Raw genomic sequence first — 261978 nt, forward strand, 5'->3', positions numbered from 1 at the left:
GACGGGATGAGCATCGTTGTATTCTTCCAGCATTTCACCTCCGCCTCTTACAGCACGCGCTCTCTTGTGCATTCAGACCCAACAGGCTTCAGATAAGAGATGAGATGCACCCGTCGATTTTCCCAGAGATGATGACGAATCCTCCCAAAGAGAACACAGATCCCAAAGAAATACACGGATACACTGTTGCAGCCTTTGACATACTTCAATCAAGATTTAAAACTTGGTTATAAAAGAATGCCCACGCGTTAAAGTGTACAAAAATGTAAATCAGTCCTCCAACAACGCACACAGCGATCGACGACCCCGTGGCAGTGGTTTTGGAGGCTGTGACTCTCTCCCTGCCTAGTTGTCTCTCCCTCTCTTTCTCTCTCTGTGCGCTCTCTGTCTCTCTGTCTCTCTGTCTCTCTCTCTCTCTCTCTCTCTCTCTCTCTCTCTCTCTCTCTCTCTCTCTCTCTCTCTCTCTCTCTCTCTCTCCCCGGGCGCGCAACCGAGGAACACCGTCGACTTGTGGATGGATTTTGAAATTGCAAAATAAGAGAACTCCCTCTTCGGCCAGATATACAGTATAACACTGTCTGTGTTTCTAATCAAACAACTGTCAGAAAGGGATTCTGCTCAAAATGTTACCTATGTTTAAACTTTAAGAGAGGAAAGTTCAGGAAGGACATAATTCAACTCTGAAATGTAGGAAACCTTCAGAAGTGAGCCTCGAATTAATTAATCTAAATCCAGCAGCAAATATGCTTAAAGTGTGTCTCAATAAACTGGTTTGTTATTTGATGTATACAGTTATCTTATTTTCAACCAAAGATAAGGGCTTAAAATGAAGATAAAACTCAGTTCCAGACAATTTAGCACTAACACAGATCTATAAATGTTATATTTTAGTACATGCTTATAATTCATAAACAAATAGTGGACAAAGCTATTTTAAATACATTATAAAAATACCAAATTAGATAATTGTCATGGCATTATTATTCTAACGTCATACATGTATATTAACCTCATATTTTCGTTGAATTGTCATTATAAAAATCACTGTTTTAGTTTTAGTGTTTCAGTCATCCAAGACTACCAAAGTCCTTGCCCTATATTGTACGCTGGCTGGGAAGTGCAATGCAAATTTACAAATGATGAAACACTTTTACAAGGTTGGAGACAAATTTACATTTAGGAAAACATTTTTACATTTTATAAAACAAAATTACGTTAAACACTTTTAAGAACAAAATGTATTTACATTTAAGAAAACAAATTCACAAAATCAGAAACACTTTTACAATCGGTGAGACAATTTTAGCAGTCCTGAAACACAATTATGAAAGTGTGAAACAGATCATACTGATAAGAGAAGACCTCAAAATGTGTTCCTGCTAATCACAGCTATATCTGATTTGTAATTTCAAAATAAAAACCATTGGAAATTTAGCATATACATTTATTTTGAAATTCCACATTTTGAGGTGTTCTCTTATCATGCTGAATCATAATATTCAATTGGAAACATGGTTGTTAATGTCAAATTTTATTACCTGGCTTTTTCACATTTTCATATTACAGACGTCTTTTATTTTGTAAATCATTGGTACATTCCTTTTCCCTCAGAATCTGCCGTTTGTAATTTTGAGTGTTTCTGATTTTGTGAATTAGTTTTCTTAAATGTAAATTTGTGTTGGTCTGGTAAAAAAAATGTAATATCATTTGTTTTTATAAAATGTGGAAATGTTTTTCAAAATGGGAATTTGTCTCCAACTTTGTAAAAGTGTTTCATCCTTTGTAAATTTGCATTGCACTTCCCAGCCACCGTAATATAAGTATATGATACAACACGATACAGGCTACAGTATGATATGATATAATAGAATACAACACGATATGAAAAGTTGTGATAGGACACAACCTAATGTCAAAATAGCTGTTTGTACAGTTAGCCTTCCTTTTGTCTTTTGGAAAAGTAATCAAGACAAAGGATTATTATTTTGGAATAATACATTTTGTTAAATTTTTCTCTGTTTTATAAAGTGAAAAATTAGTTAATACAGTCATGAATTTACAGCGACCAGAATCAAATCATCTCGTATGGAATTGGATAGAAACAAGTTGTCCTGTGTCCAGACTGTAATCAAATCAAATCAGATCATCTTTTAAGGAAATGGGCACACACCTGTACTATATGAGACAATATGATATGATATCATATTGATATGATATCATGAGACAATATGATATGATAAGATGATGCTGTACAAGTTATGAAATGAAACATTATAACATGGTACAACACAGTTCCTAATGTTATGATAAGTACAGTGTGATGTGACGTATGATACAATTTATTGCCCAATAGTTAAATATGTCCAGTATTTAAAACCCTCCCACATCAAGTCACCTGAAAAGACTCAGTCAGAAGGAACAGCATGTAAAGAAAGGTGCTCTTATCTAGACCACACATATCCATCACAGATTATTAATCTAGTACATATTTAAGATATTGAACAACTGTGAGGCATGGTGAGAATACTGCTGCAAAACTTCCTACAGCCTCAACAAACAACTTTACATTTTGTTTTAGGTAAAAAGTAGAGTTTTAATTTGGAACACAGGTTGGAACAACCTTTTTATACTGAGATACCTTCACGTTATTGTCAAGAAATGAGCGATTGGGTAAAATTCAGTTATGTCCCCAAGCAAGACTTTTTTTTACAAAGGTATATCTTAATATTTTTTACTTGCCTTTGAATGTGAACTGAAAGAATTCATTCCCAGTATTTTCAACCAGTTATCATGGTCTCTTGGCCAAAAGGGTCATGTATGTCACTACAGATATTTCTTATTTGGTCAAAGTTATCATTATCAAGGCTTAAACAATCACACTGTAAACCACTAAAGACTCCTGTGACAGATCACATACATGTGCAATACTTGATTTCTGATGCAATATCTCAATAACCATGTGCAATATTGTAATTTATTCCATAACATATTTTATTATTATATTCATCCACTAAAATGGGCAATCTAGCTTAGGCTAAGTTAATTTATTCCTACCTTAAAAGTACTTCTACACCTTTCTGTGTACAGATAGCATTTTTATTTGTATTTTTACTTAGAATTTTTAAGGTTAGTTTTTAGGTTTCTATATTTATTGTCCTTACTGTCTTGTTAAGTACCAGTGTTCCATTCACCAGGTCAAATTCCTTGTGTGTGCAAGCTCACTTGGCAATAAAGATTTCTTGATTCTTGGAAAAGAGCAGTGCTTTAAATTATTAAAGCACTTAGCCTAACTATTTATTTTCATACTTGTGATGCAGTTGTTTAAGAATCCAACCATGATCTTCTCGTCTTTAACTAGAAAAAATTACATTCATCACAATGTTTCTATTTGTAGAAAAACGTAAGAGTCTGAACAGAACTGACAACAGCTGGAATAAAAATATGTTTTCCATTAAATAATCTTAATTTAAATTGAAGGAATAAAAAAGGATGATGATAAACAACATAGAGAGCTTGTCCATGTTAGTCTCTGAATTAGTTTGACAGATGATTTAACATAAGATGTTTGAAAGCAGCATGGAGCAGTCATGTTTGCCAATGCACCAGCACATGAAGTATTCATCAGCTGTGCGGCTGAATGATCAATATTAATTCTGACTGCTGGATTCGACGTTTTCAGTCTCATGCATAAATTAATTTCACAAAATTGTTTGGAACAAACTGTCCTTTGAGACTAATGATGACGATTATTCCAGCATAATTATCATGTGACTGTGAGACGAGATTAAGTTAACTAAGGGAGCAGGCCAGGGGATGGATTGTTCCAGATTTTATTCTCAAGACAATATATTTGATCTCTTTTTATTGGACAATCTCCGTCCAAAAAAATACTCCTCTAATTCCAAAAGTTTTCTGGATTATGATCACAAACTTCCCAGAACTTACATTTACAAATTACACTGAAATTCTGTGTCTCACTCTTGAATATATCATCTGCCTTTTTTAATATCATCTTCTAGATTTATTTTTGGATTTCCTTCCCAGAGACTGCTGACACACAGCCCACTACACAAGTGAAGAGGCAGAAACTTAAGTGTCATGGGCACTTTTGACAGCAGGAGTTTGGCTGAATTTCTCGTGAGTTATTCAAATTGAATATGCATTTGAATTTCTGAGCTACAGTTTCATTATTCATAACTACATTTTGCCAGTGAAAGTGCAGTGACGTGACAGCAGCCGAGGATCCGTCAAAGCTCCCTGAGGTGAAGCAGGCGTGGGAAGAGGTAGCAGTGAACGTGTCCTCTTCTGATTGTAGCACCAGAATGGCTGCACAATGCTGATAATGATCTCAGGAGGTGCAGACCTGTGTGTGAGCAGTTAGTGTGATTTAAACACAACAATGTTAGTTGATCTTACTATAGATATTGCACAGTTTAAACAAAAAGAGAATATTACAAAATGAATTGACGACCAGAGTTTTGTTTGGCCGTATCAAGTTCTGCTGCTTCAAGTTGTACCTGGACTCATTTTAAGACTGACACACCTGTGGGTGCACAGGTGGGCCCCAAACCATTTGTTACTAACTCAATGTTTGTGCTGGGCATGGAAATGACCACACTGTTGTTATGAAACTAGCAATGATAGTGCCTCAGAGTCTTCAATTATGGACTTTCCTGGAGTTGATCTTTTGCTGCCCCTAAAGAAAATCTCTGTTTACACTGGCAGGTCAGCGATTTTGCAATTTGCAGAAGTTGCAAAGAGTCCTGTTTGTTTCCAGTGGGTTCCATGTGAAGTCTATAAGTGATGCCATTTGAATCAGCATCTGTTAAGGCTTAAGACACCTAAAAATCAATCAGGGGAGACAAGATAATGAATTCAATGTATGCTTCTTTTTTTTTTTTTTTTACAGAGAAGATGTGATATTGAATAGTTGTCAGAGTCTCTTTGGCACTTGAAGTCTACAGGGAGATATGATGATTGAAGGGTGTCTGCCCTGAGCGGCAGCAAAATCCATCCCCTTTTCAGGGTTTAGTTACTAGTTCTGGAGGTGTTGGATGATAATGTTGTCCAAGGCTGTTAAGATGAAGAAGCGGATAAGGCCTAAGTAGGGGACTACATAGTGATCAGTGACAATATCTTTCTGAAAGAGGAAACTCACCTTTTTATTCCCAGTTACATATTTTCCCTTTGTGGTGTCTTTCAAATCAAATAAAAGGGGGGAATAAAAAGTTAGGTATCACTCTTTAACATTATTATTCCATCTCTGGGATTGATATCCATTTATTTTAGACTGACATGAATATGATAGGATGACAAAAACTCAGAAAAATCAATAAGAAAATAAACAACTTTAATAAATACACTCACATGCTCTGGAGCTGTCCCACTCTAAATGTGTTCTGGTCTGAGGTGGAACATTGTCTAATGTAACTGGGGTGAGACTGGTTCATAATGCTCGTAATGTTTTGTTTGGGGTGTCTCCTCCTCTATCTATTCTTTCTCCAGCCAAGAAGGACATGTCAGCCTTTACGACTTTGTTGGCCAGAAGGTTGTTGATGTTGAATTGGAAGTCCTCTGTCCCACCTACCCATTCGAGCTGGATTAAGAGTGTGCTGTATTTTCTCAAACTTAAAAAGATTAGGCTGACCCTCAGTGGTAAAGCTCATATCTTTCAAAAAATCTGGGATCCTTTTTTTTATCTTGTGTCGACAGCTCAGCTTGCTGTATGTCTTTAGACTGAGCATCACCATGTGTGTCTTACTAGGTTTAAATTATTGCTTTCATCTGTTTATTTTTTAATATACTTGCTTTTTGTCTTATGTTCTCCTTTTTTGGAGTTCTATTTAGTTAATCTGGAGGGAGTACGTGTCGGGGTGGGAGGTTATTTGTTGTTTTGTATTTCATGTCGTCTGTGTGTTTAAATGTACCAACCTCTAATTTTGGATGTGATTGTTTTTCCTATGTGAAAATTTAAGTTTTAAAAAAAAAGTTAAAAAAAAAAAAGACCTACAAAAAAAATCAACTTTTATGAATAACTTTTTATTCAAACCAATTTTACATGTTTTGATATCTGTGTAGAGAAATCAAGTGTTATGGACTTAAGCTCCAAAAAAAGACAACTGAGTTAAAAGGATATGACATTATCCTATCATCATTAATACAGTTTTAAATTATGAATCTGGGTCACATATAAGTGTCGATCTCATTGATTTTAAATGTGTAGTCAAATAACTACTTAAAAACATTATCAACTCTGTTGGTAGGGTTGAAAAATGATTTTTGCGCCTTCACAAGGAGAAGGGGGTTAAACTATTGGGAAAATGGGATCGCTATAACCGCAAAGACTCTTAACTTTTTCTGTTTGTCTGAAAGCCTTTGTTGCATACTGTACAGTGCTGGGAGTAACGCGCTACAAAAGTAACGCAATTACAGTAATGTATTACTTTTTGCTGTAAGGCAGTAATATAACACATTACTAATAACATTTCTGTAATATTGTACCCGTTACAAATCTCAGTAACGCGTGTTAAAACGCATTTTAACCTGAGATGTGTTGTTTTTTAAGAATTAAAATAGGCCTTATTACTAATTACTAATAAGGCTATATGTTACATTATAGTGGTCTCTAGTTCTATTGTGTTTCATATGAATAGGCCTACACTTTATATATTTACGATACCTTTATCATAACTTACCAGACTTTGACTTTGTCTGCTTTTGTGATTCTGAAGGTCATTATTACTTATTTTATTGAGCCTTCACTCTACCTATTCTATTAAGTTGTTAGTAGCCTTAGGGCCTACACATTCATCATGCTATACCACATCACCCTTCACTGGATTTATAATCAGCTGCAATAAACTATATTTTAGCATTTTAGAATGCTAGTCATACTTCTGCAGTTATTTTGGTGAAAGTACTCATGTAGTGTAACGCATTACAATTCAGAGACAGTAATATTGTAGTGTAACTAATTACTTTCAAATGACAGTAACTACTAATATAAGATGTATTACATTTTAGGTGCATTTCGACAAAGAGTTCTGGGGTCTTTAAAGCCCCCAGAACTACTTTACCCTGAACTAAAAGGTTCAGAAGCTGCTAAATCAAGTGAATCACAATCTCTTGAAAATTACACAGACATACAAAAAAGATACAACAAATAAAAACAAATGAAAGAAAGAGAAATCAAGTGAATCACAGATGTGTGTGATGTTGTTTGTGGACAGCGGATGGAATAAAAACACTGCGGTTAATCTACCAATCAGACACGTTCAGCATTGCTGGCCCTGCCCCCCGAAAGCCCCGGGGCCTTTGCAAAGTATACCCCTTAGTAGGGACTTTTTAGGGGGGAGATTATCTACCCCTGAACTGCTTTTTTACCCTGGGTCCGTCGGTCAAAACGCATGTAGTTCCAGGGTAAAGTTCCTCTGGTCGAAAAACACCTTTAAAAGTAACTTGCTTATTTCTCACTGATTGTAATGTAATGTCCTAGTCCTCACTTGTTCAATGTTATATGTACATGTAAAACAAAAATAAAAATGAAAGTTTAAAAAGAAAAGTGTAGGTAAAGGTAGTAAACTTTAAAATTGTATAATTTAAAGTTTATCCCCGGGATTAATAGTGTAAATTATCACATAATTATAAACAAGCTCATACAGCGTCCTAAAGATAGATATACAAGCAGAGGTATGAACATTTAGGACCAGTACAGCATGACAGATCATAACCCTAAATCATAACATGAGCCTGAACAACAAACGTCATTTAAAGGGGGGAGCTGTCACGTGGTCTGGTCCACTTCCTGTTTACCGCCTGTTGTACCTTCAGACTGGAACACACAGATTGCAACACCTCTCTCTGCTCTCTGGAGCTGCTGGGGCTTTTATCCACGACAGAACATGCAACACTGAAGTCCTGCAGCCTCAGGGTGGACTACTGAATACCTCCAATCATTCTCTCGTCATGGTCATTGTTATTAAGGAGACATGAAGACGTGACATTGGGGAAATGTGAGCAGGCCGGGAAGGATCCTCGGGATTTCCTGACTCCAGCTGACCGGGAGTTCGGCTGGCTAGCTGGAGCAGAGAGTCGAGCGCTACCTCAGTGGATGTCTGAAACCTCAAAGTGGTGATGTGGAGGACTACACGAGTTCTTAACTTGTCCCATATCAGTGTTGGATGAGCGTGAGTGAGTGAAAGATACAAATCTACGCATGGGGAGTAGTAGCAGTCTGTTAGCTCATCGTGCTAATGGTATGGACACAGCGAAAGCGAACTGACGCGCGAACATTCGCCCACTTCATTTTATATTGCAAGCGGCAGATTCGCTGCGCATAGAATGCTGGGAGCGAACCAAGGCAGTGGCGCCACTTTTGACAGTTTCTGGTCTTTAATGTGTTATAATTACTCGTTTTAAGGAAACGCTGTTATACTTTTGAATAACACTCTTGTGGGACGCTGAAATACTCATTAATTCACCCGACTAAGTGAAACAGCGAGGCAAGGCGGACGTGAGTTTCAGCGCATTGTTCGCCTGTCGCGCCGCGGCAGCAGCGGCAGCCTCCGCGGTGTGAGTGTCCGGCGGTGAGGGCTGGCTGACGTCTTGAGTTCGGAGCAGCTCGCAGGTGTGTGTGTCCGGCGGTGAGGACTGGCTGACGGCTTGAGTTCGGAGAGAGGAACAGCTCGCTGGTGTGAGTGCCCGGCGGTGAGGGCTGGCTGACGGCTAGAACTCGGAGAGAGGAGCAGCTCGCCGGTGTGTGTGGCGGGCAGTGAGGGCTGGCTGACGGCTTGAGTTCGGAGAGAGGAGCAGCTCGCCGGTGCCCTGAATTCAAGAAGACCACCCGGCTCCGGCCCCCTCAAGCGGGCAGTCAGGAAGAAGCTGGCTGGGAGGGGATGGCCTGGTCGGTCTTCCCGTTCCCAAGGACAAGGCTCTGCGGTGTTTGAAGGAGGTCGAGTTCGACTGGAGGCTACCACCGCGGGTCGAGGCGCTATGATGGCCGGGTCCCCCTCTGCGGCCGGCGGCTTCACGGCCACCGGGGCGTCGGTCAGGAAGAGTGAAGACATCATGGATCTGATAGATCTGTTTTCAAAGATGCAGTACAGAGCGAAGGAAGTCACTACACGGGTAAGTTTAATAAGTAGTAACAAAATTATAAAAAAAAATTAATATATCATGACTAAACATAAAGCAGAAATGGATATAGAAGTAGAGACTAATGCACGCAAATTGTAATAAAATGGCTACAATTTAACAACAACGAGAAATAGTGAAAAAATAAGTAAATAAAACATTTAACATAAATAGTTAAGACAATAAAAAGGCAAAGATAAAAGTCTAAGATAAGTAAAAGCATTAAAAAGGGCAATAAGATACTAAATATTAAAGAGTCAAAAATAAATGAAGGTATATTCAAATAATGGAAAATGATACATTAAATAGATGGGTCTTTAATTGACTTAAATATCTTGAATTTTATATTAAATATGTTTAAACTTGTTTATCTCATATATAATACTCCTGTTTTTTAATGTCACAGAAGGATGATGACTCTTGATGATTACTGACCGCACATATTACTAAACTTGTATATTACCTCCTTCAGTGTTATCAGTATTTATATCTGTCATGGTGTTGCATCAAAACCTCAGGCTGTCTGAAATCACCTCTCTCTGCTCTTCGCTCTTGTTAGCTCTCACTTCTTTTGTATGTATGCCCTGTTTTCCTCATATTCCTTCACTGTATGTTAAATATCATAAGCTGCTATGACAATTCAATTTACCTCAGGGATTTATAAAGTACTCTATCCATTCTCTGGGGTGATTATGATAAGCAAAGACCTGCTTAGAAAATCAAGTAAACTAAATGGACCTTGTGTGTCTCCAAAACAACATACACTGCAGGTAGTGTTACATGACTCCTTATCAACTTCAAGGAGCTGCTGCATGTTTGGATGTATATCTGATCCAACATGCTGCGCTCAGTTTTCAGAAGTGTAAAGGTTTATGTGCAGACTCGACTCCCAGGGATTGCTTGATCCATGGTGTTGTTGTTGTTGTTGTAATAGATAAAACACTTTTTGCCTTATTAATGGTAATATCTTTATAATCTTACAATATATATTTTTACAGTGCCAGCAATCCTCAAATTGTTGTGGTCCTGAATGTCACACATAGCCAGTGTTGGACAAAGTCCACGTCTTCATGACTTAAGTCAAAGTTTAGATCCTGGAGTACTTGCTTTTAAAAATACTGAAGTATTCAAAGTACTTTTTAAAATATCTCTAAACGTATTTTCACAAAGCATGAGTGCAGTCAAGAATGCATGGGTGTACATTCTGCTCCGTTCTGTTTAGAAAACATGATTTCATATCTAAAAAGTCTACCATGAAACTACATGTTACTACAAGCACAGACAAGTCTCAAATGTTCATCTGGAATCAAAGCAGTGTGTTAGCTACAGACCTCCACATGCTTTCTCAGGTTAGATGCTGATGTTTTGTAGGCTGTGATGAAGTTTGTGTGGTAAACAGATCAGAGATTTACAACAATACAAACAATCATTCTATATTTCAAAACCTCAAACGTGGGTTTAAAATATGGCCGTGGTGCTCAGGTAGAGAATCATCATCCTTCTCAGTCATAGCCATCATCACCACGACTAAATGAACGGACTGATCTGAATAACGTTTGATCTACGCTCAACCGAGGTACGGCTACACCACTGAGACAAACCAAACACAAGAATACCAACAGTTTACGGTCTTAGGGATCTGATTTCAGAGAAGAAAATTAATTCAGCTGACTTTTTTCTTTTTTTAATCAAATCTTTTTCTTTTATTTTTTATAGAAAAGTTCAGATATTCATACATAAATGTACACACATGAAACCAACTGAGACCACCAGCTGCATCAGACCTCAACACAGATCCTTAGAGAGGCTGGATCTATTCTTTCAGTTTTCTGCAAAAGAAGCTCACATTTGAGTATAACACTCTTTAAACGTGATCAACCTAGCAGTGGAAAGCAAAAGTAAACTGTATCTAGGAAAGTGAGGATCCAGCTCTTGACAGTCAGCCTATCCGGGTTAGGGATGGGAATTTACAGTAATCCTTGTACTCGATTACTCAAATTACCTAATGAACAACTACTCGAGTACACCTAATTATTATTATTTTTTAACCATAAACAAAAATAAATAAGTAAATAAAATAATTGTAGTAAGTTCTGCTGCCTTTTCTTCATACATCTTTTCCACTCTCGTAGTTGTTGTTCTCCATGATGGTAGCTTGTACTCTGGCTTGACAAACGCGATCAGCTCTTTGAGGCCTTCTCCTTCCACAAAACTTAATGGGCAAACTTAAGCATCAAACTAGTACTTCTATGGCATGTAAGAAATGTAGTGGAGTAAGAAGAATGATATTTGTCTTTCAAATGGAGTGAAAGTAATGAGCACCTCAAAAATAATACTCAAGTAAGGTACAGATACTCAAAAATGCTTGACTGGTGACTGAAAACATTGGAGTTTGTAAGGGTGAAGAGAAGGTAAAAAGGTAAAAGCAGAACTGATCTTGAATGCGTCCTGTTTAGTTTGTCGTGAATTGATCTGTCTGTGAAGTATGTCTATGTTTCTGCTCTCTGTGGTTAAACCTTTCCCAACTTCTGTTATTTTCCAGATTGAATCTTAACATCTTTTGTAACCAAAGGCATGCCTCTTGTTTTTGTGTCTCCTCAGGTGGATGCGATAGAGAAGCGTTGTCTGGAGTTATTTGCAAGAGACTACAAGTACAGCATCATCCACAACTCCAATGGAGAAGTGTGTGGCCATTATCCCCGGCAGATCGTTTTCCTGGAGTATGAATGCACAGATGTTGATAGAGACAGGTACTACACCACTACAAAGTCAGTCCATCGTGGTCTGATTAAAGTCCAGTCCACTGAGTTACCCATTGCCCTCGTGTTTGTTTGTGTCACTAATCTTGCACACCGCCTTACTGTGGTGCAGGGAGCAAAGATCAGCCTCCATCTCCAGCCCCGCTGAACGAGGCAGCAGACGGGTGAAGTGACTCCACTGTCACATGAGGCCACATTGTTGTAGGAAACACAGCGTTTTTAGTGATTCAATAAATCCCTATTTATCACTGCTGATTAATGCAGCCAAAATATTTTCCACTCTGGTGCCAGAGCCCCTGTTTGTAATCCTGAGTCCACAGGAAAAAGCTTCCTCACAGAAAATTGTGTTATTTCATACAAAGTCACACAGTTTCCCCCTAATGCAATAAAGGCTTGAACAAGGACATAGCATTTCAGTTTTTCACAACAACAGCAGAGTTGAGATCAGTTCAAAACATGTGAACAATGAGCACATTTACTAAAAAAGGTTTGCAGGCAGTTTTAGTTGTTATGTCATTGATCAAGCAAAAGCAACAAAAAATGCACCGGCTGTGGCCAGGAGGGGGATAACGCTTCAATCCTCTCTCACAGGCCGTGATATTTACAATGCAAGTAAGGATTTATAGCTGGGTGCAGAATTATTTTTGGGGGAAATCAAGTAAGAATTCAGTCTGATAATGTTTTGGTTCGGGTTAAGGCTGATTTATACTTCTGCGTCGAATCGATGGCGTACCCTACGCCGGGGGTCCGCATAGCTCCCGTACCTACGTAGAGGCCTACGTACGTAGCTGTCTTGCACCTCCTCCAAAATGTAACTACCCATAGAGCCGACGCGGACCGCAAGCCCTGTGATTGGTCCGCTCAGCGGCATTGTGTTTCCCGCATTTACAGCACTTCCTGGATCCCGGACATCGGGCGCACATCGGCCGTGTATTTCATCTCCTCCTCTCTATTCTTCATGTAATCGTGTCTGTATGATAAACAGCAACATGTATCAGCTGTAGATTAACATAAGATGCTCTGAATCTCTGTGGAAAAGTGAACTGATCATAGCGGGGCTGGAAGCAGGCGACCGGCTATCAAAGAGACCGCACTGCCCTCAAGCGTTTCGGTGGAGAATTGCTGTGCGACATCGATGCACAAGTATGTGGTGCTCATGTCGGCGTCAGCCCCTGCTGCGTTGGGGAGACGCAGAAGTATAAACCAGCCTTAAGGGTTCAAAATGATCTGTTTGTAACCTTTAATGTAAAGATTAGCTGCTTATGTTTGTTGTATACAGTGTTCATTTCGTTAGTGAAAATAATGACGATAAATGTTTGTCAACGACTAATTTTTCATGCCGAAAACGAGACTATGCCGAGCTAAAGTGCATCACTGATAATATAAACTCAGATAACCGTATGTTTTGATTTTGTTAACGAGACGAAAACTTTACTGGCGGACCGTCGGACATTAAGAATCCATGTTTTCCCACACTGTGTGTCTAATCATTAAAGATAAAGGGATGCATTCCTGTGACAGGCTGGGTTATTATATGAGGGTTAGCAGTGTTAGCTTGGTCTCTACCTGCAGCAGGTGTCCTTTATGGACCAGCTCTCCTCACCTCCATGCATCTGTCTCATCTTCATTGATGAAGATGTGTGCGTTAGTGACAAAGACTCAACCGGGGGACGTCTGTTTAATATTTGATGTTTGACGTTTTTGCCGCTATTACAGTAAAAAGCTCCCGTCTACAGCTGGATTTAATCCAGTTTGGTGATACATCAGACACATTTAGTAAGTTTTGATCAACTTCTTGTCATCAAAGATGCAGATATATTTCAGAGTGCCGTGAACTGACTGTCTGTCAAGTGCACCTGTCACTGCAGGTGTGTCCAGGGACAGGCGTAAATGTGCAATACAGTCCATTCATGGCATTTTTCTGTGAACCATAGAATCAAAATACAGTCACAGGGACAGGGTGAATGATTTAACTTAAGATATTAGATTACAAATGTTGACTATTTTAACACTTGGTACAACCCTAATACTGATACTTGATCGGCTACATTAATTATTTAAAGAGTGAAGATGTTCTGTCAAAAATCATAGACTAAAATGTTTTGAGTTTTCGTCGACTAATACTAGACTAATACTATAAAGGGCTGAAAAGACTAAAATGTGACTAAAACCTAACAGGCATTTTCATCTAAAGACTAAGACTAAATCTAAAATAGCTCCCAAAATTAACACAGTAAGACAGTAATATTATATTATATATCGACAGTAAGATGAATTTCCTGAGTTTAAAATCCAGTTCAGTATCTTTCTGACGAATCCCCTCAGTCCTAAATTCAATGTCCAATATTTATTGGACTACAATATGTGGAAAACAGCTGTAGTGAACTGTAAGAAACTATCCAAAGTTTGAGTCTTAACAACAAACTAGCACTGCAGTGTATTGTCAGCATTGGTCTGACGCATTTTGAGAGGACACAGACACAGGACACCTCACGGCCTGGTGGTGATGAAGCTCTCCTAAATTCCCTGCCGGCTATGGAGAGGTTCTGTCTCTGAGTGAAAACAAAGCAGAGAAGCTTTAATAACAGGTGCAGTCTGTAGCAGATGTATTAGTGAAGGTAGCTGAGGCTGAATGTGCCGCTAACACGCAACGTACATCTCCGAGGAAAAGAAGAGTCATTTATGTGGAGGCTGGCTCAGTCTTCTTTCAGATGATCCTGCTAACGTGTGGTGGTCTGTTTTTGCAGGTTTGAGAGCACAGTGCAGGTCAGTAAGCTGCAGGACCTGGTAAACCGGAGTAAGCTGGCTCGCTGCAGAGGGAGGTTCGTCTGTCCCGTCATCCTCTACAACGGAAAGGTACGGCTACTCGTCTGAGAACTCCTGCAGTCTCTGCTCAGGAGAGAGAATCACTTATACTCAACTGTGTCTATACCAAGCGGCAACCTCCGGCCGCGAGAATTGAAGCCAATGCGGAAGTGTTAAAAATTGCAGATCATTGAGGATCCGCTTGAGGCTGGCTTCTGAAGTACCGGAAACCACATACACACCAATTAAAAAGAAGCCGATCTTTACAGCAGAAATAAACATGTTTACAGCCTGGTACAAAAGACAAGTGTAGTCTGAATAGCTCATTTCTCGATTGGCACACACTGTACTGGGGAGGGGGAATTTTTTCACAACACAACAGTTTAGAAGATACTAAGATTACGAGTTTCCATTATGAGAGGCACAGCTGACTTGATTGACAGGCGGGAACACTGTAGCTGTTGGCGAGGAGGCTCAAAGCCCGCCTCTATACGTCATAATGGCTTGACAGCAGTTGAGTTCAGCATTTCCAATATGGCTGCCGCCGGCGATTGGCTTAAAAAAAAAGCTTCAAAAACAGATTGGTGACGTCACGGATACTACATCCATTATTTATAGAGTCTGTGGTCTATACAGGAAGACTAGTTTCAAGAGCTAGTGTTTTAGCCCCTTTTTTTGTATCTTCAATTCCTGAGCTAGTCATGTTTGACATGAATCTTGTAAATGTCAACATAAATTCATATTGGGTTTATTTCGTTCCCTTCTCTGTTTTGTATTTCTCAGCTCTGCTGATCACTCTGATGTCCTTGTGTTCTCCGCACAAAGTATTTTCTCTTTCAACCTTTTCGTCCAGTTTCTTTCAACATCCATCTTTCACATTACCACAGCCAGCTTACAGCTTTACTTGATACTTATTCCAGCTCTCAGCCTCTAGATGTAATAAAGTCAAGTTCTGCTCAGTTTGTTTGTATTTTAGCAACACTTAGAAACTTATTTCAACTTATAGTTTCCAGAAAAACTACATTTACTAGTTTAATTTACAATTATACTTGCCTTTGATCTATAATACTCTTCACATTGCTCAGTTCTTTATGTATATAATAAAGATTAGCATATTTAAAACTGCGTCATTAGAGAAGCAGCGTTGTAATTTGTGCTGAATCACACTGATGCAGAGACAAAGCACAGACTGGTTTTATCAGTTCTTCTAAGAGTGAAACTGGAGTATCTTCTGAGGCTGATATTTCCTCTTTTCTGTGTGTTTCCACTGCACATGTGACAAGATATGAATTGTTATTATTACACTGTGTTGGTCTGAGTCATAAAACAACACCGTCTGATCCTGGTTTGTCATTTCTTTATTGCAGCATATTTGCCGGTCGTCCACTCTGGCAGGATGGGGGGAGCTGTACGGACGCACAGGCTACAACTACATCTTCTCAGGTAAAACACACACACACACACACACACTCACACACTCACACTCACACTCACACACAGGAGTTAAAATTACCCCAACAGGGGAAGTTGTGGCCATCTTATTTTCCAGAGAAGATTTCAGTTCCACGTGTGCTCCCTGACCTGTGAATAGTTGCACCAGTTGTCAGACAGCTGTCAACATTTCCTATAAGAACATGACGTTCCTTACCGTGAGCAAGGGGGGGGATGGGTTCCTTCAGAATCACCAAGAACAGCAAACATCAGCTGAACAATGATGAGAGAGATAAGCAGAACATGTTAAATCAAATAGATCTTCTGTTGCAGGAAAGCCACTCACATGATGATTTCTGTTTTATGTAAACGGTATAAGAAGTAAAATATGCAACAACATTATCACGCCTCTTTGGATTATTCTGTTGCCACAGCAGACATTTTTTATTGTGGTTTATCACATTTTTAATTGCATGTATAAAGTGGATTTCAGAACAGTTTGTAAGTCCATGTTGTGATCTTGACTAAAGCTTTTGAGTCAGATAAATACTGCACTGCTACACCAGCAGCTCTGAAACACTACCTTTTTTTAAAGGACAACACAGTTACACATTAAGAAATATGAAGGAGTGCAGAATGTCCAATCAGTGTCAACATGGTGTGCAGTTACTCTGAGATCATTGTGATTACTCTCTGATGTCCAGTGATCGCTGGTGAAACCCTTGCTCCGCATTACCAATATGGCTGCCGCCGTCGATTGGCTTCAAAGCAGCGCTTTAATGCTGAGAGCCCTATGCAATAATGATCTAGTCTGATTCATGTAGTGTCAGCAGTCAATTGCAGAGACTTTGAAATGCTCCTATGATGCATTAAGGAGTCAGTCAATCAGACACATAACAAAAGCTCCCTAGATGTGACATGTACTGTATCTCTGCCCTGACCTGAGCTGTAGCCTTTAGCACACCCTCAGCTAGTCCAACACATTGTGGTAGCATGGATCACAACAACTGTGAATGTAGCTTTGCACCAAAAATCAGTGCAACAGGCAAGTTCATGGCTAGCTGCTACACCCTGTAGCCTCCACATGAAACGAGCCACAAACTGCTGATTGCCGGTCTTAAGTGTCTTTTGGGTGTGCGTACATTGGTCAGTAAAGACAACTACTGTTCAATCTTTTCAAAACAACAGAAAAAGCTCTGTAACTTTGAAAGTGACGGGTATGATCCTGGCAGGTTCACCTGCTTCCTGCGGCACATGCCGAGACGATCACAGGAGGAACAGAACATCTCTGGCTTCGTGCTTTGTGAATGAACGGGCATGAAGTTTAAAGTTACAGTGACATGAAGTAACAGGACCTTAGTGCCAGAGTTATATATAAGTTATATAAAGTTAAATATAGTTGGAGTTACAGTTTAATAAAGTTAGAATGAAATACAAGACGCAGCCAGTTGAAGGAAGCTTAGAGGAATGAACACCAGCTCGTCTTTTATGTTTTTCTTAAACTGCTTTTAGTCCTGCTTTCATTTTCTCCCTCATTATTATTTTTTGATTTCTGCTTATTGAACATTCAGCTCCTTTCTTTCAGGTTTCACAGACCTAAAAAAAGATTTGTTCCTTTCTTGCATGTAGTAATTACCCTGAATAAGCAGAAAAATGACAGTGAGAGAGTGAGAGTGAGAGTGAGAGAGTGAGAGAGTGAGAGAGAGTGAGAGAGTGAGAGAGTGAGAGAGAGAGTGAGAGAGTGAGAGAGTGAGAGAGTGAGAGAGTGAGAGAGAGAGAGAGAGAGAGAGAGAGAAAGAGAAAGTATCCCTGAGGCTCTAAAATGTCTAAAACGCTTTTATGACAATCTAAATCAAGTTATGGAAACCATTAGAGAGTCAAATTTGGCTCACAGACCCAGTTCACTTACTGGACTTTTACGTCACCCTCATCAAAAGCTCTTATGATAAGTGCATACGGCATCCATACGAAGGAGAGATAGCTGTCAACAAGAAGTGCATCTTCACAAAAACAACAACAACAACAACAACATGCTGAGCTGAATTTGTGTCAGTCAAACTTGCTGAGTCATCTTTACTGTTTCAAACAAACACAGATAACGGTGCTGTAGAGGAGTGCAGGTGTGCATTTCTTCTGATATATACTGAAGATGATGTCTCCAGCTGTTTGGCGAGAGAAGTGTTGTACAGAGATCATCTGAAACTCGAGCACATTCTGACTTTGTGAATTGACTTTAAAGTGTTTTATCGTACGGATCCGACCTTGTTTTTTAAGACACCATTAATTTGTACAGTCCAGGGTCAGAGCGCACAGCACGATCATTCCTTGTAAGGATACTGAGGGAGAAAATGATAACAGAATAAAAGAAAATAATACAAATAAAAATGCACACAACTTAAAAAGACTGTCTTGTCTTCTTTTCCAGGCTTTTGATACAAAATTAGCAAGTTTAAACACGTCAAAATTAAAAAAACAGTTTTTAGTTTTAGTTTTTGCACATCGGTCCACCACAATATTTCAGGCTTTTTACAGGCAATTTGTTGAAACAATATTTCTCTGAGGTCATCATAATTTGTACTGTACAAAAGAAAATGGGACTCTTTTTCCACTTCATTCATATCACACATCTCACACAGTCTGTTTTCTTCTGGGATATTTTTGAATCGACCGACCTTGACAGCCAGAGGAAGAACACCAGATCTTAACTGTGAAACCAAAGATCTTTGGCTTCTAGATAAACAAGACGTTACAAAGAATTCAGGGATTAAATTATGATTGATCTGCATATATGTCCTTAGTTTTGGTTTGGACAGAACATTTTCAAACCATATTACTTCATATTTCAATATGAGCTTATCTTTCACAGAGTTAACAATACTGCACAGATTATTCCTGTAGATATACATGTCCTCCTCCTCAAAAATTGATTAAAGCTCTTTTGTCAATGGAGAGCTCTGTATTTTGCTCCAAACAGATACCTTCTTATTTATTCTGTCATCTGACATTTTTATCACTATCAGATCATTTCACATTTTTGCAATACAGACTCTGGTACCCAGCCCATGTCTCCCTGCTGGGATTGGAGCAAATCTATGAACCCCCAGAAAACATCTAATAGCTCTTTTTTGTATAACATCTAAATTTTTTGAGACTTTTAAACCCCCACACCCCTGCGGCATAGTTCAAGACTGGAATCACACATGCAGCATAAAGTTTAGTGTAGGTAGAATGTCCAAGATCCTTACATACTTTTATTTTGTTGATGGCTGATCCCAAAGCCCTTCCGGCAGAATCAACAAGGCTGCCAATTCCAGCATTATAGGTCATAAATTCATTGAGAATGAAGCCCAGATATTTATATTCCCCTACATATTCTAAATCAACTGAACCCAGATGAATAATTTGTGTACTTCTTCTTATACCTTTCTTTCTAAAGTGCATAGCTTGTGTTTTGTTCAGATTTGATTCTAATCTCCACTTGTTGCACCATGACCTAACTATATTTAACATATTTTGTAAATCAGGTTCAGACTCAGCCAGTAAAATCAAATCATCAGCATATAAAGTATGAATATTCATCCTGTATGCTGGTGTTTTTCTAGGGGGCACTGATGACACATTGGCGGAGTCCGAGGAGGTTCCAGAGGATGACAGTGCAGTCAGGTAATCACACTATGTACTACAGTTTGTGTAAAATGAACGTCAGACACTGAATCTTATGGTTACATCAGTAAATGAGAACAATAACTTGTGACAGAGTACGCATCAGAGAGAGAGCTCTGTGGAAGTGGGAAACAGTCATCACAGACACATCTCATCTCTCTGCTGGGGGCCAAACTTTTTCCTCTAACTCCTTCCCTCTCTCTGTTTCCTCCTCCTCCTCCTCAGGAATGGGGACTCCCAGCTCTTCGACAAGGTTCGGGGCCACGACATTAAGCTGCTACGTTACCTCTCGGTTCGCTACATCTGTGACCTGATGGTGGAGAACAAGAAGGTTAAGTTTGGCCTAAAGTAAGGAACATCTCTGGATGTTATTTAGGTCACTGTTTTCACTGGACGTAGAAACTTTATTAGAAGCATATGAGCATTAACTCAGTGCATTTGTGTTTGACGTCAGAGTTTTACAGTCTGCCTTTAGACCATTAGGAGACTTTGCGTAGGCTGTGTGGCTGTGATAATGTCAAAACTGGGGAAGCTTTTGATTCAGTCTAACTGAAGCCAGCTTTGACTGGAAACTGTAGAGCTTGGGAATCATCAATGCCACATCTTTCTCTCTATTTTTGGGGCATACCACTGTAGTTGTTACTAGGGTCTCGCTGCCACGAGCCGTCCTGCAGGGACGCGCACAGAGTTTTTGTTTGGGGGACAAAACCTACCTTCATCCATAATGACACCCTTGTTATACCTCAGATTGATCAATGAGTCTATTACTTTCATAAATGTGTTGAATCAGTGTTTTTTTCAGGGACTTAATGGTTCAGTTGTTCAGACCAGGGCCCGTATTCGCGTCCAGCCATTAGCGATGAAAAAGAAAACGATCGCCAGGTTAACGCCCCAACAAAGCATTATATTTAATGGCGGTAGACCCCACCATTACAGGTGCTGACGGCAGGATTACCACACCTGTTAGGCTGTTTAAAGGATGGCACACATCGTGCTTATGTGTTACTGTTTAAGATGAATTATGTGAAGACAACGGACATTTAGGGATCAAACAACAGTGTTAACTAAAAAACTTCATTAATTATACTTAAGGGCTGTGGGGAAGAAAGAGCACGGGACAAGTTCTGCTGTGTGTCGTGATGCCTTTAATGACTCTTCCTCAACATAGGACAACAGCACATCTTCACTTCAACTCAAAACTATATCACCCTGAGCAACCTTAAAGAGGCAGTGCAATATATGAAATAGAAGTATTTCGAACTTCATTAAAGAACTCAGGGATACAAATACTTAGCCCAAAATAAATCTCATCTTACAGTGGTATTACTAAGTAATGTTATATTCAGGTCAAAATGCCCTTTCAGCATATTTTTTGAGCATGCAGTACCTTTGATGTTGTGTGGCGATTGTTCTGGACAGTATTTGTCATTGTTTTGGATTGCTGCAATAATAAAAAACATGCATTTGCATAAATGCATAATTGTCCACTCCCATGTTGATAAGAGTATTAAAAACTTGAAAATGATCCCTTTTAAGGTACAATTAAAACAGATAAAAAAATGTGCAATCAATTTGAGATTAATCACCAGTTAACTATGGACATTATATGATTAATTGCAATTACATATTTATTGACAGCCCTAGTATAAAGCAATGTTATTATTCCCCTCGTTCCCATTATGACGGACCAATCATAGCTAATCTCCAATCCTCCATGCTGATTGGTTGAGGGGTGGCCCCTACTATGTACTCTGATTGGCTAGGATTCTGGCTAATCATGAGCGCGCATAGAGAGGGGAGGGGGGTGGGGGCTAAGAGGAAATCTAGTTGGGAGGGGTAGTGTTGACATTTGAAGTCCCTCTCTCTGAACACGTTTACTCCATGATTACCAACAGCGGCTTTAAGCCAAACTTTCCCTTACTCCTTGTTTGTTATCTTTGACGATTGACTTGCTGATATTAGCTGTTCGTTCTATATTCTTGTAATAAAATGTCCATTTCTTCTTCCGCTGAAAATTGCTTTTTCTTAATCTTCTCTCAGTCACACCGGTACCGCTCACCATGTTTATTGTTGTTTATGAGTAGTAGGCATGAGCAATTTGAATTTGTTGGATAGGGGTTTTCCAGAAGGTTCCCTGGACATATGACGTTTTGCACCAGCCTCGCTTTCATGGCACAATTAGTTAATTGGCCAATTATTTGCAGTCGTGCATGCAGCTAACGCTACGGCCAAATGGGCCATTCCATAACGGTACGTTAAGACTAATGGTCCTGTTTGTGTAATGGCTGGACGTGCATACGGGCCCATGTGATTATTTTAGAGTGCTAGCTTCATCCAGACAGGATAGTTGGGAAGGAAACGGCATGTTGGCAAGAGTCTTAGTGATTTCTTTTTGTTAAGGCAACTATAAAATTGATTGAAAGAACAACAATAGGACCTTGAAATGAGACTTAAAGCGTCTGACATGGACTGAAAATGTATCCTTTCTCTGTGCAACATCTGTTTCTTTTCCTTGCACATTGTGTTTTGATTTTCTATCTCAACCCTAAAGAGCTGCAGTTATTGTACAGAGCCACTGATGTGTATGAAAAACATACCCAGGCTGAGCCCCACCCGGTGCTGAGGAGTTTTGTTGTAACCACAAATATCTCAAACTGGTGGCAACACCCTGAGCATGTGCAGTGACAAAAAGGAAAAGGAGGACTGTAGTAATCTTGTGTTAAGAATGGAAGATGGCAGAGTCTCTGTGTGTGTCTCATAAAGCATCTCTCTCTCCGTCTCTGCAGTGTGACGTCCTCTGAAAAGGCGGACAAGGCCCAACGCTATGCAGACTTCACCTTGCTCTCTGTGCCTTATCCAGGTGAACTGAACATTGCCAGGCACACACATGATTCCATGTTTAGTTCTGTGTTAAACTGAGTTTAACAGTAGAAACTAATCATCACTCGAGATTGTAAAATAAGGGTAATTCTAATCATCGCGTGACCCTGGTCTGCAAATAACAACTGTGAAAATGTGTTGAAGTTGTGTTCCTCTTTCAGGGTGTGAGTTTTTTAAGGACTACAAAGACAGAGACTACACAGCAGAGGGTCTGGTGTTTAACTGGAATCAGGTACAGACGCTGTGGTTAGTTTGTTCATGGGAGATCAAACAGAGTCTTAAATCTGTTGTGCTCATGATATATACCTCTGTGTGTGTTACAGGACTATGTGGACGCACCTTTGACAATCCCTTTGTGCTTTACTCAGAACTTGGATATTGACTGGACTCGATACCAGGTTACACCACTCTTCCTCTCCTCTCCTCTCCTCTCCTCTCCTCTCCTCTCCTCTCCTCTCCTCTCCTCTCCTCTCCTCTCCTCTCCTCTCCTCTCCTCTCCTCTCCTCTCCTCTCCTCTCCTCTCCTCTCCTCAATATTTGTGGTGTGTCAGTGCCATCTGTTGTCCAACCTGCAAAGTGCTTTGGTCATAATTTATGAGTTCTTGTAAAATAGCTTCATTTTGGTTTCTTATGTCAGGAGCTCAAACTACACACAGAGAAAACTAACACAGTTGATGATTTATTTATATTTATTCATTATATTGATTAATCAGAGGCCTACTCCACCAGGATTTAATTTAAGATATTTTCCTGCTGGACGGAGCACAAAGCAAAAACACAGCTTGTGATCACTCCTCATGCAAACCAAAAATTCAGGTGTGCAAAACTTTCCAAAGCATCATGTCACTGAGCATGTCCTCTGGACTGAGAAACATTTTAATCAATGTAACATTTGCATGGTCCATTCATCAAACCTGTTCTTTTAAACTGTTCTACCAACATTGAATTAATCCTGTGTGTCTGTGTTTAGTCATGGGATCTGGTGGAACAAACCCAGAACTACCTGAAGCTGCTGCTCCACATCATCAACAAGGATGGTAAGTGATCGTTGGTTACATTTATGGGAAAACGGTCAGATTAGGGTTAGATTGTTAAAATCAAAGTTTGAGTAAAGTGCAACAGTTTTTAATTAACTCATTCTATTCATCTGTCAAATATACATTCAGACAACCAAACTTCAAAATATTACAGTCATCAAAGTGAGGCCTTAAAGGTGACATATCATGCAAAATGGACTTTTTAATGGTTCTTTACCTGAAATATGTGTCCCTGGCATGTCTACAAACCCCCCTGAGAATGAAAAAAAATCCATTCTGCCCCTGTTCTGATTTCTCCACCTTTCTGTAAATGTGTGTGAAATGAGCCGTTTCAGACTTCCGTGTTTTTGTTACGTAACAACAATATCCGGTCTGTCACGGAGTCAGAGCTCAGAGCTTGTTCAGCCCATAGACTGTATAAAATAATACTGAATCCCCCCTCCGTTTTTCATTACCTGCACAAATGTGCGCTAACAAGGAGCTTAGGAGGGAGGCATGCTAGTTGTAGGCTGTCTTAATAAACACAAAGGTCGGTTTTACTCCCCACATCTGCAGATTTGAAGATCTAGTGGATGATTTTTATTTATCATGGATAAGTGCTAGCGCTAGTTAGCATAGCTAAATAGCTACATGTCGTAGCTGTAGCTGTGTACCAAGACACACGTCAACATACTGACAAATAAAACAACAAGAAACACAGAATCTGTGACCAATCCTTCAGAAAAGGTCCCGCTGCCTTTCTGGCAGAGGTCGGTTTTACTCCACACGTCTGCAGATTTGAAGATCTAGTGGATGATTTTTATTTGTCATGGATAAGTGCTAGCGCTAATTAGCATAGCCACATAGCTACATGTTCGTAGCTGTAGCTGTGTACCAAGACACACGTCTACATACTGATAAATAAAACAACAAGAAACACTAAATCTGTGACCAATCATTCAGAAAGGTCCTGCTACAGGCGCCTCTCCGTCAGGATCAGATTCTGGATCAGATTCAGAGGGTTGAAGTAACGTGATCTCTGAGCAGCCGTGTATATTCAGCCAACATGTAAACATTAGATCAACGTGCCGGACAGCCGAGGCACATCCACTTCCGGAGGGGGCGTGGTCAGAGAGAAAACAGACTGTTCCGAGGAGGACTGAAGGAGAGGGCTTTTCAGGCAGACCAAAATCTGATTTCAAAGTGTTTTTTTTTAGCATAAACTTTAAAGACATGTTTTGGGGACCTCTTAGACCAATATATATTGATGAAAAAAGTGTGATATGTCACCTTTGAAGTGTTTGTTGATTCTTTTTTTAGTAACAAACACAAAGTTAAAAAGAGTTCTGTGATAATCTACAATTTCAGGAGTAGTTTCATAACTCGAAAATCATTATAGAAGTTTAAAGTTTGAAGTTTTTATTTTGTCAATGTGTCATGAATATAAACATATACCCAGCCAGCATGGGTTTACAAGACACCATGAATTCACACAGTCCAGGGTCAGAGCGCACAGCATGACCATTCACTGTAAAGAAACTGAAGAAGAAATTTTAACAGAATGAAATACAAATTATAAAGGGCCTTTGAGACAAAATTTGCAAGTTTAAACATGTCAGAATTAAGCAACCGTTCCAGTTTCTGCAGATCTTTTCACCCCAATATTTCAGGCTTTTTACAATTTCATGAAACAATATCTCTCTGAGCTCATCATAGTTTGTACAGTGCAAAAGAAAATGGGACTCTGTTTAAATATTAAGAAAATGTGTTTATTCAGGGCATTTGCAGATGCATAGAATGAGTATTTAATGAGTAGAATAATTTAGAAGTAATTTGAGTCAATTTTCAAACAAAACATTTTCTCAGAGTTTGCTGCTTTGACTCCTCAGTGAGCAGCTTTACTGCTTTTCTTTTCCTTCTGTGATTGGTTAGGTTAGGTTTATTTTGGTATGCATCAACGACCAACACTTCCCTCAACACAACATAGGAATAATATACAATATATATAGACATATACATACACACACATTTCGATATGTACATGCATACTTACACATACACATGCATACATATGTAAGTACATTCATGTACACATATAATTATATCATACACATACACATGCATACATATGTAAGTACATTCATGTACACATATATTTATATCATACACATCCACATGTATTCTAGCCAATCACATGCTGACCAAAAAAGGTGTAGACTGAAGCCAAGGCTTATCCTGCCAACCCTTTTACTTAACTTATACTGTATAGGCAACATTGTGCAAGTGATTATGTTATATAATTTAAACTGAGTGGGGAAATGAATACCAAGTAAATATATAAAGAAACATGTCGGGTCATTTTCTCGTTTAACTCCTCTAATCATGCAACCAGCTGAGTTGCCTCTTGTTGGTCATGAGGAAAAATGCAGGTAGAGGGCACTTCATTATTGGCTTCCTTTCTAGGCCCTAAGTCTGTGATTCTTTCTTTGACACTGTTCATTGTAAAATACAAACGTAAGTAAGGAAGCATTTAACAGCTTTGAAGGCAGACTTTTTCCTCAGGAGTTTATGAAGACCAACCACAGAGCTCAAAATTGTTAACATTTATTCAAGCTTCAATCATAAAAGTGATCTCGGGTACAGCAAAGGAAAGCTTATACATCCTGTACATTTATGTTATTTCCTAAAAAGAACCTTTGTTTATACTTAAGTGAGATTTTCCTCAGATTTTAATGACAGATAAATGAAGATTAAAAGTTTACTCATGTTTGTTTTTACCGCTGTCTCATGGAGAATGTGTGTTTTAATGATAGTACCAAAAGGACTGACTTGTTCAGTGTACAAGTTTACATCTTAAGTGTCCGCTTTAATAAAGAAGTGTTGCAGTTGGTCTTGACGTCCTTTTGTGTGTGTGTGTTGTTCCAGATGAGAGCGGCCTCCTGGTGCACTGCATATCAGGCTGGGACCGAACGCCTCTTTTTGTTTCCCTCCTCAGGCTCTCTCTCTGGGCAGTAAGTTCTTCTCCCTTTCTTCTCTTTTCACAAGTCACCTGGCATCAAATCACCTAACACCTCATTCGGCTCCTTGGCCTGCATTTATCCATCCACCTCGGCCTGAGCTCCTTTATAATGTACACTGATGATTAAGAAAGAACTCTTTTGTAATGGATGTGTTCTGTTTTCTCAGAATATACTTTATATTGAAGCTATTTTTAATCACATAATAGAGGGATCTTTGAAACCGTGTGCAGCTGTGTGACATACTGAGCTTTATTGTTTTATTGAACATGTGATATTTCAGATGTTTGACTCACTCTTGTCACGTTGTCTTCACAGGACGGGGCCGTGCATGCCAGCCTGGAGCCGGCAGAGATCCTGTATCTTACCATCGCCTATGATTGGTTCCTCTTTGGGTAAAAATAATCATTTACATCATCTCTATCATTATTTCATGACTTCCCCGTAAGCTTCGACTTAAACAGTGCAAGAATTTATGCTGACATTAGAGGTGCATTTGCTCTGTCTAGCCACCCTCCGGTTTGAGATGCAGCGCTCTTGTAGGCCCTACATTATTGAAGAGTGACTTGTTAATGAAGCACCAGGGGCAGAGAGGAAGGGGGGGCCAGGACGACATGAAGAGAGTAGTACGCTTCTGGCTTTGCTCTTGACCAAATCTTTGATCCTCCCACTCTCCACATTTCCTCCCTCTCTCTGGGTTTTCCTTTCTTAATTACCGGAGAGACCTCTTGATTTTCAGCTGATCAGAGACAGTCTTGTAAAAATCCCCCTGACTGCCGGATAGCCCGTGTGATTATACATCAGCAGGCTTACTAAAGAGAGAGAGCCGGATAAAGCTTAGAGTTCAAGGTGCTGCTGGTGCTGGAACATCAGACTAAACTGAATCACATTAACACTTCTGGATGTTCATGAAGTCATCTGTGATTAATGTAACAAACTGTCAGTTTACAATCTTTAACTTCTCCTCACATCTTGATTCCTTCTCTGAAGCTGAGGCAGAGAGGTTGAGCAGGTGTAGCAGAAGGTGCATTTCGACCAAGAGTTCTGGGGTCTTTTAGCCCCCAGAACTACTTTACCCTGAACTAAAAGTTTCCTGTGCCTCCTTTGTTGTCTGCATTTCAACCGCGGGCTGAAGTCCCAGGTAGATTGTGCAAATCAGGCCAGTGACGTATGGAGAAAAAAAAAAGTAAATGCACTACACCACCAGACCAGTAGACGGCAGTAAAACAAAGACGAATGCCATTCATCACAGATGACACCACAGAGCAGACGGACAGGCAGGTATCGTTACGAGCAATACAACAGTTAGCCTGTTAGCATGAAGAGACTCAGCTGGCGCTGTTTTAGATGGTGCTATATTTTATCACAGATGGATTCACCGAATCAACACGTGAGAGGAGATAAGCGCGAGTAGCAAAGACGTTTCAACTCGGCTTTAAAATAATTTTTAACTCAAAAAGCCGTGGCAGAGATCGACCAGTGTTTTGGTTTAAACAGCGACCCTTTTAACTGGAGACTTTCAGCCGGATGCATCCCTCATAAACGTCTTTAGACGATCATTAAATATCTGATGAGGATATTTTGACATTTTAATAAAAACTAAACTAGTTTGCATTCCCAGGAACTCCCTGTGTTTCAACAGCTGTGTAAACTCCACAAACACTGACATGTTCATCTGAAGGTCTCCAGTTTACAGGGTCACTTTTAAAACCGTAACACTGGGAGAGACACATTCACGGTGAGCTCAGAGAAGACTACTGTTACAAGCTGCTAAATCAAGAGAATCACAGCTTCTTCTTTGGAAAAGTACACAAATACAAAAAAGATAGAACAAATGAAAGCAAGAGAAATCAAGTGAATCACAGACGTGTGTGATTTTATTGTGGACGGTAGGCGGAATAAAAACACAGCGGTTAATCGACCAATCAGACACGTTCAGCATTGCAGGCCCTGCCCCCGAAAGTCCCTGGACTTTTGAAAAGTACTACCTGCCTAGCAGGGGCTTTTAAGGGGGGAGATTATCTTCCCCATAACTACATTTTGACCCGGGTTAAAGTTCCTGCGGTTGAAAAACGCCTAAACACTTTTCACTGCACTTGAAAACCTGATTCTCATGGTCCGTGGATATTACGGGCACTTTCAGCTTTTAATTGAAGTCAAAATATATGCAATATTCAAGCTTGCCAGTGTGATGAGCTCCTGCTAGCGCTACAGCCTAACCCGGCTGTGTTACTGTGACCTGACTTGATGATGTTGACGAGTCGGGTCAGAGGGATGAATTAAATTAACATATTATCATCATCATTTATATATTTGTTGCCAGGCACCTTATCATGTGCTGTTCAGAATGCAAAACAATGCAGAGGAAGAGATTAGTGTATGAGGATTAAAACTTTCATTCTGATCGGGTCGTCATAAATTGGATCATTAAAGTTTAGAGACTTAATTTTGTTTCGTTTTGGGTATTTTTACAACGTTTGCTGCCAAATGAAGAGACTTTGAGGTTTGTGGACAAATGTTTATAAATCTGTACGCGGAGAGTGGATTCTGCTCTTGTGCTCCATAAATTTCTGTTTTTAAAGAAGTCCTGTTGTGTTCAAAGAAATGAAATCATGGTGTTATCACACATAATGACCTCAGTGGAGTCAGTTACTTCTCATTTGTTGTCCTGAGATACACAGACATGTTCTCTCTTATTAATGTAACACTCATCAAAGCACTAAAACGAGAAGCAAGAAGAAGTCCTGCTGCGTCTGTCACTGCTGGTATCACAGACTCTGTTCACTACTTCAAGGAGAAATACTTCTGTAGTTAGAAGCTGCAGTTTTTTAATCATTATTAGATCTCTTTTTCAATCATTATTAGATCTCTTTTTCAATCATTATTAGATCTCTTTTTCAAAGTACGTGCAGTGAATTATTTTAGTTTGAATGTAATAAATACAAGATTAAAGGGTTTGATTCATGTTCTCAGAGTAAGTGGTGGGAGGATTGGTTGAGGAGATTCTTGTTGTAAACAAAGAGAATATAACAGAGTGCATTTCTTCTTTATTTGCAGTCACATGCTGCCAGATCGACTCTCCAAAGGGGAGGAGGTGAGTTCATCTCCAACTGATGGGTTTCATTTTCTCTGGGAGCATGATCTCTTTGCAGGGATTCTTCTGGATTTACTGATGAGTAATGAGGGGGATTAACATGTTCATGCTGTTTAGTAATATAAATAGGATTTCAGGACATCCACAGACCAGAAGTTATGATACTTTTTCAAGTTTCCATTAAAACTGTAGTTGCTGTTTTTTTAGCTGCCAGCTAACGGCACAGCAATGTTGATCTAATCGATGTGATTGTTCCGGTTTCAATTCATACTTTGTCTCCATGTGACTTCATAATGAAGGATGTGACCAGAGTAATGTAATCACATAATATTTATGATTAAGTTAAATTATTTTTAAACTTTATGCTATGGGCACAAACAAAACTAGCTGTTCCAGCCTTGATATACAAACAACACATCGGCTGTTTTCAAAACCACCTTCTATAGACTACAGACTAGCAGTACTGTATTATTATTATTATGTATTATTACATACTGATTTGGACAAAATTCAGTATGTAGTATGCGGTTTAACGGTCCCAGCAAGAAAGAGTGATTTCACTCTCAACAGATGAGTTTTATTTACAGTATTTTCCATGCCGTCATTAAACAAACACATCGTAAGAGCTGCACAGGATAAGACCAAAAACAATGTTTACCTTTATCAGCTGTGGCCAAGCACGTCAGCGGCAAACCCAGCCTACAAAATAAAAGCCCCAAACCGGTTCCAACAATAAACACAAAGAAAATAGAAACTTAAACCATTAATTGCAGGAGTAACAGGTAAAAATGTGAGCACATTTTAAGACACCTTAACCTTTTTAAAGGGTCATTTACATGCGGTATGTGATCAAGAGCAAAATCTGCAGTATTCCAAAACTACCCAGATGTCGTACTGATTCAGGAAAATGTCTCAGTATGCATCAGACAAGTCTCCCTCGCGTGCACCTTCCCACAATGCACCACGTAACGTTCTGCTTCTTTTTTTCGTATATGACGGGGGAACTCAGTTTTTAGGTGCTGTGAAAATTATTAAATTCCATATCAACCACCTCTTAACTTTTTAAATCATAATTGATTTTAAAGAAGCAGTTTATCTATCAGCTTGGCCGTTGTTTATTTTCGCTTTCCGAAACTGGAATACCAACAAACCCTGGCCCAGCAGGGCCCAGAACAGTCATACTACATACTACCTTCAACGCAGTATGCAGTACGTACTGAGGCATACTACATTCATAGGTAGTATGTAGCAGGCGGTATCTAAAAACAGCCATTAACTGTGTGCAGGCTACATATTGGCGTGCTACAGCTATAGAAACGTTGAAGAGCTGAGACAGAAGTTTGTATATTTCTAAAAGAGACTTACAGATTTGTCTTACGTACAATTAAAGTAGTTTAAAAAGACAGATCATCATTTCACACTTCCTGAAATTGTATGCTCAATGTCACTGTATATATAAATATGTTATTGTGTGTGCATGTGTATGCATGGCGGGATGGGGGTTTATATACCTTTATGTTTTTGTCTGATGCCATTCACATGCCTGTCTCGTATCTACTAATCAGGCAGTCAGGCAGTCTTTATTACAGGGGTCTAGTCTTCATTTTAAAACATCAATAAGTAATTTTCCTGTTCGTCAGTGTTTGAGGTTAAAATATAATTGTAGAGATCAGTCCAACTTTGAAATGAAGACAGAAGAAATGAAAAATTGATTTCTTTTGAGCCAATTTGATACTAAAGTTTCTGACACTACTGAACGATGGAGAAAACTGAATGAATCAGCAAAACTGAGATGTGTTGGATCAAAACTCCACATCTATCTGTACATATAAAACTCTGTAAAGTGTCCGTCTTTATTCTTTATTCATTCTGTATTCTTTATTTGGATCCGCATTAGCTTCTACAGTGTAGTTGCTAGTCTTCCTGGGGTCCACACAACAAAACAAAAATAAGAAAAACAATTATTTAAAATCACACATTATCCATATAACAAAAATGCTATAGCAGCCAATTATAAAAATCAAGTATCTTAGCAATGAGTAGTATTAAACAATAAAATAATGGAAACAAAAACAATATTGTCACAAAAACAATATTGTCACAAAAACATGGCCCAAAAAATTAATAAAACATAAAAGTTTTAGTAGTGTCTGTATAGTCTAAAGATGAGCTGTTGCACATGTTGACATAACGCTGATACTTTAGACAGAGATCACTCTTTGCTTTTGTTTATTTTATTGTGATCTGTGTTTATTTGTCTGAACTGTTGGGATACATTTGAGTTGAATATTTGTAGCTGAAGGGCTGTTATGTTCTTGTTGGTATTTTGCTCTGGGGACCTCCCACCCCCTAGCTGTGTGCACCTGCAGCAAACTGATGTGGGTTGGATGCTTGACCATAACTGTGAGCTGTTGTTTGACTGTAAGATTGTTGAGAAGTGAGCTTGAGTTTATTTTATGTAAAAGACGAATGGTCCCTCATTTCAACTGTTTTTTTTCTCCTTCAGATTTTCTTTTTTTGCTTCAATTTTTTGAAGCACATTGTCTCAGAGAAGTTCTCTGCCGTTAAAAAACAGAGGTTTGTCACTCTTTACTCCTCCTTTTCTTCTCTACCATTGTGTGATCTTTCTCTTTGATTTGTTCTTTTTATCTATCACCCTTCTGTCTGCCTTACGTCCCTCGATGTGAAGCCTTTTTATTGACAATCATAATGATCATTAAGCCACAGCTCTCTGTTTCTACAGCTGTATAGTAACACATCTCATACAGTAGATGAATAACTCCATGAATCACCAGCTTCTGGAGCCTTTCTCTGCATTTGATCTCAGATGTTATTTTCATCTTTGTTCAGAAGGAAGAACTCCCACTTCAAAGAGAGTGATTTCACTGTGGAGGACCTCTGCCAGTTAAGTAAGTCACGTCGTGCTGCACACATCCCTCCCTCTGCACAGGCCTGCATACAGGAGACGTAGAGCTCTGATAGATGTAGCTCATTTAATGCACAGGAAAATTTCACATAGTTAACTTTCATTATTATTGAAGCAGTGCTTGTATTTAATTGTCAACTGTTCAGGAATCTACTTTTCACATGTGGTTTCTGGTTGTCGAAGCTTTTATCATAGTGGGATATAAAGGCAGGAAGTTGATTGAAAAAAAGGATTTATTATAATTGAATGAGTGTTTTTTAAAAAAAAGCTCACCTACCCCCCTTGTAAAATCTAGAAAATGAAATCTATTAAATTGTTATTATCAGTGTAATGTCAGAAGATAACAAGCACACATAGACAGTCCTAAGATGCTTGTGTGGGTACACTACCAGTCAAAAGTTTGGAAACACCTTCTCATTCAAGGGTTTGTATTTATTTTAATTATTGGAAACACTGTAGATTATTGAAGACATCAAAACTATGAAAGAATATATATGGAATCATTGAATGAACAAAAACGTGTTAAACAAAGCAGAATATATTTTATATTTTTGTAAAGTAGCCCCCTTTCCCTTCATGACAGCTTTGCACACTCTTGGTATTCTCTCAGTCTGCTTCATGAAGTGGTCTCCTGGAATGGTTTCTAGTTAAGATGAGCCTTGTCCAGAGTTCATTTGTAGAATGACTTGCCTTCTTAATGTGTTTGAGACCATCAGTTGTGTTGTTCAGAGGTAGGGTTAGTACACAATGGATAGCCCTATTTGACTACTGTTGTAATCCAGATTATGGCAAAATGAGATTATTTCATAGTTTTGATGTCTTCAGTATTAATCTACAATGTTGAAAATAATTCAAATAAATGAAAACCATTGAATGAGAAGGTGTGTCCAAACTTTTGACTGGTTGTGTCTGTAAAATGGAACAAAGGTTTGCCCATCACTATCCCACCGTCACCAATCTGAATCAATCTGACTCAGAAAAACAAGATTAGTCTTTCTCTCTGAATTAGTCTTGAAAACAGATTAATCTCACAATCAGGGTCCTCTTAAATGTGGGCCAACATGACGTTACTATTGTCATAGACCAAACATGCTTCTCATATGTCGTGTCTAAGTTGAACACAGCCGCCAACCACTAGTCAGCGCAGTAGCTCTATTTAAAAGCCCCTACTGCAGTTTAATGTTATAATGCTCCACTACCTGGATGTAAATAAGCACTGATGACAGATGCATCTTGTAGCATGGTGCAGTTTGGCAGTACTTTGATCCACAAAATGTGAATGTGAATATTATCCTGCAAGGAGGACCAAAGTCTGGTGGTGCGAGCCACACCAACCCTGGCAGGGTGTTGGAGATCAGTCCCTTCAGAATATCCATAGTACTTTGGTCATTCTCTCTGTTGTCAAATCTTCAAAGTAGTCAAATTTGATAGAGGATTAACAGACTTTTGTCTTCACACAAACGTCACAAACCTGAGGAGAAACAGGTTTTGCAGTATTCATAAATTACATATAAGTCTCCGTCCTATGTGTGAGATCATCTCCAGACTTTTCCTGCGATGTACTAGTACCAGCATCTGGAGCCCCTGTCACTTGCCTCTGGTATGATGCAATGAGGAATAACCCAGAAAGCGTCTGATGCAGAGACAAAGCAGAGAGACCCGGGGTGATAACACAGCGCTTTTATCTTGGTAGAACATTTCAAGGCCTGAATCCAAAACATGTTGCATCACAAACCTTTGTATGTGCAGACTTTTAACTTTCAGTGGAGTCTTCTGATACATCAGTGTGCTGCTTTATGTCAGAGCTGATACATTTCACAGGTATAAATGGATCTTTATTATTCCTGTTATGTGCGAAGTCTCCTGTGATGAGGGAGGACCATTCAAATTCAGGTTGAATACACATCGTCAGAGTGGCAACAAAAAGACGCTTAAATAAGGGTTCATCTGCTTTTTTAGTGGAATGGTAAAACCATGATCAAACCATCTGTCTGAGAGATTTATCTCATCCGACTGAAGCTTCAACATTCACTACTTGGACGGAGAAAGGAGGTATAACGCAGCGTGCAATATGTCTCCAAAAGGCTTTTTTACTTCAGATATTCCTTGAGAGGGTGTAAGTTATCACTCGCTTTCACAGCTGGGAAGTTAACCTGTGATTATTTTAGACTCCTGGGAGAGGGGAAATATCAAACAAACTACATAACACTGCCTACTACTGCCACACTACAGACACAGGCATGGCCTACAGCGTACAATTTGTAGGTCTCCAGTTTAGCACTGATGGACTTGTCAAATTATGACTTGAGTTAAAGTCCTGGAGTACTTGCTTTTAAAAATACTGAAGTATTCAAAGTACTTTTTAAAATATCTCTAAATGTATTTTCACAAAGCACGAGTTCAGTCAAGAATGCATGGGTGTTCATTCTGCTTCGTTCTGTTTATCTAGAAAACATGATTTCATATCTAAAAAGTATACCATGAAATATAAACTAAGTTACTACAAACACAGACAAGTTTCAAATGTTCATCTGGAATCAAAGCAGTGTGTTAGCTACAGACCTCCACATGCTTTCTCAGGTTAGATGCTGATGTTTTGTAGGCTGTGATGAAGTTTGTGTGGTAAACAGATCAGAGATTTACAACAATACAAACAATCATTCTATATTTCAAAACCTCAAACGTGGGTTTAAAATATGGCCGTGGTGCTCAGGTAGAGAATCATCATCCTTCTCAGTCAAAGCCATCTATCACTGATAGAAATGTAGTGGAGTCAAAAGTATGATATTTGAGTTTAAATGGAGTAAAAATAATAAGTTCCCCAAAAAATAATACTCAAGTAAAGTACAGATACTCAAAACATGTACTCAGGAAAATTTACTTTAATTTTCAAATTCACGACCATATTTGGACGGCAGTTACCAGTTGCTATACCTCAACCTGGAGGGTAGATTGCTAGAAAAGAGACTTGTTACACCACTGGTAGCCTGGCTCTGAAGTGTGCTCCGCTTTGTGATCTATTTCACTCTGAATGGGACCAATATTTACAAAATACACATCGTGTATTTCAGGTATACATATCGTATTTCAGTCACATCGTGCTGCATTGAACAGTTAAAACAAGCTGTTGATAAAATAAACGCATCAGGAATTATTTTACCGAGGCAGTAGTAGGAGGGTCTCTTTCTCATCTTTTACCACATAATTACTTTTGATTCAACGTTCAAACGTAGCCTAGTTTGAACATAATTTCTCATTTAGGATGGAGTTTACACTCTACTAACGTTTTGGGCGTTGCACCAGCTGAGATAATTCAACGTAAGCCTAAGTTACAACTTAATTCTTACACTTGGCTCCTAGTAGGTGTAAAGTCCCCCGTAGTGGAGCGTCGTTTTGAAAGGTGGGATGAATTGGAGGATGAGGAGATACAGATGGTCCTCCCAACTACATAACGTGGGCAATGCGTTTTCCGCGAGAGATTACATCCTTTTGAAAAAAATATGATGACCAAGATTTGCACTCCTGAGTATTAATGTTGTAGTTGATCATTTTCCCTCTCGATGTCACTGTTATTATAGACACCATAGATTAAGGATTTAGACAATAGTTATTACCTTACTATGACACTTGTTTCGGTTAGTTTGAACATTACGGTCGACTAGTTAAAATTAACCTTACGTCTCCGTGGTGAAACCAAACAACGATACAACTTAAGTTACAAACTAACTAGTTTCAATGTATGGTTTAGGCTGGACTTTACATCCTAACTTAGGACACAACTTTCGCACAGCTGGTGCAACAGGCTGCAGGTCTCTTTTTTGAAGCGGCGTCGTCCACTTCATAAATACAAATATAACTAAGATGCATAAAGCAGGTCACAAAACATAGTGTAGAGCTTCTCTGCGTTCACAATAGTCTTGTACCTCTCAAACGGTATCCTCCAGTTCTGGTTCCACACCTGTGTTTTTCCTGCTGTAATCTCTCTGAGCGTGTACTGTGAAGTTAAACTTAGATAAGAACCTGGATTAACAGACCTGCTGTGTGTTTGCTTTCAGAGTTGAAGGATCGTGGCAGTGTGACGAGTCTGAGCAGTGAGTTTTCCCTCATCACCGAGGAGGCAGGCGGAGCCTCCAGCCTCACCAACGACACTGTGGACCTGTTCTCCAGCCAACCCCAGGCCAGCTGGTGAGTGACAGATCTGAACACACAGCGATGACTTTAACCATTCATTTGATAAAGTTGGTCACTTTCAATCATAATTTTAAAGTTAATCCGTCATATTGTTTGAATTTAATGCCTTATTGTACAGGTTTATCAATAATATCGTGTTATTTTGTTTAATTAAAGCATATTAGAACTGAAGTCAACCCACAGAATGGCCTTTGTCACATTCTTACAAGAGGGCTGCACGTAGGGGGGTGGGTTTCTTCAAGTACAACCACAGCGTTCTAGTCCAGCTAGAGCATCAGGTCCATGAAACCCTGCACACCCTTATAGTTCAATGAGACAGGATCTTACAACCTGTGAGAATTTACACAGCAGCAGGTAATGGTCTGGTTTTACTGCCCACCTTGTACTCACAGGCTCTGACGGGCTCCTGGACTTCATAACATTATAGTCTACTCTACTAGTCTAAACCATAGACCGTATAAATAATGGACGTAGTATCAGTGACGTCACCCATTTGTTTCTGAAAAGCTGTTCTGAGGCCAGTCGGTGGCGGCGGCCATATTGGAAATGCTGAACTCAACCTAAAGTTGAGCGAGTGTGACGTAAAGAGGCGGGCTTTGAGCCTCTTAGCCAACAGCTACAGTGTTCTCGCCTGTCAATCAAGTCAGCTGTGCCTCTCATAATGGAAAACTTGTAATCTTTATATCTTTGGAATTACCACGTTATGAAACAGCCCCCCCCGGTCAGAGTGTGCCGATCTAGAAATGAGCTATCCAGACTACACTCATCTTTTGAACCAGGCTGTAAACATGTTTATTTCTGCTGTAAAGATTGGCTTATTTGAATTTGTGTGTATGTGGTTTCCGGTGCGTCAGGAGCCAGCCTCAAGCGGATCCTCTGTGAACTGCAGTTTTTAACACTTCCGCATTGACTTGAATTCTTGCGGCCTGAGGTTGCCGCTTGGGATCAGCCCACAGTGGTATGTGTTGAGGCATTTAAAGGGTGACAGTGAAAAAACACATCAGTAAAAAAAAACTGAATGAGTCAGTAAGTGCAAGTTCAATCAAAGCATGTCAGCACTGCATAGGTCCTTCCTCCCCCTCCTCTTCATCCTCCTTCTCTGTGGATGTTGATGTTTTCTCCCTCCTCAGGAGAAAAGGCCCCACCTCCTCTCCCCAGATGGTTGTTTGGAATAAACAGATCCCTCTGGAAGAGCAGCTCTCTCATCCGCTCAATGAAGCCAGGTCTTCCAGCTCCTCCTCCTCCAACCAATCAGAACAAGGAGTCACACGCACTGGTAGCAGCCCACTGGCTGTCCCTGGGAGACGGTGAGTGAGTTGATGAACTCCTGCTTAGCGTGCAATCTTATTTTTAAACACACACTTCGCATCAGTGATGTACATTTTGGATGAACAGCAGAGGCCCAGAGCTCTTTCACTTAACCCATCAGTAAACCCAGAGAGCCAAACTGCAGCTTATCCATGGCTAACCAGATACCATGTGTCCCTCTCTCAGGTTAGCAGCAGACTACACACGGTCAGGGTCCTCCCTCTCCACCGAGTACGGGAGTTGGCAGATAGTTTCAGGTTGTGGCAGCATCCATGACCACGCTCATTTCCCTCCACCTCCGGCCTCAGCCTCCTCCACGTCGTCTGCTGTCGCTGCTGCCTACGACTCCCCTCTGCCCTTCAGTTTTCAGGATGAAGGACCCAGTGGACGAATGTGAGTAACCCAGGGCAACTTGATCACCATGTCCTCTCCAGTCTGAGAACTGACATCATTTTCATTCCTCTCTTGTAGAGACGGCTTAGTTACACTCTCTATGTAGAGAAGTCTCTATCTCTGAACCTTCATAGACTTTGAACTTGTTCTGCTATGTTTGGTATTTCCTTGGTCACCAGACTTTGGGGAGCTGATTTTCAGTCCTCACTTAATAACGTTATTTTGGGTGTGAGGATCAGACCCTGCTACAAACAACAGCTAATAGATGATAGATGGTCAACAACACAAGGGTCAGCTTTGTTGCAATCTTAAAGATCTGTCTAACCCTAAACCCCAACAACTCCCTTCTTATTCAGCATTTAAGGTATTATATTTATTTTATATTATATATTTTGAATGCTACATTTTTTCTTAAGCTGTAGACCATCAGAGGAATCACAATATTACTCTGTTACCTCTTAAATCCAAACCCTGCTTTCATTAATAATGGATGAACTGCCACAAACTTTGGTGCCAACATTTGTTTTTCCTAGAAGAATGATTCTTACTTGTCTATCTGTCCACATTGATAGCAGATTACACAGACTAGTTGTACTCCACACACCTGTAAATACTTATAACTCTTATCAGCCTCAGCCTGTTAGAATAATTGTTGAATAGTTCCAGAGACTTTAAGTAGTACCTTATGGTGCATTTCTGGCTGAAGTCCCAGCTAGATTAGATTAGAATAGATTCAATTTATTGTCACTGAGCATGTAACAGGTACAAACAAGATTGTGCAAATCAGGCCAGTGACGTATGGAGAAGTAAATGCACTAGACCACCAGACCAGTAGAGGGCAGTAAAAGAAAGAGGAATGCCATTCCTCACAGATGACACCATAGAAGCAGACGGACAGGCAGGTATCATTATGAGCAACACAACAGTTAGCCTGCTAGCATGAAGAGACTCAGCTGGCGCTGTTTTAGATGGTGGTATATTTCATCACAGATGGATTCACCAAATCAACACGTGAGAGGAGATAAGCGTAAGTAGCAAAGACGTTTCAACACGGCTTTAAAATCCTTTTAAACTCAAAAAACGGTGGCAGAGATCGGACGGTGTTTTGGTTTAAACAGCGACCCTTTTAACTGGAGACTTTCAGCCGGATGCATCCCTCATAAACGTCTTTAGACGATCATTAAATATCTGATATTTGATATTTTGAAATCTTAATAAAAACTAAACTAGTTTGCATTCCCAGAAACTCCCTCTGTGTTTAAACAGCTGTGTAAACTCCACAAACACTGACGTTCAGCAGAAGGTCTCCAGTTTACAGGGTCACTTTTAAAACCATAACACCGGGAGAGACACATTCACAGTGGGCTGAGAGAAGACTACTATAACAAGCTGCTAAATCAAGAGTATCACAGCCTCTTCTTTTGAAAAGTACACACACATACAAAAAAAATAGAACAAATAAAAACGAATGAAAGAAAGAGAAATCAAGTGAATCACAGATGTGTGTGATGTTATTGTGGACGGCGGGCCAAATAAAAACACTGCGGTTAATCTACCAATCAGACACGTTCAGCATTGCAGGCCCTGCCCCCCGAAAGCCCCCCCCCCCCGGAAGGGGCTTTTTAGGGGGGAGATTAACTACCCCTGAACTAAATTTAGACCCTGGGTCCACCGGTCGAAACGCACGTAATTCCAGGCTCTGTTCATATAGCATAACTGTACCACCACACTTTCTTCGAGGTCTATCTCCTAAGTGGTGTAAGAAGAGGTTTTCTGTATGTGCCTGATCACAAGGCACTGATGACTCAATCACAGTGAAGCCAATATGTCATCAAGTGTGCAGCATCATGGGAAACAGGCGTGTGAGCGGTGAACACTGTTCTAATGTTTTCTGACGAGTAACAACAAAATGTGAGATTACAAATCAGTCAATATTTCAAACATACAGATTAATTTCAAACATAGATGCTGTAAAAACCTTCCAACGTTCTAGTATATTAAAGGTAACATAGAACTAACTATGTGGCATATTAAAGCAGAGAGCATGTACCAGTTTTTAATTTAAAACCCTGGAAGGCGTTCTTCATAAACAGAGTCAGTCAGCTGTACGTGGGATTGCACTCTCATTCAGCAGAGATCGCTTCTCGTCGAGCGCAAGCATTTCCGCGGCTCCTCACTGTCCCCCCACTGAACCGAGCGAGAGACGAAGATGAGAATCAAGGGAGACAAATTTTCCACCGGGTTCTCCCTCTGACTCATCCTCCCACTCTCCGCTCCCAGCAGGGGAGACATTTTAATTTCTGCTTGATCCGACTGGCAAATTGAGTGTGCCCCGCCAGCATCACTCGCAGTCGGAGGAGAAAAATATCATCTACTTGTTTTGATTCGGTGGGAATGAGAGACACCATGAAGAAGGGAGACAAGTGGAGGGGTGATGATGGTTAATTCAGGAGTACATTGTGGGATGGATCCAAACCTCCTCTGCCTGAGCCTCTGATTCCTTGTCAGACCTTTTCTTCTGTTTCTATATGATCTTCGCTGCACTTTTAGAACCAGAGTAATTTACCTCCCTTAACCTTTCTCTTCCTGTCTTCTTATCTTGCTCCCCGTTGTGTCCTCCCCCTCCTTCCTCTCTCCTCTCCAGGTGTCCCTTCCCCTCTGAGCGTCAGGCCCGTCTGGAGGCGGTGCGGGAAGTCTTCCTGGCAGCCTACAGCTCCACTGTGGGTCTCAAGTCCTCAGCACCCAGCCCCTCCGGTGCCATCACCGGCCTGCTGGAGCAGTTCGCTCGCGGGGTCGGCCTCCGTGGAACCAACGCCATCGTCTGAACCCGCTCAATGTGATTTCAGACTTTCCTTCTGCTTCCATCCATCCATCAGAAAGTCTAGACTCAGTACAATAAAGTGCCAAACATCTCTGTTCTCATCAGGGGTGAAGCATTACTTTTCTCTCGAATTTCATTTGATTTTTCTTTCGACTTTTTTCATGCCCGGATATATTTTTGTATGTGCTTCAGCGGCTTTCCTCTGGACTTTGAATCTTCAGTAATGAGAGGATCTTTCGGGCAGGGCAAAGGTTTCAGCCGCGGTATCAAAAAGGGATAGTTAAATGTGAACGGCTGAGTAGATGGGCTCTGTGCCTCTTACAGCCAGAGAATAGAAAGAATTCCTCCCTTCTTCCTCGATCTTTTCATCACTTTTATAACTTTTACAGATCACTCGCAGGGACCGTCCCATGTGCAGGAAGTGATGTGTTTATTGGCTCTCTTGTTTTGTAGAAGTGCTTTTGCTCCGGTAGATTCTGCTCCCACAGGGAGGCAGTGATGTGATTCCTCATACTGTGACTACACTGAATGTTATCAGGCACAAACCAGCAGCCTTCATTCAGCTGGAGCTCATATGACGTTTCATGCTTCTGGAGTAAAAGCCTGTGTTTTGTCACGTTATTATCTGCATACCTGCAAATCCTGTGACTTGATTATGAATTTCAGTCTCGCTCAGTTTGAAACAAACATTCATAAAACGTGTCTGATGGAGTTTAAAGGCAAACGTGTTTAACATCTGATCTGAAGCTCTGGACAAAGCAGCTGTCACAGAGAGAGAGAGAGGTGGGAGGTGATGTTTGAGTGGGAACAAGTCCACACACTGTTGCAGGAGAAGTTAAAGTCGTCGTCACCTCTGCATGTGGTCCTTGTTGGTTTGAATCGAGAGATTGTTGTTAGAGAGTTACAGAAAGTTGCTTCAAGACAGCGTTCATCCGCCTTCTTATGACTCTGATGTGAGTCATTATGACTTCAAGGTTTCAATATACGTCAAACAAACCAGTTTAGTTGAAGCAAAAGTGCTACGTGCGTAGGCCTCTGCGTAGGTACGGGAGCTACGCGGACCGCCGGCGTGGGCTACGCCGTCAATTTGACCCAGAAGTATAAATCAGGTTTAAGACCGGTCACTCTGGGAGCCTGATCGAAAAGTTTATCATCACAGAGATGTAATCAACCTGTGAATCTGGAATTTCAGGAATCACAGGAATCAAACCAGTCACTACATAATTTCAACTTACGTGAGATGTTTTTGTCATCTTTACACGACTCTAAAAAAGCTTCACCAATACCTTTTTGAAACCGTAAACACAAAGAATGGTATCAAAAATCTACTACACCAGAATCACAAAGCTCCTACCACAAGGAGAAGTCACGGGTCGTGTTGACGAGGAGATTTTAAATCTATCAATGTAATCTTGCAAAGCTTCTCTTAATGCATTACAAAGAAAATGAGCCGACACAACGGGCACTAAAGTATCTTATCAGCAGACTTATGGAATTATCTGTATATGATTATCAGTACAGTAGAAAACTATTGAACTGTTTTTGTTTTGCCATCCTTCCTTTACAACTGACTATTTATGAACAGTTCCAGTTTGGTCCAGAGGCTCTGATCAGTCAGGGTGGACTATCGCCCTCATCCAGTTGTTGTTTTTTTTTTACACTATCTCCATATTCTCCACTGGAGTGACCATCCAGTCATTTCTTTTTCTCTGACATGGTAGCACTGAAGGCACTGAGCGCTGTGGTAGCAAAACGAAGAACCAAATGCCTCTTAATGTTTTCCTTGTTGATCGTCAGTGAAGTCCGGTCCACTCGGCTCCTGCCTCTGCTCAGATTTCCCTCCAGCTAACATCGCACAACCCAGACGGACGTGTCCACATGGCCCGCTCTTTCTCCTGCTTAGAGTCCTAGTCTTGAGAGATTTCTGTCGATGGATTTGAATGAAACAAGCTTGTCTTGTTGCCAAATCAGTGTCGGCAGCTGCTGTACCTCAGGACCTTTTGTTGTGCCTTGTTTTACTCGGGCTAACTGATTCAGATCTTCACATCGTCTGTTCCAGTTTGTGGTTTAAGATTCCTCTGAAATGGCTTTAAAGGCGTAGGTTGTGTGCAGCTGGTTGTTACTGTAACGTCTGACTGTAGAGCATTATCAGCATCAACACTGCAGTGACGCCTGGTTCCTCTTGTATCGTTCACCTGGCTGCAGGATCACAAGCCTTATTTGTTGTACGGTAACTTAAAGCTGTTGAGTCTTACTGAGGTGGATTCTCAGTCAGTGGGTTCAGAGAAACAAAGGTATTCACTGCATCTCAAAAGACTATAGACTTCATGTCTGTCTTTCCTGCAGAGCTTTCATCAGGAAGTATAAAGAGGAGGAAACAGCTGATATCTAAACATCATGCATCCAAACATCTTGAAATCTCTTCAGTTACTTGATGTGTTTGATAAACAGAAACATGAGAGTTGGTTATGTGGCGTAGCAGCTGAGCTGTTAACCTGCAGGTCTGAACAGCAGCTCATACTGAAGACCTTTCTGTTCAAACAAAGAACTTTGTGAGTTGATCAGTTTTCAATGTGTTTGGTGCATTTCGCAGACAAGTTGAATCAAAGTCTTGATGCTGAGACGAACCGCGTCCTGCATATAACTCTTACTGTACACACACAGACCTGATACTCCTCTACATGTTTCAGTTCTCTGCCTGAGCTGTCAGTGGTTCAGTTTTGTGTCCCAGTCTTCTTCTGAGACTGTGTGGTTGTTGCGTCATCTTTCTGCCAGGTCTTAAGCTCTGTTTGTTTTTTTATACATCTACCCTGCGGAGGATTTTTCATATCAAGCTGCCAATCAGAAGACTCTCGCTCAAGCATATCTGTCAGTCTCAGACTGTTCTTATCCCGAGGTGCTTTAAATACTCTTGATTATGTTTCTCACTCAGTTTGTCACTTTTTTTTTCACTCACTGGTTTTGCATGAATTTGCATTTTTATCTCAATTGCAGCGTATAATGGTTTTATTTGTTTTAATTTTTATGACAGAGTCTCTTATTAAATGCTGCATTGCACTCATATTTTTGTTCTCTGTGTAAAGAATTCTCTTTGTACAGTCAATGCATTTGAAGATTTTAAGTAATTGAATTATCTTTTTTTTTTTTTTCTGTATTTGTTGGTGGTCGGTGGGCTACACTGAGAAGTGACCTGAGCTGCAGGTGGCAATTCTGAATTAAAAAAAATTTGACTTGCTCCTGTCCTATTATTATTATTATAACTATTATCACTCAATCAATCCATCAACCTTTATTTGTATAGCATCAAATCACATCAAGCGTTATCTCAAGATGCTTTTACAAACAGAGCGGGTCTAGACTACTCTTTGTCAAATTATGAACAGACCAAACACCAACACAGAGTAAGACTCAGTCTTACCCCACCTTAATCCACTTTGAGCATTGCACCTCGCAGTATTTAGCTAGTTAAATCTTCCTTTTAACAGGCAGAAACCTCGAGCAGAACCAGAATCATGTTAGTCAGCCATCTGCTGAGACCGAGTTGGGTCTGGAAAGAGGGATAGAGGAGAATAAGAGACAGAGGGAGTGGTGATAGTGATGAGACGAGTAGTAGAAGCTGTTTACACTGGAGTCCACAACAGGAGGACGTCTACTGTAGCCCAGAGGAACCATTATTATTTATAATTATATTGATTATTATTATCATTATTATAATGTTTTTATTATTGTTTTATTCAACTTTTTTTGCATTATTTTATTATGTTTTTATTATAATTTTATTATATTATTATTTATTATTATTTTATTATTTATGTATATAAAGTATAAATTATATTATATTATTTATTACTATTATTGTATTATTTATTATGTTTTTATCATTATTTTAGATATTATTATTATTATTATTATTATTATTATTATTATTATTATTATTAATAATAATAATAATGGCTTTTTCAACAAAATATGTACAGTCCAAAAAAGTTAGACTAACAGGCTCTAACATGTATGAAATTTGAAACCCATTAGATGACAAGTGGTTAAAATGAAATACAATTATTACAATAACCATATAACATAGACAAAATAATATAAAAAAGACAAAATTAAATTAAGTCAAGTTAACTGGACAGGGCTGCTGATTTTGCAAAGCACTTGAGGATTCTGTGCAACAAAACACAAAGATAATCAGAGTCAGGGCGTCAGTTTGGCCTCATGGTTAAGTTACACGCCTCGTATGTAGAGGCTGTCGTCCTCAAGCAGGCAGTCTGGGTTCATTTCCAGCTTTATTTGACTGATCATCATGTTTTCTGTTTTATAACTTTATCTCTGCTACGTTCTGCTGTTCTCGTGCTGGAGAGTTATCATTACCTCTCATGGTGATGTTCTCCTCTTCACACCTCACAGTCTGCCTCTGTTAGCAGCAGAGCTGAGGTTTGATGGTTTTTACTCTTATAAGAAGTACAGTCCTAAAATGAGATCTCATTGTCACGTGTTAAAACATTATCTTTGTAGTTTAAAAAAAGAAAAACAACAAATATGATTTCAGCTTTCTGGGGTGAAGTTTTTTATTTTCCTCTTGACAGTGAGGTCAAAGGTCAGGTCGTGCAATGATGCTTCAGCAGGATGTAAACTTGACCTAAACCCAGGAACTGAGCGTTCCTCCCTCATCAAGCACGTCTCCCAGCTGCCTCAGATTGACTCACTGAATTACCCATCCACTAAATATTTATACAACTAATTGACTTTTGATGGGACTAAATTAAACTTGCTGCTGATGGAACGTAGGCAGCTGTTAAAATCTAATGAGCTTGCTGATGTAGGCGGGGTTATTAATGCCAAAAAGACAAATGCATAACCAGCTTCAAACTGTCTGTGTTCAGTTTCTCTTGCTCCTCGTGCTTCTCCTCCTGACACTTTCCTTATCTGTGTCCTATATCCTGTGGAAGGATACAGCTGACATGTGTTATACTTGTTTTAGAGCCATGTAAGGAAGTTTTGGAGCTCTGTAAAATGAGTAGGGCTGTCAAATCAACATATTTATTTTGATTCATTGATCAGAAAACAACACAGATTGTCCGCACCCTGAGGTCACATATCACTGATCATCGACTGAGCTTCCACAGCTGCTTTATTAATGTGGTTCAAACAAACACTATATATGTAATAAGCTTTCATTTATAATATTTGTATCCATTCAAGAGCAACAACCACCCCGTTCGATTTGATGTACGTCTCCTGTACCTGTCATGAGGACGGTCCACACTAAGCGGCAACCTCCGGTCTCAAAATATGAAGCCTATGCTGAAGTGTTTAACTGCAATTCATCGAGAATCCGCTTGAGGGTGGCTCCAGAAACACAGGAAACAACAGACACACAAATTCAAAGAAGATCTTTACAGCAGAGATAAACATGTTACAGCCTGGTACAAAACATGGGTGTAGGCTGGATAGCTCATTTCTTGATTGGCACACACTGTACAGGGGGTGAATTTTGTTCTAACACCGTAATTTCGAAGATATTAAGATTACGAGTTTTGCCCATTTAAGGACGACTGACTTAATTGACAGGCTGTTGGCGAGGAGGCTCAAACCCCGCCTCTTTACCTCACACTCTTTTGGTTGAGTTCAGCATTTCCAATATGGCTCCTGCCGACGATTGGCTTCAAACCAGCGCTCAGGGAACAGATGAGTGACCTCACGGATACTACGTCCATTATTTATACAGTCTATGGTCCACACACACACACACACACACACACACACACACACACACACACACACACATGCACATGAAGAGACATGCTCAGGTCCAAACTCCACATCCAGTGATAAAGATCTGTTCAAATTCTACTCCTTCCACTGGATTAAGTTAGTAAAAAGTTTTGATTCATTCATTCAGAGCCAGGGTCTTCACAAAAGTTTTGGAACCACTTCATCATTATCAACAAATCCCGTCCACATACGCCTCACATGCTGAGAAGAAGAAAGTCTCAGGTGCTGTGGAAATTGATTGGTGAAGATAAAAACTCAACTTTTTGGGACTTACAAAACATTCTGCTGACAAGGAGCGAAGGAGACAAAAAGAAAAGCTTGCAGCTATATGAAGAGAGCGAGGGAGTGCGTGCGTGTTTGTGCGGGTGGTGGTGATCACAGAGAGGAAGGCCAATTGGGAAAAGTAGGGCTGAACACTGAAAAAAGGAGAAAAAGAACGGGACACAGAAAATAGAATAAATCTTGAATCACTTTACGTCACAGCCAAAGCATTTAGTGTGTTGTAATATTCTTAAGCAAGTAGCTGCATAGCTGGATAATGTAGTAATACATATCTGGTTATTTGAAAGTCTCTTAAATTGCCATCTTCTTCACTGCCCACACATGTGGCACTCATCACCCCCCATACACCGACTACAAGTTGAAGAACTTGTGGAGGTCTCTGCCTCCACCTGGCGATGGATGGAGAGAAATGAGGAGCACGGGAGCTTCTGGATCCACGTCTCTCTCTCTCTCTCTCTCTCTCTCTCTCTCTCTCTCTCTCTCTCTCTCTCTCTCCTCTCTCTCTCTCTCTCTCTCTCTCTCTCTCTCTCTCTCCTCTCTCCTCTCTCTCTCTCCCCTCTCGCCATGAATGAACGCCTCATCCTCAGGTATGCCTTCTAACCTTCCTCAACAGTGCTCCACCGACCGTCAGCAGCAACAACTACTACTGCCGGAGCCGGCCGAGTCCCTCTCTGGCTCTCCATCTCCACTGGAAGAAAAATCAGAGCTGTGATACAAGTGAGAACTTCAAGGATTCAGAAGAAGTGATTAAAAAACGCTCAACCATGGCGACAATCGGGGATTTCGACCCACTCAACTCCACCGTACCTGCGACCAAGATTGAAGTCACCGTTTCCTGCAGGTAAACACCACAAACCTGTTTACCGTTCACCAGTTTCCATTCACATTTCACACATTATAGGATGTTTAGTATTAAAATCAGGTGTGTCGTTATGATATTCTGAAGAGGCTCTGATATTCTTGTGCGCAGTTTCGTCCTTTTTCCTTCCCATCTCAGACTTTTACGCGTGTTTTCAAGCAGTATTGTGTCTTTATCGTGCACGGCGCAACTCTTTATCTCTAAGGAGGAATTTGCATGCGCTGTGGGTGTAGAAGTGAGTGGGCGTGCAGTTACCAACAGTAGCAGGATTTATTCTGAGTGCCTTGGAGAGCTCCGGAGAGCGCAACTCTGAGATCACATGGATGCGTGGATATTAAATGTGCCAGCAGAGAGAAGACAGAGAGGGAGCGCTCATTCTGGTTAAACAATAGTTATTTTAATAAGGCCTGAAGAGGTAGAAAAAAGGAGGACACAAACCATCTAACAATATGATAACTCGGTGTATAAGCGTTAATATTAATCTATCATAACTGCGCTTCATCATCAAACAAACTACAGGGCTCAGCAGGAAAAAATTTAAGCAGGAACACGTTTTTAAGTGGTTATGTTTATATATGAATATAGAAAAGTCCTCTAAGCATAAAAGGGCAATCGTATTAATGTTCCAGCTGAAAAAACAAAGAGAACATGACAAATGTACTTGTAATATAAAGTGTGCCTCAAGGATAAAGCTGGAAACTCAAAGAAAAGCAGATATAATGGAGGTGAAAGAATGGAAATTAAGAAAAAGCAAAAGAGGAAAGTGAGGAAAGGGAAGGTATTTTGGGAGCTGCTGTGTGTACGCCTCCACCCTGGTTTTAAACTGTGAGCTGTGGGCTGATTACCCAAATACAAATGTGATGTTGATGTCTTAGGTTTTGTACGCAGCCCAATAAAAACCAAAATCTGCTACCATGTGTAAAAACGAGATTTTTTGTTGAAGACTGCAGAAGTTGTCTCCCTGAAAACTGTCAGTGTGACCCCAACTTCATGACTGAATACTTCCCAGCCTTTTACCATTACACAGCCAGCATACAGTAGTGTATATAAACCTTGATATGCTGTTATATGTTTTGTCCTTTAATCCCAGTTTCCAGGCAACAATGCAGGAACTAATTACCTATTTAACATCTTAAATAACAATCTTTTCAAATCAAAGCGTATTGATGGAATACACATTTTTCTTAACTGTAGGCAAGTCTTCTTTTCTCCAGAGATGAGAGCATTGGCTGTATATCAAATGGACAACGTTATTGAGAATTTAATGATGTATTTATGAGACAAAAATGATCATACATCCTTTTGGTTTTTGTTGCCTCTTGAGCTCATAGCATGCAGGGTCGTGTCCAGAGTTGTGTCCAGGTGTGGTACTGTGTCCCCCCGTCTTGCTTTAAAATCAACTCTTTGGGCTGTGCTGTAGCAGGCTGCAGGCTGGCAGGAGTTTTCTTTGCATAATGTAGCACATTTTCATCCGCCAGTGGTTTCAACTGTTAATTTGTAGACAAACGTTTAATATTAGTTTTTTTAAGTCATATTTTTGGGCATTTTATTGAATAGGACAGCTGAAGAGAGAGAGGAAATGTGGGGAGCAGAGAGTGGGGGGAGACATGCAGCAAATGGTGGAGGTTGGGAGATGAACCAGGAAGAGCTGCGTCGAGGAAAATACCCTCTGTTGCCAATGGCACCCCTGGACAAATCTGTTCTTATTTAGTCCTTGAAAATTAATTTAAGGAGATTAATGTGTTGCCACTGTATTTTATTAATTAATTAATTAATTAATTAATTCATTATTATTATTTTTGGGATGAAATATTTTCTTTTTATTGAATAGTCAGAGTCAGGTATGTGAGGCACATTGACAGGACACCTGAATGCTTACCTGTCTGGAGACATTATATAACAAGAGGCTTATATTGCTAGCCAAGTGAAAGATATTACAGTGATGGTTGATAAAGTAGCGAGTGGATACAGAGAGGGTTAATACTTTTGATATGTGTGTGCAAACAAACCCTGGCCACCCCTTCAGTTGCCCCCCCCCCCAGTCTATAAGTCTGGATGCGCCCCTGCTAATGTGCAAATTTGAGTTGTGTTGTTTCTTCAGATGTTTTTGCTGTATCTTCATGTTGTGATCCCTCTGGTGGACGGTTGTAGCAGCTTGCACCTCAGGCAGGGATGAGCTTTTCACCTGTAAAGTGAATTCCTACAAAGGATGCTTCAAGCACTCTGGTCAGGCGGTAGAAATGTTTCTTATCACAGCTCTAAGTTTCTAATAAAGAGTCTGCTGTCTTCAGAAAATACACATAGCACCTGGAGCATTAGCAGAAATGAACCCCTCAAGCAAAAGAGGTTTTATTTGCATATGAACCTGACGCTGCTCGCTGTGACAAGCTGCTCCTGGTCCTTAGTGTTCGTCGGCCCCACCAGTCCACAGGGGTTAGAGAGGGGCTGGTTCACTCCCGGACACTGACAGAATGAGGTTGACTCAGAGGGTCCCGTGAAGAATCCTCACAATAGTACAATTGGACTTCAGCTGAGAGAGAGAGAGAGAGAGAGAGAGAGAGAGAGAGAGAGAGAGAGAGAGAGAGAGAGAGAGAGAGAGAGAGAGAGAGAGAGAGAGAGAGAGAGAGAGAGAGAGAGAGAGAGAGATTTTAAACTTTACTGGAAGACAGAAACCTCTGCCTGTGGAGCTGACGCCGTGTTGATGCCAAACAGAGGTGTAGTTAATGACTTAAATGTTGGCGTCGGTCCATTCAGATGGCCCGGTCCCAGCTCCCGGTGAGCTGTGTCTGTTGGCTCACGAACTTGCTGGCTGAAAAGCTCCAGAATTTTTTTTGTAACACCTGGCCTTTCAGGATGATACTGAGCTCTGATGTTGCTCCAAAAGCAAAACCCTCAGAGCTGCATCAACCAAGAGATTCGTTAAACAGTTGATTTTTAGTGGTTGTCCGCTCTTTGTTTTGGTGTTTGGTTTGGTCTCACGGTTCCCTTCACTAAAGTTTACAGCACAGACAGCTGACAAAGAGGTAATGCTCTAACTTAAGCAAGGTACACACTACAAGATAATTGGACATATTCCCTTCTTCCAATAAACATAAACAAAGTACCAACTTTTTTTTTGATTGTTTTAAAGATGAGTTAGTAAGTTTTTTCCATGGTGTGCGGCATGTTAAATTAATTTTCCACCTACTCAGAATAACACAGTGGCCACATGGCTTTGAAATTGTAAATATTATACCAAGCGGCAACCTCTGGTCTCAAAATATGAGTCCAATGTAGAAGTGCTAAAAACTGCAGTTCATCGAGGGTATGCTTGAGGCTGGCTCCGGAAGTACCGGAAACCACATACACACCAATTCAAAAAAGACGATCTTTATAGCAGAAATAAACATGTTTACAGCCTGGTACAAAAGACAAGTGCAGTCTGGATAGCTCATTTCTTGATCAGCACACACTTTACGGGATGGATTTTGTTCTAACACGGTAATTTCGAAGATATTGAGATTACAAGTTTTCCATTATGAGAGGCACAGCTGACTTGATTGACAGGCGGGAACACTGTAGCTGTTGGCGAGGAGGCTCAAAGCCCGCCTCTTTATGTCACAATCGCTCAACAGCAGCAATATGGCTCCCGCCGATGACTGGCTTCAAAACAGAGCTTCAGAAACAGATGGGTGACATCACGGGTACTACGTCCATATTTAATACAGTCTATGTATTATACATGTGGGATATTAACAATCGGATGTCCTGTTGTGCAGTGAAAACTCTGAGGACAGCTGAGCACCCTGTGGATTTTCATGTGGAGCAAAACAATAGCCAAGCGAAAAAAAGCCGCTGTCTACAGGCGGAGTAAACCTGGGAAAACACCAACCAATCCCTGCCATCAGGAGCCAAATTATGAAACCAATCAAATCCCGTCCTGCCGTTCCACCCGCCTCCTGCGTGTACATTTCATGTTTGTTTGTGTTTTTAACTTTCACTATGATAATGTTTTGGTGTTTTCTTACCCCTGAGTGAGACATGAGTTGACGTAGTGCAAGACACAAACGATGTGCTGAGGACCGGTTTTGAATCAGTCACGATCATATGGTCCTGAATCAGCGGCGCTCGTGCATGTGAGTGGGGGCGTCGTTTTTGGAGGAGCTCTGAGGGGAGGGGGGGAGGGGTTAGACGGAGTCCTCAGGAAATGCTACAATTTAAATTCATGCTAGTTGTCTGTGACAACCAACCCTAGCTTTAATGAAAACTTATTTGTGATTTGAGTGCAGCAAATTAGAGCATCATTAACAACCAGGCTGGTTCATGCCTGACTGCCTGCATATTTAGGGTGAAATGAGAAGACTCTGCTCAGTTCTGAGCAGGGACTTGTCATAGTTTAAATGGAAAAAAGTTAAACTTCTTATATCGAAGCAAGATGCTGAGATGTTTCCGCTCAAACCAAACCAAAGAATCACGCACCTGCTCTTATCCTGGATGACTACACAAGAACCAGTCCACAGGTATCAGTATGAGGCACAGGAATGGCACAACACCTGATATTACCATGAGATAATGAAACCAACACAACACTAGACTTTCTCAGTGAGAAGCCAACATAATGGGTACTTACTGTACGGGTCCAACATGGAGCAGAACAGGAGAGAAAGAGCTCTCGCTGTGCAGTGACGCATGTAGTGAATGTAGTTAAAGCACCCCAAATAGAATATATGATAACAACCACGCTGACAAAAACCTCAGTACAGGGTGAGTCAGGAAATTAGAGTGCAGTATAATAAGTTTTCTGTAAGTCATATATCTTAAGATGAAGTACAAGTAAAGTTTTGTTCTTACAGACGCACATGAAACAGTTTGAAGCATAACGTAACAAAGTTGATGCACGAGTGTTACTTCAGGACACTTTCAGCTTTACATTAACATCAACAACATCAATATCATTAGACACAACGACTGTCTTTCCAAATTTCCTCACTTAAGAATGTTTGCTAGCCACGTACAGAGTATAACCTGACCTTTGTGCTTGACTTTATGCATGATTATGTGAATCCCTTCAGCAGCCTGAGACAGCCAGTCAGTCTGATATAAAAATGTTTTCCTCTGTGCATGTCATAAAACAATTGTTTTTCAAGGTGACATGCATCACCAGTTGAGCCTGTCACATGAAACAAACTTCTGTGCTGAGAGAAACAATCTCTCAGGTGGATTCGAGGTCTGATTCTATTGCGTCGCGTCGATCTTGTTATTTTTTCTGCCGCCTCTTGAAAACGAGCCGAACCCTGAACTCTGATCTGAGCTGCTACAACATCCTCCTCCCTCTGATTCTTTTATCATCCTCTGTCGGAGACACAGATGTGTTTTGACAGACACTTGACTCTTGGATGTTGTAAAGCGTTTTCATGCAGCCACACTGTCTCATTATTGCGTGACCGTTGGCAGGAGAGGGCAGGTTATCTGGAGGTGAAATATGTGACTTTATTTCTAAAAGACTCTCTGACTGGGCTGCTTCTACTCACTTTTTTGATCTTCAGTTAAGTCAGATTGCTTTGTAATAGGGGAGGATTTGCCCGAAGGAAATAGGAAATCACTTCGCCCTCTGTGTCAGAGTTGATCTATTCTCTCCCATCTCTTTTTTTCATTAATGGTTTCATCCTCAAACAGTGTCGTAGCTCAAAGCCACTGCAGGTGGTAATGAGGTAGATTGCTTCCTCCATTCAGGTTAAGATGCTGGACACTGTTCAAATGGATAAAACGCGAGTGGAAAAGGGAAATGAGATTCTGCAGAGAGTCGGGGTGATTCATGTCCCTGCTCAGAATGAGTATATTTATGTCATGAAAGGCAGGCAGCTGCTGCTGACCACTCACATCTGCTTCATGTGTTTGTACATGACACGTGTTTGACGTCACAGAAGGACAAGGAAGGAAGAGATCTTTTCTCGTGTGAGAGACATGGAGGGGAAAAACTTCACAGATGCTCACAAACATCACCATTTAGATTCTTGAAGAGCAAGATTTTTCATTTTTCTCTTTCTTTTGTATTTATTCAAAACCCCAAAGAAACTCTGTGGACAAGGGGGAATGTTTGGAGTGTCTGCTGGCCTATTGAGGAAGTGAAGTGGGATACAAAGTACAAGATAATCAAGCCGGATTAGGGGCTGGATTCTCCTTTTGACTTTTGTTCTTATAGAGTGTGGATCACTCTGTTGGCCATCTTGTTGCACTCCACACGCTATTAGAACAAAAATGTTTCATCTGTCATTATTTGTCATCAGATATTCAACATCTGTTCAGACCTTTAAAAGCTTTTAGTGCTGGCTCAACATGAGTAGTCAAGTCTTTATCCAAGAAGGGCTCATTGAGTGACGTCAACCCTGTTTTTTCTTTGGTGGACCCGCGCTTTGAAGCCTTGAGTTTAGCACTACAGCCTTCACCGATAGATACAATCAGCATCCCAGAAAACGTCACATCTGGGTGGTGCTGAGGGGGAAAACAAACCACCAGCCACAATGCAGAAGAGCAGCTGTGGGCCATTTTGCACAATACATAAACCAAAAAATCTGAATATAAAGTTTATTTACCAACCAAAGCCCAGAGCCAAGTAGGAGAACACTGAGGCTGCAAGACATCCGGCGCGATGTTGAGTTTGGTCGGCTGTGGGGTATCCAAAATCGTAACATATGTAAGCCTGTAGTCAGCACTTAGATAACTTTATTAACGGGCTTTCTTACTGACCTTCCGGTTGTGTAAGATGCTTGATTCTGATTGGTCAAAACCCCTTGACAATGGTTATTAACTTTCACTAACATGAGCAACACCAGAGACACACTGATCACACGTCATGTCAAATCAATCCACAGAAAAGAGTTCAGACACATTTAGCTTCTGCTTGTTGACACCATAGACCGCAAGGTGAGGTAAAACCGTTAGCTTCTGTTAGCATCAAAACAATGTTGCTAAAACGCTAGATTTAGTTAGCATGCTAATGCGGCAGACTAAACAACATGGATATTTTCATATTGGATCCTGTCCATCAATATGATCAAGGAGCAGAGCAGGTGAGAGAAACTTTAGGTTGGTGATCTCTACAAAGAAACTTAAACCATGAGAGGTGGTGATGATAGCAGCAGGGTTCAAAGTTGTGACATTAGTTTATTTTTAAAGGTGTGTGAACCGCAGAGCTCAGAGACGAACGAGAGTTGAATGAGGACAGTTTCATGTTAAATCCACCGCAACAGGCAGATAAGAATCCATCACCATGGAACGATCACTGACGAGGAATCACTGGGACTATTTTTTTTAAAAACTGGGCCCCCTTCAGGGTGGAGCTTCGCGTTGGGTTCTTGTCCACCCTGAAGGGGTTCTATTTCCCATAACTACCTGCTAACCATACATTATCCCTAACTTAACGTTATATTAACCTTATCAATACAATGTAGGATTTTTTTCACAGGCACCAAATATGTTGGATTAATAGTTTGAAGGCAAGTGAACTACATACCACGCTGTTCGGGGCTGCTTTGTGTGTAAATTCCTGCATGATACAGCACATCATCGATAATAATAAGAATTGTTAGGTGGAGGCAATTCACTCAAACATGTTGTTCTATTTAGTATTAATGAGAGTATGTTAAGTTTAATGTATCATACCTCTAGAAAATGTGAAATGATCTCTTATCAGCTGATTACTTGTCTGTGGGTTCTGTGAGTGGGATCATTCGTCCAGTCTTTTACAACATATGGACAGTATGTCTCCTTAATGACTCAGTATAGGACATAACAGCTTGTCGGCATTAGCATCAAAGTTTAAAATCTAGGCCCAAACTATGATGCCACACCAACTGTATCTATGCTAGATGTTTGGAGTCAGAGTGACCATCCCTGAATGAGAAGGTGAAGCTGGAGAAAAGCACCAGGCTAGCAAAAGCTATGATACCAGTTTTTCCCAAGGCTCATTCATCAGCTGCCTAATTCAATATTTAAAGGTGGTGTTTCCCTGATGATGAGACTCCATTAGCGGTGGTGGATGACCACAATGGTTAATTTATTCGATTGAGAAGGTAAAGCAGGTTGTGGAGTGTAGCCGTGAGAGAGTGAGCTGTAACTTAAAAGAATCTGAGTCTTCTCATTATAATCAATGTGTGAGAAACAGAGCGAGCTAAGAAGCAAGATACAGCGAGCACACATAGCATTACCTGCTAATTAGTGCTATTGTATCAATAACACACCAGAACCTCATTCACAGAAAAACAGAAACACAGTGTGTTAGGATACACAGCTGGACAGTTCATATGTCCTGTATTTGCAATAAAGAAAGGGACTAAAATCACCAACAGGGCTGATTGTCAACTTAGCTGTCCATACACTCAAATAAATTATTTGTTGGGTGAACGTATTAAAATTATGGAAATAATTTCCACCTAATTAAAATGCTTTCATTTAGCGAGACACAATTTTGTTGAACCAACTAAGTGTAAATATGTTGAACGAACATAAAGTATTGACATTAGCTTTACTTATTTGCAATGTTTGGGTCAAACTTAATTTGTAAAGGTTGTTTCAACGTATTTACTAAGGTAGGATCTGACTTCATTGTCTTTGGTCACAATAACTTGTATAATATGGTTATGGATAGTTTATTATTATTATTTTAATTTTTTTGTAAGTCCTATTTTGGGGCTTTTTTCGCCTTCATTGACAAGACAGCTATGGAAACGTGGGGAGTAGGGAGTGGGGGCAGACATGCAGCAAATGGTCGACTGGCCTGGAGTTGAGCCGGCGACCTCTGCGACAAGGACTAAAGCCTCGATACCTGGTGCGCTTAGACCGCTAGGCCACCAGCGCCCAAATTGCAGTGAGTCACAGGCGATCTCTCCTAACTCCCCGTAACGGCTCTTCTTTCCCAGAAGCATGCTACCTTGGCTGATGAATAGGGCCTGTCGCACGTTACTGCTCTGGAGAGGTATTGCAGATGGGGTTCCTACATAAACCCATTAGGTTGTGTTGACATAAAGAAATCTTGTAGTTTTAAGGATTTTGCACATCATGTTAAAACTTCATGATTTAAAAATGTTTTACCACTAAACATGAATTAATATAATAGAAGCTACATGTTATACTTATGTTGATAAAACAGACACCCATGTTGCTTTTTTGAGTGTGTGTCATAGAAACTGTTTGTTTTTTATCTTTCTTAGTGAGTAAGTGACGTAAGTGCACAAAACAAAACTAGTAATTCCAGTATAAAAAACTATCAACTCTACATAGGATACCTGTATGCAGCCTACAGCTACAGAAATTATGCATCGCTGAAATTTTGCTACAGCACAGGTTTGTACATTTATGTTCGATCACAAGCCTGAGAACACTTGACTTTTATAACAATTAAATGTATACAGTTTTTATGAAAGAACGTTTTGTACCAGGCTGTGTTTTGATCTCTGCTGTAGAGTGATATGTTTAAGAGGAATAGGAAGAGGGCCAACCTCAAGTGGTAGAGCAGTGGTTTTCAGTTGGTCTATCTTCAGCTACTCCATAACGACAAATCAAGACCCACATTTCTGAAACATTCAGCCACTCATATTAATGGTTTGAAACTGAGACACAACAAAACATCACACTACTTCACCATCACAAAACACAACAGTAAACGGGGCTGTTTTTAGAGCTCACAGCGCAACAACCTCAACCTCAGAGTGCTTCTTACTGCCGTTGGTGTCATCTTTGAAAGGAGTAAAAAGTTATGTTATTGTAAGCAGACTTTTTTCCTTCTTTTGGCACAGCTTCTTTTTTTCTCCATCATACATTCTCAAACTTTTGAATCATTCAAATTTGGCTGTGTGGTTATAATAACACATTTTCCTGTGGTGTGACAACCTCAGAACAAACATTTTCCTCCACCTAACACGGACTTTAAAGACGGCGTTAAGGACGGCTCTCTTGCCAGTCAGTGCTTGGCTTCCATCAGAGCTCTGTTATGAAATGTTACAGTTTTCTTCTTCTCACTTAACAGGCTTGCACCGGGTCCAAAGCTGTCTGACTGTTCTGCCATAAAAAGAACAAATCCGTGACAAATGAAAATTATTCTGCTGTGTAAATACACAAATCTGCCTTGATCAGTTGTCAATGACAATATTGCTGCTCGGCCTTACAGACCAGGCTCCATGAATGAGTCAGGCTTGGCTGCAGTGTAAGAGCTGTGTGTGTAAACAGCTCTGTCAGATGATATGTCAGTGTGTATTTGGGTCGGACAGGCAGTCAGATACCATGGAAGGAAACACAGTTTTTCTTCTGTCTTATATAAGTGGCAGCCTGCCTGACTGCCACCCAAACGCTGCTCCTCCAGATCCTATTAGACAAGCTGAGCGTGGCAGCCACCCTGCAGTCTGCAATGATTACTGCTGCCACACCATTGTTTAAACGAGACGCTGGGAAATGAATGACCTCTTCTCTTAAACAAGCAAAGCATCTATTAATCCCAATATAATTATGAACCCACTCCCAGACTCAGACAGGTATGGCAATAACCTTCCTCTTGAATATAAGTCATACTTATGCAGTTTGTTTTTGGTGGTCTCATAGGAAAATGTTTTAACTCGTCCTGCTAGAAGACTTCTATTCCCTTTAACAAAGCCCACAACGTGTGATTTCTGTGCAACGGTGAAGCTCTTTCTAGTACCAGCTGCACCGTCCTGCTTGCTGCTGGTTTCGTTATTGAAGCTCAGCCTGCAGGAGCGTTTGTAGTTGTGAGGTACAGACAGACCCACTCCCCGTGATCAATTCACAAGACTCGTGCCACCCTCTTCTGCTGGTCACTTGTTGTCTTAAACTGTGGGGTCATTTCAAACCAGCACTCTCAAATATGTATATATATCACTTTTTTTCTTTAGATGCATGATTCTAACCTAATGAAGGGGAGAAAGTGGCGCTGCTATCCTGGTCTGCCTCACTATTCATCCAGCTCAGGCTGATCGCTTCTTTGAGCCGTAACACAATAGAATACCTCTCTCTCTCTTTTATGCAAACTTTGATTTTTAAGGAGGTTTGACATGATTATATTTATTAAAGGTTGTTGATGTACATGTGTTGGTTTATGCCTTTAATGTGAGTAAACATTAGTCTAGTTGAGAGGCTTTTTGATCAGGTTCTGTGGCTGACCAGGACAATTAGACCGCAATGGCCCAGACAATTCAATGAGTAACACGTGCTACATTTTCAGAAACATCCTGCAAATTTAAAAAACACATGTAAAGGTCTGTAACAAGTGTCACAACAGAAACACCCTGCAAAAGAAACAACGTGCTGCATAGAGCTGAGAGACAACTTCATTAGTAGCAAACATCCTGCAAATTCATTAATGATGCTGGGAAACCAGAAAACATGCACAAGAGGAATCCTGAATATCCAGACATCCCAGTAGAAGTGGTCCAGAACTGAAGGGGCGCTGAGTGGATCAGTTTAATTTTGACATGAGAGAGGGAGACCAGACCATGAACTTTTTGATTATCAGACCATGTAGAGATGAGCATCACCAAAGCGGAGTGCTTCTGTGGGCAGGGCCGCACTCACAACTCTGCAAAAACACAACTTTATAACACACATAGGACTTGAATAAAGAAATAGTGTCTGATGAACTCTGCTAAAGTTGATGTAGCTGAAGTTAGCAACAAATCTCATCCAGCTGCAAAGCCAGCAGCACTGTTAGCTGACTCCATCTAGTGTTGGGCTCTGACTGCAGGAAACATGCTTTTGTTTATACTCCAGCCAGCAGAGGAGCTTCAGACTGCTGTGAGATTGAAGTTAGCTGGCCCTGAGCTTGAGGGGCTCAGTTGGAAATGTGACATAGTTAGAAGACAGGAAGTTTAAGAGTAGCAGAGAGATTTAGAGTGAGTTCAGTCAGGACCCATCTACAGTAAACAATACATTCAGTGTCTGATGTCCTTTCTCTTTCTCTTACTCTCTAACATGAGTCTGGTCCTGCTGGAGGTTTCTGCCTGTTAAAGGAAATTTGTCCTTGCCACTGTAACTTGCTAAATGCTGCAAAGTGCTCGTCTCATGGTGGATTAAGATGAGATCAGACTGAGTCCTGTCTGTAAAATGGGACTGGAGGAGAGGAGAGGAGAGGAGAGGAGAGGAGAGGAGAGGAGAGGAGAGGAGAGGAGAGGAGAGGAGATATTGATCCTTTACTGCAAACATTATAGAAAATATATGTTTATATATCATCAGCCTTTTTTAGGAGGTGTTTTTTTGTTTTTGGCCACTTGATAAATAGTCTCAAATTTTGGGTCTCCAACATCTCCAGAGAGACCGATCTGTCTCTGCTGAATTCTACGGTGCGTTAGCAATCTTGGTTGCTGTCTCTGTGTGTTGTGTGTTGCTGGGCAGGGAATTTATGGTGGGTTTATCAGAGCCCTTCCACTGAAAAAGCTCCCTGCTGCTTCTGGAAACAAGGTTGCTCAGAGCAACAGGGAGGAAAATGCTGCATATAGCTGGGGGGACCTGCAGAGCCAGGTGATAATTATTTTTAGGCTTGTTACTATGAGTGACAACTTTCACGTGACACGTGTGCCGTGTTTCCTCTTCTTGGGTTGACTCAAATTCTTTTTTTGGGTTATATACTGTTTCCGAGTTGTGGACAGTTCCTGGTTTTAGAATCACCTCAGGCAAGTTTCCAAGCAAGCAGAATTGAAACCAAAATTGACAAGAGGAAATATTCAGACTAATGATTGCACTAAGTGTGTGAGTGGTTTAGTAAGTGACTACAGAGAGTGACAGTGAAAGTGAGCGGAGCAGAGGAAGAGGTTAGCAGTGAAGCTGTCAGTTTAGCAGTAAATGTTCAGTGAAGGTTTGTCATGAATTAAAACTGCAGCCTCTCAAGATCCACCAGAACCTGTGTGCTATTTTTCAACTACAGGAGAAGTAGAGTGTGTTTTCTTGTTGTGTTGAAGATAATGTCAAGGATTTATTTGAGGGTGCACAATCTGCATTTGAAACAGTGCAAAAAAGTGTGTGATATGTGGAACCTTAGGGGGGTCATGTGAAGTTGAACGAGTAAAAGTTTAACAAAAACACAGAAAGTTGTTCTAAAATATTTTTACATAAACCTCTGCAAAGCAGTATCAGCTGTGTATCACACACAGAACACAACCAGGACTGACCTGGAGTTTTGGTCCACAATGCATATTATAGACAAAGAGAAACTCCTTCTGCAGGATAACTGCTGCAAGATAAGATTCACTGTTTGGTCCACTCCAAGGGGCAACCTCCGGCTGTGAGAATTGTAGCCAATGCGGAAGTATTATAAACTGCAGTTCTTTGAGTGTCCACTTGAGGCTGACTCTGGAGGTACAGGAAACCACATACACACCCATTCAAAAATGGTCTTTACAGCAGAAATAAACATGTTTACAGCCCAACTGACTTGAATGACAGTCAGGCACCCTGTAGCTGTTAGCCTTTTTACCTCACACTAGCTCGATAGCAGTTAGGTTGAGTTCAGCATTTCCAATATGGCTCCCGCTGACGATTGGATTTAAAACAGCGCTTCAGAAACAGATGGGTGATGTCCCAGAAACTGCATCCATTTAATATACAGTCTATGGTCCACTCCCCTAAATCAGATGCTCAGGCTGGTCTTTCAAGGTTAGCAGCTTTCCTTGGAGCGAGCAGAATAAGTCTAAATGACCAGGCGTACTTCATATCAGGAATACACATACAATGATTCTATGAGTTACAACGATTATACCAAGGACAATGGGTATGACATGAAATATATGAGGGTAATGTAGATATTTACGCCACAGTACAAAATGGTTTTGATCCCTTTACCCTATTTCTTCATTCTTCATAATTCTATGGGGGTGTATTTGTCTATAACTCACCTGTTTTGATTATGTTAAGGCTTAGAGTTATGCATAAAAAGCCGTTGCTGATTTTATTGACGGGTGGTCACGTTGAAGCTGAGTCTCTGACCTCGACTCCACGTCTTTGATAGTTTCTGCAATAGCCTGAGGTTAGCATTATTAATATGGGGACTGCCATTTTTGGCTTTCATAACACCTCTTCAGAAAGCAATGCCTGACCTTACTGAGAATATGTCATTGTTTCATGCAGTCTATGTTCTACACATGCCTGCTGGGTGTTGTGTTGAGCTTTTCCATGGTGCAAAAACATGCAGATTTAGCAAATAGGTAACCCAACATTTTTGTTCAATCGGAGTGACAGCATGAGTTGGTGTACATCTCTAAGGGTCAGTTATATAACATACAAGCAGCTGAGGTCTCCTCGTCCCCACAGTTCCCTAAAAAGGGGGGTAAAGATATGAAGGTATTAAAAGAACACCTAAAATCAGGATTCAGGGCTGCTAAAGAGACCAAAAGTTTCTTGATATTTTCTTTTGACTCACTGTTGAGATTATGAAACGGGATCTCAGATCACGATGGTGACATTTTCAAATACTCAGTGCAAACAGCAAATGTTACAGGTGAAAAAAAGAACTCCTGTCTCATGCATTAAAGACAGATTCTGGGTTTAAATACTATAAATGATTTGTGACGAGGTCGCTGAACTGAGTTTAACATCCTATAAGGTTTTTAGTTTTTTTATCCTCTATTTCAACGCTCTTCCTTGTGGTATTTGAGCTGTGCATTGAGGCTGTGATGTCTGTGCACTGTGGTAGGTGGTCTGATGCTAAAAACTGTCATCGGCAGTGCTTTCAGAGTGAAATGCCAGGTAGGCCAGTGAGCACAGGGAGCCAGGACTTGTCAGTGGGAGAATGTCAATCCCAGCAGGGAAGGGCTCCATTTGGATACCAACTCCCCCACATCATGTCCTGAAGGTTTGAAGTATAAGGCCAGGTAACAAACTAAATAATTTCCCCCTAAATGAGATAAGTGTCTCACAGACGTTACGCTTCAAAATGAAGCAGACCGTTTTTCTGCTAAAAAACTGCAGCACCAAACAAATCCTTTCATACGTGGTAATTTTTTCAGAGGACAGACAGCAGTCCCAGATGTATGTATATCTAATTATTGTGTTGTTTCTGCAGAAAAGCAGCTTGTTCTGTCTAGTGGTTCATTGCCCCTTGTTTTTCATAGGCATGGGAGCTGTCCCCATATTGGAGTTGAGCTCCTGTTAACAAGCAACCCTAATAAATCCCTCAACACACACGCCAACACACCAGAAGAGAAATGCAGGCAACTTGGGAGGAAGACAATAAGGAATTCATCAAAAACAACAGAAATATGATCCTTATTTTGTACAAGTGTTATTTCCAATTCAATTTTCTCAAGGCTGTGACCTCAAAGCTTCTACCAGTTGCTGTAATGTGAGAAATTATTTAATAAAATTGTGAACAAACACACACACACACACACACACACACACACACACACACACACATATGTAAGACGAGTCTCCAGTCGTAAATTAAAGTGACATAGGAGCTTGCAAAAGGGATGACAAGATTAAGCATTAAAAAGAAGACAGGCTTGGCGGGAAGTCCCTGAGGAAATGTCTCCAGTTCCCTGCAGATACACCACATCAACCAGTCTGAGGCACACAAGAACGCATGCTCACTCATTTTAAAACAGATACATGCCACCAATAAACGGCTGCAGACTGTGTTTATTTTTACACATGGATTTAACCTGTTATTATCTGACAACACACTGAAACAGGTGAGGAAATTTAGATTATTAATCACACATCTTCTTGTAAATAACTACAGTTTAGTCTGACTTCTCATCACACTAGGTCATTTTTTATAACCTGACCTTGTTGGATCATGAAATTGTAAATTAACTAAAATATAAAAATAACTCAAACCTGCTGGTACCAAGCTCAGCAGATAACTTATCTTTGACGTCTCTGCAACAACCTGTTCACTCCAGGTTAGTGTTGGTCGTCTAAGTTTCATTGTCACTGTGAACACTTAACATTCTGTCGGCTACAGCAGCACTGACACTCACTATCTTTAAGATAACACAGTCACAAAATCTATGCCTTGGGTTTATTTACTAGCCAGTTGAATATCTTGGTAACAACAGGGCTTCAGAACTACATGCAGGTTATCCAGCTAGTAACCAAAGATATAAACAATTTGACACAACACATTGACTTTAAGACGGTTTTGTTGATTAAATAATGATTTATTCATCCAGCGTACACAAATAGTCCTCTCGATTCCATAGTTGCTAACTAGGGATGTACATTTTAAGTATTTTCCGTGATCGATTTTTGGAAATGTTAACGATCAATTATCAATTAATTGATAAAAAAAACATTATTATTCTTACGTCAAAAACAAGGCCAAATACGTTGTTTTCCCCCTAAATTATATTTTCTACAGCAACAAAATGCATCTAACTGACGGGATTGAATATGTTTGACACGCAGAATATCAAAGATCAGGCTCATAGAAATATTCTACACGGACATAATCTTATAAAGTGAAGGCTCATAATACTAACAGAAAAGTACTTCAGACTCACAGTGTCCAGTTTTCTGTCTACTCGTTCTTATTGATAAAAATAAACATGTGTATTCGGTCAGGTGTCGGCCAAGAGCGCAACCGGGTCATAATCAGTCCCGCTGGAGAAAAGCCCAGACGGCTCTGATGTTGCTGGTCTGTAAACGTAGCGTAGCAGAATTTCCCACCTGTCTGTTGCCTTCGTATCCAAAGGTGGGAAATATCCTGTTTAAAGCTGTCAACCTTTGTGTCCGTGTTGTTGTTGGCAGCAGTTTTGTATTGATCCTCTTTTAAAAAGCGTACGTGGAGAACTGACGCACAGCCGCAGCCGCCAGCTGAGCATCTCAGCTGTGCGCAACACCTTTAACAGCTGATTCACATCGAAACATGCTTTAAACTTCAAACACCTCCCTGATAGATGAGTGTAATATGAGACCACGTGATGTTTGTTCCACGTGACAGAAAATTGATAACAAAAATGTGTGTTTCCGAGTAATTTCTTAACAATCAATTAATCGATAATCGATTAATTGTGGTCATCCCAATTGCTAACGCTTCCATGGTAAGAGACTCTCATCAGTCTCCTTGTGAGATGAATTAACATTAAACTCAACCAAATAATTCATGGTCAAATTGTAGTTAAGATATTAGTCTGCTTACTTGTTTTAACTCTCATGAATTTGAACATTTCAATTGAAGCTAACTTTAGACAAGGTTAGAAGGACCTCTTATGTTGACATTTCTGTCCTCATTCAGCTCCCCTTCTTCTCTGAGCTCTGCAGTGACACACCTTTAAGCATAAGTGTGGTGAATTACACAACTTTGAGCACTGTTACTAGTTTAAGTTACTTTGTAGCAATCATCAACTTCGAGCTGCTCTCCCCAGCTCTGCTGCTATCGCCTTGATTGCTAGACAGGATGTTGCGTTTTGCCAGTGTCAACAGGCAGAGTTGAAATGTGCTGCACTACTTTCCTAGGAATGATTTGATATGACATGCGATTTGATCATGTTGTCACTGCCATTGTTTTTGCTTTGGAGAATTGACATGGGGTTTTAACCAATCAGAGCTGAGTAGAAACTGGAAGCTTAAATACAGTGAATTTTGAGATGTGCGTGAACAAGTGTGAACAGAAATAACCGAATAAACTAGATCAACCTGTCTTCTTTCCACTTATGTCCACCATCTGTTCTGCAGGGTAACAAAAACCGTATCAGAAACTAAACTAACACCCACGCTGAATGAGCTAACAAGCTAGGAATAGTGGGCTAACATCAAAACAAAACACCAGTGTAATGGAAAATGTTGATATACTTGTTATTATGATTATTTTCACTCTGATTCGTAACTTCTAAAAGGTAATGGTTTCAGTATGTAACCTGCCTGTGTTCAACAGATACAGTTTAAATCATGAGACTATGTTGATTTTTAACTCAATGAAAAACAGAACCCCTGAAGAAACTCCTTATATGAGCCAAAAATGAAATATTAAATATAAAGTTGATATTTAACCTCTATTCGGAAAGACACGGATACAACAAACACCATTGAAGAGACCAGAAGCCTTGTTTTGCAGCGTTTGTGAAAACTTAATCTGTTTTCTTCTGCATTCAAATTCGTCCTAGTTTTCTGTGACTAGTGACTACTAACCCTAGCTTTAAATAAAATAAATTCAAACTTCTCTTGTGAAACTTTCCTTACACCTACAATATATCGTTGTAACCCATCTCGCTCTCTGTGTTATTGCTGTTTATCTTTCCATTCCCTTCTTTCTATTCCTCTGAGATCATCCTTCAGAAAAGGTATGACTGTGTGCTGTTGGTACAGACACGTCTGGACATGAAGATTGACATGTCCATTTTTCACAGCTCACAACACGGACAGCCAGTCTGTCAAGGTATTGATATTTTTCCAGGTGAAGGTTTTGGGCTCGTGGGAGCTGCTGTTCATAAAAAGGCTGCTAAAAACAGACATCATTCAAAAGAAACAATATGAGCGTCTTTGTGTACCATCCCTCCACAAACAACCTCTGACATATGTTGAGTGAGCTTATATCATGTAGAGTCATACAGTCAAAGTAATATTAGATAAACAAGACTTTTCCTTATTTCTGTGCTGACCCTTAAAGAACCACTTTTATTCCAGCTCTGTGTTGGGTGTATTTCCTCTGAAGAGGTGAAAACTGCTCAACAATAAATAGAAAACCCATTAGGAGAAAGTCTGTGCGTGGGGGACGCCATATGGCTCATACACTCATGTGTTTTAGCACTACAAACCGCCACTCTATTAGCAGGGGAGGGGGCTGCGGTGCTGAGACCCACGCATGAGCATGAACATACACAACATGGATACACCAGCATGAACACATGAGGATGCACACTGTGCCGCTCCCTGCAGTCCCTCTGACTCGCTCCTCGTGGCCCTGACAGCTACAGTACGAGCCCTCCAGAGAGCAGCGTTTCAATCTGTCACTTGCCACCCCTCGGCTCTTTACTGAACACTGTTTGTTTCTACAGTCAATTCTCGCTAATGTGTCAAGTTGTTAGGAGGAAATTGGGTTTTAATCCTGGCAGTGATTTGATGTCTGTGTGTTACGATGCTCTTTGAATTGTCATGTGTGTGTGTGATTAATTTCCCTTGGTGCAGCTACAAAATGAAGAAACATAAAATCCTTTCATCCATCAGCCTCAGCTTTATTTTATTGACCAAGTAGAGAGAGTTTGCACCTTAGTTTATATATGTTTACTTTGTCTGTTTTGTTGGCAGTCGTCGAGCTGACTAGATGAATTTAAATGACACAAATAAACAGAAACACATTTAAACTGGGCCCAAGGTATACTAATTACACACAGGGCTGTCGGTATTACTCAGAGGAAAGGAGAAGCTTTTCTTGCAGGATGGTGAAAAACAAACGCCTGAAGGGAAGGACTGCTCAGCTTTCAATGGGAGCTTCTTTTTTAGTTTAGATGTTGGCTTAAAGGAAAGTTTTGCTTCACTGCCTGTTCTTTTTTAAATTTGAACCTTAAAGAGAGTTCATCTGAAATGTCAAAAGGATTTCACCTAATGAGGAACCGTTCTTTATGAATAGCTAAGTCAGCATTAAGAGCAGAGGAGTGGATATGTAAGGGATAATGTATGGTTAGCAGGTATGGGAAGTAGAATCCCAACAGCTGCTTGCTTATTACCCAGCTACTAACTCAAAACACAATGGTGATTTTATTGATCTTAAATGATATATGTAAACAGTTTTTAAAAATAGTCCCAGTGATTTCTTGTCAGTTATCGTTCCATGGCAATGGATTCTTCTCTGCCTGTTGCGGTGGATTTAAAATGAAGCTGTCCTCATTCAGCTCTCCTTCTTCTCTGAGCTCTGCGGTTCACACACCTTTAAATATAAACAAATGTCACAACTTTGAACCCTGCTGCTATCATCACCACCGCTCATGGTTTAAGTTTCTTTGTAGAGATCGCTAACCTAAAGTTCCTCTCACCTGCTATGCTCAGTGATCATATTGCTGGACAAGATCCAATATGTTAATATCCGTGTTGTTTAGCCTGCTGCATTAGCATGCTAACAGAAACTAGCGTTTAGCTACATTGTTTTGAAGCTTAATGGAAGCTAATGGTTTCCCCTCACCTTATGGTCTATGGTGTCAACAAGCAGAAGCTAAATGTGTCTGAACTGTTTTCTTTGGATTGATTTGACATGACGTGTGATCAGTTTGTCTCCGGTGTTACTCATGTTAGAGAAAGTTAATAACCGTCATCAAGGGGTTTTGACCAATCAGAATCAAGCATCTTATACAGGTGGAAGATCAGTAAGAAAGTCGGGTAATAAGTAAGAGATTATATAGTGAGTGGGTTGTTACAGTAGACCAGGTGAGCAGGATGACAATGAAAAGCAGGGGGTCTTGTCTCACCCAGGAGGGGTTCCTTTTCCATGTACTGATCAGATCAGAAATTAGCGGTAAAATATTGATCTGGAAATACAAATTTTGCAAAAAAAAAGTCAGTCAGAGCTGCCTCCGTAAAAACAGTTAGCTCTGTAGCTTTCTTAAAATAAGTTAACTTGACTTTTGTGAAAGATGGCAGACGATCTGCATCAGCCTTAACGATCAGGAGAAAAAAGTTATGACTCTGTCCCCGCTGATTACAAATGGAAGCCTGTGTTACAATACTTTCAGGATGACTGAACTGTCTTTAAAAAGTTCTGTTTCATAAAGATCTGAGCCTTATTGTTAGAATAAACACTAGCTCTTTCTCTCTAACAATGTCTTTCCTTTTGTTGCAGAAACTTGTTAGACATGGACACCTTCTCGAAGTCAGACCCCGGTAAGTGCTGCCATTTCCTCCTTCCTTCTCTTCACCAAAATCCGTTTTCACGTTTTAATTTCAACTTAAATGATTTTACCTCACCGGTGCAGTTTATATCATGAAACACCAAATGTGTTCAATTTCATGGAGCGATTATTAAATCACTTCTTCATGAACCTTATCAGAGCACAGCAGGCCTCAGTGAGCAGAAACGCTGATTGTCTCCCTCAGCGTTTACGGGCACATTACGACAGAAGCAGTGAATGAAAAGCCGTGTCCCAGGGGTCAACTGATAGACTTTGAGTCAAGTCTTTTTCCAATTAGGGCAAATAATCAGTGGCACTTAATGATTGCTGGTCACAACACACACACACACACACACACACACACACACACACTTACAGTGAGGGAAGCAGTGAGTGATGGAAAAACGAGTTACTGTGATAACTCTTCAGTCGGAGCCAGAGATCAGAGAGAGAGAGGGGAGGACAAAGAAAAGGACAATCACTACTTTCAATGACTGGATGATAGAAAATAAATAACACTGTTGTCCAAAAGGTTTCTGGTTGATTGGTGGGATCCATTTCTGCTGAGATATAGATTATTTGTGCAGAATAACCATTGTTTGTCTTTGTATTGTCCTCAGAGTGGTTGTAATCATCCTTTTTGTGTTTTCAGAAACGTTTCAGTCTGTTTTATTTCAGCGGTTCTTAAACGTCTCTCAATGAGGTAGCACTTTGAATGTTTTCTAAGTACCCCTAAGCACAAAATGTTCTTAGTTGGCAGAAGAAGCCTTTATAAAGAGGAGCAGCACGGCGCTGTGCCATCAGTGTCTGACTTCCTAAACAACAATGTTGTAACTGAGAATTACTCTATGAGGTGTGATGGCTTCATGCTCCCTATGCTAATTTCTCCCTGCAACAGAAGAGACTTCAGGGGCTTTTTACTGAAAGCATTAAATGTGATCTCTCTACACAAACACTTCTGGAGGCAGTTTGTTTTTTTCTTGATGTTTTCACCATGTGCTTTCTGCATTATCATTGCCCAGAAAATAACTAGAGATACGAACACGCCGACATTAAGTGTTGATGATTTTATTCATTTTAAGATTATTTATATATACAGCTAATAAAAAATAGTCCTTCAGATTCAACAGTTGATAGTGCTTCTATAGCAACAGATTGTTATCATGCTGCTCCAATTTACATTTTCATTTATGCTAAAGTGTAAACATTGACCTGCTGTACTGTTATAAATAACATTAAACCTAAAGTATACTTCTGTATACTTCTCCACAGAGATTCAGAGCATGTCATGTTAATCTACAGTTGATACATGTTACTGTTTATCATACAGACATGATTACAGGGAAGAGTAGAGAGGAGGAGATGAAATATACAGCCAATGTGCAGCCAATGAGCGGGGATCCCGGAAGTGCTGTAAATGTGGGAAATACAATACCGCCGAGCGGACCAATCACAGGGCTTGCGGTCTGCGTCGATTCATTGGGTAGTTACATTTTGGAGGAGGTGCACGTCAGCTACGTGTGTAGGTACAGGAGCTACGCGGACCTCTGGCGTAGTCTATGCCGTCGATTTAACGCAGAAGTATAAATCAGGCTTAACCTGGTGAAGATATCTGTAGTCTCTCTGTTGTGACAGAAACACTATCAGTAGTCCTATAAGTGAAAAAAAAAAGCGGAAAAAAAGAAATACAAAACACTCCTTGTGTGTGTGTGTGTGTGTGTCTGTGTGTGTGTGTGTGTGTGTGCATCACAGTCAAGCATTGACCTAAAGCTGACAAGGAGCAGCAGCAACTGGAGTTGGGTACCAAACCCAATGAAGAGTTTTATAGGGGTTTTCCATGACCTCTCTAATGGCCCTTTTCCACCGGCCCGTCTTAGCCCTAATCTACTTGACTTGACTCGACTCTACTCGGTTTGTGTTGTGTTTCCACGGGCGCGGTACCTCGTGTGAGATACCAGTTTTTTGTACCTGCTCTGTTCTGGTTCCAAGCGAGCTGAGCCGATACCAAAAGGTGACGTCGACGGACTGCCGGCCACTGATTGGTCAGAGAATGTCGTCACCGAAGAGTCATGAGCGCGACGCCCAATACAGGAATCAAACCTGCCATTTTTAAAAAACGACATCAGTACTCTTTTGCTCTTCTTTTGCTTCCTTCTCTCACTCGGCCTGCAACAAAAAAGCCACAGACCGAGTAGCAAGTACATGATTGCCTCCATGTCCTCCATTGTTTGTGATTGTTGTCTTGCGTTCAAAATGACGTGAACGCAGTTTCGCGCAGCTGTGTTTATGACGACCTCGCCCACCGTGAGTCGGTACTCGGGCTGGTGGAGAAGAAACCCAAACCGAGTAGAGTCAAGTCGAGTAGAGCTGAGTCGAGTCGAGTAGGGCTGGAACTGTGTAGTGGAATAGGGCCATAATGGATTTGACAAGTTTACTGATAATATCCCTTGCAGACAGAATGGCCACATGTAAGGAAACAAAACACAGGATGAAAGATGACAGAACTTTTGATCCAGTCACATTACAGAAAGAAAACTCAAACTTTGTTGGGCTGGAATTTTGAAAAAATCGATTCATGAATTCTGCTTTGACATGCAAAAACAAAAACTAACTTTTTAAAGTTCACATGTTGGGTTGTCCCTGCCTTTGTGTTCTGTCAGTGTAGCAGTGTGTGAATGCATGCTATGAGGTTGTCTGATAGTAGCTGTGTATGTGCTGTTCTGCTGTTGTTGTGTATTCCTCAGTGACTGCGTTTCTTTGTAGCTCAGATAAAGGAAGCTCAGATCTCGGTGTCAGAGCTCACAAACAAATGTCACCAAAAGAAAAGAAATGTTTCTTTGAACATTATTGGTACAATACAACCCAACAAACCCCCCATGAACTAGTGCTGCTTTGTGTGTGACACAACAAAAAGTCCAGTCAGAAGAAATCATGTTTGTAGCAGGTACTCTCTGACTTTAATCCTCCTGAGGAGGAGCTGCTCTGTCTTCTGTGTTCTATAACACAGCAGTCAGAGCTGCAGTGGAGTATTAGTCTGATGGCTTTAAAGCTCATGAGCCTCAAAGAACAGGAAAAGTTATGACCTGGAAATCTTTTACACTTTCTACAAAGGGTGTAGAAGTGTTACTTGAAGCTCTTTTTAAAACCGGAAAATTACAAACAATATACAAAGTGAAACAAAAAAGAGACAGTCTGGTTTACTGACATTTCCCTACCCTTACAGTGGTGTCATGTAACGCTGCCCCTTTAACTTTTCAATGGTTAGCTAGCTGGCTAACTAGCAAACATAGCTAGCCCTACGTAGTTTAACCACCATCACCAACACTTAAAAGATAATTTAAAGTTTGAAATTGTCTGTCTTATTTAATATTTTTACAGTTTTCTAATGAGTTTAAACCAAACACTTTATTTAACAGTGTATTACTCCACCACTTGAGAGTCCGCCATCTCATTTGAATTAACAGCCAAAGAATCAGGATACAGGAAGGATACACCAGATGCATCCTCCAAAGCTCGGCAAAAGCAGGACTTATCTGCCGGCTGCATTTGAAGGAGGCTTCAAAATGGGACAGCCTTTGACACAACGCTGTGATACAATTAATCTTTAAATGCGCCCGTTGGCGGATGCGTCCCTTGAATTGGAACAGAGCTACTGTTTTGAAACCTGAAGTTTGGCTATTAAAGGGGTAGCTCATTTTTTAAAGTGGGTTTGTTTCTGCTAACCTGCAGGGAAGCTAGGCTATCAACCACTGCAGACGGGGTCAACTATACCTAATAATAAAGCTAATTATAAGAACCTCTGACCCAGACTCTAAAGTTGGTGTAAGTGTTTGTCATAAAAATGTTTTGGTGCTTTACTCATCAGAAAACCGCTGTATTTAGCAGTGTTCCTTCGCCTGCAGCGCACTGATCAGCTGTCTGAGTCTGTGATGTATGAGTCAACTTGACTTTGTCTAGTAAACTGATTTATAGTGAATTTTGGTAACATTGCACCTCAGCTTGAGATAATTTTAAGCAAAAAAAGCTTAACAGTATCGAGCTGGCACAGTAAGAGCTGTAGAGTTTATTTTTAGCTCAGTTTTCTCTCAGCAGCTCACACAGTGTATTTGGATATGGTCAACATATTGCACAGACCATGGGTCGTATGCAATAAAAAAAACATGAGTGGATGCCGGCTTAGCGAAGTAGTTAAACTGCGTGCCCCATGTACAGAGGAGACAGTCCTTGAAGTGGGCAGCCCAGGTTCGATTCCAACCTGTGGTCCTTGCTGCATATCCTCCTGCACTATCTCCAGCTTCCCACTCTATCCACTGTCCTGTCATCAAAATTCAGGCATAAAACCAAAATATATCCTATATGAGCCGCTGGTGTCCTCTGATTTAGAAAAGGTCTTGATGTACTGTTGTTACCAAGTCCCACTCCTGACAGCAGGGGCTCTCTGGGTTCATGGGCTCACAGTTTACACACCTGCTCCACCAGGTAACTTGGGATCTCTCCTGCTCTCCAGTTAGCACAGAAGTCTCTTCCCTCTCTTTTTTGGTCCGATGAGTCTTGTTCTCCCTCAGTTAACTCATAAAGGTATCCCCTTGTGTCCACAGCAATTGCCATGTCATTGTCACTCTTGGAACCACTCATTTTTCAGTTTTGTTGAATTTTTGTCTCCCTCGATGATCTGTGCACTGCAAGCGGAAGAACGTTACGAAAATGAGAAAGAAGGTCTTTCTCATGGCAAAGCAAACTCTTAAAAACTCATATATACTGAGCAAAAATATAAATGCAACACTTTTGTTTTTGCTCCCATTTTTCATGAGCTGAACTCAAAGATCTAAGACTTTTTCTATGTACTCAAAAGGCCTGTTTCTCTCAAATATTGTTCACAAATGTTTCTAAATCTGTATTAGTGAGCACTTTTCCTTCGCAGAGATAATCCATCCACCTCACAGGTGTGGCATATCAAGATGCTTATTAGACAGCATGAGGAACTTGGCACAGCCATTGAAGAGGAGTGGACCAACATTCCACAAGCCACAATCAACAACCTGATCAACTCTATGCCAAGATGTGTTGCACTGCGTGAGGCAAATGGTGGTCACACCAGATACTGACTGGTTTTCTGACCCCCCTGGACCCCCCCAATACAGTAAAATGGCACATTTTAGAGTGGCTATTTATTGTGGCCAGCCTAAGGCACACCTGTGCAATAATCATTCTGTCTAATCAGCATCTTGATATGCCACACCTGTGAGGTGGATGTATGATCTCTGAGAAGGAAAAGTGCTCACTAATGGTGTGTTCACACAAAACCCAAATAAAATCATTTGTGCGAATGAATTACATGTAAAGTCAATGTAGAGACACGGGTAGACGCGAGTAGGGGTCTGGCGGCACGTATCATGCGAATTGGGCGGCGCGAATGGCGCTATTCGCGCGAATGATGGAAACCATTCGCACGAATAGCGCGCATTCGCAAGAGTTGAAATATCTGAACTCCAGCGAATCTATCGCGGCTCGATAGCCAATCAGCGTGCATATCACATGGTGACGTGTGTTGTGTGACGAATGGACCAGCGGAGGTTCCCTCATCTGGAATATATGGGACACTTTGATTCTATCACCGTGCAGCTTCCCCAAACTCTGTGACACTAACTGTTTTTAATGGGATCAGGAATAAACAGGAGCTCACTGTAAGGACAGAGAGTGAGGAGGATTATGTGGTGAGTTGTGAATAACTTTGTCTGTCAGTTATCAGTTGTTGTAGTAGGAAGTTAGCTCTGCCACTTTTAGCATAACCGGCTTCCCCATTCAATGTCCCCGAGCTCAACCTTGTTACTGCGGTCAAGCCGGCCTCCACTTCTGAAACGAAAGTCAAGCCACCCTCTACTGTATTCTGTTTGAATAAATCACGCTGTGGTGTGGGAACCCCCCTCCCTCTCGCGTATATTCGCGTCTTGAGCACTCGTTTACACGTGATTTTGACGCGCGACTTGAGAATAGAGCGAGTAAACACAAAACATTCTTGAGTCTGTATTCTCGCGAATAGCGCGATCGTTCGCGTTTGGTGTGAATGCACCATGACACAGATTAAGACAAATCTTTGAACAATATTTGAGAGAAATAGATCTTTTGTGTACATAGAAAAAGTCTTAGATCTTTGAGTTCACCTCATGAAAAATGGGAGCAAAAACAAATTGTTGCATTATATTTTTGTTCAGTGTATGTAATAAAATCAACCCTGTGTGCAGCGGTTGTTAGCATAGCCTTGATGCCAGTTCTCTGGTTCCTCAACAAAGGGGTTGAGCTGACCGTCACCCCCTGTGGGTTATACACTTACTGTTGACAAGTACCTCACACTACCCCACTTCAAGTAACAATAAACCATCCAGGTCGCCCTCTTGGTTTTTGAAGCCAGAAGTGAATATGTTTGCTCACATGCAGATTTTTAACTCGCTTAACCTCCAGGTTTATCTTTGGGGCACCATTTGTAAAGGTTTGCACACTGAGAATAACAGCATAAATTATCCACATTTATCTCTAAAACATCATAAAAATGTAGTGTGAATTTTTAAAAGTCACTTTTTTATCACATTTAGAGCAATATTTGTGATCTTCACATTTAAATTTGATGTGAACATTCATTTAAGTTACAATCACTGTCACATTTATGAAGCTTTTATTTTGGCACTAACGGCGCCCCATACAAACTCACTGCCGCCTTGCGGAAGCTTATCAGCTGACTTGAAATGTGGAATAAAGAAAGTAGTTATCAGTTGTCCTTGTTATTGTCACAGTCAATTCAGAGGGTCCTATGAATACAGTGACAGGCAAAGAGGGAGGAAGGAGATTTTCTTTCTGGCTATAAGAAAGGATTAGAGATGTTTTATATCCCATAATATGCTGATACACATTCATGAACACCACTCATTCAGCAAACATCCTGACAATAATCTGGTTTACTGTCTCTCCTTTACCTTGGTTTTACAAAGAGCATTATCTTTGCATGTCGTTTGACAGGGTCGAACATGTTGAAGATAATGTATGGCAACAATCTGTATTTAATAACCAGTTACAAAATCAATACTGTTTGAAATGGTAATAATACCATTCAGGGGATGATCTTTTGGTTTGCCAGAAGTCAAGTAGGGTCATCAGGCTTAAACACACACACACACACACACACACACACACACACACACACACACACACACACACACACACACACACACGTGCGTGCGGGCTGTCAGGCAGAAGGCTGGGGGTACTTTATTGACACATCTCATAGATTAATCTCTCTTCCCTGGGCTGGGTGGAGGTGGAGGTGGAGAACCATGATGCAGGGTAATGATTGTGTCAGAGGGGTCCTGAACTTCAAACCTTTCCTCCCCACCGGGGGAAAGCTGGAAACTGGACTCGCTGTGACCACGATGTCCCCCCCAGCTCTTTCATGTCCCTGGTTAGAAGCTTCTTTCTGACCCGGGCGTCCGGCCATAACAGGACGGGGTCGATACGTACGGATAATGTCACACAGCACTGACAGCCTCTGATAAATGACTGAACCCGCTCACGAGGTAGATCCTCGCCTGTAGATAACACAACAGAGTCAATAGATGCTAAACATTCTGTATTGACTCTGCTGAATGACCGATGGTAAGGGGATGTATGTTAGAGGTTACATGAGGTCGGATTTGCACAAAATAGTTAACTGGTTCTTCATTCATAATTTACTCTGTATGTTGCACTATTTGAATATGAGGTTGTTCTATGTTTTCCACCCTGCAGAAAGTTGTCTTGAACAAAGAACAGTAGTGCTAAAAAGAAGACCTTTAATGTATTAATTTACATCCACAACATGTGCACACTTTGACAAGAGCCACATCTTCATGATAGTGGGTGAGGATGCTCATGGGAAATCCAGTCTTTATCTCAGAAAATAACTACAGATTTAATTTGAAAGGGTCTCCAGAATCAACACACATGAAAACTCCTCACATAGCCTACACATTAATATTTCAGTCATTTTCATTGGACAGTCTTTACAAAGTTTCATCAGGTGTGACAGATTCAGTATCTGAGTTGAAATGTTTGCTTATTGTAATGCCATTTGTTGGTGTGTCATCATGTTTCATTTAGTACCTAAAATCTGTAATATCTAGATATTTTGTTAATTTTATAAGTTACCCCTGATCAACTATGTTATTTTAATTTAAACAGGTTTATTTTTAAACTGATTAAAGATTGGACCTTGAAACATCATAAATATGTTCAGCCCATCAGGAGCAATATTCCACTCTCAGACAAACATGAAATGTTGTTTTTATGTTCTTTGTCATCAAATTTACAGTAAATCTATTGATGTCTTACAGTGTCCTACCATTAACAGCTTCAATTATATAATGCTATTTAACATGCACTCTCGATTTATGACCCCATTTATAATTAAATGCAAGGTTAATGAACATTTATTGTGCTTGTTTAATTATTTAGTTGAGGAAATGCTTCCAGTTATTTAATATTTAGCTGCACTTATCTATATTTCAGTATCATCACTGGATCATACGTGTAATGCCAAGGAAATCACGTGTTAATGTTTCCTTAAATAACAATGCAATTAATGTTCACTCCTCAGCAAATAGTCTACTGAATATCTCGGTGCAGTGACGCTGCATGAGGGAGAACAGTTAGGATGACCTAACCAAACAACAGTTTGCTCACAGTGTTTAAAGATCCATGTGAATTAAACTTCTTCAGCTCCCCTGACATTATTTAAATGGTAAATGGAATGGTACTTCCATATCTCTTTTCTTTCTGACCACTCAAAGCACTTTTACACTACTCGTCACATTCACACACCACATTCACTCACTGATGGTAGCGGCTGCTATAGTAAGGGACCATCAGTGTTAGCTAATCTATATTAACACACTGCTGAACAACAGAGGGAGCTATTTGGGGTTCAGTGTCTTGATCAAGGACACTTTGGCACGTGACTGCAGGAGCTTGGATCAAACCATCAACCTTGTGTCTTGTAGCATGCCTCTGTAAAATGGTCTGAAACCATACTGATCATTTTAAGATGTTATTCACGTTAGAGCTTTTGCTTTTTTGAGGGGTGCAAAACATTGACATTTCCAATCACTGCTTTTGCTGCTTTTTATAACTGAAGTAAATGTACTATGTGCTGGAAATACGGCTTCAGACTTTTCAAAATAAAAGCACGTTCATTTGAAACAGGAAATAAAGCAACATAAGCACAGAAGGACAAATAGATGAAGCTTCCTTCACTTGAAATACTAGTTTATGGCGGTTTGGCAGATATTTAATCAATGCATTCTGCACTGATTATGCATAGTGTCCCATAAATAAATGTTTCAAACATCTGCACAGCATGATGTTTATTTTGTAATAATGGTTCCATATGAGCAGAAAAGATGATAAATAAGGGTACACTTAAGGCCTGGCCGTGGACAGGTATATTGCACATCACAGGTGCATAGACAGTGACCTGTCCGCTGTCACAGAGACCTCTGTGAACCCTCTCCTCCAAATATAGTCACTTCAGGTTGCAGAACAGACACTGTGACAGGGAAAAAGCCAAGCTCAAGGTTTCAGAAGCAAACAAAAGGTTTGATTACAGTGCCCGGGTCCACTTGTGTTACAGTCAATGATTAAAACACACTTTTATATCAGCCTTTCATTGAATATCTCAGTTAATTCTCTTTATTTAATCAAGATCACAATCAAATGTGAAGGTTTCTCCCAACATGACTGGTTTTTATTATAGCTGTGAGTGTGGTGGTTTTATATAAAGTATGACTGTAATGATAATTAACGGCTGCATTGTCGTCTTTGAAAGGTTTGTCTCAGGATGCTCTTGTTGCACATTTGTTTCTTTCAATCTGACTGAGCCCCCTCTCTCTTTTTTAATCATGTATGCAGAGGGAAGGTTGGGTGTTGCATCTGTTCCCTGCGTGAAAGTGACCCAGATGACACTGTGATGGTTGACTATGCGTCCTGTGCAGCCTACGAAATTATATCTGCAACAACTGTGAATGTTTGTATTTACAGTCCCAGCTGGTGGAGTGCCATGCCTTCATCTCTGTGAAAATGTCTGTGAGATTAGATTTTTGACTCCAGCTATCATCTGTCCTTTAGGCGAGTAGAGCTGACCAGGCAAAGCTCCCCCTGATGGGTTTCTCCTCACATCAATAATCCATCTCACAAATATGTGAGAGGCCCAAACTACAGACTGCTGCTTTGAAGTTTCTGCACAGAAATAAAGAATCCCATCCCTGCAAAAAGCTTCACCATATCGTCTTCATCACTCGGTGCTCCTTTAAATCACTGATTTATTCTCTTTTTAAAATGCACATTCAGGTCTTTGACTTTGCACTTGTTGGCCTTCTCTAGACCTTTGAAATTAACAGACCATTTTGACCTTTTATATGCAATAAGCTGTGTCTTAAACACACGTGCATAACCATTCCACCAGCCATGTTACGACTATGTTGAGAAATTAATTTATAGGTTCTTGATTTGTTTAAGGCTGGATTTGCTGGCAGATCTGTAGAGCATGCTCATATGATGATGATTGGAACGTAGTTGTAAAATGTTACATGCACACCTCATGACTGTAACTTGAATAAAAAATCAATCTTATTAGTCTTGGTGCTGACAGAGTTATTTGCACTGGCAATGGGAGCTAGACGGAGAGGCTAGCATGGTCTTAACTTGAATAACTGAATAATAAAGTTAAGATTAATATTAATTTGACCCAAAAGTTGTCTGGTAAGAATATCATTATCATGGAAGTGCTATTATTCATCATTCTTTAAATCAATCAAGTAATGTTTAGATCATAAGTGTACACTTGTTTGTAAATTTAGTTGGTAGCAGGGTCATAAGCAGGAAAATATTTCATTTCATTTATTTATTTATTGAGTTGGGACAATGCACATTAATTAACATTAATTCATTGGGCATCAATGTAAATGCGCCAGACTTAGCACAGATGCTAAATTTCATCCTTGTACCCAAGGCAGGTACCTAAACAACACAGACACAGTAAGACTTTAAAACCTCACAGCTAACAAAACACAGGCAGACAATATCAACACAACAACACGGTTGAAAAGTTAAAGTATAAAGTTGGTTGATAAATAAAATCGCAACTGGGTAGACAAGACCCTTCAGCACAAATGGATTACAAATTGCTCGCCTGATTCATCTACAGAGATGGTTGATATGTCTCCACCTCCTCCTGTCGTACTGAAGTGAAGCCAAAACAACTCAAGTTTAGCAAAGTGGTGCACAGTGAGGTCAAAATAGTAGTTTGTTCCACAGTTTGCGGGCCACTGCCGAGAAGGCACGGCCACCCCTGGTTTTCAGTCTGGTCTTAGAGACCACAGGAAGTTGCTGACCAGTAGACCTCAAAGACCTTGCAGGAGTGTAGCTTTGCAGGAGGTCAGAAATATACTGTGGAGCTACTCCATTTAAAGATTTTAAAACAAACAATAAAATCTTAAAATGAATCCTAAAATGAACAGGGAGCCAGTGGAGGGAGGTGAGGATGGGGGTAATGTGCTCTTGCTTACGAGTGCCAATTAAAAGTAGAGCAGCAGCATTTTGGACTAACTGTAGCCGTGACAGGGAGGCCTGGTTAACGCCTACATAAAGTGCGTTACAATCGTCCAGACGAGTCGAAATGAAAGCATGTGTAACTTTCTCAAAGTCATTAACAGATGATGTGACATGGGCTGATGTGACATGGGCTGATATATTGCAGTGATGACGATGTTTGAGGCCAGAGTCTGTGCTGTAGGGATCAGCTGGAGGGGCTATGATATTTAACCTATAGTGCAGTCTGCAGCTGAACAGATTCCTCTCTTCATATGAAGCAGCGACTCCAAGAACTGACTCTTGTGTTGGCATTTAAGTCTCCTCTCATCGTTCCCCCTCTGGTGCACACAGAGCCGCAGGAGCCGCATCTGTCAATCCTGACATTATACTCTAATTTAAAGCATCAAATCATGAACTTAAGCAAAACCTCTCGGAGAAATACGAACACCTTGACGTACAGTATATTAGTGTGATAAGAACTAAAACAGGAACCATGTTTGAGCAGAGTGTATTGGGTTTTATAGTTTGACCCATGTCCCATCTGTTAACATGGAGAAAGCAGGTATAGCAGACCTACACTGCTGGCTCCATTAAGTAAAGAACATACATAGTGCATGTGTTCTGAGATTGTGATGGATGGAGGCTTGTTCCTGCCATACACACATATACACACACACTCCCTCAATACACACTCCTGCTTCACTTTCTTTTTTTCTACCAAATTTTATCAGTTAGCCAACCGTCTCTAAACTCTCCACCTCTTGCCTCTTTTTCTCTGTTACGCTATTTATTAATTTAGCTTGACCCTGTTTTTCTTCCCTCTTTCATTTCTCTTCCTCCTTTGAAGAGTGGAGCAGAGAGAATTGGGATGTACAGGTCCCAGCAGAGGCCAGATCGTTGTGGTCTGCTGGCCTCCTGTCTTACTGAAGCAGAAACTCGAGTCTCTCTCTCTCTGCTGCTGTGATGTGAGGGAGAGGAAGAGGAGGAGGAGAAGAGGAAAGATAAGGGGAGAGAATAGAGAGGCTGGAGCGAGAGGGCACAAGGATGGAGAGAAAAGAAGGAGCAGGACTTACAAGTGTGGATATGGAGAGAAAAGGGGAAAAGAGGATGAAGGGGTGAGGAGGAGAGGAGAGCATACTGGAGAGAAGAGTAGAAGAAAGGAAGGGGAGATGGGAGAGAAGGGGATGACAAAAGGAAGGAAAGAGAAGTGGATACAAAGAGGTATGAAAAGAGAAAAAAAATTAGAGGAGCAAGGAGTGAAAAAGAGGAGAATAAACGAGAGAGGGAATAATTTGGGAGAGCAAAAAAGGAAAAAGGGCAGAAAAGGAGAAAGAGGAGATGAAGAGGAGTTGAAGCTGTGGAGGAGTAGACTAAAATAAACGAGCATCACCAAACTTAACTCCCTTCATGTCCTCTCTTACTCATCATTTCTACAATCTGTCAGTGTTAGTAGTCAATCTTTTTCCAGACAGACCTGAAATCAGAAACTCACAAAGTGCAAACTGAGTCGTATTCTCGCTCCATCGGGTCTGTAGAACTGGTTTTGAGGTAATGCTCTGTCTAAACCTTCAGGAGGTCTGAAGAGTCTCAGAGTGTTTGGACGACAAACTGAGCTGTCAGCTGAAACACAGCGGTGTGGTTCTGACAGCTCCAGTGTGTGTGTGTGTGTGTGTGTGTGTGTGTGTGTGTGTGTGTGTGTGTGTGTGTGTGTGTGTGTGTGTGAGAGAGAGAGAGTGTGTGTAAAAAGGACCTGGTGCCCACTTACTGCTTTACAACCTCACATTTCAAAGTAGTATTCCTTGTCTACATTTTTCCCAGTTTGAGATCATTCTTGTGGTGTTTCGTCACAGAACTGTAGAAAAATTCAGCCAATCAGACAGTTTTAGATTTTTTGTTTCTGTAAGTTTTTAAACTATAAAGGCTGATTTGTATTTCTGTGTCGACCCTACGCAGCAGGGGCTGACATGGACCTGAGCTTTACATACTTGTGCGTCGATGTGTCCGTGTTGCGCAGTAATTCTCCACCGAAACGCTTGAGGACAGTGCGTTCTCTCTGATAGTTGGTTGCCTGTTTCCGGCCCCGCTATGATCTCTGTTTACTTTTTTACAGCGATTCAGAGCGTGTTATGTTAATCTACAGCTGATACATGTTGCTGTTTATCATACAGACATGATTACATGAAGAATAGAGAGGAGGAGATGAAATGCACGGCTGATGAGCGGGGATCCTGGAAGTGCTGTAAAAGCGGGAAATACGATGCTGCAGAGCGGACTGATCATAGGGCTTGCAGTCCACGTAAATTTGATACGTAGTTACATTTTGGAGGAGGTGTGCGTCAGCTATGTGCGTAGGCCTCTTCGTAGGCAGACTTGCGGCGTAGGCTATGCCGTCAATTCGATGCAGAAGTGTAAATCCGGCTTTGATGTCTATCTTTCACGGTTTGAGATAATTCTTGTGGTGTTTCGTCACAGAACAGTTCGTCAGTGGATACTGGAGTGTTTGGTTCTGTAAGTTATAATGATAAGTGAGGGATAATAAAAGGTAACGGGTGGTTTTCAAAAACAGAATCCCAACAGGGTGAGACAGGGTGATCCCACCTTTTACAGCTAACAACTAAATTTACAATCAAGTTGACCCTAAGTATCGATCGAAAGATGATTTATTTAAACAAATATCATTTAAAGATTTATACAGTTAACAAACAGTCCCTCCGTTCTAAAGGTGGGAAGAGTTTTGTGACAATGGTATTCTTATCAGCCTCTTACGGGTTAAATGACATTAAACTTAACATTTTCATTCATATTAAACCCCTTAAATTGGGCTGCTTTGACTGTTATATATAACACTAGAGTCTTAGCATTATTGTAATTGTTTTGATCCTTTACTGATACAGGAAATAACAGCAGCATCCCCGTCGCTTCTCTGTAAGCATCTGTCACCAGCCCTTTGAAGCCTGGTTTATACTTTGCCACTCAGCTCCTAGTGTGTTTTAACATCCCTCAGTAATTTCTGCACTGTTTTCCCACTTCTAATCTCCTTTTCTCTGCTGGTAACCGCTCAGCCATTAACACCAATTTGAATATTGTGCTCTCCAAATGAATTGAGAGTAACATTAAAAACATCCTCTGTGTTGTTGAGTAATGTTTTTGTCCCACTGTTAACAGGAAGAGGTGAAATCATTAACAGTAAACTAGATCCTATTTGTAGATTGATTTGATGTGACGTGTGTGATCAGGGTGTCCCCAGTGTTGCCTTTGCTATTCAGATTTAATCATCATCATTATGGGGTTTAAACCAATCAGAATCAAGTATTTAACATAGCGGGTGATTAGTAAGAAAGCCGTGTTAGTAATAAGTGTTATTATTGCAGACTTGCTGAGAGAATTCATGAACAGTTGCATAGCACACCTCAAAAAATGTGTTTCAGCTAAACAGTCCCTCCAGGAAGTTGTGATTTCACGATCGCAACTATCAACGCAAATTCAACCAATCAGCGGGTTTTTTTCGCGGCCTTGCAATTTTATACAATCACCGCAACTTTCCCGCAAATTTGACCAATTACCTTAACCTCAGCCCCTGTACGTCATCGGTTTCGTCATCAATTTCACTTCCTTGGAACATAAATGCAAGTCCTCACTTGATCGGCACTTTTTAACAGTAAAACACGCACGGAGAACGAGTGAGAAGCGAGGACAGTAGGCAGGACAAGTGACGATGACAACGTTGTTATTCATACATAATAGAGTTATTATTTGAGGGGCTCAGTGTTTGCTTGGTCAACTATCTGCAGCAGGTGTGCTTTATGATCCAGCTCTCCCCTCCTCCATGCATCTGTCTCATCTTCATTGATGCTTTTTACCCCCGGTGTGCGTTAGTGACAAAGACACAACCGGGGGACGTCTGTTTAATATTTGATGTTTGACGTTGTTGCCGCCATTACCGTAAAAAGCTCCGCGTCTACAGCTTGATTTAATCTAGTTTGGTGATACATCAGACACCAAAGTAAGTTTTGATCAACTCCAAGTCATCAAAGATGCAGATGCATTTCAGAGTGCCGTGAACTGACCGTCTGTCAAGTGCCTCTGTCACTGCGAGGTGCATTCAGGGACTGTCGTAAATGTGCAATTCAGCCCTTTAATGGCATTTTTCTGTGAATCAAGAGAATCAAAATAGTCACAGTGGCCACATCAAGAATGTTTTCTAAAAACAAGCATATTTACTTGCCCCTGACATAAGCAAAAAAAAAAAATTGCAACTTTCACTGCATTTTTTTCAAAAAGCTGTCGCAAAATCAGGCTTTTTGGGCTGCAACAATCACAAAAAAATCTGATGAGCTTTGCATTTTTTAGATTTTTGGTCCTTGTTACAAAAAGGGTCCATGACAAATGACAACATGATGGCTTGAGTTTCAAAGTTGACAAATATGCGTTTATTTACAAAAACTAGTGACAAACAAAATCTCTGGAGCATAAAGGGAAGAAAAATCCCAAATGAATGAATCCAAAATCTCAACACTAAAGACACCTCTCTCAGTGAGAGCTACCCTCAGACTCACTCGGGAAACATGGTGGTCAGAGGAATTTAAGTGCTTAACCCCTCCTTCTAGACCAACCAACTGTTGGGATCAATTAACTCCACTTTGCCCCAATAAATCCAGTTCCAGTAAATACAGTTCTTACCTTATACAAATATACTACATTACATCACTGACCATTTCACCCAAAAATGTCCTTCATAACCCCCTCCCCAGTTCATGAATAAAGGAGCATAACCTCTGACTACACTCAACATGGTCCCTTCCGTTATCAACACACCTGAGCGTACTCCCCCCTCCTCCCATAAAAGGAGGCTGTACTCTCAGCTCCTGTTCAAACACTGAGGCTGTGGAGGAGCACACTATAAACCCCAACGGTACTTCTAACTCATAGCCGTTAAGGGTACAGCACTCAAAACCAGCTATTTAGTTGAATGAACAATTCATTATTGAGTTATCCGAACAATTAATGTTGTTTTAATTATATTTGGCTCAATTTTATTGAGTTAATATCCATGTCCAAATAAAAACTTTTGAGTGTACAGAGGGTTGCTGTGTATGACGTCTTCAACCTCACCACGTAGGTCTTCACACACTTGAAAAACCACAATGGCTGTGCTTCACGAAGCGGCAAAACTAAACTGGAGACACAGGGATTCAGAACTACAAAATAAAACAGTAAACACAAGACTACACTAAGAAAACACAACAAGAGACATGGATCACTAAACACTCAAGAGAGACAAAGGATAATACAGAATAAACACAGGGAGGAACAAAGCTGGACTGCACGGTGGTGCGGTGGGCAGCGTTATTGCCTCACAGGGGGTTCCTGGTTTGAGTCGCCGGTCGAGCAGGTGCATTTCTGTGTGGGGTTTGCATGTTCTCTCTGTTCATGCGTCGGTTCTCTCCGGGTACTCCAGCTTCCTCCCACAGTCCAAAACCATTCTTACCAGGTTAATTGATCCCTCTATATTGCCCGTAGGTGTGAGTGTGTGCGTGAATGGTTGTCTGTCTTTCCATGTTTGTCCTGTGATAGGTTGGTGACCTGTCCAGGGTGTACCCTAACCCAGCTGGGATTGGCTCCAGCCCCCCATGACCCTGAAACAGGATAAGCGGTAAAGATAATAGATGGATGGATGAAACCAATGCATGAAACACAAGGAACAAACTACACTAACCAAACCATGACATGTACTCAGTTTCATCTAGTAGCCTATGTATGAATAAAAAATATAAGAACATTTAACTAATAGATTTGAGTTGGGGAAACTTGAAAATTAAAAAAAGAAAGAAAACAATTGAGTAAACTGAAATCCTATTTTATAATTTCAATTATACTCAGAAATTGTATTTCCACTACTTAAAAAACTCTTATATAATCAGTTACCACAGACTTGAGTAATTTCAACTTGTTCGGGTTTACAGTGCAGATCAGCACGGTTTGTGAGAGGAAAATGAATAAACAAATTACTTAAACAATGTCTTAATGGGTCTTTTTTTAAACAAAAGTTGATTATTGCAGTGGGTAAAGTCTCCACAACAATCATGGGGGGAAAAAATGTGTGTGTGTATGTGTATGTGCTTCACCTTGTGCCGTCCACATTCAGTGACAACATCTTTGTCACAGTCCTATAGGTTTTTATGCGATAAATGATAAACACAGTCTTGGACAAATTCAACAAATAATACATTTAGTCACATTGTCCCATATCCCCAAAGAATCCCACCTTGGTTGAGTCCACAGGGTTAATAATTTTCTCCATTTAAAAAGATTATTTTTGTTTTGAAAAAATGAGTGTACCTCATGCCTGAAGGGAAGTTATTATCTATTTTGTGGCTGAATCAGTTAAACAGCTGAATTTTGCCTTCAGTTCTGTGTGTTATTTTTCTGCAGCAACAACATTCCCCACAGGCTTAATCAGAGTTCAAGCTTTTGCTGGACTACTTTCATTCATTTCACAGGGAAACAGCACTTTCTGTATTTGTGAAAACATTTTGTGAATATTTAGTTCTTATCTGATTACAAAGTTTTCTAGCTTTAGGATATATATATCTATATTTTGTAGATGCTAATCGTTATTTCAACTTGTGTGCTCAGAGCCGATGAACAGAGAAGGAAGGAACCTTTGAAAGCAAATTAGTGACCACACGGCAAAGCTTTTGTTTTCCTACATGCAGGTTGTATTTTTGAGATGTTTTTGTGCCTTTAAAGGGCTAAAGTAAATATCAAATATGTCTGTGTTTGTGTTTCTCCTCAGTGGTGGTGTTGTACGTGCAAGGCCTGGGGACCAAAGAGTGGAGAGAGGTGAGTGATGTGTTTTTAAATAAGGGCTCAGATGAAATTGTTGTTCTGCTTTCAAATTTCTGTATAAAGCATATCGGTCACAAACATTACAGTGATGACGGAGCCAATCAGAAAGTATACAAAGGGTGGAAGATCAATTGGTAACAAAAAACAAGATATATAATAAAGAGGTATGTTATTATTAGTAGCAGCAAAGGTACAGCAGGGGTCTACAGCATTGTTATCAAAGCGGATCAGAGAGGTTGGCCTTTGTTTCCTGAAGCCCCTTGGACAGTTGGTGTTCCTTATGTCCACCATCAGTCCATACATCATGCTAACCCTGAAATGTTGAGTGTTTCTCTTTGTTGCAGAGAAGCTTTAAGTGTCTGCATTGTGTTTTTGTTCCATGTTCAAAAAAGGTGGCAGACCTATTCACTGTGCAGCCTTAAGTGTATGACTAACTTGCACTTTCACAAACTCTGAGCTCTGTTTAAACTCATGGTCCAAAAAGCACATGGCACAAAGCCAATCAGGACGTGTCCAACCACAGTTTGCTAGTTCAGGGGTGTACAATCTGGGAAACATGTGAGGCACAGGACATTATGAAGTTGGATGAAGTCCATTGATAATTCAAAGGTGGCTTTTGGGTGTAACATGAATCCAACCAATCAGTGTGTCTGGTCTCACTCACCTTCTCGAGTCAGGTTCGCCTATAGGTTGGCATAGTTACAAAGCGGATTTCAGCATTTCTACTGAAATACACCAAGTTTGAGCCTGCATAATTCACTTCTCTTCTTGTACTGTGCCCCTTAAAATTACAGAAAACAGGCAGGTCACTGCAAAAGTTCTGTTGATTTATGCATTGATGTTAAATCCACAGAAACTCCCTCTGAACAGCAGAGATGACTTTCCAAACGGACAGTCAGGCACAGCATTAACTTTATTAATTATTTAAAACTCGGGACATTCCAACAGTATCAGACAGGATCTGATATTAACTAACATGTCATGTGCTTAAGTTTTATAAAAGGTAGACTGTTAATCTGTATGTCCTTATTTTTGCTGTCTGATCTCTGCACTGTGTATTTACTCACATGAATATCTGTGGGCACACTAGTCGATGCCATTTATAGTTAGCAGTTTGAGGATTGTAACAAAAAAGCCCTTCAGTTGTGTGTTTTGTGTCTGTGTTTGTTTCTGCATTTATTCAAGAGTGCACATGACAGAGAGCTTGATGGTCTTGTTCTGGAGTTTTTAGCCCATGCTGCTTTGAGCTGAAGCAGGTGTGTGAAGAGATAGTGGTGACTGTCCTTATCCTCTGGTATCTCAAGATCATCCCCGCACCACATCATGATGATGAGGGAAAGATACGGGCGTTTACAAAACCTCTGTCCTGATAAAAACCTCAATCGCACTGTAGAAAAAACCCTGTATCCTAATGAGTGGGAGCACTGCTGTGCCTCTCTGTATATGTGTAACAAGCAGAGGACTGAAGGTTGACTCTAATGCTCATAACTGTCTCACTTATGCACCCTCTCAATAGCAGGAAAGCACATGGACTTCAGACTGCAGACCAGGTTTTCATTGGTCTAAAGCACTTTCCATGTCTTCAAGATATCAACATGCCACCTTTGCGCCTGACCACACCTCATTTCAAGACCAACACATACCATGGGTGCATTTTTTACTATTTACACAAAAATAGGTGCTGGGTGTTAAATGACGACTGCGTCAGGTGGAAAATAACTCTGAAATTTCCGCTACTGGGTGTCCGTAAGGGTCCTTTAAATGTGACATTCAAGAGCATACATGCTTCTTTTTCATGTTTTCTCTTGGTGCATGCACACCTTCATGCATGTAAGGGATCCTCATAGTGGTATTGAGATTAATTTGCTTCAACCTGATTGATCCTTAAAGCTTCACTAATCTGATTTTTAGCTTCATAAACAATGAAAGGTCTTCACATTATGTGGTGACATTCTCAAGGAGTCATCTGCAAATCTTATTCCTCAGCACTATGAAGCTTTTAAGATCTGCTTTACAATATCTGTTGACCGTTTCATTGAAAAGCTCTTTAAAAACTTTTAAAACGACCTTACCAGTACAGGTTGCTTTTTTTGAGAGAGTGTTAGAGTACAACCTACTATACTCCACTGTCTTCATTAGATCATCTTCTAAAAATCCTTTGCCTATATGCATCATGACGTTGTTATATACCCAATGATGTTTTACTTCAGTAAGTGTTTTCAATCAAAAAAAGGGCTGTGAAATGCTCTGCCTTCAAACTCCCTGCAGTGTTTTTAATAACAAATGAATATTAACATTGTATTCTGCAGTAATCTCTGCCACCTGCCAGCAGAGCTACACACACACAGGAAGTCAAAGTGCCGTTCCAGCGGTGCCTGCTGTGTAAAGTAGTGATTGTCAAAATTACCACTTACATGTTGGGTAACACAAAAGTTAAACACTTCACTCAAGTCGGCTTTGTTCATTCAGGGAGGATTTAACCTCGGCTATAGACCTGCTGCAAAACCCTGTTACTGAAGAATCAGAAAGCTGTGAGGTAATAAACCCAGGACCTCGTCTCATGATGTTGTTTAGTGGGAAGTGCTAAAGAGACACTATGACGTCATTTAATCTACTATGTCTGGGTCTATCCATCCATCCTTCCATCCATTCATCCATTCATCCATCCATCCATCGACCCATCCATCCATCCGTCCCTCCATCCATCTTTCTGTCCATCTGTCCGTCCAGCCATCCATCAATTTATCTGTCTATCCCTCTATCAACCCATCGATCGAACCATCCATCCATCCGTCCGTCCATCCATCCATCCACCCATCCTTTTTCTCCCAGCCACGTGCTTTATCTCTTCCTGGAGGATCCTGATTGATTCCAGTCCAGCTGAGAGATATAAACCCTCCAGCCTGGTATCCTTTGTACCTAAGGGTTTCTTAGTGGACATGCCTCTGAGGGACAGGAGGCCTCCTCCTCAGCTAAACTGGCTACTTTCTTTATAAAGGAGCAGCAGCTTTACTTCAAGCTCCCCAAAGATGTCTGAGCTTCAGGATCGTGGTCCACCAGATGGTGTCCACAGTTTCATCCGCTTGATCCCTAGGCAAAGCTCTGGACCATAGGAGAGGGTTGAAACTGAGATCAAGTGCTGAATTTATAGGTTTTCTTTTCCAGCTCTGCTCCTTACTCATAACAATGGTTTGGTACCATGACTGCATTGCCACATTACTGATACCACACCAGACTGCAGGCTGAGCTCATGATCCCTCATACTGTCATGCCTGATCACGACCCAAAGATACTTTCTCTTCTTTACTTGAAGCAGTGACTAACAGGGCGTTGTTGGCCAAGCAGTCTAAGCGTGCCCCATATACAGAGGCTATAGTCCTTGTCACAGAGGACGCTTGTTCAACTCCTGGCCTCTACCATTTGCTGCACGTCTCCCCCCATTCTCTGCTCTTCACACTTCCTGTTTCTCTTCAGCTGTCCTATCAACTTGAAGGTCCAGGCGTTCATCCTCTTACATTTGCTTTCAGTTACACTGGAGGTCACAGTCTACTGAAGTCTACAAAGCCTCTTTCTCTGCAAAAAGTGGAGAAGTCACTCTGTGGTTCAAAGCTGGATACTTCTCTCCCTGGTCTTAAGAACCAGGGGCAAGGGACAGGCATGACAGAGGCCAACACCTGCTGTGAATGCTATGATTTGTTAGGGACTACATTGCTTGTAGCAATGGTGCTGGGAGTAACTGCTAGTCCTGTGGTTGGCCCCGTCATGACCCCATTCATGAGTCTCGTCCAAAACTTTGTTCTAAGATAGCATTCACAAGCTTGTCTTCTCAGCCTTTTCTGATATCCTCCTGTTAGCTCTGTGCTCTCCTCTCTACCCTTAACCTTTGAGTAGACATGTTGTTCAGTATCTTGTACCAACCTCATCTCAGAAGAGTTACGTACTCCATTTGTCTCCCCTGCACTCTGCTTCAAAGTCTGACTATTTCACCGACTTTCCTTTATGGCACACTGAGCTTAACCAGCAGCACTGATATTAAATCTAAAAACTGCTCCTCTATGATTTTGACTGAGAGTGTTGGAGGACAGAAGATGACATTGAAGGTAACGACAAAAAGCACAGTCATTCAACAAAAAGGCAACAAATGTCAGAAAAGAAGGCTGAAGTGAAGATAACATTACTTTAAAAGCATTTGTTACCCTCAGCCATTTCATTATCACACAAACAAGCTGAAATATAAAAACTGTCCTGTGCATTCCTGCAGTAAGGTCAGAGCTAAAGAGTGTTGAATCAGACGTGGAGCAATATGTCCTGTGACGGTCACACCGATCAGAGTGTTTTAGAGCAAACAGAATGCAATAAAAACTAAGCCCCTCTGTGAAGCCTGAGCTGCCAAATATAGGAATTCATAAATTGGAAAATCATCCGAGATGCTTTGGAAGGTCAGCCCTAATACAGCATGGCTGTGTAAACATATAGAAAACCTAATTTTTCTGTGCGCCACACTCTTTCTGCTTTCTGCCTCTGTGTCTCTCCAGCTCTGTTTTGCAGTAATTTGTGCTCCGTGTTATCAAAGGAAATCAGTCTCACCTCAGTGGGGGTCCAAACACACACACATAGATCTCAGTGAACCTCAATCTGTCTCACAGGGAGAGGATGCTTTCAGGACACCTATATACGAACACGCACACACACACACACATTTACGCACACACACACACACACACACACAAATATTTGATACACCCACAGAGTGGTATGGATCAATAGGAAATGGCTCAGCAGCACGTCACTGTAATTTCAGCTATGACGCACTGAGCATCACAAATCAATGGGAACACTGAGCTGTTTTAAAAGATGCACAACTGATGAAGCTACAGCAGACTGTGATAAAGAAGTGGATTAAACCTCCACCAGTTCTGAGAAACACACACTAATGGAGTGCCAGTGGCCAAGTGGTCTGGGATCGCCCCACATACAGAGGCTTTAGTCCTCGTTGCAGAAGTCGCTGGTTCAACTCCCCGCCTCAACCATTTGCTGCACGTCTCTTCCAGCTCTCTGCTCCCCACATTTCCTGTCTCTCTTCAGCTGTTCTATCAATAAAGAGGAAAATACGAAAGATATATAACTTAAAAAAAAAGAGACGCTAATGTGGAAATCATTCTTTCAAAAGGCTGACCATATGGAGAGTTCATTGTCTAAAACACTAGTTTTATGTCCTCTCAAGCTCAAAATGATACTCATTTTGTAAACTGTGGTCTTATTAAGCGTGAGGGAGAGAAAAAAACAGTTTATGCTATACAGCATGGCAAATCAATCCATCTCTGAATCTGTTCTCTGTCATTTGATGACGATGGAGCCTATGGGGGCAAATGTTGATATTTCAGGGCCTCCTATTTGCCCCCTGGTTGTTTGGACAATTGATGACAGATCTTCACGACGAAACTTCCTTTTTCTTTTTCTGGTCATTGTCTGATCAGAAACCTCTCATCAATCAAGTTGAGCTGGAGAAACGTCTGTGACCTGACCTTATGTGAATTTTTGTCTGTCTGTAGAGATCAGAGGTCTGATTTCTGAGATTGCATTCTGACCAACAAGTCTTCTTTTTTTTGCTCCCCACATGAACAGTTTCCTGCACACAAAGAAAACCCACTGAAGACGATAGATGTCAATGCTTTAAAGAAACGGAAACCAGAATGCTTCAAGTAAATAGATTATGTTCCTCTTGTACGGATGCTGTGTTCATTTGTAGATATCTGCGTATAGAGATTATTTTGTGTCTGAGATACCAGAGAGATCAGAGTAAAGTTGAGTTTTCTTAAAATCGCTTTCTTTAAAAGTATATATATTTCAGGTTTATCTGATGCTTGTTTGTGTTTGTCTTATTTTGTGCTGTAATTTTTTGGAAGTAATTGACTCTAGACTTTCCTGTCTAGTGTCCTCCGATTAATACAGTTTCTGTGTTAGCTCGACAAACAAAGACAAAAACAAAAAAACAAGCACAGAATTGAGAGATTGTGGCAAAATGTCTAGTCAAGAAACCAACATGGTCAGTTCATCCATGTCCAAGCTGCGTGTGAGTTTTTCACAAATCCTGTGAGTGTGTGAAGCTCGGTGGGCAATTTGGGAGAAACAAACAGGAGTCAGCAGGAGTTTTAAGTATTCGATCGTTAAAATATCAAAGCTTTGAACTCCCTCAAACACATGAACCTTTACTGCCTCACTCATTGTGCAGGAGAAGTCCTTGAGTGAGCGTCGGGAAGAGGAGTGCCACACACCTTTGCCCATGTCACGAGAAAAAGTAGATGAAGAAGAGTCTGTGAAGGTTCACAGTCATAAAGGCCATGGTAATTCAAAGCCCATTGTGACTACCTGAACACACCCAGGACTGTTAGAGGCTTATATTTTCTTGCTCTTGTCAGAACTGAAGAAGCCTTTTGGAGGAGAGGTGAGACGTCTTCAAGAATTTCTACCAAGTCCAGTAAGAAGAAGAAGAAAAAGAAGAAGAAGAAGAAGAAGAAGAAGAAGAAGAAGAAGAAGAAGAAGAAGAAGAAGAAGAAGAAGAAGAAGAAGAAGAAGAAGAAGAAGAAGAAGAAGATATACTTTATTGATCCAACAAGGGGATTTCAATACGGACATGCATCCAAAGACAGATGGGGCTGCACAGAAATGAGTGCCCTAGCTGTCAGGGGTTTGGATCTTTGCTCAAAGGCACCTTGGCAGTGCACAGAAAGTAAACTGGCACCTTTTCAGCAAACAGTCCCTCTTTCTATGCTTTCCTTTGTACGAGGACTTGAACCAGCATCCCACCTTTTCCCAAGCCAAGTCCTCCCTGACTGAGCAACTTCTTTCTCTTATTTCCAGTTTAATTGTCAGTGTTTGACTGTGACAGATTTCTGCTCATGGAGGCAAACTTTTCAAACCTTGCAGTGAGTCGAGGAGAAAATATGTTGCTGGGAGCGAAAGCACAGTAATCCCATCACTGATTTAAAAACAGTGCGGAGTAAATTCTGGAGTCTCCATCTAGGCAAAGATATCAGAGCTGGAAAATAACATAATATCCCTCCTGTGCTTCTGTCTGCAGATAAAAGTTTATCTGGGAGCACCCTAAACTTTATTTTCCTCACTGCATATCTAAGCAGCGAGCCAAAGCTTCTCTCCTTTTGCATTTACAATTCCAGGTCAGCTCTGCTGCTGATTAGTGCAGCTACAGGGGCACATGGTTTGGCTGTGAACATATTTTCAGCTGCTCTTTATTTTTATAAATCTGGGCTGATTGAAGAGCAGAGAAGCTTTCTTTAGGCCTGGGTTGCCAGGTTGGAGTCCAGCCACAGTTGGAGCTCTTCCATATGGTTCCAGGTCCCACTCAGCGGCCCACTTCCTCCGCTTACAGTCTCCTTGGACAGTAATATAGCTGTCTGTCAACAAGCTAAAGGAAAACGAGCAGCGTCCCCACGGCACATGTATTGTCACCAGCTTGTAGTATGTGGGCTGTCTGAACACATTGGCAGATTGGGCTTGCGGCACTTTTTGATGCAATTAGCAGAAATCTTATTCTCACACTAATGTGGAGGAAATAATTACAGCTCTGCCAAAACAAACTGTCTTGGTTTTTTTTTCTTGTGGAAAAAAAACACAGAAGAAACTTATCCAACAAAAGGAGAAGCTGTTGAAAACAGAGCTTATTAAAAGATACTTTTTGTCAGTGTGTGTGTGTGTGTGTGTGTGTGTTTGTGTTTGAGTGTGTGTGTGTTTGAGTGTGTGAGATTTGAGACAGAGAGACTCATATTCCATTATATGAAACCAATCTCCCACTCTGGTTCTCATCTCTTTTTGTGCTCGGCTTGTTACCCAAACACTCCCTTCTCTTTGCTCGTATCAGAAATTATTTTACTTCTTTGTTTGTGAGAGAATGACTTTCTTCTGAGATCTCTTTTTCTATTCTACATTAAACTGCATCATTTCAACCTGCTCTCATCCCAGATCATCCAATATGGTAGCTTCCCATTGGATTTATGCCCAAAATATGAACTATTTACACCTACAGCTTAATTTTGTGACTCTGTCTTGTAGCTTTCACTTTGATGTACCGTTGAGGTCAGGTTAAGTTCTATGGAGAGCTCTGTTGTTACAGACAGGGAGGAGAGGAGGGAGAAACAAGCAAGAGACCTTTAGAACATGGTGAATCCTCATATATTGTTGAAACCATTCTAAGTTACAACGCCACTGATAGTTATATGCAAAGATTAGTCTTGTTTATTAAGACAACATTAGTATTGTTTGAACCAAAATCTATTTTCCTTCTCTGCCAAATTTGTTTTCTATCAATCAATCTTTTTTTATAAAGTGCTAAATCCCAACAAACTTTATCCTCAGACTCTTTCCAAACAGAGCAGATCTAGACCGTACTCTATGTTCTATTATTAACAAAGACCCAACATCAAGACAGGATAAGATCCAGAGAGAGAGAGAGAGAGAGAGAGATGATAGTGGTGAGACAGATAGTAGCTGTTTCTGCTCGAGTCCGGCATGTCCACAACAGCAGTCCGTCTATGGCAGCAACTCAGAGGAACCTACAAGACAAGAGAGCTCGGGGACTCCAGAAAGGTCTATGGTTAGTAACTTTAATGGGACAGAGAGGGTTAAAGTAAATGAGTGTGTCAATGTGCCAGTTCCCTCAGCAGTCTAAGCCTATAACAGCTTAACTAAGAGCTGGTCCAAGCCTGATCCAGCTCCAACTATAAGCTTTATCATAAAGGAAAGTTTGAATCCTACTCTTAAAAGTAGATAGGGTGTCTCCTGGACCTGACTTGTAGATAATTCCAAAGGAGAGGTACAGTGGGGCAAAAAAGTATTTATTCAGCCATTGATTTTGCAAGTTCTCCCACTTAAGGCTGATTTATACTTCTGCGTCGAGATGAGAGAGGTTTGTAATTTTCATCAGAGGTACACTTCAACTATGAGAGACAAAATGAGAAAAAAAAATCCAGGAAATCACATTGTAGGATTTTTAAAGAATTTATTTGTAAATTATGGTGGAAAATAAATATTTGGTCAATAACAAAAGTTCAACTCAATACTTTGTAACATAACCTTTGTTGGCAATGACAGAGGTCAAACGATTCCTGTAAGTCTTCACCAGGTTTGCACACACTGTAGCTGGTATTTTGACCCATTCCTCCATGCAGATCTCCTCTAGAGCAGTGATGTTTTAGGGCTGTTGCTGGGAAACAGACTTTCAACTCCCTCCACAAATGTTCTATGGGGTTGAGGTCTGGAGACTGGCTAGGCCACTCCAGGACCTTGAAATGCGTTTTATGGAGCCACTCTTTCGTTGCCCGAGCGGTGTGTTTGGGATCATTGTCATGCAGGAAGACCCAGCCACGTTCCATCTTCAATGCTCTCACTGATGGAAGGAGGTTTTGGCTTAAAATCTCACGATACATGGCCCTGTTCATTCTTCCCTTAACACGGATCAGTCGTCCTGTCCCCTTTGCAGAAAAACAGCCCCAAAGCATGAGGTTTCCACCCCCATGCTTCACAGTCGGTATGGTGTTCTCGGGATGCAACTCAGCATTCTTCTTCCTCCAAACACGACGAGTTGAGTTTTTACCAAAAAGTTCTATTTTGGTTTCATCTGACCACATGATATTCTCCCAATCCTCTTCTGGATCATCCATATGCTCTCTGGCAAACTTCAGACGGGCCTGGACATGTATTGGCATAAGCAGGGGGACACGCCTGGCGCTGCAGGATTTGAGTCCCTCTCGGTGTAGTGTGTTACTGATGGTAGCCTTTGTTACTTTGGTCCCAGCTCTCTGTAGGTCATTCATCAGGTCCCTCCGTGTAGTTCTGGGATTTTTGCTCACTGTTCTCATGATCATTTTGACCCCACGGGATGAGATCTTGTGTGGGGCCCCAGATCGAGGGAGATTATCAATGGCCTTGTATGTCTTCCATTTTCTTACAAATGCTCCCACAGTTGATTTATTCACACCAACCTGCTTGCATATTTTAGATCCACTCTTCCCAGCCTGGTACAGGTTCACAATTTTCTTCCTGGTGTCCTTGGACAGCTCTTTGGTCTTGGCCATGGTTGAGTTTGGAGTCTGACTGTTTGAGGCTGTGGACAGGTGTCTTTTATACAGATAACGAGTTCAAACAGGTGTCATTAATACAGGTAACGAGTGGAGGACAGAAGAGCTTCTTAAAGAAGAAGATACAGGTCTGTGAGAGCCAGAAATGTGCTTGTTTGTTATTGACCAAATACTTATTTTCCACCATAATTTACAAATAAATTCTTTAAAAATCCTACAATGTGATTTCCTGGATTTTTTTTCTCATTTTGTCTCTCATAGTTGAAGTGTGCCTCTGATGAAAATTACAGACCTCTCTCATCTTTCTAAAGGCTGATTTATACTTCTGCGTCGCCCCTACGCAGCAGGGGCTGACGCGGACATGAGCCCCACATACTTCTGCGTCGATGTGTCGGTGTCGCGCAGTAATTCTCCGCCGAAACGCCTGAGGGCAGTGTGCTCTCTCTGATAGCCGGTCTCCTACTTCCGGCCCGCTACGATCTCTGTTTACTTTTCCACATCGATTCAGAGCGTGTTATGCTAATCTACAGCTGATACATGTTGCTGTTTATCGTACAGACATGATTACATGAAGAATAGAGAGGAGGAGATGAAATATACGGCCGATGTGCGGCCGATGTCCGGGATCCCGGAAGTGCTGTGAATGCGGGAAAGACAAAGCCGCCGAGCGGACCAATCACAGGGCTTGCGGTCCGCGTCGGCTCTACGCGGAGTTACATTTTGGAGGAGGTGCACGTCAGCTACGTGCGTAGGCCTCTGCGTAGGTACGGGAGCAACGCAGACCTACGGCGTAGGCTACGCCGTCAGTTCCACGCAGAAGTATAAATCAGCCTTAAGTGGGAGAACTTGCAAAATCAGTGGCTGACTAAATACTTTTTTGCCCCACTGTACCTGATAGCTGAAGTCTCGACCTAAACAACCAAACTGCAACCCTGTCAGACCAAAATCCCTATTATTATAGATGCATACACAAAACTCTTAGAATGAAAATATTTACCCTAAAATTTGACCAACTTTTAATACCTTCTTAGCATCTGAAATGTGAGCTGCGTCCCGTACATTGTGTGACCAGTACACCAGTGTAAAATGCAGAGAGAAGTATTCTGTTGTGTGATGATATAGACCCAGCAAATGGGGCTCTAAGAAGCAAAAGGCCAGTTGCACAAACAACGATGGATACATACTGTAGCATGGCGGACCAGTATATGGATGTTACTCCCAAACGCTTTTCTCCCTCATTAGACCATAAACATGCAGTTAAAGATGAAGATGGTTCAGAGTTAAGTAAATTAACCTTGTTGAGTGCTGATTTGATTGAAGACAATTCAGTAATTAAAGATGACAGGCTATAAGTGGAGGAGGGTGAAATCTAAATCTATTGGCTTCACAGTCAGAGAACACTCACGGCCAAATTCTACCAGATCTGTGTCCGGTCTGTCTCTGATCAATCTCAACAGAGCAGATTGAGGGGGACAGGAGGTCAGGCACCAAAACAAAATGAAAACATCCGGTTAATTTTCAGAATAAAACACTCTGTGTTATCACCAGATCATATTTCACTTCACTACAACAACAAACCGTCATGATGAGGGGAGCCAGGCCGGGAGTCAACAGGTCAGAGGTTTTCAGAGGACCATAAAAACAACATGGATAAAGAGAGGAGGAGGAGAATCCTTGACTCAGTAATTACAGCAGGAAAACCTCAGTCACATGACTACCGCTGTCCGGCGATCCTGTTCCGTGGGTGTTGTGGATCTGAGACAGACTGAACACAGATCTGGTGGAAGTCCTGGGCGTCTGTTTAAAACATACAGTCTATGGTATCCACTGTTGAACTGAGACAGACAGGTACTTGAAACAGATGAACGAGCACTATCCAGAGGGATGTACTGGAACAAGAAATGACAGTGTTTGAGTTGCAGACGTAAATGTAGCACTGAAAAGGAAGTCTTGGCTGGAAGTCGTTTTCATAACTGCTGGATAACTGAAATATTGGTGTCCATCCCCAGAGGCATAGATCAACTCCTCCTGTCAAACGATGACAGAAGATGATTGTTGATGGTTTCCTGGATTGTGGCAAATTGAACTTCCTGGTGGTGTATTGTTAATAAAGGTAAAATAACAGCAACAGGAAGATTGGACGTCAGGTGTGCTGCGAAAGTTTTTACACTTAGAGGCTAAAATTGCTTTATATACTGTATGAAAGATAGACATGGAAAACTCCCTTCTTCAATAAGGGAGGCTGTTTTAACACTCTGTAGCTGTGGTTATTTTTAAATTGATTTTAAGTATTGAAAATTGTTGTTTGTTGTGTATTCAGAGTTGATGTTGTTCAGGCCCTGCTTGAGCCTCTGGAGAGCTCGCTCTGGCTTCTGAAAAGTTACTAACTGTTTTTCTGTTGTATGTTACTTGTGTAAGTGTTTCAGACACTGCTGCCTCTCTCTCTCCCACTTCATTAGCTCATTTCTGACAGTGCCTGCCTGCCAGCCTAACCTGTTCCCCCAGGAGGCACACAGCCATGCTAACCTACTTTCTCAACAACTTCTGGTGAATAACAATAATAATGATGCTATCCCCATTTCAACTGACATTTTGTGTCCACATTGTGGGTGCGTTTCTGGATCCCTGATCCATTGGAGCCAGCTCACCCTCTGTCTGTATCTGTCCTGCTTTCTGTCACACTATGTTCTCCTTAACGTGTGGACAGCTCATCACAGATGCAGTAGACTCAAATACAGAGCAGACCACCCTGATTGCCTCTGGGGTGCCTGGCTGCTTTCATGCTCGCACCACAAACCAGCTCAGAGGCGTGTACGCACACATACATGTAAACACATGCACTCACACAAATTAATGGATCGTCTCGTGTCAGAAACCCTCAAGTTTCACTTTGTTCATCAGCCACAAAGAGAGGCTGGATTCATTACTGAATGCTGCTTTTCTTCTGTGCTGCGTCATCTTTGATTGAACTTGATGCAACTTAGCATCATGCAAGGACAAAGCTACGTATATGCAGAGACTGTTTATGTTACTTTGCACTAGCCTGGAGTTTGATATCAGAGGTTGATGAGGATGCTCACATTAGTTTACTGCATACAGTAGCCAGTGAACCACTTCAGTGACAGCAACACTAAGTACTGATGTTCATACACATCACATTTAACAGGAGCTCTCCATTCAGCTCCATTCAAATACAGAATTTAAAGGCCAGTGATGCAACACAGGAGTCATATTTTTAAATCAGAATTGCAACAATAGTACAGCTACCTCCTGCTTGTACCTGTCAGAGTTCTGAAGGAGCTTGTTTACACCTTGTTTTCATCCTGTTTGGAATCTGTTGTCTCATCTTTGCAGCTATATGGCAGCTTGTACAAGTCAAGATGACAGAACTTGACATGTGGAATATGGTCAGGGTGATTGTTGTATAAAGCCTGATATCAGGGTTTTACAGTTCTGGTCTGTAAACATAAGATTTTTCATGCAGCAAAAAAGGGAATGCACTTTCTTCCTTTTAATTTCAATGAAGGAGAATGCCATAAAAGGCATTTTGCATACAAATTCTATAATCCTCTTTGTTACACCAGCTTCTCTTAAATTTACATATGAGTGTTTGTGCTCAAAGAGAGGGAAGGCCAGCTGTGAGGAAAAGCCAACACAGTAGATCATGAAATAAACATCCCAGGGTGAAGATTGTTTTCTTAAATAAACAAATAACAAAATCAGAAATAAAAAACATCAATAATATGATTGTGTGTGACTTAAGAACTCTACATAAACAGCAACAAGTCTTTACAATAAATCCCAAATCTCATTACTATGAATAAGATCCACAATCCTTTTATACCAGGGCTGTCAAATTATCCTTTTTTATTAATCATGATTAATCACATTTTTTAATTCCATAATCTTGCATTTTTAAACAGGTTTTAAGTCAATTTTAAAGGTGACATATTACACCTTTTTCATCAATATATATTGGTCTAAGAGGTCCCCAAAACATGTCTTTAAAATTTATTGCTCAAAAAACTCTCTGAAATCAGATTTTGGCATGCCTGCAAACCCCTCTTTTTCAGCCCTGCTCAGAACAGGCTGTTTTCTGTGTCTGTGCCTTTAAATGAGAATGAGCTCTCTGACCACACCCCCCTCAGGAAGTGGATGTGGCCTCGGCTCTCCAGCACGTTGATCTCTAATGTTTACATGTTGGCTGAATATACACGGCTGCTCACAGACCCGCGTTACTTCAACCCTCTGAATTTGATCCAGAATCTGATCCTGACGGAGAGGCGCCTGCAGCAGGACCTTTCTGAACGATTGGTCACAGATTTAGTGTTTCTTGTTGTTTTATTTGTCAGTATGTCGACGTGTGTCTTGGTACACAGCTACGAACATGTAGCTATGTGGCTATGCTAACTAGCACTAGCACTTTTAAATGAAAAATAAAAATCATGCACTAGATCTTCAAATCTGCAGTCGTGAGGAGTAAAACCGACCTTTGTGTTTATTAAGACAGCCTACAACTAGCATGCCTCCCTCCTAAGCTCCTTGTTAGCACACGTGTGCAGGTAATGAAAAACGGAGGAGGAGTTGAGTTGTATTTTATACAGTCTATGGGCTGAACAAGCTCCGAGCTCTGACTTCCGTTACAGACCGGATGTCATTGTGACATATTAAAAACACTGAAAACTGAAACGGCTCGTTTCACACACATTTACAGAAAGGTGGAGAAATCAAAACAGGGGCAGAATGGATTTTTTTCATTCTCGGGGGGTTTGTAGACATGCCAGGGACACATATTTCAGGTAGAGAACCATTAAAAAGTCCATTTTGCATGATATGTTACCTTTAACAATGTACATCAATTCTTACCATAGTCTTAATTTGGGAATCAAATTACTGTCAATGTGACATTTGAACACATCACATCATAGTGTTTTATTTACCTTTGCCCAATCTTCATATTTTCCAGCGGATTTATACACATCCCAATGTGACCTATAACCTCTATCATGCCGATTTTAACACCAGTTTTAACATTGGATCACTATTTTGAATATTTAGGATTTGCTACAAAATTTGGATGAGATACCACAGCTGCTTTTAGTGGAGGAGGAGGATGAGTGTTTTTTCAACCTGAAGACAGTCGAAGGCATTCACAAGCAACTGACCACCAGAATTCATCTTTGTGCAGTTTACTTATTGTTAGCTGGGAATTACATATTATTCAGAAACTTTGTTAGACAACTTGTGCATCTGTTTGATCAACTCAGGATTTAACATTACGTCATGGGATTCAGAGCAGTATGAAAGGCTAAACGTTATGGATTTTTGAGTTTTAAAATAGGTGCAACTGGGTCCTCAATAAGGACAGCTCAAGGAGGTTTGTTTCTTCTTGCCCTCCATAACCTTACTGCTGCACAGCTTTATGATTTCCCACAGGACAGCTGAGGGTCATGATCACAGAACATGTGTGTTAAAATCATGTATGGTGTTAAAAGGAATTTGTGGTAACTCATTATTAACGCATTAACTTTGACAGCTCTACTACTTATGCAAATGAAAAATGTATAATTGGTGTTGCACTTTGGATGATGTATTTGCTGCGGATAATGTGTCGTACAACTCAGCTTTCTATAAGACAGGATTGCCAACAAAGGCCACAGTCCTGCTCATCCTCTGCATTGCATTCCTGTGAGCCACAGATATTCCCCTCGCTGAAAGAAATCCACTTCACCAGCAGAGATCAAAACTTACTGTATATACATCGCGGCCTCAAAGGAAGACCCTAATCCCCACCATAGTGTCATCACACACACTGCACAGAGTGGGAGTCACAGAGGAGGAGTTATTAGCACAAGGAAAAATAGGTTCTGGCTTTACATCTTGACCCTGGATTTTCCTTTGGGTGGTGAAGTTTTATCTCCAAGTCCAGAGACATGCTTGAAGGGAGCTGGAATTCTAAATTGGTGGAATATGCTCAAGTCATCCATGACAATATGTATGAAAAGAGTCCTCGGCATGAAAACAGAACCTTCCCATTTTCATTTTCTCTTAAAGAACTGTTCATACGGATAGAGAGTTCACAAGGGGGGGTGAGAGGCTAGAGCTTGACACAGACACACTTATCTGTAAATGAGCATGTTGATGACTTTTACAAAACAAACACAAACATATCATTGTGTACAGTCATTTTGATTAAAAAGCTTAATGTGTAATTGTCTCCGCTGAGAGGGCTTACGTGTATTTTTAGGCAGTTCAAATCATGCAGCATAACATCAAACCTATATTTGTTTTTCCTTGTAGATTTGATGCATGCCTCTTGTGTTCCCCCTGTTCTTTCCTTTTCTGAAGTTTCAAAGTAACAAACAACACAAAACAAAGGCCAAAGGGAAAATAATTGACAGCCTTTTGGAACCACATCTGAAAAATGAAATCCCTGCAGGTCCTTCTTAGTATTCGTATTTATGGGAAGCAGAGGGTATGGACTTCCAGTATGCTGCTGTCACTGCTGGATCAAAGATCGTGATGCAACAGTGAGCCAAGAGGTCTGCCCCCCTCCAGACCCGTAAATCCAGTCCCATAAATCTGGGCGCTGCCGCTGTGAAGTGAGGGAGAACAGTTAAGAAGTAAATATGAAACAAAGGGCGCTCATTTGAGGCTCAGCAGAGCAGAGAGGTCTTTTATTTTCTGTCCAAGACGGCAGCTACTACCCTGCTCCACCACAGGGATGAAACACTGCGGTGGCAGGAGGTATTATTTATCTGTCATGTAAAGTATGAAGGTGCATCTGGAATTTACGTACAAATATAAGTCAGTTACTCATGTATTTAAAGAACAGTGACATAGAAATGTGCACATCAACATTTGATTTATTTCCTCCTCACTTTAATAATGTTAAAACGTTCCATTCCTTTGAGGACTGACTGTGACTGCAGCCAAAAATCAAGTTAAAAGTAAAGCCATTGCAAAGGGAGAAAGGATTCATGTCTGGAGCTCCCATGAGTCACTCTAACAAATTGCATTAATGAAGTCTTAATTCTTGAACGTCCCTCAGTCTCTATTTGATTGGATTTATTTTTATTGATTAAGTGTTTTGAGCAGGAGCCACCAAATCGTTGATCTTAATTGGGTTGCAAATCAATCACAAAGCATTTCAGTGGAAAGTAATTTGTTCATTTTCACCACAAATGCTTTCCTCAAGCTATTTTCATCTATTAACTAGATATGATTTAAGATGCACAAGCACTGCTCAGGATTGTGATTTGTTTTGATGTTACAATATTTAAAATAAATATTTCTCAAGATTACAGTTTGGCTTTTTCCCAAGCAAGATCTGTTTCAATGGCTCCAGCATGTTCACAATATGACATTTGTTCTGTACTGCCAATCAGGTAATGACTTCTGTTCTCTGACTCTCTGACTCTACCCTCATGATGTGCATGCCATGATTAAATCATGGTGCTGAGTGATTGCATGATGTCTTTAGTGCCAGTCACTTTCTGATGGTTTCCCTTGAACACATGTTTTAGTCTGTCGTGATGGGAGGTGTCAGAGCAGGTGATTAAGGAGCACCCGTGTAGTGAGTCTGACTGACATCCATCCCTAGAGATTAGTACCTGATTGAGACGATCTTGTCTCAACTGTACAGAGTTTGACTGACGGAGGAGTGCAGGGGAAGAGGTGGGGATGGGGGTTGTAGATATTTGTCAAATCAATACCTCATCACTGCCACCTGCCTGACAGCGTTGTCTTGTGAGCGGATTGAGTTTGTGATTGGGGAACAATCAACGAGGGAGTCACTTATGTGAGAGGAAGCTATTTACGTTCAGCACAGTATGACAGGAAGTGTCGCCAAATCACTGCCAAAGGTGACACCGAAATAGAACCAAATGTAATGTTTTCCTGTCAAAGTCACTTTTCCTGCTCCTCCACACCGTCCAGGTTAACTACCCCAAGGGTCTCTGTACCGCTATGTCCATCCACCCCATGGCATTTCCTTTTCTCCATTGCTATTTGGTCCTAGTTATCGGGTTTCTGTAAGTGTTGTTCCTTTTTTGACTTCTGAATTTGAATCAACCTCATTCTGAGCATCGGTCACCTGCCTGCCTCTTGAGCACAAAATCTGTGCATATCACCAATCCCACGGTGCTGCATTATATCACACCACATTGCATTATATTGAATCAGATTGCATCAAACATTACCATATCATACCATATCACATTGTATAATATCATAAGACATTGTCATACCATACCACATCATACCCCATTATCATACCATATCATACTGCAGTGTATAGTATGATAGAATATATATATCTTTTGATATCCTGTCTTATCACCCTGCTTTCTGACTGATCTTCCGGTTGCGTAAGATGCTTGATTCTGATTGGTCAAAACCCTTGACAACGGTTATTAACTTTCACTAACATGAGCAGCACCAGAGTTAAACTGATCACACGTCATGTCAAATCAATCCACGGAAAAGAGTTCCGTAGCTTCTGCTTGTTTACACCATAAACCATGAGGTGAGGGGAAACCGTTATCTTCCACTAGCATCAAAACAATTTGGCTAAAATGCTAGTTTTGGTTAGCATGCTAAATCGGCAGGCTAAGCAACATGGACATTTTCATATTGCATCCTGTCCATCAATATGATCAAGGAGCGGAGCAGGTGAGAGAAATTTTAGGTTACTGATCTCTACAAAGAAACTTAAACCATGAGCGGTGGTGATGATAGCTGCAGGGTTCAAAGTTGTGACATTTGTTTATTTTTAAAGGTGTGTGAACCGCAGAGCTCAGAGAAGAAGGAGACCTGAATGAGGACAGTTTCATGTTAAATCCACCGCAACAGGCAGATAAGAATCCATCACCATGGAACAATCACTGCTAACTACCTTATAACCATACATTATCCCTTACATATCAGATCTTAATGTATCATACTATATCTATCCTTGTAGAGCCTTATTTCATTTAAAATGATTTTCAGTTTGTGTATTATCTTTGAAGGTAATTTTACAACTCCTTACCTCTAAATACACAGAACTATGCGCTTAAGGAAACACAAACAGTTCACTTGTATCTTGTGATCCCCTCAGGAGAAAATGCATAATCTATTTTTTCATTGTCTGTAATCTGAGAGCAGCTTCTGGTTCTGTTCTGAATATATCATCATATAGGCTTACACTGTAACATATTTTATTGATTATTTTGATTAATTACACAATGCTGTCTCCATAAAGGCCCAATCCAAAAGGCCACAAAAATCAATTTTAAGGGCAAACTGGAATTACAGCCTTGTGGTAGTAATCTACGACCAATTACAATGAGCTGCAGTTTATATCCACCATTGCTTTCCTCTGAAAGACAGTGGAGCTGTGGCCTGGATGTGGGACTTATTTGTATCCTGACAGGCACTGAAAGAATACTTGAATACAGAACCATGACACAAGTAGGTCTAAATTAAGACTGGGATGTTGCAGCATTATTATTTACTAAGATCATGAAGAATAGGATCAGAATAATGCTTTATTCATCGTCATTCTACAACAAGTGAAGAGGCAGAGCACACTGTTAGGTGGGTCAATTGAAACAGTTGTAAGATGATCAAAGCAGACTTGAGGAGATAACTAGTTTGAGTGCTGCCTTAGTAATCAGGCTAACAGTGAGTACAATGTGCCACTTTCTTTTAAATCCCCACTAATGAGAGTTTGTAAAAAAGAGTCTTCAGTGTGTGATGCATCCCCCTCTCAGCGTGAGTGCACAGACTGATCCTTCTGACGTTGACTTTCTCCTCCTCTCTACCTTGTTTCTGTCTTTTCTCCAGTTTGGTCGGACAGAAGTGATCGATAACACGCTGAACCCCGACTTTGTGAGGAAGTTTGTCCTTGATTTCTTCTTTGAAGAGAAGCAGAACCTGCGCTTTGATGTGTAAGTGGGAACATCTTTTCTCTTTCAGCTCACAGCAGGGTGTTCTAACTCCTTTGTTAAACCACAGAATGACTTCAGTCAAGCTTGCTCTTTTCTGACCCACTGACTCATACCAGCCCGGTATTAGAGCCGCAGTCAGAGCTGATTATTATCAAAATGTTTGGATTGAATGATTTCATTGAAAGATTATTTTTTATTCATTTGACCTTTTTTGACCTGGAATATTTTCATTGAATAAAATTCTGATAAAGACCCTTTGAACAGTGGACAGTGGGGGCTTGCTTAATGAGGAGGGCCTCCAGCAGTTGGAGGTTCGCTGTCTTCCTTAAGGGCACCTCTGCAGTGCCCACTAACTAAGCGTACACCTCTCCAGCTACCAGCCTAGTTTCCAAACTTGGTCTATGGCGGGGCCTACAGACTGAGACTGCCAGTCCTACTTTTATTCTCACTTGATAAAAAAAAAAGGCTTCATAAAAATACAAAAAGTAGTACTGAAAAAAAAAAGTGGAAAAGTTTTTCTTTTTCTCTCGTCTAAGTTTTACAGATGAAGACCAAAAACCATAAACAAAAAACTTGAAATCTTGACCTTCACAGTCTTAGAGATAAAATATGTACTTTTGTTTTCTTGAAAAAAAACAAAAACAAAAAAAAACAACAAAATGGAAAAAAAGACTTCTGGATCTTAGTGGGAAATAATAAAAGAATCAGATCAGAGATAGAAAATGTATCACCTTCTCAGGGTCTCTGTACGGTTTTACCACACTTATGATGTGGAGTTTGTTGTGACTCTGAACATTTCTGACAGCCTTTCTAAATGTGTTGAATCCTCTGAAATATCAGAACTGGATCTATCAGGCCTTCAGAGTTTAAACCTGAAACAATCCTCTCCTCACCAGCATGGCTGTCTGCATCAATAAAACACTGGGTTGCACAATTTTGTCCTTCACATGTCCCACCTGAGTGAAGCCCAACTTATCAGACTATACAGCATTTAACATATTTGATCCCATGCAGACGCAATTTAGTATAAACCGTCTAATGCTATTTCTTTTCACGTTAACTGCATCAAACAGACTGAGAGAGTTCTGTATGAGAGGCATTCAGGGGAATAAATAAGCACAGCTTGCTTCTCAATCATTACCACACCGCCTTTTAGCGAGGTAATGAAACCCCAACTTCTGCAGCAGCTCCCCATCTCTATTCGTTTTTACAGTTTTGGATTGAAAGATGATTGTCTGGAGGCCAAATTCTTTGTTTGAAATCACAGCTGAAATGAAGACGATCTGTTAATTCATTTAAACACAGTACTCATGCTGCCTTTTAATAATTCCCCGTGTTTGTCGTAATCCGTTTTTCCTCTAAATGTACTGTCAGACCTCATTATTCACCTCAAAGTTGTAGAGCACCGCTCAGAGCTTTAAAAATAAGATGCTCTGAAGAATTTATGTGGAGAGATAAATAGGAAATATACTCTGAGAGTTTGCAAATGAGCACAATGAGTTCTGCTGCCAGTCAAGGCAAAAAAAAAGCCTCCCAGAGGATTCAGAGAAAAGAGAACTGTTTTTGTTTGTTTACAGATCTGCAGAGTTTCTCTGTTGTTGTAGATCCTTCTCAAACTCAGGCTTAATGTGAAGTCACTCATGAGACTGACGAGAGGGAGATAACTTAGATTTTTCCAGCTTCATTCTTCACAGAGAGGATCAAAGCTTCTGCAGGGGCTCAGAGGAGGCAGCCAGCAGGGGCTCAGAGGAAGCAGCCAGCAGGGGCTCAGGTACATTAGGAAGCCAAAGAACCTATCCCTCATATTGATCCTCTGCCCATCACCATGTGATCAATAACTGTGAACATCAACAGCACCAGGCTGCTGCATTGATTCAACTAATCCCAATTTCCAGTCAATAACAAAAGAGGCTTCAGTCTGAATTGATGGGATTGTTTAAACTCTGAATGTCAAAGAGGGAACTGCACATTTGAACCTGTGTCCAGTGTAAACAGTGCGGGGAAGTGACATAATCTGACTGTTAACGATGATGTCATCTTTGTTTTCATGGCATGGTTATTATTAACCTTTGTAGTTCCACAAAACAGAAACAGACATCTTATACAACTTGCAATATTTCTGAAATAATTTGAAAGACACATTTGAACTTTAAGTTGGGCTGTATTCCTGAATATACAGTAATAGTATAATCCTGCAGAGGGTTCACAAACAGGTAACATGTCTAATTTTGACCTGCCATCAAATTACTAAAGGTTAAATATTTTGTAGTAAATAAAAGTTAAAATCTGAACTTTGGCAGCCTGCAAGTTTATCAACGTCCAAGTCAGAAGTTAATCACTTCATCAAAGTACCAGTGACTCTGAAAGGTTTCTCACTGAACCCAAAGGAGGCTGCTTGAAAATGCGGAGTAAAAGACCCAACACAAAGCAGTGCAGCAGGAAACAGGAAGACTTAAGGTTAATTTATACTTCTGCGTCTAATCGATGGCGTAGCCTACGCCATCTGTGTAGCTCCCGTACCTACGCAGAGGCCTACGTACGTAGCTGACATGCACCTCCTCCAAAATGTAACTACCTGTAGAATCGACGCAGACCGCAAGCCCTGTGATTGGTCGGCTCGATGGTATTGTATTTCACGCATTTACATCACTTCCTGGATCCCCACTCATCGGCCGTGTATTTCATCTCCTCCTCTCTATTCTTCATGTAATCATGTCTGTATGTTAAACAGCAACATGTATCAGCTGTAGATTAACGAAACAAGCTCTGAATCGCCGTTGGAAAAGTAAACAGAGTATTGCTGCTCGACATGGACACATCGACGCACAAGTATGTGGTGCTCAGGTCCGTGTCAGCACCTGCTACGTAGGGGCGACGTAGAAGTATAAATCAGCCTTTACTCTGAAAGGGTTCTAATCTGCAGGTTACAAACAAGCGGCAACATCCAGTCTTAAGATATGAAGCCCATGTGGAAGTGTTATAAACTGCAGTTCATGGAGCGTCCACTTGATGCTGGCTGCAGAAATACCTGAAACCACATACACACCCATTCAAAGAAGATGATCTTTAGAGCAGAAATAAACATGTTTACAGCCTGGTTTAAAAAACAGTTTAGGTCTGAATAGCTCTTCTCTCTACCTGCACATACTGTACGAGGGTGAATTATTTTTACAATTGGGTATTTTCGAAGAAATTAAAATTGCAAGTTTTGCCTGAATAAGGGCTTGGCTGACTTGATTGACGGGCTGGCACCTTGCAGCTGTTAGCAAAAAGGCTGAAGGCCTTTACCTCACACTAGCTTGGACAAAGTAGGGTTGTGTTCAGCATTTCCAAAATGGCAACTGCTGTAGATCGGCTCCAAAACAGGGCCTCAGGAACAGATGGTTGACGTCACGGATACTACGTCCATTTATTAAACAGTCTATGGTTACAACCTGCCCACAAACCATCAACTCACTTTTTACTCAGCTACCAACTAAAGAAATCACCTTTAACACAAATATTGATTTAGAAATGATTGTATTGGTTTAAAAAATGATGTATTAATACAGCTCCCAGATTACTCAGATTCAGGTTGGTGGAGCTCCAGTGGGAACAAAATTGACCAACAATGATTGAGACATTGGGACTCCATCAAAAGGGTAGAAATAAAATAAACTGGACTGTATTGTCTGAAAACCACAGAGGTTCAGAAAAGAGAAAATCAAGTTAAAAGGTCTATTCAGCTGTTAGATTAAGCTTTTTGCTCCAGTGACTGTAACAGCCAACCATCAAGCTTTTATAGTTTCCACAGATTACATTATGGCAAAATGACAAATATAAAAGATGCAGAGACAGTTATGGGGGCCTTAGTGTTTCCAGAGTAATTGAACTTGAATGAATAATAATATATGCATTCAAAACTCTTCATAAAACAGAACATCAAATGAAATATTATACTGCATGTGTGAGTCCAAGTTCATGGTTTGAATCTCCCTCCCCGGGGACAGCAGCTGTCTCGCTTATTAAGGAGGCTTAGTCTCCGACCAAGTAAATCATTAATGCTGAATTATTAAGCAGAACAAAACATACTAACACACATGGGTGCTATGCATCATCCTGTCGTGGTTTCTACGGGAATCTTTGTCCTTCACACATGACAGCAGATCTTTTGTCACTATTGTCCTGATCAACTTCCACTTAGTGCATGCTCATATATTTTTTTTATTCTATTCTCTCACAACAGAAAGGAAGAGAGATCTAAAATAATTCATTAACTCATTAAAGCAAATTTAGCAGAAAACACTTGGTGAAAGCTTCTTTAGGAAACTGATGCGCATTTTTCAGAACCAACTAATTAGACGTGGAGTATTCTTTGAGTCATATGAAATAAAAAAGTCTGCTGATGCTCATTTTGTCGACCTTTGGAGCATTTGAAACATAATGGATCTGTTCAGCTTATGGGCTTTTTAAAGGATGCAAAATAGATGAAAACGTAACATAAAAGGAACTGCAACAAAGCTCAAGAGGCTCTTTTCATAGAGAAACAATAATGCTGTTTACAGGGGAAATTATTTTGGAGCTTTCTTTCACACAGAACCAGACAATGCTGGTGTTTTACTCCCCCATAGACTTATTTAACTCCACGTGCCTTAAGTCTATAAGTAGAAGAGGCGCAACTTGAAATACAACAGAGTTGGCATTTGGGCCCATGTCTCCTCTGAGCCATTTGCAGCTTCTGAAGCCCCGCTCACCCTGGAACTACTGACATTTTCTAGATAATTTCAGGACATCCAGGCCTGATGATTTTTAGGGATGTGCCATTCGATATACTCCATTTGGTTCAGCTGAGGGGGGCACCAGGGTAGCACATGTAGGAAGAGGAGTCTTCCATCATGGTGACTGTTTCTGTGATTATATCTACAACATGTATTAGGAATAGGATGTTTTTGAAATACAAAGAGAACAGTAGAAATCATGACGCTAAAAACAGCCGGGCACTATACAGAGTTTAAAGGAGAAAATTTCAGCTCAGTGTAAACAGCTTCATCACCTCTCTCCCTGTTTAAGTTATATTTTCTTGACCTTTACCTGCTACATTTTTTTTTGTGATCAATTGTTTATTGGTTGTTTTACAGTGGCTCTGACACTGCAAAACATAGCACAAGTGATGATTCGGCCATTTCATTGACCCCACCCCACCCTCCGCACAGAATGGCAGTGTGCATAGGGCAGTAACAAAAGAGGACAGGGTCATATGCACCTAAAGAAGAAAATAATAAGAAAAGGACCCTAACAGATTGTCAAAAAGTAATAAAATAAATTAAATACAAAAATAACCCAATAATAATAATAATAATACATAAAAATAAAGTATAGGTAAAGTAAAATAATAACAATAATAATCAAATATTTATCATGATGACAGAAAAGTTAAATATTTACCTGCTACATTCATACATCTGCTCGCCCACCTTCTTGCAGTTTTTTCAGTTAGGATGCTGGCAGGGGAAAAAAAGTGGATAAAGTAAGGCAGGAGATGTTTGCCGTTTGTGCTCACATCTGCTGCTGACCTAGGTTAAGTTAAGACATTTCTGTACTTGTGTGAAAGGGCCTTTTCTTTTTATTAACCTTTACATTACAAGGAATAATCCCATTGAGATACAGAGTGAGTCCTGGCCAAGGCAAGCAAACAAACAATAACACGTAGCTGTAATGTCAATTAATAGATTAGCAGTGTTAAGCTCTAAAACATGTGCACAAGCTGATCAGATCATCCTTTATCCTAGTTTTAAAATCCTCCAATCGAATTAAACAATCCAGTTTTAGGTGAACTCGCAGCTCAGACCAGGTTGAGGGAGCAAAAACATTAAAAGCACTTTTACCAAAAACAGAGCGAGACAGATGAATAACAAAAATAATTTGCCCATGGGACTTAAGATTACAGCCACTGACGACTTAAGGAGTCAATAAAGAGCATAAATAAGATGGCAGATCATAGAGGATGGCCTTATAGAGAAAGAGATACCAATGCTCCATTCTTCTGTTGTGTTAGGAAGACAAGCCTACCTCTTCATACAAGATACAGTGATTTGTGCAGAATTCTAAACCAGAAACAAACCGCAATGCATCATGGTACACTGAGTCCAACATCTTCAGAGAGGCTGAGAATATACAGAGTATCACCAGAGTCAATTACAGATACAAAGGTTTCTAGAATTAGCTTTTATTGAGTAGCAAAAGAAAAACAGCATTTCTGTTTCTGTTGAATAAACTCAACTTCACCCTCAGTTTTTTGGTTAAACTCTCAATATGACGACTAAAAGACCTAAGAGAAAACTAAAGTATATAAATGTTTGATCACATTCAATCACCTCATTTGTAAGAGTAAAAATCTGAGAGTCATCTTTCCTTTAATCTCAATCACAAAACTATAAGCACAGCACATAATCACTGAACAATCACCACTGATATTCATTCACAGTTTAAAAAACGCTGATGTGTACAGGGGTCAGGTAACACTGGTGTGACAAATAAGCAGTTCTATTGACCAATCTGCAGAACCATGATTCATACAAATAATTACAATGACCAGTGATGTAGCAGCTGCCACCTTAGCCGCTCTGTTGCCTATTTTTCATCTGAAGACCAATACACATGCCCACAATAATCCATATTATAATAACTACACTGAACACCAGACGTGTTTCACCAAACACCGACCTGGAATATCCAACAGAAGTTCAGTAACAGAGAAGACAAGGAGCCCCATGCATACATCATTTTTTAAATGATCATCCACTGTTAGCTCTGTGTTGGCTCGACGTTGCTGCATGTGTAATAATATAGGACATTACTGTTCTAGTCAATGATGTAATGATGAAATGTCCCTTTCCTTTCAGTCTGTTGGCACATTTTCATTACCGTAGCTTCACACACAGCAGGACTCCTGCAAACAGAGTCTCAGAAATAAATGGGTATACATTGAGTTTCCAGCGTATCCCAGATATGGATTATACCGAGTCCCAGGAGAGAGCTGTGGTCTCCCTGATACGGGGTCACTGGAGGGTATTCCAATAAAAGTGAGCATCCAGTAGAGGGAATCAGTTATTAAAGTGAAACCTCTCCACACAGGTTATTTTTAACCCAGTGGATCACAATGGAAAGATGTGGAGCAAAGTGATGTATGACTTCCATAAAGAGTGGAGGATGAATGGACTGAGCCGATGGATGGTGACAACAAAAAACATACATCATGTGAGGTCTTCTCACTTGAAGCCTTCAGTGTTTTTTCATTGTTTGAATGTCACATGTAGCTGTTTTATTGTGTTTTAATACATTTCAGTGAAGGTATTTCATCGATCAGATGCAATGATGTTCCAGTCATAGTTATAGTTATTGCTGTTCCACACACTAAATGTGATTAAACATGCATTATTGAAGGATGATGATTGTGCCTGTTTTCAACAGACCCAAATATAAGGGGTCACTACCCTCAGTCCAAAAGCAGTGGTTTATATTGATATGAATTTTAAAAAAGACTAAAACACGTTGTTTCCTTTTTATACGGCTCAGTAGGTTGTTGTTTTTTTTTATTTTGTTTTTATTGGTTTTTAGACAGAGACAAAGTATAAATAACGAGAGACACATGAAGGACGTAACGGAAATAAATAAGTAATAATAAGAACAAAAGAAAGATGCTATAATTCTGACAATGATTGAGGTGATGACATTTACAGCACAAACATAAGAGTCATACAAAATGAGAAAGAAAAAACAAACAAAAGAAAACTAAACAACGCTTAAGCATCAGCATGTTACAAAGTGGGTTGGCGGCAGCTCTAAAAACACGTGTCATCTGAGACACCGTTAAGAAGGTTCAAGCACATGGTAAGTGACTTAAGAGGGAGGTATGCTGGAGGAGGTCATCCATATTTTCATGAAAGTCTTTTCTCTGTTACCCAATTTGTATCACAATCTTTCCAAATGCAAAACATTCCCCAAAATCTTTGAGCCATTGCTGAAATGAAGGACTCGCTTCTGACTTCAAAATTCGCAAGATAAGGCGTTCAGCCAACAATATACATAATATTTCGCAATGGAGGGGTTTGTGTCTACTGAACCAAAGATAGCAAGAAGGGGATCTATAGTTTTATTAAATGCTCTTGATATATAATCAAACACAAGGCTCCAGAAAGAGGGTAATTATTGCAAGACCAAAAATGGGCAAGTGTTCCAGTGTATTGTTTACATTTATCGCAAAGTGGGAAAGTGTTAGGATCTATGGTAATGAGTATAATATACTCAATGACATACGCATTGAGTATAGTCTTTGGAAGAGTAAAGTCTGTGTGGCTCAGAGATTTCTGAAACAGTCGCTGTAGCTCTGGTTAAATATTTCTGATATAAAAGGACAAAGTGAATCTGTTGGAGACTATTTTCAGCTGCGGTTGAGTTAACACTTGGAGCTATGGTCAGTATCTTTGGTAACATGACAGTGTATGTTAGACTGAGTGAAAATAGACTATGGTGATGGATAATCTTGTACGGACACATGGACAAATCAGGATTTTAGTTCAAATGAAGAGTCTACCTTCATTTTGGAGTCCAGCTCCTGTGTATAGTCTTATATTTAAAATGATCACAATGCAGACTTTTTCTCCTGTCAGTCCATAACCCGCAGATTTTCTTAGGTATTTTATTTTGCCATTGATGGCTTAACATGTGTTGCAGCTTGTTATGGAAAAACCAGAGCACAAAGCGAAACAAATGAATCTACAGAATGCAGTTCGCGGTGTCTGATTTATTTTAACACTCACAAAATAGTAAACAAAGTTCAGGGAGGGTAAATGCCAGAACTACCCTCACTGTGTCTAAATCTTCCATACAAATAAATCCTAAAAACAGGTATGCTGTTAAGTAAATAATGCTTGTCAGGTGAGTCCTCAAAAGAACAAATGAGAGTCGAGAGAGAAGGTGGTGCCAAGTAATCTCCTGCGTTCCACACTTAAAAGCACGCCATCATCTGTCGTCCAATCACCGACAGACACAAAGAGAGGGAAACACATTATAAAGAAAACGTCATCAACCCGAGGCAGGGAGGCAGAACAGAATAATATCATACTTTAACATTACAGCGATTAGACGTGTGACTCACGCTTAAGTCTAAGTTGAGCATCTGAAAAACACACAGAGGGACTTCACACTGTGGCAGAGACAGAGAATGGTTGGGATGATGTCACCAAGTAAAAAGATTTCACATGGATGTGTTTTTAATGATTCAGGGTACAAGTTGAGCTCTGAGGAGTAGATTCATACAGGATTAGAAGGTTACTACAAACCAACAACACGCTGCTGTTATCTATCGAATCTAATGTATTCTCCCAGCTGAGTAGAATACCTTGTGGCTTATCGGGGTAATGTGTGGCATTACCATATGATCAACCCAAATCCTACAAACATATTCAACACACTGAGACGACTGTCTTGTGTCCCTGAGGACCCCGAGATTAAACCACTGTCAGAAACAGCCACCGCAGCAAAATACCAACCCATTCCTTCTCAACACAGCATTCATTATGTAGTTAATAGAATACACAGCACACGCACATTAATATTTAAAGACAGACACAGTACATTTGTTTATTGTGTAACAGAAATATACAGCATTTCTCCCTTCTACCTCGATAGTAAGTGATAAATAGAATGAGAAAGTATTTGCACAATGATCATAGACATACCAAATTAAAATAAAAAATATGTATCAATCGGGTTAATCCTGTTACGTTAGTATTTTTCAAAAGCACCCCTTAACAGAAACTCAGCCATGATTATCAAGAGACAACGTTTGTTGATTTTTTTTCTGAGGAACTTTAGTTTGTGTTGATTTTGGCAAGTGGCTGGACAACGTGCTACATCTTATCTCTACCTGTTTTGCTCTATACACAATTTTTTAAACAACGAATCTCTGTTGTGTTTTGCAACAGTGAAAAGTATCACTGAATCTTTTCTTTGGAAAATGCAAACAAAGGCTGTTTCAGCAGTGTGCTGTTAATCTCATCCGACTCCAACCCCGGGCAGCAATTTCAGACTACATAGAAATAGTCAGCCTTCTAACTGGTGGTCTCATTTGCTTTTGTGGCTCAAAAAGAGGCATAGGTATTGATTTCATTCTGTTGATAAAAAACTAAAAACTCCTCTCAGGAGCTTTAAAGTAAATTTGATAAAAATGTATAGACCTTTAACTCAACTCAAACAGTTTTATTTATATAGCACTTTTCATACATTCAAGCATGCAGCCCAAACTGCTTCACAAAAGAACAGAGAGACAGAAAACAACAGAGATAGGTAAAATGATACAAGACTAGAATAAGACAGAGGAAGGTGATTTGAAATACTGAAAAATAAAATCATTACGATCAAATAAAATCAATAAAATCAGAGACAAATCAAAAAAATCAAATCAATAAAATCAAATCAATATAATAAAATCTAAGAAATACCAGAAAAATAAAATAGAATATAATTTAATAATAAAAAATAAAGTCAATAAAATAAAAATGATGCTAAAACAATGGTGATAAGGTAACAATGCAGTCCAGGGCTAAAAGGAAATTACTCCAAGTTAAAAGCCAGATTAAAAAGGTAAGTCTGAAATTTACTTTCAAAAGCACGCAGAGAGCTCACGTTTTAATTTCCAGAGGAAGAGAGTTTCCCAATTCAGGAGCATAAAAACAGAAAGCTCTCTGGCCGGCACTTGTGAGGGACACGTCCTTTTATATTTTCTATTTATTTTACCTTTATTTAACCATATAAAACCCAATGAGATCAAGACCTCTTTCACAAGGGCAACCTGGCCAAGAGGTCAGCAGCACATGTCAAATAAATAATACATGGTAACTGTCTCTCTTGAGGAACATTTAAAAGGAAAGCAATCAATTTTAAGACTCCTGGAAATGGAGTTACTGCACATCTAGTGTTTATGATATTGCCCTTTCATGTTGGTAATGCAACAGAAACCTCAACTTCTGATAGTACTGGTAGACAACATGGAGGATATTTTCATATTACTCTTAACGTATTTAGAGTATGGGGTTGGGACGAGTTACAGGACTGGTTGAGTGAGAAGAAAATGCCAACAGAACAGTTACAGGGAAGATGACCTCAAACAGGTTGGTCGTCAGATTTGTAACAGTGAAGAAGGATCATGTTAAGGCTTTACTGTGAATGAAAATGTTAAGTTTAATGTTAACTTGACCCAAACGTGGGCTGATAAGGATACCGTCACCATTGGTATTTGGGTATACCATCAGGGTCTTGTCCACTCCACTGTCTGGATTCTATTCCACATCCCCACCAGCTAACTTTACACTATCCCTTATATAAACACTGACCATGTTTCCTCAGTTCTGTTGTGAAGGAGTTTGAGCCCTTAACAACATCAATGAAAATTGGCCAAAGTTTGAGCTGTGATGGCGAAAGAGTTAAAAAGGTTGCAGCCATCGTAAACTCTGATTGAATCAACAAAGATGTGCACATTCAGGAGAGCTGGTCAACCCCTCTCTTGTTAACCGTCCCATTCACATTGATACAGAAGAGATTGGGGTCGTCATACACTTGGCAAAACATGTTGAGTCATGTGGACCAAATTACTTTAGTCATGGTTATCTGGACTGAACAATGTCTGAACACAACATTAGAGAGGCGAGAGAGCTGGCTCAGTCATTAAAGCTGTGATAATGAGAGCTTTAAAGGCCCAGGACCAAACAAACACCAGTGGTACCAGTCAAACTCAAAACACAGTAAAACCTAGCTATGGGTGCTAATAGTGTAAATTCCATCAGACAGAGAGCACAGGTGTGCAATCATTGCTTATTGTAGAAAATATAATTAAAGCTGTTCTACATTTTCTCTGTGCAGCCTAAAGGAATGAATCAGACCTTAACTTAACATGCCGTGCAGGGAGGTGTAATTAGATTTTAAATGTATGCTGCACTCTGCTTCTTTCCAGCCAAGATTGTAAGAGAAAAGAGGCTTTATGCATGATGCAAACTGGAAATTTACATCACATCATTATTGCTTTTTCATTTAGAAACACAACGTGTTACTTTAATTGATTTTTCTTGATCTCACATGCTTGAAACCCACAAATGCACAGTGAAAGGAAAGTGTACAATGTTCAGCACGGTGCTCAGGTGAAGAATAACTAAAGATGGAGTTGTTTCACCAGACCTCTTGTCGAGTCGAGTCTTGAGTCATCAGAGTCCTCAGTACCCGAGTCAGAGTTGAATCCTCATCACAGATATTATTTATCGCTGTTTTACTCCAAACTACAGTATTAACCATGACTAACAGTGTGGGAGCTTTTTCATTTACTGACGTTAGATCCTGTCGGCACGTCTGGAGATTAAAATGATTAATAAAGTTACAGAACTGTTTGTCATGTCTAAATGCAAACAGAGGCTCTCTAAATGGGGAGACACTTATTGATTCTGTTGCTGTGGGATCACTGCAGGTGTCTAATACATTTGCAAATACCTGCAACCCACCTGCTAATAATCAGAATTTTAATCTTGGACCCAGTGGTGGAGTCACTTTAGTTGCTAACATTCCCGTTAGCTAGTCTAAGGTAACGTAATAAACAGTCCAATGAAACTTTTCTGGATGAATCCCTGACAGAAGTTTGTGAAAGTTTGAGCTTGTGCCTGTTTTCTTCTTGATTCTTCTTTTACATATCACAGATGTTGAATGGCTTATGCTTGCATTTGCTGCAAAATCTTTGAAAGCAAATGTACAAGTCACATCACCTCACCTTAACTACCTGGAGCCTGCATGTATGGAGCCCAAGCGGCATCCTCCGGTCTCAAAATATGAAGCCCATGCAGAAGTGTTATAAACTGCAATTCATCGAGTGTCCGCCTGAGGTTGGATGCAGAAACACCTGAAACCACATACACACTAACTCCAAAAAGACGACCTTTACCAGAGAAATAGACATGCTCACAGCCTGGTTCAAAAAACAGCTTGGCTCTACGCTGCTCATTTCTCTGTTGGCACACACTGTACAGGGGATGAATATTTTTCTAGCACGACAGTTCAAGAGATATTAAGATTATGCGTTTTTGCCCATTTAAGGACATGACTGACTTGACTGACAGGCAGGAACACTGTAGCTGTTGGCTAGGAGGCTCAAATTCTGCCTGTTTACCTCACAATAAGTTTGGTCAAGTTGTGTCTTCAAAAAAGCGCTCAGGAACAGATGGGTGACGTCACAGATACTACGTCCATTATTTATACAGTCTATGATGGAGCCTGAGTCCATTGAACGTGGCAGTACTGTAGTACTGTATGGGGTGGGTTGTTATATTTGGGTGTTCTGCCGGTTGATATGATGGACATCGGGAGCTGGCATGGAAGGGGGTTCCTCTGGGATTCCAGAGTTAACGGTTTAGCCTTTAGGTGTCGTGGGCCGAACTAAATGAGACATCACTGAAGGGAGGAGCTCACTTGATAACCCATATGATGTGTTGCCTCTCGTTCCCATCTGTCCTTTCAGTCTCAGGCTTTGGGGGACATCAGGAGCCAAGTGGTAGGCCAGGGGTTCCCAAGTGTGGTCGGGACCCCCTGGGGGGTCGTGAGACACAAATAGGGGGTCGTGAGATATCTTCTGGATTGCGAGATATCTTCTGGATTGTGAGATATCTTCTGGAATCTTTTTTTTTTTAAGTTATCTTAAAATAGTACATTTTACCCATTATAGCAAAAAAATATTGAAAAAAATAGTAGCTAAACTTGAAATAAAACCATGAAAATAGAAAATGTAATGAGTTTTCTGCCTTTCTTTGTTACAAGATGACTCATAAGTTTAGGGTTAGTGAACAGTTAATTATCAAAAGCATCAGTAGCAGCAGGTTAATTCATAACCGCACAGGAAACACAGACACATGCTCATATACTGTAGGTAGGCTGATTTTCTACAGACCAGCTAAATGAAGCCACATTAAATCACTTAAAGGGATAGTGGGGGTCGCAGGTCCTTGGCACCTATATTTTGGGGGTCACAGGCTGAAAAGTTAGGGAACCCCTGTGATAGGCTACTAAACTTATCAGTGAAGGGCATAGTGGACTTGGTTTCTTCACTGAGCACTCATCCTTTCTTTCAACACATGTCCCTTGTGTTTATCTCAAAATATTAAAGCATCCTGTAGTAACTGTGGCTGACCAAGACAGCCCATGGGCTGCAGGTTAACACACGTCAGTCTGAGGGCGTCACTGGAATCAACACAACATGAAAACTCCTCACAGATTCTTCATCCTAAAGCTTTTCTTCATACGTCAGCTCATGGTGTTAAAGCTGTAACCTCTCATTACAGCGCTGAGTTTCAGTGGCTGACACGAACATAACAGAAATGGGACTGCACTGCACTAATCTCCTCCATGATTACTGTATGAATCAGCTTTAACTACCTTGCTGGATATCTTTCCCTGTGTAATGCTCTTACAGCAGAGTTTTACAAGCATGAGTAAATCTCTCAGCGTGAAGCCATGAAGAGGAGGAAATCCAAGTTTTTTAATAAACCACAGTTTCATGAGTCTACATCACAAAGGATGCTACACCCTAAACCCCCAACACAGATTTTCATTTGCTGCAGCTCAAATGTGTGGAGCTCAATTCACTGAAGACACAAGCAGCTCTACATTGTTTGATGTGACTGTGTAGCACAAAGAAGAAACAAAGGAAGCAATGCGCTGAGATATGAAGGTGACTTTCACTGTTTTACAACACAAACAGTTTTCATTTCTGATTAGAAGCCCCCTGGCTCCCCTGACGCCTGCCATGTAAATCAAGGTCATTAGATTTTTTAGCTCTTCTACACTCAAATCTCATTTGGCCATCGCTCACAGGCTTATCCTACTGTGTGGTAATTTCATTTTATCCATGCTAAGCTCAGCAAAGAGCTGCGTTTGACATCACTGGAGAGGGAGGTTTCACAAAGGGAGTGTGGGGGGGTTAGAGAGATTTCTGTTGAAATGGAGAAACGGAGAGATTGAAGATTAGCAGTGATGCACCGTGGATGGAGATCTAATGAAAGTGTGTGGGGTTGGATGGAGTGTTTTAAATGGAGAGCACTGAAACTGGTACTCTGGACGAGCTACAGTGCCTCGGTTGGTGGTATATAGCCTGAGCCTCTCTTATATTCCCTTTCAATTCAGTTATTTCCATTAGTCCCCTGCTTTACTCCCTCTTCAAAGACCTTTCACCGAACACTTGGCGTATGCCGAATGGAGATCCAGAAAGTAGCAGGCAATCACAGCGATGTTAGTGGGCACTATAGTTATTTTCATTCTCCAAAACAGCTCCATCATTTTATGCCTTTCCGATTGACAGGACTAAAAAAAGAGATAGTTTGTGGTGGATGTTTTCCCCCATTATATTTCCAAAACTTGCCCTCTCACCTCTTCCTGATGCAGGGCGTGTTGGTCAGTTTGTCACACAGTTGTCAGCTCCTTCACGCTGCAATGCTGTGGTCTCTTTTCTGACCATGCATGACCATCACCTGTCCATCAAGAGGCTACAGGGTGTGTGCAGGGGTGAAGTATTGAGGAGAGGAAACTGTAAGAAACATTGACAACACGAGACAAGGGGGAAATGATGGAAACCCCCGCCTCCTAGAAACAAAGTTTTATAAACCAACACTTTTTCACCGCTCCAAAATGTTGGTGGAAACTTTGTAGCTTGGTTTGCTGACAACATTTTCACATTTATTAGACACATATAGACAGAATGGGCTTGAGGTGAATGGTTTGGAGTATAAAAGAACAGCATTTTGACACTCAACACAAAAAAGTGCTGCATCAGTGTTGTAAAATTCAGGGGAAATAATGAGAAGTGCAAAATAAAATGGTCATTGTCAGCCTCCTACATTTGTTGAAATTCCAAGTCAAAGATATCAATACAAATTTATCTCCAACTTGACAAAAGAACAGAAGAGGTGTCACTAAATGAGTCAGAAACTTTCTGCAAAGCCACCATGCTGACAGCTCTGCAGATCTAAGATGTGATATTACACACAGTGTGTGATCTTTCTGATTCCCATGATTAAAAAGAGACTGTTCTCATCTGGTGTCACCTTAACATGACAAATATTTAACACAGTGGGCTTCTACGCACCACACAGCTTTTAACTTTTGTGCCATCTGAATTATGAATTCACAGTGAGCATTTTTCTTTTGAAACAACATGAAATGTTTGGTGCGTGAAACAGAGAATGAAACTGTTGATGGTGAAAACTTCAGACCATCAGGAGGAACACTTTCTTACAAACCTTTTCTTGTCATGTTGGTTAAAGCTAAGCCCTCAAGGAGCGTTGCTTTTCCCCCAAAAATAATTTTCAGATGCAAATTAGTGAATAAATATGTCTGCACTTTGAAGGAAACAAGAATTGGCGAAGAACATAAAATAGGAAAGAAGTGAAAACAAATATTCGGAAACAGGGGGAAGAGTTTTTATGAAAGGAAGGGAAAGAAGAAGAGGAGTTTGGGACATAAACAAACTGTCCTCCCACATCCCCTCTTACAATCATTTGACTTTGAAATGCAAATATTGAATTGGAGTGTGTAAAATCATTCACAGCGAGCCAAGTTTTGTGCCAACTGTTTAATATGTTCTGCACTTTGTCGACTCTGTGCTGCTGAAATAGTTTTTTGTCTGGAAGTCACATTTTATCGTCTTAGCTCTGCTTTCTCCCCTGGCTGCGTGAGAGGAGCAGCAGGTCCACGGGGCTTCAGCGCTGACACAACAACACTGAGACTCTGTCACTCGCCTGCCTGCTCTCCTGAGAACAGAACACTACGGAGATGTACAGTGCATATCTATGATAAAGTAACTTGCTCAGTATAATACAGCGCTGCTACTCCTCTGGGTCCATAAAGAATTCTTTTTACAACTTCTTTGTGTGTTTTCAGTCTCCATCCTTCAACTTCTGCAGCAAAGAGCATGCCGATGATTGCCGGGTTAAAGATGTAGCTCTGTGAGTGTGGGGGAAAAAGAGGTCAGGAAACAGGTGAAAAGATTGCAGGTGGTTTCTGCAGATCTAGGCGTCATCCTTCATCCTCCCTGTAGACTTTAAAGAAAGGATGGCAGAAAACGAGCAGGGCAGAGAGAGAGACGAGGAGCTGGAGAAAACATCATGTCTGTGTAATGTTATTCCACACACGAGTGGATGTCCTTTGTCAAACATGAAGTGAATCCTTTTCAAAGAAGCCCCTGATGGTGGCTTTCAAAGGATTACCTCAGGGAGTTGGTAGCCGAAGAAAGAGAGGAAGACTTTAGTCTACATGTGATCCCAGAGTTCACTCTCGAGCTGCTCCAAATCCATACATTTATTTTCCCTCCCTCAGGACTCATCCATATATAAATACTATTATTTTATTCAGTATACACGATTTTTACCTTTGTATTCCCAGGATCACTGTCCATTATGTCATGTTGCTTTGCTTGTGAAATATGAATTGAAATGTGTTGTCCAGTTTCCTCTTTAAAGGTTGATTCCACTGTTTTTCCTGTTCAAGAGTATATGACATGGAGAGGAGGTGTATATTTTTGAGGGAAGCGTCTAATGTCAGCTGTTATTTTTTAATTGCAGGTACAATGTGGATACCAGGAGCTCCAACCTTTCAAAACATGTAAGCAGCTTCTTTAGTGACCCTATCCTTGTCATCTGAAGTGACCTGACAAAAGTCAAACATGTGACTAAATACATAAATAGATTGTTAATGAAGTTTAATTATTGGCACCAAATCCACTCTATCCAAATCCAATAGTTTCTCACTCACCATTGATAACTCCTCCGTCTCACCCTCCCCCCAGGTTAAGAGTCTGGGTGTCATCCTTGACAGCACATTATCCTTTCAATCACACATCAATAACATCACCCGGACTGCCTACTTCCATCTTCGTAACATCAATCGTCTCCGCCCCTCCCTCACCCCCCACACTGCCGCCATCCTTGTCCACAGCCTTGTCACTTCCCGTCTGGACTACTGCAACTCTCTCCTCTTCGGCCTCCCTCACAAATCCCTCCATAAACTCCAACTGGTCCAGAATTCAGCTGCCCGTATCATTGACCGAACCCCCTCCATCCACCACATCACTCCTGTCCTCCAACAGCTCCACTGGCTCCCTGTTCAGTTCCGTATTCAATTCAAAGTCCTTCTGTTGACATTCAAGACCATCCACCTCGCCCCCCCATATCTGTCCGACCTCCTCCATGTTCCCACTCCCTCCTGCTCCCTCAGATCCTCTTCCTCCATACACCTGTCTGTCCCCTCCGCCCGTCTCACCACTATGGGGAGCCGAGCATTCAGCCACTCTGCTCCCCGTCTCTTGAACTCATCGCCACCTCAACTCAGAAACACAGATTCTTTCCCCCATTTCAAATCACAACTCAAAACGTATCTGTTCAAAACCGCTTACTCCGTCTGACTCCAATTGCACTTTCATTTTGTTATTGTTTCTATTTTTTTCTTACCCCTTGTTAGTTTATATTGTTTTCATTTTTGACTCTGATTTTGTTTCCTTTAATGTAAATTCATGTATGTATATATTTATATCTGTGCGGTGTCCTTGAGTGCCGAGAAAGGCGCCTTTAAATACAATTTTTTATTATTATTATTATTATTATTATTATTATTATTATTATTATTATAAACTTATGCTCAGTTGGTTGAAGACAGAAAAGCCATGATTTTAATTTTATTCAAACTTAGATTAGTTAATCAGTTAAGATAGTTATGAACGTAAACAGTGTAACTCTTATCTAACTGTTAATTCATCTTCTAGCTTGCTTGTTTGTGGTTAGCTCACTTTACATTCTTATGATATCAAAGATGTTTAAAAACCTTTCTAAAAAATACATATATATAAATTAAGTGTGTGTTTTTCTTAATGTAAGAGCCTGCCAACAGTTTTTCAGAGGTCTCTATTCTCACTAAATCACTTTTTGGCTGCAGGATTATTTTTGGTTGCAGCACCATGATGACCACCAAAAATAAGTCAAAGTTTGCTATTAAGGTCTCGATTATACATCCATGACTCTGAGAGGCTCAAGCCGCAAGCTCAAGTCTTAAAACATGAAGCCCCCCAAAAAATAGTTCCTTGAGTGTCCACTTGAGGCTGAATGCAAAAACCAAGGAATCCCAATTAGGTCCCAACTTTAAAATGCCCATCTGTACAGCGAATGAAACATGATACTCCATGGTCTATTTATATTACACAGCTGTTTTGATTTTATGAAGTCAAAGTGTTATACGAATATTTGCATAATTAGGGGCACGGCAGAGTTGGCATGGAGGGGGTAATATAGCTGTTATACTTCAAGCTACCAAAGTTACAGCTAACTTGGTCATTAAAACACCAGTTTAGGAAGGCTAATGCTAATTCATCATTTAACATGTAAAATAGCTTAATGCTTATTGATGCTGCATGAACGTTTTTCTCTAATTTATTCAAGCCAACAGTTAATGCTATTAAAGCTACTTTGGCATCGTCATCACATACAGATGGTATAATTCAGTAAAGGAAAATTGGTTAAGACATTGAGAGATGTTATGAAATAAACTAAAATGACTAATTACATTGTAGAAAGAATAAATGATGAGTTAAATGTTTTATTAGAGTGACAGTTATCATGAAGTGATCGGAAGTGAAAAATGTAATACTTGTACTTTGTTTAATCAGCTGACTGAGTGGGAAATTGTGCAGCTTTATTTATTCATTTATTTTAAGACATTATTTATTAATGTATTCAGTGATACTTTTGACATGACTGAATATTTTTTGCTGCATGTGTCAGCTGTCATGACTCTTTGCACTGAACTCTGGTCGATGGTTAATTGTGTCGACCTTGAATTAATGAATTGAATTTCAAATGAAGCCTTTGTCAGAGTTTGACGATGTAGAGAGTATCAATTAGAACATGGGATAGCCTCATATTAAATTCTGATATGACTAGAATTGATTGTTTTATGTAATAATTCATGGTTAAAGCATTAGACAAAAGTATTTCCTTTGTATATGAAGAATATAACATTCCATTGGACGTCAGCTTGAGCTGTTTTCATCATGTCTTTCAGCTTCTCCTCTAACTTGTGTTTCCTTTTCTTTCCTGCCTACCCACCTGGATGAGCAGAAGGTAGGCTGACACCATGTTTGAATGTGTTAAACATCAGACCGCTGACCTTTCACTGTGTTTTTTAGACTTCTTAACTTGTTTAAATACAACAAAGAAAGCACTCACACTGCTCCACACATAGTGGACCATGTGGGCTGGATGTGAGTGGATCTGTTTATCTGTGAGACTACAACTGTAGGCTCAAAATCCCTCAACTGAATCAAGTCTTTTTCAGGGTCATTAGTTCGTTCTCATGTTTTTTAGAGGCAGTTATTCTCAAAGCAGGTATTGCTTCAAGATGCAGAACATATGTAGCCCAAATGAGGTCTTTAAGTGGACAAATATGTCAAGGGTATTTGAAAAGATTGAGCCAGCAGAGCCATGACCCGACCTCCTCGTTCACCCATAAAGTCATGTTTACTATCATGATATTTTTATATCTGATGGATTAGGCCCCCTAAGGATTTATTTTTACTGATTATAAAACAGATTGAAATACACAAGGACATCTCTTTATGACCTACAAAAGTCCAATGAGGCCATCTACAACAAGAAAGACAATTTTTTTACAATAACTTTTGTTGCCTGTAACCATCGTGAGGGAGTTTGTGTCAGATGAGATGACTTACGACAAACTTTGTTTTACTTTTTCCATGACAAAGATGGGCAATGAGTGATCAATCACACTGCTAAAAGGCACCAAGATGAGACTTTTGTCTGTAAACACTCCCTCCACAGGTACAGGACTAGATCAGCAAATATGTACCACTTTGTACTAGAGAGGGCGCTATTATCGAAACACACAGACAATTTTTAACAGAAAGAATTTAGATCCTAAATCTAGAGTAGCTGAAAAATAAGATACTGGGATTAACCTTTATAGGAATTTACTATCAGAAAACAAGACAGGTTACTTTACAAAATGATTATTTGTAAACTTTATGTGACTGACTGTACGACTGCCCCACTGAAGCTGTCACGCTGGGGGAAAGACTGAAGGAGGACCCAAGTGCATATTTCAAAATTTAAAGTTTTTATTAAACAACAGAACAAAAGGTTCAGAATGTTAAAAAAAAACCTAAATCCAGAAAGTCCAAAATAACACAGAGAACACAAGAAAGACTGACACACAGGGAACACTGAGAAGACATACAATGATCCAACACAGGACATGAGGGCACATAGAAAGTAAATATACAGAGTAATTGACACAGGTGTGAACACAGGACACAGGTGAAACTAATCATGTTAATCAACAAAGGAGGGAAACACACAAGGACAGGAAGTAAAACTAAACTGGAAACACAACAGACAAGATTAAGAAACAACTTAAAAACTAACTCAGAATAAACACAAAGTAGGAATTAAGGTATGGAACACAAGGAGAAAACAAAAATAAACATGAACTCATGACAAAGCAGACATTATTAGGTGAAGTGTTGGGCCTGTTTTCAGTTTCCCCCCTTCTTTGGCTACGTTCACACTGCAAGGCTTAATACTCAATTCCTATCTTTTGCTCAGATCCGGTTTTTTGTTTGCCTGTTCACATTACCATCTATAATGTGACCTGTATCTGATTCCAGTGTTAACTGTTTGTGGCTCCGAACTGCCCTGCATGCGCAAAAGAACAGTAACAATGACGTCGCAGCTGTTTCACAAACATAAACATGGAGGAAGTCAGCATTTTCGCTGTTACAAAGTTGTTGTGCAGTGGGAGCTGAAGAATGAATGACCAGGTGCGGAGGAGGTCAAGTATGAAGAAAAAGAGAGCCAAATTGCTTGTATTGGCTTTTTGCGGAGCGTTGGCTGCAAATAAGATTGAGTTGCTCCATCGTTGCTATCCTCCATTTTTGCAAGGCTACCCCTGCGCAGAATTGTGACGTGTGTCGCCATAAAGTGACGTGAAAGTATCAAATGCGGATCAAATCCGCTTTGGCCGTTCACACTGAGGTCGCACTGAAAAAAAAATCTGATCTGTATCTGATTCAGGACTACATATGGAAGTGGTCTATATCTGATTTGAAAAAATCTGATTTGGGCCAGATTTGAGTGTTCACACTGCCTCTAAAAAATCAGACCTGGTCACTTGACCCCCAAAAAAATCGGATTTGGGACAATTTTGCCTCCAGTGTGAACATAGCCTAAGTCAGTTTTATCTCTTTTGAAATTTTTGTGGAGAGAGTTTTATTAAATGGACACTTTCATTAGTCTTCTTTCCTAGGTTAGGTTATATTTGTCAGTGCAGAGGCAGACATGGGTTCAGAGAGAGATGATGATGTATCATGTAACAAAGATCACAGGCCAGATTCAAATTAAGTCTCAGTGATGTGAGTGAGTCACTAAGTTGGTTAAAAGGAAGTGCGTGCGTTCCTTTTCATTGATCTGCTTTTCTGAGCATTGAAGTGTTTTGTAAAGGCAACTAAGTGAAATGAGAACAAACCCAGGAAGAAAATGATGTATACATGAGGTGCTCCTTTTCATACCAAAGACCACAGAAATATTGAATTACAGCGTCCATGTCAAAATATACTGTATATATAAAGAATGAGGAAGTCAAGTCACCTGCATGATTTTCATCTGGTTTTCTATTCAAAGAGGTTTGACTGGAGCTCTTTTAAGGCTCATAGTTTAGTTTTAGATTGTTTACCCCTTATGTCCTGACTGAAAAATACTCCTCCAAGTGTTTCTTTTCATGAAAGGTATGCCAAAGATTCAGTATTGGGTTGAAATGTATAATAATTTAAATTCAAATTCAGGAAATGTCTGTAAATTGGGTACAATTGGATTTAAGAGTGGTTGGGTGAGGGAGATCACATTCATGATGTAAATCAGAATCAGCACATTCGAAAGAAAGAAAAAAATAAAAATAAAATAAATGGCTCTGAAGTTAAAAAAGTGTGATTTTAAGTTTTTTAAATGTTTTCATTGAGATTGCAAACATAAAGCATGATTCTTTACAGTAACAAAAATCACAAAAGGTACTTATAGATCTGTTTGAATGTGTTGATTCAGAGGGACTTTTCTGTGAAGTCTAATCTGTGTGCTGTCTCCTCTCCTGTGTGAAGGACTTCCTGGGTCAGATGTTTTGTACACTGGGAGAGATAATCGGCTCAACTGGCAGCAGACTGGAGAGGACGCTCTCGTAAGTACAGCCCATGATAGATATCAGGTGCAGAAACAACAGGTTCATCAGTCATTAATGCACCACATGATTTGTTTCAACAGTTCTGATGCTTGGTGCTGAATTTGTTTTCTGGGAATCATGAAGACATAACGTGATGAAGGGATGACTTTCTGCTTGTGTTTTGTTGAATGAGTGCCCATTACAGTTTACAGATAAGGTCTGACCAGCAGATGTGGAGCCAGACTTTTTGGTGTGGCCTGATGTGGAGCTGATTTATGAGTGGTTTGAAGGATATGTGGTTTGAAGAATGTGTGCGCTGACACATAACTGATTAGTATTTATTTAGCTTTTCCATCTCCACTAATCATATCTATTTTATCTACTAACATGAAGACATGAAGTATCAAAAACATGTTATATTCCTGTGTGTTTCTTAACTTTCAAGAGTATCACAGCAGAGCAGCAACATTTAAATCTTAAGCTAAACTCCAATAAGAACTCAGAAAGAAGATGCTTCTCCAAAATCACAATCCATACCAACAATGGAAAATCTGCAATATTTAAATGCAACACAGCCCAAATAACTCCCATCCCTGATAAAGCAATAGCTAATCATCATTAAGAATTTAGTGGCCCTTCAGATTTTGTGGGAGGCCCTGCACACCCCTTTCAATTTTTATGTGCTCACCAAACCGCCTCATGTTCACTTTAACCAAAGCCTGTACATCAAGTAATCTCTCAGCGGTCAGTTTTTTGAAACAATTTCATGCAAGTCCAGTGTGTCAAGTCTTACCATAAGGGTACGTTGAAAAGAGGTGATTATAATTTTGGGTTTCTTTTTAATTTGGGCCTTTTATGCCTTTATTTATAGAGAACAGTGGACAGAATAAGAACCAGAGAAGAGAGTGGGGAATGACATGTCAAAGATGTCAAAGGGCCACAGTCTATGTTCACAGGCGTGTAATTACGCTGCCAAGCCAAATGTCACCCTAAAGTGTGATGGTGTTAGGAGATTTTTTTAAATGACACTCACTACACAATATTAAAAAAGAAAGCAGCACCTTTATTTGACAACAAAAGTCTTCTTTGCATTTTTTTGGCAGACAAAGTTTGTGTGTAAGGATGTGTGCGTTAAGTCGACTAAATGATTAACTAGTCTGCACCAGAGCTATTAGTCTTTTTTTTTTATATATATAAATAAAATGATAAAATATTTTTTACTGACCAGAGCTACTGCCACTGGCTGGGGCTGTAGCTCTGGTTAATGTCTGCTGCCATGATGCTACAAGGCTCTACAACCGGATGTAAACAAGCACATATAACAGATGGCATTCTGTAGCTTGGCGCGATTTTTCAGTATATTGATATACAGTAGAACAGGGAGACAAAGTTGAAATAAGGCAGTGTCTGCTTAAACTGGCATATAACCATGCAACCAGAGCAATGTGTAACCAGTACAGACATGCAGACATTTAGGGTGGCTGGTGATGCTCTCTGTCAGCGTAAGCCACACTCTGCCAAACAGTGTGACATCATTTATCCCCTGACCTTGTGAAACAGTTTCTACCTGCAATAAATACATTTGGCTCAATTTTGACTTGTGAGGAATGAAAGCAATGAGTCAAATGTAATAACTTGAGTATGAATTGAACTTGAATATGACCTCAGAAAGAGAGAAAATAAATGGTGCTCCAAAGAGCCACCATCTCGGAGGCCAACAGGACAGGCACCTGAGGATCACCTGGGGTCAACAGGTGCTCCTTTCTGGCAGCAGGCCGTGTATCTTGATCTAGTATCATCTGCATACACAAGCGATGCCGGTCATACTGATGAGGAAGACAGAGCTTGTTCCTTCAATGCCTAGGACCCTCTTCAGTGTCTTTACATTTATATGGTGAGCTGATTGGCTCGTCTTGTCCACAGCTTCCTGCCAGACTGTCTGTGAATAGAATGAAATGCTGATTTGTGAGTCAGTGTGGAAGTCATTATGGACATTTATGGCACTGCTTGCAGGTTATATGGTGTTAATTGCTCCTGTACTTTGACCTCATCCCCTGCTCTCCCCATCAGGAGGTAAGATGGCTCTGCAGTAGAGACTGGCTGGGAAAGGGTACCAGCAGCTCCTTCACGTATCATTAATGTGTCCTTCAGTGAGGCTTTTAACCTTGTACTGGAGCTCCTCATTGACAAGAACTGGAAGCTGTGGTTGTACTGAGCAGCTCCCATGTGGAAATGTAGCCTACAAACTGGAGTACATACAGTATGAACCTTAATGGAGATATAAATGTTTCAAAATGACTCTGCCACTCTAGGTATTGTGTTTTTATTATCAAGGACTGCCGTAAGATTGCAGGTAAATGTGATTCAATTCTGATGACATACTGCACGTCACCTGTCTGTCTTTGATCGATGCGTCATCATCACCTCAGCTTCTGACAGCAGCTTTGATAAAGTGGAAGCTCTCCCCCCCATGGAGAGAGTAGAGGGGTGAGTAGTGAGGTAGCCCGAGGCTGACAGTAGGAAACCAGATGAGGCGACAATTTCGTCAAGCCTCTTGTTTATGATGTGTGTGTGTGTGTGTGTGTGTGTGTGTGTGTGTGTGTGTGCTGAGAGCCTGGGGGGCTTCAGCATGTTCTATCTATAATTAGGCCGTCATGTTGATAGGCTAAGCAGCCGTGTGTGTGTGTGTGTGTGTGTGTGTGTGTGTGTGTGTGTGTGTGTGTGTTTGTGTGTGTGTGTGTGTGTGTGTGTGTGTTTTGAAGCATGATATTTTGAGGTGTTGTTTCACAGTGGACAGGTAAAAAATAACAGGTTCTCATAGATTTTCTGATACTGGAGACGAAGACCAAGAAAAGGATAAAACCATTATATTTTTATTAACTTCTCTGATTATAAATTCCTCTTTATTTACGCCTCAGTGGACTCTCCTGCCAACACCAGGGGCAGTTACTGAAGAAAATATAAGAGCAGACTAATAAATTGTAGTTACAATCAAAATCACAAGCTGTGTTGCTTGAAATAATTCTTTTAACTATACCAGTGTGTTTTTCTTTATTACCTTGACATGTTTCAAACTTCCTGCAGTCTTCCTCAGAAGAGTCACGCGGTACTGTGATGTGTCTGTCTGCTGATTTATAGAGGTTTGGTTGTCCTCCCTGAAGCAGCAGGACGACCACGCCCCCCTGTTGTCGAACAGTCTTTGGCCAAGTTCCACCAGATCCGTGTCCGGTTCGTCTCTGACCAGTCACTGGACCGGATCCGAATTTTGAAAAAAAATCATCTGAAATGTGGAAACATAGGCACGCTCCCACGTCTCTGGTCCGTCATGTCAATGGATCTGAAAGGTTTTTCTATTCTAGTCAATGTGTTAACTCCCACTGGATCTGTTCCATTGCGTTTTGGCTGCGTCTCTGATCTGGCACACCGGAATGCAACGGAGCAGATGGAGTGGTACAGGAGGTCAGGCACCAAAACAAAATGAGAACATCCGGTTAATTTTCAGAATAAACACTCTGTGTTGGCCTGGAGTGAACAGGTCAGAGGTTTTCAGAGGACCAGAAAGACAACATGGATGAGGAGAGGAGGAGAATATATATTAATACAGTAATTATCGTGGGAAACATCGGTCATATGACTCCAGCTGTCCGGTGGTCCTGCCCCTTACTGCGTTCTAGAAACGCAACCAGTGGGTGTTGACGGACAAGAGAGCTCGGAGCTGGACCGCTGCGGATCGAAGACGGACGGTGGAAGTCCCTCGTTCGGACGGCATCCCAGGTGTGAGACAGCATGTAGGCCCCCTCATCCTGGTTCACTGTCCTCTTGGCCCGCTTCCTGATCTCCACAGCCTCCCTTATCCAACTGTTGCTCTCTTGAGTGGATTACCTTGGCCGTCTGAAGAAGACTGCAGGACCTTTGTCAAGGTAAAAAAGAAAAACACACTGGTCTAATTTTGCTACAGTGTCAGACCTAATGAACATCTTTGGACTAAGCTCTAATGCTGTTTGCTGTAAACACAAGGGGATTTGACTCAGGGCCTGTGTCTTCAGACTCTGGTTTTGTGCTGGGAGCACTTATTTTCTTTACCACACCAAAGCAGCTCAGCGTTTTCAGTGCTCAGTAAAAAAAACCTTTTCAGTGTCAGCTGGTTTTTGAAATTAATGTAGAGCAGTGAATAGACTGTCTTCCCTGAATTAAATAGGCGTCCTGTGACATGAATAAATTGACACTCTTAAGCCAATCACCGACAGGCTTTCACTCAGGCCACGGTAAAGTGGAGGTATCTATAACTGTACTTTATGTGTCACACGTACCTATTAAACTTATTGATTGGTGGTAACCAAAATTAAAACATAAACAATGTCAGCAGCGAAGGAAAACGCCACTTCAGGGTCATAAAGCAAACTCTTCATAATCAGCCAGTGATGGATCAGATCGTCAGTCAGAGACCTGTGTTTGTCAAAGCTGCTGCTCCAGCGCTGTCATTTATCTTTGTTGCAGCTCAGGGAGTGTTTCCTTTTCAGACAGCTTGTCAATGAGAAGGAGAGGCTCTGATGCCCTTGGATACCACTTCTGGATTCAAGCATGTGTGTGTGTGTTGGCCTGGTCCCTTCAAGTGAAGCTATAAGAGGGACATGGGTTGTGTTACTAAGAGGCAAGCTGTGTTTAGGAGCAGAGAGGGGTTATTGATTTAGGAAGCTGCAACCTGGAGAGAAGTCACCCTCTCTCTCTCAGTTAACAGCCGGATATATAAAAAGAAGCAACGGTGTTCACATCAAACTGAAAACGCTCGTCTGACAGAGCTACACAGGAGCTGGATCGACACATTTAGAGGGGACTGTCTGACAGGTTTGCAAATGTTGCTGTTGGGTTTGTACCTCAGAAAGTCACGTCTGCTCATTTAAGATTTCTGTGTGTAGGCGCTGATTCTCCCATCAGTGTGTTTAGTCTAGCAGAGCACTGGCTGCACTTCAGGGGTCATGGCACTGATTTTAAAACATATGTCATACTTAATTACTCTGCAGCGGGAGATCTGTCACAAAAGAGGGACGTTTCATCCAGGATTAGAGGATTACTTGAGCTATTTAGTTTAAGTGATGTCAAATGAGGCATGAAACTTTGAGAGCATATTAAATTTACGTTATGAAAAAGTCTCTAAGAGGTCCTGCGTCTATTTTGCCGCCCCTGTGGACAAACTATACTACACTATACTCTCTTTACTGATATTATCCTGTGAATGTGTACGTAGGGTTTACTTTTCCAACAAAAATATCATCCTACTTTCTTTCAACAGTGAAATGAATCACTTGTTGAGAACCTTTGCTGTGAAAAATGTAACAAAAAAGCTTTTTCTGCATCATGCTGTGAATCATTTCATCTGACACCTACCACCTGGCAGCGGTTTGAGGGGATAAGAGGAGCAATGTATAGGCGCCGCTTTAGCAAAGCGGTTAAACCATGTGCCTGATACACAGAGGCTAAAGTCCTCAAAGCGGGAGTCAACAGAGCAGGTCTCTGGCTCGGTAGTGGAGAGGGTGGTCTCTCAATCGGAAGGTTGGGGGTTCGACCCTAGAGCTGTCACCTGCTGAAGTGTCCTTGGGCAAGACACTGAACCCTCAATTGCTCCCAGTGACAAAGTCAGTGATATGTGCGGTTTGAGAAACTAGGACAACATTTTCCAGGACATTCACACAATCCTTTACTGCACGTCAAATGCAGCTCTCCTCCTTGTTCCCTGCTATATCTGTTTTCTCACTTAAAAGCTCCATAAAACCTTAAATAGGTACCAATATAGAAATAGTAAGTCTTCCTGGTAAGGGATTTGCTTTGACCCAACCTAACGGCCAAACTCAAACGGATCCATGTCCGGTCCGTCTCTCTCCTGGGTCATCCCTATGTTCCCACAGCCCAATGGTCCCACAGCACTTACATTAAATGTTTTCAATAAACAAAGAGATGGGCGCACCAGATTTAGCTAAAAGCTCCATTCCATCTGTAGTCCATTGCTACTGGATAATAGGTTGGGTGTAATGATACAAATTTATGAAAAAGTAAATATGGGAATGTAGGGCCTAATTTTGAAAAATATCATCCGAAATGTGGGAACATTGGCACGCTCCCGCGTCTCTGGTCCGTCATGTCATCGGGTCTGAAAGGTTTTTCCATTCTAGTCAATGTGTTAACTCCCACTGGATCTGCTCCATTGCGTTCCTGCTGCATCTCTGATCCAGCAGGTCGGAGCCCTCCGGATCAGATACACAAGACTTCTATTTTTGCAGGATGCTGGAGCACGCTGCACCTATCTCAACAGAGCAGATGGAGCGGGACAGGAAGTACCAAAACAACATGAAAACATCTGGTTAATTTTCAGAATAAAACACTCACAGATCGTACTTCACTTAACTATAACAACAAACCGCCATGATGAGCGGAGCCAGGCCTGGACTCAACAGGTCAGAGGTTTTCAAAGGACAATAAAGACAACATGGATGAGGAGAGGAGGAGGAGAATCCTGGATTTAGTAATTACCACAGGAAAACCTCGGTCACATGACTCCAGCTGTCAGGTGGTCCAGCTCTGTGCTCCGTTCTGAAAATGCAGCCGGTGGGTGTTGACGGACAAGAGAGCATGGAGCCGGACCGCAGCGGATCGGATACAGATCTGGTTGAAGTCCGATGTAACTTTTGATCAGTCCAGTCAAAGCAGACATTTAGTTTCTTGGCTAACAGCTACAGTGTTCCCACCTGTCAGTAGAGTCAGCCGTGCCCCTGCTTCAGCAAAACTATAAAGCTTTGTTTATTTTTGCTGTGAAGACAAACTTTTTTAGAGCCGTGTTGTTTCCTCTGTCTTCTTACCGTGAACCTGACAAATTAAAGAGATTACAGATTAGACGGATTTCATAGACGTGCAGTCGTGTGGGTGACTGCAGGTTGACTCAGCTTTGATTTGTAGTAACGCATGCTCTTACTCACAGATTGACACATCAGAATCTGCTCAGTATGACAATCACTGTAACACAACATGCACACACAAACACGCTCTACAGCATGTCTGCAGTCTGCAGCAGTAACCTAGAGAAAGGTGTGACGATTCATGTGACGAATGAGTTTTAGGTTCACCTGAAACTCTCTCACACACACACGGAAATCATAAACGTGTGTTGATCCTCTTTTAATGGCAGATTCATTTCCAAGGCAGCTGAGAGCATGAAGTGTACTTTATGCTCTTTAAAAACCAGGTTGGTTGAGCCGTTTCCTTCCAAGCTGCTCTATTCTCCAGCGTGAGATGACATCAGAGCCGCGTCCAGGGTCTATTTTCAGCTGCGGGGCGGGGAAAGGAAGAGAGCCCCGTGGCATTCAAAGCGTGGAGGACAGGATTACAAGGGAAACCCACCTCGAGTATCAAGTCACGACACTCACTCTGTGTTTACACAGCTTAGGCGCTCGCAGGCAGAGATATGAATCTGTAATAGCAATCACCCACCTGCTGACCTGAACTGAACCGCCCCCCTGTGCTTTTATAATGTACTCCACGTCATGGTCAAGACTCAGGTGAGTTCACTGTTAATCAATATTCAGGATTTCCAATGTCAGGGAGACCAAAATATACGTGATTTGTATTCTGGTATATATGTATGCCCTCTTAGGCTGAAATAGCGTTTGGTCAGCCGCTGTGAGCTGTAAAATGTTACAATACAGGGACGTAGGGATATAAAAATAGGATTTAGTCTTACTGACATCAACCAAATGTTTCTGAAAAGGCGAAGTCTGAAGAAGCTGGTGACCACATCAGAAATGCTGTCTCACACTAACTTCTGACTACTCAATAAAGACGTGCAGTTAGCAAAGCATGGCTGCTTGGTAAACAGCTACAACACGCCCACCTGTCAGTCAAATCCGCCACGCAAAATTCAACAACAGAACAGCTTTAAGGATTAAATTAATTTAGTATCGAGACCAAACCTTTTATTTATTTTTTTTATTATTTTTGCACGACTGCACCGTGAAAAATAGCATTCTGGAGTCTCGAGGGGTTTTCTTGACTTCAGCAGCTAGCCTCAAGTGGATACTTTAGGAACTACAATTATCTTTTAAATCTCTTTTAAAAACACATTTTTATCGTCATGCTTTTACAGGAGACGTCACCTGAGCGTGTTTTTAATCAAGAGGTTTTTATTCGTTTTAAGGAAGCTTCACTGGCAGGATTTTATCAATTGTTTTCATATTTTTTATATTCTAAATTTCGGATTTTTGATTGTTTTATTAATTTATCTTTTGATGTTTTTATTTTTCAAACATTGTTTTATTTCCTTGCATTTGTCTTTCTCACATTTCTCTTTTATTGTCTTTTAGTTTCTTTCTTATTTGTAAAGCACTTTGTAACCCTGTTTTGAAAAGTGCTATATAAATAAAGATTATTATTGTAAGTGACACTAAAATGATACATTAAAAGAAGTTAAAAAGAAAATATGCATAAATAGATTGGTCTTTAATTTACTTTCAAAAGCCTCAATATTCCTTGCTCGTCTTAGATCCTCTGGCAGGCTATCCCGTCGTCTTGTAGCGTAGTGGAGGAACAGCTCAGGTGTTCAGCTGATTTATATGATTTGATTCATATTTACATGATCAATACTCACAAAAATATAAATCCTCAAAGTGACACCGGCCTTATTATAACCTGTCACATTAATTACACTGTTTCTATTTTTACTTTACCTGCCTGCTGATATGAAGGGATTCCTCAAACAGACATACCCTGCAATGATTGAATGGTATCCAAGACAACCAGCAAAGTAGGTGTCTCTGGAAGTAGGACACTCAAGACCATGTGACTATGTTTTTCATATGTAGGGTCATTTGAAATCTGTCCATCATACTTTTATTATTCCAGTGTTTAGCATACTGTGACTCTTTGACAGCCCCCTCTATCACTGAAAGGTCAGAGGTCACGGTTTATCTCCATATGGTTAAATATACACATATATTATATTTACATTAAGGCGCTTTAGATTTCTCCCTCCTATTCCTCCAACAGTCTGTGACGTACAGTAGGAATACAGAGTCATTTCTATGGCTCCTTAAATAATTTCTCTCCTTTTGCTTTTTAATGACATTGCTCCAGCGCAGAGCTCCTCCGCTTTCCACGATTTTCTCCTCTGCTTCCTCACGCATTACAAATTCAAATTGGTTTGAATATGGTGAAGAGGGAGTGGAGCTCAAGCTGGTCCCTGTGGTTTTGTATTTACAGTGCGGTGACTCTGAAATTCTCACTGCTCTCAGATGGGGTGACTGAAGGTCTGCACTCCTTCAGAGCTGTAATTGATTTGCTCTTTGTCCACCTGCGCTGTGGGCTCTGGCTCTGCAGATATCTGTTGACACAAGGCCCCCTGCTTTGTCTCTCTGCTCCTAAGATGCAATTTTTCTGAAAAAATTGAACCATTAAACGAAACACTTCACACAGTATATTCATCTGACGTTCGTCAAAAGAACTCCCAATGAGCGCTGCACATATCAGCCGCACAGTTCAATAACTTTTGTGCATACCAAGTGTTTTGCCTCTCAGATGTAAATCCCTTTCTATTGGCATCCGTCTGATCAAATATTAAAAAGCCATATGTAGATGGACGCTTGATGTTTTCCCACTGATACCGCAAACTGGCACCCGATCAGCTCTTTGATCAATCCCCATCAGTCCGGCCTGGTAACAGACCCTCTCATTGATTTGTCACTCGTCTCCATGGTTCCTCTGTTTTTGGCCCACCCAGTGTTTAATATCAGCTCTGTTCATCTGACAGCAACCTGACACCCGCCGTATCTGTGAGAGCCCCTGATTTCAATCTGAAAGTTACATCAAAGCAGGGAGCGCTGCCTTTGATATGTTGGATGAGTTTCGACAGAGCAGGAAGTTTGTGTTTTGATCCGACTGTCTTCTGCACGTCCTTGTGCCCGTCTCTGTCGTATTTATTTTAAGTTCTTTGGAAAGGAGGTTGCCATGGAAAGGAGATGTGAGGTTCTTTTTGTTAGACTCGGGGTGGGTGAGGATTTGTCTGCTGCTAAGAGCTCAGGCAGAGCTTTGGATTGTAATGGAGCAACATCACACGGCCACACAAGCCCAATGACCTTTAAATAAAACCTGTGGGTGCTCTGAGAGGAAAGGTGTCACAAATAGTTTCAGGATGGTGAGCAGTGACAAACCTCCTGAAAGTTTGTTCCAGGTTTCTCTCCTTTCCGCAGTCGTCTGTAGTTACTCAGAGTTCAATTATTTCCTTCTGCTGTCTTTGACAAAAGTCAAAGTCAAAGGATTAAAAAGCTCAGACTGACCTTGAAGAAGTCCTTTGATCAACCCACAAGGGAAACCCCGACTGGGTCCTTCAAAATAAAGGTTGTGTGCAGCAGAATTAAGAAAGACTGACCTTTTGCACAATGAAGGCAAATTATCGTGGTGCACTGGTTCGACTTTCACATGTTAGGAAAGATGTAGCCGGTGTTAGCCGATGGTTATGCTGGTGTCACCCTGTTGGGATTCTATTTCTCTATAACTATACGTGATCCTGCTTATTACACAGCTACCTACAGAAGATACAAACAAGTCAACACTAACTATCGATTTAAAGATATTATTTCAACAAACAAAAAAAAACATTTAACCTAACAATTCACGATAAAGTCAAAACATTAGCATTTCTCTGCTTTTCTCATACAACATTAGGTTATACGTAACATGTTGGAAATGCTGATATAAACCAAGTAAGCTCTGATGTAGTCGGTATATGATTAATCGGACAGATTATCATTGGATCATCATGAACAGTGCACTGGGAGGAGAGGTGACCTTGTGTTTGCCCATTTGTCTTCTTTGTGTTCTATTATTCAAAACTACAAATCCAATAACCCACAAAATGATCTTCCCCTCTTCACAGTTCCTCCAAAAACACTTCTGCATGCTCTTTCCTCTTCTTTAACTAAATATTCTGTCAGTTTCTGCTAACACAAGCTAACACAGGAGCTTTGAGGAAATTAGATCCCAGTTTGGATAAACTGTCTTGTTTCGACCTTTGACCCCGTCCTTATCTAAATCCCATCGGTTCTGCAGATCCTTAAAGAGTGACTCAGTGTAAACCTACAGACAATAAATGAGTGTAGACAGATCTTTGCATCTCACTGACTTCTGTTCTTCCTTAGAGAACCTGGAGATTCTGTATAAGTACACTCACATTGACTTTGCTCTGTTGATTTTCCAGTATAGAGGAAAATGATGTGAAACTCTCCTCTGAAGCCATTTTTTCTTCTATTTCCTCTCTGTTTTCCCTCCATCTCTCCTTTCCCTCTGTTTTTCCTCCATCTCTCCTTTCCCTCTGTTTTTCATATTTTTCCAGCCCATCCATAGGTCACTGTGCCTCCATGGTTTCCAGCCTCTCTATTTATATCATACATGCATAATTAAATCTCCTCCAGAGCTGAGGATAGAGTCACGTTCCCAAAATAAATTAAATCCTGCAAACATCAATTTACAGCAGGAACAAGCTGTCGAGGGGCTTTATTGAGATGTATGAGCTGGAGGGTCGGAGTTAAATCAGCAGAGGGAGAAGGTGACAGGAAACCAACCACCAGCAGCATCCCCATCCCCATCGCCATCACCATCCCCCCTGCTTTCTACCAAATCACCAAACATGGTGTCTCCACACTGCTTTGAGTCTTTTATTTGCCATGTGCAGAAAGGCTGAAATGGAGTATCTCTATTTTTTGCCTCATGATTGTATTCAAACAGCCATCGACCAGCTCAATACTTGAGTCCTTTGGGTCCATTTCAGCTCCATCATGTAAATTGTGGTTAAAATTGAATTAAGCAGCCCTGGACTGAGAGCATTCACAAAGTTATTACACTGACTCACTGCGCTGGGAAGTTGAATCACTTCAGAGAAAAAATAAAAACCTGACTAAAAACATCTGGGATGTTTATTTTTTTAAGCAGCCTGCTCTCTCCTCCCTCAGTGTGGTAGATCTGCAGCGTGGTGGCAGCTCACTGCCTCTTAAATTCCTGTAATTACGTTCCACAGCGTGAGCACCTCTTAGCCCTGATAAGATTAACATTCCGATGAAATATGTTGTGCTGGGCTCACTTACTCTCCTCATTTACAGCTCCCTCCAACTGAGTGTTTTCCACATCTCACCGCTGACCACTGGTTTTAACCCTCTTAATTAAGCCGCAACCTCCCTGCAATTAAGAGACCCTGGATATATTTGGATAATTAATTTGGATGAAACTTTAATTTCTTGCCCTCTGGTCCTTCCCGCTCTGAACACACGGCTCTACTTTTCTGATTACGGTCTTAGACTTCATCAGTTTTCAGTAGTTGTAGAAAAACTCAAAATAACCGACTGTGATGTGCAGCATTTAGGACTCATTTTAATATTGAATGATATCTTTGCTCATTAATAATAAAACACAGGCAGCAAAAGAGAAAAGTGGGTACAAACTGCGGAGGTGAGAGGAGGACAGCATCAAGTTTTAAAAGCTTACAAGAAAGGACGACGGCTAAGATGTAAAAAAGAAGGCTGACAGATATTCAGAGCTCCATTTACGGCTGAATAACAACTGCAACCACCTTGCATGATTATTCCGGAGGAGTAAATTCTCTGATTTAATTATAAGCTAGATATAGCTGCCATTCATTTGAATGAAAATTGTTCAGCCATCATGCAACACAAAGGTCTTTTCTCTCCCTCGTTTGCCTCTGTTTGGAAGCTTGGCCAGCAGTCCCCTACTTCAAAAATGAAGACCTAGGTTAGCTCTCAGTTCCAGCTTTTGTGTGATCGAGGTTCTAAAGTTCAGATAGAATAAAAAAAGGTGCAGCTTCCAAGAAGACTTTCAAACTAACAATGCTGGGAAACATTTCACTTTATGTGCATTGTAGATAAGCAGGTGGTTGACTTTTTGATACAGAGACAGTTTGCCTGGTTTAGACAACAAAGCTAACGTGCACCTCCTCCAAAATGTAACCACCCGTAGAATTGTCGCAGACTACAAGCCCTGTGATTGGTCCGCTCGGCGGCATTGTATTTCCTGCATTTACAGCACTTCCGGGATCCCCCCTCATAGGTCGCATATTGGCCGTGTATTTCATCTCCTCCTCTCTATTCTTCATGCAATCATGTCTGTATGATGTCCGTGTCAGCCCCTGCTGCGACGCAGAAGTATATTGAAGCATTGTATATTGAAGTCTTACCCTTATTCCACATTAGCTCCAAGACTTCTTATCTTTGTTTCACCGTGCAGGTTAACAGACCGGAGCTTTCAGACTGCGTAAGCATGAGACCCCTCATTTTGACACAATGCTTTCAGAATCAGGATTTCTGTCCTGATTTTCAGATGATTATTTGATAGAAGAAATCACTCACATAGCTTTTTATTGAGTCACTGCACAGCTGTCTTTGAAAAGGAAGAGTTGTTATAAACATAACATCTCATATAACACAGGTATGACAATTAAATCACATCGTGTTATGGGCAAACTTTACTCTTGTGTGATCTCCCTCTCGTTCTCTGTCTCCCTCTCCATCCCTCTCTTTGCATTCAGTTGTTTTGGTGTGTGTGTATAAATTAAACACCCATTTTTAAAGTAATTACAATCATTTTCTGTTGAGCCCAACCCCAGAAATCTGTTTAACGCCTGAAATAATCTGTAGATATGGCAAGAAAAGACCTGCATTCATACATTTTAGGCTTAAAGTGCATCATTTTAATCATCCAATAATATCTTCCAGTATGATCTCTTCTCCTGGTGCTCTTTTTGTTCTCCTCCTTCTGTCTTTCTGAATGCCAATGTAAATAGAGGACCTTTTTTTGGTGGTTTCTAAAAGCTTAACCACTAGACCTGTAGGGCAGAGAGCCTGTTTATATTTATGTTTTATCCACATGTCATGATCATATATTACCATAAGTCTAAACCTCTTCACTCTTTCTTGTTTAGAATTGACCCTCTGGACATTTATGAACCCTAGAAATTGTACCAGCAGATAGTTTATGGTCTTTATTTGAATAAAATTCATGCAGAAGGGACTGACGGCAATAACTCACGCAGCCTGTGTGAATACCATGACGTTGTGTGATGGAGCAGGCAGCTAAAGCACTGACTCCACTGACCAAGCTGCTGTATTTGATGAGATTTATATGAGAATAGACTGATATAGCACTTGTACATTAATATCCTCTTACTTGACCCTTTCATTGACTTTAAATAGAAAACTGACATTCTTTAATATATTATCAGGATAATGTGTCTAAATGGCATGATACACGTACCCTGATCATGTGAATGTGAGAGATTGAAGTCCTAAACTTTGCAAGAGAAGGAAGAACTGCCATATTTGGAGTGTGTTGGAGGGTATTCCCTGAGTTAGGCCAGTGATTCCCAAACTGGGGGGCAGGACCCTGAAAGGTGGCCTGGAGTTATGAAAGGAGAGGAGCTTTAATAAAAATAATGCTGTCAGATGTTCAGTGCAACACAGGGCCAGTTTTTAAAAAGGACTGCTGGGCAAACATGAGGCTGACAATGAATTCTGAAACACATGTCATGGCTAAAAAAAAGACAAGGAATTATGAGGAGTCATACCTTGCCCTTAGCTTCACCACTAACAATCACGGGATGCCCACAAATAGAAGATATTTTGAAGTGGTATGTTTCAGAATCACTTTTAACTGTCTCTTTTGTAAAAGTTAATTTTTTAGTTCAAGACTCAAGATTCAAGATTCAAGAAAGCTTTATTGCCGAGTGAGTTGCACAGACAAGGAATTTGAAGTGGTTATTGGAACACTGGTACACAACAACAACAACAACAACAACCACAACAACAACAATACAGTGAGGGCCATAAATATAGAAACCTAAATCTAAATCTAAAATTTTAATCAAAAAAATTACCTGTACAAGAAGGATAAAAAATACTAAAAGACATAAATCAATGTGCCTAAGCCAGAGTGCAGATGAACATAAAATAAATTAGCTTGAAAAATAAATTACAATATTGCACATGGTTATTAAAGATTTGCACATGTATGTGATATTTCACAGGAGTCTTTAGTGATGTACAGTTTGATTGTTCATGATGTGGCCTGGGTGATGTTCTGGTGCTCAGAGCTGTGAAGCACATGCTGGAGTGCACACAATGTCCCAAATAATTCTAAAGATACAGGCATTTTTGAGCCACTCTTCAAGAGAAGCTAAACAAACCGTCTCATGGAGGACTCATGAGGGCCATGTCTGTCAGCAGTCATGAATCTTCGAGCAGAGTGATGTACTGACTCCAGTGGTTTAATTCCACCAGATCTGTGTCCAGTCCGTCTCTGATCCGTCACAGCACTGGATCTGATAGGTTTCTATTCTGGTCAATGTGTTAACTTGCACTGGATTTGCTCTTTTGTGTTCCGGCTGCGTCTCTTATCCGGCAGGTCGGAGCCCTCCGGGTCAGATACGCAAGACTTCTGTTTTTGCCACATGCCGGAGCACGACGCATCAATCTCAACAGAACAGATGGAGTGGAGCAGGAAGTCAGGCACCAAAACAAAATGAAAAACATCCGGTTAATTTTCAGAATAAAACCAGATCGTATTTCACTTAACTACAACAACAAACAGTCATGATGAGCGGAGCCAGGCCTGGAGTCAACAGGTCAGAGGTTTTCAGAGGATGTCAGTAATGGTCTACATGATATGTGAAGTAACTACACATTAAAACTCAACCTAACAAATAACACAACCAGCAAGGATTTCATCGTTTAGCATTTACAACATTTCCTGTCAAACTATAAATGACTGTTAAAATGAGATTAACTTCAGTGTGACTCAAACTGAGCCCCAAGTTTTCTTTGATAAACTGACCTGACAACAGCAGACACGTTGTTAAAAGAGACAAGCCAACGCATTAACATCTGGTTACTTTATCTCACTTTACTCGGCTGACTCGACCTGAGCTGCAGGTTGTTTAAACATTATTTATGTGTATACTGAAGCTTCAAATCTAAACACATCTGTGTATTGAATCTATCACAAAGCAAATTAAAGACAGCTCTAGTAGAGAGTTTCTGTCTGAGTCAAAGGACAGCCACACAGTGTTAAACCTATCAACCTAAACCAATATGGATAACATCATGTGTCAGTGATATATGAAATGCTCTGTAGCCTCTGTGCTCAATCTTTGATCAGTTTACTATTTCATAAAATTGATTACAGAGAAGCTCTGAAGCTTGAAAAAACAAAAAATGGCAAAGACAACAAAGATTCACTCTCTTTGAGTTAAACAGTATCAGGATGTCTGTAAAAGTTGGACCCCTAGATTTCCATGGCCCCTACAGACCCGACAGGCTGGATCCAGGCCTGATGTGTCACATCAAACAGTGAGCGAGTGTTTGCAGTATACTGTGTCATGTTCAGCAGTTTTCTGTGTCACTGAAACTATTTTTACAGCTTCTTTTCTGTTCAGGGCTTACTCTCCCAGGGTTTCCCCCAGCAGACTGTTTGGCACATTAAATGCTCAGACTTGCATAAACAATGAACATAACTTCCACAGTGGGGGGTTTGATCTTCGTAAGAATAGATTATTAGCTTGAGACTCCGTAACATGCATTTCATTGTCTCCCTGTCTCACCCATGCTGGGAGGAGATGTTGGCAAAGAAAACAGACCTCATTGTTTAGTTCTTGAAGTTTTATGACGGAGCTTTTGGCGATATAAAGTCGTCTTACAAAGCAGCAAGGTGGCACATTTCAGGCTTGGCATTAAGGCTCAATATGTCTTTATAACTTCTGTGTTGCCCCGCCACTCGTCCAATGACAGCTGAGATTGGTTCCGGCCTTCCCTGTGACCCTGAACTGGAAAAACAGTACAGATGTATTGTTTTGTATTTTCCGTTTCCTTGTACCCATACATGTTTTGAAATTCATGATTTGATTTGTGGTTCTGAAAACTTGGAACCCTCTCAGTCATTCATAGTGACACATTGGACAAAAGCTAATTAAGAACATATCAATTCAATTGTCCATATTCCTCTCTGTTAGTGCAGCGGGTGAAGTAATTTGACTCGGATGTCCTTTTCCCCGTGCTGTGTCCTTCGGGTTCTTCTGGGAAAATCAAGGATACTCCCAGGAGAGATGAGATATACCCCATCACAGGTTTTTACTCATTCAAATGGTCTTACCTGCTGCATGTTTCCAAAATAAGAGTCCCAAACATGCAAAGATTTAGAGTTTTAATTATAAAATATCTGAACATTTTTGAATGGACTGCTTCAAATTTTTCATAATTTGAATCTGCCAAAAATGAATTCTTGTAACTGTGCTTCTCTGACTTTTTCATCCCAATTATATTCAGGTGCATCTCAATATAATCAGAACAACAAGAAAAAGTTGAATATTTTCTGTCAGTTATTTAAGTAATTAAAAATGTAATATATTCCTGACTCGTTGCATGTTAATTGAAATGTTTCAAGCATTTTTCCGTTTTTAATTGTAATAATTCCGACATTCAAAGAAAAAATAATATGAATTCTTCATTTTGAGTTTAACTTATTTAAACTGAACAGAAATATGTGAAACTTAGTCTACCTCAGTACAAACAACCACAATCACAGGCAGACCAACTCCACTTCATTGAGGGAGAGTAAGCCTTAGAGGGTCATTGCTTAAAAGGCTGTCTGTTGGCAGAGTGCTGTAACGAAACATGTTAATGTAAAGTTGACTGAAAGGGAAGCTATGGTTGGAAAAAGTGCAGAATAGCAATTCAAGAACTTTGGAAAACTTCACAGGGAGCAGTTGTTGCTTCAGTATATTTTTCTATTTATTTTATTATTAAAATCAACTATTGTCTTTATGTGTGTGTCAATTCAGGTTTTTTTTAATTACGTGATATTTAAACTGTATTTGGGTGGAGGCTTCAAATAAGCTCTCATATTTTTCTGCCTCGTCCTGCACTGTATATTATTAATCTTTGTTCTTTTTTTCTTGATTCTGTTTTTAAATTGTGCAAAATAAACAAACAAACAAACATACTGCAGCTAGTGTCAGTGCAAGAGCCACCACGCAGACGTCTTTAGGAACTTGTTCATGATAATTTAATTCATTGAGATACACCTGTATGTGAGAAGTTATAGTCATATAAAGTTGACATTCCCATCAGCTTCAGCCTTCAGTCCTTAGGAAAGTATACCAACAAGGTGGAATAAGATGTTCAACATTGTTCTTGCTAAAAATCAACAGGTTAGCATTCTCATTACGAATGAGTCAGAATAATAACCTGAGTATTTACTTATGCATGAGCGCAAAATAACAGAGCCACATGATTTTAGATTTAAAAGCCCCATATTGTGAGGGTCACTCACTCTTGCAACTTTTTGAGTTTGGTAGGGGAATCATCCCAGAGCAGAGTCAAGTGTGTGTGTGGCTGATTGGTCCTGATTGAGACCAGGTGTGAGTAGTTTATATGTACCAGTGAATATCAGTGCTCTGTGCTGACTCACTGGCTGATTTAAAAAGTTAAGAAGTGGTTTATACGGAAAATAATACTTTTCACAGCACATACAAACAGAGTTCCCCAAATTTGAATTTGGGCCAAATCAGTACGTACTGCTAGTATATTAGGCGGTTTCGAAAACAGCCTTTGAGTTTGGTGGGGAATCATCCCGGAGCTGAGTCAGGTGTGTGTGTGGCTGATTGGTCCTGATTGAGACCAGGTGTGAGTAGTATATAGACCTATGAGTGTCAGTGCTCTGGGCTGCTTCGTTGTCTCACCTTCAGAGACAGTGAGAGGTTCCCACGGTGTGTATGAACAATCAAAGTGTGTCCATAGTACAGTAGTTGGTTTTTGCTGGGCCTATAAAAAATAAAAATAAATATTAAAGCGTGTTGGACCGTCTTTGTGGTTACTGAGGAGTTTATTCCAGGGTCTTCCTGAGAGTTTGCCTTCTGGTCAGCTGCTTGGTGGTTTAGTTTGCCCTGCCCTAGTTTTGTTTGTTTGTTTCTTACCGTCTTTTTATCGTTGCGATATTAGTGGATATTCCTTTGGCATAACTTTCAGAACCCCCGCCCTTCCCTCCCAGTCCGCAGTTGTGTCCCACTCCCCTGCATAGTTAATATGGGGCTTAAGAGTTTGATATGAGTTCAGTTTTATATTGATTTACTTTAACTTTGACTGATTCAGTCTATCGATCATACAGTCTATATCTAGTTCATCATTTTGAATTTGTCTCTATAGATATTGGGGGACTTCACCCTTACCTGTCCTGGTCAGTCCTTTTGTATTTTCACTCGAGTCATAGCAACAACTGCAGCTGCAATCCCCTATTTCTAATGTGTTTGGTCCTCCTAAAGTTGTAATGTCTAAATGTGCATCATACAAGTTTTGCATGACAGAGGATCTGATGGTTTTCTGCATAAGTAACTTCTTCAATTTTTAAACATGATCAGTGTTAACTCTGGCTTTTGAGCAATAAAAATGAAAAGTCAAGTCATAACTTTGATTATGCGATAGATGGAAACATGTTAACACTCACATGTTGTATTACGCAGGTACTCGGGTATTATCTGTTACCTGTTAGAGACATTACATTGAGTGGTGTCAGGGTCTTGCCGTGATGTCAATCTCTGACAGACTTGTTGCGTCCTCTCGTTCATTAAAGCTCACATGCAGATTTCTTCCTCCCATCAGTCTTGCTGCCTTCTGGCCTGCGACCTGTTCTCCATTTGTTATGTATGCCAGACTCCCACAGTGCTGTTACGACTTTATGTCCAAACAGATTGTGTGGTTAAGTGGGTGCTGTGACATCGGGGCTCTGTGCCGTGGAGTGAGTGGCTGATTTCCTGAGTCGAATCATGAGTCTTTGTCCCTGAAACATTGAGGCGGATGAATCACCAGAGAGGAACAAAACAGCAAGAGCAGAGTTTGACTAATGACTGAAGACAATTTGCGGAAGGATCAAAGAAAGTTTCAGAAAAGTGAATCGAAACCTCTTTTTGGAGAGAGAGTGAGAGTGCTGGAAGGCCTTCAATTGTCTACTTTGCCAAGTAAAGAAATGTTTCTCTTTCCCCGAGGCTCTCTCTCTCTTGTCTCTGTCTCTTCACACCTACATCTGAACAAAAGATCCCCTGCCAAGTGAAAAGCCCTTGAATTTGAGATGTTTTTGTGTTATCTTGATCACACAGACGTGGCTCGTGTACTCATCTATTTTCTCTATTTTTATCTCTGATGTGTTTCTGTGATGAGGGTCGCTCAGGGGGCAAATATAATTTCTTGTCTATGACTATTCGTGACTAAGACTGTATGCTTGCTAGGAAAAGCTTGTTAATTCAGGCAGGTGGCCATTTTGATTCATGGGAAACTTACAAAGAAGCTGTTTGTTGTTTGATGTTAGTGCAGTTATCACTCCACATCCTCTTTATCTTATAATGTTTGATACCTTTGGAAGTACTCGTCCACTCTGCTGGGAGGAAACCATGTATTCTGTTGAGGGCATCTAATTTTCTTATTCATGCAGACTGAAAGTTTGAATCTCAAGGATCTGTTGTTATGTAAACGTCTGTTTAGTCACTGACTTTTGCAAATAAGTAAATAAAAGTTGAACCGGACGATGGCCAACTGGTGAAAAACTTCAGCAGCGTCCATCACTCAGCAGAAGTGGATGATTCAGAAAGAGGAGGTGGAGGCGGTGTGCTTTTCTCTCTGGTGTATGAGTCTGAAATACCTGTGGTACGCAGATGACCTGTGGCCAAACAAACAAGAATAATAATCAATGACACAATGAAACAAAACAAAGGTCAATCTAAAGAGAGAGGAACAAGTTTGTCATTGAAAACAAACAGCCAGGACCTCATCAGCATCTTCTTTCAAAGGTAACAAATACAAGATCTTTGAGAGAAGTCCTTTACATGGTCTGTAATCCTGAGGCAAAATGTGGTGGGAGCAAAGTTTTGCATGACTGTAATTCTCTTATTTTTGTTGAAAAGTAAACATTGAATGGATATGTAAGAGTACAGATGTGAATGCACACTGCAGCTGGTTTCTCTGGTTAACTTGAAGCTTAATGAGGTGTGATGCTAGTCTGTCCTAAACATTGGAACTGCAAGCATGCATGCAAAACATTTTCTGGATAGATGTTTTATCTCAACAAAAACATCATCAGATTTGATTTTTAAAAAAAAGAAAAAATGTGAGATTTATGTCAAACCTTAAAAAAGACATAAGACTTCCTTATTTTCCATTATTGCACAGAAAATGTAAAGTCCTATTTCTACATAATGGAATAGAGTTGTTGTAAAACATTAAAAGTCTTGAAGTAGCTGCAGGACACAGAGTTTTATTTGGATTAAGATTTTAAAACATATTGTATAAGATTTTTTTCCTGGCCTCATTGATTTGGTCCTTTTTTTTTTGGCTGCTTGTCTCGGTCTGTTTTAACTGTTAGTTTTTATGTCTCTTCCACAGTTTTTAATCATGAGCCTCATTTCCCAAAAGCCTAAAGAAAGACAAGGACTGCAAATTAGCCATAGTCATATAGACACTGCATTGGTTGCACTTTAATTAGATGTTAAAATGCCTACATGTTTTGTCCCTGTCAAAAAACAAACAGTTAAATAAATGCGTCTTAAGTTCTCAGTAGTTGAGAAGAGAAGGATGAGATTAGGAAACACTTGGTGATACTTTTATCTAAAAAATAATAATGAATATGTACTTATTTGATTAAAAGGGGTAAAAACGTTTTAATTATGGTCATGTTTAAATGAGTCTAGTGACGATCAACTCTGAAACCTGATTAATCCCAGCTATCAAGACCTTCTGACATCATAAGTAAGGGATAATGTTTGCTTAGCAGGTAGTTATGGGAAATGGAATCCTGACAGGGTAGCAAAAAACCTTGATAAAAAAATTATATTTTATTGATCTAAAATGATTTATGTTTATAGTTTTTAAAAATAGTCCAAGTGATTCCTCGTCAGTTATCGTTCCATGGTGATGGATTCTTATCTGCCTGTTGCGGTGGATTTAACATGAAACTGTCCTCATTCAGCTCTCCTTCTTCTCTGAGTTCTGCGTTTCACACACCTTTAAAAATAAACAAATGTTACAGCTTTGAACCCTGCTGCTATCTTCCCCACCGCTTGGGGTTTAAGTTTCTTTGGAGAGATGCTAACCTAAAGTGTCTCTCACCTGCTCCGCTCGTTGCCTGGAATGCTGAACAGGATCTAAGATCGGAAGCTAACGATTTTACCTCACCTTACGGTCTATGGTGTCAACAAGCAGGAGCTAAATGTGCCGGAACTCTTTCCTGTGGATTGATTTGATATGAGGTGTGATCAGTTTGCCTCTGGTGTTGCTCATGTACATGAAAGTTACCAACCGCTGTCAAGGAGTTTTGACCAATCAGAATCAAGCTTCTTACCCAACCGAAAGATCAGTAATAAAACCGGGTAATAATAAATCATAATGACCTGTAGGAGACCAAACATTTATAAATACACCAAAAGTGCTGAATTAATACATTTTACTTACTTACTTACCTACATTATTATCCTCTAAAGGTAAAATACTGCATACAGGTTCACTCATCAGTCCTCGGTCTTCCAGAGAATTCTGTATGACTTGATGAATAACACAAGTGTTGCAGCCTGTACACACACTCCACTCTAATAGGTGGAGGAGGAGACGACAGCACTGATGCTAAGCTGGAGTGCAGCACTTAATTAGCTGTAATGCTGCTCATACACTGGAAAGTGATGCTATAAATAAAAGTTATATAAATCTCATTAATGATAAACATGAAGAGGAAAAAGAAGACAAAGTACTTGAAATCGCTCGTTGTGTAGACAGTTTTTTAACTCTGTGGTTGAATTATCACAGATCTGAAAAAGTCACTGTTGCTTAAAGCTTACACTCCTGTAGAATCTAATTAGGTATTATAATATGTGTAGAATTTATATATCTAACGACGCATACATAGTTTGATGCAGCCCAAAGTTCTCATTAATACCTTTTAATGCAAAGATGCACATGTATAATCAGTTCTATGGTCATATTTTTCAACATGTGGAGTTGCACAAACACACCAGGCTTTGTACATATTAAGTCCTGGACATATTTGGAATCCATGTACCATGTGAGTCATGCAAACAGTGTCCGACTTAGTGAGAAGGTTATCAAACTTCTTATCATCGAGCTGCCAACAGTTAATCCATCAACAGTCTCTGGAAGAGATTAATTTAACAAGCTTTGTGTTCATATACATCCATTTACTGTTTGGTTTCTGATGTTTCTAGGGGGGTGGATATGTAGAGTTTGTTGGACTGAAGAGACACATGATCTGATCTTGTCATAAAAGTCTTTCTGTCAGTCTAAACAGAGCTTTGGACACACGAAACATGAGGAACCAACAAAAAAGTTAACAAAATGTAATAAACGTTTTTGTTTTGTTTGTTTTTGTGTGTGTGCTAACTTTATATCCAAAGTTTAATTATCATTTTTTTCAAAATACTGAAAAGCTGAAAATTGATATATCCTCCAGCATTGACTCTTCTAACAATGTCTCAGGAGTTGTGTTGTACAGTGAGATCAGAGGGTAAATTACATGTGTTAGGCATAAAGTGGTTAGGATGAGGTTATTATCAGAGGTAAAGCTTGAAGTCAGCTGTTAACTGTCAGAGCATCAGCTGATGTAGCATGAACAGGATCATTTTTTGAAACCGTACACAGAGTGATGAAGGTGTGCAGTGCCTCATGTAGACATTATAAATGAAAGGTGGCACTATACATTTGTCATGAGTTGATCTTTAGTTTCGTTTTTTCCTTGTGTTTCATGCCTTGGTTCCTCCCATGTTTATTCTGACTTATGTTATCCTTTGTCTTCCTTGTGTTATTAGTGATCCATGTCTTGTGATGTATTCTTTTGCATTTTCTTGTGTTTTAGTCTAATCTTTTTTTTCCTGTTTATTCTGTAGTTCTTGATCCCTGTGTTCCCAGTTTAGTTTTACTTCCTGTCCTTGTGTGTTCCCCTCCTTGTTGATTAACCTGGTTAGTTTTACCTGTGTCCTGAGTTTACACCTGTGTTGATCACTCTGTGTACTTAGTTTATCTGTTTCCCCTGTCCTGTGTTGGATCACACTGTCACGATGGAAAACGGAGGGGAGACCAATGTGAAGAAAAAATAAAGATTTAACAATAAAAGAACAAAAAGGTACAAACAAAACTTAGGCCTACTGAAATGTCCAAGAACCAAATCCAAAAGAAAACACAAGGAACACAAGGAAGAAGTACAATGATCCAACACAGGGCAGGGGAAACTCAGAAACGAAATACACAGAGTAATTAACACTGGTGTGGATACAGGACACAGGTGAAACTAATCAGGTTAATCAAACCGGAGGGAAACACACAAGAACAGGAAGTAAAAGTAAACTGGAAACACAACATACGAGATGAAGAAACACAAGAAAATAAACAATGGAATACTACACAAATTATCGATCACTAATAACACAGGGGAGACAAAGGATAACTTGTAACAGAATAAACACAAGGGAAAAACTAAACTACAGACCATCCCATGATGACTATATCAATTAACTACTTTACAAATAAACAATCATTTTCTGCAGGATTACTTGCTTTCCTTATGTGCAGCAGCAGTGTGGCTTTTACCACAATAATTTTATATATTCTGCATCGTTTCTTATTCTTATATGAAGCAGTATTTTATTGCCCCTTCAATGGAGAAGAAGCATAACATGACATGTCAGAGCCTGAAGCCGAGGGCCTGAGTTTACAGAGACAGTTCATGACCAGCTTTGTGATACCTGATACCTCTAACTAGAGGGGCTTTGTTAAACCAGCTTGCTTAATGAAAGCCTGGGTATGTTGAGCTTGCTTCATTGTGTTCCTTCTGGCTATGAATCAGTAAATAGATAATCTGTTAAATAAACAGGCAAATCAAAAGATCAAGCTCAGATCATACAGCTTTTTAAAATCTCTTTCATAACAAACGAAGTGTATCGAATAAGATCTCATCGGGCTCTGTGGACCGTGTAGTTAGAGACCCTCTTCTATATCTCCCCCTGTCACCCTCTCCATCACAGATCCCCCTCTTTCTTCACAGGAGCAATGAAAGCAGGTCAGAGAGTCTCTGGGGAGTTATTCCTGTTTCCTCACATCCAGCCATCAGCTCCAGGCCGACACCTCTCATAACCCTTCATTTACAGCACACTGTACAGTCCATCGATTATTTACTAAGTAGTTAAAGCAACCAGCAAACACAGCTCTTATATCATTACAATCACAGACCCATCTTTTTACTTCTAGCCGGAAATATCTGTATGCAAAAACTAGCAAGACTTCAAACTATGTGAAATAACACCAGCTTCACATCAGGACATCAATTACACCTCCTCGCCTTTTTTCCCCACCTTCATCTTGACACTCACCAGGAACATGCCATTAGCTATTTTCTTTAGTGTAGTGGGGGTAATAAGCACGTCAGGGAGTGCAGTTCTCACTGATGAATGTGTTCCTCTGTATTTTACAGCCCTTTCTGAACACTAACCCTCAGCACTACTGGACATTCATTATTAAAGATGACCTAATAGCTACTCTCTGAGCTTTGGGTCTAACCTAGATAGGATGCTGTCTCAACCAGTGTGCTTTCCAGACTGCTCACTTTGGGTCTGAAATGACACCATGCATATTGTATAAGACAATAGTAATGTGGAAGCAGCACTGACACAGATTCTGAGCCACAGCCTGACAGTCAAGACACAAATCTTGGCTTGACATACATCCTTTGAGTTATTTAAAGAAAAATAACATGGAGAAGAGACAAAATCATTGAATCAGAAGTCGGTGAGAAAGCTTTCATTTCATGATCAAGGATAACAGATAAAGGACATTAGGTTGTACTGCCAACATATCAAATAACCCTGAGGCAAACAATATAAAATACATTTATGAAAAACAATAAATACAATCAATAAAAATCATATTAAACTGTTTAAGGCCAAGGGCAGCAGGGACACCTAGCTGTTTTCATTTGATGGTCCTGAACCATAAAATCTTTATCTCAGGCAGAGAGAAGGATCTTAAACTTGTTAGATTTCAGGATTTCCTGAGCCTTCAAACAGGATGAAAAAGAAAGTACATCAGACAGCTGCTGAATGTCCACATTACACAACAACCAACTAACACAACATCCATCACCGGTCTCATCTTACCCAAACTACTGTACAACACACTGAGGGTAATGACAGCTGATCATTTATCTCACTGTATCTACCAAAGGCTGTCCTCCTCTGAAGGTAAAGAGCATGCAGCACAGCACTACTATGTATTTATTAACAGTTTCATAAAGCTTATCCATGAGACAGCTCTCTTCTACAGGTCATATCGATATTAAACTATAAAATTCCCTTATCAATCTATTGTGAGATATTCAACCATATAGCTTACAATGCTAACAGAAGTCAGGTGACCAATTTGGGAGAGATGGAACCTGAGGACCATGGAGAACATTTTTAATGTGACTACAAAATGAATGCTGCTGCTAAAATACTACACACACTCCCTCTTGTGGATACTCTTCAGCGATTTAAATATGGTTTTAGTCATGAAAGGCCAACAACATTGGACGAGTGGTAACAGCCTGAACACATTTGTTGTATTTATATTGGCGAGATATGTGCAAGTAAAAAAAGGATAAGAAAAGCTACTCTATCCAATAGTCACTGGGAACTGTCTGAGGATTTTCCATGTTTTTCTCCAGTTCTGAGTGCCGTGGTACTGCACCTGTTTGCAGGCTGTATATTCAAATGGACACCACATGAGCTATTTGCTTTGATGCTGAAAGATTTAGAGCTCCCCCTGCTGACAGGCTGAGGTATATGTTGTGGAATTTTCGTAGTCTCATAGATGTAAGCATGTTTCACACTCATATATTTGTGTGAGTGTCTCCTAGTATTAGATTATGCTGAGGCCTGCTGGGTTAAGCTTCAGGATTGCATGCTATAAAGGGGCAGAGTAGGCTTCCTTCTGTTTATTACATTCATTCTCATGTGTCATCAGCTGGGTGATAAGCAAGACAGGGCTATTTGGTAATCAAGGTCCTTCTTCCAGATATCTGTATGTTTTGACTGACTTAACGTCTCCAGGCTAGAACACCGTCCCCCCCCCCCCCCCCCCCGATGTTGTCATTTCTCCTCGATCAAGTCTAATCTATTTCCATGTAAGCCATCAGAGTCTCCTGAGTCTTCAGTGTCCTGAGTCAAGTTTATTGATGAATTCTACCGCAGTATAGATCATAAACCCCACCTCTGTAATGACAACAGAAGGAAAAGAGGCCCAACTATAAAATTAAAATACACATACAATCATTTTTAATCTTCAGGCTTCTTCAGTGCATCACTATGGGGGAAACACCCCTCATTGATGTCCTTAGTGAAGCAGCTTTAATGCATGGTGGCGGGGTATTGAACCACTGACTTACTTTTTCTCATAGACAACATTTTGGAAAAAACGTCCTTATCTTAACCTCAATCGTATACTTTTGCAATCACCAACATATAACCCACATCTTTAGGTCTGCTTTGAAATGATATTCATTATAGCAGACATGTAGAATTTTGAGCACTGTTATCATCCTGTTGAACAGCTAATTCAATGAAACATCTGCAAAATACATTAGCATAAACACTAAGCTAAGTTGATAGTGATGGGTTTTAAAAGTTTGATCTGATGGTTGCCAAAAGTTGCCAGCGTAGGTTTTCCATGAAATGCAGGGTTTATTGTTTGATTTCTGGCTCTTTGTGTTCACATGTCAAAGTGTCACACAAACACACAAAGCTCCGATTTGCTCCAGTGGGAAAGCCCACAGCCACTTTTGGTGAGATAGTGTGTTCAGATGAGAGAATAAAAAGGAAATTGTAGAGGGCTTCAGATAAAGAGATATGAAAAGTCAAAAGGTCAACAAAGCCAGAATGATTTCAAATAGATATATCCAATTATATTCAGAGATATTTCCCTGGATATGTGAAAAAGTTGACCTGCAGGGATGCTGACCTAAAGGTAAGATGATCTCTAAGCTTTGAATTCATCCTCTTGGGACCATACGTTTCCCCTTCACCAAATTTAATACCATCCATCACCTTTATCAAAAAAAGGTTCACTAACATACAAAAACAACCACAGTCCCATCCCTCGAGCCCTGCTGCATGTGTGGTATATATTATTTTCACCATAAACACTCAGAGCCACTTATGAATATATCACTACCATTAAAGAAGTATACCAGAACAATTTAAGCATCACTGTTGTTATATTTTTCTTGTAAACACAACGTTTTCCACTCCCCCTCGATTTTCTGCCAGATAAACAGTAGAACATGTCTGTGTCAGCGAGCATGATGTAGAGGATTTCACAAAGCAGCTGAATCTAAATACATGTCCATGTGATTTTGAAGTGCCTGACTCTGACCTGGTTTCTTTCAAACATCATTTTCCGCTGTTTGAAGTGTTTTCTCCGCAGTGTTTGTATGTAGGCCAAACCAGCATGAAACTGGAAACCTTCCAGAAAGACAAGAGCAACATTTCTATGTCTCCTCACTGTGTTTACTTCCCTTGCTGTCTGCTCTGAAACTCCTTATAATCCATTTAAGCACCAATGTAAAGAGTATTACCCACAATGCCCTCATTGCCAATTAAAAGCTCTTCTCTTATCCCGCATGAAATTCTGTGTCACATTTCACAGGAGGGAAAGTGCAAAGCATGAAACACAAACATGCATAATGAGTCGTCCTCCTTTTTATGAGAAAGGCCAATGGACGTGTTTTATCTTTCATTATCGTCTCGGGGGGGACGCTGGAAAAGACCGCACATCTTCCTGCTACTCTCAAACAGTGCTCTCTCTCTCTCTCTCTCTCTCTCTCTCTCTCTCTCTCTCTCTCTCTCTCTCATGCTCACATCTTCGCGGTTGAAAAGATTTTGCAAAGGAGTTCTCCTCAACATGCTACCCCCATTACATTGCTCTGCTTTACTGACACACTCTTGAATTATGTACTCACTAAAAAAAACAGCTTTCACCTTTTTCATCATCTCTACACGCAGCAACCTTTTTGTGCTTACATATTTAATTTAGGAGCCACAAACTGACAGCAAGAAATTTTAAAGCATCATCCCTGAGACACTCCAAACTTGACCTCTCATCATCATCCCTGCTGCTTTAAACTACACCTGATGTAGAGGGATATAGAAAAAGTTGTTAAATGTAAATGTAAAGTCTGGTTTATTCTTCTGCGTCACCCCTACGCAGCAGGGGCTGGCGCGGACATGAGCACAACATAATTCTGCGTCCATGTGTCTCTATGACGCGCAGCAATACCCCGCTACGATCTCTGTTTACTTTTCCACATCGATTCAGAGCGTGTTATGTTAATCTACAGCTGATACATGTTGGTGTTTATCACACAGACATGATTACATGAAGAATAGAGAGGAGGAGATGAAATACACGGCCGATGTGCAGCCGATGAGTGGGGATCCCGGAAGTGCTGAAAATGCAGGAAATACAATGCCGCCGAGCCAACCATTCACAGGGCTTGCGGTCTGCGTCGATTAAACCGCATAGTTACGTGAGTAGGCCTACGCAGACCTCCTGTGTAGGCAATGCTGTCGATTCGATGCAGAAGTATAAATCAGGCTTTAGACCCACAGAGGATTGTGATCAGCTCAACCCCGTCATTGAGAAACAGACACCTACACAGAAGTGAGGCTGTCAACCCCTGCAGACGGGATCAACTCTATCACACTATGTAGCTAATTGTAAGAAACTCAGACTCAAACACTAACATTGGTGTGTCGGTGTAAGTGTACGCTGGTTTTAGAACATTTTCAGCACTTTACTGTCAGATTTGTTTTTGCACCATGTGCTGATGCAACATATACGTGTTTGCAAGTCCAGTGCAACTCCTCTCCTCGTCAGTTTGATTGTGGTGTATTTTACAGGACAGGGTGTATAAAGGCTTGCGTTTATGCCACCAATTAACACGTCCGTCCTCCATTTATCCTCTACAAGTTATGTTTTTGGGCATCTTTGCCTTTATTGATCGGACAGCTGAAGACAGACAGGAAATGATGGGAGCAGAGAGTGGGGGAAGACATGCAGCAAATGGGCGAGGCCGGGAGTTGAACCAGTGACTGCTGCAACAAGGGCTATAGCCTTTGTATTTGGGAACCGCTTAGACTGCAAGGCCACAGGCGACCCAGGTCCTCCATTTTTAACATCCATCTAACCTAGTGCTTTGTGTTCATATGTCACCACAGCTGCATTTGCTGTGCATCTTTCTTCAGTCAGATTGCTTTAGACTGGTTATTTCATTCCACTTGACAATCCACAGATTGCTCGGCTGTCCTCTGGGTTCCCTCCACAAAACAGGATCCCTGAACATTAATATTAAACATGTTTAATATTTACAATCTTAAATTGGTGCGGCCACAATCTTCTTCCGAGCTGGAATTACTTTTAACAAACCTCACACCACAAGAAAATCTGGCAAGGCAATCTTCAGGACCATCAAAGAATCTGGACTTTGGTGACTTTTATAGGGAGGATATATCTGCTTTATGTGGAGACAAAGACTCTCAGTGTAATGATTCAGTGATGACAAAAAGTAACAACTACTCTGAAGACTCCTGTAAGAATATTGATGCTAACAAGCAAACATCAGATACATATCAACAAAAAGTTAGATGTAGGGTTCTTTAGCTTTCTGTAAACTCATTAACAGTTTGTTTGGGTTGGTTGAAATGTAATTACCTTGTTGATCTGTTGATCAAGATGACTTCAGTCAGGTCCTGATTGCCCTCAGATCACTTCAGATCTGGTCTTGTTTTTGTGAAGTTTGGTGTGTTTTGGTAGAGTTTTCATTGGCCAGTCTCAGATTTAGAAAATAATTATTGTTCTGAGAAAGTGCAATGGCACGAGGAGCTACCCCAACTCTTTATTCATTGGATGGGAGGGAGGTAACCCTGTCTTCCTTTCAAACTCAGGCATGTGCCCCTACTCAGAGGAATAAACAGGCTCTTTTCAGCGTGGTAGCGGGTGGCTGCTTGTTATCTAATTACTTTCAGGGAGAGCAATTGAACAAAAGAGATGGGGAGGCAGAGATGGCCGTGTCAAGTGCAGACTTTAATTGGATTGAAAAAAAGAAGAGGGGAGACTTCTTTAACCTACTTTAATTCACTCCTCTCTTTTTATTATTTATTTATTTTTCTTCTCATTTATTTTTTATTGGCTACTGGCTATTCACACACAAAACAATGGAGCACATACTGCCAGCACAGTTAGGACAATGACGTGATGAATGAAGTGATACACATGACTCCGTCATGCAGTTAGCAGGAACTTCTTCTTTGAAATTACTTTTGAAATCCTGTAAGCGGTGAAGCTTCCCTCGTCTGCAGCGTGGTGGCTGTGTTTGCTCATGCTAAATCCTCAGTACTTCCTCTGTAGTGTAAAACAAGCTAAATATTTAAGGTGAGTGCTGTGTGGGAACATTTGCACTTGTTGTGTTGTTGAGAATTTGTCCCAGAGTCTAAGATGTATAAATGATGTGTTCTTATAATGTCCATGCTGCCATGTATTTCACATGATAATGGACTCTTGAAAAGAACAGGCTGTGACAATGTGTGCTGCTCATGCATACTGCAGATCACCTTCTAGGAGATACAGGATACAACTTTGTTAGGAGAGGATTGTGTCCAATATGCGTATGGCTATTTTACTGTGGGGGGAAAAGTTTATCACTTTACACACCTTCAACATCATTTAAGTTTAAGCCTAAGACATCAGTTAACAGGTCACCTGTCTCAACTCAACTCATTTTTATTTATATATCACCTTTCATACATTCAAGCATGTAGCTCGAAGGGCTTCATAAAAGAAGAGAGAGACAGAAAACTACAGCAATAGATACAATGACACAAAAGAAAGGTAGACAAAATTAATATGAAATACTTAAAAATAAAAATAAAATCATTCTGATAAAATCAAAAAATAAAATCTGATAAATACCAGAAAAATAAGATAGATAAGATAGAATAAATATAAAATAAAGTTAAATTAAATTAAATTAAAATTACATTACATTAAATTACAATCAAATAAGATAAAATAAAATAAAATAAAACAATATAGAATGAAATAAAACATTAAAATAATGCTTTATACGTTTCTTTAGGTTGAGCATACACTGCGTATTGAGGCTGATTCTGCATCATGGCAATCACTGCATGATGTAGAAAACAAGGTGATGAATGTACTTTATAGGTAGGATAGAAGTCATATTCAATGACTTCAACGTCCATGTGCGGGAGTTTTCAATTGAAACTTTATTGATTGTTATCAATGTTTCATCCTGACTTAGCAGGAAAAGTATGAGGACTCAGGTTGTGGTTGACAGTGAGGCCTCAGCGTTATGTTATCCTGAGCTGTTTGTCTATTCCAAGCTTTTGTGCTTTCATTAAATTGTATTCAGACTGTATGCACTAAACTCCTGAAAATCACCCCAAAAGTTAAATTTCCACAATAAGTCAGTGAGCGCTGATGTGTGAACATGCAGCAGTGTGCGACTGGCGGATTCCTTCTACATGAATGAAGCTGCTTCATACTCTTTTCTGCTCCTCATTACACCCTTTTCCACTCTTTCTTCTGTACTGTGAATATGTCTGCTAACATATAGTACAGGACTGTGTTGGGCCCACTATCACCGGCAATATGTGTACATTACACTGTCAGTTCCACAGTGTTCTTTCTGTCCATGTCCTGCCTGCTGAGCCTCCTCCCATCTGACAGGGAAAGCTTCACACTGTGAGGGACATGTGTGAATAACAACTTACAGTGAAAATCTCAGGGACAGACTGTCAGGAGTGCATGAGTGAGTAAGGAGTTGACACTTGCTGATGCAAGGGTCCATAGTTTAGAGTGTAGTATTTCTACAGCCTTGGCTTGCTTTTCTGTGTGAAGGATTTACCGTCAGCTCTCCTTAAAGGCTGAGTTTGGGCCCAATTCCCCTTCTCTGATAAAAGTCAACAATGGCTACACCGATTTGAGATCATTAATATTAAACATGTCCAATATTTCTGACAAGATAACCTGTTTTATGGAGGGAAGCCAAAGACATACTGTGGATTGTCATGTGGAACATTACAGCCAATCAGGGAGCAAGCAGACTGAAGAAGGAAGCAGAAATGCAGCTGTGAAATTTAGGACCAACGTGTTGATTTGTGGCAATCAATCAATCGATCAATTGATCAATCAATCAATCAATCAATCAATCAATCAATCAATCAATCAATCAATCAATCAATCAATCAATCAATCAATCAACAATCTTTATTTATATAGCGAAAAATCAAAACAAACATTAAGACTCTTTCCAAACAGAGCAGGTCTAGATGGTACTCTATGTTCTATTATTAACAAAGACCGAACATCAAGACAGGATAAGATCCAGTCCCATCTTACAGACAGAACTCAGTCTGATCTCATCTTAATCCACCATGAGCAGAGCACTTTGCAGCATTTAGCAAGTTACAGTGGCAAGGACACAGCCTACAAAACAAGTACTTTGAATACTTCCAGGACTTTAACTCAAGTCATAATCTGACTGAACAACTTTCACTTGTATTGGAGTAATGTTTGACCAGGAGGATCTATACTCTGACTTCAGTAATGAAGATGTGTACTTTGTCCACCCCTGATTATGTTTAATTTCTTAATAGCCCCTCACTTTTTATTTGATTTGTTTTATGTGCTCAGTTAGAGCAGGCTGAATTGCCCTCTTACTATAGAATTTGCACAAACACACACATACAAAGCTTGCCTCAAAATGGGATTCTGTCTACCTTCTGCTCTAACGGTGTCACTCTGACCCTGCCAAGCAAACCGAACTTCAGATGAATGTGTTTAAAACAGGCCGATACTTTCAGCGAACACGCTCTCATCATTTCTCAATCACAATTTCTGTGTCTGCCTCATACACTATTTAATGCTGTCCTATACTCCGATTCCTTTCTCTGCTTCCCACTTATCGTCAACCTGACTCACATCCCCTCTGCCTATCCCCCATTCTCTCCTCCCTGCATCCCTCCATCCTCTGCGCTCTCTGGAGAACATGAAGCTTTTCATCAGAGAGCTGTGTAATTGAAAGAGCGGCTCAGGCTGTCAGTCGCCCTGTCATTCCCATCAGTGGGTGACAGGAGAGAGAGGGACCGAGGGTGTGTGTGGCATAGGCCTGCATTACCGGTTAACCCCCCCTCCTCTTGCCCTGTCAGCCTCCCTGTCTCCCATCCCCTGCCTTGTAATCAAAATGAACATCAGCCCCCCATGCAGGAAGCCCCATGGGAGAGACAATTTGACAGAGGGACAACGAGAAGCGCTGTCAGGACAGACACACACACATGCAGATTCTCTGCATGCATATTTATGTACACACATTCATACACCAATGTGCTCTAGCCTCTGTTTTTTTCATGCTTTATCTGTGACAGAGAGCAGAGCAGCAGAGATTCAGTGACACTGAGCTCAACTGATGACATCATCTTCAGATTTATCTACACTCTGAAGGATACCAGTCTAAACCACTGACTGCAAGATGGACCATGTCAGGGTTCCCACACATCCTGGAAAACCTGGAAAACTGTTGACCAGTTTTCCAGTACTGGAAAACACCTGGATGGGAGAAAAAGTAAAATGTCCTGGAAAATCACATATAGTCCTGGAAAATTATTCCAACATGGAGCGTGCGACCTGACCCTATTAACAAAACACATCCCCATTCATTGAAAGTTGAGTTCACGCTGTGCTGGAAAAGACAGCGACACTGCACAACTTTTTTCACCGCTATTGTCCTTCACTTCATAATCATGCATTCACAGAAAACGGGGGTATATTGTTTATGTTTTATGGTACATGAACCTTGTAGAGTGCTCTTTTGATTCAAAGAGTCTTATATTTAAGTTATAGTGTGACCAGTGGAGTCGGGCAGAGAGCTCAGGGTCTGTGCCTCACAACTTTCTCTCTAGGCTGAGAGCTCAATTACCGTACTCTTGCTCAGTTGTTCTCAAAGTGGGGTCCTGGGACCCCTGGGGGTCCGCGAACCATAGCGCGGGGGTCCGTGAAATAATTTGAATACATTTCTAATAAATTATAAAATTGTGCTGTCCATCCATCCATCCATCTTCTTCCGCTTATCCGGGTCCGGGTCGCGGGGGCAGCAGTCTCAGCAGGGAAGCCCAGACACTCCTCTCCCCGGCCACTTCCACCAGCTCTTCTGGGAGGATACCGAGGCGCTCCCAGGCCAGCTGAGAGACATAGTCTCGCCAGCGTGTCCTGGGCCTTCCCCGTGGCCTCCTCCCAGTCGGACATGCCCGAAACACCTCCCCAGGGAGACGCCCGGGAGGCATCCTAACCAGATGCCCGAACCACCTCATCAGGCTCCTCTCGATCCGGAGGAGCAGCGGCTCTACTTTGAGCCTCTCCCGGATGTCTGAGCTCCTGACCCTATCTCTAAGGCTGAGCCCAGCCACCCTGCGGAGAAAGCTCATTTCGGCCGCTTGTATTCGCGATCTCGTTCTTTCGGTCACTACCCACAGCTCGTGACCATAGGTGAGGGTCGGAACGTAGATTGACCGGTAAATTGAGAGCTTTGCCTTCTGGCTCAGCTCTCTCTTCACCACGACAGACCGGTACAGCGCCCGCATCACTGCAGACGCCGCCCCGATCCGTCTGTCAATCTCCCGCTCCCTTTTCCCCTTACTCGTGAACAAGGCCCCGAGATACTTGAACTCCTCCGCCTAGGGCAAAGACTCCCCTCCGACCCGGAGAGGGCAGGCCACCCTTTTCCGACTGAGCACCATGGCCTCGGACTTGGAGGTGCTGATCCCCATCCCCGCTGCTTCACACTCAGCTGCAAACCGTCCCAGCGCAAGCTGGAGGTCACCGCTCGATGGAGCCAATAGGACGACATCATCTGCAAAGAGCAGAGACGGAATCCCAAGGCCACCGAACCGGAAACCCTCCGCCACTTGGCTGCGCCTAGAAATTCTGTCCATAAAAGTTATGAACAGAACCGGTGACAAAGGGCAGCCCTGGCGGAGTCCAACCCCCACCGGGAACGAATTCGACTTACTGCCGGCAATGCGAACCAGACTCTGGCTCCGACAATACAGAGACTGAATGGCCCGTAGCAACAAGCCATCCACCCCATATTCCCGGAGCACCCTCCAAAGGATACCTCGGGGGACACGGTCGTAAGCCTTCTCCAGGTCCACAAAGCACATGTGGACTGGTTGGGCAAACTCCCATGCCCCCTCCAGCACCCTCCCGAGGGTATAGAGCTGGTCCAGTGTTCCACGGCCAGGACGAAAACCGCATTGTTCCTCCTGTATCCGAGGTTCAACCAACAGCCGGACTCTCCTCTCCAGCACCCTAGAGTAGACTTTCCCAGGGAGGCTGAGGAGTGTGATCCCCCTATAGTTGGAACACACCCTCTGATCCCCCTTCTTGAAAAGGGGGACCACCACACCCGTCTGCCACTCCAGAGGCACCGTCCCCGATGTCCATGCAACGTTGCAGAGGCGTGTCAACCAGGACAGCCCTACAACATCCAGAGCCTTGAGGAACTCGGGGCGGATCTCATCCACCCCCGGGGCCCTGCCGCTTCGGAGCTGTTTGACTGCCTCCGCGACCTCGGCCCCAGTGATGAACGAGCCCACCACCAAATCCCCCGGCTCCGGTCCCTCCTCGGAATGCATGTTGGTGGAATTGAGGAGATCCTCGAAGTATTCCTTCCACCGCCCGACTATACTCTCAGTCGAGGTCAGCAGCTCCCCATCCACACTGTAAACAGTGCGAACAAAGGGCCGCTTCCCCTTCCTAAGCCGTCGGACAGTTTGCCAGAACCTCTTCGAGGCCGACTGAAAGTCTTCCTACATGGCCTCACCAAACCTCTCCCACGCCCGAGTTTTCGCCTCGCCAACCGCCCGGGCCGCAGATCGCTTGGTCTGCCGGTACCTGTCAGCTGCCTCCGGAGTCCCACAAGCCAGCCACGACCTGTAGGACTCCTTCTTCAGCTTGACGGCACCCTTCACCTCTGGTGTCCACCAGCAGGTTCGGGGATTACCGCCACGACTGGCACCAACAGCCTTGCGACCGCAGCTCCGGACAGCCGCCTCAGCAATGGCAACGTTGAACCGGGCCCATTCCGACTCCATGTCCTGACAACGCGGTCAAAGCTTTGCCGGAGGTGGGAGTTGAAAACCAGCCTAACAGGGTCCTCCGCTAGACGTTCCCAGCAGACCCTCACTGTTCGTTTGGGTCTGCCAGGTCTGTCCGGCATCCTCCCCCGCCACCTGATCCAACTCACCACCAGGTGGTGATCAGTTGACAGCTCTGCTCCTCTCTTCACTCGAGTGTCCAGAACATACGGCCGCAGATCAGCCGATACGACTACAAAGTCGATCAGCGATCTGCGACCTAGGGTGTCCTGGTGCCACGTGCACTTGTGAACACCCTTATGTTCGAACATGGTGTTCGTTATGGACAAACTGTGACTCGCACAGAAGTCCAACAACTGAACACCACTCGAGTTCAGATCAGGCAGGCCGTTCCTCCCAATCACGCCCCCCCAGGTCACGCTGTCATTGCCCACGTGAGCATTGAAGTCCCCCAGCAGGACAATGGAGTCCCCAGTCGGGGCGCCTTCCAGCACCCGTCCCAAAGACTCCAAAAAGGGTGGGTACTCTGAACTGCCGTTCGGTGCATAAGCACAAACGACAGTCAGGACCCGTTCCCCGACCCGAAGGCGCAGGGAAACAACCCTTTCGTCCACCGGGGAAAACTCCAACACACAGGCAGAGAGCTGGGGAGCTATGAGCAAGCCCACACCCGCCCTCCGCCTCTCACCCGGTGCAACTCCAGCAAAGAAGAGGGTCCAACCCCTCTCGAGAAGGTTGGTCCCGGAACCCGAGCAGTGCGTAGAGGTGAGCCCGACTATATCTAGCCGGTATCTCTCAACCTCCCGCACCAACTCCGGCTCCTTCCCCACCAGAGAGGTGACCATGTCCCAAAAGCCAGTTTCCGTAACCGAGGATCAGACCGCCAAGGCCCCCGCCTTTGGCCGCCGCCCAATCCTCTTTGCACCGGACCCCTGTGAGTCCCCCTGCAGGTGGTGAGTCCACGGGAGGACGGATCCATGTATCCCATTCGGGCTGAGCCCGACCGGGCCCCATGGTTGAAGGCCCGGCCACCAGGCGCTCGCCTGCGGGCCCCAACCCCAGGCCTGGCTCCAGGGTGAGGCTCCGGTGGCCCTCCGGACAGGGTACACTTAGTCCTGTTCTTTCTCTTCATCAGGTGTCTTTGGGCCGCACTTTGTCTGTCCCCTCACCTAGGACCTGTTTGCCTTGGGAGACCCTACCAGGGGCAATTGCCCCCGACAACATAGCTCCTAGGATCATTAAGGCACTCAAACCCCTCCACCACGTTAAGGTGGCGACCCATGGAGGAGAAATTGTGCTGTGTCATTACAAAACAGCATACACCATTAATGATGATTATGGTTAAGGTTAGGATTAGGGTTAGGGTTAGGGTTAGGGTTAGGATTAGGGTTAGGGTTGGATTAGGGTTAGGATTAGGGTTAGGGTTAGGATTAGGGTTAGGATTAGGGTTAGGGTTATGATTAGGGTTAGGATTAGGGTTAGGGTTAGGATTAGGGTTAGGATTAGGGTTAGGGTTTGGGTTAGAACCAGAACTCAACGTAAGCAAACAGAACCAGAACCAACTCATGCAAACAGAACCAGAACCAAACTTAAGCAAACAGAACCAGAACCAAACTCAAGCAAACAGAACCAGGACCAAACTCAAGAAAACCCAACCAGAACCGAACCAGACCCGGACCAGAACCGAACCAGATCCGGACCAGAACCGAACCAGAACTGAACCAGAACCAGAACCAAACCGAACCGTACCAGAAACCAACCAGAAACCAACCAGAACCAGTACAGAACAGAACCAGAACAGAACAAGAACCAAACCAGAACCAAACTCAAGCAAACAAAACCAGAACCAGAACCAAACTCAAGCAAACAGAAGCAGAACCAAACTCAAGCAAACAGAAGCAGAACCAACTGAAGCAAACAGAATCAGAACCAGAACCAAACTTGAGCAAACAGAACCAGAACCAAACTCATACAAACAGAAGCAGAACAAAACTCAAGCAAACAGAACCAGAACCAACTGAAGCAAACAGAATCAGAACCAGAACCAAACTCGAGCAAACTGAACCAGAACCAAACTCATGCAAACAGAACCAAACTGGAGCAAACATTATTAATGTCCTCAGGTTGGCATTGAGAAAAATCAGATGCCTCAGCTTGGATGGGCTGATTTGATTTCTCCTCTCAGTGAGTCCAGTCTTATAGAAGACTCTCTCTGAAGGAACAGATGTAGCCACGATACACAGCCTCCCCTCCATCACCTGAATCCTATATCCTCACCTGTGATTGGCCGCATGGCCGCCATGCTGACCAATCAAAACAAAGTTCTGCTGTGAGCAGAGCTGGGGCTGAGCACTGTGAGAGCTAAGCAGCAAAAGGAAAAAACTGGGAGCCGACTCTCTCTCGATGCGAGCCGGCTCTTCTGATTCACTATAAAGCATCGGCTCTCAGAGCCGCAGTTTTTGATCATGACACATCACTAATGTGCTTAATCTTTGTTACAAGGGGCCTTGGACAATTTTGTCACCTGTAAGGGGTCCCTGGCTCCATAAAGTTTGAGAACCCCTGCTCTAGCTAGTAGGAGTCCAAATCCCGATAGTGAAAACAAACGGAACAAAAAGAGCGACACAGCTGCACAGAAACTGCACATTGTAGACATCGCTGATCATAATAGACATCGTCACGTAGGAAGACAGTTTACATTTTTTTAAATCTCTGAGAGATCTTCAAATACAGAGTGCGTCTTTACAGCGGTGCGATTTTTTCAGAGTTTACAGTAACTAAAATAAAAAAACATGATATTTGCTTTGTTTTATATCGACCACTTAGCAGGATGAATATCATGATAAAGCAGGTATATTTTGAGTTTGAGTTGAGTTGAGAAACATTTGCGGCCATTTTTGTCATTCAGTTCTATTTAGGTCATTAACTGCAGTAACTGCAGCAGTCCTGATGTTTAGTACTGCTTCACATGATAGTGATTAAATATGAAGTTAATTCTTACTACTTTCCTACACCTGCTCAAATGGGTCATTCAAATCAAGTTAGTCAATCACAGTCCATGGCAACAATATACACAGTTAATTCAGGGTCACTAAAGGTCATTAATGTGACACTTTGATCAGTGAGCTCACCAACCATAGATGACGTTCCTCTTTCTGCTGAATGGATATAATGAGGGCGGGTCTGTATGTGGGGGGAATTGCTGGAGGCTATCACTGCACTACATTTTCTCTGTTTAGATGGAAAACTAGCTATTTGAATTATGGAGCAGTACAGAGATGGGAACAAGTCACTTTTTGCAAGTCCAAGTCAAGTATCAGGTCTTTGAGGGCAGCAGTAAGTCTGTGTTCCATTTTCATAACAAGCAATCCATACTTCAAAAACTGCAGCAACCAGCTGCACTATACTGTTAAAACAGCAAAATGAGAGGGTTTAAACCAAGCATGAGATGTAGACCTCAATCATTCCTCTGACTGTAGGGATGTACTGAAAGATGTGTCTCTCTGTCTTTCTCTGATCACCTGTACAGCATGTATCAGATGCTGTTTGCAACACATAAATGGAGTACAGAGCAATGTGAGATTGTTCACCCATCGATCACTGACAGCGATCTTATAAAAAAGGAAAATAAGTATATATGCATGCATGCATGTACATAGGTTGCCTGCTCAGGTGTGGTCTATTCGCGGGAAACTCTACTGAAGCAGCTGCAGGTGATGCACTCTCCATGGTGTCATATGTGGAGTTCACCCACTCGCTTCGATGTGTGTCAACATGAACTGCAAGCCAGCACATCAACCTTTCATTATTACAGTAGCAGCTGGAGGGGACAGAACAGAAGTGTTCCTGCTTGCTTTTACTTTAAAGCTGGAGTAGGACATCCCGAGAAAGCTGCAGCAGTTAGCTTTATTTTGAAAGCACACAGCCGAACAGAGCCCTCCCCCTCCTTCAGGGCAGCCTGTAGGGAGAGGGAGGGACACGCCTCCAAACAAATGAACACGCTGTGGCAGACTACAGCTGGAGGATGACGTCACGATAGCTAGCTGTGGAGCGGCGAGCGATTTACTTTATTTTCATGGAAGGAAAAACATGTCTATCTCCCATGTAAGTAAACCGCTTATATTACCACATTAAAGAATAATGTAATTAGTTAGAATGCACAGCATAGCCTGCATGTTAGCTTTACTTGTGTTTGTTTTTATCATCTGAATACAGCTAGAGTAAGTTGTTGCCGGGCTTATAACTCCTGGCTAACCGGAAAGGTGGAAACAGTATTGTCAGCATTACAACTAAAGTCTGTTTGAATGTTTATTTTGATTTAGCATCGCATTTCATGATGTTGAGTTACTAGACGGCTACAGTGCCTATATATTTATTATCGTTCACCATTGTTGACAGTCTTCATTTTCGTGTTGGAACTACAACATATTGACTGTTTTTTGTGCTTGTTAGAGCTCTCATGATGACTGCTGGTTACGATCCTGAGACAAGCACCTCAGGTCGGAGAGGACGAGACCGGGGTCGAGTGCAAGGCAGAGCCAGACGAGCGAGAAGGAGAGCAACCAGGACTCCAGATCCTGGGGACAGCAACAGAAAGTTCCGCCATGCTGCACAGACAGGTTGTTGTCTGGCAGCATGGAGCACTTGGTGCAGGTCATAGAGGAGTAATACCTTGTTGCTGTATCTGGAAAATCCGTGAACCTTCCACATGGACAGTATAAAGGTTTCAGTTGGGAGTGAATGAAACTATGACATGATTACATACAATACTTTTATGGTGACCCTTTAGTTCCTTTGTATATATTTTATATTTATCTTCATGTAAAAAAATACTTGAGTGTGCTGTGTATACATTTGTTAAATACATTTTTAAATTTACACTGGCCTTCTCTCTTCAAATTGCAAAATAATTAAATCCATATCAAGTAACATACAACATTATAAACAAATAATTGCAATATCAAAGAGTTGTTTTACATTTACTTTTATTAGAAAATGTATTTATTACAGAAATAAAAATAATGGCTGTTGAAAGTAAACATGTTGGCGTGGATCATCCGGCCTCCTGGTTCTCTTGTTGGGCATCCCCCCCAGCTCACGCAAGCCTCTGCGTCCCGTGTTTTAATGGTGTGGACGTCGATGTTTCCTTCTCGTTGCTATGAAAACACAGACAAGACAGCATGTAGACTTTATACAACATCCATTCATGCTGATACAGAGCAACAGAAGAGCTACCAGCTAACAGACTGTATACAGGTCTGATAAAGAGCAACAGAAGAGCTACCAGCTAACAGACTGTATACAGGTCTGATAAAGAGCAACAGAAGAGCTAGCAGCTAACAGACTGTACATAGGTCTGATAAAGAGCAACAGAAGAGCTAGCAGCTAACAGACTGTACACAGGTCTGATAAAGAGCAACAGAAGAGCTAGCAGCTAACAGACTGTATACAGGTCTCTATAAACAGAGCTACAAGCCGTTAGCCGGCCACTAGCATTAGCCGGAGTTATCGCTAGCTGTCTCATAGATGAATAAAACCATGAACACAAGGACAAATGAAATGACATGATTACCTGTCCAGTAGAAAATCAGCAACCATGGCGTCGCTTTAGAGACCCTTCAAATCATTCAGCTGTCTCTGAAATGCATCCCGAATATTGACTCGTGTTTGTATCTTCATCCAGCGTTTTTAAGTCGTCTCCTTTTCCATCACAGCCTTCCTCTTCCTGCTCTGCGTAGCGGCAGAACTTGGGGGCAGAAGTTGGGCTAAAACGTTGGTTTCTCTCTCTCTGACTTGTCTATCAGGTGTTCTGCGTTAGTAAACAGCCTGTTGATGACGATCTCAGTCAGGTCACGCGCACTCCTGTAAACAGGAGGTGTGTCTTTCGGCAGGTCATCCGGCCGGTCAGTCAATCATTGCGCTCAGTGGCGAATGAATGATTGGACGAACTTATTGCAGTCTAGCTGCTGACACAGACAACTGAGATTTCTCATCTCAGCGTTAGCTCACTTTGTGTATTACTCCCTATCGATGTATACATTGCTTTTTGCTAGTGATTGATAAAAATGTATCAAAATAACATGTCCTACTCCAGCTTTAATTTGCTTTCATGTTTTTTTTTGTTACACTTTGTGATTACAAGGATGTTTAAGGTCTATTCTCTCAGCAAATTCACAAACACCGACAGTGACTTCTACTCCAAGGAGATGATGGGCCTTATACAACTTGTGCTCTGCTGTGTTTTGTGTTTTAGATTAAAAGCTTTAAAGCTTGTGAGATACGTTTTTGAGGCTGTTGAGTTTGTTTCTATATAATGAAGCTTTTCCGTTGCTCTGCTGCACCTTTACTCTCTGGTTTGAAAAGCTTTCAGACATCATAGCATCTTGATTACATCTTGATTACATCTGCTGACCTGTCCCGTCATTATCCAGATGAGTTTATCCATTACAATGTGAAGTGTTTGCAGTCGAACTCTCTGCCCAACAAGCAGGACGATGAAAGGAACTTTTATAGTTTCAGAAAAGTTTTAGTCAAAGTTTAGTTCAGCGTCAGGACCTGATCAGTCTTTGTTGGCCTTAAAAGCTGCACTGACAATTACAGAGTTAATGTAGAGGAGCTAATGTCATAGCTAACGCCTTCGGCTAACTGAACAAGAGTCTGATGTAGTTTATTAGTAACCACTGCTTGTGAAATAGGCTCTGCAGCAGAACACTCTTTTCTCTGTTTCTTCCATCATTACAACATCTTTTATCAAAGCAAGAAGCATCCAATTTTCCTTTTCATTAGGCAGCGTGAAGAAGGCTCCCAAATGTTCTCTCAAACTTTTTCTACAACTCTGCTGAGTTAGCATCCCGCTGTGCTCATACAGTTTTTTGCATGGAGATTTTTTTTCTCTGTCTTGTAGCTGATTCATTGCTATTGGTATTAGAAAAAAAAGTTAATAAACTTTAATTAAACAGCTACAGCAGTGTTTTGCTTGATTTTTGCTCAGTGGGTACAAACAGCTTCTATGATCGTCTTATACTGTGGAAGTTGTACACCACCTCAGTGGGATACAGCAGCCAAGACTGACATTCCACCAGATCAGTTGCTGTCCGGCCCCGTGTTCTCTCGTCCGTCAACATCTACTGGTTGCGTTTTCAGTGATGCTCCAACACTGCAGTGCTGCAGGGTGGATGAGATTGCCTTTGGTGTCATTTGCGATTTACCTCTCTGAAAATGACTTTCAAGAGTGCAAACATTTGGCAGGAAGGGAAGCGGGGTCATCTGTTTCTCAAGAGTTCAGCCTGTTTGCAGACACATGGAGCACGTTTGGATATCCTCATTAAACAACAATTACACTATCTGATGTTCACTCACTCATTTGTTTTCATTAGTTCCAGTGAGGAACAGCACACTGAAACATGTTTCTGAAAACCATTAGAATTGAGAAATAGTCAGTAGCTTTAGAACAGCAATTTGCGCTATACATACCAATTTGCACAGAGTTCAGGTTGTGTTTATGCAAATAGAGATTACACAAAGTGCCCATCATTCAGTATCAGTCTCTGCAGAAAAATCTATCTGACACATGTCCGTGCATCAAAGCTGTCAGCTGCTTCAGTACCGGAACAATTCAGAATTTTACACATCACCTTTATGACCAACATAGTTTAATATAAATTGCTTCACTGTATAATGTGCACATCTACTTTTGATGTATTACTTTGACCTTGTTCTGCGTGTTGTCCATTGGTGCTCCTTCAGGCTATGTTGATGCTGAACACATGACCTGGTCTGCTTTGAAAAGACTTCTTTAAACCTCACTGGGACCAGCCTGGTTATAACAGAAGAAAATAACCTCAGCTCTCTCATCATGTTTTTGATTTCCATATAATTAGAATTAAGAATATATCAGCTTATATGGAGCAAAGTTCAACACAAATGTGAACAGTGGTATGACATTTCGCTTGATAGAAAATATCATGAAGGAAAACTTTTTGGGAGAGCTCGACTGTGATAATGAAGTTTTTTTTTTAAACAAAAAAGTAAAACTTCCAGTTCATCATTCATTTAAAGGACATTCCAAAGTTTCTCAGAAATCCGTAGGGATATTTTATTGATAGCATTTTTAAGTCTTGTTTCATCTTTGCACATTAATACTGGATGTCCATGTTAATGATCTGCTGTCTGATTTGTATCACTGTTACATCTGATCTGAACTGACCTCGTTTTTCTATTTTACACATCTGTTGCTGCTCAGCTGAACTGTTTCACAAACCTTCATCCAAAGACTTGAATTAAAGAGAACTTTAAACTTTGCTTGTACTGAGTACACAAAGTGCAAATATATGAGGTGTTATACTTTGCCAGAGGCTTTTTGAGATGTGTATGACATCTTGGGGGGGGGGGGGAGATGAGCAGTTAGACGATCAAACAGCTTGCATACCTTTGTAAAACGTCGAGTTGTTCTTTTTTTATGCATCTGTTATGTCAGCAGTTAAACCTCTGTACAATCAGAAATCAGTAAGTCATGGATCATAGATGTTTTTTACAAAGTTTTGGGGGTATTTATTAAATGCATGCTTGTCTTCTCTTCCAAATAGGTGGACTGATCATGAGCCTTGTTTTTTTTTTTTGCTCCATATTGCTTGTTATTTACAGACTGCTTTCAGAATTTCAACATAAATGATACAAAGGTTGTACTCATGGTCCTTTCCTTGTCTTCACTCAAAGTGTTTCTACACTACATGTCACATTCACCCATTCACATCACATTCATGTGCTGGTGGTGGGGGTGGGGGGGGGGAGCAATCACCCTTTGTGCCCTCATGCCTGAAAAACCCCACAGGATTACTCTCATGGCTGCCCTTTGAGTAAAAAAACATTATAAGATGCCCTCTGGTGACCTATTAGTGGAAAACAGGTGAAAAAGGTCCTTGTACACGTCCTTTCAGTGGCTGAAACATGGTACCGTGCACTCTGGATGCCCTTCTATAGGACGAATGTAATAGAGTGCCTTCACAGAGACCCTTTGTGGATCACATGATAAATTGCCCTCCCAATGTCCCTCCATGAATAAAATGCGATGAATTGCCTTTTTGATTATTTCACCTTCTTGTATATATATATATTTTTAATAAGGGTTGATATAACTCTATTATCTAATCATGAGGCATATGTCTATACAAACTCCTCCGTTTTAAAGTGACCATGTGAATAAACTACTAGATTGTGATTTTTATGCAGGAGGTAGTGTTTTTACGAAGTACTTTGACACACAAACAAAAGATATATAAGAAAAAAGCGTAAGAACACTACCACACAAGATCCGAACACACTAACCTAAACAACAGAAGAACCCAAACAACAAAAACCCAACATACTGATACAATCAACAATAAAATAAACCAAACATACTGATACAAACAACAACAGAAAAACCCAAACAACAAGAGAACCCAACATACTAACCCAAACAACAAAAGAACCCAACATACTGACCCAATTAACAACAAAAGAACCAAAACAACAACAAAACCCCAACATAATGTTACAAACAACAATAAAAGAAAATAAACATACTAATAAAAAGAACAACAACAAAAAACCCAAACAACAACAAAAGAACCCAACATCCATCCATCCATCCATCTTCTTCCGCTTATCCGGGTCCGGGTCGCGGGGGCAGCAGTCTCAGCAGGGAAGCCCAGACACTCCTCTCCCCGGCCACTTCCACCAGCTCTTCTGGGAGGATACCGAGGCGCTCCCAGGCCAGCTGAGAGACATAGTCTCGCCAGCGTGTCCTGGGCCTTCCCCGTGGCCTCCTCCCAGTCGGACATGCCCGAAACACCTCCCCAGGGAGACGCCCGGGAGGCATCCTAACCAGATGCCCGAACCACCTCATCAGGCTCCTCTCGATCCGGAGGAGCAGCGGCTCTACTTTGAGCCTCTCCCGGATGTCTGAGCTCCTGACCCTATCTCTAAGGCTGAGCCCAGCCACCCTGCGGAGAAAGCTCATTTCGGCCGCTTGTATTCGCGATCTCGTTCTTTCGGTCACTACCCACAGCTCGTGACCATAGGTGAGGGTCGGAACGTAGATTGACCGGTAAATTGAGAGCTTTGCCTTCTGGCTCAGCTCTCTCTTCACCACGACAGACCGGTACAGCGCCCGCATCACTGCAGACGCCGCCCCGATCCGTCTGTCAATCTCCCGCTCCCTTTTCCCCTCACTCGTGAACAAGACCCCGAGATACTTGAACTCCTCCGCCTGGGGCAAAGACTCCCCTCCGACCCGGAGAGGGCAGGCCACCCTTTTCCGACTGAGCACCATGGCCTCGGACTTGGAGGTGCTGATCCCCATCCCCGCTGCTTCACACTCAGCTGCAAACCGTCCCAGCGCAAGCTGGAGGTCACCGCTCGATGGAGCCAATAGGACGACATCATCTGCAAAGAGCAGAGACGGAATCCCAAGGCCACCGAACCGGAAACCCTCCGCCACTTGGCTGCGCCTAGAAATTCTGTCCATAAAAGTTATGAACAGAACCGGTGACAAAGGGCAGCCCTGGCGGAGTCCAACCCCCACCGGGAACGAATTCGACTTACTGCCGGCAATGCGAACCAGACTCTGGCTCCGACAATACAGAGACTGAATGGCCCGTAGCAACAAGCCATCCACCCCATATTCCCGGAGCACCCTCCAAAGGATACCTCGGGGGACACGGTCGTAAGCCTTCTCCAGGTCCACAAAGCACATGTGGACTGGTTGGGCAAACTCCCATGCCCCCTCCAGCACCCTCCCGAGGGTATAGAGCTGGTCCAGTGTTCCACGGCCAGGACGAAAACCGCATTGTTCCTCCTGTATCCGAGGTTCAACCAACAGCCGGACTCTCCTCTCCAGCACCCTAGAGTAGACTTTCCCAGGGAGGCTGAGGAGTGTGATCCCCCTATAGTTGGAACACACCCTCTGATCCCCCTTCTTGAAAAGGGGGACCACCACACCCGTCTGCCACTCCAGAGGCACCGTCCCCGATGTCCATGCAACGTTGCAGAGGCGTGTCAACCAGGACAGCCCTACAACCTCCAGAGCCTTGAGGAACTCGGGACGGATCTCATCCACCCCCGGGGCCCTGCCGCTTCGGAGCTGTTTGACTGCCTCCGCGACCTCGGCCCCAGTGATGAACGAGCCCACCACCAAATCCCCCGGCTCAGGTCCCTCCTCGGAATGCATGTTGGTGGAATTGAGGAGATCCTCGAAGTATTCCTTCCACCGCCCGACTATACTCTCAGTTGAGGTCAGCAGCTCCCCATCCACACTGTAAACAGTGCGAACAAAGGGCCGCTTCCCCTTCCTAAGCCGTCGGACAGTTTGCCAGAACCTCTTCGAGGCCGACTGAAAGTCTTCCTCCATGGCCTCACCAAACCTCTCCCACGCCCGAGTTTTCGCCTCGCCAACCGCCCGGGCCGCAGATCGCTTGGTCTGCCGGTACCTGTCAGCTGCCTCCGGAGTCCCACAAGCCAGCCACGACCTGTAGGACTCCTTCTTCAGCTTGACGGCACCCTTCACCTCTGGTGTCCACCAGCAGGTTCGGGGATTACCGCCACGACTGGCACCAACAGCCTTGCGACCGCAGCTCCGGACAGCCGCCTCAGCAATGGCAACGTTGAACCGGGCCCATTCCGACTCCATGTCCCCCGCCACCCCCGGAACGCGGTCAAAGCTTTGCCGGAGGTGGGAGTTGAAACCCAGCCTAACAGGGTCCTCCGCCAGACGTTCCCAGCAGACCCTCACTGTTCGTTTGGGTCTGCCAGGTCTGTCCGGCATCCTCCCCCGCCACCTGATCCAACTCACCACCAGGTGGTGATCAGTTGACAGCTCTGCTCCTCTCTTCACTCGAGTGTCCAGAACATACGGCCGCAGATCAGCCGATACGACTACAAAGTCGATCAGCGATCTGCGACCTAGGGTGTCCTGGTGCCACGTGCACTTGTGAACACCCTTATGTTCGAACATGGTGTTCGTTATGGACAAACTGTGACTCGCACAGAAGTCCAACAACTGAACACCGCTCGAGTTCAGATCAGGCAGGCCGTTCCTCCCAATCACGCCCCCCCAGGTCACGCTGTCATTGCCCACGTGAGCATTGAAGTCCCCCAGCAGGACAATGGAGTCCCCAGTCGGGGCGCCTTCCAGCACCCGTCCCAAAGACTCCAAAAAGGGTGGGTACTCTGAACTGCCGTTCGGTGCATAAGCACAAACGACAGTCAGGACCCGTTCCCCGACCCGAAGGCGCAGGGAAACAACCCTTTCGTCCACCGGGGAAAACTCCAACACACAGGCAGAGAGCTGGGGAGCTATGAGCAAGCCCACACCCGCCCTCCGCCTCTCACCCGGTGCAACTCCAGCAAAGAAGAGGGTCCAACCCCTCTCGAGAAGGTTGGTTCCGGAACCCGAGCAGTGCGTAGAGGTGAGCCCGACTATATCTAGCCGGTATCTCTCAACCTCCCGCACCAACTCCGGCTCCTCCCCCACCAGAGAGGTGACGTTCCATGTCCCAAAAGCCAGTTTCCGTAACCGAGGATCGGACCGCCAAGGCCCCCGCCTTTGGCCGCCGCCCAATCCTCTTCGCACCGGACCCCTGTGAGTCCCCCTGCAGGTGGTGAGTCCACGGGAGGACGGATCCATGTATCCCATTCGGGCTGAGCCCGACCGGGCCCCATGGTTGAAGGCCCGGCCACCAGGCGCTCGCCTGCGGGCCCCAACCCCAGGCCTGGCTCCAGGGTGAGGCTCCGGTGGCCCTCCGGACAGGGTACACTTAGTCCTGTTCTTTCTCTTCATCAGGTGTCTTTGGGCCGCACTTTGTCTGTCCCCTCACCTAGGACCTGTTTGCCTTGGGAGACCCTACCAGGGGCAATTGCCCCCGACAACATAGCTCCTAGGATCATTAAGGCACTCAAACCCCTCCACCACGTTAAGGTGGCGACCCATGGAGGAGAACCCAACATAGTGATGTTAAAACAACAGAAGAACTCAAACAACAAAAAGAGAATCCAACAAAGTGATGGAAAACAACAACAGAAAAACTCAATATATTGACCTAAACAACAACAGAATAACCCAACATACTGATCCAATCAACAATAAAAGAAACCAAACATAGTGATGTAAAAACAACCGAATAATCCAACATACTGACCTAAACAAAAGAACCCAACACTCTGACCCTATTAACAACAGAGGGGTATACTACGAAGCGAGTTCAGCATATCCCAGATATCTTCTCCTGATCCGACTTCACTGAGCCGGAGAAAGGAGATTGCGCTAAACTGTCACACGAAGCTGGTTATCAACATGTTGAGTCAATCCAGAATTACCCTGAGCGCGTTCACATGAACGGGGCGGAGAAGGCAACATGTGACCAATCACAGACACGGACAGTCTGCCGTCAGCACATCCACTTGAATTTCAAACACTGCACTGATATTAGAAAAATATGAAGAAGTTAAACACATAATCCAGATTAACTTCAACACAGCTGTGTTTGAAACATGAAGGAAGAACTGAGGGATAAGACAAAGACTGTTTGAATGCACAAATTACGTCTTATTTCTCATCTTAGTGCAGATATATCTGACTACAATAACTGTTTATTCATCATTAGATATACCTGACTATAATGACTCTGTTTATTCATCATTTGATATATCTGACTATAATAACTGTTTGTTCATCATTAGATATATCTGACTATAATGACTCTGTTTATTCATCATTTGATATATCTGACTATAATGACTCTGTTTATTCATCATTTGATATATATGACTATAATAACTCTGTTTATTCATCATTTGATATATCTGACTATAATGACTCTGTTTATTCATCATTAGATATATCTGACTATAATAACTCTGTTTATTTCCTGACAGTGATCTCTCTCTCTCTCTCTGATTTAATCTTGTCTCGTGTGTGTAAGTTTTAGACGTAACATTTCAGCTGCAGTCCTGACGGTATCAAACTGAGCACTGCGGTTAAAGGACTAATACAAATGAGAACATGATTTAAAGTAATAAGCGCGCGCAGTTTTATATTTAATGCAGTAAAACGATTTAATCTAAATAATCTGACTTCAGACTCTGTTTAAGTTTGATGTAAGGAAAGATAATCAATAACTGTCATCAGTATTTTATATATAAAATCCTACAGGTAGACAAAGTGTCCTGCCGTCTCTTCTCCCCCCTCCCCTCGCGATCAGCTCACAGAGCTCCATGATGGAGCGAGCTGATTGGTCAGTGGGTGTAGTTTTCTCCAAACTGATCTCTGATCCTGAGCATAACCAGCTCCGGAGCAGGTTAGGAGTTCAGCATGAGTAACCATGGTTATCTACCCTGGTAAGGAGTGAACCACCTTTGTAGTACTGAAAATCCAGAGTTGACCCTGAAGTTACCTCGATAACCGCAAATCCGGCTTTGTAGTATACCTCTGGAGAACCCAAAACAACAACAAAAATCCAACATAATTTTACAAAAAACAAGAGAAGAACCCAAACAACAACAAAACAACAACAACATACTGATATAAACAACAATAAGAAAACCAAACATACTAATACAAACAACAACAGAAGAGCCCAAACAACAACAAAATAACCCAACATAGTGATGTAAAGACAACAGAAGAACCCAAACAACAACAAGAGAACCCAATGAAGTGATGTAAACAACAACAGAAGAACTCAACATACTGACCTAAACAACAAAAGAACCCAAACAACAACAAGAGAACCCAATGAAGTGATGTAAACAACAACAGAAGAACTCAACATACTGACCTAAACAACAAAAGAACCCAAACAACAACAAGAGAACCCAATGAAGTGATACAATCATCAACAAAAATATCCCAAACAACAACAAAAGAACCCAACATAGTGATGTAAACAACAACAGAAGAACCCAAACTACAACAAAAGAATCCACCATACTGATACAAACAAAAACAGGTGAACCCAAAACAACAAGAAGAGAACCAAAACTACAAGAAAAGCATATAAAATATAGACAAGCATATACATAGGAAAAATAGTTAAGAGCTATAAAATAAGAAAAAAGAGAGAACAAATAAAAAACAAAATAAAACAAAACCATGAAACAAAGTTGAAACGATAAATAAGAAATGAGTGAACTACCTGTAAGATTTTGAGTTTCAGATCCCCAACCTGTACTTTTTTAACGTTAACCTTTAGTGAGTGCCTTCCCTTCTTTCATATGAGAATGACAGTATTCATACAACTTCAGAGACAAGTTTCCATCTTGTACTGTTCAGATCTTACACAGAGGTTCTCTTTCCGGTGTTAGACACAGCTTCTCGTGTTGACCTTTCCCAAACAAGATTTATGTGCTGCTGTTTTGTGAGCACAATGACTTGGCAGCTCTTCAAACAGTCTTCCTGACACTGCCGAGCAGAAAACACGAAGGAGAGCATGTTAACTACAGAGAAGAGTTTGTTACAGCCTCTCCAGATCATCAGGACTCTGCTCTCTGTAGGATGCCTCTCCACTGTGTTGTGCTTGGGTCTCTGACACGATGTCTCGGATACTTCAGTTTTGGCTAACGTTATGTTTTTCTTTGTCCTGACTTCTGCTAGTTACTGAATCACCACCTATATGATTGTAATTCTGAACTGCTGACATAAAATATTTTAATTTGAAAATGGCAGTAAAGGGGCTTTTCAAGGTTTTCCTACTGTGTTTGTGTTTATTGAGTTTGTGAGCTTGTGTAACATGTGTGGGAGTGGGGACCCACATCAGGCAGTGGAAGATGTGGGAGGACGACAAGAAATGTGTGGGAAAACTTGAGCTGAAGGACTTGACAAACACTGACACTCACACACACACACACACACACACACACACACACACACACACACACACACATCCATACACACACTTCATCTGATGACTTCCATCTTGAAGGTGTTTTCTTCATCTTTCTGTATTGATTTCTTAAATCCTGCTGAGCTTCTGCTCCAGTCAGGTATCTGCAGCTTCACTCTACAACTTACCGCTGAGAGTTGCATCAGGGATGGATCCTCAGTGACAAGTGTAGCATAATCTGTGAGCCTGTGTGTGTGTGGGGCATGCTGCAGGTATCCCCATCACCTTATGTGACCATGCAGAACTCATTATGAGAGTGACAGCAGCCTGCAGACGCTCGTACATCACTGTTAGCTTTCTCTGTTAAAGTAGGAGGGTCAGCAGAGATTGATTAAAAAGAAAAGTACGCTGAGAGGGAGGAAGTGTTGGGATTGATTTTTGTACCAAGTGAAGGTGTTTGAGTGTTACCTGCCCTCTAGCAGCTGGGGTAACGTGACTGTGTTCACAAACATAGCAGAGAAATGGACAGTAGAGTGATTTAGGAAAAAACACACGGTTCAAGGTTACATGAAAGAGCCATGCAAGGTGAATTTATTGTGTGTATGTGCTGTAATATCATCCACGGCTTCCCCCAGTGTAACGGATTGTGTGTGTGTGTGTGTGTGTGTGTGTGTGTGTGTGTGTGTGTGTGTGTGTTTGTGTGTGTGCTTGTGTGCGTCATGCATGTTTAAGGCAGCACCTCTGAATCTCTGCTGGCATTTTAATCACAGAGCGGCATCAGGCAGCCTGCTCCCTCGCAGCAGCGCAGCTTCAACAGGATGGAACGAATCGGCCTGTCGTGTTGTGAGCTGGAGTGTGACTCGCAGACATGAGGAGTTTAGCAGTCAATGATAAAGGTTTCCAACTTTTTCTCAGGCTTTGACTTGCCTTGATAACTTTTGATTATGCAGCTTTTCTCTCAGCCTGTAATCCCCTCAGACACAGAGCTTGACTTATTCTGGATATTAAATAGGGCCCATCACTTGGCAGGTGTGGTCTTATGAGTGTCAATTTTAAGACCAGGGTAGATTGAGGATCAGAGCATGGGATACATACTGATGACTTGGGTGAAATATAAGTCTCCAAATGACAGAGAAACACAACAGGGAGAAGAAACAACGGACATTAATCAAAAGTGTTGGACAAATCCAGATTAAGACTCAACTCCACCTGAAGGGAATTTTGCAAAATCACAAAAGTTTGTAAGATTTATAGTCTTAAAAACATGAAGGTCCGCACTGAACGAACTTCTGTGCCAATCCATCAAGTGAATGTTGAGACAAGCAATTTGCAAGTGCATGCATGATGAAGCAAAGTCTGCATCCAGCATGAGAGGCACTGTGAGGAGTTTTTAACTGATATTGAAATAGTCTCACTCTGATACTGATGACTCTGAGACCCCAGTGATGATGTTGGTTATTTCTTTATACTTAATTTCAATGCCTGTTTTCAGATTGGATGTTCCGTGAAAAAAGCAGAGTTAATATTTGGCACTCACCCTGAAGTGTCTCTGTTTAGAAGTCAGCTAACGAGCAGGAGTTTTAATCCTTTAGATCATATTAGACATCATGCTTTCGTCCTCATGTCTGATTCTAGAGCAGGATCAGCAAATGATGTAGGTCCTCTGTTGAAGTATTGTCTTAGACCAGGGGTGTCAAACATGTGGCCCGTAGGCCAAAACCGGCCCGCCAGAGGCCCCAATCCAGCCCGCGAGATGACTTTGCAAAGTAAAAAAATTACAGAGAAGATATTCACAGCAATTTTTCAATAAAAGTAACTACTATTTCAAATTTGTCCTCATATTACTGACAGAGCGCACCTGAATGGTGCTTTTTTTCTCAAAGTGAGAAAATAGATTAGGCTACCTGCTGTTTGCATAGTCCGTTTGAGATTCATAAAGACTTTATAAAGCACTATAAGATGATCCACTAACTACTAACACTAGCACTACACCCCTGCATACAACACTGTCCAGCAAGCAAACTGTTCATGCTGGAACTGAGGGGTCCAAAATAGTCAACTTTGCATTATTATAATCTCTGTTCTTTTGCAGTAAACATTACACTCTGTGTCAGGTGAATGGGTAACCTGTGTATTTGGTGTGTTTGCAGCAGGTTTCAGGGCTGAAAGAGTAAAATATTAGGCCCACTATGAGACTCATCATGGCAAAAAATACAACAGCTGTTTTTGTTGAAAGATAGTTCATTAAATTTTCAGAATGTACTTGTACTTTTTACACTAAATCAAAGGGACCAATTTAGAGTTGTCATTATTTATAGGTTATTATGTTATGATTTTACTGGTCCGGCCCACTTTAGATCAACTTGGGCTGTATGTGGCCCCTGAACTGAAATGAGTTTGATGCCCTTGTCTTGGATGGAGGAACTCTACAACCAGGGCTTTCCTCTGTAAGAGCTAAATGGCTTTGAATTCAATGTGAACTTGGTGTAACCTTGATATCCCTCTTTACGTTCTTAGATGTGAGCAAAATATCTTGAGAACATCAGGATGACATGTGGTACAGATGTTCCTTTCCTCCTCTACGGTGCCCAGTTTGTCCCAGCAGTCAGACCTTGGTCCTCATGGTTGCAGGAGTCCTGTGGTCCTGATCGCATACTGAGTATGCTGCTTTTGTGTCTGTCTATGGTCCTCACCAATTCCTCAGTAGTCCGTCATGTGGTCTCTTGATTGGACCAGATCTGGTTCCCGTGATCCAGAACAGTTTTCTCGAGGTCAGCCATTTAGTCCTTGTAGTAGATAGCTGGATGGATGGATGGTGGATTAATGGATGGACTGATTGACAGAAGGACAGAGGAATCTGATTATTGACATGTAATATGCTAATGTTGTCAATAATCCCAGAGGAAGGAGAAGGATTAGGACCATTGAGATGGATCCACAGAACGGTCATGATGTTGACCAAACAACTTGCTTCTTGGTCGGCGGGTTCACCTTCCTGCTGAGGGTTTGTCAAAACGTATTGATCCTCTGACTTTTCAAACAAGCTTTATCAAACACTATTGAAAGAACAGAACAACAGCGCTAATAAAGCGACCTCCAGCATCCTTCAGGCAGAGCAGGAAAGCACTGAGCCCTGTTGTACGTGTGGGGATTACTTCCCTTTCATGACTTCAGTTCTTGTTTTGTAATCCTGCTGGGTCCATAAATCATCTCTGAATGAAATGTCCGATCTGCCCTGATGAGAAATTAGGAGGCACTAAGAGAGCTGTGACCAGATACAAGATTGTTCTCGTGTTTCCGGACCAGAAGTCCTCTTCTTCCTCATGTATGATGATTGCTAGTATTGAAGATCTCATCTGGGTTAGTATGTATGTCACTGCTGCTGTGATTAATCACCAGAATGTAATGTGACTTACTGCGATGGGATCAGCAGATTGAAAGCATGCTGGAGGTAGAAAAAGGTCTTTCTTAGAGGTCTGATTCTGTAATTCGCTGCAAAGTATCATCTCCCTCTAAGGCAGAAGCCGAGTGTCGTCCTGTTGACATTAAGAAAGAGGAGGTCAGAGAGCAGAGCTGCATGAAGCATTTATAATGGGCAAACCTAAACTCCACCAGTACTGGAGAGAATTCCCTACACCATGTTGTTGTGTATCAGCGCATTCCCAGTTCTCACCATCGCCTAATGCAAAGGGCAAACCTTGATGCTTCCAGTATCTCCTTCACTGCACTGCATAAGGTTATCAACACTGACACTGGCTCTGCCACGTTTCTGGTGGAAACAATCACTTCTGTGGAATAAATTATATAAGTTTCACAGAAGGATGCAAAATGACACAATTTTGTATCAATGTAAGAAAGAATATTGAATTAATTAATAGCTACAGTATATTAAGGTAAGGCAACGCAAGGCAGCTTTATTTGTATAGCACATTTCATACACGAGTGCAACTCAATGTGCTTTACATTAACACATTAAAAGCATTGGTAACATTCAGACAAGCATAAAAGAACACAATTTAAATGAAAAATATAATAAAACAGAAAAGAATAAGAATAAAAAGATAAAATTTGCATTTAAAGGGAGTTAAAATGAGCTAAGATAGGAAGGCAGTGTCAAATAAAAAGGTCTGAGTCTTTGATTTAAAAGGTGAGAGTTGGAGCAGACCTACAGCTTTCAGGGAGTGTGTTCCAGATATGTGGTGCATAATGAGTAAACGCTGCTTCACCATGTTTCATTCTGACTCTAGGAACTGAAAGCAGACCAGTACCTGATGACCTCAGAGGTCCAGATGGTTCATACAGTAGCAGCAGATCAGCAATGTATTTTGGGCCTAAACCATTCAGTGCTTTATAAACCATCAGCAGGATTTGAGATATCCCTGCTCAGCCTCTTTGTCACAAAAAATCAAAAAGCTTCAACAAGCACAGACAAGTGTTAGATGGCAACCTCCGTTCTTAAAATATGAAGCCCAAGCGAGGTGCAGTTCATCGAGCGTCCACTTGAGGCTGGCTGCAGAAACACCAGAAACGACATGCACACACATTCGGAGAAGACGATCTTTACAGCAGAAATAAACATGTTTACAGCCTGGTACGAAAAACAGTTAAGGTCTGAACAGCTAATTTCTCTAGCAACACACACTGTACGGGGTGAATTTTTTTATAACTACTATTTTTGAAGATATCAAACTTACAGTTTTGCCCAAATAAGGGCATGACTAACTTGATTGGCAGAGGGGCATCCTGTAGCTGTTAGCAGAAAGGCTAAAGGCCCCCCTCTTTACCTCACACTAGTTCAGATGAAGTTAGGTTGAATTCAGCATTTCCAATATGGCTCCTGATGATGGTTGGCTTCAAAACAGCGCTTCAGAAACAGAGGGGTGACATCACGAACACTACGTCATTTTTTTAAAACAGTCTATTATTATTAAAACTTTGAGGAAGGACCCAGACATTTACTGTAAAATCAGGAAGATAAATCCCATCAATCTATAAGATCAGGGCTCTCAAGTCTCACGCAGACCGACAGCAGGTTAGATGACGAGGTCTGCCCCCCCACCCTTGACTTGACGACTTATATTACTTCCAACATGGTCCGCAATGCATGATTTTTGTGCAGCTGTGAAGCTTTCTTCTAGCATCTGTTTATGCTATCCTGCTAGCTACTGGTACAGGTGTTGAGCTCCGTAAGGCAAGGCGAGGCAAGTTTATTTATGAAGCACCATTCATACAAGAGCAATTCAAAGTGCATTAGAGGCAGAGTTTGTAGTTGTGGGTTGGGGACCAATTTGCAGAGACTAATGTATCACACGAAAATCTAATTTTACTACAAAGGTCATGAAGAAGCATCAAAATAAGAGTGAGACTATTTCAAATAGTGTTAAACTCCCCATATTGCCTTTAATAAAACCTTAGTGATACATTTTTTGTATGAAAAAGATATACTACAGAGTTTATCTGACCTACATCATATGTTTAATAATTTTAATATTATATTGAATAAAAATTTAGATACTTTTGATATCTCATTTTTAATTATTTTACCTTTTATGTAGTTTCAACGTTAAAAAAAGGCTTCCCTTGAAGTGGTTTTGTGTAGTTGTTTGTCCCTGTACTTTTTTATTTTATTACATTTTCAAGTAATTGTAAGATTTCTCGCCTATTGGCTCTCACATATTGTTTTGAGGCAGAAAATTACCATGACCAATTTCTGCATACAAAAATAACCACAGGGCAAGACTTTATTGTTTTTGTACTCCTCCATTAATCCTCAGCCTCTCTCTCTCTCCCTCTCATCCTCTCTCTCTCTCAGTGGGATTCCAGGGAAGAAATGTGGAACCATTGTCTTCACAGCCGAGGAGCTCAGTAACTGTCGGGTCAGTATCAGATCATACTCAGGACACTGTGCACCTCCAGGCAAACACACACCAAACACACACGCACACACTCTTGGTTATATTAGCAGTAGGAGACAGGGGTCAGAAAGTCAAGCGCTGCAGTCTGAATCCATGACAGTCACGTTGTATATTTTCATGTCTCAGTTTGCAGAGTGAATTTAAACGACTGCACCGGTTTCAGATTAACTTTTGTCATCTGCTGCGAGTGGATGGAAGGTAGCTCATAGAGCTCATAAATTATTTATCCGGTCTTATGGTTACATTCTTTAACACTGGGGCTAAATATTTAGACGCTTCAGTCAAAGAGAGAAGCACACACACACACACACACACACACACACACACACACACACACACACACACACACACACACACACACACACACACACACACACACACACACACACATACACTTGTTCATCATGCTGTTACAGTCAGACTTTTTCCATGCAAACATATGCGGTTACATCCATGCTGCTAACAATTTGAATATTCAGGAGGCAGATTGCACAAAATTAGGTTTAACCTCAGAATGAATCGTGCGTATGAAAATGAGGAGGGTTGAATAAACATTGCAGGCCATATAGCACTGATGATGGTATACTGAGGATCCCTCAAGGGCTTCAGAGCTCCGTTTGGATTCACATTTATTACTTATGGTTCATGAGGTCTGTCTCTGGAAAAACATCCCTGTTTCCTTTTACATCACGGGTGAAATGACACTTGGACTGCAGGGCTGTCACTTTTTTCCACGAGTTAAGTCTAGATGAATTTGAAATGACAAAGTGTTTGTTTGAATGAGTTATAATGCAACCCCATTGTTTAGTTTGCTGCCATTCAATGAAAACCATATCCCCCTCATGTATATGTATAAACTTTAGTTATCTTCCAGCCTATAGCAACTTTGAGTATGTGGAAGCACTGTGATTAACACGTTAACAATGTCAGAGTTCTAATTAAAAGCAATCACTGATGAGCGTTTGCCACTTCAATCAGCAGTTAGTCAAATCCTTTTTACGTTTACACCTCTTTTCGACCAACGCAAACCTGGTTCTAGTTCCGGGCTGGAGCACGCACTGGTTCGGAGCTGGTTGAACTTACGAACCAACTCGGTACCAGTTTGTTTTCCCACCCGCTCGAGCCCGTGGAAGAGCCACGCCATGATGTCACTTCTATGTGACAGTTTTTCACAGCAGCGCTAGGGCAAACTTTCCCTCACAAGAACAACGATGGTGGACAACGTAGCATGCTTGCTGGTGTTGCTCCTGGCTCTTCGTAATCGCAAGAGGTCCCGAAGAGAACTTATCCAACTTTACCAACACTTCTGTTCTAGTCGTCGTGCTGTACATGGATGGCGACTATATATATATATATATATATGTATATATATTTTATATACTACAACCTTGAGAATAAGGTAAAAAAATAAAAAGTGTAAAAATCCAAATCAAATTGAAGATTATTGATCATCAACCCTTAGACCTCTTCAACTTTGTTAAGCAGCTTTAAACACTCATACTGTGTGCAGTGCTGAAACAGTTTTGTCTACTTCACCAGTTTCAGGGAAAACGTGTCCCCGTCTCATTAAAAATCTGAGGCTCTGGCCAGGTGGCAGCATGCAAATAGATAATTATACAGTCAAAACTCAAAGGGAGGTTTGCCTTTGAACATTTTGCACCCATGACGTTCGAAAATCAACTGATTTATGTCATAAAAACAGACAACTGCTGAGGTCACTCTGTCCTCATGCTCTGAAGTCACTGGACATCACTGTGGATGGTTTGGAGATCAAATATGTGAACAAAAAGACTTTCTGATAAATTAGGAATGTAGAGTTTGAAAGACTGAGGTGGTTAGCTGTTCATTACTTCAAAAGGAGGGTCTACAACTTCAGAATTTATGCTTTATGCTTTGCAATAAAATAAAACACTCTTCGAGGGATTTTTAAGACCAACAAAGGAGTAGAAAATGTGCACACATTTAACTCCCATTCTTTCCTCTGTTTCCTCTCTGAATATCACAAACAGATCAGTCCGAGTAAATAATGCATACTCACACGATCACGATGTTTACTTCAGTTATGCATAATGAGGTCTAACACTCATAAACAATACGTGTGTGACTAGTAATTTGTTTGCCTGCATAATTTGCACGTAACTGTGGGTTTTAGATGCAGTTCTACAAACATATGCCTGAACCTGTTTATGCACTCATTTTATTGTTGACAGAAGGAAATAACTACATGAAGTTGATCCCTACCGATATGCCAGCAGGTAATTAGATTGTTCAGACTGCAGAAATGGGAGGTACTGAAACAAGTACTCATAACCTGCATTAAAGCTGTTATTCAAAACTGTCAATATTATTGGTTAAAGAAACTCACTTACAAATATTAAAAAGATGACAAGGAGCATCAGCAACTTGCTTTATTGTATCGATTTGATCTCCAGCTATTAAAGCTTCTTTTGTTTTTAAAAAGACACTCGTGATTTTTTTTAAGGAGGCTTCAATTTAGGATATCTTTTCACCAATGTGGTACATTCGTTTAACATTATTTAAGTCTACACATTGAGTGTTTAACCAAATTAAGAACTGGTTGTCACAAAAATAACTCAATCAATCAATCAATCAATCAATCAATCAATCAATCAATCAATCAATCAATCAATCAATCAATCTTTATTTGCATAGCACCAAATTACAACAAATGTTATCCTCAGACTCTTTCCAAACAGAGCAGGTCTAGACTGTACGCTATGTTCTATATTAACAAAGACCCAACATCAAGACATGATCAGATCCAGTCCCATCTTACAGACAGGACTCAGTCTGATCTCATCTTAATCCACCGTGAGCAGAGCACTTTGCAGCATTTAGCAAGTTACAGTGGCAACGACAAACTTCCTTTAACAGGTAGAAATCTCCAGCAGGACCAGACTCATGTTAGACACACATCTGTTTTCAAGTTTGAAATAAAGTCAGTTCAGTTTAGAAGACTTTATTAATCCCCAAAGGGCAATTCAGTTTACAGTTTACCCTGCCTTGTTAAAACAATCTAAATAATTAGGGAACAAAAAACAAACAAATGTAAAACATTCACAGCAACATATAGAAAACCACATTCACATGTCACCAGATCAGCAGGATCAGCAATAAATACATTAAATACAATAAATACAATGTCAAAGATGCATTAAGAAATAAGACACACCTGAGACTCCAAATTTAGCATAAGCCACAAATCAGTTCTAGTTTACCTCTCACCATTTAGCAGGCTAATAGCTGAAGGGATAAATGAAGTCGAGTATATGTTGGTTTTCCTTTGGGGTACATGATAGCGCCGCCCAGAGGGCATAAGTAAAAAGTCAGAGGAGAGAGTGTGGCCAGGCTGATCTATTACTCCTCTGGCTTTCTGGACCACACGTTTCTTCCAGGGGGAGCTCAAGTCCTTCAGCTGGACTCCAAAAATCTTTGAGCAGACTTTAACTATCTGATTCAGACTGTTGCTGTCCTTTACAGACAACCCATTAAACCAGCAAATGAAGGAAAATGTTAAAAGACTTTCATTAAAAGAATGATAAAAACAAGACAGAGATCGAGATAGAGCTCTAACCTGAAGTAGAAATGTCCTAAGCCTGTGAGTTTCTTGTGACAGTGCGTTTTCCAATCTCGCACCAGGTTTTAGGTCTTCAGGAGTTAACACTCAAGACTGAGTGAAGAGCAAATGTTATTTATCTCAAAGTCCTGCTGTAAGTAAATAAACTTCTGTTTTCTCTTAGGACATTGCCACCATGCAGTTCTGTGCCAACAAGCTGGATAAAAAGGATTTCTTTGGCAAGTCGGACCCTTTCCTCGTCTTCTATCGGAGCAATGAGGATGGGACGTAAGTGTGTGTGTGTTCATTAAGCTACAGTAAATCATTAATTGTTCAGTCCATCTGTTAGTCCTTCAGCCGAGGCGAGTGTACTGCTCCTTTGGTGCAGCTCCTCCCTTAGTGACAACAACTGAAAATGTGCCAACAGATTTCTCTGTTGGATCCTGTCCCATGAGAAGACTGAAAGCCTCCTGCAAATCAGATAGATGAAGGGCGAACACATGTCTTTCATTTATTCAACTAAGAAACAAACGGGATGGAAATTTGGAAATTTAGAATCACAATTGTACAACACTTCAGCGATTGCTTCCTGCAAATGAAAACAAAACAACTACAGAGCTCTGAAAAAACACAAGTAGTGACATTCAAATCAAACTTACTTCCGTGCAAAATCACAACTTAGTAACATACATGCAAAATGATGATCCTAAAATAATCATAGCCTTTAGCTTTGGTGGAAAGTTTCTTGATGGACAGATAGCCTTACACTGGGGAATGTGGATGTTTATCCCTCTAACTTAGTTAACAGGTGGATGTCAAGATAGTCAGCAGGGAATGATGGTGGAGTCATCAGTAAAATGTTGACAGTACAGAAGACTGGAGTTTTACAGTGTCTCCAGCCAGAGTAGAGACAGTGGAGATGACAGACACAGTATGAACGCCACCTCACTAATACGTGTCAGCAAACTGACCTCCACTGGTGCTGTGCTTACCCAGCCATCTCTTCCCTCCTGCGTTCCTGAGAAACCTTTTCCTTGAAGGCACTGCTATCCTGTGTGATTTTTTTCCTCATAGAATAAGTCCCACCAACTTTTAGAGCACTGAGCACTCCCAATCAACCCTCAGAGGTTTCAGCTGCATTTGTTTTTCAGATCAGTGTTTATTTTATTTTTAACACAAATGTTTTCAAGCATTGTTCCTACGTTTGAAGTTTTAATTTCTTGATGACTTTTCTTTTATTTATTTATGCAACACATTCTTGTATTCCAGCCCATTTTGGTTGTTACATTTCTTCTTGGACTTTTCAATATGTTTTTCCCAATAGTGCTTCTTAAACCTTAGTCCACCAGATCCGTGTCCAGTCCGTCTCCGATCTGTCACGGGCCCTGAGCTGATAGGTTTCTATTCTTGTCAATGTGTTAACTCCAACTGGGAGTGGATCAGATGACTTCTATTTTTGCCGGATGCCAGAGCACGACGCATCAATCTCAACAGAGCAGATGGAGCGGGACAGGAAGTCAGGCACCAAAACAAAATGAAAAAATCTGGTTAATTTTCAGAATAAAACACTCTGTGTTATCACCAGATCATGTTTCACTTAACTACAACAACAAACCGTCATGATGAGAGAAGCCAGGCCTGGAGTCAACAGGTCAGAGGTTTTCAGATGACCAGAAAGACAACATGGATGAGGAGAGGAGGAGGAGGAGAATCCTTGATTCAGTGATTACCGCAGGTAAACCTCTGTCACATGACTCCAGCTGTCCAGCGGTCCTGCTTTGTACTGCGTTATGAAAATGCAACTGGTGGGCAGTTGATGGATGAGAGAGCACGGAGCCGGACCGCAGTGGATTGGAGATGGACCTGACACGGATCTGGTGGAAGTCTTGTAACTTTCAAAAAACCTAATATGAGGCAAAGAGGTGGAGTTGAGAATGGCTTTTAGCCTCCTCACTTAAAGCTTAATTGTGCCCACCTGTTAGAGAAGCCAGCCATGCCCCTAATTATGCAAGACTTCTAATTTAAATATCTATAAAACAAAGGGGTTCTAAAAAATATTCAATCCCTCTACACTACATTGTGTTAGCTACTCAGGCCAAAATAGTATTTTGAACCAGGCTGTAAACATGTTTATTTCTGCTGTAAAGATCTTCTTTTTGAATGGGTGTGTATGTGGTTTCTGCCGCTTCTGCAGCCAGCCTCAAGTGGACACTCAAGGAACTGCAGTTTTTTAGCACTTCCGCATCAGCTTCATTACTTACGGGGGGTTGCCGCTTCATTCTTGTACAATATCAGTAGTTATTTTTTTTGTTGAAGATGGTTATCATATCAGTATATGGCTACAGCCTCAGTTTTGCCCTCTCTGATGGACATGAGGGACTTGATGATTCCTCTCTGATTTCCCTTCAAGTGATGTCAAATTATATAATCTAGATGCATTCATAATTAAATAAGGATGAAGTGTTTTTCTGACTTACATCAGTCAAAGATGTATGATCTTAATGACTCTGCAGGCTAATGAGGAAGAACACAGTTGCCCTAACATCTAGTACAACTTGTTAACAGAACTATGTCTTACGTAATGACACCCTCAGTGAGTAATCAACATGAAGAAGGTTGTTTAACTGGAATATGAGGAATTTAATATTAAACTCCTTTTTAAATAAAGTTTGATCTGTTTTACACCCTCAGGCTGGCACAATACACGCACTTGAACTGTAACATCAGACAGCTTTCACTTCCATAGACTCGTTCTCTCCTTTGAAAAACATTGATGGTAGAGAGAGCAGACATACTATGAATGCTGTGTGCTGTAAAAATGACGCATGAGGGTGGAAACTGTCTTAGTAAAAGAGAATATATGAAATAAAACATAATTGTGGCATCTCTTTTTACCACCTCTTTCACCACAGCCTTCAGTATTTCAGACACACGGTTCAGGATCAGAACCCTCTGTGACACTGTGGTGTTCCCGCTGTCTGCTGCTCCTCCTGAGGTTTATTTCAAGAGCCTCTGTGTCTGGGGGAGCTGCCTGTGAACACTCTGCCAGAAAGCACAAAGTGTTACTCACATATGCACACACAACTTCTCTGTCCATCCAAGCTTCCACCAACGTGATCCTTTTAAAATACTTCTTTCATCAATGTCGCCCTCACCATGTGGAGCTGTCTCTTTGTGTTCTCAGGTTCACTATCTGCCACAAGACTGAGGTGATCAAGAACAACCTGAACCCCGTTTGGCAGTCGTTTACCATCCCTGCACGAGCGCTCTGCAACGGAGACTATGACAGGTGAGGCAAAAGGTTGGACGTTATTATGAGCTCCCATCCCTTTAAAGTTCTCATGATATAGAGATGATTAAAAACACTGCTGGTTTAAAGAGTATCCTTGTCATGACAGACGCCTCTTTAAGCACTCATAATTAGGAATATAGTTTATTAATGCAGCAACTTTTACCATAATACTGTAGAGTCATTTTAGTCTAAGTCTGGGTCCTAAAGGCTACAAAACTTAAATATATCTAATCTATCAGTGTCTTTCTGTTCTCAGTTGAAGTCTTAAGGCTGATTTATACTTCTGCGTCTCCCCTACGCAGAAGGGGCTGATGCAGACATGAGCACCACATACTTGTGCGTTGATGTGTCCGTGTCGGGCAGCAATTCTCTGCCGAGACGCTTGAGGGCAGTGCAGTCTGTCTGATAGCCAGTCCCCTGTTTCCGGTCCCGCTACGATCTCTGTTTACTTTTCCACAGCGATTCAGAGTGCATTAGGTTAATCTACAGCTGATACATGTTGCTGTTTATCATACAGACATGATTACATGAAGAATAGAGAGGAGGAGATGAAATACACGGCTGATGTGCGGCCGATGAGCGGGGATCCCAGAAGTGCTTTAAATGCGGGAAATACAATGCCACTGAGCGGACCAATAACAGGGCTTGCAGTCCACATCGATTCTATGGGTAGTTACATTTTGGAGGAGGTGCGCGTCAGCTATGTGCGTAGGCCTCTGCGTAGGTACGGGAGTCAGTGGACCCCCGGCGTAGGCTACGCTGTCGATTCGACACAGAAGTATAAATCAGGCTTTACAGTCTACAAGATTCTCTTCTGGAAAAGCATTAGAGTCCAGCAAAGTTGAATCAGAGAGCTTTATTCTTCTTCACAGAGTCATAAAGCAATGAGCAGTCCTGCAGAACAACTGAACTTAGAGGTTAGCGGTTGTGACAGGGGGATTTATTGTAAACAGACTGATGAACGGAGTAGAACTAGACCCAGAGGCTGGATAGTGGAGGTGTGGATGAAGGTGGGAAAAACTGGCTGAGTTTAGGCGGTTGAGAGGCGTTGGATGTGGCTGAGGCTGGGCAACGAGTGGTGAGACGCTGAAGCTCTGTGGAGAGAGGCACTGGAGACAGAGGAGCAAAATGTTACACAGGACAGATAAGTGGTCGTGCAAAGTAGAAACCCTGACAGGGTGAGCCAGACCCTGACACAAAGGGATTCTAATCAAGCATTTATCACCACCTGGTAAGAAGTAAGAAAGCCGGGTAATGACTAGAAATAACCACCTTCCTTGATGAAGGTCGTCTTTGATTTTGTGGGTCGTATATAAGCATCATGTCTAATCCTAGTTAAAGATGTCTCTTTTCTGTGTGTGTGAACAAAATTTTGAAAATGGGATGACAGGACCAATAGCTGATCATGAAAGAAGTCGGACTCTTTGGTGGTCAGAATAATGCCAGCAGTCGGCCGTGTTGACAGAATCAGGCCAGTGCTGGTGTTATTGAGACCAACACTGAGGCAATCCAGTTGCAATCCCACAAATACACGAATTACTGAACCATATGCATGTTTTCAGTCATTGAATTCAAATCCTAATTTTTCACATCTTAAAACGAGGACTAGAATCCTGTTAGAATTTAGCTTTACTAATTGGCTCATGAGGACACGTCATAAAAATGTCTTTACTGATAACAAATATCATTGATTGGATCTTACTAGATAGTATCATGTGCACTAAAGCCTTACATTACTTCTACCTCTCTGCCACAGAGATTCATTTTAGTAAACAGACAAAGAAATAATAAAAAACACATCATGAGCCCCACTCCTTCACTGGGTAACATATCCCTGCATTAAAATGAACAAACACTTTAGTTTGCTTTGATTTAATCCTACACATACAGCCCTGCTGTCCAAAAACAATACTCACTCCAGCACCAAATGTGGATTAATCCACCTCTGAAAGTAAGTAAGCATTGTACTTTACACAAAGCTGCACCTTCACTTCTGTCTGAGTGTTAGATGCCAAATGAATCAGGTTTCAGATGGTGAACAATATATTATTACAGAGGCTGGATCACAACAGGGCCCAGCAATCATCTGCCTCGGGGCCAACAATCTCTCTTTTTATGTGTCACAAACTGTAAGAAAATGTAATCTTTAACAAGGTAATGTGACCTAAAGCTTCACATGAATCAAAGATGTCACAGTAAATTGGTGGCTATCATTGAATGGTGCTTCCATAGTAAAGAAACAAAGCCAAAATACTGCCTTGTTTGGACCTGACATACTGGACATCTGACAGAGTCTGGAGCCAAGACATATACAGAAACATCTGGCTGGTGGAGAAGCAGGATTGATATCACACACATTAAACTTATCAATCAAATGCCAAAGATCATTCAGGTCAGTAGGGTCCACAGCAAAACAGATATGTTGTTGATTCAAAGTGAACACTCACATTTAAAGGAAGTTCAATGACTACTGTATTAGTGTTCTCTCACCTCAGTCTGCTGATCCGATGAAGAATGCTTCAGGGGCTGCGTCTGTTAGTAAAGCTGTCGATCATTATGTCACATCCCCTCTTTTTTACATTAAATAAGAAAATAAAACTATCAACTTTATATGAAGAAATGAAGGAGTGAGGACATCATATTAGAAACCCCCTATAGGGAGCCCACAGATCGATGCTGGGGAGGTGGTGGGATCAGAATCAGCCTCAATTAGCACAGTGTATGCCCGGTCCAAGCTTCTCAGAGAAATAAACACTGACTTACCATCGTGGCAGAAAACACGTGAGAAAAATGTAGTTGACGTGTATTTTAGTATTCCGGTTTGACTGAAGTCTCATCTGTTATAACTAAGGGGACAGGCTTTATGACCTATACTGCAGTTAGTCACCAGGGGGACCTTTACAAGTTTTGGCTTCACTTTGAAGGATGATTATGATACTATGTTTTTACACAGTCTGTGGTGGCCACATGTTTGTGCTGTTAGTAAATATATCTGCAGATCAATTTTCAGGGCATCAAAAATGGTTAGGTCTTAAGGCTGAATATTAATGTTAAAAGTGATATGGTTAGCACTGTGCTATATTACTTAGAAAAAACATAATAATACTGAGCCTGAAACTATAACACAAGCTCATGCATTAAACAAGTTGCCTGCTATTAACTACGGTGGAATCTGGTGGAAGCCCTAGGTTGGAAATGACTTTGAAAAAATCACAACTACCCCTTACTTTTTTATTAATTTATTTATATGTATCTAACCAAGAAAAGCCTCACTGAGATAGATATTCTCTTTTAAAAGAGTTTCACCAAGGCAGGCATCAGCACATTTTCACCAAGTTACAGGCAAACAACACGTAACATTTACAAAAAATGTCAACATATCCTGGTCTGTGGGTGGCTGTCTGTGGCACAGTCCTAATGTAGGCTGAGGTTTTAGAGGTCCCCTAATTTAAAGTTGTAGTTTTGAAGAGATAGTCAGTGTCTCACCTCTTCTCTTTCTCACCTCGGTCCCTGTCGTCCCACCTCGCTCTTCTCACCTCCCTCCAGGACGATAAAGGTGGACGTTTTTGACTGGGACCGAGACGGGAGGTAAGTCCTCGCTCACCATCACACTTTTTTTTTGTTCTTTTTTTTCTTTATTCATTTTCAGCTTCAGATTGAATATCTCAAATGTCTCACCTTTGTTCTATCTTGGGGCCGTTCTTCCTGTCGTATTATAAAATATAAGAATAGATTGAAGGCGCCACCTGCCCTTGAACATGCTGGTTAATAAATCAAGGGGATTTCAAAGGTGAGGACTTACAGCTGAGTGGACTGAAGGTGACAGTGGGTTTCTTTAGGGGTCCCTTTAATAGACTTGTGGGCTTACTTAGAAACCTCTTGTGGGATTTTTGAGCTTTCTGGCCTCAGGTTATTGCTTTCCATAAATTTCACTTAGCATTTATTTGACATTCCTGTGGTATTTTCACAAATCCTGTCCCAGATTTCCAAATCCCTATCCTGCAATCTGAAAGAGACATGTGGAGACTTTAAGCAAATGTTTGACTTGCATTGTTCCAGTAGAGTCTATCAGTCTGACTCTGTCATCAGGCACTAATGCTTCTGCATATTTGTGCAGTCAGTTGCTTTTCATAGTATTTACTGAAGATTTGTTTTTGTCTTTGGTAAGAAACTTCTGAAGACGAGTCATTATCAGAGATTAAAGGCCTTTCCTTTGAAACAGGGACATGAATGTGCCAAAATGACTCCTTTACAATCAATCTGAGAGAGTATTAAAAGTTTGCTGTGTTTTACAAAAGATTGGACTTGTGAATGCAAGGATCCAAATGCAATGAAAGCTTTAGAGAAAGTAAAAGTGTTGTAAATAAGACTTGGTGAAGTCATCCCATGCAATAACACTGCCATGAATTATGATTAATATTACTTGACATGTTCTTTTTGCAGATTATTATTATTATAACTCAGTGGTGGACAATAACAAAGTAAATTTACTTGAGTACATGTTTTGAGTATCTGTACTTTACTTGAGTGTTATTTTTTGGGGTACTAATTACTTTTACTCCATTTAAAATACAAACATACTTTTGACTCCACTACATTTCTATCAGTGCTCTAGGTACTCACTACTTTTGCTTTAAAGTCAGCTGATGAATTCTCTTTTCTGAAATCAGATCCTAAAGACTGTAAAGTGTTGGTGTACTTGTGTTTGGTTTGTCTCAGTGTAGTAACCGTGCCTTGGTTGAGCGTACAAACGTTATTCAGATCAGTCCGTTCATTTAGTTGTGGTGATGATGACTATGACTGAGAAGGATAATGATTCTCTACCTGAGCACCACGGCCATATTTTAAACCAATGTTTGAGGTTTTGAAATAAAGAATGATTGTTTGTATTGTTGTAGATCTCTGATCTGTTTACCACACAAACTTCATCACAGCCTACAAAACATCAGCATCTAACCTGAGAAAGCATGTGGAGGTCTGTAGCTAACACACTGCTTTGATTCCAGATGAACATTTGAAACTTGTCTGTGCTTGTAGTAACTTAGTTTATATTTCATGGTATACTTTTTAGATATGAAATCATGTTTTCTAGATAAACAGAACGGAGCAGAATGTACACCCATGCATTCTTGACTGCACTCATGCTTTGTGAAAATACGTTTAGAGATATTTTAAAAAGTACTTTGAATACTTCAGTATTTTTAAAAGAAAGTACTCCAGGACTTTAACTCAAGTCAGAATCTGACTTAACAACTTTCACTTGTATTGTTTTACCAGGAGGATCTATACTTTGACTCAAGTAATGAAGACGTGTGCTTTTTCCACCACTGTTAATACTACAACATGTACACAGATGTTTCCAGAATACAAACAAAACTGTTTATAACACTGACAGTAACGATGAGCAGTGGAGAGTATGAAGTGGAGAAACTCTGCTCAAAGTAAACAATGACATATTCCAGTCATGTCCGACTTCACACATTGGCTCACCCCACTTCATGAGGACATTTTACTAGGGGCGGAAAAAAAGTGGCTGTTTGTGTTTATACGTCTAGAAATATTTATGAGGGTAGTGCATGTGTAAAAGGTGTTATATATCTGTAGATTATGCTAAAAGCCCCTTTCACACATGCAATACAACCCAGAAATGATCTCACATTACAGGATTTGTTTATAAGGGCACTAACATCTGAATCAGCTGGACACTGAAAACTTTATCCTACTAGCATCCTTGTTCAGAGTCAGTGTGTTGTCCATTGGAGCCCATGTGTGCACAGAGCAGGTTATTTTTCTGTGGATTCACAGTGAGCGAGTGGGCGAGCTGTTGACCTGGCTGATGCTGTAAAAGGTCTGACACTGACAAAGTCCTGCTGTGGGCCTCATATCAGAAAGGGCAACTCTGGACAATATCCAGAGTTTATATGAGAAAACAGACAAAGTTTAAGATCAGCAGTCCTCACCGACAAAATATAAATAAAGTACAACAGTTGACAAAAATGATAAAGGACTACAATTACCACATAAAAAAATGATAATAAGGAAGAATGAGAAACACTCAAAGTAAGTCATTTCATTAAAACAATGATTGAAGTAAATCTTTATCCACATTCAACCGATCTTAATTCTCACATCGTTTAATCAGGCCTGACTGCTCTTCCAGAAACGGCTCACATACATGTCGTACAAAACAATCACACGTCTACAGTCTAACAGCAGGTGAACACCAATAAATAATAAGTGATCACTTACACATACAGTGTGTGTATTTTGGAGGAGGGGGTTTTTAATTATTGACGAAGCAGCTAAACGGGTGTTTGGTTGTGAGATGAATGTAATGTTTGAGGAGAGCAGAGATAGAAACATGTGCAGAATAATGATTACTCTACAGCATTGTTAAAATAACCTAAAGAATCCCAACATCTGGAACTAAATTTAATATTCATGTTAATTTATTTAACTGGCAATTAAAAATAAATGGTGGAGTTGTGTGTCATGAAAAAATAATATAACTTTACTTAAAATAAGATTCTCTCTCTCCTCTGATTGCTGTCACGTGACATTGAAACAGTGAACACACCTCAAACCGGTGTTGTAGTCGAGTCTGGAGCTCTCAGTTTTTAAATCTGGGTGAAGTCATTCCTCCTGTATTCATTTATTTCTTGCACTTCTCCCCATCTTTATTTATCTTCTCCCTCTCATTGCTTTCTTTCCTCTCATATATTTCCTCCTCCGTCGTCTCCCATTGGAACACGCTCTTTGAGGATCTCCCTCTAAATACCAGCATCAAACAGGCAGTGTCGGTGTCACGCACAGCTTCGGGTTGTGATATGCTGAGATGTAGATGATCTTAGGGCATGCAGGGAGAGGATATTTACAAGTCTGATGATACTGAGGGGGATTATTTCTCCATGTTTAGATGATAGATATTGTGTCACTTGATGAAAACTTTCTGTTTCTTTATCTCTGCTGGATTTAGTCACAATTTCATCGATGCTTTACATTTGAATTTAGATCCTTTAATTAAACAGTCTGCTTGCAGATTTGCTTACATCTTGTTTTAAAAAACTAAGCTTGCTGTTTTGGCTGATATGTAACTGATAACAAGCAGTTAAGTCCTTCATTTTTGTTTTTAATGTCTTAAAATTAGATTTATTTCTGAACTTGTCAGGTGAATGTAATTTGTTGTAAGTCATAGTGACTTATTTTGGAAGAAAAAATACATTCAGTATTATCTGAGATTTTGCTGTGCAGTGTTGGCTAAAATTTCAGCCAACTTGTAAACCCATTTAAAATGTAATTTTGGGAATTTGGGACAGACATCATTTTTAAAATGAAAAAGGTCAGGCCTGTATAGACTCTGGGTCGGATCAGCGCTGACACTCCAGCTTAATTTTCTATACCCATTTTGTAAAACGCAAATTGCACATCAGACACCCTGTAGTACATTATTTTCACAAAACAGACAAAGTTATTTAATAGCATAGGGACAAGTATTTTTGCACACGTTAGTTGCTATCAAATCAGATATAAAATAATCACAAATATTGTACTGGTTACACATTTCAAAGTGGTAATGTTACCGTTGCTCAAGTAATAAATAAGTAGGAAACTCTATGCTAACATTTTTAGCTTAAAGCTCCTGTGTGAACGTTCAGTTTGCATTGATTTTGGCGCCCACCGTGGACACAGAGTGTGTTGCTCTTCTTATCTTGTACCTGTGTAGTCGTGTTTGTTGATGACAAAACCTATAGCACTACATATAAAATCCCACTGTGGATATGTGTCATGTGAAAAGTAAAGTAAGGCTGCAGTTTAGTTAATCATTTGTCTGACACCTACCCTGCAGCAGTGGTTACAAGCATCAAGAAGCATTTAATATTATCACTGATGGGCTGGTTTGCTTTGTAGGTCACAAACAAGCAATATTATTTACTTCAGTTAATTTCAAGGACATATAGAAACTCATCACAGTACCTTTAACTTGAACACTGTTGTGTTTTAAGCCGGCTCGGCTGCAATTAAGTAATAATGAATTCCACTTAATGTCTTGTTTTGCTGGATATCACAGTTTGATCACTTTGGAAAACCTAAAACTTGCTCTTTGTTCTGCTTTAGAGATATCTCTTTTTACCTGATAGGAACATTCAAGATATCCTGCCAATGTATTTACTGTTCCGCCTCTTTCTCTCTGTCTTCTCTTCTCTGAATGAATCTTTCCTTAAGCCATGATTTTATCGGAGAGTTCACCACCAGCTACAGAGAACTGTCTAGAGGCCAAAGCCAGTTCAATGTCTATGAGGTAAAATACAAGAAAGACAACAACTTCACCTACAAATAACAAAAATAAATCAAAGTTTTCTCCAACTTTTCTTCTCTGAACATGTATCAGAAATTCAACAATGTATTGGTAACTTGCAGCAACATCAATAGTCCTGACAGTGTTATTTATTATTCATTCAAGTAATATTTCTGCTGTTAGAAATTCCTGCCCAAATCTGGAGACAGAGTATCAGCATCACATTTCTGCTCACGCATATTTGCTTGAATCTGATTTCTTATTTCTTGTCTTGTGTTCAAGGTTTTGAACCCAAAAAAGAAAGGCAAGAAGAAGAAATACGTCAACTCAGGGACGGTAAGATCTGCTGGAGTGTTTTATCTGCAGTTTATAGACACAGATGATATAAGACATGGCAGAGTCGACATGTGAAGTGCGAGTTTCCTTGTGATCCGTCTCTCTGTCCTCTGCTCTCTCTCTCTGTCTGTCCTCCAGGTGACTCTGCTGTCCTTCAAAGTGGAGTCAGAATGCACGTTCATCGACTTCATCAGAGGAGGGTCAGCGCTCAGACTCTAATGTTAAATTTCTGTCTTTAGGAGCCATTAAGGGACTCACATAAGGTTATGCACAGGAGTCAAACAAACAAACAAACAGTCAACAATAAGAAAGCAAAGTGATGAAATCAGAAGATCATTGCTTTAAATTTAATTAAACAATTCATAAAAAAGAATGTAAGCACAATGCATGAATAGACTGCTCCCATATAGCACTTCCTGTAGACATCCATACACAGCGATTCATGCACTCTTGCCTATAGGAGTCATGAAGAGAGAGAGAGATGATAGTGGTGAGACGGATAGTAGTAGTTTTAGCAGATGGAGTCTGGCACGTCCACAGCAGGCCGTCTACGGCAGAGATCCAGAGGAACCTACGAGACAAGGGAGCTCAGGGACTCCAGAAAGGTCTATGGTTAGTAACTATAATGTGACAGGGAGAGTTTAAGTAAGTGATGGGGAGTGAGATAGGAGAGAGAGGTGAGATCCCCTGGCAGTCTAAGCCTATAGCAGCATAACTAAGAGCTGGTCCAAGCCTGAGCCAGCTCTAACTATAAGCCTGATCAAAAAGGAAAGTGTGAAGCCTACTCTTTAAAGTAGAGAGGGTGTCTGTCTCCCGGACCCTGACTGGTAGATGATTCCAAAGGAGAGGTGCTTGAAAACTGAAGGCTCTACCTCTAATACTACTTTTAGAGACTTTAAGGACGACGAGCAGGCCTGCATGCTTGGAGCAGGCATTATATGTCTAATGATTTAAAATGATAATGACAGATATCACACTCTTTATCAGGTGAGTTCAAAGTCTATAGACATTGATCTGAAGTCTAGAATTCGTATCTTTTTCATATAAGTTGGACTCTTGCATGGCATAAAACTGACAAATGTACCATGTATAAATGTTTCCTTTCCACATGATGAACAGCATAAAGTATACTTTGTTTTGTTATATAAAGAGAAACACAGAGACAATGTTCAGCATGAGATAGTCAAACATAAAGACATTGTTCAGCAGACTTTGGATGAGACAGCACTATTAATGGAAGCTCATATTGTTTCAATCATGGAGCAGATCCCCTGCCTTGTTCTTTATCATGACAGCAGTGAGCTGCTGATGAGTTTCTCAGTCTGGTTTGAACAGCTGTGAATGAGCTCCCATCTGGTAATTCTGGCTCAGTACTTACGACTCTGTTTTTGAAAGAAACTGATGTTCTCCATCTCCCACCAGGACACAACTCAATTTCACCGTGGCCATAGACTTCACAGCATCCAACGGTAGGACGGCTTTCTCATCTTTTCTGCATGCAGGAAAAATGCACGCATGTGCTCACTGAACTGATGTTTTATCTACAGAGTTGTTATTGCCACTGTTGTCACTTTGAGTACTGACAACCTCAACTATATCTATTTAATACATTATTTTTCCAATGACGTTTCAACAGAATATGCATCATTGTTCAATTTCTTAAAGATTAGTCAATGTTTTATTTGTCATACCAATTAATGAATGAATGAATGAGTGAATGAGTGAATGAATGAATCAATCTATCAATCTATCAATCAATCAATCAATCAATCAATCAATCAATCAATCAAACAATCTATCTATCTATCTATCTATCTCTCTGTATAGCACCAAAATCACAACAAATGTTATCTCAAGATGCTTTTACAAACAGAGCAGGTCTAGACCGTACTGTTATATTATTAACACCCAACACCAAGACAGTCTGATCTCATCTTAATCCACCATGTGCATTGCACTTTGCAGTATTTAACTAGTTACAGGGGCGAGGAAAAACTTCCTTTTAACAGGAAGAAACCTCGAGCAGGACCAGACTCATATTAGAAAGTAGTATTAGTAGTAGTAGCTGTTGCCGCTGCAGTCCAGCATGTCCGTATCAGCTGGAGTCTGGAACGTCCAAAGCAGCAGGCCGTCTACGGCAGCTCAGAAGAACCCACGGAACAAGGGAGCTCAGGGACTCCAGAAAGGTCTATGGTTAGTGACTTTCAATGGGACAGATAGAGTTAAAGTAAGAGATAGGGGGAGATAGGCTCCCAGTGTGTCAGTGCGTCAGTTCCCTCAGCAGTCTAGGCCTAAAGCAGCATAACTAAGAGCTGGTCACAGCCTGAGCCAAAAAAAAAAAAAAAAAACAACACGCACATTGCATTGATTGCAGCAGTTTTATTCATAACTTAATTCCAACATTATAGTTCGTGAGTGGGGCTGTCTTTTGATCAGCTGGCACAGTAACAATTTCACAAATGCAATCCATTAAAAAACGACACCTCAAAACAAACACAAAACATTATTCCTGAATCCAAAGTTTCACTAGTTAACATGTTAATATGAGGAATATTTAAAGTAGCTATTAGGAGCTTCACTTTTTTTTTGTTAAATGCATGCAGAGTATTTTTTAAAGATGAACCTCCTCCCTCTTGAATTTACTCCAGGTGAAACTCTGCCCATGACATCGGGCTCAGGCTGTTTCTGTCTCCCTGCTGTAAGCGTCTGCCTCATAATGCCTCCTGTTGATGGCAGTAAGAGACATTAAACTTAACTTAATGGGAATGTTTAATATTCAGGCGTGTTGTTTGGTCTGCTTCTTCATAAAGAGACAGCATTATTAAATGAGACTGATCCACTGCTGGTTTAAAACTCCCACAATGCAACAGAATGAGACTTTGACTTATATCCATATAAACCCATCCATCAACAAAAAGGAGAGTGTAGGGAAAGGCTACAAGCTCGATAATTATTATAATACTCTCCCCAACTCTGCAAGTGAGTTGATATAGGTAACTGTCAAGGAGTTGTAATGAGATTTTTTTTCAGGCACTTTAAGTCCCCCAGTAGGTTTGGACTTTCAGAATAAAAACATGAACACCATGAGATGCAGACAAAAGCCCTGAAAATATCAGCATGTGAACATTTTAACATTTGGCCTACTTTAATTAACATTCATTCCACATACTAAGTAAACAATACACTGATTTCAGTTGTATATCTAAATATTAAAGAGCACTCACAGGCTGACAGTGGAGAGAAAATTAACCAACAGTGTGAAGTTAAAGAAAAGGTCAGGAGGGATATTTTTGGAGCATATTTAAATATCATTTTATCACATACAAGATTTCTTTGGCAGTTAACTTCATTCTTAAGGATTTGTATCAAAAGTCTTATTTTTGTTTCCAAACTTGTCTGGATATAGCAGATCAGAGATGTCTAACTCAGGGGGTGCAAACCCTCAGGGGAGCCTGGAACCAGAAGCACCTTAGGGGGGATATAAAAAGCAAAACACACAACATAGACAATGTGTAAACAGACCGTTGGATAAACGTGTGGCGTCTAATGAACCTACACTGAACGTCAAGGCCACTAAAACAGAATTATGATGAGTCATATTTCTCCCTCTGCTTCATCGTCAACAGTAGTAAGCGGCCCCTTTCATAAAACAGGAAGTTGCATGTTGCTGTGTCACTGTTTATGACTTCCTTTAAAAATGTGGCTTGTTGGCTTTCCAGTTCAATGCTGCATACTAAAGTTTCAAGGATGAAGAAATGTGTTACCAAAGAGTGCGTCTAAGGGCGTTTTATACAGGTATATGTTACTGTGTTAATGTGTATAATGAAGGGTGGGACAGTTGAAAATATTTTCATATGCCATAGGAAAATTTTTGATATCTGGATATAGACAATGAAAAACAGTAAAAATAAAAATAAAAAAAAGGAGAAAAAAGTTTCCCAATTTTGAGGCTCCGTAGTTTTTTGAATGCAAATCCCTTCATTGGTAGTCCTGAATATTATTAATATTAAGACATGTATTGGTTGCGAAACATGTCTTGGTATTGGAATGTATTCAACTTATTGTTTTAATCATGCAATGTTTGGTCAAAGCTGCAAAATATTCAACTCTGAACAAAAACTCAGCACTTATAATTTCTACATTGATGTTCAAAAGAGAACACTTATTCTTAACTCACCTTCCCACACAGGTATTTAATTAAACATAGTATTTATCATATTTCAAGTTGAGACCTAATTCATTTTTAGATTTGTATCTTGGTGCTGCTGACTTCTCTCTATTTCTTTTCTCGGTACTGTAACTTATGTTTGTGTGCACACGGTCCTGTTGTCTAATGCCCATATATGGGTATGTAAGAGGTGTTAACTTATGTAAGTTAGGATCAATTAGCATGAGTTTCCATCTTACGAGGCATTTGTTACTTCAAAAACATATGTGCAAATAATTCAGACGTTAAAGACTATAGGTTCAGTGATCTGCTTTAGACTTCTGTTTAAGAACAAAGTGAATAAAATAATGAATGTGGAGGGATGGGGGCTATTGTGGGTTTATGTATTTTGATTGTTTTCTAATCCCCTATAATATGAGATCCTTTTGCTCTTTCTGTGTGTGTGTGTGTGTGTGTGTGTGTGTGTGTGTGTGTGTGTGTGTGTGTGTGTGTGTGTGTGTGTGTGTGTGTGTGTGTGTGTGTGTGTGTGTGTGTGTGTGTGTGGTGTGTTTGCTTGTGTCCCCAGGTAACCCGTCTCAGCCCACCTCGCTGCACTACATGAGTCCATACCAGATGAATGCGTACGCCATGGCTCTGAAGGCCGTAGGGGAGATCATCCAGGACTATGACAGTGACAAACTCTTTCCAGCTTACGGCTTTGGAGCTAAACTTCCCCCAGACGGAAAGATCTCCCACGCCTTCCCACTGGTAAGAGCACAAAGAACACAGAGAGAGGTGGAGAAGGAGAGAGACATTGTGGTTCTGTTGTCAAGTACAAACAAATCCCTGACTGAACTCTGTAAACTTCTACCAAATTTACAAATGTTCTTCCATCTAAAACACACATTATCAACAGCAGAGAACCCATTTTTACAGCCTGAACTTGCCTTCTTCAAACTCTATATTTATGGTTTGACTTTGTAAACTCTTTCCAAATCATTGCCAGGATGTGAAATGTGTCCATCTGTCAGATGAAAGGTCCCTCTGACTGCTGACCCATATCTCTGTTGCCACAGCAGCAGCAGTAGTCTGTGGTGAAACTGTGATATTTTAGCACCAAAGCTTAGACCAACTCAGTTGAGAACAAACCGGTTGATGTAGTGGAGCTTTGAGGAGCTTAAGAGCCTGATATGTTTCTCAAGAGAGCTGATAAAAGACACTTTATGGGAGAGTGTTATATTAGATTTGGCATGTATCAGGTGAATAAAGAAAGTGTGATTCATCCTAAATACACTGTTGAGGTGTTCAGACAGTTGAAGTCATTTTTTTTGTCAGATTCAGACTTCAGTAAAACAGTGGATGGGAATACCCAGAATGCTTTGTTACCTTTCAAATCAGTATGCTCAACTTATTTCAGGCTCAGAGGTCTTATCTTATTTAAAACATCTATGAAAAGGCACTATACAGGTTATTAAGTCAGCAGTAATACACCAAACTCTCTGATGAAGGGTCAAGCAGCCCACTCTACAGTACACTCAGAGGTTTCCGGTGGCACTCAATGTGGTGGATCCTCTAAAGGTGTGTTTGTGTATAGAGGGTTTTTTAAAAGGCCCAGTTGGTCGCCTTTATCTCTGTAATTAAAAAAAGGACATTTTGAAAATTCCTTAGAAAGAGCAGCTTTAATAAAATTCAAAGAAATGTTGAATTATTCTGGGAAAAAAGCCATTCAGCTAACAATGAAAACAATATCTTAAAAGAATGATTTTCTTGAGTGACACTCTGGTTATTTTGGTAACACTTACAATAAAGGTAGAAATCCCATACTTGATTTATGCAGTGGTGGACAAAGTCCATGTCTTCATGACTTAAGTCAGAGTATAGATCCTCCTGGTCAAACATTACTCCAATACAAGGGAAAGTTGTTCATTCAGATTCTGACTTGAGTTAAAGTCCTGCAGCCTGTTGCACCAGCTGTGCGTAAGTTGTGTAGGGTGTAAAGTCCACACTAAACCATACATTGAAACTAGTTAGTTTGTAACTTAAAGGGAATACAAATCTTGGTCATCATATTTTTCCAAAGGATGTAGACTAATCTATCGCGGATAACGCGTTGCCGAAGTAATATAGCTGGGACAACCCTCTGTATCTCCTCATCCTCCAAACCATCCCACCTTTCAAAACGACGCACCATGTCAACCGGTACTCTACGGAGGACTTAAAACCTACTAGGAGCCAAGTGTAAGAATTAAGTTGTAACTTAGGCTTTCGATGGAACTATCTCAGCTATTGCAACGCCCAAAATGTTGGTAGAGTGTAAACTCCATCCTAAATGAAAAATTACATTTAGCTACGCTACGTTTTAACTTACGCACAGCTGGTGCAACAGGCTGCAGGAGTACTTGCTTTTAAAAAATACTGAAGTATTCAAAGTACTTTTTAAAATATCTCTAAATGTATTTTCACAAAGCATGAGTGCAGTCAAGAATGCATGGGTGTTCATTCTGCTTCGTTCTGTTTATCTAGAAAACATGATTTCATATCTAAAAAGTATACCATGAAATATAAACTAAGTTACTACAAGCACAGACAAGTTTACAATGTTCATCTGGAATCAAAGCAGTGTGTTAGCTCCAGACCTCCACATGCTTTCTCAGGTTAGATGCTGATGTTTTGTAGGCTGTGATGAAGTTTGTGTGGTAAACAGATCAGAGATTTACAACAATACAAACAATCATTCTTTATTTCAAAACCTCAAACGTGGGTTTAAAATATGGCCGTGGTGCTCAGGTAGAGAATCATCATCCTTCTCAGTCGTAGCCATCATCACCACAACTAAATGAACGCACTGATCTGAATATTGTTTGATCTACGCTCAACCGAGGTACGGCTACACCACTGAGACAAACCAAACACAAGTACACCAACAGTTTATGGTCTTTAGGATCTGATTTCAGAAAAGAAAATTCATCAGCTGACTTCAAAGCAAAAGTAGTGAGTAACTACAGCATTGATAGAAATGTAGTGGAGTCAAAAGTATGATATTTGTCTTTCAGTAAAAGTAATAAGTTCCCCAAAAAATAATACTCAAGTAAAGTACAGATACTCAAAACATGTAAGTACATTTACTTTGTTACTGTCCACCACCGAATTATGCATAAGTAATGCACAGCTCATGATTATTTAATGTATGAATTAATACAGGATGTATCATAAATTCCTGTTGCCCATCATTAACTAATGATGAAGTCACTTTGGCTTTATTCAATGAGTTAGCCTTTAATAAATCATCAGTTAAGGATCCTTCATACGTGAGTTGGAATGAATTACGTCAGCTGAACATGTGAGTTTACTGTATGAATATGCATTCCATCAGCGTCTCTTTATAAATATGTAAGGGATAATGTTTGGTTAGCAGGTAGTTATGGGAATTGAATCCCGACAGGGTGAGACAAGACCCTGACATGAAGCGCAAATACAAACATGTTGGTAAAAAACATTGTTTGAAGATTATCTTATTGATTAAAAGGATTTGTATTTACATTTTTTTTTTAAATAGTCCCAGTGATTCCTCGCCAGTTATCGTTCCATGGTGATGGATTGTTATCTGCCTGTTGCGGTGGATTTAACATGAAACTGTCCTCATTCAGCTCTCCTCTCTCTCTGAGCTCTGCAGCAGTCTTACTAACTCCTCAGTGAGGAAAATAGCTATTGCCTGTCCTAAAAGTAGCTAGAAGTCGCTAAATGACGTCATCACTTAATTTGCATAATCCGAATTGTTATGGACGACGCTGGAGGGGTGTGTAACGTTGAGGGAGAGACAAAAAAAGGGTAAATAAACACCCTAAATATGTTTATAACTACACTTATAAGCCGACAACAAATCAAAGTAATAATTTTTATTTTTAAACCATAACATTTTCAAGATGTTTATTGTGTACGATTTATATTAACTACCTAAATGGACCAAAAAGAGACAGTAGACAGGATCAGCCAGGGGTGTCTTCGTATATGCGTGATACATTTGCAGTCTGAATGCTGAGGGATGAACGCCTCATGCTCTGAATGCAGCTAGAAGAGACTCACAGCAGCATCTACTGCTCGTTGAGTAGAGTAAGGACAATACGTGTTTTCACGTCAGTCTCCAAAAGTCTCCGTTAATACACCAGAAAAAGTAATTTTGTCACTGGTTGCTTTTTTCAAAAAGAGTCGCTAGAGAGGGTCTGAAAACTCGCTAAATATAGAGACAAAGTCACTAGGTTGGCAACACTGCACTGTGGTTCACACACCTTTAAATAAACGAGGCAAATGTCACAACTTTGAACCCTGCTGCTATCATCACCACCGCTCATGGTTTAAGTTCCTTTGTAGAGATTGCTAACCTTAAGTTTCTCTCACCTGCTCCACTCGTTGATAATATTTCTGGACAGGATCCAATATGTAAATATCCATGTTGTTTAGCCAGCCGCATTAGCATGCTTACCGTAACTAATGTTTAGCCACGTTGTTTTGATGCTAATGTAAGCTAGTGGTCTTACTTTCACCTTACAGTCTATGGTGTCAACAAGCAGAAGCTAAATGTGTCTGAACTCTTTTCTGTGGATTGACTTGACAAGGCATGTGATCAGCTTGCGTCTTGTGTTGCTCATGTTAGTACAAGTTAATAACCATTGTTAAGGGGGTTTGACCAATCAGAATCAAGCATCTAACAAAACCGGAAGATCAGTGTAAAAGCAGGGTGATAAAAAAAAGTAGAAATTCAATTAATACTCACTTGTTTTAAATAACTAAAAATACTGGATAACATTTTTTTCTGTTTTAATATTTATGAATGAAGTCTAGTATTTTTTTCTACATCATTATTTTCAGGTTCTATGGCTGTTATTTTCCTGTAATTTACCTTCATAAAGCACACTGAGCTGTTTTCCATAAAAAAGGCACTACATAAATACATTTATATTGCTTTTGTTAATATTGGAGCAAGGTAGAAATAATAACAATGCAATTTAAACTCTCTGTAATATGACGTTTTTATAATTAATCAGTGAGGCTAACAGATGCATGGTTTTAAAATAAACTTGGGGTCCATGCCAGCGAATGTATGAAGCAGGTCTGAATGAAGGTTAAAGAGAAGTCATTAAATAAAGTCTAAGTGACTTCATCATTAGTTAATGATGAGCAACAGGATTTAATGATGCATGCTGCATGAATTCATGCATTAAATAATCATGACACATGCATTACTTAATCATGCATGAAGTATAAACCTTGTATTCTTATTACGTGTTACCGTTATTTCCACATCAAGTACATGAAGCCTGGAAAATATGACATAATGAGTGCAGAGGCAGATGTCTCTCTGTTTGTTCGTTTGTTGCTTTCGATGTCCCTCTTTCTGTCCATCCCTGTATCCACTTCTTGGCCTGTCCAGTGTCCAGTGATAGGTTTAGCTCCACCCAAGGTTTCTGCCTCTTACCAGGAAGATTTTCCGGCCACTGCTGCTTGGTGCTTGCTGATTGGTGGATTAATGTTGGGTCTGTAAATAACATTACACAATGTATGGTCAGTGTAACTAGATTTGGGCAGCATGTGAATGAAAACTGAGTCACTGCAAGCTCTTGTTATTGCAGATTCTATCTTGTAATCTTGATGCATATTTCTGAATGGGTGGCTAATGAGCAGTGGGTGCTGACTGATAAATAAATGTGACCTCAGGATTTGTTACACCTGCAGGTTCCAAAACTCAGTTTAAGGTTCTTTGTTGAGTTTTAACCACAACTAAATGGAGGAACGTCTTTATGTGGGGGACCTTGTTTTGTTTGATCATGTGCTGCACACAATGCACTAAACCACATGTAGCAATCTAACACAGGACAGTTTGCTAAGTTAATGAAAGGAATAGTTACATAAACCCACAAGCTGTAGGCATTGTGGAGTAGTGTTGTGAAGTGGATGACTGAGGCGTAGGAAAGGAAGAAGAGGTGGGAGGAAGAAAACACTATGAATCACGTTGCATGTTGCGAGAAAAGAAGTTGATCTGTTTGATGGTACGGGAGTGATGGAGAGAGAATAGAGAGCAGACAGATAGGCAGCAGGTTTTGAGGATGCACTGCTTATCTTTGCTTTGTCAGCCAGGAAGATGGCTATAATAGCAGCTCGCAAAGCAGCACAAAAAAAAAAACTTGCTCTCCATGAGATCATCGTCCTGGACAGATACTTTAGAGGAAATTAGGAGAAAGGTGGGTGGAAAGGGAACATGAGAAAGGAGAGTAGTATGTATCTGGCATTGTTCCAAGGCTGTGGGATAACGTTAGTGGGAGTTTTTAAGAGGATAAAAATATGGCCAAATCTTTTCAAATGAGTGTAAACATAAAATTGACACGCATCAAGTCTTTCATTATTGGACTGGACTCTATTCTGATCTGAAACTGTTGTTTTTAATCAGCTTTTGTCCCATGATCCTCCAGGCTGTCTCACAGTCAGGGCTCAGCGGTGATGGGTGATGGGAGCATCAGCATCTGCTTGTCGAGGTTCATCGCTTTGTATAACTTTGCGACTCTCTGTGAGCGTCCGCTCAATCAGCTTTCCCAATTAGAGTTTACCTCAGCGTGACAAATCCCGGTGCTGGGCTGTGCAAAGGAAACTCTAATTAGGAATCTTTTGTTTGGAAACTGCTCGGAGCAAAATAAAGTTTCACAATCTTAGAATTTGTTACTCGAATAAAACAGATCATGAGTTGACAGTGAGGAAATAACTTGTATATTAAGAGCATATTAGCATTATGCATAATGCCTTTTTGATTATTCACATCCCTGATAAAGGTCAGGATTATTAATGAACCAGAGAATATATTAAATCAAATAAAGAACATATAAGAGTGCACAGAAGAAGTGTCCTTTAGTCATTCAAAACTTGACCTTAATTATTTGTTACTGATTAACACTGAGCTTGTTCTGCAGAGCTTCTCTTTGTAGGTGTCTGATTAAAACTGGCCTTCTGAATATATTTTTGATGGATAAAAATGCATATAATTAAAGAAAACTCAAGTCTCAGAGGAAATAATTAAAAAGCAATCTCAAAGAGAGCCAGAGTGTGAGCGTGAACACATCTCTGTAAATGAGGGGACGTTTAGCTGCCAACAGCTTTTATTAGCTTTCACTGACATTTGTTGTTTCTTTATTATTTTCTCATAGTTTGGTGATTTGCAGATTCTGAATATGTTTAAATCTCATGGTTATGTTCATGCTGTTTGGACGGAGGCATTCCATGTTGGAGGATCCACTATGTTATGCACAAAGGTGTTTTTCTTCAGTTCAAATATCTGTGAAGCTATGTGAGGAAACTCAAGCCTTTACCATAACAGAACCACCAGAGACCTTCAACCTGGTAAACAAACATTCAGCTGTCCCTAATTAACACTGTATGCTAATTCTATTCAAGCCTGCAGTCTGAAGTAGAACATGACAAATGAGAGCATATTTAATGGTGCAATATACAGGAAGCAACACAGGACACTGATTAATGATCATATTACATAAACTCATGATCAGATGACGTTTATCATGATGAAACCTAAGAACTGTTCAGGAGAACATTGCACACATATCTTAGAGCTTTAGGACTGACCACAAAAACTTAGGAAAACTGCAACGAAAGTGCTTCTCAGATAGCTCAGTGTTCAGTTAAGTCACTGGCAGTGGAACTTGTAGAACAAACCCAAAAATAAACAAATAAACTAGTTGTATTTTTATCTTTTGCAGAAGCTGTGCCATGTATACATGGAAACTATCAATTGATCCAAAATACGGGGTTCTGCAGGGATCAGTTCTCGTGCCTTTTACATTTTCTTCCCAGATAAGACCACAAGGTTTAAAAATTCAGCAGCATACAATTTCATCTCAAAGACAAACAAATGTCCATCCATCCATCTTCCTCCGCTGATCCGGGTCCAGGTCGCGGGGGCAGCAGTCTCAGCAGAGAAGCTCACACGCTCCTCTCCCCGGCACCTTCCACCAGCTCTTCCGGGAGGATACCGAGGCACTCCCAGGCTAGCTGAGAGATATAATCTCGCTGGCGTGTCCTGGGTCTTCCCCGTGGTCTCCTCCCAGACGTACATGCCCAAAACACCTCCCCTTGGAGACGTCCGGGAGGCATCCTGACCAGATGCCCAAACCACCTCATCTGGCTCCTCTCGATGCGGAGGAGCAGCGCCTCTACTTTGAGCCTCTCCCGGGTGTCTGAGCTCCTGACCCTATCTCTAAGGCCGAGCTCAGACACCCTGCAGAGAAAGCTCATTTCGGCCGCTTGTATTTGCGATCTTGTACCTTCGGTCACTACCCACAGTTCGTGACCATAGGTGAGGGTTGGAATGTAGATTGACCGTTGAATTTACAAACAAATGTAACTCTCCTTTTACTCTAACAAGAACAACATCTCTATTTTAGACCTGCTAATCATAGTTCCCATCTTATTCTAAATGAGGTGTGTTTCTGAGTTAACCCACAGCTTTTCAAAGCACTGAACAGGAATTGGTTATTAATATCTTGGGTTAACTGGGTTGTAAAATGATTATGGGATTGAAACGCAGTGATGCACATTCCCAGCAGAGATGTAGGAACGTTACCGTACGAGCTGATTGCTGAGATGTCACCATCCCTCTTTTTTTAACCCGGGAAGTATGATTTGTTTCTTTTTTGTCCCCTGTGATGTGGCATCTTTTCCCCCCTCAGAAGGGATCAAAGAGCTCCTCACAGGTTTGACAGTTTCATGATACAGTCTTAAAAGCTGAAGAGTTTGGCAGAACAAAGCAGAAGTGTCAGACAGAGTCAGACGGGTACAGCTTCCATCAGGTACAGAAGTGTCACGTGAGAAACCGCAGGTAATTCCTCTAACGGAAAAAAACTCGAAGCACGTGCTTTTTGGACATGGCCTAAGGTATGATAAAAAAATATATTACATAGAAGATGAATATGAGTTGAAGCTGTGCATGGATATTGGTTGATTATACTGGGCACTGTCTGCCTGCTATATCTCAAGCAGCACGGACACGACACATAATCAGAAACACCTTCTGGGCTGCAAATATTTTATCTTACGAATATTATTCAGCAGTTCATGGACACAGGTGTGAAGACTTGGTGAAGATGTTTAGTATTTGTGAAGGCCAAAGTGAGTGTTTTGCAAAATGATGTGATACATGAAGGTGGTCCAAACCGTACATTTGACACATCTCATCTTCAGGTTGTTTTCAGCAGAGCAGCTCTGCATGTCTTTATCTTAAATTCTCTCGAAGCTTTTGCCGGGAATATCTTCATCCTTATGTGACAGTTCAAAAGAGGCAGAAACATGGAGAGAGATGAGGGTTGGGTCATGCAAGGCACTTTACTTGTCGGAAATGACATCTCAAATATGACGTGCTCTAAGGGGGAGCGTTAAAAATAATTTTAAAACTCTGAGAGGACACCTGCCTCCTCCTGCGAGCATAACCAAGCCAGGTAAAGGTGTAAAGTAAGAATATGGAGAAAAACAATATCAATCCATGGGTCCATCCTGACTTGTGACAACATTTAGGCAGCTGGTAGCCAGTATAATGATTCAGGCTTTCATGTTTTCTGCCACACATAAAACCATTCAAATCTAACTATTGTTATGAGCCCACGCTGACAGCTGAGTATTGTTCCCTGACTGAGTGCACTTCTGGACACTGTTTTCTAATGCCAATTTACAGCAAGTTTACCAAAACACCACATGACACAGTGCAGCTGTGGCTCGGTGGTAGAGTCAGTTGTCTCTGGATTCAGAGGTTGGCGGCTCGATGCTGGCTGCCACAGTACACGTGTTGAAGTGTCCTTGGGAAAGACAATGACCTTGGAGGCATAGCCAGCAGAGTCATTTAGTAGAGCATCCTCAGCCATCAGTGTGTTAATGGGTGTCAAAATGCCATGAGTGGTCAGAAAGTCTATAAAGTTCTTTATAAGTAAAGTTTGTTTACTATTTAACATGTTGCAGGTCTCACCTGGTTTTGTTAATGACTGAGTGATATGACAGGTTAATAAGATGACAGCTGGATACACAAATGGTTGTGAAAAGTCCGACCTTTGAGGGATTTGATTCTTGTTATTGATGGTCAGCTACAGCACAGATTTTCACTCACCTTTAGTAAAATTACAATGATTATTGATAAACAGATTTGGTGGAAATCCCAAATTAAAAGAGGAAAGGAGAGCACTGTGCTTGTGTTTGATTCCAAGAGTGGCATTTGTCTGTATCTAAAGTAACGTGGGAAATCATGCACACCACATCAGCATTGACCCTAAATAAACTGATTTGTGTGGTTCAAGTGCAATAAGTGGTTCAAATGGATGCTAAAAAAATTCAGAATACAGGTTTGCTGCTCAAACTTTTTTTATTTTAAAACCCATTGAGATAAAGACCTCTTTCACAAGGTCAACCTGGCCAAGATGTTAGTAGCACACGTCAAAATAAATAATACACGATATGGAGCAGATTACAGACAATGAGTAACAAACAATCTATACTTTAAAATGTGCAACTAATTCACAAATAAAGTGCAGATGGAGATCACAGACAACTATTTTCTTTAAAACACAGGCACTGTTCGGTGGTATCATTCTGTCTTTTCATTAAGATAGAGCCAAAGGCTTCAAGTGAAATAAGGTCTATCAATTTCAAGTCTTTCTGGAGTTTATTCCAAGCAGAGGGTGCAGCAAAACTGAACGCTCTTTTATCAAACTCTGTTCTAACACGAGGAACACACAGTTGTAAAATGTCACAGGAGCACAAGGTGTAGTGGTTTTTTGTTCTTTGGAGATACACACACAAACAAGTCGGAACCAAGCCAAGATGAGATTTGTAAATCAGAGTGTATACCTGCGTACACTCAAGGATGGCCAGTCAGACTATATGTCTTGTCAGGTTTTCTGCAAGAAGAGAAAAGAAAACAACTTTTTAAAAGCTACTTTCATGAATGGTTATCAAACTGACTATGCTAATGCATAATCAGAAAGCCATGAGAACCTTTGGTCTGATCAACTTTGTGACACAGTCTCCTGCTTACTTTTCAGTTTGGTTTCAAAAGTTAGAAATGTGCAAACATGAAAATGAAGAGCATTTGCAATTTTGCATAATCTGACACTAATGCTCTCATGTCCATTGTCTATTCTGTTGTCTTATTGGCTCTGCGTATACTCACGCCACACTAAAATAGTTTAAGTCTGAACGAACCTGATGGCCGACAAAGCTCAAGAAACGAATTCTCGTTTTTCACTTCCAACAGATTTAAAGTTTATTAAACATTTGAACAGATGTGACTGTTTTCTCTTGCAGAACTCAAATACAGAGAACCCAAACTGTGTTGGCATCGAGGGAGTCCTGGAGTCTTACTTCCAGAGTCTGCGAACGGTTCAGCTGTACGGCCCGACAAACTTTGCTCCCGTCATCAACCAGGTGGCTCGGTGAGAGACGCACACACATCCAAACTGACAAGCACATCAACTTATGCACAACTGTGCTGTCTATACTGTATGTCACATAAAGCGTGCACACACACACACACACACACACACACACACACACACACACACACACACACACACACACACATATTTTCTCACACACTGCTACATAAGGTCTCATACATACAATCTGCAGATTTCCATGTGTTCCATATGCATGTGCTGCTTATCGTGTGCCATCATGGGAATCCAGCTGTTTACGTTTGCCTTTCATGATTACCTCCAGAAAATGCCTGTGCACACTTGGTGGCAGAGAGCTGGAGATGTGACAACAAATCAAAGAATATCTCTGTCTGTCAATCATCCTGGCTTTGTAGAGAAGTCTCAGTTCACATCTCATGTTTTTGTCATCATCAGATTTCAAAGTCTTTGTGGAGAGTTTCCTCATTACAGCGTGTTGTGAGGATCTGTGTAGGTCTAACTCCTGCCCTCCTGTCACTCTGAACATTTACAAAGGAAATGAGCTGCAAATGTAAATATACATTCCTGCCATTGGTTTCACCTTTTCCTATAATCATTAGGTTATTGTTAGAAAGCCAGGAAATTCCTTGAAACAACCAAATATGGAGAGGCCAGAGAATCACAGCAAGTGAACATGAAGTCAATAATGAAGGGGTTCATTGTTACTCTGTATATATACACAGAAAGTGTAGACATATTTGTTTATTTTTGTTCAAGAAAATAGTTTTAGGCTTAACTCATCACACAAACAAAACTCATGTTGTCACACTCTCTCCATTGAATACATATGATTCAGGTACAAACGTAATCCTGAAATGTTGGTTGTGTGAGTCAATGGTTGAACAAGACTTTTATTCTGCAAACCTTTTCTTTTCATTGATTTGGATCCTTAAAGGATATTATTATAGCAGCCTCTACCATCAGTGAGTGAATGAGTGAGGAGTAGTGTAAAAGAGCTTTGAGTGGTCAGACAGAGGAGAGATATACAGTATAAGTACAAGTACCTTTACCATTCTGACTTTTCACATTTAACATCATGTTTCAGAATCTATAAACACAGTAATAAGTCAATGTAAATATTTTTAGTGCAAAGAGTCCTGACATCCATCCATCCATTATCTTGACCGCTTATCCCTGTCGCGGTCGTGGGGGGCTGGAGCCTATCTCAGCTGACATCGTGCGGAAGGCAGGGTACACCCTGGACAAGTCGCCAACCTATCACAGGGCAAACATTTAGAGACAGACAACCATATTCACACACACTCACACCTACGTGCAATTTAGAGCGACCAATTAACCTGGTGAGCATGTTTTTGGACTGTGGGAGGAAGCTGGAGAGACCCCACAGGGGGCGTGCACGGGGAGAATATGCAAACTCCACACAGAAAGGCACCTGCCTGACCAGGGATTCGAACCAGGAACCTTATAGCTGTGAGGCAAAAGTGCCCCCTACTGTACTACCGTGCAGCCAGTCCGGACATTATAACTTATTTCACACTCCAGGCCATCCCTCCTATAAAGCCTCTTTAATGTGTAACTCACATGTAACAGCTTATTCAGTTCCTAACCCTCAGAATCATGTGAACCCTGAGAACTCTCTATTATGTGATTATAACTCTTCTAAAGAACCATGCACCTGCAGTGTCAGTGCATCATATACACCAGTTGTTATGAGTAAGTTAACAAAACTAATCTACCTCTGAACCCTGTAGAACATCATCTTCCCCCCTCCTCTTAGAACTAAATGAAATTTCAGCAGTGAAACTTTCTGGAGTGCAGTCTGTGTTCGGTTTTAATGGAGTTTTGGCGAGTTATTACCTGCTATTGTATTTTTAGCAATAATATCCTGTCCCAGTGAAGTGTGAGTGTGGTTGCGTAACCAAATGGAGTGTAATGGTGCTGAAATGTTCACTTGTGGGCTCAAGAGCTTCCAAACTGTCGTCCATTCAGAGAGAAAGTGAAACTTTACTTCCTCACTTTCTATTCTCTCTTTTTCTCTTCTTGTGTTGTTTCATCCTCAGATATCATTTGCATGAGATCATCACATGTGCTACCTTTTCTCAGTTTCTCTCTTTATCTTTTTCTCTCACACCAAATACTCTGTTTCCTTATCCTCTACTATTACATCCCTGTTTTCTCTCTCCTCCTCATCCTCCTTCTTTGTGTCTCCCATCTGCTCTCCCATCCTCCCTCTCTCAGACTCTTCATATTTCTCCTTCTCATTTTCATTTAACTTCACATTCTCCTCATCATGAAGCACATTGTATTGTATTCATTGATTTTTTGTGTAACTGCAGTCCTTTTTTCAGCATCCTCTAGCTTATTGTTGACTGTGATTATGTTGGTACGAAAACTGAAAGCTTCTGAAACATTTATTTCTTTAGCAGGAGTCTGTAATATTACAGCCTGGTACAAGAAATGGTGTTGAAGCCAGTTGTCCCTTTGCTCTGTACTTTTTTGTCTTGGCAGTAAACTGTCAACACAGTCAGTTTTTACAGCAGAGAAACTCTTGTACTTAATTTGGGGAGCTGAGGAGACAGCAGGCCTCCAGAATGAGAGGACCACTTGTCTTACAGATGCTTGTTTCAGTCAGTCTCTCCTATGATGAGAGGCTCATCATTTTCATCCTCTACACAGTGGAACAGTTCAGAGCTGCTGCTACAAACTAAACTTCTGCAACAGCCTCTAAATTTGATCCTTTTTGTTTTTGTTTTTTTCTGTGATTTGCCATCATCACATTTCAGCGATGTCAGACATAAAGCGTGTTCTGCATCATAGTTAAGTTGTAAAATTGTGTCTCCTCTGGAGGTTGACAGTTCTGTGAGCAGAGGAATTAATCACACTAGACAGAAGTAAAGGACCTCATCCAAGCATCTTGTCCATTTTAAAGTCATCAAAGAAACTCAAACAAACAGTTCTCACAGAGTCTTTCATTTTGAGTCTGTGTCTTTTTGAACAAAGTGTTTCAGATCGGACTGCGCCTCCTTGAAGTCTGCAGGAGCTAGATCAAGTTGAAACAATACACTGTATAAAGATCTGCTGTAAAGATTGTCTTCTTTGAATGGGTGTGTACGTGGTTTCCGTTTTTTTTGCAGCCAGCCTCAAGGGGATGCTCGATGAGCTGCAGTTTTTTAACACTTCCACATTGGCTTCATATATTGAGACCAGAGGTTGCCCTTTGTTTGAAATGTTTCGACAGTATGCTAATCAGTTTGTTATTTAAAGCAGGACCAAAGACAATGCCTGAGGTTATCAGCATTTATTTCGCATTTAGGGCAGAAAAAGGAGAATGAGAGGTTTCACCTGGAGAGGTGATCAGGTGGTAAGTGTACCCGAGGAGGTAATTCTGAGCAACACAGATAGACTTATGCACACTTTTATAACTAGCAGGCTAGACTACTGTGATGCTCTCCCTACTGGTGTTCCAAAGAACACAATAAACAAACTGCATTTAGTACAAAATGCAGCAGCAAGACTTTTGACGAAGAACAGAATGATAGCACACATTACACCTGTTTAAAATCTTTACATTGGCTGCCTGTTTCTTTTCATGTTGATTTTATAACGATTTTATTAGCTTTTAAGGCACAGCATGGCCTCGCACTAGACTACATATCATAGATGCTTTCAGATCCTCCGGCTCCTCTCTTTTAGCTGTTCCTCCGAGGAGAACAAAAACTTTTGGTGATGCTGCTTTCAGCCATGACGCTTCAAGATGATGGAACAGCCTGCCATAAACTAAAAACGCATTTATTCAGTCTGGCTTTTATGTAGGGTTTAACAATTTTATTACTGAAATGTTCTATATTTAATTTGAACATTGTTTCATTATTTTATTTAATTACTATATGTTTATTTATTTGTATCTACTCAGTTTTATTGATATTTTTTGTATTTGTTTTTATCTTAAAAACGTATCCTAACCATTTCTTAATTTATTTATTTTAATTATTTCTATTCTTAATGTTGATTTGATGCTTTAACTTATTTTAATTACACATATTTTTTTGTTGATGGTGTGCATTAGTCTCTATTTTAGAATCAAATTTGTGTTTTTTATATGTTTCACTATTATTTATTTCTGCTTATTTCTTGTTTTTAATCACTGTCAAGCACTTTTAATTTGATTTTTATGAAAGGTGGACTATAAATAAAGCTTGATTGATTGATTGATTGATTGATTGATTGATTGATTGATTGATTGAGTTGTGTTGCTCAGGTTAGGTTGCAGATTTACTTTAAAGTTTATTTGTGTTGTTCCAAATCTCCTCCCACATAAAGTTTCCTCTCCAAGTCTCCTGAGAGACAAAAGTCCCTCATTGGGTTTTATTTTTAACAGGTGTTGAAGAAATATGAAGAGTCTTTAAAAAAGTATAATTATTTTTCTTTTGCAGAGAAGTTTGACAAAAAAGAACAAAAACTGTTTTCTATTTGTTCTTTGATCACACATCCATCTGGTGTGTCTGCATCCTTGAATTATCAGCTCGCCTTTATTACAATCCCCTCATACATGGAGAGACAGAGTGCACAAATGAAAAGGGCAAAGGCTCTTGGAGGTTAATTGAACTGACAGGAATGATGACTGCAGACACAGCATCACAGTTTGTTCCTCAGCTCCACTTGTTGACACATCTTTCCACCACTCTGCAGAGACAGAAAGGGAGAGAGAGCTGGAGGGAGGAAGAAGGAGAAGGATGACAAAGAGAGAAATGTAGAAAATATCAGGGCCAGGGGTTGAGGCAGACAGACAGACAGACAGACAGACAGACAGACGGACAGAGAGAGGTGCAGCAGACAGGGATACAGGCAGAGAGACAGTTTGCCATTTCGCCTCTCCCCGCCTCAGGCCAGACTAAGAGTGTGAGCCAATCAAACAGTGAGTCAGACAGCAGGTCTTCCTTCTCCCTGCTGGGATCCCAGTGTTACCTCCAACACTCACTCTCTCTCTCTCTCTCACACACACACACACACACACACACACACACACACACACAAACCTCCGTTATACAACACTGTTTGGAGTGAACTATTTCATGAGGAGTCTCTGCTGTCAGTTGGACACTTTTATAAAAACTTTTGTTAAAATCTGAGAAGTATCTGAAAAGTGTACATTTACAGTGTTACAATTACATTCAGTACATGTAGTAGTAAGTGTATGTATGAGAGTTACTACAACATAAGCAAGGATCTACACAGGTGCAAAAGTTGCGTACACCACTTCCTGTGCACAGTTTTTGGTCTATACAGAAAAACTTAGCCATACCATTTGTGCACCCGTGAGCAATAGTGTTCATTTCATTAACGGAAATTATGACGAAATATGTTCGTCAACAACTATTTTTTCATGACGAAAACGAGACTAAGACGCCCTAAACTGCATCACTGATAATTAAAACTCTGACGAATGTATGATTAGTTTGACGATGACAAGTTGATGACGAGACGTAAACTTTAGTAGCGGACCGCAGTTCATAAGAAGAAGTCTAATCTTTAGAGATAAAAGTGATGAATTCCTGTGACAGGCTGAGTTATTATTTAAGGGGCACAGTGTTAGCTTGGTCTCTACCTGCAGCAGGTGTGCTTTATGAACCAGCTCTCCTCACCTCCATGCATCTGTCTCATCTTCATTTTTGATTTTTACCCCCGGGGTGTGTTAGTGACAAAGACACAACCGGGGGACGGCTGTTTACTATTTGACGTTTTTGCCGCTATTACTGTAAAAAAAGCTCCCGTCTACAGCTGGATTTAATCCATTTACTGCCGGTGCCTCTGTCGCTGCGAGGTGCATTCAGGTACCGTCGTACAAGTGCAATACAGCCCTTACATTGTGTCTCTGGCATTTTTATTTGAGTCCAGAGAATCAAAATATCTTTATAGTGGTCACATCAAGAATGTTTTTTTTTTACGTTTTAGCAGGCTAAATCATTTAACTTAAAATATTACACAAAATTGTTAAAAGAGTGAAATATTGACTATTTGAACACGTTGTTAACCCTGATACTGATATCTGATCGACTACATGAATTATTTTAAAGAGAGAAAATGTTTTGGCAAAAATCAAAGACTAAAATCTGACTAAAACTAGACTAAAATGTTTTGAGTTTCCACTGACTAAAACTAGACTAAAATGTTTTGAGTTTCCACTGACTAAAACTAGACTAAAATGTTTTGAGTTTCCACTGACTAAAACTAGACTAAAATGTTTTGAGTTTTCGTCGATTAAAACTAGACTAAAATGTTCTGAGTTTTCGTCGATTAAAACTAGACTAAGACTATAAAGGGCTGAAAAGACTAAAACGTGACTAAAACTAAGCTATATGCGTCTAAAGACTAAGACTAAGACTAAATCTAAAATAGATGCCAAAATTAACACTAGTGAGCAAACTCTGAACCTCTGTCACTAAATGTAAGACTTTACTGACGAATCCATGTCATCGTTTTTATTCATCACTTTCACACTCATCTGAGGCGAGGGAAGCATGAGCAAGTACAGAATGAAGCATCAGTAGTTCTCATTATCTTTCAATAGTTAATGCTCTGGCTGTGATATATACAGAGTGTGGTTTTTAGTTTTAGTACAGATTACTTTCTTTAAGTCACACAGAGTGCATCACAGACCCAGCGGTGGCTTCATCACAGACTCTGCCTTCTCATTGCTCTGCACACCTTCATCACCTGCATATATTTATGGTATAAATGAGCAAAGTGTGGACATTACACCGGTAATAGCTCTCACACAGTCATCACATATCATATAATCGGGGTCATCCCTTGGTTCCCACATTTCTAGGACATTTTCAAATTTACATCTTGTTTTCCTACATTTCCCTTCAATTTGAATATCCACCCACAACATTTTTTGGAAGCACTTTATAGTAAATGAATGAATGAATGAGGGATTTTATTTTGATCAGCAGCAGCAGAAATTGCCACAACCACAATCATTACAAGAAAAAATAAAATAGGCTGATCAAAAAGAGTTTCGGCTGAAGCAGAGCTTATAAATGCCGAAATGTGGGAACATAGGCACGCTCCCATATAGTCATAGTGCAGGCTAAGTTCACCATGATGAAACCAACAAATTCGAAGCTTGTGTTTGTTTATAAAGCTTCTTTCGAATAATATCTCAGAGGGTGGGGGATCGCTGATTGATGTGAGCATTTTTGCATCACGTTGAAGAAGTCAGTGTAGGTCCTGTTGTGATATGCACATTGAAGAGACACGTGTGCTCCACAACAAATGGTGGATGTTCATTTCCAGGTCGATTTTAATTTTCAAAGTACTTTTGGTTTGGTTTGTCTCAGTGGTGTAGCCGTACCTGGGTTGAGCGTAGATCAAACGTTCTTCAGATCAGTCCGTTCATTTAGTCCTGGTGATGATAGCTATGACTGAGAAGGATGATGATTCTCTACCTGAGCACCACGGCAATGTTTTCAAATAATTTTAAAAAGAAAGTACTCCAGAGCTTTAACTCAAGTCATAATCTGACTGAACAACTTTCACTTGTATTGGAGTATTGTTTGACCAGGAGGATCAATACTCTGACTCAAGTAAAGAAAACGTGTACTTTGTCCAACACTGAATGTGGTTTATCCTCTAAAATTTTAGCACAAGGTATTTTCAGGGTTTGGATGCATGTACACTTTTAGTATGGATTCTGTGGACCATTTTGTTCATGAGACTCATTCAGAGTTCATTATATTTATTTCTACCAATCACATTCAACTGGGACATTTTGCAGTTTGCAGCAAAAGTTTGCTCGCAAAATAAAGTTTGGAAGGAGTTTGTTTCGGGAAAACAGATTTTAAACACCTGATGCACAAAGTTAGGAAGAGACTTGCATCAAACAAATTTTTGTATCAGTAAATTATAGAGGGAAGTTCCTCTGAACACATTGTCTGCACACAAACACCTGGTGACGCTTCATGAGTGTTTGATTCTCAGTCATTAATCCCTCTTTCTGTGTGTGTGTGTGTGTGTGTGTGTGTTTGTGTGTGTTTGCCTTCAGGTGTGCTGCAGAAGTGACTGACGGCTCACAGTACTTTGTGCTGCTGATGATCACAGACGGTGTTATCTCAGATATGGATCAGACCAAAGAGTCAGTGGTCAATGTGAGTAAACTCAACATAAAGAGCTAAATGTGGAGAAACATGATTGATTCAACATAAACTTAAGATTTCCTTTTAAATAAGATGTCACCTTAACTTCAATTAACGAGTCAAAGAAACTTCATCATTACTGAGGAAATGATCAATTCTGAGCGACAGCGTAGCCACAAATTAAAAAACCTTAATTTAGGATTTGAAGAGAGAAGTGTTTCAGTAGATTAATACTCTTGGTAAAGTTCCTAGTGTATAGGCATACATGCACAGAGTCACTCTGCACATCTGCACCGATAGCACTGTTCGGAGGAGCACATACATAAACCTAATCAAAAAATGCACCTCTTCTTCTACTACTGCGTACGTCACATTGGTTTAACTCAGACCATATTCTTAATGCATGCTTGATATAAGTTCATTCATTTAGCATCCATATAACGGTGAAGTTGGAATCTTGAATCAGAATAATTCTTATTGGGTTGATGAAAGATAGCTACCAAATGTTACACTTGGTGACATTTTTATGCAGACTTAATGATGCATTAAGTCTGTTTAAGAAGCACAAAGTCTCCAACAGAGGACCCCTGTTAACACTGACTTAAAATTTTAAGACAGACCCAGTCATATTTGCTTAAACTCAATCAAAAAATGTGATAAAAGTTGGTTAACAGTTGCAGTTACATGGTGGTTGGGCAGAAAATATACTCGGTGCACATTTTATCTCTTTATTTCATTACATTTAAATATATAAAAGTAGTAAAAGTACAATGTGAAAGTTACCGAGGTTATATAATTTGTGATTGACTTCATAATGTTTAATTCTAATTCTAAATCTCTGGCACAGCAAACAATGACATTAACTAGCATACATTCTTAGCATATCACTCATTACTTTAGATAGTTGGAACACATTAATGTCTCATTGAGTTGTTGATGTTGCACTTTTCCACCGAGTAACATCGTTCCTTCAGGTAAGACATGGATGAGTAAGTCAAAGTAACATGTTTCAAAAACTCCACACCATAAGTTGGTGGATTTCAATAATGCATGATACCTTTTAGTCTCCTTCAGCCCCACTTTTCTCTTGATGTTTACAACCTTGCCGTATTTCAGATCTTGTGTGTGCGCCTGAATTTCAAAACTTGACTTCTTTGACATCTAGGCCAGACAGAACCTCAATGTAAACAACATATGCCTGTGAGGCTTCAGTCTGTGGAAAGAAATATGATTAAATGACTGAGAGGGACTTAAAAATATCCTGTCCAGTGTCGTGATGCTCCCCTGAAATCTCACAGTAATAACCCAGGAGAAGGCAGAGAGAGATGGAGCCTTTGAAAAGTTCATGTGTGTTTAAAGAGAAAGAAAAATGAAAGAATGTGAGGCATTCAATAGGTCTACATAGAATTACATCAGTGGAAAGCATTTGTACCTGAGAGGATAAACTCTGTTTTTATAGCTTTGGTGTTATGTTTGTAAATTTTGAGAAAACCAAAAAAGAAAGTGAAAAAGTGGAGTCAAGCAGTTATTGCCACCATGACAGAGCAAATAAGCACAAAATGTAAAAATGTACTTATTTGTATTTTCCAGTGGATGAAATATGTAAGATGCACATATACTATGAGCAAATGTTAGATTGCTAAAGTTAATGCTCTTTGTGCTCTAAAACCTTCCATGCGTAAGATCAGAGCAATTTGAATTTCAAAATGTTCTAACATAAACAAACTAAATAGGACATATATGTGCATTGTTGACTTAAATCTGGAGGAATATGATGCAAAGATGAACATTTAGGGCCGCTCTAATGTCAAATGATATTCTTATTGAAAGGTTAGCTCCTTTTTTCATACCTTTGCAGCCCTCATGGATGGGCAGGCACCTTTCATTCGTAAGGCCTTGTCTGCTGAAACAGGATTATGCATAATGTGACATGACAGTAGAAAACATTTATTAATGAAACTAGAACAACAGCAAAACAATATTTGATATCATAAGAACTGTTGTAAAGAGGTAGTAAGGGCAGGCCAGAGCTGTTAGATTCAGGGGGACAATCCTAAATAAACAAACAAACAAACAAACAAACAAAGATTTCAATCTGGTCCACAATCATTTTATCATAAGCCAGTAAGTATACGATGGCCTGTATGTGTAATGTAGACTCATGCATGTAGTGCACAGTGTGTGTTTTGAGTGGAAGAGCAGTCGCTTGGCTCACACCCCTCCTGTGTTTCCTCCACAGGCAGCCTCCCTGCCCATGTCTATCATCATAGTAGGAGTAGGTCCTGCTGAGTTTGATGGTAAGTGTGTGTGTGTGTGTGTGTGTGTGTGTGTGTGTGTGTGTGTGTGTGTGTGTGTGTGTGTGTGTGTGTGTGTGTGTGTGTGTGTGTGTGTGTGTGTGTGTGTGTGTGTGTGTGTGTGTGCACCACTGAGTTTATATAAAGACATTTTACATTCAGTCCGTTTAACTCTGCTCAAATATGCCACAGCATTAACATGCAAATCCTCTGTTAAACACCCTAATTTACATGCCATTAATATCAGTCATTCATGATTTATGGTGATGTTCAATTATTTATCAGGGGACTGTTGTAAACCTTAGACAGAAAATGTCAGCCGCAGGAATGTGGAACACAAATTATGGGACCCAACACCTCAGGTCAACCCAAGGACGACAACAACAGACATCTCTAAATTGGTGCTCCTGAAAAACACCATGACATGGATCATATCTAACATACTTTGCAAAGGATCTCTCCTGATACTGCTGACTTCTTAAAGAATGATGATGGTAACACTATCTACCCAGAGAGGCATATTTCTTAAGAAAAATCATCCACATCACGGCGCTGTTACCAAGTCTGTTCCTGTTGCCCAGTAGAAAATATGTAATTCTCAAAGTCACATCTTGTACTACTCCTGCACCATCTTGTACCTGTACCACTCTTCAGTGCTGCACAACATGTGTTGACTTGAATGAAGGTGCTACAAAAAAGTTGTAATGTACCCTTGCACAGCTGTCTTGTGCTGGATTTTGATCATTACTTTAGAATTTAATCTCAAAGGTTTGCTTTTTCACATTCGTAGACCTTTGCTATAAAGAACAGACTGTTCCCAGGGAGGTAGCTCTGATCATAGACACTGGTGGACTGACTGTAATCATATCAACACACAGAAAGAGGTCTGGTGGATTTCATATTGGTCTGTTTACAGTGGGGAAAAAGAAGAGACTGGAGAGGTTGAGGATGCAAACAGTGTAGGCTGCAACACTGAAATCAAAAGTAAATGTGGCACATGAAGTAAACACTTAGCAGAACAGAGTATGTGACACAGTGGTGTTTAAGTCTGTCAGTGACAAGGTGGATAACTCATGCAGGTGCCGAGCTGTTATAACAGCTGAGTTAGCTTATTTGAAGTAAACTCTGGTGTCATGGATTATTAGGGATGCAGTTCAATCTGTAGTATAATGCACTCTTTTCATGGTATCATAATATCTACCTATAGCCTGATATCTCTGCCTGAGGGAGCCTTGAGGAAATAACATCACATTATTCATAAACTTTAAACTATACTAAAGGATGAACTGATTAGAATTGGGTATTCAAAGGTCATGTAATAGCTTTAAGCTCTAAAACAACACTTTTAGGCATTAAAAATACACACATAAATAATTCAAACACACCTACTTTTATTAGAGCAAAGCAGAATTTAGGGCTGTCACCATTCAGAGTTTCACTTCAGGATTATTGTGGCCAAAAGAAATCATAAAACAATGTTATCACAATATCTATGGAAAACTTAGGAGAAAAATGTAATCAGTCAAACTTGGGAAAGGCAAGACAAGCGACACATTGACACATTGGAAACCACATACACACCCATTCAAAGAAGATGATCTTTACAGCAGAAATAAACATGTTTACAGCCTGGTTAAAAAAACAGTTTAGGTCTGAATCGCTAAATTCTCTCCACATACTGTACGGTAGTGAAATTTTTAGATATTAAACTTACGAGTTTTGCCCAAATAAGGGCATGGCTGACTTGATTGACAGGTGGGCGCCCTGTAGCTGTTAGCGAAAAGGCTAAAGGCCCGCCTCTTTACCTCACACTATCTCGACAGATGTTAGAGTTGAGTTCAGCATTTCCAATATGGCACCTGCTGAGGATTGACTTCAAAACAGCGCTTCAGAAACAGATGGGTGACGTCACGGATCTCACGCCCATTTATAATACAGTCTATGTCCACACACTGCCCATTTTAAAAAATGAAATCCCCAAAACTCTTAAAATGATTATTTACACCGCAGTGGAAGCCACACAGTGCAGAAAGGCTAGCTAGCTGATTGTTGAGTCTTCTTCTTCTGCTGCTGCTTCGTCATCTTCCCCCCTGTTTTTTGGCAGGTGGCAACCAGCGCAAAGGACCACTAATTCCCCCTATGAACCAAACAGTTAATAGGGATTACCCAAGCGGCAACCTCCAGCCACGAGAATTGAAGCCAATGCGGAAGTGTTAAAAACTGCTGTTCATCGAGTGAGGCTGGCTCCAGAAGCACCGGAAACCACTGACACACCAATTCAAAAAAGACGATCTTCACAGCAGAAACAAACATGTTTACGGCCTGGTTCAAAAAATGAGTGTAGTCTGTATAGCTCATTCCTTTATCGGCACACACTCTAGGCAGCAGTTTCAAAAATATTAAGATTATGAGTTTGTTTTTTTATGAGTGTTTTCCATTTTGATAGGCACAGCTGACTTGATTGACAGGCGGGAACACTGTAGCTGTTAATGAGCGCCAAAACAGCGCTTCAGGAACAGATGGGTGATGTCACGGATGCTACATCCATTATTTATACAGTCTATGGTATTGCCTAATGCTTATTTCAGCACAATATCATTCATTCTTTTTTTAAAAGATGGATATTTTAGATACAGGTATTTTCAACAGCTCTTGCAGCCTTTAATAAAAAAATGACTCCAATAATTTTAAATTAAGTAAAAGGTATTTCTTATAACAGAGAGTTATAACCAGTTTCTTTCAGCTGACCTGAATTCATCGTTTTATAAAAAGGTTTAATTACAGTCTTTCTTTTTGAAGACTGTATCAACTGAGATCATCACTGCCTGATAACCTTACTTGCACACTTCATGTCTCATTATATTGAAAAATAACACAGAGTCAGATCTGATGGCTGATCTCTCTATCCTTTCCTCACTGACATGCTCTGTGTAAGAGCAGCTGATGGATCCATCCGTAGATCCTCCATGTATGATGCTTTGATATATGTGCTCTGAGACAGCTTTAGTCTCCTATACAGGGCAGCGGTTCTTAAATGCAAAGATGTCTTTTCAAGTTAATGGGCACAAAGATTCAAGTTAAATGACTAGATGATGAAAGGTAAAGATGGAAATTATTCTAGCAGGAAGCTTATAGAGCTCTCATCGGGACCTATTATTCAGTACTCAGGGCTGAGGCTGGGGTTAGGGGTGAGTGCTTGTGGATGACAGGAGGAGAAATTAGAGCAGAGATGATGGAACTGAAAGCGCATGACGGGGGAGCAGCAGAGTATGGAGTGTAATGAGTTAGAGATCAAGATGGTACATATGCGGGAAATGTATATATAGATTCATCTACCTCAGTCACCCGTTTAATCAGTGAGTGTTGTGGAGAGACTTCAGTTGAATCAGGCAAGACCGAAGTATGAAGTAGTTTGGATAATGGAAGTGAGGTGAATCATCTCTGGAACTAGTCTCCAAGAGGCTCCAACAACACATAAAGCAGTCTGTCACTCAACATACAGGATTCTAAATATGTGCCTGATTTACTCTCTGTGACGCTCGAACAGCTCCAAAAGCAAACTCGTAGCTTGCACAAGAGGATCCCTCAAGGGCTCAAAATGTATTCATCGGCTGTGTTGCCCGGGTTCGCTCCCTGGATGAGGAGAGCTCCACACATCACTCACTCCCAGTCAGAGTTGAGCCGCTCAGAGAGTGTCATGTGGGGATCAGTCTTTTATAAATCAAAATGTATTAACCCGCCCTGCCCTTCCTTGTTTCAGTCCCTGAAGCTCACTGTGGTCTCCCCACACTGCATGCAGGATATAAAGTCTTAAAAAAAGAGCAAATCAGGCTCACAAATGTGTTTGTTTAAGTGTAGATCTCAATCAAAAACCTCTTCAGAGTAAAAAGAGATGACGTTAAAGTTTGTTCAGTCCTGTGGGAAGCGTAAGGAGCTCGTTTGATAAAAAATTACACATCAGGAAACATTGAATAGAAGCACAAGGATTTATTTTTTGGGGTGAAAATGAAAAGAATGACACGAGTAAGAGCAGGATCAATATCTTCAGACAACATGTATAAAAAAGAATCCTTTTAATTTAATATCAGACTTTATTAGTCAGTATCCAGTTAGGAAATAAAAGATAAAAACATATTCAGTGAGCTGCTTTGAAACAGCCTGGGGTTTAGATACACATCATTTAGGACGTAGGCTCATGACACTCTATAATTATACAAAACACATGTTGTGAAAAGACCTGAACCACTTACACTAATCTACTAAGTGGCATATCTTTTCATTACCATGAACACACACACACCTACACACACAGAGAACACACAGAACACACACACAGAACACACACACACCTACACACACACACACACACACACACACACACACACACACACACACACACACACACACACACACACATAAATGCACTTCAGTTTATTTCAATGGCACATGTTTTATATTGTATTTATTTCATTTTAGTTTTATATTTTGAGGTACTTGTCATTAGGAAGTGTATGTATCAATCAATCAATCAATCAATCAATCAATCAATCAATCAATCAATCAATCAATCAATCAATCTATCAATCTATCAATCAATCAATCTTTATTTATATAGCGCCAAATCCCAACAAATGGTATCCTCAGACTCTTTCCAAACAGAGCAGGTCTAGACCGTACTCTATGTTCTATTATTAACAAAGACCCAACATCAAGACAGGATAAGATCCAGACCCATCTCACAGACAGGACTGGTTTATTACCCACAGGGTGCTGGGTGGAGAATGGACACAGAACTTAGGCTGGTAGAGTTGTCCGCTTCTGATGATAGCCTAGTCTTCTCAACAAAGGGGCAGAGCTGACTGGGATCCCTCTCATAATAGTTATACACTTATCATTGGCAAACACCTCTAACAACCCGACTTAAAAAAACAAAACAACAAACAACATTTAACTGAATAACACAGGGACTATTCTGCTGCTTCAGATACCTTTTTTTAATTTGCTTTATTTTTGAGAAAAACATGATGTGTGATAGAGGAATACGAATGAAGGAAAGAAAAGAAAGAAATACAGGAACAATTAAAACCGGAAAAGACAGACAGTATAAAGACATACAAACATTAATGGTTACAGTCATGTATGATTGGTCTGAGGGAGGATTTTTGGGTTGGGGAAAGATGGGAAGTGATATCATTTTGTGTTTTATAAACATTAAAGGTTTTGGTGAGGGTTATGGAAAAGTTATTTTTGAGGGAGAGACGAGCGGTAAGAAAGAAGAAAAGGGAAAAGTAAGTAAAAAAAAGTTAATTGTGAGATTACGCAAAATATAGTAGGACTGGACGACGACTATGCAATATAAGCCTAGTAGCGGTTGTCTACAGTCAGTATTGATTAATTTCACTGTGGTCACCACAGTGCGTATGCAGCGGCAAGATTTAGGGACAGGACAACAGTACAAGAGAACCCCATTGAACAGTTGCTGCTTCAGATACATACGATGAGGATGAATATGCCACTGAAGGCAAAGCAAGTTCATATAGCGCAACATCTTTGGAAAACAAAGCAATTCAAAATGTGTCATAGATCACAGACATAAGTGAACATGAAATTTAGAAGGAAAGATGATGGAATTTACCCAAAAATAATAGCAGGATGGCTTTTATACCCATCCAAAAGAAGAGCCAACAGAGTTTGTGGAAAGTAGTGTAAATAAATGATCTAAACCTACAATATTTCAGTTGGATAAATGTCTCTTAATTCACTATATTTTGCCTGATGACTTAGTGCCGTCAGTGCCATCTGAGTCCATGGCTCCAACAGATTGGAGCCACTCTGCTTGCAATATCTGGATTTACAAAACTAGATGTCAGTAGTGGTATCCATCACCTAGCAGTAGTCCCACACAGAATAGAATAGAATAAATGATACTTTTACTGTCATTGAACGTGGCACATCCAAACTGATATGTAAGCCATTTAACTGCAAAAAGTAAAAGGAATCAAAATCATAAAAACAGTAGACAAACATAAATAACAAGTAAATAAAAGCACAGAAACACACACAGCATTCATTCCTTCATTCAAGTAATTGCACAGTCTCCACTTTATATTTGCATTGTGTAGCATTAAGTGCACTTCATGCTTTCAGAGGAAGAAGTGATGTAGATAGATAGATAGATAGATAGATAGATAGATAGATAGATAGATAGATAGATAGATAGATAGATAGATAGATAGACAGATAGACAGATAGTCCTTTACTCATCCCACAACGGGGAAATTCAAGTGTCCCAGTAGCAAAGTGGACAGAGCAAAAAAAAATATATATATATGTATATATATATATATATATATATATATAAAACAAACAAGAGCCTATAAAGTTTCAATTATTAAAAAGTTATTAGCAAATAAAATTAGAATTAAAGAGGTAAAAATAAGAATATCTTACTATATATATATATATATATATATATATATATATATATATATATATATATATATATATATATATATATATATATATATATATATATATATATATGTTGGTTATATAGTCTGACCAATGCAGGAAGGAAAGACCTGCGATATCTCTCCGTGAGACACCGCGGGTTACTCATTCAAATACATCAAATGTCAGATATTTAAATCAAGTGCAAATCCAAAGGAAAAAGACAAGTATTAGTCATTTAGATGAAAACATACGTCATACAGTTTCGTTCTTTTCCTTCCTTTCTTTTTAATAAACTCTGGAGAGTGTCTGCAGCATCAGGTCCAGATGTTGTCCAGACTTGCCCTCTCACACGTCACTCATGGTGTGAGGTTGTTCAGATGTGTCAGATGTGTTATAGTTACTGGACACACTCTGTTAAGTCAGTGGGAGTGGTGCTACTCAAGTGTGACTGCGTTAATATCACTGCAACATGTGACACAGACTATGATGAAGCAGTCAGTGTTGTTACCATGCATCCACAAACCTATACACACTTGTGATTGTGGGCAGCAGGAGGTATTCTTTCAGGCTCAGTGTCTCTGCAGACTTCCCCCCAAAATGCCAAATCCTACAACCCACCTGAACCCTCCTTAGATATCTCTTTCAGCCTGAATTTGTTTCTATTCCAGCCCTCTTCTCCTCTCCTGTCCAGACTGTCCAGGTCTATCCCCGTCCCTTCTTTCAACATGTCCTCTCTCATACCCTTGTGTCATATTACTCCTTCTCTTCCTTCTCCTCGTTCCCCCTGCTGCTCCCGATCACCATCTGCCATCTCTGTGCGCCATGTGGAGCCTCACTAGTCTCCCATCAGCACCCTTCCCTCGGCACCTTTCCCTTTCCCCTTGAAACTCAAGTATGAAAAGGTTCCTCTGTGCTGCAGATTGTTTGTCACTTGCAGATCAGATTGACTTTGTTGATAAGATACTATAAATAGACGGATGCTGAGCTCAGGAGTCTTTCCCTGTCAGGAACTTCACCTACCTTCTTGTGGAATATGTAAGCACTAATGAGGCAGGTTACAGAGGGGTTATTGTTTTTTCCTCCACTCAGCCAGCAGTAGAGAACAGATGTGATGCGGAAGGACCAGTAACGTGTCTCTGGTCTGAACTCTGTCCTCCGGGACGGTTGCATGGCTTTAGTTTGCTCCGTGTTGAAGCTTATGAAGGATGAAGAAAGCTTTTGATGCAGACTTCTATTTCCATCCTCTCATCTTTATGATCGTGCTGCTTGGGCCTGTTAGAGGTGTGTTTCTTTGGCCACCTTTCCTAAAGAGGAAGGTGTCAAACATAGAAATCAGCCTGTGCTTACACGTTAGTTATTTTAATATCAGTGTTGTTTTAAAGTAGATGAAGAACGTGTACAAGAGCCTAATTTCACTTTCTGTTTGGAGGAATTGTTTAAAGATAAATAAAGATAAATGAATGCACTTTTAGTGACTGGGGTATAGCATGTTTTCTAGTGAGACATAATTAACTTTGTTTACTCTGGAACTGAGTCAAATTCGCTGAGAATAACAGAAATTATGTTTACAGCATTTGAGGGCAAACTAACACTGCACTGACAAAAGATCCTCATATCAGCCGACAGGGAGCAGGGACATTTTAACCTTGCATGTCCTCTCAGCTGTGCACAAACGTACAACACAAAGACGCCGAGGTCAGACTACACTATCTATTAGTCTGCTACCATGCTCACTGTGTCAGAAAAGGCGATCACAGAGCCAGGATCTCATGCTGGGACTTAACTGACAGACATGACGGACTACATGGTGGTGTTCTCACCAATCTTTCTGTTCTCTCCGTCTGTCGTGGTTGTCCCTCGATGACGTCTCTCAAAGTCCTGTCAAGCAGCATCAAGCTCATCATTCTTCTTTCACTTGGGTATTTTCTTTGTTTATAGTTGTGACTTTTGCAGCCCTGTGCCCTCATTGGTCAACTTCACTGACATAAACATCAGTTTGGAGAGAGATTTGGAATGTCAACACTACCCCACCCCACAAGATTTCCCCTACTTCTCGTGCTTGTTCTATGAGGAAGTAGTGCCGGCTTCCCAGCCAATCAGGACAACCTAGTAGAGTCCACCAATTGACCAATCAGGACAGAGGGTTGAAGAGTAGCTCTGATTAGTCCTTGATAACGGGAACAAAGGGGAATAATAACACTGCTTGATACAAAGGCATTGAAAAACACAGAGATTTAGCCATAATCTCAAATTACAAATGGCGTCACCCATCTGTTTCTGAAGCACTGTTTTGAAGCCAATCGTTGGTGGGTGCCATATTTGAAACGCTGAACACAACCTGACTTCTGTCAAGCTAGTGTGAGTTAAAGAGACGGGCTTTAGCCTTTTCACTAACAGCTACAGGGTGCTCACCAGTCAGTCAGGTCAGCCATATCCTTATTTGGGCAAAACTCGTAAATTTGATATCTTCAAAAATACTGACTTATAGAAAAATTCACCCCCTCTACAGTGTGTGCCGATAGAGAAATGAGCTATTCAGGCCTAAGCCGTTTGTGGAACCAGGCTGTAAACATTTTATTTCTGCTGTAAAGATCGTCTTTGAAGAAGTGTGTAAGTGGTTTCAGGTGTTTCTGCAGCCAGCCTCAAGTCAATGCTCGATGAACTGCAGTTCTGTATGGGCATCATATTTTAAGTCTCGAGGTTGCCGCTTGGTTTTGACATAAACTTTGCAGTGTTGCTGTGTTCACAAAAACAAACAAAGCATTTAGCAATTAGCCTGGAGCTTTGATCAATGTTGGTTTGTATGGTTTGTTAACCATACAAATCCATTTTTTTTTTTTACAATTTATCCGCTGTCCTGCAAAGTGCATCTAATCTGTTTAATGAAGGCTGAATGTCATTATATTTCTACCTAGGTGTTAAATGTTGTGTTTGTTTTCTGCAGCTATGGAGGAGCTGGATGGGGACGAGGTTAGAGTCTCCTCCAGAGGACGCTTTGCAGAAAGAGACATTGTTCAGGTGAGGCTTATTCTTCAGACACTCCACCCTTTAACTCTCATGAGTCACACATTCAATGTTTCATCAGTGAGACCAGCAAACACATGCGCATAGTTATTTTGTCAACAAATAGACATTTTAGACTCTGTTAAACACACTAAACCCATTAAGATGACATCTGAGCATCCAATCAAAAAGGGATCTTTGCAGTATGCTTAATACAAAGACCCAAGGAAAGAACACTTCAATGAACGCTTACATGAAATGTGTTATGATACAAATCTTGGATAATGAAAGCCAGACCATGAGGCTCATTGAGGCACAATAAGTTATGTGATTCTTTTTTCAGTAGCTTTTGATCAAAATGTTAAAAACAAACATGAATTTTATTGACCTTGTTATGCCAAAAAAGGACATGTAATTCATTTGTCTCACTTCAGTGAACTCTTAACATGTGATGACATTTTTACAAGACTTCAGACAACTAAATGCTTTATTAATGTACCAAACAGTTTCTCCAAATTCCTGCAGTCTTTTGTCAAATTTTGTCATAGATTTGAGCCCTCTCACTTGCCGTACTGCGAGCACAAGAGTCACTTTGGTGCACGAGTAACGTGAACATGCAATTCTCACATAATAAAGGTCTCCAAACTAACTGTGTACTGAAAACGGTGATGTAGTGTTCCTGTTGTCATAAGCCAGCTTTCTTTTCCTCTCCAGTTCGTTCCTTTCCGAGACTACATCGACCGATCAGGGAACCAGGTCCTGAGCATGGCCCGACTGGCTAAGGACGTCCTTGCGGAGATCCCAGACCAGCTGCTGTCCTTCATGAAGACCACAGGGATTGAGCCAAGGCCCCCTCTTCCTGCCTGCTCAGACTCCCCCTCGATGTCATCCAATACAACCACATCGACAACTCCAGCCTCAAAGGAGCGTAACACACACGCCTGAAATGGGGGCAGCAGCACAGAGGCTCAGCAGTTGGAGATATGAGCCGTTAGTGTGTATGTGTGTGTGAGTGTGTGTGTGTGTGTGTGTGTGTGTGTGTGTGTGTGTGTGTGTGTGTGTGTGTGTGTGTGTGTGTGTGTGTGTGTGTGTGTGTGTGTGTGTTAATGTGTATTACATGGTTTCAGGGCTGTTTAAAGGAACATGATTTTGAAGCTTGGAAGGGATGCCCACCAGGAGGGACTTCATTTCTCTAAATGTGGGGACTTTTCCTCCAACAACATCTGGACTGGAAGTGTTGAAATTCTCTTTTTATCCTTATAAAATGAGTGGCTCTGACTTTTATCAGCACCTAATCATCATCCACCTTCTGCAGGTGCAACACTTAACTCTGCATGTCCACAAACTGCATTTCAATTCCAGCATTTCAAATCAGAGACGAGTGCTGCTATGGACTTTGTTGCTAACAGAACATCTCCTGTCGATTCTCCATCTCCACCCACCTCTCTTTACATTGTTAGACTCTGTGTAAGTTCACAGAGAGTGTATGAAGAGTAATAAATGCTGAAGTAGCCAGGCAACTTATTTATATCATATGTGAAGAAAGACATCGCTGAGGCTGGCATCCCTTTCTTGTTTGTTTAATCTCAGGGCATCTTAAAGGCTCGACAGCAGCACAGAGTGTGAACACAGAGAAGCAGGACTATGATCCTGTCCTGGTTGTGGTACCTGTGAGCCAAAGGACCAGTTATAGCTTCATGAAAATGTATGCTGTGTATTACTGTACACTGGACATGAGATTCAAATGTTTCTTTCATGTGAATGGGTGTAAATGCTCCACACTTCAAGGCCAACCATTAGAGGTGGAGCGTCTTTAAGTCTAAACTAATCCCATGAAATTGACCCTGGATGGAGAACAGACAGCACAGTTCTTCTGCTTCCTCCAGCCACAGTGTCAGGAGATTCAAACTGCTTCAGCCCTGAACCTAACAATGTCTGTGTGGTCGTCTGCCTGCTCTCTTCCTCTAAATTGTAACTCTTGTCATTGGGGATGAATCATTCATAAGGTGGGGGCCTCTGGTTCTCAAGCTGCTCATGCATGTTTCTTTTTCAAATGAATAGAGCTGGTCGGTGCACATTACACGGGCCAGCATACTTTATATGTAGCAGAATGTGTGAAAGTGTCGGGATTACTTTTCTTCACTTTCACTGGAGACACCAAGGAAAGAGTGAAGATGGGAACAGGGTCTGGTGTCTAGTGCTGCTGTGTTTTCAGGGACTTACTTTTGGAAATGTATGCACACTGTTCCCTCATCAGTACTGCTGTTTGATATATGGCTGCATATTTGCTGTGGCTGCCAGTCAGGGCCCATCACCTGCTGTATAAACAGGCTGACTGTCAATGAATTTTAACTTTTCGGTTGAGATTTACCCATCTTCTGTGACTTTATATGCTATGCTCTCATTGTGTGCATGAAAGATACAAGCACAAGGGAGCTAGTTGTGTGGAAACTGTCCATTTTTATTTAACCGGCTTTGCTGTCCTTTAGAAAAACCCTGAGAAGAAAGCGGAGAAAATAATCTGGTGTTTATAAAAGGAAAATTCCTATACACACAAAAACCACAGACTGCAGAAAACATGAATATAGTCTCAGTGATGTCCTCCGATTATTTCAGGGGAGACGTTATGAAGCACAAGGATGATGGTCACCATGCTGGATATGCTGACTAACTTTCAGCTCATCTAGAAATAAGCTGCGGCCGGCCAAATGAATCTTTGTTGCTGACTACAATGTGCTCACCTGTCAGTCTGATAAGTCACTCCGCTGATTTTGCCTAATTATGCATAAAAAAAAATCTCCCCTTATACTGTTGTAACCAATAAAGAAATAAAGAGTAGAAACCATCCATCTTCCTCCGCTTATCCGAGTCCAGGTCGTGGGGGCAGCAGTCTCAGCAGAGAAGCCCAGATACTCCTCTCCCCAGCCACTTCCACCAGTTCTTCTGGGAGGATACCAAGGCTTTCCAAGGCCAGCTGAGAGATCAAATCTTGCCAGTGTGTCTACCCGTAGCCTCCTCCCAGACCTACATGCCCGCCACACCTCCCCAGGTAGACATCCGGGAGGCATCCTGACCAGATGCCCGAACCACCTCATCTGGCTCCTCTCAATGCGGAGGAGCATTGGCTCTACTTTGAGCGTCTCCCGGGTGTCTGAGCTCCTAACCCTATCTGTAAGGCTGAGCCCAGACACCCTGCAGAGAAAGCTCATGTCGGCCACTTGTATTCGGGATCTTGTTCTTTCAGTCACTACCCACAGCTTGTGACCATAGTTGAGGGTTGTAACATAGACTGACCGGTAAATTGAGAACTTTGCCTTCTGGCTCAGCTCTCTGTTCACCATAATAGACCGGTACAGCATCTGCATCACTGCATACGATGCCCCGATCCATCTATAAATCTCTCACTCCCTTTGCCCCTCACTCCTGAACAAGACCCCGAGATACTTATACTCCTCCGCTTGGGGTAAAAACTCTCCTCAGACCCGAAGTGGGTAATCCACCCTTTTCCTACTGAGCACCATGGCCTACGACTTGGAGGTGCTGATCCTCATCCCCGCCACTTCACACTCTGCTGCAAACCGTCCCAGTGCGAGCTGGATGTCACTGCTAGATGACGCCAATAGGACCACATCATCTGCAAAAAGCAGAGAGGGGATTTTAAGGTCACCGAACTGGACACCCTCCGCTACTTTGCTGCGCCCAGAAATTCTCTCCATAAAAGTTATGAACAGAACGGGTTTAGGAACCAAATGTACTTTTTTTACACCAGACTGTAAACATGTTTAATTCTGCTGTAAAATGGGCATTTTCATATGGGTTGTAATGGGGGGATAGGTTTATTGAGCCAGCCTCAAGCGGACACTTAAGGAACTGCAGTTTCTTTGCAGTAGGGATGGGCAAGGATTTTTGAGTATTCGTTCGCTTTGTAAAAATCGAAGAGCTACTTAGAATATTTTCTCATTTTAAAAGTAAAATATTTCATCGTTTTTACTGGTGCCTGGTTGTAATACGGTATTCCTGCCAGACGATGGCTGTAGAGCGTCTTAAAGCTGTTTGCTAACCGTATTAGCAAACAGGAGAAGAAGAATGCTAACTGCATTAAATAGCAAAAGAAGAAGAAAACATTTGCATCAGTTGCAGCGTTTTACTCTGTTTCTGACTCTCACACTACTACACACTATTTCCACAGACTGAGCATGGCTGTAAAATGTAAACACACATGCCACGCTGCTGCGTCACAGACACCAACATAAAGAGCTCTGTCAGACTCTGTCAGTAGCGCTACCAGCAGCACCTCGTCCTGCTGCTGGTTAACTTGACTGCCACACAAACGGGTTGTTAATGGGACAGGTGTGTGTGTGTGTGTGTGTGTGTGTGTGTGTGTGTGTGTGTGTGTTTGTTTGTGTGGGAGGGTGATTATTCAAATAATTGTTGAATAGATGCAAATAGATGATGATTATTGAATAGTATTTTGGCTTGAAATGCCCATCTCTACTTTGCAGCTCTGCATTGGTTTAATACCTGATGTTATGGTTTGTTTAGAACAAGAAGAAGAAGAGTACTTCAGCCTCTTGTGGTCATAATGAGGATTGCATCAACACAGACTTTACAGGACTAACTATAAAGTGTCTTTTTTGCTGCATATTTAAAAAATATATATATTTAAAGAAAACAAACCTGACCAACTATGTATCACTTGCTAAAACTTGTCTCTTCTATTTTCCCGGAAGAAAAACTAATTGAAAGAAAGACTTCAGAATTTCTTCCCGTTTGCCTCGTCTTTATTTTCTTGAAAACTTGTTTCAAAGATAAAAACAACAACAGATAACATGAAAAGGTTTTGCTGTCAGAGGCTTTTTGTCCCTGCTGTTATATCACAAACACAGCACAGAAAACATTATTGATCTGACTTTAAAAAAACACCAGATGATTTTCTCTCTCTTCCTCTCAGGGCTTTGTAGTCTCGTCTCCTCTATAAGAAGGCACTGTGCAGTTTGATCACAACTTTTTTGTCCCTGACTTTCAATGTTGGTAGAAGGTATCATAAAATATAAAGAAGGTTCAATCTGACATCATCATCTGGATTATTAAGCATGTGTCACATTGTATCAGGAAGGAAATGGATATGTGGCCTTATTTCTGTCATTATCCTGCAAGTGTGCTTGAGGAAGGACTGTATTTTTATATGATAACATGATAACTTGTGTTATTTTGCATGCTCATTTGGCTGAAATGCTGCCAATGATTGTACTCTGTATCTTTATTCATACCTGAAAATGACTTCAAACGACATTCCTGTGTGTTGACTTGTGTACTGTGCAGGAGTGTTCTTTCTATTTCTACTGTTATTGTGTACAGTATACTTGAAGCAACTGCCAATGTAATAATCCCAAACATATAGGAGATATGAATAGTAGGGTAGATTTGTATCACATTGTTTAAAACATGCATGCAAGCGTGTGTAATGATCAACAAGTACACTAACCCAAAGTCACATAATCTATTGGATATTTTTGTATGACGCATGTTGAGCTTTCTTTACATTGTGTACAGTAATAGTTAATGACACTGACAAACAGCACACTGCTCACACTCTCCCCCCAGTCTGTTGTGTTGTGTGCTTCCTACATATGAGTTAATGTAAATATACATGTAAAGTGATGTACAGAGCATTTTGTAAACAGTCTTCCTCCCCTGACATTTTATTGGTTTCTGATTTGTCTCGGTTATTTTTGTCTCCATTTGTGTTGGTCTGATGTGAGTTCAAGGTTTGTCAGTGTTTTCCAGCTCTTTGCTTAGACACTAAATAAAGGTAATCCCTACGGCGTATCTCAAGTCTGTGCATGGAAGTGTAGTGTGTTAACATCATAACAATAATGAAGGGGTTATGTTCGGTATCGCAAACACATTACTTCTGACAGGAGGGCAGACTTTAAACCACCTTTAATTTCTGGAATCCAGAGAATCTAGAATAAAGGAATTAAAAACTGAAAAAACACTGCACAAAGGAATGATGTGTTTCAGGATTGTTTTCTTTATTTATTTTCATTTTACATTATCAATCAATCTTTATTATTATAGTGCCAGATAACAACAAATGTTATCTTAGGACGCTTTCCAAACAGAGCAGTTCTAGACCGTACTCTATGCTCTATCATTAACAAAGACCCAACATCAAGACAGGATAAGATCCAGTCCCATCTTACAGACAGGACTCAGTCTTATCTCATGTTAATCCACCACGAGCATTGCACCTCACAGTATTAAGCAAGTTACAGTGGCAAGGACACACTTCCTTTAACAGACAGAAACCTCCAGCAGAACCAGACTCATGTTAGACACACATCTGCTGAGACCGAGTTGGAGAGAGGGATAGAGGAGAATGAGACAGAGAGATAGAGCGATGATAGTGGTTAAACGTATAGCAGTAGTAGCTGTTGCCGCTGGAGTCCAACACGTCCGTAAGAGCAGGACGCCTACAGCAGCGACTCAGAGCCTGCATCACACTACAACACTGAAACATTTGTATTGACTTTTATCAAGATTTTTTTTAATTGAAAAAACGAACTGGCTGTAATATTAATCGAGTTGTGTCATTGTGTGATCCTCTATTTATGTAAAACATATTTAATTATGTTGCTACCATATTGCTTAAATCAATTTAAATGATTAATGTTTCACAAAATATTTTAATCAGCCCCATGCATGGCAGTCCTTGGAACTCAGTAACTGTATTGTATTGACAGTTTTGTCTTCGTGGGGCCATAGACAGTATTTTAGTGCTTCCAGTGCAGTTATCAGATTTACAGGTAAGTGGCCAAAACGTCCCTGTCAGACTGTTGTTATGAGTTTACAGTCTGCAGCTTGTGATGCACAGGATTAGTTTTCTTAGAGCACCTTGTTTACGTCATAGTAATTTACAGTACATTTGCTGACAGCAAAATCAATACAAAGTTGTTTTTAACTTTGTATTGCATATATTGTAGAGCTCTTTTGGGGTCAAAATGTAACTGTTCATTATTTCATACATTTAACATGGATTATAATCTTGTATTTTGGGCTTGTTGTTTTTACTTATCTAAACCTCACAATCAGGTGTTCAACTGTAGTGTTCAAGTTTCAGTCTGTAAATGGTTCCTCTTGATCTCTGCCATATACGGCCTGCTGCTGTGGACGTGCCAGACTCAAGCGACTACAACTACTACTATCCATCCCACCACTAACATCTCCCTCTCTTTTAATCTCCTCTATCCCTCTTTAAAACCCAAACTCAGTCTCAGCAGATGTGTGTCTAACATGAGTCTGGTCCTGCTGGAGGTTTCTGCCTGTTAAAGGAAGTTTGTCCTTGCCACTGTAACTTGCTAAATGCTGCAAACTGCTCTGCTCATGGTGGATTAAGATGAGATCAGACTGAGTCCTGTCTGTAAAATGGGACTGGATCTTATCCTGTCTTGATGTTGGGTCTTTGTTAATAATAAAACATAGAGTACGGTCTGGACCTGCTCTGTTTGTTAAAAGGGTCCTGGGATAACATTTGTTGTGCTATACAAATAAAGATTGATTGGTTGATTGATTGATTGATTGATTGAATGATTGATTGATTGATTGATTGATTGATTGATTGATTGATTGATTGATTGAAATACACTTTCTTAAATCCTAAGGGTGCTCAAATTAGATTGATTTTATGAGGAGATACTTCATGGTAAGAAGGTGTGTTGGTGTTATAAAGTACCACACTGCCACTTAGTGGAAATGAAGAAACACTGACTGGGACTGGAAATATTGAACATTAGTATTTTAGAAGGCTTCTCACTATTCCAATATATTTTGAATGAAATCAATACTGATTGATCGGACCACGGAAATATACTTAAATGCTACTCATTATAACATTACATCTACTCATAGATAACAAAAATCATCATATTCAGATCCACTGCCCTGAAATCCGCTACACAGTTTACCTAAACTACATGATAGTATTGCTGCCTTCAGGAACACTTAGTAGCTCTCGTATTTTAGGTGTTGAACATACGATGAGGGGGAATTCAGTTGTTACAGCAACCCAGACATTAGTACAATCAAGAAGAATTTTCAATAAGTTAAATAAAATAAAATAAAATAAGTAAAAATAAAAATAGATAAATAAAGATAGAATGATAAAATCTAACTAATACATACAAAGAAAATAAAAATAATCCACAAAAATGTAAAACATATATTTATATAAATAAATGTAATAGTAATACAACTCAATTTAAGACTTGGAACTTAAAAGGGATTGACTGATATTTAAAATAAACGCTGTATTTGTGACAGTGGGATTTCCATGCTGCCCCAGAACGCATCACTCGGCCTTGTCTAAACTGTGGACTGGATCCCTGGGTCCCTGGATCGCCTTCATCCACCAGGGCGGGCCTTTCCTGTGTCGCTGCTACAGGGACACCAAGATGGAAATCCAGGGGCAAAACATTCCCTGTCAACATGGCGCCCTACACAGACCCGCTTCACCCCCTCTTCGGTCTGCTTCAGGGTCGATCCAGCACTTTATCTCCCCTGACCCGGAAGCGGAGGGACGACTGGAGTCTTCATCTCACCCACAAGATGAGAACAATAACAGAAGCAGGCCGAAGACTTCTGAGCTTCACCTGGTGGAGGAAGATGGCAGCGGGTCGGTGTGTTCGTCTGTCAAACAGAGACCAGTTAACAACAAATGTGTCCGTAACGTGAACAGATCGGGACCTGGACTTCATCACATAAACACAGAGAATCTACTGAATTCACTGCATGGCTCTCAGGAGTGTGTGAGGACAGCCTGGAGGTTCGGGGTAGACATGGCGCTGCCCTCCTCCTCTCATGAAGGGGAGGAAGAGGACTTCACGTTACCGTTTCCAGCTTTACGGCAGCAGCGAGAGGACGGACTCAAGCAGACTCCTCAGACCAGCACCCACATAGGCTCCACCACCACGGAGGACAGGGCCCACAAACCCCAGGAACATGTCGTTTTTAACAAAGAGGGTGTTAACGATGAAGGGAACACACACGGAGCGGATTTATTCACCTGCGGGACAATGAAAGGTAAAACCCCGCAGAGCTCCACCAGCAGCCCGCACGGCTCCATGGAGGCTGGGGACAGCAGCGACCTGATTCTGTGTGAATCCAACGACAGCTTTAATAACTACCTGGACTCTCAGGTGCTGAAGAAAGCCGAGCATGTCTTCAATCTGCTGAATGATACCTCTGTTATGGGTAACGCGAAGCAGGCGATCTACCAGCACATCGTAGAGGACGTGGTTCTGACAAACAAATATGGCGATAAGGTTTGTGGTCAGATCTCTACTGAACATAGTGAGAGTAAGCTGCTGAAGGAGGGTCCGTCTCAATCCGGATTGGTTTCAGGGACTCCTGTCATCTTAGAAACCATGGACACCTCGGACTTTATTTCAGACTCAGTGTTACAGCAGGACTCTGTAAACCCGGGCACGGCCTCCACTAGTCCGCCTGCCAGTGAGACCTTTTCCGGGACTATCACCATAAACAACCAAAGCATCATAGTGACTATTGAAAACGGGGTCCTGACTCTCGCTGCCCCCCCTGAAGGATATGTACACAAAGAGGACGACATGATCAGCCTAAAGGAGCACCTTGGCATGAAAGACCATGAGGATATAGTCCTTCTGAACTATGACAGTGGGACTAAGTCCATCGGTAAGATCAGCACCTTGGCAGTGTCCAGCTCCTGTCCGCAGGATGAGCCCAGACCTGGTATGTCTGTGAGTGACTCTGAGCTGGCTTTGGTGGATGACTGCTCCTTATCAGAGCTTGGCACCTCTCTGGACTCCTGTCCTATTATTAAACAGGAGGCAGGGGAGCTTTGTGCTGTAACAGAGGCAGACCTGGTCGCCCCACACCCCAAAGTGACAGACCGGGACAGTGGGGACTTTCAATCTGTTCAGCTGATCAGATCCAAGAAAGAGACCGTGACCTCTTTTAATTGCCCAGAACCAGCGTGCAACTCTACGTTTGACTCCCGTCAAAAACTCAAGGTCCACCTTCTGAACCACGCTGAGGACCCCCGCCCCTACCAGTGCACAGTGGAGGGCTGCGGCTGGGCATTCGGCACCTCTTACAAGCTGAAGCGGCATCTTCAGTCCCATGACAAGCAGCGACCACACACCTGTCAGTTTGAGGGCTGTGGGCGGCGGTTCACCACGGTCTACAACCTGAAAGCTCACATCAAAGTCCATCAGCAGGATAACGCCTTCGTCTGCGAGATCTGCAGCGAGAGGTTTCGGAGCGCATCCAGACTCACCAATCACCAGAGGGTCCATTTTGAGCCACAGAGGCCCCACAAGTGTGAATTTCCTGGTAACACAAACTGAGTCATGTTTATTTTTTCTACATGTTGAATAGTTTAGGTTTGCATGTCTCCATCCACTCCTTCACCCTGCTGCTCTGTTTACACTGGAGATGCAGATGGTTCTCCAGAAGATAGCAGGATTAAAGACGCACAGGGTCTCTTTAAATGTGTGCCTTACATTGTTCAGAAAGCTCAGAAAGGAGACATTGCACTTGAAGTTATTTCCTGTCTCTGTGTCACATGGGTTAGGCCGCTGACTTACCCCTTTAGCGGATGAGCAACAGGCTCTGAAATGAGGGAAGTAAAACTGGAGCACTGAAAACAGACTGTTTGTTTGCCCCTCGGCCATCAGAGTACACATTGACCCCTTATTTGAAATGACATGTATCTTTGAATCATGCAAAATATCATTTCCAGACAGAGAAGATCAGTCTCCAATAAGATAAAGGGGCTTTAATGTCTGTCTGGACATGTTGTTTTTATTGTCATCAATATGAAACTGTAAGTACATATCATATCAAACTACAAACAAAGATGTGCTTCAATCTAGTAAATGATAATAAACATCAGAGCTGCACTTAGTCTGTTATTATCTCAGGCATAAATGATCATAATAAATCAGCTGTCTGCATCCTGTCAATGCTTCCTGTGTATCAGGGTTCATGGGATCTGAAGTTAGATGTCTCCCTGTTTGTGCTGAGACACCAGCACTGCCAACAATCAGATAAAGAGAAATGTAAAGAGACTGAAATGTGAAACCATAAATAGACTATAACATTAATTTAATGGTGCAACTTTATGTCTAGAAGACAAACAGACCACACCCACATGAAGCAGGAAGTTTGTACCATTTCACATCACTAACAGAAGTTTGTAAAGCTTCATCTTTGTTATTCTGAGTGTTTGATGTAGGACATAACAATGTTGTGTTTCTTTCTGTGCAGGCTGTGAGAAAACCTTCATCACCTTCAGTGCCCTGTTCTCCCACAATCGCACTCACTTTAGAGAAACAGGCCACTTCACCTGCACCTTCCCAGGCTGCGACAAGACCTATGACAAAGCCTGTCGTCTCAAGATTCACATGAGGAGTCACACCGGTAAGCTGATGATATTAATGTAGGTACACAACCAAGCGGCAACCTCCGGTCTCAAAATATGAAGCCCATGGGGAAGTGTTATAAACTGCAATTCATTGAGCATCTGTTTGAGGCTTGCTGCAGAAACATCAGAAACCACATACACACCAATTAAAAAAAGAGACGATCTTTACAGCAGAAATAAACATGTTTACAGCCTGGTTCAAAAAACGGCTTGTCTCTACGTAGCTAATTTCTCTATTGGCACACACTGTACGGGGGTTAAATTGTTTTCTAACGCGACGGTTCATAAGATATTAAGATTACGAGTTCTTGCCCAAATAAGGACATGACTGACTTGACTGACAGGCGGGAACACATAGCTGTTGGCCAGGAAGCACAAACCCTGCCTCTTTACCTCACACTAAGTTTGGTTGAGTTCTTCATTTCTAATATGGCTCCCGCCGACGATTGGCTTCAAAACAGCTCTCAGGAACAGATGGGTGACGTCCCAGACACTACGTCCATTATTTATACAGTCTATGGACACAACCAGGAAACATGGGCTCTGATTGAACCTGATTTTCTTTTTTATATTTCAACAATAGTGAGCATTCAGGTCACTGAGATGTTTGAGGCTTTCTTTTCTAAGAAAAGTCATTCCTCAATCACATGATTCTGCAAAGTGTTTCTCCCTGCTCACTGTTTTTATAGGGAAGCAGCGAGCTAAGCAGCGAGCTATGCTGCATACTTCAAAAACATCTCTGTTTAAATGACTCCAAAAATATGAATAATTCCACTTGAACCCACTGTGGGGCAGATTTCTCATGTTATAAAGGTTGCACAAGAAAAAAGAAAATGGGTCATGAGGTTTATCCATGTGTATAAATAACGGACGTAGTATCCATGACGTCACCCATCTGTTTCTGAAGCTCTGTTTTGAAGCCAACCGTCAGTGGTAGCCATATTGGAAATGTTGAACTCAACATAACTTCTGTCAAGCTAGGGTGAGGTAAAGAGGCGGGCTTTGAGCCTCCTAGCCAACAGCTACAGTGTTCCCGCCTGTCAATCAAGTCAGCTGTGCCTCTCATAATGGAAAACTTGTAATCAGAATCAGAAGAAATACCTTATTTATCCCGGGGAGGGAAAATCAGTCATTACAGTTGCTCTATACACAATAAGTTATACAAATACAATGATAAGCTTTGTAGAAAATAAATGGTTCAAGTCCCTGGAGATCAGGAAGCGGGCACTCTGCAGGTCATAATTCATCCACCGAGCTTGTGCAGGCTACTAACTGCATCTGTGTGCCATTACTGTATCAAACACAACATTAGAAATGTGCTTTCTAACTGGATGATGTTTCATGGATAGACTTGGTGTCCGTACTGGAGGGGAAGATATTTTTTTATCCTCATATTGAACATTAAACACAACTCTATGATAAATAAACATTATGTTCCTCTTTTTCAGGTGAGAGGCCGTTTGTCTGCGACTCAGAGGGCTGTGGCTGGTCCTTCACCAGCATGTCCAAGTTACTCCGACATAAACGGTGTGTACTTTTTTAACAGCATGTTTCCATTAAGGTCAAATCTGTAATACAGAGCATCGCATTACAGCTCCATTAAACAGGCGAGTCATCAGAGTTTTAGCAGTGTTTCACCCTGGTGTTGATTTTCGTATGAGATTGTGATGTTAGAGTTTTAACTGTCTTATTGTTCATCACTCTTTATTAGGAAACACGATGATGACCGTCGCTTCGTCTGTACGGAGGAGGGATGTGGAAAATCCTTCACCAGGGCCGAGCACCTCAAAGGTCACAGTATCACACATCTGGGCACCAAGCCCTTCCAGTGCCATGCAGAAGGTACGGACAGTAACCAAACAGTGTGGGAGCTGATGGGGGAGAGATTAGATCAGTGATAAATCTACCATCAGTTTTTCTCGAAAGTTATTTATGTCTGTCATTTCAATTAATTATTGGAGTTATTGATATTTTCTGATCAGGTCTGGTGTTTGTTTCCTTTGCCCCTCAGGCTGTACTGCCCGGTTTTCAGCACGCAGCAGCCTGTACATTCACTCCAAGAAGCATAAGCAGGACGCCAGCACCCTAAGGAGCCGCTGTCCCGTGGCTAACTGCTCAAAGCACTTCTCATCCCGCAGCAGCCTTAAGAGCCACATGCTCAAACACCACCACCTCAGTCCTGGTGAGTGTCACATAATGTCTTTACAGAGGGTCATACCTGAATACCTCCTCCTGCTTCCTCCTTAGATTCAGTGCTGACACTCTGAGGGTTTAATGCTTCTTTAAAAATGACTGCTGGCTGTCTCTGTTTCTCAAACAAACATGTGTGTTACTCTTTGCATAGCAGCTAATGGAAGCCTGGCATAACTATCAGCTTTTCCCTAATGTGTATTTACAACTGTCTACATTTTAGATGCTCCAAACTTCCCTGATTACTGCTCAAAAAAATCTACTAGCGTCTGATCATAAAATATAAAGAAACAGTTTTTTGACTTTCAAATTGTGCCCTCTCCTTTTCCAAGATGTCCTCAGCCAGATGGAGACCACCCCCACCCTGACCCCCAGCAGTGAGCTCATCAGCTCCACCCCTACAACAGTTGCAGGGCCTGGTATTGTTGGGGGTGACCAGCTGCCCAACTTGGACCTCAGCTCTCTCTTTTCGGCTGTGCCTGGAGTCACGGCACCTACTGCTGGTATGGGAGTTGGAATTCCTGTCAGTGGGAGCAGCTCTAGTGGGACCTTCACCATGGACCTCTCTCTGGTCAGCTCAGGCATCCTAACCATCGACCCCACCTCAGTGGGCTCCACACTCTGCACTAGCAGCAGCACCATGCTGGCCAAACCTGTGGACCCTTTGATCCTGGCTGCTACTGCTGACATGTCCTCGCACCACGGTCTGGAAGGAACAGTCGGGGACGTCCTGCCCCCACAGGGCACCCTCAACCTGGACGATGTGCAGACCGTCACCCCGGAGGCCCTGAGCACCCTCACAGCTCTCGCCATGCAGGGTGCTGGTGTGTCTGTCGACCCTCCTCTTCAGCACCCGCTCAGCTCCTCCAGTGCTCTGAGTGTGGAGCCCTCCGCCTCCCTGGCTGTCGCCCCTGTCACTGAGCTGCTGGCATCACCCTCCAAGGTGGTGGACGTAGGCGGCCAGGGGGGAGCGGGGCCCCTGCTGGGTTGTGTGGAGGTGCTAGGACCCCAAGAGGGAGGAAAAGTCCTCACCCAGTTTGTTTTCCCAGGGACCAACAGCAGCTTCAGCCCGCAGAAAGAGCAGGAACTCAACGCTGTGTCCCCGAGCAGCTTCTTGGTGAGTTCTCATGTTGCTAGGCAGCACAGATTTATCAATGACATGTATTCACAGGTCTTTGAAGCTTCTACTTAACTTTACTTAAAAGATAAGAATCAGAATCTACAGCCTGGCCACTAACTGAAAACACACTCCTGAATCTGTACCGTTTGAGTTAACGTGGGCACCAGCCTTTAGTTAGAAACATGAATGGATTCAATAAAACAAGACCGGTGCGTTTGATCTTGAATCACTGTAGAAGATGGAGATCTCCTTTAGGGACAGCTGGTTTGCTTTTGTATATGCTTGTGTCAGTGTGCGCTTCTACATAATTGCATCAACATTTCCTGTCAGCTAGTGATGGCGAGATGAAGCTTCGTGAAGCTTTGAGGCTTTCCATCCAATTGGTTCACTCATGGGCCGAAGCTTCATGGTGCTCCATTTGCTCTACTGTGCCATCAAGTGGACAATACATGTAAAATAAGCACAGTGATTAATAATCACTTTGATCCCCTTGGAACACAATAAACACCTCACCTTTGAATAAAAGAAGAAACAGTGAAAAATACAGTTTTTGATAAGCGAACCGAATGCGTCTGAAATAATGTTAGATTTAGCTTGCCTTATTGGAATAGAATAGAAAGTACTTTATTCATCCCCAAAGGGGGAAATTCAGGTGTCTCTCTCTCTCTCAACTCTCTCTCTCTCCAAACTATCTCCAAACTATATAAACACTCTCCAAACTCTAGTATCCAAACTATCAAAATTCTATCCAAACTCAGAACTGACCGCATCTCTCCATCAAACAACCACATTTTGAATGGAGCCTGAGGGGTTTATATCGCTGTCAAACGTTGCGGCAAAATCTGAACCTCTTCCTGGAGCAGTCACGTGGTACAGCCGGGCAGCGAGGCTTCGGCCGTCATCATTTTCGGCCCCTCCCCTCAATGAAGCAAGCCTCGATACGCGCTTCATGGAAATGCCCCCTCCAATACTCGACACACGATTCGAAGCTTCGGCACATCTCTAACATCACTACTGTCAGCGTCTTGATTTGATTTAATTTGTGTTGGCATATAAAGCTTGTTGGTCTCATTAAAACCTTTTTGTTCCGTCTGTGTGTCAGGAGAGTGGAGGATCAGCCAGGACGGACTACAGAGCCATCCAGCTGGCTAAGAAGAAGAAGCAAAGAGGCCCCTCAGCCTCCTCAGGTAAGATTAGGGATGTAAAAAAAACACTGAGTTTTCTTCAGTCAAAAATAATTCCGAATACGTTGTTTTTCCCCTAAATTATATTTTCCACAGCAACACAATGCATATAACTGACGGGATTGAATACGAGTAACATGTTTAACAAGCTGAATTTCAACGATCAGGCTCATAAAAACTATCTCTGCCAACATATCTTATAAAGTGAAGGTTCAGGCTACTAACTTTTTTATTTTTGCTGCAACAAGAGAACTGAACAGAAACATATTTCAGACTCACAGTGTCAAGTTTTCTGCCTACTCGAGAAAATTGATTATGTGTACGCGGTCAGGTGTCAGCCGAGAACGCAATTGGGTCATCAGCAAGCGGCAGAAAAGCTCAGACGGATCTGGCGTTGCTGGTCTGCAAACAGCGTACTAGCAATTCCCACCAGTCTGTTGGCTTTGTATCTAAAGGTGGGACATGTCCTGTTTAAAGTTGTCAACCTTCGTGTCCGTGTCGTTGTTGGCAGCAGTTGCATATTTATCTTTTTTAAAAAGCGTCCGTGGAGACCTGACGCCCAGCCACAGCCACAAGCTGAGTGTCTCCACTGTGCGCAACACCTTTAACAGCTGATCACATCGAAACATGCTTTAAACTTAAAACACCTCCATGATAGATGAATGAAATATGAGACCACATGATGTTTGTTCCACGTGATGGAAAGTTGAAAACAAAAATGCGTGTTTCGAGTAATTTCTTAACAATCAATTGATCAATACTCAATTAATTGTTTACATCCCTAGGTACAGGCTGATATATCACATGAATGCTCCTCAGTTAGGAACACATGGATCTTTGTCATAGCAATGCTCTCTGATAATAGTGTAATTACCCACCCTTATTTTATACATTGATGCACAATGGTTTAAAACAGGGTTAAAGGCAGCAGCTGCCGGTCAAGAATCATTAACAGAAAACATTTGATTAAATAAATGTAAATATAAGTGATTGAGCCTGAACTCACAGAGATTGTGAATCATTTGTATTGAATGTGTTCTCTTCCCCTCACCAAGGGAGTCCAGGATCTAGTCAGAGGAAATCTAAAGGGGGGAAGGCAGCCACGGCCCCAGCACTGATGGCCCCCTCGGGTGCTCGTTATGCTGAAGGAGCTGCAACAGCCAATGGGGGGCTGACTCTGCGCGACCCTGTGACTGGTGCACAGTATGTTCAGATTCAGCTGCTGCAGGTGAGTTCCCCAGGCATCTGATGTAGCCTGGTACAGCTTCCTTATAGAATCCAAACGTTTGTTTGAAGCTTTCAAAAGCAGCAGAAATGTTAGATATCATTGAGATTAGGGATGTAAATTTCAAGTATTTTCCATGATCGATCTTTGGAAATGTTAACTATCAATAATTGATTAATCATTTAAAAAAAGGTAAATGTTTACCATGTCAAAAACATGCCAAATGCGTTTTCCCCCCTGAATCAAATATTCCTTCACGACTCAATGTATATAACTGACAGTATTCATTAGCTAAGGATTGTATTGAGGTGTTCAAAATGTCAAACATGCTGAATATCAACATGTGGAGCAGGCTCATAAACTCTGCACACATACAATCATAAAACTGAAGGCTCAGACTTCAACATGGGAACTGAACTGAAACCTATTTCATTCTCACAGTGTCCAATTTTCTGTCTACTTGTTCTTATTGAGAAAAATAAGCATTTGAACATGGTCAGGTGTCAGCTGGGAGCAAAACCAGATCCTAATTAGTCCGGGCGGCAGAGAAAAAAAGCGCTCGTGGAGACCAGCTGAACGTCTCCGCTACGTCACATTTAGTCAGCTGATTCACATCCAACATGCTTTAAACTTAAAACACCTCCCTGATAGCTGTACCAAATATGAGACCACATGATGTCTGTTCCACATGATAGAAAATCGAAACAAAATAATGTGTTCTTGTAAGTTCTTGACAATCAATTAATCGATACTCGATTAATTGTTGACATCCCTAATTGAGAGACATGCTGATCATGTTGTGTGTGCATGCAGGATGACCCAGCCAGTGATGGAGACCTGGCCTTCCAGCTGAGCTCTCAGCCCTCCAGCTCCCACTCTCAGCTCACTGCAGACCTGCCTGTCAACATTTTACAAGTAAAGAAATCTCTCATGTGTTCTTTCTGATGCTTTTTATTCCATCAACAATGTGTGCAGCAGTTAGGTTGCGTTGTATTTCAGCAGATCAATATGACCCTGTATACAGCTCTGTCCTGTTTGATAACACTTCAGTTTATTCAGGTTAAATAGATTCCTCAGCCTGTGTCTAAGAGACCCATCAGCTGATACACTGAAACGTTGTATTTTCAGTAAAGATGGTGAACCTGTTTCCTCACAGGAGCCTTCAGTGATGACGGAGGATGACAACGGCTCAGACAACTCTCAGTTCACAGGGAGCACAATCAACCTTCAGGACCTGGAGTGAGCAGCGGGGGCTGCAGATGGAGGTCTGCTGTCACGACAGACCTCACTGGCACCCTGTGACCCTCCACAGTTTACACCTTTAAGATATTCAGCTCATCAAACAGCTGCCTCCTCTGGTGAATTGAGTCTGGGGGGTCGGGGGTGTGTGGATGCGAGTCCACAGATACTGCACCTTGAAGAGAGGAGATACTGATCATGTGTCCAGAAGATTATCATGTGTTTCTTTCTAAAGTCCAGTTTGTACCAAAATCCGACCTTGGAGCGTTTTTATGTCAGAGACACAGAGGTTTTTTCTTCCTCTGTGGATTCGGACTGTACGGTGTCTACTTCATGGTGCCACATTGCCACTCATGCACACAGCGGCCGTCTTTGCTCCAGTTGCCTTACAGACGCCTCACGCTGTGCATTCCTCCACCGGCGAGTTTCCTGCTTTCTTTGTTTTTCTTTCTCTTTTGCTGTTTTGATTTCTAATCTTATGTTAGATTTATTTTTCTATGGCAGCAGTGAGTTCGTGTTGAAAACATGTCTCTTTATTAGTTTATGAACAGTTACTACCTTATTGTAATAATTTTATCTGTTTGTTATTTATTGTTTAGCGATGGGTTTACAGAATGGCAGAGCCAAACACAGAATTAAAGAATCAAAGCACAATCAAAACGCTTGTGGAGAGGGATTTATTTGACTTTGTTTCCATCATCAATTAATCAATCAATCAATCAATCAATCAATCAATCAATCAATCAATCAATCAATCAATCAATCAATCAATCAATCAATCAATCTTTATTTATATAGCGCCAAATCACAACAGTCTTTATCTTATAAATCTTTAGAAACATAGCAGGTCTAGACCAGGGGTTCCCAAAGTGTGGGTCGGGACCCCCTGGGGGGTGAGAGGTCTTCCTGAATATTTTTTATTTTTAAATGATCTAAAATAGTACATTTTACCCATTATAGTAAAAAAATATTGACTAAACATTAAGTAAAACCTTGAAAATAGAAAATGTACTGAGTTTTCTGCCTTTATTTTTTTGACAGATGACCCCTAAGTTTAGGGTTGGTGAACAGTGAATTATCAAAAGCATCAGTAGCAGTAGGTTAATTCACAGGAAACAGCCACATGCTTATTTTTCTGCAGACCAGCTAAATGTACCTACAATAAACCCCTTTAGGGGCAGGGGGGTCACAAGGCTTTGGCACCAATATTTCGGGGGTTCCGGGCTGAACAGTTTGGGAACCCCTGGTCTAGACCATACTCTGTTAAATCATATACACTACCAGTCAAAGTCTGGACACACCTTCTCATTCAATAGTTTTTTTTATTTTAATAATTTTTGACATTGTAGATTAATACTGAAGACATCAAAACTATGAAATAATCTGGTTTTGCCATAATCTGGATTACAACAGTAGTCAAATAGGGCTATCCATTGTGTACTAACCCTACCTCTGAACAACACAACTGATGGTCTCAAACACATTAAGAAGGCAAGTCATTTTACAAATGAACTCTGGACAAGGTTCATATTAATGAGAAACCATTCCAGGAGACCACTTCATGAAGCAGACTGAGAGAATACCAAGAGTGTGCAAAGCTGTCATGAAGGAAAAAGGGGGCTACTTTACAGAATCTAAAATATAAAACATATTCTGCTTTGTTTAACACTTTTTTGTTCATTAAATAATTCCATATATGTTCTTTCATAGTTTTGATGCCTTCAGTATTAATGTACAGGGTTTCAATTAATTCAAATAAATACAAACCCTTGAATGACAAGGTGTTTACAAACTTTTGACTGATAGTGTACATAAGAAGGTGTTGTACTTGTAGCTGGATATAACTGCAGTGTCCTAAAACACATTTTCAGATCAGGAGTTTGATATTATGCAGCAAGTCCAAAAACTGTTGGACCAAACCCAGATCATTTTAAGAACTTGTAGTAAAGAGACTCTTATGATTTCAATCCAACTTTGAGCTGAATGGTCCATAATGCAATCACTACAGTCAAAATAATGATGACAGCTATGTTGGGACAAAATCAGTCTATAAACAATAACCTTCTACGAAATTTGTATCACACTATTTAAAATAAACTTCTTTGCTTTCAAAAAACAGTCTGTTGAGACAACATGTAACTTTTATCCAAAGTGCTGTCTCATGTTTGGCCACAGGGGGGCGCACTCTGCACTTGATATTGAGTGTTTCAGTATGTTTACATGGGACAGAACCACTGCAGTAAGAAAAAGCAGGAAAGGTAAGACGTAGGGTTTATTGGTGCTTGGAGAGACATTTGCAAACTTGAGTGTGCCACTTTACCTCACAGCAGTCCCAGTTTGTAGCAGTGAGAATGCAAACGTCTGCAATCCACGTATCTATCTATTGTCACTTAGATGAAACACTTGAGCACAAATGAGAAGTGAAACACCGCTCTCCTCAGATTAGATCAGATCAGGTCAGATCAGAAACACTTCAAAAAAACAGGACACATACTTAGAAAACAATGACAAGACTAATAACAGTTAATAAAAGACATAACAGTGTTTACGCTCATAAAGACTGTTGTTATAATTAAGTATAACAGAAAGTGCCAAT

The 261978-nt window shown here is 40.9% G+C and overlaps 3 protein-coding genes across 4 annotated transcripts; all 3 read left to right on the plus strand.

Annotated features, from left to right (window-relative positions):
- Nucleotides 1-7789: 7789 nt before the first annotated feature.
- Nucleotides 7790-44670, plus strand: mtmr14 (myotubularin related protein 14). Its single transcript, XM_034679893.1, has 19 exons — nucleotides 7790-9126; nucleotides 11734-11882; nucleotides 14639-14747; nucleotides 16064-16139; nucleotides 19730-19790; nucleotides 20016-20138; nucleotides 22577-22650; nucleotides 22832-22902; nucleotides 22994-23068; nucleotides 23640-23706; nucleotides 26611-26696; nucleotides 27021-27097; nucleotides 29760-29796; nucleotides 32303-32373; nucleotides 32647-32705; nucleotides 36778-36907; nucleotides 38044-38220; nucleotides 38408-38614; nucleotides 41259-44670. Exons 1-19 carry the CDS (start codon nucleotides 8992-8994, stop codon nucleotides 41437-41439), a joined length of 1965 nt encoding a protein of 654 aa, XP_034535784.1. The 5' UTR covers nucleotides 7790-8991; the 3' UTR covers nucleotides 41440-44670.
- A 3485-nt stretch (nucleotides 44671-48155) lies between these two features.
- On the plus strand, nucleotides 48156-241916 carry LOC117818480 (copine-9-like). The gene is made up of 21 exons (XM_034691429.1): nucleotides 48156-48336; nucleotides 69104-69144; nucleotides 87562-87608; nucleotides 107537-107640; nucleotides 125265-125304; nucleotides 127809-127811; nucleotides 130856-130932; nucleotides 189869-189932; nucleotides 193733-193836; nucleotides 196733-196837; nucleotides 200387-200428; nucleotides 205064-205139; nucleotides 205419-205472; nucleotides 205611-205672; nucleotides 206895-206941; nucleotides 210206-210387; nucleotides 220963-221090; nucleotides 229120-229222; nucleotides 231450-231507; nucleotides 240902-240975; nucleotides 241675-241916. Exons 1-21 carry the CDS (start codon nucleotides 48260-48262, stop codon nucleotides 241903-241905), a joined length of 1719 nt encoding a protein of 572 aa, XP_034547320.1. The 5' UTR covers nucleotides 48156-48259; the 3' UTR covers nucleotides 241906-241916.
- Nucleotides 241917-249359: 7443 nt separating this feature from the next.
- On the plus strand, nucleotides 249360-260042 carry si:dkey-156n14.3 (zinc finger protein ZXDC). Of its 2 annotated transcripts, none has more exons than XM_034682180.1 (10): nucleotides 249360-251331; nucleotides 252268-252420; nucleotides 253873-253951; nucleotides 254136-254266; nucleotides 254436-254606; nucleotides 254947-255731; nucleotides 256837-256921; nucleotides 257974-258146; nucleotides 258957-259058; nucleotides 259272-260042. In XM_034682180.1, the coding sequence occupies exons 1-10, from the start codon at nucleotides 249414-249416 to the stop codon at nucleotides 259272-259274; spliced, it is 3600 nt and encodes a 1199-aa protein (XP_034538071.1). In that variant the 5' UTR covers nucleotides 249360-249413; the 3' UTR covers nucleotides 259275-260042. The 2 variants fall into 2 exon arrangements, with proteins under 2 accessions (XP_034538071.1, XP_034538062.1); XM_034682171.1 differs by having other exon boundaries at nucleotides 249371-251331; nucleotides 259300-260042.
- The last annotated feature ends 1936 nt before the right edge of the window (nucleotides 260043-261978 follow it).

The sequence above is a fragment of the Notolabrus celidotus genome, chromosome 1, assembly GCF_009762535.1.
Source record: "Notolabrus celidotus isolate fNotCel1 chromosome 1, fNotCel1.pri, whole genome shotgun sequence".
Taxonomy (NCBI): domain Eukaryota; kingdom Metazoa; phylum Chordata; class Actinopteri; order Labriformes; family Labridae; genus Notolabrus; species Notolabrus celidotus.

What these genes read in the sequence shown, in the direction of transcription:
- LOC117818480 (XM_034691429.1), top strand. Translation starts at nt 48,260, where the DNA reads ATGGCGACAATCGGGGATTTCGACCCACTCAACTCCACCGTACCTGCG. An exon ending in ATCGACTTCATCAGAGGAGG is followed by an intron (nt 205,673 to 206,894) that starts GTCAGCGCTCAG and finishes ATCTCCCACCAG; the next exon opens with GACACAACTCAATTTCACCG. An exon ending in CAGAAAGAGACATTGTTCAG is followed by an intron (nt 240,976 to 241,674) that starts GTGAGGCTTATT and finishes TTTCCTCTCCAG; the next exon opens with TTCGTTCCTTTCCGAGACTA.
- mtmr14 (XM_034679893.1), top strand. Translation starts at nt 8,992, where the DNA reads ATGATGGCCGGGTCCCCCTCTGCGGCCGGCGGCTTCACGGCCACCGGG. An exon ending in TTGACTGGACTCGATACCAG is followed by an intron (nt 23,069 to 23,639) that starts GTTACACCACTC and finishes GTCTGTGTTTAG; the next exon opens with TCATGGGATCTGGTGGAACA. An exon ending in GGAGGACCTCTGCCAGTTAA is followed by an intron (nt 32,706 to 36,777) that starts GTAAGTCACGTC and finishes GTTTGCTTTCAG; the next exon opens with AGTTGAAGGATCGTGGCAGT.
- si:dkey-156n14.3 (XM_034682171.1), top strand. Translation starts at nt 249,414, where the DNA reads ATGGAAATCCAGGGGCAAAACATTCCCTGTCAACATGGCGCCCTACAC. An exon ending in CTTCCAGTGCCATGCAGAAG is followed by an intron (nt 254,267 to 254,435) that starts GTACGGACAGTA and finishes TTTGCCCCTCAG; the next exon opens with GCTGTACTGCCCGGTTTTCA. An exon ending in AGGCCCCTCAGCCTCCTCAG is followed by an intron (nt 256,922 to 257,973) that starts GTAAGATTAGGG and finishes CCCCTCACCAAG; the next exon opens with GGAGTCCAGGATCTAGTCAG.